General features: G+C 46.8%; 1 protein-coding gene across 2 annotated transcripts; it reads left to right on the forward strand.

The window, feature by feature from the left end:
• The first annotated feature begins 16,344 nt into the window (after positions 1–16,344).
• Positions 16,345–239,006, forward strand: CYTH2 (cytohesin 2). 2 transcript variants are annotated; one of them, XM_085616447.1, is made up of 12 exons: positions 16,345–16,586; positions 91,255–91,402; positions 151,643–151,709; positions 164,346–164,464; positions 169,953–170,033; positions 186,417–186,529; positions 190,792–190,940; positions 204,286–204,397; positions 209,922–209,998; positions 210,109–210,180; positions 231,286–231,440; positions 235,547–239,006. In XM_085616447.1, exons 1-12 carry the CDS (start codon positions 16,568–16,570, stop codon positions 235,653–235,655), a joined length of 1,221 nt encoding a protein of 406 aa, XP_085472573.1. In that variant the 5' UTR covers positions 16,345–16,567; the 3' UTR covers positions 235,656–239,006. The 2 variants fall into 2 exon arrangements, with proteins under 2 accessions (XP_085472573.1, XP_085472574.1); XM_085616448.1 differs by lacking the exons at positions 231,286–231,440; positions 235,547–239,006 and adding an exon at positions 210,883–211,549 and having other exon boundaries at positions 16,378–16,586; positions 204,286–204,398; positions 209,920–209,998.
• The last annotated feature ends 49,352 nt before the right edge of the window (positions 239,007–288,358 follow it).

The following is a 288,358-nucleotide window of genomic DNA, read 5'->3' on the forward strand; positions in this document are numbered from 1 at the left end:
GGGTACATATTATACCACATACTAGGGACTAATAAGGGTACCCCAGAATCCAATTTGGGGTGTACCTAAAGTACATGAAGAACCAATTTAGGGAGAAAGCAGATAGAATGGGGTCCTGAATAGCAGGATCCCAGTCAGACTAGTCAAAAACCAACAAAACACCAGGAAAAAAAGTGGGGTAACCATGCAGTCAGATTCCATTCTCCTACATTTGCCAAATATACTTTTATGTAGGCAGTGACAATGAGTTGTTAAATCTTAAACAGGCAAACAAAAACCTATTGGCCCTCTGGTAGATGCAGATCAAGAGGTTTAAGAACATGCAATGCTACCTAGTGAAAAAAATCATACGATCCTGCAGTTTCGAAGAGTTTTTGCAAAAAGTAGTAAAAGCCACAGAAACCCGAGACTCACAAGGATGGTTAGTGAAACCCAATGACAGTATAAAGGAGGAGTGTTTCTACCATGAGCAGTTACTATATATCCCCATGCAAGAGCTAAAGAAGATATTGCTTAATTCATGTCATTCAACTCCCTTGGCAGGACATCCTGTGGAAAAAAAACCTGCCTGTGATGGTTCTGGTGGGAAACTGTGTCCAACGATATCACAATATTTGTCCAGCCTTAACCAACTTGTGCCCATAACTAATCAAGCTCCTCTTATACTACAGGTCTCTTTTAAGCAATGCCCATTCCGCAATCCATGTGGCACACCTTCAGCATGGATTTTGTGACAGATCTCCCATCCACCAAAGGATACAACACTATCTGGGTGGTGGTGGTAGATCTGTTTAAAAATGTCCCATTTTGTCTGTTCGACAAAACGTTCTACTGCTATGGAGTTGGCTGATGTCTTACTTAAACATATAGGGCCTTATGTAGGTGGGCTGGCATTTACCACTTCATAAATACCGAATCATACCGATTCGGTATTTATGAAGTGGTAAATGCTATGTAGGTAATTAGTCGGTAAATATTACCGATTCGGAAAAATTCGGTAATTACCGAATCGGTATTTACCGATTCGGTAATGAGGCATACCTTCCCATTGATGGGAAGGTATGCCTCATTACCGAATCGGTAAATACCGATTCGGTAATGGGGGAGCACATGCAAGGGTGGCAGGGTGTCACATTGACACCCTGTTGCACCCCTGATTCGGCCATGTGCGCACATGTGGCACACATACATGCCCTGAGGGCATGTGTGTCTGCCACATTGCACACATCTAAGGGCAAAATAATGCATTTACACACATATTCGTCATTTACCACCAACTATTAGTTGGTGGTAAATAACGAATCTCCACACACACCACACAGTCCCCCTACATCTCATTTCTGTATTCGGAATTTACCGAATCGGTAAAATTACCGAATCGGTAATTTTACCGATTCGGTAAATTGCGAATACAGATATTCTCCCCCTACATCTCAAAAGCCAAAATACCGGTCGGTAACGGTATAATTACCGAAAATCGGCCGTTACCGACCGGTATTTGGCTTCCTACATGAGGCCCATAGTCCCCTTAAATGGACTTCCCTCAGTGATGATTTTGGATTGAGAACCTCAATTTGTTTCCACGTTTTGCAGAGAGTTGTGTTCAACACTCAGCATAAACCTAAGATTACTCTCCACCTATCAGTCCAAAATGATCAGGCACACTGAAAGGACTAATCAGTCCTTGGGACAATCTCTACTATGTTTGCTATCTACCTACACCAGTGATTGGGTCCATGCCCTCAGTATTGACCAGTTTGTATACAACAGTACGCACTCCGCTACTGGGGTCTCCCCTTTCTTGTGTAACTTTGAGTACCATCCTAGAGGAATTCCATTGATACTACAAAAAAGCATGAGCTGATTCCCACTGTACGGGCACACCATACCAGGCTGATTAATATTTGGAACAGGGTGAAAGTGAAAGAACACTTACTCAAATATAAAAACACTATAAAAATGCAAGCTGATCAACTAAACAAGAACCAGGCAGCGCAGTCAGTGATTTAGTCTGTCTGGCCACCAAGAACCTGCAATTAGAAGGACCACGAAAACTCCAACCCCACTATATAGGTCCTTACCCAATTTAACAAAACATCAGTTCGGTAACCATGAAACACATCTTGCCCGGCGATTACCAAATCTATCCGGTCTTTCATGTGTCCCTTCTTAAACCCTACTGATCAGGTACTCAGACCGAACCACATCTCCCTCCTATGATGCTTGCCAAACATATTGAATATGAGGGCCACAAAATATTAGACTCAATAAGAGATAAGGATAAGCCACACTCAGTCAGTCGGCCTTTGGAGGGGGGGGAGAAATAATAATGCTCAGTCTGCCTTTGTGCTTTGTTCTCTTTTATCATCAGGTGCCATGTACTCTGCTATGCACTAAATATATGTTTACCTAAGAGCAAATGCTTAGACTTTGATTTTTTTTGTTTGAACAAACACGTGGTGCTGATTAGTTAAAAGCCTGCCTTCCTGCTGACCCCAAGGTTTCCTTGTATGCTTGTTTGTTATTTGTTCAACTGCCCTAAGATATAGTGTTGATTAGTTAAAGGCCTGGGTTTTCTGCTGACCTCAAAGTTGCCTGATATGTATGCTTGTTGTTTATTTGTTCAACTGCCCTGCCATCTAATTAAAGGCCTCCATTGGCTGACCCAGTTTTGTGCCCGGTACAGCCATCTATTTGAAAGGAAACAGTATTTTTTAGGATGGATCCAGTGCCTAATGTGTTCGTTTACTCATCCTTCTATTTCCTGCCCCAGTCTCCTGACAGAAACATCCCTCTAATTGACAGGAATTACTTAGTAATCTTCTAGAAGGCTCCAGAATAACACATGCATGACATGCTATAAATACTGCTTTAAAACACAACCCCTCCTGCTTGGCTTCAATTCGTCTGAAGAGAGAGCTGGGTCTCCCGTCAGCGCAGTCTCTGCGTCCAATGCACCACTGCCTGCGACAAGAGTAGCACAGACACCTTTGCTTGGTAGCTGGGAGCCAGCCATTCCTCCCAGACCTCAGTCCCTTCATGATAGCTTCCAACAATCTTGAATCCTGGAACTTGGTCATTCAGTTAGAACCACCGTGGCCACATCATCTTGACTACCACAATCATTCTCTTACCATTGTTTAACGCTCCAGTAATTCTGGCAAATTACCTGGAGCTCAGGGTGTTGCACTAACTGGGTACTTCAAGTGTTGGGATCAACTTTTACTTCAACAGCACCCTAGAAAAGAACTGGAGCATAAATGGAGAATGAGCCAGGACAATACAGATAGTAGCACGTTGAAATCCTCCCTGAGGCGCTACCAACACATGATCCGGACCATCAAGCGTGCTGCGCTGGTGGATCACATTGATGCCAGCACCAAAAGAAGCAAATAAATCTTCTCCATTGTGAAAGATTTCTCTTCACCAGCGGCCGCCCCCAACTCAATCACACTCTCTCAGGACCTCTGCAAAAATCTCTCTCAATTCTTTAGCAACAAAATCACTGTCAATTACAGCAATTTTAACCCACGACCTAACCCAACTGACTTTGCCAAATGTCTCCCGATCTTATCCAAAGAACCAATGCTAACCACATGAGCCATCTTCACCACAGAGGAAACCACTGCCACCATGAAGTCCATCCACTCAGGGGTCCCATTGGACCCCTGCCCCACCACGCCTACTTCAGAGGACTGCAACCTCTGCGCCATGCTAACACCCATTCCGAGCTCCTCCACCTCTTTTAAGACCTTCCTGGACGCTTGGAAACATGCAACTGACCTCCCATTGGTGAAGAAATCCTCAGTGGAGCCTTTAACGCTGCCAACTACAGACTAATCTCCCTGCTACCATTCCCATTCAAGGTCGACCACAAACTCCTCCACACAACTCAGTCTGGTTTCAGACCCAACCGCAGCACAGAAACTGTTGTCATCACCACCACAGATTACATCCGCTTGACTCTGGATAGAGAAGACATGCTGGCCCTCATCCTCCTGGTTCTCTCTGCAGCGTTTGACAGTTTCCCACCCCATGCTCATCCCACACCTACACAACATTGGAATTCAAGTACACATGCTTCAATGGATCCGCTCCTTCTATTCTGGAAAGACCCAGTCAGTCAGCCTGGTACCATACACCTTGGACTCCTGTGACCTAATTTGCAGAGTTCCACAAGGATCCTCCCTGAGGCCGAATCTCTTCAAAGCCTATATGTTCTCTCTAGCCAGCATCATCCACTCTAATGACATCAATGTCCTCTCCTACGCTGACGACACTCGACTCATTCTCTCCTTCCCGAACAAAGCGCCCAGTACCCGGATCAAGTTCAATGCCATCATGACTAACATTGTTCACAGGATGAAGATCAACCCTCTGAAGCTGAACACTGTCAAGACTGAAATTGTGATCTTCAGGAACAGCATTACAATGTGGGACTCCACCTGATGGCCAAAAGAGCTTGCACCGACATCCAGTCCCACCACCCACGCCAATAGCCTCAGGATCAACGTCGACAACAAACTCGACATGACCATACAAGTCAACGCCATCACTGCTTCATGCTTTCATAACCGAAAGATGCTGTTTAAGATTTTCAAATGATTCCCAATCAGCACCCAAACTGTTACACAAGCCCTTGTCATAAGCAAGCTTGACACTGGAATACCCTCTATACTAGGATCAACAAAAAACTCATGAGAAGGCTGAAGACCATTCAGAACTCGGCTGCCAGAATATCTCTCAATCTCCCTTGATGGACTCACATCACCCCACACCTGAAGAAGTTCCACTGGCACCCCATGAATAAAAGAGCACAATTCTAACTTCTCATTCACATTTTCAAGGCACTACATAACACTGGCCCAGTGTACCTCAACAATCTCATCTGCTTTCACAAACCTTCCAGGCACCTCTGCTTGTCTGGACACATCCAACATCTGAACACATCCAACAGACATTGAAAACCAGATACGGCATTCAAGCCTTCGCCTACATTGCTTCTAAAGCTTGGAATGACCTGCCGCTACACATAATAGCCTCCTCCTCAATCTTTATTTATTTTTTCTCTTTTACTTTTATATAGCTCTGGCTAGACCCAAAGGTAATAGAGTTCTTTACATGTTTAGGGAATACGTTTACACGAGTTCTTGATGAGAGGTAAATGGGAATCACATGCGGTCATATAGAAAAATATAGGAGAACAGAGCATTAAAGTAGACATAGTGAGAGCACAGTAATATGAATCAATCAAGTAATTGGGTACTGGGGAAGAGGTAAGACTTTGAGTCAGCATTGCAAAATTCCGACTGGAATTGTCCAAGAGAGTTGAGTCTTTGGGAGGCGTAAGTCATCGCATGATCTAGCTGAAGAGATTGTTGAGTAACAGAGATTTGAGGTCTCGTTCTCAGTCATTACCAAATAACTCATTAATAAGTGAGTGACACAATCTTTCATGCAGAATAGTGATGGAAGATCGTTAAATGAGACTTATCTAAAGACAGCATCTCCGCCACCTTCCCTTGGTAGTAGATAGACCCTATACCAAGCTTGGGATAGTCTAAACTAGGTTTAAAATGGCTGCCCTAGGCTTGGCAGATAGCAGGCTCAGGCTCTTTAAAATGATCTGTTCACTCAGGCTCATATGTTTAAGCTGCCTGCCGTGGACGTGGAGAACTATATATATAATGTTTCTTTCTACAGCATACATCCTCAGATTGCTGGCTATTTCAGAAAGCTTCCTCCCACTATAATCTTAAAACCCTGCATTAAACATTTACCATAACTTACTTCTGATTTATTTCCATCCTCAGTTGTGTAGCTTCAGGGGGTTGTTCGTGGTATGACACGCCCCAAATAAATTCATTTTTGCCTTTGTAGTCGGGTCTGGGTCCCCTGAGCCGGTTCTGCTATATCTGTGATGTTTTTTCTCATCATGCTCCACGCACAAAAGACAAAACAGTAACCTTTATGTGAAACAGGAGAGGTAGAGAGAGAAGGAGACAGAGAGAGGGAGAGAGAGAGAGAAAGAGAGAGAGAGAGACAGACAGACAGACAGAGATGTACATCTGGTGGCTGAATTGCAAAATGTGAAACCAAAAATCCTGGAATCAATACCAGCTTACCTGCTTGTCCAAATTTTGTGATCCTAGGTAAACATTTTAATTCACAGATCCTCCTTTTTCTATAAATTTGCAGGTGGGAGCACTTTTAAATTCTTCAGTTCAGTGCGTGCGCTATACAAGCACCTCTTATGTTTGATTTAATGGACTTTAATGTTGCTCCATCTATCATAAGAATCTGGGCCACGTTTAGGGTTTACATGACTACTGACATGCCTTTTAGTTCACTAATTGTTGTGGGGTGGAGCTATTAGTGTTTCTAAGTTCACCAGGTGCGTTTGGGATGTGACCCTCCCCGCCCAAATAAATGCATTCTTGGCTTGGTAGTCTGGGGTCCTGAGTCAGATATGCGATGTCTGTCAGTTTTTCTTGATGTGCACCAAGAATAAAAGAAAAATCAGGTACCTTTGATATAATACAGCAGAGGGGGAGATAGACAGGGATATCCATCTGGTGACTAAATTTCAAAATGTGAAAGCAGATAAATGAAATCAGTACCAGCTTCCCTGCTCGTCCAAATTCTGTGATCCTAGACAGTTTATTTCACAGAGTCTCATTTTGTATAATCACATATAAGAACACTTTTAAATGCTCAAGTTCAAGATGTGTGCTGTACAAGCACCTCTTATGTTTTATTTAATAGAATATAATATATAATATTTTTCCATCTATAAAGGTAATCTAGACCATGTTGAGGGTTTATATCACCGCAGATTTGCGTCTTAGTTCACTGCCGGCATTACTGTTGGGGAAGAGCCATTAATGTTATGTTATGTTATGTTATAACAATTTATATAGTACAACAGCTGCCCCAACAAAGGGGCGTCCCGGCGCTCCTGACAAGGACTAAGCCCTCAAGACACCTTCCAACACAGATTAGACTTTGGGGAAGAGATGGGTCTTAAGGGCCTTCCTGAAAGGCAGATAATCCCTTAGACCACGAATAAATGCTGGGAGAGAATTCCACAACCTGGCTGCCTTATACCTAAAAGATCTACCGCCTGCCCTGGTTTTCTTAACCCGTGGCACCTTCAACAGGTTTTGGCTAGAGGATCGAAGTTGGCGCGTGGGCTCATAAGGCTGGATCAGGTCTGTTAATATCTGTGGAGAAGCCAGCTTCCATGCCTTGAAGACCACACAAAGTGCCTTGAACTCTATACGTCTTTCCATAGGCAACCAGTGTAGTCTTCGAATTGCATTCGAGGCAGAGCTAGATCTACGTAGACCTAGCAACATTCTAGCCGCAGCGGTCTGGACTCTCTGTAACCTGTGGACCTCAACCTTATTGGCCCCCAAATAGAGAGTCGAAGCATAGTCCAGCCGTGACAGGATTGTGGCTTGAATAATCAGCTGTCTAGTAGGGGCATCAAAGAATTTAAAAATAGACTTAAAGCTCCTAAGCAGCCCAAAACATGTGCCAGCCACCTTCTTAGTCTGGGTTTGGTAGTTAAGATTGCTATCTACCCAAACACCGAGGTTTTTCACCACCGTCTTTGGAGGGGGTGCATGTCCAAGGCTCTGGGGCCACCAATCATTACTCCAAAGACCCTGGTCTTTCCCCGTCAGCAGAATTTCCGTTTTGTCAGCGTTTAGCTGCAAACAGTTGATGGTAAGCCAGTCCGCCACTGCTGCCAAATTGGTGCAGAAGCGGGCGGCGTCTAGGCTATTACCCCTAACGGTATTGCTAGACAGGGCTACCACCAACTGTGTATCGTCAGCATAAGAGACAAGGGTCAAACCATGGCTCTTTGCGAGAAGAGCCAGTGGCAGCACGTAGATATTAAAAAGCAAAGGGGTCAAAGATGAGCCCTGAGGTACACCTTGTCTCACCTTGAAAGTCCCTGAAGAAAACGGGGGTACAGAAACCTCGAAAGTCCTATCCTCTAGGAAGGATGCCAGCCAGCGTAAGGCCAAGCCATTGATCCCAACCTCCTCTAATCGTCTCAGAAAAATGGCATGGGACACGGTGTCAAATGCGGCACTCAAGTCTAGCAGGATTAATGCCACAGTGTGCCCATTATCCAAAGATGCCCAAAGATGTTCTGTCACGGCCAACAGTGCTGAATCAGTGCTGTGACCGGGGCGAAAGCCATTTTGCGAGGGATCCAAGATGTTATTAGAGGACAGAAAGTTGGAGAGCGTGGCATTGACATATGTCTCCAGAATCTTCGATGCCCAAGGTAGGCGGGAGATAGGCCTATAGTTCTCAGGACGATCTGGATCTAAGTTGGGTTTCTTTATTAAAGGCAGGACTTTGGCTATCTTCCAAGCAGTGGGCACGATTCCTGTGGTCAATGAAGCATTTAAGATGTCACACAGAGGGCCCTGAATTGTAGGAAGAAGCTTAAGAAAATGACCTGGCCTAAGCGGATCAAGGGGAGAACCAGATTTTATTTGAAAACAGAGTGCCTCCAGCTGGGCAGGCACGATCAGCGGCAATTTATCCAATAAGCAGGCCGTTGTGTTAAATCCGGTTCAGTATATAAAATACCACAGGAATTTTAGTGATGATGAAGAAGTGAGGTTCTTTATTTGCCAAACACGCAGCCTCAGGAAGAACGTGGCACTCAGGTCCGGAGATATCCATCAACTGCCTATCTCCGAACCTGAACGCTCGAACCTGAAGCACAGAACACAAGAGTATTCCAAACATGGAATACAACACATCTTCCCCCTTAAACATCAAACACAAAATGATCCCAAATACAGTGAAAATGAATCAAAATAAAAACTCTAAAGAAATAACAGGAATGATACATAAAACCCCATAAATGGTGGATGCAAACAAACAATTGCCATATAACCTGAAATGATAACTAAACAACAAATTGGGCTTACAAAAAACATCAATGTAATACATAGTCTTTCAAATAATGAGGGAGACGAATAACTCTTGAGCTACCTCTAATTTCTTGAGCTCCATGTGGAAGCTCTAAACTCTCCTCCCTTCCAGTAAACAGAACATCTGAATCATTATTTTCACAAATGTGTTCACCAACATCCACATCATGAGTAACAACATTGTCATTTCTGGTTATACAGCTTTGCCCAACGGAACTCTTTGAAAAATGTAGATTAGAAGAAAAATGTTCATTGATATCATTCTCCCCATTAAGGTCATGCTGAACATTATTCTTTATTAAAACCACATTCCTTTTACTCCACCATTTCCCATTTTCAACCAAAACTGCATTCTTGGAAACTTTAACAATGCGGGTAGTAGGAAAAAACTTAGACTTGGCCTTTTTAGAACCAAAAGGTCTTCTAACTTTAACTAGATCTCCCGACTGAAAATGGAGTTCTGTGACCTTTTTATTTGCATCATAAACCCTTTTCATTTTAGATTGTGCCATTTCTACTGAATGACGGACACGGTTGATGTCTGGTAAATTACCAGAAGAATTTGTTTGTTCCAAAACCCAGAAAGGAGACAACTTAGACGAGCCAAAACGTCCCTTGAGAAGAACAAAAGGTGGAGTACCAGTGACAGAATGAGGAGTGTTGTGATAACTCCAAAGTCTATCTTGGATAGCCTCAATTATGTTATCCCCTTGCACAGACGCAAGTTGGATAGTTTCCTTAATCATTCTATTTACCCTTTCTACCATCCCATTACCTTGTGGGCTGTAAAGAGCAACAGTCAAATGTTTAATGCCTAAATTTTCAAATTTCCAAATTTACCGAATCAGTAGATTGTATTGACGCGGGAAATTGTTTATAAATCCTTTCCACTTTGGAAATGAAATATGCCGCTAAATCATCACATTGCTTGTTGGATGAAATAAAAGGCTCCGTAGGAGCTGTCGTTAATGAGGCAACTAAGGAAAATATACATTTAGCCTTATTCCCACTGCCTGCAAGTTGTGACGCATAGAAAGTGGCTCGGACCACCTGGATCCTTTTTTGGTAGTTCTTAATGGCCAAACGATATTTTTCTTTAGCCATCAAGTCGTAGTCCCTTCTCCAAGTGCGTTCAAGTTTTTTGCAGTCCTTTCGCAATACGGCAAGTTCTTCGGTATACCAGGGGCTGTAGCTAGATTTACGGGATGGTTGCCATTTTTCCGGGACTAGCTCGTCCAAGGGCTGTCTGATCCAGGTAGAAAAGGCAGTATATGCCATGTTAGGGTCCGCATTAGACATGTTTAAAAACTACCACTTTATAAAAAATATCTGTCTATGCAGTGATATAATCTGATGTACTAAGGTGAAATGCTTTTGCATGTTGAAGAAAAACACTTTTGAGTTTAGAAGGGACTGCATCATATTTTACATTATGTTTGTTGCACAAGATACATGTCAAATGTTTACTGGCTTTGCTTGTGCAAGGACTCTTAGAGTCAAGCCAGACCAGCTTGGCCCAACCCGGCTCTGCCTCGGCTCACCCTGTTAACTTCTTGACGCACAGCTGTATTTGTAACTTGGGCTTAATACATGGGGCTATCAGTCACTTGATATAATGATTGTAAAGGGCGAGGCCTGAAAACATGGAGCACTACCATTAAGGCTTCTCATAGCAGAAAAAAAAGTGGATTGCATGGCGAGCACGCGCACAATCACGTGCATCGTGCCGCGATGCAATCCACTTTTGGGGAAGCGCTTCAGCCCACTGGCGCATGCACTGGCGATGGGCGTGCGGTTACGCGCACAATGACGAGCAGAGGCGCCATATGGCTTTTCTCTCTCGTCATGGTGCGCGCACATCGCACACCAATCGCCAGCCAGCCTGCTTTCACTTTTGCACCTCATTCTTGTTTTCTTTCCAGAGAGTCCCCTTTGGTGAAATGTATTTTTCATAGATTTTTAAGAAAGCATTTGTTAAAAAGGGAGGTGGTAAATGGTTTTAGAAATTGGATAATTACCAGCAGCCAATGAATGCCTTGTGGCTTTTTTGTAGGCAAATAAAACAAACCTTGCCTGGACTCCTCTGCACACATGCTCTCTCTCTCACGTGCTTGTTTGTCAGATAATACGTTGGCCCCCTGCCAAGGTGCGCGCACTGAGCAGCGACACAACAGAAACAAAACTCACATGAGGCTGATCTGGCGGGTGGCACTTGGAAACGTTTTCGGAGCATTGAAAATCAGCCGTTCTGCTGTTGCCATGTGTTTTACAGACTCTGGATTGTGACAGTGAGGGCTCACAGATGAACACAGCAGATTCATGGTGTCAGAATTTACAGAAAGGAAAAGTGCCTAGAATACTCATGGTTCTGGGTTGGCAATGATTCTTTTTCGGAGGTTTCCTTGGAAGGCAAGTTAGTTTAGCAGCCAAGAAACAGAACTAAGAGCGGTTTCAATCCTAGCTTCTCCACTTTATTAACTTGTGTGATCTTGGTCAAAACAGAGATAAAATATCTGTCACGCAGTTGCAGTGCCTGGAAGAGTACTGAGAGGCTTTGAGGCGTTTCTGTTTTCATTGTGTGCTTCATTAGAAGGTATAGTGATTTATTCTGGCACAGTGCGAAGTCCCTGCGTCCTCACACAAGTCTATGGCCCAGTTTTACCACTGGGCCACTTCCACCAGATCATTACATCGGAATCGTGGTTTCTCATCTGTGTTAGATGCAAATCTTCTCTTTCGTTACTTTTCTCATGTTGAAAGATATGCATACCCGTTTGGGTCAATCGTCCTGTCACAGGCACTGTACACAGCAAACACACTTTACCTCCACACAAATGATGTACCATTGTGCCACACTGGCTTTACATATACGTCAACCCCAAATAATTTATTTTTTTCACTTTTTTCAGGTTTATATAGCGCAAACTTCGCCAAAGGACAAGACAGCGCTTTACCTGAACACTAGTGAAGAGATCTCGGAAAGAGCACAAGACCACGATGGTAAGAGCTTTTAATTCTGTTTCTAGTCTGAAGAATGCGACCGGCCGAGCAGCAGACACAGCAACACTGCCAGTCAGTTCAGCCAGAAACACCTTCTGCATTCTAATTCCATACTACATTCTACTCCCTTAAAGAACTATACCCATCACTTCTTCCCCCATGCAACATAAAACAATTTCCACCAAAATAAAATAAACCCCACATCCTCATAATAATGCAATGCAAAAGGACACTAAAATACATGGATACGTAATGAAAATCCACCCAGTTTGAGAAAGGCAAAACATTAAACACAGTTGCGTAGTTTGACGGGAGGTTTCCTCTCCCTTGGTGTTCTCATCTTTCTCACATCACGAGATTCAAAGTTTCCCGAATCATCATTACTCACAGCCTCAACGCCCGATCTCACCACAGCATGACAACCACCAAACCTCGGAAGACACAACTTCTCTTTATTCCACCACTTGCCACCCTCAAGCATGACTACACGATCCTCGACGTGAATGACCTTCTTTGGGTACGGAAACCTGGACTGACCTTTGATTAAAACACCAGGTAAATAAACCCTAACCACATCCCCCGGTTTAACTAACAATGAGTGTGTACCTCAACCCCCCGTAATACCAGAATACTTCTTCTGTACCACTTCACGCTTATCTTTCACTGATGACAATATCTCATTTGACACACAGCCACCCATCCATGGACACACCTATTTGGTGGCAAGCACACAACACTTTAGGAGAGTAAAAGGAAAAACCCCATGATAGCATTGGGAGTGGTGATGATGGCCCACAGCAAATCTTTAACTTCCTTTCACCAATCCAGTTCTTCAGCAAAGGATAGTTGCACATTGTCCTTAATGACCCATTTACATCTTTCCACTAAACCATTGCTGCAGGGATGATACAAGAAGGTCTTGGTATGCTTCGCACCCCAACGTGACAAATAAATCCTGAGCTTTAGTAAGGGGCACAAGACCTTAGGAATGCGGTTTATGACCAGTGCATGTCAGGCATTCAAGCGCGAAGCTGGCATCTGGCATCGGACTTGAAAGCAGCAGACTGCTTTCGCCAGCGCGCGCTCGGCCTCACTTCCTGCATCCCCTCTTACAACAATTAACTTTCGTTATAACTCACACCCCATATGCTCGTTCCCTCCCACCCTTCCTTCGATGTCTGCTTTTCTTCTTGTTTACAAACCACGCCACACACTGCTGCACGCCACACACTGCTGCACGCCACACACTGCTGAACGCCGCACACTGCTGCACGCCACACACTACCATACACCACACACTGCTGCGCACACAGCTGCATTACACACTGCTGCATTACACATTGCTGCACGCCGCACACTGCTGCACGCCTGACACTGCTACACGAAGCACTGCAGCACGAAACACTGCTTCACACCTCACACTGCTGCGCGCCACACACTGCTGCACGCCACACACTGCTGCATGCCTCACACTGCTGCACGCCTCACACTGCTGCACGCCTCACACTGCTGCACACCTCACACTGCTGCACGCCGCACACTGCTGCACTCCACACACTGCTTTTATGCGAGTTTATGCTACTGACATTGTAAATGACAATGCCTTTTATTTTTTTTAAAACCAAAACATAAATAAAAGGCATTGTAATTTTACAATGCCAATAGCTCAAACTCTTATAAATGCGAGACCTATTGCATTGCAAATGCTTGTTTATTCAGTCGCCCTCTCCTTATCTTCCATCCTCTTCATGCCTTCTATTTCTTAGTGATGGAGCGTGGGTCACCAGCTCTGGTCACACATACTCCTAATACTCACCTGGGCCCAAACCACATTCACACAGTAAGCTAGTAAAGCCCGCTGACATCAGTTTCGTGTAAAATATACCTGTAAGTTTTATTATTCACCTTTACCAAGTCTTACCAACTCGATAAATATAGTTTCCTTCTTCAATGAATCAGGTTGCTGAGTTAGTTTAAGGTAGAATGACATTTACCTCTTTACTCTGAATAACCACAGACTCCGGAAGTTTTGAAAAACCTTTATCTAAATTAATTTGTGAGTCAAAATTCAATTACAGTAACCACCATCATTTCAAGAGGCAAAATACTCTAAACAATTTAGAGCAAAAATCAAATGATTAATGAGGAGGGTACCTAAAAAGGAAGAATGGGGGGGAAAGGAGAGAATAGGCATAAAGGACAGATTTTCTAAATATATTTACCTATTGGTCAAGATGAACCCAACTCCGAAATGGGGGGCCAGAATAGAATATCCAAAACAGGTCACAGGTAGAGAAACAGGCAGATTCAGATCTGGAAGGATATCTTCTTCTAAAGTACAACCCCAGCGTTGCACACCTCACTGGCACTACTCTCCTCAGGTGTTCCTTTTCCGCAATCTCTTTTTATCGATCAGTATCTCAAACTCTTGGACAGAGTTTCTGGCAGCAGCAGCGTCTGAGACAGCGTCTCGGACAAGAACTGGAGCAGCATACGCGTTGGGTCAGTGACAAGTCAGAATGACAGATCTGACAAGTCGGATAAGGTCTCTAGCTATCTTACCTCAATTATACTGTTCTTGATTCGTGTACCACCCCCCATGTATCAATTCTTATGTTTTCCCTTATTCTGATTGGTTGGGATGAGGAGGTGAGTTCATCACACCACTTAGAATTTAACATTTTCTCCATGAAGCATTGTTTATGATCCCGCCCCTTAATTTTCTTTTCCGATAGCTTTATTCCCACACGCATTTCACATTACTCAGTAAGTTAAACAATTATATTCAACATTGTTGCTCTTGCAGGGGTCATCAGTTGAGCTTCTCAGCCTTTTTCATGCAAGATGACCTTGGCTGAGTGACACAGGAGCCATCTTTGTTTCTGGCTAGTCTCTATGTGCATGCGCGCAGTTTATACGAGGTAGGGATTCCAGTCACCCTCTAGGCCCAAACAAGAACTATTAAAAAAGTCAGAAAAAGACACATTAGAACACAGAAACAAATGATTTCGCTCTATACCACTTATCTCTACTCTATTCCCATTTACTTATTTAAATCCTTTGCATTAGTGTTTAATAGAGCGCACGAGGTTTAGTTTAGCAGTAGCAGATGCATTAGCATGTGAGTTCGAAGCGGCCATTTTTAGTGCCATTGCGCAGCTGCAAAAGTTTCCCACAAAAACCGACAGAGTCATACTACGTAGATGCAGTAGACGCATATGCAATAGAATTCCCGCGTTTTGTCGGCCATTTTAGGACATTCAAGTTACGAGTTTGTGATCTATTGCAGTTTTAGTATTTCACAAAACAGATTGATTACATTGTTACATATTATTTGAGAGGATTAAATCCAAGCAAGTTTCTTTTACAAATCCTTGCTCCATCATTAGTGTAGCCTCCTCTCAGACCAACGCCTGTCTACCTTAATCCCTCTTATTATAATTCTGCAAATGGCTCATGCCTCATTTCATAGATGGAAATCTCTTCTTCTTTAAAACCCCTATCCCTGCAACCACCTCACAATACCTAACTTCTGCCAGCCCATTTATTTATCTATCTTGACAAATATTTTCCTGAAACCACTGCTACCCACTAATGATTACACCTAACAAGAATGTTATTTTTTTTTTAAACTGGGAAATTAAAAAAAAATGAATCGTGAGAATGTATTTTCCCCATTGGTTTCTATTGAAGGAGAGGTAGTTTCAGGCAAGAGACAGCCAAAAGAAATCAATTTTTGGCTCAAACAATAGGGAGTCTCTCGCCTGAATTGGGTTTATTTGAATGTATGATTGGAAATTTAGCTCCCGTTTGCTCTGTGAAGGTACTAAATTGAAACTATGAACCGTCTTATGAACCATGCGCCATGGTGAATTTGAGTATTTATGTTTAAACCTAATAACAGTTAAAAAGAAAAAATTCTAAAATAATGTATTTAAAAAAAAGAAACAACAAGAACAGACTCTTTAAGTGCATAGCTAGGAAGTGGGCGCGAGACAGCGGAGCATAAAGCCAAAATAAATGCAACAATGGAACCAAATAAAGTAAAAGTAATTTTTGTGTGCGAGGCTTTTAAAACACCCAACGTCCCGGTTTCAATCACTCTCTTGCCTGTTTAGCCCTCCTCCCTCTGTCTTTCATTGGCCTTTTAAGTGACGCAGAGCGTTCCGATTAGTTAAGAGTACATTTCGCGTCAGGGATCGTTCTTCTTTACCTCATGCGCAACCCTGCTCTGATTGGAGGACCGACTAGCCAAAGAACGCCCTCATAAAGGAAGCGCAAGACAAAGGCCTCAGAAAGTCGCATACTGATTGGGGTTAGGGATGTCCTTCTCGCCTGACTGACGGTGCAAGGCAACGTTCAATTGGCAATTTGTGTAAAAGGGTGCGGCTAGGGATGGGCGACGGTTCGGCTGGGAAGGGCCGTGTGTGTGAGCTCGTAGGCGAGGTCGAGAGATGGTCTGGGTGAGGACGACAGAGCGGCCTGTGTGGCCGGTGGGGAATATGTGATTAGGTACGAAGTGCCTGAAACATAAACGGACATCGCGCGCCAGAGAACCGCGTCCAGTTTCGAACCATTAACCCACACCCTCGCCGCTTGCAGCAATGGAAGAGACAGTCTACGGTAAGAAGGCGTCCACAGGGCTGGGTGCGGTGGGGGAGGGGGGCTGTCTGCTGTCGCTCCATTATTCCAGGTCGCTGTAGGGGGAGGGATTCCCCATACATTATGTGGTCTGTTGTTGCTAAGTGACCTGGATTAGCAAAAACTGAGGTCTAGAAAGCATGCTTCGGGCCTGGGTGGGGCATGGGAAGCCTATGTGGATTTACTGTAGCCTGTGTGCGGTTACCGGAGTACAGTGCGACGGTGATAGCTTATACATGCTTATGCTGGGAACGGAGGTCCTTTCCATTTCAAAATATATCATTGACGTTGAATGCAAGCAGCTGTGTTCTGCAACAAACTGCGGAGACTGCAGAAACCCACCCGTCCATCTGCTCAATTCCTGGGTTAGGTGGTCTGGAGGGAGGGGTGTTAGAGGGATATAACCGACTGCTGAGAATGCAAACCAGTAAACCTTGGGTGAGTTTGGGAGCTGCAGTATAGAGGTGACGTTAGATTTAGTTATTCCATTTGAGATGGTTATCTCTCCTTAGAGAAGTGATGTACGCGACGTTAGCGCGATGGCTTGAGTGTGGGCACCTGAACTCGGACGTTACTTTATTACATGTTGGAATATAGTATGTGGGCACATGTACAACTCCACTTGTCTACGTACAAGCCTTTCGAATAGGTTCTTTGCCTGCTGCGACGTTAAGGGGAATATATCGGCAGCCGAAGATGTTGCGACCTAGTGATGAAACTGAGCGCTGTTATTGTGCTCTGGTTGGCATGTGGCAAATGTAGTCTAGCACAGTGCCCGCCAGTCCTGCGCTGTAGGTGGAAGAGCGATAACAAGTCTGTGTCTTTATAAAGATGCTGGAGCCTCTGTTTACTGTGTGGAGCACTGAGCCTGTGACAGACAGCCTTCGCTTCGTGGAAGCTGCTTGTGTAACGCCTGAACGTTGCGAAGACAGCCTTTGTTTTGCTTTAGATGCCTGTGCTGCGGTGCTTCGCTGTGGATAAAACATCGTGCTTTTAATACACTGAAAGTGCTTCTGCTGGAGAGTGCTGACAGTCTCACAGCCTAGGTTTTGATGTAACAGAAGACACTTGTCTGATGGGCAGCTTGGGTTTCACTATAGAACCAATGATTGTCTTTAGAGTAGCCTGGGATTCACTATTGAAGTCTGTGTATCTGGAAAACAACAGAGGCAAGATGGCCGCGGGCGAGCTGAGCTGAGCAGTCACTACTGATCCCCTCTCCTGGTAGCAAATTGGATGATGATGCACTGGCTAACCGGACCCTGATGGCGTTTCTCATTACTTGGTACAAAGATTCACATTCTTATTCCCTGGCCCAGGTTCTGACCGAAGCGTCAAACCTATCGGATTTGACTCGATTAAGGGAGAGCTTTGCGAGGCTCCGGAGTGCGTGCTGGAGGTACTGCTTAAAGGTAAAACTACGGAAGATTAACACTGACAATATGCCTCCTCGGATCGCCAAAGCGGATAAGGCAAGAGAAAAAACAAAAGACCAGATATCTGATCCGAAAGATGCAGCGGGGGTAACTGCACATATCAGAGAGCTAGGGGCTACTCGGAAGACATTGCCCTCACAGCGCTCAAAGAGAACTGATTTAAAAAAAATCCGAGCTATCGGATAAGATTATCCCGTCTGAATCTGGCGGCTTGCTAGATACAAAGTTGCTGAGGACAGGAAAATACGACGAGGGGATAGGAAGCTTCGGTGAATCAGGGAAAGTTAAGTCTAAAGACAGAGAGACTTCCCTCCGGCAACCTACCTTGTCTGAAATATTCGCCGGCCAGTCTGCTGCACCAGGGATACAACCGCTAAACGAATCCAGCAGTCTCAAACACAGCAGCGATCTTGGTGAGCTCGGGAGCGTCCTCGAGGACGCTGGAGCCGCGTCAGTTACGGACGCTCCAGTTGCCAAGCAACAGCAGCTCAGTAATTCTGACGGAGTGCAGGAGCAGTCAGCCACTCGCACAGAGTCTGCTTCTACGCCTGCCTCTGCCTCTGCCTCTACACTGGCAAGTGCTTCCCCCCCCGAACATCGAGGCTTCACAGGCAGGCATAGCTACTCTGGGGGTGACACGGAGTGCAGATCAGGAGATGATGGAGGCAATTACTATACTCGAAACAGAGGTGAGAAAATCTAAGTCTACTAATCCCTTTGAGGGCCCTTTGAAGACCATGAAAGTGCCGCTGCCCATCGGTGGAAACTCTTTGTGCCTCACACCAGAGGCACAGCTGCTAGATTGCAAGGGGCTGGCATCGTTGAAGGGAAAAGGCGATGCGGGGTCAGGGGATGGCGAGAAGTTTTTTTCCCTTAACGAAGACTCGGACTCGCATTCAGTTTTGCCAAGCGAAGACCTCACGGAGGAGGATGAGGAAGACGAGGAAGATGAAGATGTCGATCCTGAAGAGGTCTCAGTATCTGACTCCAGCTCCTCCGGGGGTGATACTGGCCAGAATGTGGGTAACGAGTCAACTACAAGGAAGAGGCAAGTCAAGTTAAAAGTAAATACTCAGCGCCCTGGCTCGCTTGGGGGAGCCGAGAGAGGATTACTGTGGGATTATCCAGGAGTTTCTCAGGCAGGACAGGTGGATGATGGCAATGAACCTCTGAATCATAATGCTCCTTTTGACACCCTGTTTAATATGCTAAAACAAATCCAAACAGAAGCCAGAGTCGTTAGCCGCAAGGCGAGGCAAGACGCAAAAAAGATCCAGTCTTCGCTAAGGAAGACTAATAAACTGTATAGCGAGCTGGTTGGTAGAGTCACGGAGGTGGAGGAGCGTACGAGTAAGCTTGAAGATGACTGTAGCAGTTGGCAGACTTTTAAATCAGTTCAGGAGAAGGCGACAGAGGATATGCATTGGAAAATGGAGGATTTTGAGAATCGCCAAAGGCGAAACAATGTCAGAATTCTGGGGGTGGCTGAAGGGGTCGAAGGTCAAGACATAATGCGATTTGTGGTGAATCTTCTTAGAGGGGCGTTTCCGGAGTCTCAGTGGCAGTGGGACAGAGAGGTCCAGAGGGCACACAGGTTTCCTCTTATGCCAAAAAAGGGGTATGCGGCAGATGGTGGAGGAAAGACGGGTCACCCAAGAGCTATTTTAGTTTATTTTGGCAATTTTCTCCTTAGACAGGAAATTATTGAAAAAGCAAGCCCTAATAATAAGAGATCCTTTGACGGCGTCACATTTTTTGCTAGGCCGGATTTTTGCCACGTGACGGTTGAACGGAGATGGAGGCTGAGGCAGTTGATTCCAAATTTCCAGGCGCTACATTCAGAAGCTTATTTATTGTTCCCGGCCAAGCTGAAAGTAATTACTCAAGGTAGAGTTAGGATGTTCTTTTCTGAGGTCAAAGCCCAGCAGTTCTTGGACGAATTGAAAAAATAGGGAACATAATATTTTTACTGGACTTGATGGTTCTTAATGTAAGTTTTGGTGTTTAGAATCACTATCCACAGGCCCAGGGGGTATTAGTTAGCTGGAACTAGCACTAGTTTAGAGCTGGAGAGGGGAGAGGGGTTCGACTACAGCCGCTCAGAAACGGCTACATATAGGTCCTCAGACCTATTTGCCTGTTTGGGGGAGGGCGGGTGGGCGGGTGGGTGGGGGGGAAGGGAAGGGAGGGGAGGGGAGCTGGGTGGGGGGGGGGAGTACTTTGGGGTGAAATTTTGTATTTTTGTTGGTTTGATAATGCACATTTTTTCACACAGATATCTTTCTATGCTTTTCGTATTTTTGTGGGCAACAGGGTACACACAAAGCGGGTGTAGGAGACAGTATCATGGAGTGATAGCTCAATGTACGTATTGGTTGCTGATAGTATGGCGGTTTAGGGGTAAGAATTTTAGCAACCTCCTGTAATGCCCTGTAGGATTGCTTCAATAAATGTTTGTGGCCTGAATAATCATGAGAAAAGAATGAAAGTGGCAGGGTTGCTGAGTTCTTTGCAGCTCGACTTGGTTTGTCTCCAGGAAACCCACATTGAAGTTACACAGCTTTATTTGTTAAAGCACCTGGGATATGAAGTACTAGCAGCTAGTAAGCAAGGGACTAGAACAAGGGGCGTAGCAATATTAGGAAGAAAAAGGGATGTGGTGGTGCATCGGAAGAAAGAGGACCTATGGGGCAGGTGGGTGATAGCAGAGCTGGGTTTCAAGGGGATACGGATGACTTTAGCCACAGTATATGGTTCTACAGAAGATGACCCTGATGTCTGGCAGTTTCTGGACATCGAACTCGCACAGTGGCCAGAACCAGCTATATGCTGTGGGGATTTTAATATCCATGCTCCAAATAGCTCTTTTCTAGAACCCGGGGGGCGATATTTAGGGAGAAAGAGGAAATCTTTTAAAGCCCTATCTAACATGGTTTTGCACAACTCCCTTACTGATCCATGGATAAAGCTGCATCCCTTTAAAGATGGAAGCACCTATTTTTCGGCCCCGCATAAAGTATTGGTCAGGCTGGATTACTTTCTAGTTTCGAATTCCCTAATCACTCAGGTAAAAATTGAGAAACAACCTAGAATAATCTCAGACCACAGCCCTTTAGTTTTAACATTAAATACTACACAGATAAGCGTTACAAAAGCTCAGTGGACCTTTGAGCGTATGCTGCTAAGGGATGACGCTTACCAGAAACGAATGGAATCATGGATTAAGCTCTACTGGGAGATTAATAGAGATACTGCCCCTCCTGGCGTGGTCTGGGATTGTTTTAAGGCCGGGGTCAGAGGAGAAACATTGAGCTATGTGCTGGCTAAACGGAAAATAGAAAGAAGATATCTGGAGGATATAAGGACTAGACTATCGACAGCGGAGGATAATCTTGCTAGAGCTATAATACAGGGGCTTCCTTTAGAGACCTATTTAGCTAGGATTACGATTCTTAAAGGGGACGCTACTGAAGGCATTAGTTCAAAAGCCGCAGAAAAGTACTTAGCGCATAAACAAGACTCATACGAGCTGAGTGAAAGAGTTGGTCACATCCTTGCTGTTAGAACTAGACAACGCATAGCTATGGCCGACATTAAGGAAATCCAAGATAGTCAGGGCAATTTAGTTACTGATCCCGACCTTGTTAGAGAGGAGTTTCGAAAATTTTATGCTAATCTATACACTGGGGAAGAGGGGAGTACTTCAGCAGAGATGGAAATGGATCGGTATCTTAGGGACATTACAGCTCCTCTCTTGTCACCACAAGACAGAGATGAGCTCGATGCTCCATTTCATCTAGAGGAACTCAAGGGTGCTTTGGACGGCCTGCCCTCGGGAAAAGCCGCCGGGCCAGACCAAATCCCGGTTGAATTTTATAAATTGTTCCAAGATATTATAGCGGTGGATATGCTCAATGTTATGATCCATACACAGCGGGGGGGGCTACCCCCAGAGTCCTGGGGTATGGCAGATATTATCGTTATCCCTAAAAAGGGGAAACCCCCAACACTCCCTGGATCATACAGGCCCATTACACTCATGAACTCCGATATAAAAATCTACTCTAAAATGTTGGCGACGAGGCTCGGAGGAAACATAGAACAGCTTGTAAGCTCCTCACAGCACGGTTTCATACCAGGCAAGGGAACCACTCTGCATGTCAGGACGGCCATAACAATGTTTGACGCCGCAGGGTCCCTGGGGGATCCTATCGCAGCATTATTCTTAGATGCCGAGAAGGCCTTCGATAGGGTCGCCTGGGGATTTTTGTGGGCGGTTCTGAAATGGTGTGGTATTGGAGACGGTTTCATAACTGCTATTCAAGCTTTGTACGTAGGTCCAACAGCCAAAATTAAAGTAAACAAGGGTCATTCAGATACAGTGGTTATCTCTAGGGGTACGAGACAGGGATGTCCTTCATCTCCCCTGCTCTTCGCACTATTTCTCGAGCCTTTTTTACGTAGGTTGGAGGGAAACAATAAAATCCCCCCAATAGTTTTAAATGGCCGGGTAATCAAAATCTTGGCATACGCAGACGACGTTGCCATACTCACTCCGAATCCAGATTTAGCTATTGGCGAGGTAGAAATGGAAGCTGGTATGTTTGGGCAATTTTCGGGCTATAGGCTGAACAGGTCTAAAACCCAGATAGTTAAGAATAGATATGTTCTTTGTACTGACACTAGAGTTGCCCTTTCCGCTACTTATCTGGGGATAGTAATAACCCCAAACTTGGATACTCTCGTTGAGTTAAATATAAGTCCTCTGGTTGAGAAAGTAAAAATAGATTTAGAGAGAATTAATAATCTACATCTCTCGTTAGTTGGATGCACTAATGTACTTAAAATGAGTATTTTACCAAAATTCTTATACCTATTCAGAGCAATCCCGCTAATTTTCGTAACCAAGTGGTTCAATGTCCTGGAAGGTATATTTAATAAATTTATATGGTCCCATGGGAAAACTCGTAGGGCCTACAGATTTATGACTTTACCGAGGGATAGAGGCGGATGGGGAGCTCCGGATTTCAGACTATATTATTTCGCAACTGCTCTTCAATATATGCAGGGGTTAATTGGAGGAGTGGGACATCTTCAGAAAGCTATTTCATCATCCACAGACATATATGCAATTTTATTAGGACAAGAGACAGAAAATTGTTTCTTATATTATACTGACCTTGCGTACTTTAGAGAGAAACAGTTTAGGACCCTTAATGCAGCGATATATGTCTGGAAGGTTTTTCAGAAGCGGATGGGACTTGGTCGGTTTAATAGATATGTCAGACTGTATAATAATAAGATGTTTCCCTCAGAAATCTTTTCAGATTCAGTTATGGCCTCATGGAATCAAAAAGGAATCGTACAAATTGGGGATGTAAGAGATTCGGAGCGAGTGGCACAGTTTGAAGTTCTTGTAAATAAGTATGATCTGTCTAGGAGAGATTTTTTTAAATACTTACAGGTCAGAAGTTTTCTTCGAGACAAACGCGGTGGTATAGCAGGATATAATACCAATGACTTTATGGAAATATTAGTTAACGGGGGTCTACATACAATCAGGTCCGCGTATGCTTTATTAAGTAAAACCAAAGTTGATGACTTGGATAAACATAGTCGCAAGTGGGCTGAGAAACTTGGGGGAGAAACGGAGGATTTTCAGGAGTCGCTTGAATTGGGCTGTACCATCCTGTGCTCTGCTCCTTTGCAATCTCAACATTACAAAACTCTATTTTCGCTTTACTATACACCTGCTAGAATCGCCAAATGGGGGGGCAGTGCCGGGATAAATTGCCCTCGCTGTAACGCACCTGAGGCTGATATAATTCATATGTTTGCTACCTGCCCCCAACTGCATACCCTTCTTCGTGATATAGAGAATTTCCTGGATAGGGCATTTGGGATACGGTTAGTTCTCTCTCCCGGGTGGATTCTCCTGGGAGTAGGCCATGATGGAATAAGTGAAGAAGTTAAGAGGTTTGTCTTTATGACAATGGCGGTATTTAGATTAATTATAGCTAGGGCCTGGCTAGACAAAACTCCTCCCTTAATGCAGGTATGGCTAGCAAAACTTATTGCGACATATAATCTGGAAAAACCTATATATGCAAAAAAGGGGAGAGCAGGGAAGGCTCTGGGTAAAAGAATTTGGGAACCGCTAGCAAGATGGAGAGAGGGGATAGGGTAAAATTGTAGTATGTAAGCCATCGCTTGGTTAAGATATGGTAAGCTGAACTATATTTGCTCTTGTATTTGATGTACTATTGTTTATCCGCATATATTATGTATAAAATGTGCACTGTTTATTGAGAAAATATTAAAAAGAATTTAAAAAAAAAAAAAAAAAGAAGTCTGTGTATCTAATGGACTGCCTGGGTATTGCTGTAGAATGCAGTTAACCTGTTATGTTACTAGAACACTGAGTGATGAACGCGGCCTGTTTTTTAGCTGCATAGAGTTGTGTCTGAGGCAGTCAGGTATTCATTGGAGAGAGGTGAGCGTCTGATAGCAATCGGGGTAGAACTGTAGAGGTAATATCACAAAATAAAATGATGGATGGAGTGTTGAAACTTTTCAAACACTCGCCCCCAGTCACAGATCTGGGTTGAATCCATTGTTGTTTTGCTCGCCCCATCACCCCAGTTTGGACCCAGCTATTAACAAATCAGTCTTGACCCTGTTCCCCATGCCACTGGAGTCAAGCTAGCATGGCTAATGAGGGGCGATGCCCTGAAACCGGTCCCAGGATGCTTTTTTTTCTAGTCCGGGAGGACCTGGCAATTTGAAATGGACTATTCCCATGGGGAGCAGGGGCAAGACTGATTTGCATGTTGCTGGGTTTAAACTGTAATGGCCTGAGGAACAATGTTTGACATTGTTCAGCATTCTGTCCATCAATTGTTCTTTTTGAAATTATAACTATAGAGGTGTCTGAATGTATGTGCAATGATTTGCTTAGTCCCTGACTGTGTGTTCAACCAATCAGTGAATGCTGAAAACCCTTTGATATTTAATTCTAACATGACTGTGCATGTGAAAGTTGACTTATCGTTTGGCCCCTATTATAGCTCTCCTCGCGATTTCTTGCTCCAGACATGTTCTTTGGCTATTGTAAAGCTTTGATGTTTATATGAATTATACAATTTTCTGTTATGGACTCTATGATCAATCTCTCTATTTGTATATGCATTTAATGCTTGGCAAAAAGTTCTACTACCCTGATTGTTCAGGTTCACACTGAGCAAAACTACAAATTAACTGTCAAGCAGCTAGGACTCCACTGTAGATGGCTGAATGTCCGATGGGCAGCTTAGGCATAACCATATAATGTTCCTGTTCATTCTGCTTTCTGGGTGGAACTGAAGAGACATTCAACATGGGAGGACAAGTTATAGGCAGAGGGAAGGTGAGGGTCAAAAGCGGAATGTGTTATGGGTGAAAGCTGCCGCCCTCTGCACATAACCACTATGGTGCAGAGTTGTAACATGTTGAGTGAGAAAGGGATAAAGTTCAGAGGAGGAAAACCACATTATGTCCCATGGGCATAGTCTGAGAAAGATGTCTAAAGTAGACAAAAAAGTGTACTATTCATGCTAGATTTTCAGGATGTCCTTAGGATGAATTTAGCGGTACAAAAGGGGGTGGTGATGGACGGAGCATCAGAACCAATCAAACACTCACACCCAGTCAACAGATCTGGGTTTGATCCATCACAGTTCTTTAGCCCACTCTGCCACCCCAGTTCAGACATGGCCATATGCAAATCAGTCTGCCTTGCCTTGCCTGGACCAGAAACAAGCTTCCTAGGACCAGTTTCTGGCATTTCAGCCGTCCCTTGCTCACTTTGCCACTGGATTCAAGCAAGCCTGGCTGAAATGCCAGAAACCAGTCCTAGGAAGCTTGTTTCCGGTCCAGAGAAGGCATGGCTTGGCAGTTCGGGCTGGACTGTTCCCATGAGGCACAGGGTCAGACTGATTTGCATATGGCAATGTCTGAACTGGGGTGGCAGAGTGGGCTAAAGAACGGTGATGGATCAAACCCAGATCTGTTGACTGGGTGTGAGTGTTTGATTGGTTCTGACGCTCGGTCCATCACCATCCCCTTTTGTACCGCTTAGGATGAATTTATCAACATTTAATTCAAATAGTTCATTTTCATTGCGCTTATCCTGAAAATATGGCATAGATTGGAATAATGCTGGACACCTGTGGTCAAGGTGAACATGGATGTTAGAGGTATGGAAGTCTTACCATCTGATATCTACGATGTACTGTTTGGGGTCAAGGATAGCACCTTCTGATGTTTTTGTCCACTGGACAATTAGGCCTACATTTCCCTGAAGCATAATCCATTTGCTCCCGGTTTACAATACCACCGTATATATCTGTGAAAAAGGATTGACCGCTCTCTCCTCAGTAAGGATTTGTATCCATTTGCATACGTTGCTGAAGCATGTACATCATTTTGATTCAGCAAAGCTTTTTATTAGGGTGAGAGCACAATGGAAATGCTTTGAGTTTAGTGTGCACTACTAACAGTAGTTTCAGTATGGAAACATGGTTGCAAAATGTAGGAATATGAGGGTTCTAACTTTGATCTCCGATTGTATGTGGATGATTGCCGAAGTCTAAAAGCAAGATTGATGATTGTTTGATTTAAAAATTTATGTGGAGCTTGAAAAAAAGGTTGTGTTAAACTATTGTGCAATGTTAACCATTTCTCTGAGGCGTCATTTAGTAAAAACACCTTTGATACATGTGAATATTTAAAATAACAATGAACAGAGTCAGTATAAAACGAAAATGGACAATATGAAAAAATCTTAGGTGCCAAATTCTTTTCGAGAACACAAAATATTCCTTATCGGTGTGTCCTTGAATTGCGGTAGTTGGACGACTTTCTATTTATGCATGACAAAATATGGTTGTTTATAGTTTGCTAACATCTGATGAGCGATTGCAAATTTACTTTCTCATCAGCCTGCCTTCCTTCCCCTGTAAAAGTTTTACTGTTGTATTTTTCAGGAGTACATTTTGCAGTATTGGGTGTTTGGGGAGTTCTGACAACTTTTGAGTCTTATTCGGCAACACATAATACAACCTCACATTTCATTAGAGACAAAAAGGTTAAAATCTCAAAGAAACATGGCCCTACGCCTGGCTAGGGAAAGCCCAGGAAATGCAACCCTATTTAACAATTATAAGCAAGCTCAAAAAGCTTTCAAGTCATCCACACACAGGGACAAACAAACAGCATCCAATCAGTTTTGGCTGAAGTTAGTTCATGCAAGTAAGAATTCCAACACAAAGTCATTTTGGTCACTAGTGAATCTGGGCCTACTAGGTGGAAGCGGGCATGGCAGCGCAAACATAAGTGAAGAAGAATGGACTCAGTTTTTAACAAACCACTTTAGCAAACATGCAAGCAGGAACGGCTATTCTAGCTCCTTTCCATCAACCGAATTAGAGCCACCACCTTCTAAAGCCAAATGTATAGGTGACACGGGGCATTACAACTTAGTTAAACACGCTCGGGAAGCAACAATAAATGATAGAATGGAGAAGTTTGAAGATCCTACGACAGATTTTGACGGCTCCAGAAACATTCAGAAACAATATTGCCGCACAATTAGTAAAGCTAGGTTAGAAGGAGCTCCTGGTCCTAACGACATTCCCCAGGCCCTGTCTAATCGGATGTAGATCTGTGGTCAGAACACTTGGCTCCCCTATTTTCATACTGCAGGCTTAACCACAACATCCCGAAGTCCTGGAAAGGAGCCATCATCCACCCTATCTATAAAGGTGGCAAGAGAAATGACCCTAAAAAACTACAGAACGAAATCTCTTCTCGACGTTGAATCTAAATATTATGTTAGTATTTTATTGGAAGAGCTGTCGTCCTGGGCTGAAATAACAAAGCGCCTTCCCTTTAACCAGACCAGCTTTGTGGCTAACTCCGGAACAACAGGCAACCTACTTGCATAATGCGTTTTGATGGAAAAAGCGGCAGTCCAACGTAACCAACTTCACTGCTGCTTTGTTGATTTCAAATCGGTCTTCGACCGGGTGCCACGGGCCGTCTATGGCAAAAATTAGTGAGCTGCGGTATACCTCTGGCCCTCCTACAGCCATAATCCAACTCCATTCAAACACCTCGATTAGAATGAAGCTGGGAGAAGGCTCCCACGTTTCAAGGAAGATACAGACCAAAAGCGGAGTCAAACAAGGTTGCGTGTTGGCTCCACTCCTTTCTAACCTTTTCATTTTGGACTGATCTCCCATACTCTACAACGTTAACTCCCACCCCCCTCAAATAGACAGGACTGATCTCCCATACTCTACAACGTTAACTCCCACCCCCCTCAAATAGACAGAACCCGTACCAGCAATCTGTTATATGCTGATGACCTCGTGTTACTAAGGCACACAAGGGTCGGACTACAGAGGTTACTCGATTAGCTGCTCCCCTGCACAACAAATAACTCCCTTGAACTGAATTTGTCAAAAACAATGACCGTTGGGAAGCGGAAGCAGCATAGAGGTGGGTGGTTTTTCAACAATAAAAACATCGAAACAGTACCCTATTACAAATACGTGGGAATTTTCCTGGATACCAGAGACTTCTTTTTGAAGCAGAGAGAGGCAGTAAGGGCTAAAGCACTGTCACTCAAGGTTGCCTCAGCGAAACTCTCGAAACAGCTACTCGGCCCAAGCCTAACTCCACTGCTAATGGTGATGAAGGCAAAGATTACTAACTCCCTATCATATGGGCATGAGATCATGTTGGGCGCAATCAGTATTACACTGAATAAATTAACTACTAACATTTTCAAACAAGCATGGCACCTTCCACGATCCTCATCGCCAGCCCAAATTAGACTTGAACTGGGCTTATTAGATCATCATGGCGTTGAGGCCGGTGTGTTCATCAAGCTGTGCAACAGATTGCGCAACTCCAGGGAAGGTAGCCTTGAGGCTAGTTTTTGGAACGAAATATCGACCAGCCAATCCAGCCAAAAACATCGGTGCCATCTGGACTATTCCCTGCAGTTACTCGGTGTCAAGGAATACTGGGGAACAAATCCATCTCAGCGGGCGTTCAAGTCGGTCCTCAATAGAAGTGTCCGGCTTTGGTCTTTTCATTCTGACATGGCAAAACTGTCTAGAAGGAAACACGCCTGGGCGGTTATTTCCTACTTCAAACCGGCGGTCGAATCATCTTATTTATCAAGTACGTTCGCACTTTTTTGGAAGTTAAAGTTTTTATAGCACTGATGATGGAAGAATGGCCTTTTTTAAAGCACTTACCTGAATGGCGGTGCCCTAGTGTTAGTACCGAATGTAGGGAGTGCGGCTACCATTCTGAAGCAATGGAGCATATAGCCTGTGCATGTCCCGCATTGCTTAACGACAGAAGGACCTTACTGCGGGATGAATGGGACAAACTCGGAGCTCGTACATGCCAACAGGCTATAATAGCTGCCATGAACTCGGGAAACATGAAGCTGAACATTCGGTTCACCAAATTTGTTGCCAGAGCGGACAAAATACTTGGGAAAAACAGGGCCGCTAATCTCTTTACCTCCTGGTTTCACCGCCATGCCGCCCTCTGATCAATTTATGAACTCTTGATCATCCAGTGTTTGTTTATTCGAACATCGTTTCTTGCTCTGTATGTAAACAAAACACGTTGTGCCTGCAGGAAGAGAAACTCAATAAAGAAAATTGTGCTTACAAGACTAAATAACGCGTACCGTGTAACAAACGAAGTAAAAGGGCCAGTAGCCATGGAAGATTACAAATAAAGACATGGCTGTACTAAGAAGGGACTAAAAAGCCTAACTAGTCGTAAGTCTGTAGTTACGAAGGACAACAGCACAAGCCAATGACAAATATGGGTAGGAGTGACCGGGGATTCTCTTCCATACTCTACATCCGATCTCCAGAGCAGTGCATGGGTGCTGGCTCAGGCTGGACCTAAAAACTCACAAGAAAATAATGGTGTCTTACATAGCAGCAAGTACCCTGCACCAGCGAGGTGAAATGACAAAAAAAAATGTTTAGGTATATAGGTGGAAAAAAGACAGACAAATGAAAAGTGAAGCACTCCTTTTGTATATGTAATCAGCCACACAGACAACTCAAGTAGAGCCCGGGTCACTGTTGCCTTTTGAGTACAGAGTCCTAGGTGCCTCTTTTTCCCACCTCACGTTTGTTGCTTGTGTGGATAAAGGAATGGGTAAAGAGTATCTAGTGACTGGTATTTTCTGCTGGCTATTAGCTTATTCCTGTGCATTGTTACTATAAAACATACAGGAGCAGGCCACTGAGGACAAAGGGGAAACGCAATATTGCTACAAGAGGCTACACTAAGGAGAGCACTGTATTGCACACACTTAAGTTGGCCAATTATTCTACCCTGGATAAAATTCCAAATACTGACAGATTACATTTCCATCTACCGAATGCCTCCAACGAAAACACTACTTTTCCAAGACGTTGCATGCATCCTATGGAATCAGTCCGGCCACAATTCTAAGAGAATTGTGCTAGCCATTTGTTTATGTTTCTGGTTTTTAAATAGACCAAGAGTTGGTTTTATAATAATGTTATAGGAGGGTGAGTTTAAAGTATGATTTTAGTCCTTCTTTTTTTTTTTTTTTTTATTTTTTTTTTTTTTTTTTTTAAAGCAATACATTTTTATTTTTTGATTAAATTAATCAATGATACAGAAATGAAACTCCTTTTAATTTTAGTCCTTCATATGGAGAAGTCCCGATAACTCTTCATTTTGTACTTGCAGTTGTATGGTTGCATTTCCTTATTGTCATTGCAGCCTGTGGCATCCCTAAGTAGCTAGCAATCGTCTTTGCCCTTCATACTTCTCACCCACTCATCTCAAATCTGTCCGTTAGGTGGTGAAAAAAAACTCCCTGCTGGCTGCAATAATCTCACTTTAATAGCAGATAATGAAACTATATTCCCAGCCACTGGGAACAGCTTGGGAATAAGCATTAACAACGGGCAGGTACCGGAGCCTACTAAGTGAGGCATGGGAGGGTAGAATAGAGGGCCTGGGGGTGGGGAGAGACCTGTTCTGAAGGCGCACCAATCAAATAGTTATCACTTGGAGTGTACTTTGTATCCTGGTACTTGGAAAGTTAAAAGTAAATTCTGAGTTGGACAATAAACTGATATAGGACAACCTAGGACTTCAAAATCTGAGCCAGAGAATGCGCAAAGATCGCTGACTTCTAATTATGTGAAACAGACTCTTCATTTTTAGGTTTCACCTGCACAGAGCTTGCAAAATCTCTTGTATTTAATATATCTCAACAGGGGGCTATTATCAGTTCCCAATGCCGAATTACTGTATTCGTTCACTTTTGTGTGGAAGTTTTTGTTAACTTCTCCTGGCAGCATGCATTTTCGATACGTCTACTAAAGCTGTTCACGCTGTTTAAGCCCCATTCACTGTTAAGATAAGATCTCTTCCCACGGAAAAGGCAGATAGCAACTAACAGTGTGCTGGAATGCTTGCTTTTTAGGTCTCGCCTATCTATTGCGTTTACGCAATCGCTATGCGAGACTCTACTAAGGGGCATTTCAAAGTGCTCCCAAAAGTGGTTTGCATGGCGAGCACGCGCGCAATCACGTGCATCGTGCCGCCATGCAATCCGTTTGGGGAAGCGCTTCAGCCCACTGGCGCCCTCTGCATCATACTTCAAAGGGTCCGCTCCCCTGCCTGGAATGCGCTCCCCCGCCAAGCGCGCGCGCTACGCTCGTCCGCGTCCGGACCACTGTAGAAGCCGGGCTTGTTTCTAAATGGTTGCTTCTGATTTGTTAACAGTCGTGTTAGTCCCTCCTTAGTAACGCCGTGCCTGCATTTGTAACCACCTTTTACTGTGTCCTTCACTGATTAGCTTACATTAGCCCTTTTGCTCACTTTATCTATAGTGCACTCGTGGGACGACAGATTTATAATAGCGTCCATTTTTAATTTTTTTATTTATTTGCAGTGCAGCTGCTCTTATATTTTTATTAGGAATCGCGGCCGCTTCATATTTACAAAATCTGCGGTTCACCAAACTTGCAGCTTTTCATCAACCATTATTTGTATTTTTTTTTTTTTTTTGCATTGCAGTTCGCTTTCACTATGGCGGCTGCACTCCGTTCATTGTTTCTTTTCTTTGCTAGCTCGGCTCGAACAACTCAGTTCGGCATTCTGTAAGCCCCACTCCAGCGAAAGGCGCAGTTTGCCAAACTCTAGTTTTTTAATATTTTATTTTTATTAAAAGCATAAAATATTAACAAACTAGAGTTTGGCGAGCCGCGCCTATCTTATCTTCTGCGCCGCTCCAAACTCTGTTCATTGGCCTCTCAACAAACATGTCAATTATCTCTGGAGTGCAGTGCAGCCTGTTGTCTGTGTCTCCTTTGCTCCTGCACCCCTCTCATTGACCCCCACCTTCCTCCTTCCCCTTTTCTGGGTATGTGGTGTTTTTTGGGGGGGTTTCGTTTACTAAATGATACTGATACTTTTTTGCGGTAAGGCAGTACGTGATCGGGCATTCACTTAGAAAGATCTGCTTGTTTTTTAAAGCACCCATGCCGGGGTTCACTTTTTAAATTTCAGACAAGCCCCTTTCTTTAGACGTGGCTTGTCTAAAGAAAGGGGCGTGGCCTTCATGTATGTTAGAGTGCTGCATGGGCGCTAGTAATTTGCAATGCAATACGTCTTGCATTTGCCTGAGTTTAAGCTATTATATTGCCAAGAGCTCAAACTCTCGTAAATGCGAGACTTATTGCATTGCAAATGCATGTTATTACATAGTTGTGTAAAGCGGATGCTTTAGCCTTAAACAGTTTGTGGCATTTCCTATTCATACCTCAGTACTTTTCTTTGTAGGCATTATCAGATTGTTTTTTTTTCCAACTTAATCTATTTGGTCATTATGATCCAATTCTAAATGGTGAGATAAACATTGCACATTAAAAATAAAAGTTAATTTAGAAGATCTATGCTATATTTTATTACTGAACAGGCAGCCACAGTTGCAGTTACCTTGTAGACAACCGGGTCATGATTTGAATGGTGCAGCAGGTGCAGTAGCACCAAACCCAAAAGCTGTCAGAACTCTTCTAAAGACATAATATTGGTATATTTGACTGCTTAACATGCAGTCACAATTGTAGTTACTTTGCAGTTAAAATGGACTTGATTTGAATGGTACAGCAGGTGCAGTGGCACCGAGGCCAAATGCTCTAGGGACCCCACCAAACCCAGATTATTGCTAAAATGTCAAACTAAACAAGCAGCCACATGTGCAGTTACCTTGCAGACAGCAGGATCATGATTTGAATGGGCAGCAGGTGAAGTGACACCAGGCCAAAAAGCTGTCAGAACTCCTCAAAACACCTAATATTGCTATATTTCCCTACTAAACAGGGAGTCACGAGTGCACTTATCTTGCAGGCAACAGGGTAATTATTTGAATGGTGCAGCAGGTACTGGCACTGGGCCCAAAAGTTGTCATAACTCCCCCAAAACACCCAATACTGCAAAATGTACCCCTGAAAAATACAACAGTAAGTCTTTTACGGTGGAGGGAGGAAGGCTGATGAGAAAGTAAATTTGCAATCGCTCATCCGATTTTGGCAAAATATAAACAAGCATATTTTTTCATGCATAAATAGAAAGTCGTTCAACTACATCAATTCAAGGACATACCGATGTGGAATTTTTTGTGTTCTCAAAGAATTTGCCACTTAAGATTTTTTTCATATTGTCCATTTTCGTTTTATACGGACTCTGTTCATTGTTATTTTAAATATTTACATGTATCAAAGGTATTTTTACTATACAATAGTGCAACACAACATTTTTTTCAAGTTCCACATTAAATTTTGAAAGCAAACTATCACCAGTCTTGCTTTTAGACTTCTGCAATTATCCACATACAAACGGAGATCAAAATTAGAAGCCTTAAATTTTGAAAGCAAACCATCAACAAAAAATTCAAATGATCTTTTGTTTGATTACTTAAAACCCTAACAATTTTAACAAGCATTGGCATAGCCAACAGGTCTCGCCTTTGGGACCTTGTGTTTAGTTATGCAGCACATACATACATACATAGTGTGGCCAATCGCAGAGTGACGCACACTGCCGTAGGCCAACACTGGGCAGTATAGAATTGGGTATAAAAGGCGCCAAGAGTGACTGGTACCCAGTGTATTACGAGAGCGTTTGCTGCGCGATGATAATGATGCAAGAGGAATTGTGCTGGGCAGGAGAAGGACCATATAAAAGTAAGTCTCCATTAATATCGATGGCTTGTTTAAATTAAAAACCTCACATACCTTGCCTTCCCTTAGGATCATCAAAGCCTCGGGCAGATGTTGCTATGCATCTGTAATTATTAAAAAAAAAAAAAAAAAATGAGCTTAATTGTATTTTTATATAGCGCTTACTGCCCCATACGAGGTGTCAAAGCGCTTTTCGATGAGTAGCACGCTACTACAGAACCCAAACCGGATTAGTGGTGAATTAGTATAGGGAAGTAGGAGTTAATTTGAGCGGTGGATATGCGAGTCTGTTAGTTGGATTGAAATAGATAATGGAGGGATAGAAGAGGGAAGAGTCTAGAAAGTGTAGATGAGCAGAAACAGAATAGTACTGGTAGAATCCAACGTGCCAGAGGGAAGATGGAAGACAGGAGTCCTGACCAGAAGTCGTTGAAGGTGTAAATGCGAGCCACACATGTAGATAATTACCCACAGTGATTCTGCCTAGTCCTTTCAACAGATAAAACATTGAAATCAAACCCAATAATTTGCCCAAACCCTAATCTTCACATATAGTAAAGAAATAATAGCCACAACAAGTACTTTTCCTAATCAGCTCACATCTAGCCAATCCCATAAAGTCATAAACCAAACTCTGGTTTACTCTGTCAATAGCAAAAGCAGAATGAACTTGTACAATATATCCAGAATGGCGCCCTAACCCTCTTTGGTTTTATGAGAGACTTTCTTTAAGCCAATTACGCCATACCTTTTTGCCACACTCTTTGACAAACCAAACAAAATTAGCTCTGTAGTATTAGCTGATATTTGCCCGTAGTCTTATGTTTTTGGATTCATCAAGCTCCACTCTGGTCCTGAGTGGAGTCTAAGAACTAAAAATCAATTCTAAAAAAAGCTGATGAAGACTGGGCAGTTAACAGTGAAATCGCCAAGTTTTAATGCCTCCACCCAAGTCGAGATGCTTGTAAAGTTCTGTCACATGCTGGGAATGTGCATTTTATAAGAGAGCTGTCCCACTAGAGATGGCTCAGCCTGCATTGTAAGATCAATGGCACAGAGGTAGTGCCAGCCGTGTGAGAATGTACACCAAGTATTTTGCTTTATAAGAAAATGGAGTAATTCAATGTGGTATGTTAGTAAAAAAAATTATCTTCAAAGTTCTATGCGTAAGGTTAAACCCTTAAACAGTTACTGTGGATGGTCAGAATCTCGTGCAGTTGCCTACTTTGACACACAGCTACATTAAGCATCTACCTGGAAGTTCGTAATGTACAGTTGTACGAAAACACTGTAGCTCGGGCACCGCACAGCTGATTCCCAGGGAGCATCAGCAATGAGTTGGGTCCTAGACGGAATTTCAACAAAAGCCGGACATTGGCAGAACTCATAATCGTAGGAAGTTCAAGGAAAACTAGAAGCGTGAGCAAGGAGAGGCGGAGCGAGGCGCGCGCTTGGGAGAGCAGTCTGCTCTTTTTCGAAGCACACACTCGTGCTTGTGGCGCGCCCCTGCAAGGTGTATACCGCCACAAGCTCGAGTATGTGCTTTGAAAAAGAGCTAAACGACGGCTAAAGGTCTCCTAAGCAGCGCATGCGCGCTGCGTAGGCGATACCTAAAAACAAGTAATTCATGTATACAAAAAAACAATTTTTTAAAAGACAACATATTGATACTAAAAGGGTGCAATATTCTTACCAAAAAATGGGTTATGATTAAAATGTCCAAAAATGGATTAATTGATGTTCAAAGCCTTAGATGTCAAAAGGGTCGGAGCGTCTTTTTTTTTAAAATCTGGAAAGGAACATCTAGACATATCTTCAAAAAGTAATTTAAGGAGCTGTGAGGAAAACATTGCAGGTTTATTTCTTCCTTTCTCGTGGTCGGAGCTGGCAAGCATTGCACTCCCTCACAAAGCGCTGTCGGTACAGCGCTTTGAGGCGTCTGGGGGTTCACCCCCACAGCACACCAAAGCAGGTCTGGGCCGAAGAGGGTGCCCAGGAGCTTCCAGCCGACTTCCTCTGGCCAGTGTACTGGTCCATTGGCGGGGATCACTGCTGGCGCTCCGAGTCCCTATGCAACAAGATGAGCCGGCGACTGAGCGAGGAGAAGCAGCTGGAGAGGGACCCACGGTTCTCCCACACAATCTGGAACAGCCTGGTGATCGCCTTCCACAGGCCGGGCTAGAGCAAAGTGTTGGGAATCGAGCGGGGCCGGCTGCAGGCCGGGCTGGAGGCCTGCTTGCCGCTGCACTATTACTGGCAGTGTGTGTGTGCAGTGCCCGGGAGCCTGCCAGGGACAAGGCGCCCCCAAAGCTAGACCAGGCGGGTGAGTAGAAGTGAAAAACCGTAATGTTAACTGGGACCCGTTCACGCCAATGGCTGGCTCATATTCTGTGGTGGCAGGTGCCAAGGGATAAGCAAGCAGGCAGTGTGGAGGGTTGGTGTGCAAAGGAGTAAAAGATGCATTCCCGGGTCAAAGGGGTATTGGATGGTGAGGGGGTGGTTGCTATGTATATTCTGGGAGGGGGCACGAGGTGCAGATAGGCAGGGGTGGGCCGGCACCTGGCCATGAGCGATCTGGGTGAGACGTACAGACATACAGTCTGGTATGTTTGAGTACCGTCTGTGAATTGTGTTGGGTGTGATGCGGTGCAGGCATAGGCTTGTATCCAGCAATGATCAGTATCTCATTGTGCAACCATGGGAATGGACATCAGTACAATCAGACGAGTTGCCATGTGGCTTCTACTCTCCAGAGTCTTTGAATTGTCGTTCGCCTTGCAGATAATGCCACAAAAGCAGCTCATTAAGCAAGTAGGAAATTCAGTTCACATGCGGTCTTTTACCCTCTGCTTAACCAAAAGTATTAATTATGTCTAATTTCGCTTATGGTTGCTGCAAACTTCCCTTCTGTTCATGCATATGGTGCCTGAAGCAACGTTCCAAAGGGCGAGCCCAGAGTGTAAGAAGCTGCACCCTAGGTAGAATTTCTGCACATTTCCGACCCACAGACTGGTGGTGCGAACATTGACTAACGAGGAATCCGGCAGTATGCAATCAGTGTACATTCAGGTGCAGTGCGAATTCTTGGCTTTGTGGAGTAACTGCTAGAACGGTGTTTAACACTAGACTTCAGGATCCAGTGATTGATCAGTCTCATTAATTCGAGTAGTTGTATTCTGTGAAACCTTTGTTTGAAAGCGCTATAAATATGAGTCAATTTAGTAAATGCGAAGAAATACTAGGATAACCTCTAGGTGTAGAAACACCAAATCTTCAAATAAGTCAGTGCTCAACATGGGGTATATGTGTATATTTGCCCCGAGATAAGCTTTTTTTTTGTTTGTGTTTTTTGTAAAATTTGTTCCCCCACAGTACTGTGTGGTTCAATCTATGGTATAAAAAAATAAGACTATTTTTCGAATGTAATATTGGAGGCTAGTGGACCAGGTTTGAGTCTGGCGTGAGACTCAAACATCCTGTTCAAATCTCTTAATCTCCCTGTGCCTAAAAAATGAATGTGACCGTCTGTAATGCAACTGATGCTCGTGTACAGCGCTCTGATACCTTCGGGTCAAGTTTGCGCTATATAAGACTGCAAAAAAAACAAACACAACTTTTGTAGGGGGTGCGACCATTAATCGAACATTTCCGAGGGGTACAGGGTATAGAAAAGCTTGGGAACCCCTGATATAAGTAGATCATATTCATTAGTCTTATGTGCAAACTTATGACCAATAAACAACTTGTTTCTTTATTTCCACTCCTAAATGACACCTCACTCAGCCAGTGACTTTACTCCTTAATGCTTGAAAGTCACCACCACAAGAAGCATCCTGAACACATTTCTCGTTGCTCCACCATCCCGTGTTAGAAGTATACCACCTCTGTCGCCCACGTTGTTCTTTCCCATGCCACTCCAGTTTTTCCTTGACATGGTGCACACTGAGCTCTTAATCTACAGTGCTGATCCCTCACCCACTGCAAAGTATTGGCCGGATCTCAGTTCCCCTTCTTTGCAAGATATTGGAATGTTTGGTCTTGAATTTCCTCACACTTTCTTCTAATCTTTTTAACACCATACAGAAGCGGTCTTCAAACTTTTTAATGCCCCTATTTATGGAAAAAATGATTGGACCGTAGAGTGACCTTTTGCACACTTCTATAAAATTGGCAGTGCTAAACATTTAGCAATCAAAAATAGTGTATACACTTGCTAATCCGTTTTAATAATGCAATTAAATACCCGAAATCCAATCTGCTCTGCCCCACCCCTCCCAACACCTACTCCCAGTCAGGGTATGACCACCAAACTTACAAATCGTCCATTACAAAGATGCTTTCTGACATTCGGTTTCTTCCGCTCCGCCTAGTTTGAAGACCTCTTCTGTACAATCAGTTGTACATACTTCACGTTCCTCCATTGGTCACCCAGTCTCCTCTTGGCTCCCTGGCAGCATTGTGCTGGCACACACACCTCTCTAGTTGTTGGGCAGTGACAGGACGAACAAGCAGTTGGGCACCAGGACTCTGTTTCTTGTCCCCCTCCCCGAACACACACATCAGTATATTTCTGTGGTTTTATTTAATCCTTCCTAAATATAGGCAGAATTTCTCTCCATGTGTTCCCATACCTGGTGTGTTCCGCAGTTTGGTGCTTCCTTTCTCTCCATGTTAAAGAACAGTAGATGTTTCAGCACCCAGGCTAATGTGCTGCATAGCTAAATACATATAAGGTCCCAAAGGCGAGACCAATTGCGTTCAAAATGCTTGTTTCTATGGCAGGCTGTATTGCCGATAGAGCAAGCTATACTGCTTTCAGAGTCGCTAATGAAAAAAAAAACGGGGCATTGAGATCACTTAAACTAAATAGTCCTGATTAAAGCACATATCTCAGTATAAGGTACCACTTGTTTTTAAGAATGACCTCTCGCCCTTGCAAACTCGCATACGCTGGTTTGGTATGTGACATTGTTCCAGACAGGTTGTGTGCTTCCCTTTTGGGATCTGGAGGGTGGAAATGGAGAGTCCAGCCTATGGTCTTCAGGCTTCTGATGAACTTCTGGTGATGCCAGGGAATCTAAACCCATCTGGCATGGCGTTGTTAGAGGTGGGCGAGCTAACAAATTATAGTATACATCACGTAAAATATGATACTCTCTTCAGAATTCAAAAAGGTGTATTTCTTTAACATGTGGAAGCTTTGACTTTCATGCATCACATTACAGCATAGCACCTAGAAGTTATTATTAAAAGTGAGTTTTTAAACCTGAACCATTAGTGAATTAGGAGGCTAGACAGTTGAATGTAAACCCTGTGTTTGGGCCAGATTATAGTCTATTAAATCAAACCCAATAGGTTTTTGTAGAACTACTATTTAGAACGTACATATTTGAAAGTGCTTTCATGTGCGATAATGAAGACTAAGGAGTTTTGGTGAAGTAAAATATTTGCCTAAGATGGCACATTTTAAGCGGGGAACCCGCAGTTCATCCTGCTTTTCTAGATGCACGTTGTACAAATCGGCCCCTAAATAGGTATATATCTGTCTTGTCGATCCTCTTTTTGTATGGTCTAAGCTCCCGAATGGAGTGTTTTACGCTTAAAGATATCGAAGGATACTTTGTTGCCTGCTATCTGCTAAGGCATTTTTAGGTCCCGTCTGAGCTAGCGCATGCGCTGCTCTGGCGAGACATTTAGTGAGTGGGCTTTAAAAAGCCGACCACAGCGTTTTGGGTGGCATAGAGCGTGCGGTTACGCGCACAATGACGAGCAGAGGCGCCATCTGGCTTTCCTCTCTCGTCATGGTGCGCGCACACCACTCGCCAGACGTACCTCCTTTTTTATTTATTTTAACTTGCAGCGCGAGGCGTTTTTTTATTTATTTTGAAACAAGTTGTGTGAACGCGCCAGTGCGCAACCACACTCCCGAATCGCAGCTTGTTTTCTATTCATTCTTGCGCATTATTTATTTGGTTTCCATACTTGAACTGTCTTGATATTTGCACCGCATTCCTTCGGCCGCTGGGCCCCTGTGCTATCCTTATTATATTATTTTTATTATGCCATCTTTGAGAATAAAACTTAAACTACAAACATTTAAATAACCGCTTACTTGATTAAGGAGTTGCAATGTTTTGTATCAATCTAAGGCTGACGGGCATCCACAGCACAAGGAAAAGTACAAATACTTAAAAGACGGTGTCCTTCCTCTGTTGGTGTGCGTCATCAGTAAGCCTTCCATTACAGGCATTTCAGGAACAGGCGGTTCATCTTCCTTGGAAGGGAGTGGTAAGCTTCTTCCCTTGAAGACGTTGCCTGTGGTCGATAGTGAGGATAACCGGTAAGTTAATGTGATGGCCTTGGTTTACCCCCTTCTGTTCATGTGCTTGCAGTATGAGTGGAATTGTGCATCTGGATGTTTCCTTTAATTTACCGCTTGTATATTGGCTGGAGTGAACTCTGCTCCGATTGCGGCACACGTATCCACGATGCCCGCCTCAGTGGCCAGCAGTCAGAGTGTGGCCCAGCAAATAAATATTCCCCCTGCAACGCCTGTCAGTCACAGCGTGGGTCAATCTGTAAATCTGCCCGCTGCATCGCAGTCCAGCCATAATATGGCAGTGCATCAGCACTTGAATCTGCCCTCAACAGTGCAAGCACCAGCAGCTATTCACGCAGGAATGCCCCTCGTTATGCAGCAGAGTGTCCCCACTCTGGCTACACCTTTCTTGCAGCCGCTTCAGCCCCAACGGGTGCCGATGGGCACACAGGGTCTTCCTCGGGCAGCACAAAACACCCCCATTCCCGCTAAACCACAGGTATCGCTATCGCTTCGAAAACACTCTGCAGCACTATCCTGTTGGGCCTTCTGTTTGTGCGCTTACAGTATGGGTGGAATTGTGCATCGTGGATCTTGCCCTTCTTTTTGCAGGATCCATTTGTAGTACCCTTGAGGAGAACTCTGGAACGCAAATGAATAAATGTGGGATGTTAACCTACCTTATTCCCATGACATCACACATTGAGGCTGGCAACGCTTAGGTTGCACTCAGGTTTGTGTTATCTGTGGCAATTTCAGATGGGACCTTCAGCTACAAGCAGAAGTGAGCCTTGTTCCAGAGGGATCTGGTTTGGTAGTGGGTGACTTTGGCGTTTATGGTGGTGTGCAGTTAAAAAGTCATGTGGTCATCGAGATGTTTTGTATGAGACATTCTAAAAGAAGATTTTCAACCACAGATGCATACACACACCTCAATATTTGCACACGCCCCCATACATAGACACAGCCACACTTTTTATCCCATACACACCACTGTTACAAATCGCCCTGAACACATGCAACTCTATAGGTTTGCATTTATGAAAATACATACAAAGCTCCTGCCATGACGGTGTTAACTCATACCTCTCTCCACTTTCCAGCGCGGTGCAGACACCCCTGTTTGTTCCTTGCAATTTTTATGTATTTTTATGACACTGAGCTCTTTGTGCGTTGGCCCAAGAAACGATTGGTCAGCTGGCAGCCACTACCGAGTAACGCTCACAGGAGGAGTGTGCGTTTCCTCCAGGTAGAATATAACTCGATACTACACAATATTGGATGGTGTTTAAGACCCCGCAAAATACATGCTTAAAAAAGAAAGACCATGTATTATTTGTGCATTCTTTTGTAAAACCAGCGAGAGCTCCTAAAGAGGAGTGCCGGTCAGCTAACTGACGTGGATTCGTGTTTTTTTACTAACAGTTATACTTTTACTTAATTATTTCCAGACTTCCTCAACTACAGTAGGAAAAAAATCAAGTGGAAGTTTTTTTTTTTATTTTATTCTACCAGCAAGTCAGCAGCTCTCCGCTCCGGTATCAGGAGGAAGGGGCTGTATATACCATTTTTACAAATATATCGCACATTCCTTGAAAGCTCTTTTCCAAGTGTCGCACAGATTACACTCTGCCAGTCTTCTATCAGCCATAGGAAAAAGGAAATGGCTCACGTTACAAGAATGATGACTTCCATGAAGAGGGGTGCCCTAAGATGTGCCATTACTCACAATTTTTGCTAGCACATAAACGATGGCTACCTTGGTCCAGAAGAGTACTTGAATCTAATTATTAATATTCTACTATTTCACTTTTATTGATTGCAATGGGAGCAGTTTAGGGCAAAAAATGTGATCTATGTTTTAAGGTTTTATATATAGTGTGATGATTTAATTAATCAAACAATAAAATATGTAATATTGCATTTTTTCTTTCACCACACAGGACGTGTAATCTCAGAAATGTGCATGATTCACCAGTTTGGTATTATTTCAAAATGCAACATTATCCTGGTTCCATCCAGTAATAAGTGGGGTACCGCGGCTGATTTATGTTAAAGCTGTGGGATTACCCTTTCTTGAAAGTCACCATTAGCACATTTAAACAATAGAAGTGAAGTTGAAGACGAGCTCTTGTAGTACTTTTCGCCCCCATTCACTCGTTCGTTACTTCCAAGCCCTGCAGTCCTTTCTTTTTATTAAAATGTGCACTTTTTGTTTTATAAAACATTTTATTGGCATTTTGTCATGTAACATTCAAGACCTTAATGGGTAATTCCACAGTGCATACAGTGAATAACATCTATATCAGTGACCACTAGTACATCTTTACAATAAACAATGTCACATCTCACACTTAGCGTTTTTTGATCTATTTTGTGATGCGTCCCTAACCCTGATTACCCCATTTTTTTTCAACTATTCACTATCTTCCGACATCTGCCCCTCTTGAGGGGGTTCGCAAATGTTGCCGCGAAATGCGTTCCACTTTCCCCACACCGAGCCCATTTTTTGGGACAACCTCTATGAACATAAACTAAAATGTGCACTTTTGTACGAAAACACAATTCTTTTTACTATACAAACCAAAGTGGCTTTCGCCATTTTGGATTGGTATTTAAAAAATTAAAGCAAATGGCTACTGCGCATTTCTTCGGATGGCACGCGCAAGCAATGCTGATGCATCCACGCACAAACATCATCACACATGCATGTATCACTGGTCCCTTTTTCCTTAATTTATTATGACAATGACGTACAGCAGCCTGAAAAAGTCATGCGCTCTAAAGCACCACCAAAAGGCATTGGGGAAGTCTATTGGTGAGAAAGGCAAGACCTATTTCCTTTACCAATGTATGGACTCTTGGAAAGCAGAGATGCACGGGATTCCTTAAGGACATTGTATGAAGAAATGGCTTTTTTAATTTGTAAAGCATACCACCATTCATCTTTACTTTTTAGGTCTTGGCTAGCGAAGGCTGCGCTTGCGCTGTCTCGGTTGTGAGATTTAATGTTTTTCAGTAGTGGGGCTTGGACCTGCCCCTCTTGTCCATTGGCTGGCTTCCTAAACGGAGGCCAGCCATTGGAGGAGAGGGGCGTCTATCCATTTAAGCCCCATCTTTTTCGGATTCGGGGCGTGTTTTTTAGTTTCTTTCTCTCCTCTGGAATGTAAACATTCCAGCCAATGGGAAGAGGAGAGAAAGAAACACGCCCCCGAATCCGAAAATGACGCTGCGTTTCTCCGAGGCATTTCTGCTTGACCTCGGAGAAAGATGGTTACAAAGTCGACTAGGTCCTGCGGGGTCCTGGGGTCGGTGACCGCAATTCCTTCTGCACGGAGAAGCTTGTGGAAATTATGTAAAATCGCGTTGGCAGAATGATAATTTATTTTGGGCATTTGCATCCTCACGGTAACTCTCTGCTATAAATTAAAATCAAGGTGAACAACCCAAGGTTAAGCCTTGTAAGATATGGAATTTTGGAGCTAATACTCACGCTGAGTGTCGGAATCTGATTAAATATTCCACTTGCCCCTTGTTTGTGTTTAATTTTCTTCGGCATTAGTGTCAATCAAAGCCAGTTTTCTGTATTTTAGTTGATGTAGCGTTGTGCGGTTCCCACCCCAATACGCCCAGTAGCGAATCCAGTGTGTCACAGGCCCCCGAGCAAGGAAATGGGCCCCCTGGCTTCTGTTTGAATGAATAATCAGGGTGCAGAGACCCCCTCAGGTCTCTGGGCGCCGGTGACACTGCACCTGCTGCACTAATGGAGGCTACGCCGATTACACCTCCTTTGTATAACTCTCAGAGAGGGCGGAGTCTGTGGCACAGAGATTTTGGGCCACTGCTCGAGTCCACTTTGGTTACCAAGTATTTTTTTGCACTTGAAAATGACCATCACTGCTGTTAGCGCCATGAAGCACCGCTGTGCGTCACAGGAGCGCTGTCTCGAACAGGTAGTAAATATGGGCCCAGGGAATAAAGCCGAGCAACCACTGGGCACAGTAATGTTGTCCCGGAGGACGTAAGGCTGAGTCAACACGGCAAGCAGAGTTCAACCCACCGAGCTACCTTGCAGGGACATGCGAGTGGATGGGCTTTGATAGGTGGGGGGGGAATGGCATGAAGGGGATGAAGAGAAAGTGCTGGTCTCACATTGGCACTGAGCGCGTGGAACAGTTGTGACGTGGACTCATGGTCAATATGTCCATTTTGGACCCCTGGAACCAAGTTCAAGTCTCTGCTACCGCTTATCTTGTGATCGTGGGGGAAAAAACGGTTAATCTCCACGTGGTTCAAGAACTTAATCTGACCATGTGTGACGTACTTTGGTGATGACATGAAGCGCTCAGATGCCCTCGGGCCAAGTTCCCTCTATATAAAATTGCCAATATGAAACTTTTAAACAGGAGAAATTACTGGTACAAATAAAGGAGAAACTGACCCCCCCACCCCATTGACCTGGCAAGGGCTAAGCAGGGCACTAAACCGAGGAGGCGACCGTGGAACAAGACAGAGCACTGAGTGTTGCACATTTGGCGACGACATCCGGTGAAATAAGCGCGGCTGCTCCCACCCCCAAATACACTCAGCTTGTGATGACAACAGAGGGGGAGATGACCCCCCTCCTCACCCCTACAGGCTTCCTATCAGGGAGCTTCTAAGAGCCATGTGGTAAGCCCCGCCCTTCATTTGCATTTAGATAGCGACAACCAATGAGGAAGCCGGCGAGGATTTATAGTGCCATTAGGTCCTTTCATTCACAAACCCCTACAGTGCGCGCTCCGGCGCTCAATAGGGGAGGGAAAGGAGAGTGTCCCGTCCCCTCCAGGCTGCCTGCCAGCTCAGAGGAGGGCTCGCAGAAACTTGAAGGCGATTTTGGGTGTTGTATGGGGTCTTCTGCAGCCATTGCGTCCCCCGGACTATGGAATAAGCACCAAGGCAGCAACATGAAGGTCAATGTGAGTACATGGTGTAGCATTTTGTTATTACCATTTACTTCTGTTGATGTTAACCCCTTCCCCGCTCATGACGGAACCGTTCCGTCATGACAATCCTGTTGGCGGCCGCTCCGCCTGCGCGGCGCTGTTTCCCCGCCTGTGCGGGGCGACAACGCAAATGGGCGGAGTCATGACGGAGCCGTTCCGTCATGAGCACAGCTCAACTGTGGCTCATGACGGAGCGGCTCCGTCATGAGCACAGGCCCACCGCGCTGCCCCCCCCAGCGCTGCAGCGGAATGTCCGCAGCAGCGAAGGGGTTAATATATATAGCGCCCATCGTGCTTTCCAATCTCACCCTAGATCTACACCTTTGATTTTATTAATATAGTGTGGAATTTAGTTACGTATGTTGTGCCAGCTGTTAAGTGCCAAGAAGCAGTTCATTGTTCACTGTTCTACAACAATGTGCAAGTCAGTGTATATGTTTCCCAGTTGAGTTGCACAAAGGGGAACGCTCTTGCAGCCATCCATTGACGATGTGTGTATTTTTATTTTTAAGTATTATTATTTTATGTTTTCAGTTTAATTAGACTGAATTTGTTTTCCATTTATGAAGATTCTTCCTACTCTGGCTGAAGCGCGCAGTTTCATTCTACCTGGGTTATTTCTGCTTCGACGCAACTTCGTGCATTAATTACGTAACCTTTAAAATGCAGGTGAAATGTTCATGGGGAATTTGATGCAACACATTGCACTTTGAAAGATTAAGTGCGTCTCGCAATGCAGTGGGTTCGCAAAGTGCTAATTTCTCAGACTAACGTTATCAGCTCGGACTGATTCAGAGGGATGTGAATTGAACAGGTCTGTGGCGTGTGTTGGCGGCGTCTAGGAGTAGGTATGCGTGTGAAGTAAGGGACAAGCTTTGATTTATATGCTATAAAAATGTGTATATCGCTTCCTTCGCTTGGCGAGGCGCTGCAGCACTTTGCAGAAGGGGCAGTACGTTACTCTGCGTTGTCAGAGCTCCTTCCTCATTTACACTCACAAATGGGGACTTTGTTTTGTGTTGCAAATGCTGATACTAAGTTGTGTTGTTTCCCTGCCTTGAAATACAGTATGTTACTACCTCCTGTCAGTTTCAGAATTAATGTCTTTCTTTTCTGGAGTGCTGTAAGAATTCTTAGAAAACATGTTTTTATTTGTATTTCTTTACATCAGCAAAGAGATGAAAAGATGGTACTGAAACTAACAAGACAGGAATCGGATGCAAAAAAAGTGCAGTTTAGAACTTCTGTGAAGTTTATAGTGCAGGGATAGCTTAGTGAGTTTAGTGGCACTGCCGAGCGTGTACGTGCTATTTTTTTATGTAATCTGCTTGAAAAAGATTCCAATATTACATTTGGGACGGTTAAGGCTCCCCATTAATCTCGTAGTGATGTTGGTGCAATATGGTACCTGCAAAGCCATTTGAATTATGCAACAGGAAAGGAGCCAATCATGTTGCAGGATTGACTAAATTATGGGGCACTACAAGGCACATTATGCATCATAATGCGGTGCATTTTGTGATGGTATTGCTTAATTAGTTTGTCATTTTTACATGTTAAAACTGCATGGACAAAGGTTTTACACCATTAGTACCAGTTTAACACGCGAGTACAGCCATAAGCAACAAAGCGACCTGTTCACATTTGAACAGGCGGTGAAGTGGGTGCCACTGCTGCTTTGGCTCCCAAGATCAGTGTGTGTGTGTGGTTCTGTGTGTGTGTGGTTCTGTGTGTGTGTGGTTCTGTGTGTGTGTGGTTCTGTGTGTGTGTGGTTCTGTGTGTGTGTGGTTCTGTGTGTGTGTGGTTCTGTGTGTGTGTGGTTCTGTGTGTGTGTGTGAGGCTCTGTGTGTGTGTGTGAGGCTCTCTGTGTGTGTGTGTGTGTGGGTGGGAGGCTCTGTGTGTGTGTGTGAGGCTCTCTGTGTGTGTGTGTGAGGCTCTGTGTGTGTGTGTGTGGGTGGGAGGCTCTGTGTGTGTGTGTGTGGGTGGGAGGCTCTGTGTGTGTGTGTGTGTGGGAGGCTGTGTGTGTGTGTGGGAGGGTGTGTGTGTGTGGGAGGCTGTGTGTGTGTGTGTGGGAGGCTGTGTGTGTGTGTGGGAGGCTGTGTGTGTGTGTGGGAGGCTGTGTGTGTGTGTGGGAGGCTGTGTGTGTGTGTGGGAGGCTGTGTGTGTGTGTGGGAGGCTGTGTGTGTGTGTGGGAGGCTGTGTGTGTGTGTGGGAGGCTGTGTGTGTGTGTGGGAGGCTGTGTGTGTGTGTGGGAGGCTGTGTGTGTGTGTGGGAGGCTGTGTGTGTGTGTGGGAGGCTGTGTGTGTGTGTGTGGAGGCTGTGTGTGTGTGTGGGAGGCTGTGTGTGTGTGTGGGAGGCTGTGTGTGTGTGTGGGAGGCTGTGTGTGTGTGTGGGAGGCTGTGTGTGTGTGTGGGAGGCTGTGTGTGTGTGGGAGGCTGTGTGTGTGTGGGAGGCTGTGTGTGTGTGTGGGAGGCTGTGTGTGTGTGTGTGTGTGGGAGGCTGTGTGTGTGTGTGTGTGGGAGGCTGTGTGTGTGTGTGTGTGGGAGGCTGTGTGTGTGTGTGGGAGGCTGTGTGTGTGTGTGTGTGTGGGAGGCTGTGTGTGTGTGTGGGAGGCTGTGTGTGTGTGGGAGGCTGTGTGTGTGTGGGAGGCTGTGTGTGTGTGGGAGGCTGTGTGTGTGTGGGAGGCTGTGTGTGTGTGGGAGGCTGTGTGTGTGTGGGAGGCTGTGTGTGTGTGGGAGGCTGTGTGTGTGTGTGGGAGGCTGTGTGTGTGTGGGAGGCTGTGTGTGTGTGTGGGAGGCTGTGTGTGTGTGGGAGGCTGTGTGTGTGTGTGGGAGGCTGTGTGTGTGTGTGGGAGGCTGTGTGTGTGTGTGGGAGGCTGTGTGTGTGTGTGGGAGGCTGTGTGTGTGTGTGGGAGGCTGTGTGTGTGTGTGGGAGGCTGTGTGTGTGTGTGGGAGGCTGTGTGTGTGTGTGGGAGGCTGTGTGTGTGTGTGGGAGGCTGTGTGTGTGTGTGTGTGGGAGGCTGTGTGTGTGTGTGGGAGGCTGTGTGTGTGTGTGGGAGGCTGTGTGTGTGTGTGGGAGGCTGTGTGTGTGTGTGGGAGGCTGTGTGTGTGTGTGTGGGAGGCTGTGTGTGTGTGTGTGGGAGGCTGTGTGTGTGTGTGTGGGAGGCTGTGTGTGTGTGTGTGGGAGGCTGTGTGTGTGTGTGTGGGAGGCTGTGTGTGTGTGTGTGGGAGGCTGTGTGTGTGTGTGTGGGAGGCTGTGTGTGTGTGTGTGTGGGAGGCTGTGTGTGTGTGTGTGGGAGGCTGTGTGTGTGTGTGTGGGAGGCTGTGTGTGTGTGTGGGAGGCTGTGTGTGTGTGTGGGAGGCTGTGTGTGTGTGTGGGAGGCTGTGTGTGGGAGGCTGTGTGTGTGTGTGGGAGGCTGTGTGTGTGTGTGGGAGGCTGTGTGTGTGTGTGTGGGAGGCTGTGTGTGTGTGTGTGGGAGGCTGTGTGTGTGTGTGTGGGAGGCTGTGTGTGTGTGGGAGGCTGTGTGTGTGTGTGGGAGGCTGTGTGTGTGTGGGAGGCTGTGTGTGTGTGTGGGAGGCTGTGTGTGTGTGTGGGAGGCTGTGTGTGTGTGTGGGAGGCTGTGTGTGTGTGGGAGGCTGTGTGTGTGTGGGAGGCTGTGTGTGTGTGTGTGGGAGGCTGTGTGTGTGTGTGTGGGAGGCTGTGTGTGTGGGAGGCTGTGTGTGTGTGTGTGGGAGGCTGTGTGTGTGGGAGGCTGTGTGTGTGTGTGTGGGAGGCTGTGTGTGTGGGAGGCTGTGTGTGTGTGTGTGGGAGGCTGTGTGTGTGGGAGGCTGTGTGTGTGGGAGGCTGTGTGTGTGTGTGGGAGGCTGTGTGTGTGTGTGTGGGAGGCTGTGTGTGTGTGTGTGGGAGGCTGTGTGTGTGTGTGGGAGGCTGTGTGTGTGTGTGGGAGGCTGTGTGTGTGTGTGTGGGAGGCTGTGTGTGTGTGTGTGGGAGGCTGTGTGTGTGTGTGTGGGAGGCTGTGTGTGTGTGGGAGGCTGTGTGTGTGTGTGGGAGGCTGTGTGTGTGGGAGGCTGTGTGTGTGTGTGTGGGAGGCTGTGTGTGTGTGTGTGGGAGGCTGTGTGTGTGTGTGTGGGAGGCTGTGTGTGTGTGTGTGGGAGGCTGTGTGTGTGTGTGTGGGAGGCTGTGTGTGTGTGTGGGAGGCTGTGTGTGTGTGTGGGAGGCTGTGTGTGTGGGAGGCTGTGTGTGTGTGTGTGGGAGGCTGTGTGTGTGGGAGGCTGTGTGTGTGTGTGTGGCTGTGTGTGTGGGAGGCTGTGTGTGTGTGTGTGGGAGGCTGTGTGTGTGTGTGTGGGAGGCTGTGTGTGTGGGAGGCTGTGTGTGTGGGAGGCTGTGTGTGTGGGAGGCTGTGTGTGTGTGTGTGTGTGGGAGGCTGTGTGTGTGTGTGTGTGTGTGTGGGAGGCTGTGTGTGTGTGTGGGAGGCTGTGTGTGTGTGTGGGAGGCTGTGTGTGTGTGTGGGGGAGGCTGTGTGTGTGTGTGGGGGAGGCTGTGTGTGTGGGAGGCTGTGTGTGTGGGAGGCTGTGTGTGTGGGAGGCTGTGTGTGTGTGTGTGGGAGGCTGTGTGTGTGTGTGTGGGGGGCTGTGTGTGTGTGAGGCTGTGTGTGTGGGAGGCTGTGTGTGTGTGGGAGGCTGTGTGTGTGTGGGAGGGAGGCTGTGTGTGTGTGTGTGTGTGTGGCTGTGTGTGTGGGAGGCTGTGTGTGGGAGGCTGTGTGTGTGTGAGGCTGTGTGTGTGAGGCTGTGTGTGTGTGAGGCTGTGTGTGTGAGGCTGTGTGTGTGTGAGGCTGTGTGTGTGAGGCTGTGTGTGTGTGAGGCTGTGTGTGTGTGAGGCTGTGTGTGTGGGAGGCTGTGTGTGTGGGAGGCTGTGTGTGTGGGAGGCTGTGTGTGTGGGAGGCTGTGTGTGTGGGAGGCTGTGTGTGTGGGAGGCTGTGTGTGTGTGTGTGGGAGGCTGTGTGTGGGAGGCTGTGTGTGTGTGGGAGGCTGTGTGTGGGAGGCTGTGTGTGTGTGTGTGGGAGGCTGTGTGTGTGTGTGTGGGTGGCTGTGTGTGTGTGTGTGGGTGGCTGTGTGTGTGTGTGTGGCTGTGTGTGTGGGTGTGGGAGGCTGTGTGTGTGGGAGGCTGTGTGTGTGTGTGTGTGTGTGTGGCTGTGTGTGTGTGTGTGGGAGGCTGTGTGTATGTGGGAGGCTGTGTGTGGGAGGCTGTGTGTGTGGGAGGCTGTGTGTGTGTGTGTGGGAGGCTGTGTGTGTGGGTGTGGGAGGCTGTGTGTGTGGGAGGCTGTGTGTGTGGGAGGCTGTGTGTGTGTGTGGCTGTGTGTGTGGGAGGCTGTGTGTGTGTGTGTGTGTGGGAGGCTGTGTGTGTGTGTGTGGGAGGCTGTGTGTGTGTGGGAGGCTGTGTGTGTGGGAGGCTGTGTGTGTGGGAGGCTGTGTGTGTGGGAGGCTGTGTGTGTGGGAGGCTGTGTGTGTGTGGGAGGCTGTGTGTGTGTGGGAGGCTGTGTGTGTGGGAGGCTGTGTGTGTGTGTGTGGGAGGCTGTGTGTGTGTGTGTGGGAGGCTGTGTGTGTGTGTGTGGGAGGCTGTGTGTGTGTGTGTGGGAGGCTGTGTGTGTGTGTGTGGGAGGCTGTGTGTGTGTGTGTGGGGGAGGCTGTGTGTGTGTGTGTGGGAGGCTGTGTGTGTGGGAGGCTGTGTGTGTGGGAGGCTGTGTGTGTGGGAGGCTGTGTGTGTGGGAGGCTGTGTGTGTGGGAGGCTGTGTGTGTGGGAGGCTGTGTGTGTGTGTGTGGGAGGCTGTGTGTGTGTGTGTGGGAGGCTGTGTGTGTGTGTGTGAGGCTGTGTGTGTGGGAGGCTGTGTGTGTGTGTGTGTGGGAGGCTGTGTGTGTGTGTGTGTGTGGGAGGCTGTGTGTGTGTGTGGGAGGGTGTGTGTGTGTGTGTGTGTGGGAGGGTGTGTGTGTGTGTGTGTGGGAGGGTGTGTGTGTGTGTGTGTGTGGGAGGGTGTGTGTGTGTGTGTGGGAGGGTGTGTGTGTGTGTGTGTGTGTGGGAGGGTGTGTGTGTGTGTGTGTGTGTGGGAGGGTGTGTGTGTGTGTGTGTGTGGGAGGGTGTGTGTGTGTGTGGGAGGGTGTGTGTGTGTGTGGGAGGGTGTGTGTGTGTGGGAGGGTGTGTGTGTGTGGGAGGGTGTGTGTGTGTGTGTGGGAGGGTGTGTGTGTGTGGGAGGCTGTGTGTGGCTGTGTGTGTGTGTGGCTGTGTGTGTGTGTGGCTGTGTGTGTGTGTGGCTGTGTGTGTGGCTGTGTGTGTGGGAGGCTGTGTGTGTGTGTGTGTGTGGCAGGCTGTGTGTGTGTGTGTGGGAGGCTGTGTGTGTGTGTGTGGGAGGCTGTGTGTGTGTGTGTGGGAGGCTGTGTGTGTGTGTGTGGGAGGCTGTGTGTGTGTGTGTGGGAGGCTGTGTGTGTGTGTGGGGGAGGCTGTGTGTGTGTGTGTGGCTGTGTGTGTGTGTGTGGCTGTGTGTGTGTGGGAGGCTGTGTGTGTGTGTGGGGGAGGCTGTGTGTGTGTGTGTGGCTGTGTGTGTGTGGCTGTGTGTGTGTGTGTGGCTGTGTGTGTGTGGGAGGCTGTGTGTGTGTGGGAGGGTGTGTGTGTGGGAGGGTGTGTGTGTGTGTGTGGCGTGTGTGTGTGGGAGGGTGTGTGTGTGTGTGTGTGGGAGGCTGTGTGTGTGTGGGAGGCTGTGTGTGTGTGTGTGGCTGTGTGTGTGGCTGTGGCTGTGTGTGTGGCTGTGGCTGTGTGTGGGAGGCTGTGTGTGTGGGGGGGAGGCTGTGTGTGTGGGGGGGAGGCTGTGTGTGTGTGTGGGGGGGAGGCTGTGTGTGTGTGGGGGGGAGGCTGTGTGTGTGGGGGGGAGGCTGTGTGTGTGTGTGTGTGTGTGGGAGGCTGTGTGTGTGTGTGTGGGAGGCTGTGTGTGTGTGTGTGGGAGGCTGTGTGTGTGTGTGTGGGAGGGTGTGTGTGTGTGGGGGAGGCTGTGTGTGTGTGTGTGGGGGAGGCTGTGTGTGTGTGGGGGAGGCTGTGTGTGTGGGAGGCTCTGTGTGTGGGGGAGGCTGTGTGTGTGGGGGGGTGGGAGGCTCTGTGTGTGTGTGGGTGGGAGGCTCTGTGTGTGGGTTTTTTGTAGGTGGCGCTATGCGTGGTGGCTGTGTGTGTGTGTTTGGGTAACTGTGTGTGTGGCTTTGTGTGGGTAACTGTGTGTGGATGCAAATGCAATAGGTCTCGCATTTGAGAGTGATTACCCTATTGACATTGTAAATAACAATGCCGTTTCTTTAAATGTTTTAAAAACAAAAACGTAAACAATGTCATGAGCAATGCCAATAGCTCTAACTTTAACAATGCCGAGACCATTGCATTGTAAATGCTTGTTTTTTAAGTTGAAGCTTTATTGAAACTTAATGAAAGAAAATACAGAAAAAACATCATATATAAGAAACTACAATATAAGAGAATACATAAGCTTCAGTAAATAAATAACCATTATTTATAATGAAAAGGGAATAAGGAGGGAGGAATAAAAAGGAGGGGGGGAAAGAAAAGGGGAGGGGGGGGGGGGGGGGGGGAGTACAAAATTATAATGAAAGTATGGAAAAAGGAGGAAATATCTAAAACTTAATCTGTCAATATAAAAAGACACTTGCGAATACAAAGTAACCATAAGAAATCAAACCATTGAAAGGAGTAACATTAGAAATATACTTGTATCTAGAAATAAAGACAACGAGAGCTTCAAGGAGGTTTTCTAACCTCATCAGAAGTATTGGCTGTTCTATCAAGGGCTGAAGCAATGCGAGTTAAGTAAGAGGACAGAGGGAGCCATAAAAGTTCTCTTTTAATAGCTAAAGATATGGGTTTGACATGACTAGTATCAAGTCTGTGATGAAAGCAAAGAGCATTCCACCACACTCTGAAAGTAACCTTGTCAGCTTGTTTCCAATTGGAAGTTATTAAATGGAGGGCTATTGCTAATAAATCAATTAGCGAGGGACTGGAAGCAGAGTGTTGCCAAGACTGTGATAAGGAACCTAAAAAGATGTTAGAGGGTGAGAAAGATAATTGAGTTTTAAAAAGTTTATTAATTTGGGACCAAACTAGTAACCAAAAATGGGTAATGGAGGGGCAATCAAAAAGCATATGTTTTAAGTCCGCTGAGGGATGTGAGCAGGACCAGCAGGTTGAGGAAGAGTCTACAGAAAAGGAGGCTAGTTTCGCTGGGGTGTATATTAGGCGTTTGTAAATAAAATAAAGTGTTTGGGAAGTATTAGCTGCTCTCGGGGTTTTATTAATCTTTATCCATAGTTAATCCCAAAAGGGAATAGACCAACATTCTGCCACATCCTTTTCCCAAGCGAATTCAGCTTTCTCCTTGTCTGTCAGAAGAAAGAAATAGTTTTGTATATAGAGACGAAGCTGAGGGACTAGTAGATAATAAAGGAAAAAGACTGGAACATCTGGAAGGAAGAGTGGAGGATAAACACATTGATCAAGAGAAAGCCATCGTGAGGATTGTTTCAGAGAAAAGCATAATGATATGATTTAAAGTCAGGAAATTAAAGGCCTCCAGAAGTCTTGTCGGCTTTCAGTCGACAGAGCTATTTTAAATCAATTTTCTTAAAATAAAATCCAGGAATATGTCCTGGAATCATAGATAGATAAAAGATAAAGAATCAAAGGAGAAAGCATCATCTTAATAGAGTCTAGCCGTCCCTACCATGAGAGGAAAAGAGGATGCCAACGGTCAATAAAATCAGATAAGGATTTAGTAATATAATCAAAGTTTTCCTTTTAAAGTTTCTGGAATGGTTAGAGAGAACCACAAACCTAAGTACTTTATTTTAGTAGTTTTCCAAGAAAAACCGGAATCATCTTTCCTTTTGACTTAGCAACTTTATTTGTGGAATTTACAAAGTACTTCTATTCTATTCTCAGAGATTTGTAAAGCGCATAGCTACTCGCATAGGGCTTCCCAGCGCTGGAAGGGGAAAAGGAAACTACTTATTCAACGAGCATTTCCATAGCCAATAGGGCTTGACTTTGGTACCTTATAAGTGTTTAGCCATGCAACAGTTAATGTTGTTGCAGTAAGGATATTGTACTGCATAACTAAATACTTATAAGATCCCAAAAGCAAGACCTATTGGCTATGCCAGTGCTTGTTACTTTCCTTGTAGCGAGTATTCGTGCCAGAGTTGCTTGGCTCCAGTCACCTTTCGAAGGCATCTTGTTTGGCTACCCGTCGAATGTGTTTTTATGGTTTTATGTTTTACTTTCTTACCTGTTTATTTAGTTAGCTTGGTTTTGCCAGTACTCCTTAGCAGGGAAGTTTTGCAGAAGGCAGCGGAGCTGCGGGCTCTATTTTGGTGTTTTGCCCTCCCCCGTTTTTCGACGTCACGCTTTAGCCAAGCCCCTTTTAGAGGTAGGCTACTTAAAGATGCAAGCTGCTCGTTCGTGCCAAAGGCGCACCCAAGGACAAGCACATCTGCGCCTGGACGGCGCCAGGGGCCAGAGACCCTGGTTGTGAGGCCTCCGCCCCTAAGCAGTGTTCATCCTTGGAACCTAGCAACTACGCCCCCTCATGCTTGCCATCAGGCTATTAACATGACTTGCGCAACATTGACGTGTGATGTCTGTGGGTTTGTGCCTTGGGGCTTTTCAGTCTCTAACATGAAGGTGATTAGGCCCGTCCGAGCTTTACCTATGGCTCTTTTCTATTGCCTCATCTGTTGGTCCTTTGTGAAACATAAGTTTGAAATGTTGCATTTTATTTCAGATTATACACCAATTGCAGTTTTTGTGACCTAAACCTGATTCACAAGGAACTTTGAGCCAGATAGTCTGTTAGCTATCCCACCATGGTATACACTCAATCCTATCTTTTCCAACGCAAGTGATTTAGTTGTTACTCTCCCAATGCCTCTTCTATGGTCTGACCATTTAGCTATTCCATGTCTGGTTCCTATGTGCACATTTCTTTCTATCTCTGTCTTTGGACAGAGGGTCAGGTCTAGGAAATGCTTTAAGGTAACCCCTACTAACCACCCTAAACCCGACAACTGTGTTACCATAGCTAACACCCAAGTAGAAGGTTGGATATCTGGGGCATTGGACCAAATTTCACCAGTAGTTGATGGGATAGCACGTAGAGCTACGGCGCATTGGCTCAATGAGGAACTAGCCGCGCTTAAAAGGAACTGCAAGTGCTGCGAGCACATCGGTGTAGATATTTTGATAATACCAGCAAGGATATTGTAGTATCCTGGTCTGGTATGGTTAAGATGTGCCAGTGGAATGCTGACAGTGTGATGCTGGATGGAATGTTGGGAGTAGGAATGGACAGTTGGAGAAGGGCTGAGCACCTGGAAGGTTGCTCATGGTGGGGCTAATTACCTGTTGAATACCTGTTCTATACTGGCTTATTTACAACTAACCTACATCGTGTAATCAACCTCAATAAATCTACATGAAACTACTTCTTGGATCCTGACTTGATTACCACAATTTTATGGCGACGATCCGAACTAAAGAACCTGCATCTGTAACCTTCAATTCCAAGTCTACAAGTCTGAAGTACCTTCTATCAAGCTAAAGCAACTCAAGGAACTACAGCTGCGTTTATTCAAATACCTGGCACATCATAGCCCCACCAGTGACCACTACAACGGTCGCCCTCAACTCTACAGTGCCAGTTCTAGTTTCTGCACAGCTTAAGCCTCTGACTGCTGTTCACACTGCATCTGGAAAAGGCTGTTTCTGCTGTTCCTACAGTGTATCAACGTGCAAGGAACAAAGTTTTACAGTGCATGTTCCTGTCTTAACTGCAGCTCAAGTCTCGATCTGCTGTGCCCTCTAGGGGGTAAGCCCAACGCTTTTGTCAAGTGCGGTTTCATTTTACAGCACAGAGTGTCTGCATATCAAAGCACCAGTTCTTGTCTGCTTGTTGTTCCCACAACATCACCAGTGCGGTTCCAGTCTGTTTGCTGTCCTGTTTTTCAATAGACAACTCTTCGCTAAGCATGCTGTATTTCTTCATCAAAGCGGTCTACATGTGCCAGAAGTGATTATTTCGCAACCATTGTAGTAAAGCCACGCTGCAACAGTGCCTCATTCACTAAGGTAACCAGTGGCTATTTAAATTTTCGCCTCCGGTTTTGTCTGTAAGGATCATCCATGACTGTGTTAACATGCAAGATTTTGTCTTTCTGAGGGATTGGATGAGTGACATTAACGCTTTTTCCTACCAGCGCTTCATAGTCCTGTTCCCATTTGTCCTGTTTTAATTTTCAATTACTTGGCTTTGTGTTTTCGCCGTTTTTTTACATGTGGCAAGTGTGGGGACATACACGGAGTGTGTTTATTTTTGTTTCTACCAATGGTTGTTTCCTGCGTGGGAAATATTTATTTTATCAGTTGTGTGGCGATTCAAAATTCAAATGCAGCTCGAGCGGCTTACCTTGTTTTTGTCGCGCGCAGTTGTTCATGATCTCTTCATGACGTCCTGAGAGTTCGCTTCTTCTCGACAGTCGTGTTGGCAGCAGGAGCGTGCCGTGAGCCACCCGGCACAGCGTCCCTGTGCGTGCCGCCATCTTTTGTTTGGCAGTAATCTAGTCTTCAAGGCTCAGCGCAATTGTAGCGAGAGTGCATGCAGGCACCACCGGAGTTTGTTGCTTCTTTGCCAACCGTTGCCAATAAAGTTTCAACAACATGATCCGACCTCCGGTCACGCTGTGACGCAGCAACATGGTGAAATATGGTCTTTCACTCTCTTCCTGGGAGCAATTCAACTATTGAAGGTACTTTTTGCTCCCTACGTACATTTGAGGTTTACTGTCAGCAGTGCTGCTTTGAGATCGGCAAGAGGTCCTAATCCCCAGGGAACAGTAGTGTCGATATAAAGGATAATGACATAGAAAGGAGATGTTGGTATATTGCTGCAAGGGTTTCCGCTGTGAATCAGTTTCATCATCTCAAAGTTGTTCTGTTGGGTCCAGTTTTGTCTGCCTGTTCCTACCACGGTGACTGGCACACCAATGACATTTTACAAGTGTTAAGGTTATAGTGCATTTTCTTAATTATTTGAGCACCTGTGAGCTTTAAATAATGGGGATCTGTTTTGCTTTACACTACGAGCTTTAAGCTCCATGGCCTATGTACCATCATTTTTTGGACAAGTTTTTTTGTTGGAAGGTCTAATTTAGTAGTTGACAATGTTCTCTAATGGTACAATGTATGTCACTGCTCAGTAATCTTTTAATTGTGTGACGAGTCAATCTCCAGAGCCAGTTATGTTGTGTTTTCGTTACATGTGAGCAGTGGTCGCACAGTGCACATTTTGTTTGGCAGCAGGTTTTTAATTTACCACACAGTGCACAATCGTGCACAATCTATGTACCTCTCCGCGAGGTGTGTTTTGGGGTCTTGTCCCACTTTTAGGTGCACATTAGTTGACCTCTAGTCGAGGTGCGTTGCACGGACGTGTGTCCCGTGTTTCTAGGCACAGTTTCTTGACCTCTCCGGAGGTGTGTTGTGGGCCTTTCCCCATTGTCCTGTGGATATCAATTTTTACCTCCAGTCGAGGTGCGTCTGTAGGAGGACATCACATTATGTGCGTAGGTGGACATCACCTTATGTTGGTTTTGCCTTCCCTTAGTGCACATTTTACCTTTCTTAAGGTGTTTGGTGTTGGCAATTGTTTTGTTTTCAATAGTGCACATTTACCTCCACTTGAGGTTGCCCATGCAGAAGCAAATGTTGTTGCCCTTGGTGGGTGTGTGGTTTAAGTCGCCACAGAGCATGGGTCATGTTACTCTGGGCGTTTCAATTGTCTTCGTTTAGTTTTTACGCTGTAGCCCAGTTGTATTCTATTTATTGTAATTTCTTTTTCTTGCTGTCGTCAGGGAAGAGTGAGCATTTTGTTTCCGCTTTTTCTCTGTCGTCTTGTTTTCTCCTGATGTGAGCTGTTTTCTTCTATTTCTACCTGGCCAGTGGTTATGCAGAGGACAGTCATAAATGGATGTTTTCTTCTTTAATTCTTTCGAAGGGAAGATGGGTGTTTTACGTCCTTTCATTTTATCTTATCTTTATCTCTCTTTGGTGTTTTTGTTTGGTTGTTATCCTTGGAAGGGAAGATGGGTTTGGTTTGGGTTATTCTCTCTCATCTTCTTTCAGTATATTCTTCCTCTATTTTCTCGTGCTTTCCGGTCTTCTCGTTTCTGTGTCTAGCTTCTGTTCTTTTTCTCTCTTGTCATTCTAGATTTTGGCGTTCCTTTTTGTTTTTGTTGGAACAAAGGAGGATATGTAGTATCCTGGTCTGGTATGGTTAAGATGTGCCAGTGGAATGCTGACAGTGTGATGCTGGATGGAATGTTGGGAGTAGGAATGGACAGTTGGAGAAGGGCTGAGCACCTGGAAGGTTGCTCCTGGTGGGGCTAATTACCAGTTGAATACCTGTTCTATACTGGCTTATTTACAACTAACCTACATCGTGTAATCAACCTCAATAAATCTACATGAAACTACTTCTTGGATCCTGGCTTGATTACCACAAATATCTATCACAAAGCCATATAAGACACGTACATCATGAATTTTATGCTAGCAAATATGAACTGGCGCAGAACTCCACACAAGAAATATTCTCTATTGTTTAATATCTTTTGTCGATGGACTGAGTTTCCATCTCTCCTCCCTCCTCCGAGGATAGACGTAATACTGTTGCTAGATTCTTCTTGGATAAAGTAGCGTCTATCTATTCCTCTTTCCCAGAGGCTGCTAGAAATGACCCATGTCTCATCCTGGGCGAGCAGCCTTCAATCTGGTCTCCCAACTGGTGACCTGCACCACTCGGTCCTCTTCCTTCAACAAAGCCTTGGGTTAAAAACCTAGGCATTTGGTTTGATGAACCTTACATTTGACAGCCAAATCACGGCTTTTGTAGGCAAATGCCTTGGTGTTTTAAAATCTCTTGAACATTTTGAGCCTTCTGTCTGAATCTGCCCAGAAAACAGTGATCTAAGCATTAAGTATCTTTTGGCTGGGTTACTGAAACATCTTGTATCTAGGAGTCTGTCTCAACTTATGAGATTCTAACGTGTTCAGAATTGTGCAGCCCTGCTTTTGCTAAATCTTCCGAAGCGGGCCTTCATGGGGTCCTCATTCTGCATATTGCAATAGCTCCCGCTTAAGAAACGTCTCTTTCAAAGCCCTTTGCTACTGTGATAGGATCTTTAGAAAAACAGGTCCCTATTCTCCTTTGATGTTCCTCTAGGGCCTTGTTAGATCAGATCCCCAGATTGCAGAATGTTTTCATTGGGGTCAGTTCCTTTAGTTTTCTTGCACCCAAGGTATGGAACTCTCTTCCACTTCATTTGAGGCAATAAGACTGAGTTTCTGTTCTGAAACAAATTTTAAAATGTGGCTCTTAATATAGGCTGTCTTTTATTTAGGCCTTCGCAGCTGTTCTCAGGAGCTAGACCTACTTGCACTGGGACACTTCTGTTGAAGTAGCCATGTGCTTTTCTAAGTTTCATTAGTATTATCATGGAATGGTTTTGTTTGGCACCTCTTCGTACAGTTCTCTGCAGTTTTTATAATGTGCTAACGTAACCTCAAGGTATTGAAGTGAGACTCAGGTGAGCAACAGCTGCATTACACAAGGTCACATAAAACAAAATTATAGGCACGAGGGCATGAAGTAATTTGCCTAGTCAGAAGCCACTTGAAAGCTCTGCTCATTATCGGCTTGAGGTTCCAACAGGACCTTGAGCAAAGACAGAGCTCTAAGGCTCGAGCTTTTAGTGCGTAGCAAAGCTCCGCACTCTACGCCCAGGCCTGGTTCTCTCCCGCTGGTGAAAGGTCTGATCTGTTGAGGTGCCCTGTCTTCGAAGTATTTAACGTGCCGCTCAAACTGTAGGCTAAATGGTACGCTCAAAGCTCTGTTTCCTCGCTCGTGTGATATGTGACTCATTCATGTTGATGACTCTTACTAGTTTGAAGGGAAGTTGTTGCACACCATCGGGATAGGTCTGCTTCTAGTTTCAAAAAATGTTGCCTCCAGCAAGCTCCCTCTGTTATTCTGGGATGATGCACAGAACATCTTCATTACTTGTATTGTTTCCTTTACTAATTTGTAAAGAGAACCTAGCCTCAGCCGTTACTTTGAAACCTCGATTGTAAATGCTCTGATGGATACTTTGGTGATGCAGGCTATTGAAACCTTTGAGTATTCGCTTGTGTGCAAGACCCAGTAAATGGCATTCCTTCGGTAAACAATCTAGTTTGTGCATGAAGAGTTCATCAAGGTTGGCGTAATTGTAGCTTGGAACACCTGTTGTATCCCACCTGCTTTTGCTTGTGCGTGGCATAAGTAAGACATTTCTTACAAGCATCCTCCCTTTGTACTGAGATTTTCACAAAAGCCTAATTGCCTTTGACTGCTCTGTTGACAGTTTGTTCAGAGAGGGAAGATGTTGCATGGAGCTGGGTGGAGTGGGTTTAATCTCCGCTGCCGAGATCATGGCAAGGAGCCCTCGCCGATGCGCCAGTGTGAGGAGAGAACACTGCTGTGGAAGAGACTCCAATGCCCCCAAGTCCACACCTTCATTCAGGCACCTAAAGGTGATTGATTCACATAACTTTGTGGGTACGAGTCGGTCTGGGATAAGTTAGAGGCATATGGTGCCCGAAATTTGAAGAGGGCAAACTGCTTTAAAATGTGAGATGCTTCTTAGGAGGGCAGGATGATGGAGCAAGAAGCAAAAGATCTTCCAAAATCGAACTCAGTCAAAACTATGGAAACGCCATATAAATGTTGAGAAGTTTTAGCAGGCTAAAATTAAAAACCATAATAAATAAAACATTGTAATCGCAGAAGATTGAAACAGTTGCACCGCTGGACTGGTTTTTTTCCTCGAGGCCCTACTACAGTGCCATAGGAGATGTAACAGCTGTCCTTTAGGATGTGCATGCATCACTTTGTTGAGTGTTGTGCATGTATAAGTACCTACCTTCCTGCAAACATCATAAAAGTAGTGGGTTGAGTACTTGCGCACAGAGATCTTGCGTAACCTACGTGCTGCAGCACCGACTCTGCTATTGTCCCTTCAGAGGTCTATAAAATGAGTGCCATTTATTGGCCATAATTAGAGCAATCACGTATGCGTCTGTGGATAATTCGGCTCTTGGTGGCAGAGCACCCTGTAGCCTACAAGCGTGCTGAATGAGTTGAGCTCTTGTTGCTAATATCTGTGTTGGTGACCTGTGCATTGTTTGTCAACAAACTCTTGGACGTGCACATGCTCATAAATATGCCCACATGCTCAAAAATATGCTTATGTTCCTAAACAAGCATTTGCAATGCAAATAGGTCTCACATTTGTGAGTTAGAGCTATTGACATTGTAAATGCCAATGTTTTTTACCTACACATTTTATTTTTGGAGTGAATGTATGTAGTGTGCAAAATCCCTTGGAAAGGTCCTGCACTTCGTAATCAATATATTGAAAAAGACGCAAAGTGTGGATTGTCTCAACCATTGCTTGGCACGTACCTCATGGGTGAAGTATCACCACACATGCACACCGTGGTGCTTTACTAATGCGAAACTCATTAATAAAAGTAGTGCTTACAGACTAACCAAAGCGATCGCAGCATGTGAATCCGAATCCCGGCTTCTCTTTCATTTTCTAGACTATTTGACTCGCTCTCCTGCGTCTTGGTTATCCCCCCAAACACTGGGAGGCAATGAAGTTTGCCATGGGGGCTTTGGGGGTCCATGAAAATATATTCATTGCCTGGTTGTTGAAGGTCGCCCGGTGCGATTAGTTGAAAGTGTGCAGATTTCATTAAGATATTAAGAGTACTTTACTCGCATCTATGAGAAAATCAACATTAACTGAACAAAATGCCAGAATGTGTCAGTTTTCACAGTGTTATAGACAGTACTGGTTGCTTAGTTTCATTGCATCAATTTTAGTTTTTTACTCTTTTACACAGCATCCAAAGGCGGTTACCCAACTCCAAAGCCCAGAGTTGTTAAATGACCCATAGAAGGGAGTGTTTGACAGTTGAGCAAATGTGTCCAAATGTTATTTTGGTAGTGCCATGGAATGATCAGTCAATGAGGTACTCTATGAGCAGGTATTTAGCTACAGGTTCAAAACGTACGGCATTGTGGCGTTTGTTTGTACACCACCACCTCTCTGAATGTGTTTATTAACACAGAGCTTCATCTACCAGACAGTGCTAACAGAGGGGCGACTAAAGCACAGAACAAAATGTATTCATTTATCCTGAGTGTGAAGGCATCCGGAAGGCATAGGTGCCTGCCCTGAGAGGCTAGGGATCCCAGCGCTTCTACAGACTCTGCTGTTATCCTCTGCACCAGCAGGGCACAGCTCAGTATCTGCCGCTTCTGCTAAGAATGGGTGAGGGGAATGAGGTTGGGGCATGCGGGAGTTGCCGGCAGATTTCCAGGTTATTGAAAGTGATGATTCTGACGTGACACAATGGAGACTGACTTTGTCTGTTTGTCTGCACCAGTCTATTTCTCTACCATCTACTTGGCTCACTGTCATGTATCCATTCATCTCTTTGTTAGAGGTGCGCAAGCCATTATATTCATTAAAGGGTAGAGCCAGCCGGAGACGAGCCAAGCATACATGAACCAGTGGGCGAGCCGTGAAAATGATCGGCATGTTAATCATAGAGTAAACATGATGTAAATGTGCGATAATGTCTGTTCAGAATTTAAACAAAGTGCATTTCTTTAGCTCGTCACCTCAGTACACAAGATTATAGCACTGAATTGAGAGGAAGTTATTAAAAGTGCTTGTTTTAAGCATGAGTTAAAACCCTGCCGCTCCTCCCGCCCGACGACAATGCCATTTGTGAACTAAGAGGCGTCAGTTGCCATGCATACCCTGAATGTTGCCTAGAGTCTTATTATATTTAGAGTACCTTTAGAATATAGTTCATTAAACACAAAGTTTTTGTACAGCACGAATCTTGAACTCTCACATTTCAAGGTGGCAATAATAAAGATGAAAACGAAAGTGCCGGCAGGCAAGAAAACACGAACGGGAGTGGGGGAGGGTGAGAAGTCAGACTGAGGGAGGGGGCGGTGGGGTGGGGAGACAGGAAAGAAAACAGTGTTAAGGGGCCAATAGCCGTGGAAGGATACAAATGGTGAATGAGGAGGGACTAACAAGCCTCAAACCAATCTGAAGGCAGCATTTAAGACAAAAGCCAATGGGCAGACAGTGGGCGGAGCTTCCACAATAAAGTGTATATACTGCATGCCTCGCAAAGCGATAGCGGCGCATTTGTGCTGCAATGCTAGGCGAGAACTAAAAACCAGACCCGTTAAAGCACTGCATTTAGGCCATCTTGTAACTTTTAATGAAAACAACGCTGTCCTACTGGCGCTGCTGCGTGACTTAGCCCATTTACAGTGATGGTACTGAACGTCCCTCGATGCCATAGTGTCAGCTGGCTCCTGTGCTGCTCTTCAAGGGTGACCAGTGCCCCACAGACGCTCTAGCTGGTATGTGTTTTAGCTAGGAGCTTGAGTGCAGTAGCTGTGGATGCCACACTGCGGAAGTGTATCTGACAGAAAAAACCCACAGACAGATTTCAGGCACAGGTCATTTGTATCACTCACACACACTCCTTTGCATCCTCCTCCCTTTGACAAAGTCGGAGCAAAACTCTGCCATTTTAGCCTATAAATACAAACACTACATCAGCACCTCAACAATGCATAGTCTATCTTACAGGAACGTCAAGTTGTTCGTCAGGCTAGTAGCGGGTGCTGTGCTCAGGCATCCAAAACTGCCCCATGGATGAAGCCTCCTAAGCTTTTCTTTACCATTGCCCTCCCCACAATCACCAGTGCCCGATTTGTGAAAAAAGGAACAATTTTGTAGCGTTGGATCCGCTTCGCGACCTCTCTCTGCGGATGCCAACATTGTAGAAATGCCATCACATTGCAAGATGATATGCTTACGAGAGGAGATGGTTGCTTGCCCCTGTGGGACAGCCTGACACGATTGTCCTACACCCCCTCTGCTATTAATATCTACATCAACAATTGCTTATTTGGTATTGCTGCATCTCCATGCAGTGGTGTTGTCAACCAACCAAAACGAGGCCTCCGCATCTGTGGCCAACACTTTTATGTCCTTGTTGATACAAAGACATCTGTCAGCCTCATGGGCACTATTTTAGTCTATGCTTCTTCTATTGACCATTGCCATCAACTATCTTCGCTATACCCACTTAGACTTGGCATAGACCCTCTTTTGCATCATGGAGCAAGGGCTGGATGTCCTTATTGGCTATGCTGCAACCAGAGATATGGGTCAAGTTTTATCATACTCTGATCCAGCTGTGGCGGTTGCTTCCTTTTCCACACTCTTAGAAAAGAAGCAAGCATGTAACTCTGCACATCGATGAAACATTAAGGCTTTAGTGGCTCCAGATACTTCAGGTTTCTCCTGTATAAAAAAGTGGAGTGGGAACTTCAAATATTTGTGAGGATTGCCATAATAGAGTAGGTGACAGTCTGTGTCTTCAGTGTCCTTGGTCCTCTCTACCAAAGACCCAAAAACAAAATTGAACTCGACGTGGACATGTGACAGTTCAATGGGGCCATCAATTATGAGGCGCATCTTATCAATCCACTATGAATTTCTAGCAACCCTTAACTGATCACAAGTGTTTGCGAGATGACCTAAACACTAGCTGGAACTATATCTCTGATTCATCACAATGTTCTTAAGTTATGCTCAGGTTGACTTCTACTGTTGTAGGAGTCGAGACCACAACAAAAGCAACTAGAAAGACTTAAAGTGATCCTATACATTAGCTATGACATTTTAAGCCTTATCCATTCTCGTGCTGGCCTCGAGCTGAATGAAGAAAAACGTGAGAACACGATGTGTTATCAAATTCTTTGAATTTTTATTCTTGGCAATTTTCCCGACCTGTCAATGGTAACTGATGTCAAAAAATAACCCTTGTTCTATACATGGTTGCAGAGAGATGGGTGAAGCGCCGTTTCTTGAGGCTAGTGAACTATTGCAGATATTTCATTACCTAGAATGCCTCAGTCGTGCAGAATCCATTTAGTCAAACTCAAGCGCCACATAAAATTATCTGGAGGAGCAGACTCAATATTTTGATATGGTGCAGAACTATTTATGGAACACCAAGTTTTCTCAAGATCACACACAAAAAAACAACAAAATAGTGAGTTGACAGTATCCTCAGTAAGATGGTAGGTAGCTTTGGGCTGAGGAGGCCGCCATTTCATATACAAATTGAACTCTAATCTCTGACTTGTCATATACCTAACTGTTGAAAAGAATCATCTGCCATTGTGTGAGCTTGGGATCATGTCTGGCTGTGCATAACAGTTCTTTAACCTCTTCTGTGCCCATGACGAGATAGTCTCGTCATGGAGCACGGTCGCGCTGTGCCCATGACGAGACTATCTCGTCATGAACCCCACCCACTAATGCAACGCCCGGCACAGGAGGGGGAAAGGGCGTGGCACTGAAGGGGTTAATACACGACGGTATTACATCACAGACCAGTTCAGTAACACATCTGCATTGCCAGCACATATAGAATGCTGGGTACTGCAACTACAACATTGAGTATCTACTGTACCAACCTGAAAGGTTACATGTCTCGCCTGCCCCGACCACCTACGAGCCATAACTAGGGTGAAGCCATCCTCAGAGTATCATTTCAGCTTCATGCTATATAATGCACTTAAGGGGGCATATTATACATTGTGCCATGGGGGCACAACGTGCAGGTGCGCCTGCTGTGTGTGTCCCTAGGGCACAGTGATATTACGGAAAGGACAGCAGGTGCTTGTGCGTCCCCTTCCATGATACTGATAACACTGGTGCACATGTAGCGGGGAGAGCTATCATGAGGGCGTTCCCTCATTTGCATGGGTGTGTGGCCCATGGAAGTGAGAGAATCACTTTAGCTCTAAGGCTGCTCTGTATTATAGGCCCGGGCGGAAAGGCAAACATGTCGCTAGGAGGCGCATTGAAAGTTTGCCACAACATTGTGGAGCACTTTCAGTGCTCCTCCTAAATGCAGTCATCTGAAGGACTCTAATCCCTCCTCAAATGAAGACTGGTTGCCGCCTGCACAGTGAAACACAGAGCAGCTTTGAAGCAGCAGCTCTTCATTGCACTTGAATGCGCTGTCCAAAGGGTAGCACAAGTTCACAGCTACCATGGGGGCAGCACATTTTTTGTAATACAACGCACTGTCCCTGTTTGCGCCCCGTGCACCTTTCAAAGGTGAGCTGTGGCGCAAAAAGGAAAAGTGAGCCATATTTATATCATTCGGCCCCAGTTAGTCATACAATAATATGTTTAGGGTTGTTATCTCCAACTAAACTAGCCAGAGCAACTTGCAGTCCGTAATCCTGTAAGGTAAGTAGAGAACAGCCCCTGGCAGATTGTACAGTCCAAGATAGAGGAGCGTTTTGGACCCTGTCTCCAGTCTGCCATGAACGTTCATTTACTCCGGAGGGCAATGTATTGAATGGGGTGAAATTCTGTGCATCCCAGTTGTTGTGGCACTACTTGATTGCACCACTACTTGGGGGGGCCCCAGTATGTACTGAAAAGTTAAACTGGTGGAAGAGAAACGGTCTGGCTTCTAGGAACGGGTGACCTAGTGGAACAAATGGTCAACTGTGTGTTATGTGAGGCGTCAATGAAATGACAGTTGTGTGGCAGCTATGTATAGATACATAGAGCTACCTCACATTATATAGGAACCATTATGGGTTGAAGTTGGAGCCCTCAGTAAATCTCAACCGAATTTCGAATTTAGATTGCAATATGAAAACATTACGTTACCTGATGTGACGGTTTTCTTTTTTTGTGTTTTTTGGGGGGCAGTTAGCTTGAACAGGCCTCCCACCCCAAAAATGTAATTGTTGTTATTGTCTTATTATGAAGTGCAAGTGAAACTCTGAACTGTGCAGTTTAGTTACCTGTCGAAAAATACTTAAGAATGTAGAAATTGTTTCCAAAACATTTTAGCTTTGTAAAAAAAAAAAAATTGTCAGTAGAAGGCAACGATTGCTGTAGCTGTTCTCTGTAAAGTGCAACTGACAGTGTATACTGATTGGAATACGAATGTTTAGCTTTAGTTTACCTTTCACATATAGAATGTTGATTAAACGATAGGACAAAGGTAAAGTGAGGACGGGTTGTGACTATCATTATGATAAAACCCAGTTGGGACCCGTGAAACTTTTAATATGTCACTGAGGCATGCGTAATTATTGGTTTCTGTACCACCAAAGCGTGTATTTATTTATATAGTTTTCCCCATTGCTCAGTAACGAAAAATGAGCCACCCTGGTGCAGAAAGTGTGCAAAAGTCAGTTACCAGTGATTAACTCGAAGAGCCAGTTGTAGCAGCTTTTACATTCTCACGGGAACCAACGTGACTACGTCCAAATTGCAAAAAGTCGATGGAATTATTGTTCGGTGTAAAACGGTCAAATAAAATATTGAGAGATGGGATATTTTATGTCCGTGTGCAGAAACCTTATTGTGACACTATCGCAGGATTGCTATTTGAGGAAGGATGTTAATCCGGCTTTATCAGCACAGCTGTAACAAAGTACACTAGTGCATTGAAGGCTTGGTTTACAGGCTGGGGCTGGGGTGGGGTGGGGTGGGGTGGGGTGGGATGGGGAGGACAGGTGCTTGGCGACGACAGGCCCATACGGTATAGCTGCGGCAGCGCTTGTGGTAGAATATCTGCCCGTATTGGCCTGTGTCTGGTGTTATCGGGGTGTGAGCAGAACTAAAAGAGGCAAAGACAGGTGGGGTGGCCACTGCCTGATGGATGGCGTTAGGCCGGACTATAAACCACGCTGTCTTCATCACGTATCCTTGCTGTCTATTGGACTACGGTAAAGTTATTTCTTTTTTGTTTGCACTCGTTCATGTAACCACTGCATGCACTACTTTTCTTACAAATGAGTATTTGATATGCAGGTTTATGTTCCAAACCGCCTAGCTTTACCCATTTCCCCCTCCATCCACTATTTAACTACTGTGCACTACCGTTCTGACCCTGATTTCATCCAGAAGCAATTTCACGCCTACACCTGACATGAATTTACCCACCAAATCTTACAACGGCAGCAGTGTTAAGTCCAAAATCCATGCGCTGGCCACAGCCCGCCTAAGCTTCAGCACCTTAATAACCAATGCTTCATTTCTGCGTTTTCAGCTGACACTGTGCATACATCCTCGAGGGTCCTCCTGTTACCTCTCCTGTTGGGTCATCACGTTGCCTCCCCTGTTGATTGCACATAACCTGCTGTCTCGTCCTCTAAACCCTTCAATTATTTGATGGTAAACAATTTGAGATGTGCTTAAGGCTTTTGTAAGAGCAGTCTTGTGAGCATATCAGACTCGAGGGCAGTAGGACAATTCATGTGACAAGTGCTGCCAGGTTCCCTGGAGTCACAGAAACCAGTTACTCCTGTAGGCTCACTCCATTGCGATGGGCCTCTTTTAGGAACTTTTTGACTTTGCTACACTCCTAGTCGAATAGTTGAGCTTACTCTTGAAGGATGGTGTAAAATAGAAAGTCAACTATGGTGGCCACAAGTAATTATCACTAGATGGATTGTGCACTGAGTTCCTCTACTTCATTAACAAAAAAAGGTATGGAACTTTTTTTTTCTTTTATTCTAAATAGTGGTGCAAAAGCAGTATGGATACAGTTGAACAAAACATACTCCTCGTCCCAGAGGTACTTACTTCTATTGGAAGTGATTTCCGGAAGCTGAAGGTTCATTGCAAAGGTCCTATGGGTGCAGCGTAAGTGTTGTGTGTGTGTGGTTCACAGAAACGTGAGCGGGTCTGCAATGTTACTAATTTGTTGTTAAATTGTGTTGGACAAGAAACCACCAGTCCGCTTGTGACCACGCGGGTATGAAGGAGTTAAGTCAAGAATGCAGTCAAACACTGGCCATGGTATGTTGTGTGTGACGGAAGCAAGCCACTTGGGAAGGATGATGAGATCATTATGATGGCACAAGTGAGCATGGGTTCCCAATCTGGTGCATGATTGGAGAAGAACTGCGCACTAAGTGTTTTTGCCAGACTGCTAAGTGGGAGACCAGCACTTTGAGTCCATGATCTCACATTTTGCTTTGTCCCAGTGATGCCGATAGACTGCATTATGGGAAAGAGAGCTCTTTGAGTAGGCCTGGCAAAAAGTAACAGTTGATAATCGTTGGTTTGCCAAGCTCTTCTCGCTTCTGTTCACCCTGACATCAGGCGTCAGTGGGTCTTTTTTGCTCATGCTTGGAATGTTTGGATGTGTCTGGAATCATTGCAGTAGTTGGTGGTGCTTTGCTTTTTTTGTTGTTGCCAGGCTGGACAGTGATAACAGTGCTCTTGTTTTGATCAGGCAACTGCTTGGTATTAGGCAGTGGAACCTCATGGCCGCAATCACAGCAGCTGGGCATGTAGGTCTGTCAATGATGAATGGCAGGTTTTCCCATGCACTGGAGTCTTCCACCTGTTCCTCCAGGAGCTTGGCCCCTTCTCTTTTAGACGTGGCAGTCAGATTTAATTATTTCAGCCAAGCTGGTGCATGCAAGTCCTTGAAGGTATAAGGTGAACTTGATTTTTTGGGCTCCCATGCCCAACATATATTGGGAAAGAATGACCATTGTAGACAAACTATCTGGCCGTTCGGAGTCAAAGATGCATGTACAGTTTCAGGCACCCAGTTGCTTTCAAGGGATCTTACTGTTGGTGTTTTTCAGCTAGACTGATCCTAGCACCCCAAAATGGGTAGTCAATCTGGTTGTCGTGGTCATCCTGAAATGTCCATTGTGTATCGATCTTACCCATAGAATCCTTCAGCCAATTAGTGGCTCTCCATCCCAGTTCTAGACAGTTGATGGTGATTGACAAGTAGACAATCTAATTGTGTTTTTTTTTTTTTTTTTTTTTTTTAGATCGCGTCTACCAGACAGCATGGCTATCTGGTTAAAAAATACAGATTGTCAGCTTACCAAGAGCTTACAGTGGGTTTAACGCCCACCATTTACTTACCATTGGTTGACTGTATTGGCACTCATTTACTTGTTTCTTACTCGATGGCCTGCCATATCCATCTTGTATTTGTCTTCTTCCACCCTACCCAGAGAATATCCTCTTTACTTGTGTCCTTCTATTGCTGCTTTGCAGGGAACTACTTTTTGCTTAAGAACTCTAGGACAGTGCATGTGTTTTCCAGCTGTCTCCCTTGTGTGGTTCTCTATTCCTCCACCTGAGTTCTGTGTTACTTTCTTGCATGTGTGCTTCGTGGTGTTTTTTCCCTCTTGTCCTTCACCCTCTCACCTGACCTGTGCTGCTTTCCCCTTTCTTCACCACTCCTCCTCCTCTATTACACTCTCAACACCCGTAGGTCTTTTACCTTCTTTGTTATTTAGGTTGAGCCTAGAGTCAGCACGCAAGCGCTGCTCTAGGGAAGATCTGGGTTAGTTCCGTACGTAAGGGAAGCCCCACTCATTTTTTTGATTGGCTTGTGTCATTGTCCTTCGTAAATGCTGCCTTCTGATTGATTACGAGGCTTGTTAGTCCCTACTTATTATAGCCATGTCTTCATTTGTACCCTCCCATGGTTACTGGCCCCTTTACTTCGAGTGTTACATGGTAACTGGACTATGAGCACTACTTTGTCGCCCCCTTCTCCCCCCTCACCGCACTCCCGTTGTCCGTGCTTCCCTCCCTCCCCGCCTCCCTCCCGTTGTCTGTGCTTCCCACCCTCCCCCCGTTGTCCGTGATGCAATGCAATTGGTCTCGCGTAAATGCGAGTCTTATTGCATTGCAAATGCTTGTTTTTTTTTTTTTTTTTTAAATGCTTTTACACTAAAACATCTTTGCTTTATTTACCACTCCAATTGGCGTCCGCCATCTTGGAGTGGTAAATTTAAAATATAAGAGCTGGCACATAGGTGCTCTGGCACGTGTGCATGATTGGCAAGAGGCGACCGCCATCACACCTTATTTATTTTTTTGACTATGCTGTACCGTGTCCTGACGCGGTACAGTACTGCCAAAAGCAATTGGCAAAGCCAGTAGTTTCCAAAGGTGAGAACAATTAGCTTTGCCAGTGATTGTGTATTTTTTCCCCCTCCCCCAGTAGCTTTTCCTTTGACCGTTTTTCTTTTTTTAAAGTGTTACACATTTTACACATCTATGATTGAAGTATGTGTAAAAAGGCCTTTACTGCAGAACTATCAGCCTCTCAACAAAAAATGTCATCTGGTAATGGGGGCAGTTGTCGCCTATATTAAAACTAGTTCCGTTTTGGGCCAACCCCCTAGAACACAGAGCATAGAACTTTTTACTGAGCCCACAAAATATTATGCGAATCGCCTTCCCGGAAACACTTCCCACCGACCACCATACTAGGTCTGTCATGATGATGAAATGTTGTGCTGGATGGTTTAATTAAACCCCCCCAAAAAACCTTGGACCGGCCGGCCGCTGTCTCCTCTTCCCTCTCCGCTATCTGGTGGCAGCAGGAAGCACCCAGCCCACAGGCTCCCCTCAGCCAATCACAACGCTGCAGTGTTGCATTGTGTTTGGTCTGAGCACCGTGAATCGGCGCTCAGAGTGGAACAGGGACCCTGTGCATGTTCCTGACTAGACTGTGTAATGCAGCCTTGTAGGAACATCCACAGTGCGCATTTACTGTCGGCCAAACAGTTAATGCGCACTTTAGGAGTGTGCAAACCACTCCTTCCCTGGCCCGCCCTACCACTGACTGCAATAGGGAACATAAAATGACCATAACAATAGATATTGCGTTTTATTATTCCTTTTTGAACAGTGGGGCACCGCCACTGTTTGTATCCCGGCCAGCAAGCTCAACTCAGCCTCCCACCAGGGAAAACGCAGCCACTTCACCCCGCGACATGCAGCGGAAAAGACTAGGAGTTTCGAAAGACCAAACCCTTTCACTAATGGAACACGTCTCTGGAGTTATAAAATCCTCTTACATTAGTTGGGTAGGAACAGCTTGTCGTTCCTAACTCATTCGACGAAAGTAACCCTGGTAAGCTCCCTCGTACTAGACCGATTTATGAAGGCAGATATGAAAGCGGAAACGAGAGAAACCTCGTGCGCATTGCTGCAGCCGTAGGTAAAGGGTCATGGACTGCTTGTACATGGCAGTGACGAAGGACGCGGATCATTCCGCTTTGTTAGCAGGCCTGGGCTCCTGGTGAAACCCCCGTTGTACCTTGCATGGCAGAAAGAGTGCATGCAGCCTGTATGGCTGCCACACGATGCAGAGCCTCGGGCGGGATGTGGGCCGTTCTCTATAGATTCATGAGGAGGCCGGGAAACGACGCAGCCCCCTCCACATTGCTGTGGCTGCAGACAAAGGGACTCTTGTTTATGTACGGTCAGTTGGAGCTCATCTGCTAATGAAGGCTGCAATGTGCCAACCATGGGACTGGAGTGCCCTCGGGCTCCGTGAAGGGCGCCAGCCAGTAGCGAGACACCCTTTCTTCCACTAGCGGTAATCGCGTGCACATGACGGTGGGTAGGAATGATGAGAACGTCCAGTCGTCACCTGGCGTTCTCGGTCGGTTTCCTGTGTCCTTGCGAGAACGAGTTCGCCAGCGGTTGCACCGTCACCTCTTTCTCTAATTAGGCCTTTTTCTTAGAGCGTGAAGTAAAACCAGGTGGTAATATCATGAAGCGCTCGCTGCTCAGTATTCTCTTCAGATTTACGTTTTATCCAGTTGTGTGGATAGTAACGTGTAGTAACCATGTTATTACAGGTTTGCTGTTTCGTTTACATTTGGTTTCCTACCTCCTTTTGTTGAAAACCATATTCCGTAGGATGTATTTTTGCCATATTTGTATAAATGCGCACTGGTGCAATCCTGGTCATTAACGTCCCGTACCGAATATTTTTACACTACCGTGGTATCTAACTATTCAGTAGGATTCTGTAAGTGTTGCTTTCCTGTTTCCGTCTCGGAAGAGAAGATCTTGGTTAAAGGTGTGGGATCAGCGATGGAAACAGCTGCTTCCGTGTATACATTTGTAACTATATAGCCATAGCTTTCTGAATGGTTGTGAGCGTCCATTGCTTTCCATTTAGGACATAGCAAGGGGCCTCACCTTCTGTCATGGTTTTATTTAGTGCCTAAACTGGCACAGGCTGCACCCGCTGGAGAGGTTGGCGTGTGTCCTGTGACAGCGTGCTGATAGCCGGACATATGTGACTGCATATTCGACACCTGGGCTGCAGCTTCTGATAAAGAATAGGTCAAGAAAGCTTGCAAAAAAAGCTTAAGATAAACTTATGATTGTGTGTTCCGGAGAAGGGCTGGGACGGTTTATTTGACTCCCAACAAGAGGTTGATTCACTTGATGTAAAGATGGCTATAAAGTGTCCATAGATAAGATTGAATAGAGTGGTCTGTAGAGTGTGCTCTTTGAGGAATCTGCTTTACTTTTGAACACAAAGGTTTAGATTTTTACTTGTGCCCATCACAAACCGGTCACATGCCACAATTAAAGTCGCTGAGGTGGGACTAATCTCATGAGAGCATTGACCATAACCTAGAAGTTATGTTAAATATCCACTTATAGGGAGCGTGCTCATCTTTTGGTCCACTGCGGTTGGGTGAATTGAGGGGGTGAAGCGGGAGAAACATGGTGGCTGGGATAGAAAACATAAGATGGAGGCGCTGCTTTGCCTGCTTGGCATTCTCAGAAGGGCACAGTGACTGTGCCTGGTCTCCTGCGGCCTCTGTTACTAAAGAGGAGTAAAGTGGCCTTTGTGGGCTCCTTCGCTCAGTTTGTCCATGTGGGTGGTAATGGACTGCTAATCGGCCCGTTTCATTCAATGTTCCTCTTTCACCACACTGACTTTTCTATTTGTTCTATCTGATGCCTTCTATTAGTTAACGGCTATTAAACAGCTTGAACTCTCTCCTCCCAGTGAATTCCGTTCAGACAAAGAGCCTCTTGTTGAGTTCCAACTATTGACGACAATGTTGCCCCGATACAGCTCTCCTTGTTGGGGACTGCTGAGTGCCTTAATCACACATGCTGCCCCTCTTATTGCGCGCCTGCTCTGACGACAATGGTGCCCTGACACAGCTCTGCCTGGTATGAACTTCCTGGTGTTCTTATTGAGCTCCACCCCTTCGTGACGGCAATTATCTGACACCGCTGTCCTGCTAGAGGCCTCCTGATGCCCTTATCCCACACACTTCTCCCCTTGTCGAGCTCCAGCTCTTGACCATAATGGTGCCCCAACATAGCTCTGCCTGGTAGGAACCTCCAGGTGTCCTCATCACACCGGCTGCTTCCTGCGTTGAGCTCTAGCTTTTGACTACCATGGTGCTACAATACACCTCTTTGGTAGGGACCACTAGGTGTCGTCCTCCCAGACTACAAATGTTGTTTAGTGCCAGCTTTTACCGATGGTGTCCTGACACGGTTTTCCCTTGCAGGAGACACTGCAGTGCTCTCATCACTCGGTCTGCTCCCCTTGTGGACCTTCAGCTGTTGACTACAGTGGTGTCCTGATAAATCTCTTCCTTGTAGGCAACATCTGGATGGCATCATCATGTATGCTGCTCCTTGTTTATCTCCAGCTTCTGGTGACCCAGGCTGATTTGTTTTGAGCATATACCCTGGCATCCCCTGATGTGGTACCCCAACAAATATTATAGAGCCTGCTTTTCTCTGAGCCCCAGCTTTTGATAGTGCTGTCCTGACACACTCCTCCCTGTAGGAGATCTCCTGTAGTCCTCATCACTTAGGTAGCTCCCATTGCACAGATCCATCTTTTGATGACAGTGGTGCCCAGACACTGTTTTCACTTGTAGAGGACCTCTGCATGCTCTTATCCCTAGTGCCTACTGGAATTGCGAGACTACACCAGGGCGTGGTGCGGGTGCCTTGGGCCCCGATGTAAGCATGGGAAATTGCCTTATTTTTCCTTTGTTTGGCAGCTATGGTCCTGTGCCTTGATTCGTGGTTTTTGTTCTAGCATAGGGGTGTTATTGTGATGCTAGACTAAGTAGTGCCATGTTTTAATACAGGTGTTAGAGTTGGTGGGTAGTTTCATGTAGTGACTGTGGTATCCACTTCATTGCATTGTGTATGGGTAGATGGCCACTAAGCAGACACCAATTACGTCGTGCATGTGGGTGCCAAAAGGAGGGAAGCCTGTGTTCTAGAAACCTGTTGTAGCCCAGAGCTCCAGCTGCCTGTTAGCTCTGGACGCCCAGTCATACGAATGGAAGAAATCCAAGCAAGGCTCGGCCAGGGTTTGCTCCCACGCTTGCTTTTTTACAGAAAAAGCCATCGAGTAATGTCCTGGGAGTTCAGCCCACTCTCGTTTCCTTCTGGGTGGAACATATCCAGGACTCCAGCCAGGGATTTTATCCTGAGATAGTTTCCGTACAAACACTGAATTGCTCCCACGCCTGCTTCCATGCGGATAAAGAAGTTCAGGGTAGTTAATCCCGTTTCTGCTCACATGGAGAGAGAACAAATGTAGAGCTTCAACAAACCCTTTGCTTCTGTAAGTAGAAAACCGATTCAGGACTGCCGCTTCTGTTACTTCTAGTGTCTCGAATTCCATCTTCCCATTTCTACTCCCTTTGGCAGGCTGCTGTACAGCTTCTGGTAGCTCAGTTGGCCTATTCTCCTCTGGGCTGCAGCTGCACATATGAAGCCTGTTCTGCCATTCTCCCCTATGTAAAGCAATTCCCGAGTCTGTTTTCCCAATGAGACTGTCATACAAATGTAGGCAATCGGGGGCCTGTTTTCTTTTCTGCATTCCGTACACATAAAGGGAATCAAGGGCATGGTGCCAAACAACCTGCGTTGGATTCTGGATCTGCCCTACACAGGTAATGAAGCTTGTGGCCTTCGCAGACATGCTGCTCTGCACGTACAGAGACTATAAGGCATTGTTAATGAAGCACTGTGTCTAAAGCGTGCAGGGATTCCAGAACCTGTTTTTAGGTTTCGCCTTCACAGCGCTTGAGAAATCTATTGTATATAATATAAACTTTAAAGGGACTTACGCTCTTTGCTGGCTTCTCATTCGTTCCTCTGTGTGCCACTTAACATTTCCTCCCATTTCCCTTGGCTGTAGCATATTTTCCTGCATTTACCAATGCTTGTTCCTCGTCTGCTTCTCTTATCCGTTTCACGCTGCCAAAATACTGTTTACATCCGCGTTGGTGGAACTATATTTTATAAAGTTTTGCCTTTTACTATTGCAGCATATTTATATAACAATTTATCACCCGGAAAGATTAAGTGATTTGCAAGGAATCCTAGGATATTGCACAAGGCTGCCGAGACTCGAACCAGGATCCCTAGATCTCTAGTCAGCAGCTCAGGCCGCTACACCCCATCCCCTCCACGCCCGTGTTATCTGTCAGGGAGCTCTTTCCTTCTCCTGGACGATGATTGATTGAAAACAGCTCTTTATTCATTCCATAGGCAAAACCAGTGCAGAGCTTGTTCCTTCATGCTGCCATGTAGATACAGCAATTCATAGCTTGTTTCTACTAATACAAAGGAAATAAAATAGTAATGTGCCTTTAGGTCTGACCTGCAGAGGGCTGCACTTTGCTTACCAGCCTCATAATTACAAAAAAACATAATACAGTAAATGCGTTTATACAAGGGCTTTCCGCCAGACCCGTCCATCTATTGGTCTGCTAGAGCGTCATTCATATGTTTCTTCCACCCACCACAGCATGGGCCAGTAGGTCTTCCCACTTCATCCTCTGTGTCTCTTCATTGTGTGTGACAGCATTTTACTTGTGCACATGTGCTCAGTCGCCTATCCACTTTTGAGGCAGGGCTGCCACGGCAATGCCAAGTTTTATTTCTGCTTTCATTTATTTTTGTAATGGGTTACTTTTTACTCTTACATTTTATTTCTTCATTTCATCCCTGCATAGTGCATGCCTTTTGGAAAAGACTGGCAGTCTAGATGCTAAGTCGACCCCCACCTTGGGGATACTTCCCTTTTGTGTGCCGGGTTCTTACCTGTCGATAGCTTTGAATATTTGACATTTGAGTAATTATGCCAGAAAACGTACCACTCCATGAAATAAAAATGAAATATAGAGTACCCTCTGCATGTAATTCCGTGTCATAAAATACACATTGTCATTCAAAGTAAGTGAAAAGAAATTCAGTTTAATATGGTGATTTATACATACAAGGTGCAAATTCACATTACATACCACCCAACATGTAGTAGTACTCTGGTAAACATATTGCTTACATCCCTTCAACTCAATCACTAGCAGCTTTGCACATCACATGTTAAAACATCTAATCGTGGTCTTAGGGATTTTGAAATTTCTGTTCAGGAGATAGGCAATTCAATTGATATTTTAAGATGCTTATGCAAAGTTAGGAGTCCACACATTTACAGAATTAAGGCAGACTCTTGATTCTGTCCATCCACTGTCTCTTTTGCTTGTAAACATCGGTGTGTGCAGGACAGATTGTGAGATCCAGTTTGGCTTGCTCAGTCTACCTGTATACATATAGTTAACAAAGGAGTTTAACTGAGATGTTTCGTGCATGGCACCATGAGATTCAGGAGAATGTTGATTCTTAAAGGTTTACTGTATAAAGAATTGTGCTTTTATTAAAGACAAGGAGACTAGCAATATTATCCGAGACGTCTGAAGTAACAGGTACATTTGTAAACACTGTTCTTAGGTTGGTGCAAAGTAGAATCTGTGCATGCTTCCCTAAAGAATTCTTGATTCCTGATGGTTCGTTCATGTAGCCTTAAAGTTGAAGGGACTACAGGAAATATCATCTACCGGATCTTTGGTGTAATAGTCTGTGTAGATGCCGGGATACATTTTCTCTAAGCTGATGGTTCAGTTCATGCATTTCATCAAGATGGAGGAATACTGGGGCCTCCAACTAGATGGTTTCTCTCCAGCTTAGTAATAGCTTCCACTTAGTCATCCATAGACATGAAGGGAATTTAAAACTTACAAATCTTAGGTTTGTTTAATATGGAGGAAGTCCTTGATCATCACGCAGGTGGCCGGCCAATGTATAGAACCTTGGGAGCCGTATCTGCGTTTTATTAGTCCTCAAATGGATATAGTATCCTGTCTGCGGGATCCCGGAAAGGGTGCCTTCAAATCTAGAATTCAACAATATTCTTATCGGCCTGGTTTTGTGACGTTATAGGGTCAAACCTGCTTGAGCTTCAGGCGGAACTTGAATCAAGTGCTAGTCTTCCCTATGGATGAGACACATGTGGGCTATTTTCGGCGCCTTCATGTGGATCACATACTATTATTCTCCCGTTATGCTGTTTACCTCCTCCCTTGTTCAATCCTCTGCCCGTGGTAAACACGCTTTCCTATGAACGCCCCAGCACAGGGTTACTAAGACGGAGGATCTTGTAATATTTGCCACTGAAAGGAACCACACTGCACCCTGTTACTGAAGTGCAATTCAATATAAACCTCGTGACCAAAGCGTTTGTCATGACAGAGGCTGTTAACTTTGGCCCAAATATTTGTTGTATGTGCCAGAACGTGCCCTGGGGGATAACTTTGGGATTTGTAGGACTGAATCATCAGACATCCGGCTTTCTGAATTCCTAATGAGACTGCAGTAGAATCTGATGATGACTTATCCTTTCTACCAAACAACCCCCTCATTTGTGTGAGATTTTCATCGCTTTGACAAACAAAGGGTGCTCATCATATTTTGTAACTCTAAGTTTTATTAAGAACACCTCCGGACGCATAGTTTACATTTGTTCATGAATGTGTGGACTGCTGAAATATACTTTCTGATGCCCATTTAAGCAGATGTTTTGCTAGTAAGTTGCCGGAGTATGTAGATTTGTAGTTTCGATGTATTCAATGTGTCTGTTTTCTGTAGCCTCGTTATATTGGTAGAAGCTACTGTGGTGTAGCACACACATAGACAGCGAGGGTCTCTCTGTATGTGCTACGAATACTTAGACATATGGAGTGAGGCGAGCATGTGCACATACCAGGGCTGGCTTTAGGGCAGTGCGACTTGTGCGGCCGCACTGGGTGCTGACCTTAGGGGGGGGGGGGCACTGTGTTTAGCAATATCTTATTTTTCTCTCGGATTATTTGTTGATGTATTGTCTGGTAGGTAGTCATGTTCCTTGCCTTAACATTGAAATTAATGTTTATATACTAGAATATTTGTTCGGTATAATAAATGTGGCACGTTTTTCATTGCAGCCTCCTCCAAACACCTGGGTTGTCCATGATGCATAATCGAGCGCCTTTATTGGCTCCACACAAAGCAAATAAAAATGGCTGCTTGGAGGCATGTGTCACACAAATCATTTTGGGGCTTAAAGCCTACTATTTCTACTGTTTTTCAGTCCCTGTCTATGTTCTTGTGATAGGATGTATATCTATTTTTTACTTTACTCCCTCCCTTAGATTTGAAACCCTTTTTTGGTTGAGCCTAGTGGCAGCGCTCAGGCGCTGCGCGCTCGCCTTCTCTCCACACATATTTTTGATTGGCTGGTGTCATTGTCCTTGGTAAATGCTGGCTTTCGATTGATAATGAGGCTTGTTAGTCCCTTCTTGTTACCTCCCTGTCACCATTTGTTACCTCCCATGAGGACTGGATCTTTTACTTTTGGCGTTACCATGTCTCCTTCATAAGTCGGTAAGCGCTATTTTTAGGTCGAGCTTAGAGCAGTGCGCATGCGCTGCTTCCGAGACTTTTAGTAAGGGGCTTCAGAAAGCTCAACACACGCTCATGCGTGTGTTTTTGTTTTTCGCACAGGCTATTGGGCTTTGCGTGTGTCTTTCTAAGAAAGACAGCACACAATTGGGCAAAGGCGGGTGCATGTCCTGCCTTTGCTCCGCCCGTGGCCTATTGCTTGCGGTTACCCGCACGGCCGACATCTGTTTAGAATTATCGTGCCCAGACACGGGCGCGATAATTGAAAACAGATTGCTCGCTGTGGCTCGCGCGCACCACTCACGTACTTGTTCTAGTTAATAGTGTCGCTGCTCTTGAGGAATAACATCGAAATGTAGCGCCACAGAAATTCAAGCGGAAATAAACGAAGCGCCAAGCATGGATTTTTAAAAGGCACGTGTGACATTTTCACGACTGTGCACAAGAAGCACGCACATTTCCGAGGCGATTCTTACTTGACTTGCTTTGTTTAATGCTCCGTCTTGCGTAGCTCTCTATCTCCGGGGTGCCTCCATGCCATCAGTTAGGTCCCGCTGAGAGGGCCTTCCTGCTGAAACCCAATGCCTCCAAGTGCTGGATGTCAGGGGGCTCAGCTGTCAGAGTTTCAGATAACAAACATTTAAAAACAAAACCCAAGCTCTCGTGCACTCCCTCCACTCGGTTGTTGATCAGTTTTTTCTCTCCTCAGCCTCCTGAAGACGAAAGTTCCCCCAAAGTTTGCGCACCGCTCCTAGAGAGCCCCGTTTGAAGTCACTCCTTTGTGGTGGGCTCACATGCTGCCGGATAAAGAAGCCCTCCTCCGTCTGGCTGCAGCCTGTCCCCGGGCGCTTGTTGGACAGCCTTGCACCTCTCCTCCCAAGAGCGCAATGGATCGAAGTGGAGGCGTCCTCCCCCCTCAAAACTAACACACTTGGGGGCTGGCTGCGGGACCACTGTATGACGTCACAGCAAGGAACAGACACAACCCCTCTCCCAAACACACTGGAGGCTGTTTTTAAATTCCGTTTCTCACACCATGTCTTTAAATATTTGGTATCTCAAACTATATAAACTATATACATCTAATTGCATTTTCAGCTGTTTCTTGATGCGTTTCACGTTTACCCTCTCAGCCCCCCACCTAAATAGTCTTCATTTTTAAACCTGGCGATGTAAATTGTATGGAAATACCATTTTACAAAGTATGCCTATTTCGTACGGATATACGCTAATCAAAAATGTACATGGCTAACAATGCAGAGTGACCACAGATTACCAGCCGAGACTGTTCCAGTGTAACATGTTTTCCCACTTATAGGAACCATGTTTTCCACAGATATATTTAAATGGAATTCCAATATGGCCAGTATCTTTAAGTCGAAGACCAGTAAAAAAAGATGTCAAATCAGCATTTTATCCTCTTGTAAGTATAATATTAAAGTGGTAAATGGAAGAATAAGACTGCAGAAGTCTATAAATTTGGTATGTGGAATGTGTGTGGCCTACACAATAATTTAGGCTCTCCAGATTGGCTGCGTATTGCCTCTAGTTCTGATGCTATATGCATACAGGAAACCTGGTGTGTAAACCGAACCCACGTGGAGGGTTTTTCCTTACATTTTCATGGTGCTGTACTTTCCCCGATAGGGCAGGCCAAAGGGAGGGTTAGGGGACTACAAATAGTAATATCTAAATATTTACCTGTTACTGCTTAAAGGCTTTTATCCGTAGGACCCCACTCCCAGTTCCTGGGGTTGGCTACAAAAGTGGGCCCTGACGTGGTGGTGGTCAATTTTTATAATCCTGTATTAGATACCGCCCGTAGTACGGTGGTGCATGCCCTTAATAGAGGCATAAGCCTTTTGGTCATTTTTTTTATTTATACGGGCAGACAATTTCAATATACAGTCCTGGCCCTTTCCTGTGATGCAGATATGTGGTTATTCTAGCCCCGATTGGGATGGTATTACCATATGGCTATTAACTCACTCTGTAAAAATTATAATCCCGTATTAGCTGCGAGGAAGATGATGATGCTGGAAGAGGCATGGCCAAATTGACCCAAGCTGCTGAAACGAAGGATAATAAGCTATTTTGGTAAACAGTTTAATGCCCTTTTTTTAAAAACGATTTAATTCCAGTCATTAATTTCTTTGGCTCCTGTTAAGCATGGGTAGCCCATTGTTCGGTTATTTTTAAACTAAATCCGGAGGATTATTGCTAAACTGTGTGTGAGGGAGACCCAAATTGGAGCTCTCTTCCTCAAAATATTACTCTGAGGAGGCTCTCCTCGCTTTACATCATAGTGCAGGCAGAAAGGCGGACGGTTCCGATGGGACATCAGTAGATGCTTTTTAGGTCTCGCCTGGCGAACGCAGCGCGAAGCGCTGCTGTCGCCAGCGAGATCTATTGTTGCTGACTCGCGCTGGAAGTGGGACAGGAGATGGGCACGCGCAGGCTTTGGCGGATTTGAGTTGGTGTACGCGCACGTACAGCCACGCGGTGTGCACATCTCCTGTCCTCTTCCGTCCTGAGCAGCCTCATGCAATTTCATTTTTTTTTTTCTAAATGCGCACACGCGCTCCAAGCACTTACCGGCTCCTGTTGGGACTCTGCGCTGCTCCTCTGCTGTTCCTGCCGGTCACTGCAGCAACACGCGGGGCTCCGTTTTGCTCACAGGAGCCCCGAGCCGCAGAACACGTGAAAGTTACAGGTACCGCGCATGCGCGGGCAGCCCCCTCCCTCGCAGGTCTCCTCCCGGCCCGGATATGGAGCTGCTTTCTCTTTTGCTTGTTTTAACAAGCGGTGTAAAACAATGAATTTGGGAATCTATCTTTCCGCTGTGGTCGCTCAAAGGAAGCCTATTTAGAACCTTGGTCGCGCAACAGAAACTCATTCTAGTAGGGACTCTCTGTTTGCATATGTACAGATCTGTGCTTGTTTCTTTATGTTATATTAGGTGCATTTGTTTAGCGGATGTGGGCGAGCCACTGAAAACTCGAGCCGGGCTCAGTTCGAGTTCCTGTGAACCGTGAGCTGAAAACGAGGCAAGCTTTTAGGTGGCTTCTGCATGCACGAGTTAAAAACTAAACATCAACATTTGAGTTTAAAAGTTTACACAAATAGACAACAATTTAGTGGATGATTTGTACAAAGTGAAACCAGAAAACCTGGTCATAATTCTGGCTTCCCTACTTAAACAAACAGTGTGATCTGAGGCAATGGTTTTATTTCACCAATTCCCTCTTTCTACATTATCATCTATGAAAACACCTTCAAAGAGGTGCTTTCAGAATACGAGCAGTATAAACACTGTGTGTTCGGTTTTATCATATTTTAGGTGATCCTGTGTAATTTGCATGGCAGACATTTCCAGGGCTTGGCTCGTGTACGGGCTCTAGAGCCAAGCTTGCTCGTTGGTTCTCCATGGTAATGACCGGCAAAGTTGGAGCTGAGAAATATATTATTTAGTGATGGAATATACGGCATTGTAGTTGGCTAGATTTAGCTACAACCCTAACTCACCTCCCCCCCCCCCCCTTCCCCCCCAAAAAAAGAATAGGATATGTTTTCTTGGCTGTATGAAAGATTTGAAACATTTTAGAGTTTAACGTAACGTCCTCAGCAACTCGTTTCCACTTACACACCAAATGTAAAGAATAAAATGCAGAGAGGTTGTGCTGTGCAAAATAATACAAGGCTTGTTTTATACATAAAAAGTGACAAATCGCAGCTATTTTTCTTGGACTGCTCTATAACATGTCTGGTGTTCTACAGATACCCTTTGTTGGTAATTTCACTTTCCACGTGAAACCTCTCTGACCTTTTAAAGTATTTCTCATTAGTCTCTTGCCACCCAGTTAGAAATAATAGTCTTATTAAAGTGGCAGAACCCGTTGATGAAGCAGAGTGCGTTTTATGAGATATTTAGTGCAGCAGCAAAAAGTGCTGCACAGGCTAGAAGAAGTTTTACAGGTTGTCTTCGCTGAGGTGGCGTAGACTCGACAGAGTATAATAAAAATGTCAAACTGCTCAATTTAGATAATTCCTCCTAAGGAGAAATGGACAGCACCGCCGTGTGATTATTAGGGGCAGCAACACGAGCACACGGGCTGGAGGGCTGCGGAGGGACCCAGCCCCATATTGTGCGGTGCCCGCCACGCACACATGTTGCGGGTTGGATCCGAGGGTTCTGTCCTTCATGCCTCGGTGTGTTCCCGGTCTGCGATGGATACGCTACAAAGTGGACTAGATCAAAGGTTACATCTATGAGCTGAAATGTCACTCTTGCACTGCGCAGACTGGCGGGGGTTGGGGGCAGCAGAAGAAAAAATAATTATTAATGTGCACTGAAAGTCTGAAGGGCACTTTACATGTCCAGCCTGTGTCTGAGAGCAAGCAGACTGTTCGGAAGCCTAGAGGTCACCAAGGGACACTTTACTGCGGAGCCACCAGGCGGCTCGAGGTCACTGTGTGTGAAGAATTTCTAGCGTCATGTTATGCGCAGCGTCGTGACACTACATAAGAAGGTAGGCAGATGTACGTATGGGAGGCGGGTTTATAGAATTCACATGTGGGATATGTCCAGTGAGACCACATCACTATACATTTGATACATTATACATGTATACATAGATAATATATATTATAGCTTACATAATTAATCGAGGTTGCAGAGGCTATGTGGCTTATAGTAATAAAAGCGTAGGCCAGAGGGATCAGGCATGAAAGGCTGGGTGGGTCCTCGGACCTAGTGAGCTTTGAGGGCAGACTTGACTTGGAAGAAGAAGATAGAAGATAGTCCAGGGGTCTGACCAGGGAAGGTGTCAGTCGAGGTGTCTGAACAGGGCAAGTGTGGCCAGGCATGGAGCAGAGCAGATCATTCAACTGCACACCAGGGCTTTTGCAACATAATCACAGAAATGACTAAAAAGAAGTAATCACTGTTGACTTATGTTTGTTTTACCTGAATTTATCAGAACAAGGATTGGCAAAGCCAATAGGTTCAGCCTATGTGAGATCTATTGGCTTTGGCTATGTTTTTTTTGGTATATTATAGACACGTTGCACAGCAACACGGGCTGCTGTACAACATTGCTTACAGTAAAGAAAACAAGCATTTGCAATGCAATAGGTCTCGCATTTATACGAGTTTGAGCTATTGGCATTGTAAATGACACTGCTTTTTATTTAATTTTTTTTTTTTTTAAACATAAATTAAAGGCACTGTCACTTACAATGCCATTAGCTCAAACTCGTATAAATGCGAGACCTTTTGCATTGCAAATGCTTGTTTTAAAGCAGCTTGGGCTCTATGGGGACCCATTCCGACAGTTGTTTGCATACGTTTGTAGAGAATACGATTCCTTCCTCCTGGGCTGTCTTAATAAATGTACCAATTTGTAACAAGCATTGGCATAGCCAATAGGTCTCGCCTTTTGGGACCTCATAAGTATTTAGTTATGCAGCACAATATCATTGGTGCAACAACATTAACTGTTGCATGGTTAAACACTTATAAGGTCCCAAAGGCGAGACCTATTGGCTATGCCAATGCTTATTTTTATTTGCTGCGCGGTCCGCTTTCACTTAAGCAGCCGCGCTTTATTTAATTAATTTGCCTTGGGGGGGCTGAAAGGGAGCGTTTCTACTCACTAATCTAACAAGCATTTCAATGCAATAGGTCTCGCATTTACACGAGTTTGAGCTATTGACATTGCAAATAACAATGAGTTTTATTTTAGTTTTAGTTTTTAAAACATAAATAAAAGGCATTGTCATTTACAATGCCAATAGCTTAAACTCACGTAAATGCGAGACCTATTGCATATGCTCGTTTGTCCTTGTTCCGGGTTTAACATGCTAACCAAGATTTTGAAGTTCTTTAGTTTTCCTTTACTAGCTGGTAAATTTTGTTGCACTACATGCTCTTCGATGGTTTTTCAGGATTGAAGTATACTCTGGACTACTGCTGGGGTTTCACCAGAGCTCACGCGATTTTGGGGCCTGCATGACCTTTTGGCTGGTGTCTCAACCTGATGTCCTACTGGGTCTAACATCCGGTTTCACCTGCTGCTGTTAGTGGTCCCCAACACCTGAGGCTCTCTTTAGGTGCCCCTCTCTCTAAGTGCCCTTTAGGGACATATTTTTAGTTTCATTATGTCAGGTTTTCTTCAAATTGTTTATTAAGGGCAGTCTGATGCTGCGCCCAATGTCACTTACTTACTACATTTTTCCCAAACCTTTTGAGGCATGACCTTCACTTTCCCTCTTCTTATCCGTTGCAATGGGGCTGATACGCTGTTGGCATTCTACCCGAACAATCTTTCAGAGCTTGGTTTCCATTGTCTGCCAAGTGACTGAGGCATGACTAGATTGGCCAGCTTTCCATAATCACTTTGCAGGACATTTTAGCAGCATGTACACATTTTGCTTGCGCCGAGACACTTTATGCACACGGGCACAACTGAAAACATTTATTGGGAAACTGGGACTATGAGTTGCGTTGCAAATTTTTCTGGTTTAATTACATAAGCCTTCCTTGAAATAGAGCCCTTTTCAGAAGATACAACTCAGCTGGATATTGAACGTATAGAGTCAAATTACTGCTCTGTACTCTATTTGAGTTTCAACCCCATTACCACCTCCTTGGAGTAGGCCTTAACTGCTCACTGTTTGCATCTTTTGAAGAGGCAAGTTGGCAAAAATATGGATAACTGTCGTCCAAATCTAATGACCTAGCCTTAAGACCTTAAACGCCAATGGTAAACCACTGTAGCCATGATTCATATTGCTTAGTAGCCACCCTACAGCCCCAGGACTTGAATAAAGGTCTCCCAATTTACTTGTGCCTTGTTCCCATCCAATGGAAAATTTGGGGAGGGCTTTGAATTAGGCACAGCACAGGTGCAGGTGAGTGCAATAAATAACATGTAAAAGGACCCTTTCAAGTGGGCAATGGTATTCTCCCTGTGCCTCTGTCCCTGAACTGAAACTGTGCGCCTTTAAAGGAAGCTCTATAGAAGAAATGAATGGCAAAGGCATAGTCACAGCAGATACCCACAGCATTGTTATCCTTCACATATTTAGTGTTGTCACATGCAGGTCTTCACATTGACTGTTTGCATCTCTGAAGGCCACCGTGTCCCAGAAGCTGCATTCTGCATGACCTCTTAAGTGTAGCAGCTCCTCCTTCCCAGCCAAAATGAGATTTAGACATCCTACCAGTTGGTGGTGCAGAAAATGGGGCATCTGGTGTTACACTGCGGAGTGTGTGTAGCAGGGCAGACTACTCAAATGCAGGACAAACCTGCAATAAGTTGGCCACCCTAGGCCTGACATCCAGTTCAAAGGCAGTATTAAAAAAAAAAAAAATTCTTAGGATGTGGGAACTGCTTTGGTGCGAGAGGTGTGCAGTTGGGGTTACTGGGCTCAAGTCTGCCAGTAGGGACCTCTTGCCTCTGTCCTGAGAGATCCTTACTGTTTGACCCAATAGTGAGCACCAGGTGCAACTGTTTTGCACATGACTTTTGAGGGAAATAGGCAGAGCTGCCAAAGTCTTACTCGTGTAGTGAAAAGTAACAAGGACCCCCTGTCGAATTGATACCGCAATTCCTACGGCAGGGCACTAACAGTGTATTGTACATTCCTAGGCAATTAAAACTTTGTGGTTGTTACAAATCTGTAGATGTGTCTGATCAGTACAACGTTTTTATGAACTCAGTGTAAAGATCAACTAGAGAAATGCAATAACAATTGGTTCTAATTAAAACAGTAATTTATTACAATTTAAAAATCAATGACACATCAAGTCCTATATATCTAATTGACATATACATACATATATATGTTTAATCATACACAGTTACATAAAAATAGGGAAAATTTGAATCGTGGCAGAAAGTCATTTTCTTACTCTTGAATCCTCATTTGGGTGGGGGCAAAGGTCAGGGTGCGGAGACCACTGGATGTGGCTCCGATTAGCAGAGCAAGCCCTTTCAGTGATGTGTTGCTTAGGTTTTCGCCAACTGGACGGGTCCCCTAGGCTTTGAGGCGCATCCCATTACAGAGGATGCACTCCATGTACATTCGTGATTGTTGTATTCACTGAGGCGAAAAATCTACAGATAATTGCCACAAGTTGAACCAAGCATTGCCATTGGGTTTATTGTGCTATGGCATGCTGCGTTTGCACATTAGAGCAAGACCGACAGAAGAAAGTCATCAAAGAGAACTATAATTATAAAGTAGCCCCTCATGCAGTTCAGTGCTAGCAAGCTAATCTTTTTACTTAAATATGAATACTCCATTGGACTGAGCAAAGATATGCTTGACCAAGTAAATCTGCGAGAGGTTGGTTGAAGAAAGCCAGTGGTCGAATTGTTACAGTAGGTCGGTTTGACAGCAGTGCTGTCAAAATTCCAACCTAATCAGGGCATAGATGCATGTTTGCAAGGCCATGCAGGTAGCTATTTCTGCCTCCACACCGGTCCAACATTAGACGTCTAGTAAGCTTTTGTGTTAACTTTGTCCCTGGCCATCAGTCCTTGCCCAGGTGCCTTCACCATGACAATGCCATGATCAGATGGATAGTCCAAAAGGGTTAAGCTGTGCTTGATTGAACATGTTTACCCATAAACATAAAATAGTCTTGGTAGCAGAAGGCTTATGGGTATGCAGGGAGTATGCTGGCCCAGTCATCTTTTGAGTCTTGCTTTTTTGCTGCATGGTTTTGTCCCTTCTGTAGCATGCCATCTTGCATTATGGAATATGTTGCTGAATTGTGGGTTAATTTATATGGATCACTTTGGAACTATAATTCTTGTCTACAGTTATTGGAGCTAAATGAATGGTCTATGATGTCACTATGCTATATATCATGTACTTTCATTTATTGGTGTCCTTCCTTGTTTACATTTGGTTTTGGTCCCATCACTATTTAATTAGTCCATGTATGCATGACTAGGTACTTGTATTGTGCATCCCTAGCTAATACATTATCATGAGTTAAAGGATGATTTAAAATGGTTTACTATGTGGGACTAGGGGTGGTTGTTTGCTTTCATTTGGAGTAGTTAGCTGAAGAAGTGGGTCTTCTGATAATCGAACTGGAGTATCATTGGGGAGTTGAGACATTATAGGGTAATAATGATTCATACAACATGTTGGTGCTGCAAAGGATGGATGTTGCTATTACACAATTTGGGGTACTTAATTTACTGACCTTAAAAAAAAAAAAAAAAATTGAAGGCCTAGTCTGCTTTGCTGCAGTTGAAACATATTACCCCTCTATTGCCACATTTGCCAGCAGTAAATGCTCAATTATTGAAACTATCCAGGTTGCTTTTCTTGCTCCAGATACATCGAGAACAAATCTGTGTTATCTGTTTTTTTTAAAATGTATGTTGGTTTATTTTTGGATCCTATGGTGGGTCTGTTCTCTTCGCTTGTTGTGCATTTTTTTTTTCTTTTGTACACCTTACCTTCAGTGGTGCTGTTTCTGGTCTTACTGACCTTGGTTAGTGATGGAGCTTGTGGACTTCTTCAAGATTGGGATAAATTATCAAACTTCTTCAGGCCTTTAGGAAGATGTTTGTCTGAAATGTTGGGTACCTTTCAGGGAGGTCACTGGGGTTTCTGGGAAACCATGGAACAGAAAATTTCCTCTGTCTGTAGGTTTGGACTTTTGTCTTCAGTCTGTTTGAGGGGAGGAAGGCTTCACTTTTCTTAAGCGAGAGAGCCTGTGCCGTGCAGTTTTGACTTTTTTTGTGCTGCGTTCTGTAAATGAGAGTTCAGTGTGGGCAATTTCTTGAAAGTTTGGTGTTGACTATCCACTGGGGAATAAATCTATGCAGGATTGGGTTTGAGGTGGTCTACTGGTGAAAACAATGAATTTATTTGAGACTGAATAATAGGTATGTTCTGGACATCCTGTTTAGGTTGACATTAAGACTGATTTTAGTTGCTGAATGCTATGAGCAATGGAGTTTTTTTAGGTACAGCTACAGAATCCTGGGATATTGATGAATTTGTTGGTGCACAAGATGATAAGGGTCCCATGTAGTGCTTGAAGATAAAGGGACATAGGATGGAGCCCTGGTGTACTCGACAGGTTTTTGGGAGGATCTGGGAATCTTGAGTTTCCTTTATGGATGAATTGATGGTAGTTGGTTCTGTAGGATGTGAACCACTGTAGGACTTCTTCCCTAGCGTATGGGTCTCTGCTTGGTGGTTGACTGTGTCAAAGACTGCAGGTAGGATGAGTAAGACTGAGGCAGGCAAGAATCTTTCTGATGATCTGGAGCACATCATCATCTTTTTGGATGAATGTATCCTCAATGCTGCGGCTTTGTCTGAAGTCAGACTATTAGTCCAAGAGAAGGTTGTTCTTTCTCATCTGGCTTCGGAGTTCAATTGAGCCTGCTTTCTCTATATTCCAGTGAATAGGTGGGTTATGGGGCTTTAGTTGGCTTTTAGAATTGTCTTGATTCAGGACTTTTTATTAAGATAATGGGAGTGTCTAACCGTTTGAGGACGTCTGGACAGAGAGAGGTATTGAAGATTTTAAGGAGGGCCTATATTTTAAACATCCATTTGTTGCTGTCTTGTTGTAATATTCTTTACTGACCAAACCATTACAAAAACAAACTTGATGCTCTGTGACAAAGGGGTCCTATGCCCATGTTAACACCAGTGTGCTCGTGCTTACTTGGCCTCTATATAATATCTTATCTCTGTGTCCCTTCAGTACCTGCTGATCTGACTCCTGAGGAGCGGATGGAGCTGGAGAATATCCGCAGGCGAAAGTTGGAGCTGCTGGCTGAGATACAGAGATTGCGGGACGAACTGAGTGACGCAATGAACGAGGTGGAAGGACTTGAGGCCAATGAGGGCAGGTAAGATCGTACATAATTTTAATAGACACAAGATGGTAACATTAATGAGAAGAGCAAATAGACCGGGGGTAGGGAAAATGAATAAAATGGGTATGTGTAGGAGAGTGACTTTATGATTTATATACAGCAATTTAGTGGGGCTCTTTAAGACCTTGTCCTAGAACTGCAACTTTAGTTTGGTCATTTTCCCGCAAATGCTAAATATTGTGTCAACCTGACTCACTTATTAAAGGTGTACGATAGCCTGATGTCTGTAGCACAAATCACTGCGGTTGAATCCATGATGAGCTCTTGACCCGTAGTTTCTTTTTTCTTTCTCAGAAGAATCGCATAGAGCCACGTAGTGACAGCATGCTCACTACAGTGCATGTCAGAAGCAGGTCTGCAGTTGCAAGAAGGACATGAATATCCCACCAGTGGCTGCACAAGAGGAAACTCTTTCCGCCTCATGTTGAGCACCTTGGTTCCTCCATCAACTCCTTGCATTCCCCCAGCCAACTCCACTCATTCTATTGCATTATACCGATCAGCCGTTATGTTTCTTCTTTACAAATGTGGCTGACTGTGCTTCCAGCACTCTGAAACCCAATACCCTCTCAGTACTTCTCTGCCTTGCGATCATCCTTTACACCTCTCGCCCTCCTCACCTTCTTGATTCCATGCAGCTCCCCCCACTCACGCCCTCTTTCCTGTCTGCTTGAATTCACCCACTTTGTCCCACTCTCTTCCAAACAAATCTTTCTTTAACACACTATCCTGCCTATCTCCATGAATTTGTCCCTCTACTCACCTACCTTGCCCCACTCACTTATATGGCCCATTCCCCCCCCCCCCCAAAAAAAATATGCTTGCCCCAACCCAGGCCCTCGGTGTTGCTTGCCCCAACCCAGGTGTTGCTTGCCCCAACCCAGGCCCTCGGTGTTGCTTGCCCCAACCCAGGCCCTCGGTGTTGCTTGCCCCAACCCAGGCCCTCGGTGTTGCTTGCCCCAACCCAGGCCCCCCTTGGGTTGCTTGCCCCAACCCAGGCCCTCGGTGTTGCTTGCCCCAACCCAGGCCCTCGGTGTTGCTTGCCCCAACCCAGGCCCCCCTTGGGTTGCTTGCCCCAACCCAGGCCCCCCTTGGGTTGCTTGCCCCAACCCAGGCCCCCCTTGGGTTGCTTGCCCCAACCCAGGCCCCCCTTGGGTTGCTTGCCCCAACCCAGGCCCCCCTTGGGTTGCTTGCCCCAACCCAGGCCCCCCTTGGGTTGCTTGCCCCAACCCAGGCCCCCCTTGGGTTGCTTGCCCCAACCCAGGCCCCCCTTGGGTTGCTTGCCCCAACCCAGCGCCCCCCTTGGGTTGCTTGCCCCAACCCAGCGCCCCCCTTGGGTTGCTTGCCCCAACCCAGCGCCCCCCTTGGGTTGCTTGCCCCAACCCAGCGCCCCCCTTGGGTTGCTTGCCCCAACCCAGCGCCCCCCTTGGGTTGCTTGCCCCAACCCAGCGCCCCCCTTGGGTTGCTTGCCCCAACCCTGCGCCCCCCTTGGGTTGCTTGCCCCAACCCTGCGCCCCCTTGGGTTGCTTGCCCCAACCCTGCGCCCCCTTGGGTTGCTTGCCCCAACCCTTTTGTAGCAGAAGACTAACTTTTGAAGATGTGGTTCTGTAAGAAGTACTTGCGTTTGGTTTCTTGAATTCCTCTTGCAGTATTCAGAAGCCCATTCCTTTTGAATATATAGTGAGAATTATGGAGACTAATGCCCTACTTGAAATTTCTGGGCTTCTGATTGAGCGTGAGAGACGTGCAATCGCCATGCTAAAGCATCACACAGATGATAATGTGTACTTCCCAAATGAGGAAACCATTCAGTTTAAGTGGCATGTGAGCATGCAAGGGCTATGTAGTGCCATGAGGACAATGGAATCCTTGTACACGACTGGCAGGTTAGAGTTGTGTTTTGAAAGAGTACATGCACACAGTTTTATGTACAGTGTTCATAGAGTGGCAGGCGTGTTTAGTACTGTTTTCCAGCGTAAGCACATTCACAGTGTGCATGGGGTAATAGTGTATTTAATGTTACAACTCCGAAAATGTTCTCAAGGACTCACTGTGATGGAATGACTTATGTGAGCTTTGAAATCACTTTCGGTACATACTTTTCTGCCATTCACTGTATTTGCAGTCCAAGCAGCAACGCTCCACAGGAATGGTGCTACCTTGTATTCCGGTACAAACGCAGTGAATGGTACTTGTCGGACACATCGGCAGGGTTGTCAAGGGCTCAGCCAAACACATTTGGGTAGGTTTGGCACCGGCAAATCTGGAAACTACCACTAAAAAGCATTGGCCAATCCAATATGCCACGCCTATGCAAGAGCTATCTGCTTTGTCTGTCTTTTAGCCACGTTTTACAGAAATGCAGCTAAATGTTTGTGGGTTAAAGTGCAGTGTCCAGCGCTTGCCTCATTATAACACTTTTTTCAAACTTTTAACTGTGCTGCACAGCGGCCATACTGCTGTATAGCTGAGCTAAAAGACATTGACAAACGAATAGCTCTCACGCGGTCAAGACGTATTGGCTTTACCAACGCTTGTTGTACTTTACAGTGCACTCTGGAGAAGCGGGCTTTACATTTAGAGTGCCTATGGATAAAGAAACTTTCTGAAACCCCAACAGTGATCTTTGGCGCTATTACTTTGTGCACTGGGGTCGAGCCTGCAGCATGGACGCTGGATAGATCACAGTGAAATGCAATTCACCAACAAGGTCTCGCACAAAACAAGGCTTAAGTTGCAGAATAATGGGGCAGTTGGTGGCCTTCAGGGTATGCACATTGCACTGCTACACTTTTCAGCAGCGCATGTATGAACTAGGCATTCTACGGGTGTGTACCCAGAGGACTGTTGGATTGACAACACCGTGAAAGATTTTTAGAGTGCGTACTTCATGGCTACGAAGAAAAGCTTGGACTGGCATGGCATGTAACATAGTACCGCAGAGCTAGTCTTTGCCCCACTGCCTCTCCAGCCCGGTGTGCCTTTATACCCTCCTCACCCAAAGACCTCCAAACGTCTCCAAGATCGTCCCTACACGAACCTCTATCCTAAACCCTACGGGACATGAGCAGTTGCAGTGCCTAAAAGCAATATGATGCAGCTTCACTTCAGCTTTCATTTGAGAATGAATTTTGAACCCGGGCAGGAGAGAAATTGAAAGAGTTTTGTAAGCCCGTTGTTTTCAACCTCGCAGTATCCCCAGGCACAGAATAATGCATAAATATCTGTATTTCAAAGGTGTAATTGAGCCGTGATTTGTCCTATAGGATTTTACTTCAGTTTGCTGTTCCTGGAAAATCAGGTTATGTCCAGTACATTTCGTTAGGTCCATGGCTTTTACAATGCCGACTCTTATTAGTCTGGCATCAGATTAAGAGTTGTATTTTCAGGTAAATAGTTGAATGCTTTTATTAGGAGTGGGTTTGTAAAAGGATAATCAAACCAGCATTGGCAAAGGTAGTGGGTCATGTCAGTGGGACCTGTTAGCTTGGCCAATGCCTTTTGGCGACGCTGTACAGCATCAGCAAGGTGCTGGGCAACATGGCCAAAAAAAAGGAGGGGGAAAAAAGCCATTACATGGCCACGACGGCCATGTCATTTTGTAGGCATTCACATGCATGATGATGTGCATATGCATCATTACGTATGTGGGCCTCATTCTATCTTTTTCATTATTTGTATTTCCCCATCAGTCTGTCTAACTGAGATGCGTCAATGTTTGCCTTGGGGCTTTTATCACTGCACTTTTCGTAATGCAGTAAATTAAAGATTAGGATCCTCTTACTGTTTTACTGTTTCCAGTTCATAGCGGTGGGATTCGAGCACCGTTTTTCAACTAAATAAATAAATATGTAAATCCGATTCTGACCAGCGTAAAATAAAAGGGTGGTTTGAGAGCTTGAGGAAACTCATATACTGCGTTGAATGCTAGAAGACAAATGGAAAATATTATTCTCTGCTGTGAGCTGTTGAAGTTGAAATAATAGTAAAAGAAGCTATGGTCCAGAGGTGAGATTACTATTAAAATGGGGTGGAAGGCCTTCAAATCGAGAGCATCAAATAGAGGTACAATATAGACATCCAATTACAAGGACGAGGCTGACGCAAAGTCCAATATATGTATTATTGTATGGTATAGGACTTATACAACAGACAACGAAAGCTATCTATAGGCGAGACCTAAAGACACTTAATTGTCCAAATTATTAGGAGAAAATTCGATTTTTTTCCCCCCATCTCTCCACGTGCATTTCCTGCCCAGTGTCATTTTCATAGTTTTTTTTAAAGTCCACATGCAATACAGACATCTCACACAGTTCATACCTGGACCTATAGACGCGCTATTCTTACAGAAGCGCGTTTTGAACAGAAGTGTACCTCTATCTGTAACGCTTGTCCTGTCACAAGTAGAATATCCTCTTTTGCCATTTTTCCAATCTTTATAGTACAATACCTATTTAGCATAATTTGTTACTTTCTGAGATTTGACTTGGGTGCAGCAATGTGCAATCATATTCTTTGTTAGTAAAACTACTATACATTTCTTCTAAAGAGATGCCCTCCTCGCTCTCATACTTGTGCCAAATTCAATGAAAATGTTGCACAGTAGAAATTGACTCAGTAATTTAGTACTCACCATTCACATCTGCTATGATCTACAGGACACTTGTTTGAATGCCAGCACAGCCAAACAGCGTTCCATCTTTTCTACGCTGGTAAATTGAGCTCTATTATATTATGTAAAATTGTGTAATAGTAACCACTGTCCCTTACAGCCATGTGTAACGAGTTCATTACATATATGTATGGAAGTCATTATCTAATAATTTTTTCATTCTTTTTTATATGGCAGTCCCAATGTTGTGGTACAGAAAAACACCCGTAAGTTTCATTGGCATCTTCACTTCTTAAGTAGGTCAAGTGTTTGAAACTAAGGGTGCTGCTAGCGAAATAAGGGCTTGAAGGCACTCAACATTGACTTTTGGGGCCTAATAAAAAACATGGGAGCCAAATATTTTAGTTTGGAATTTAGGCTTCCAAGGCCATGTGTGTCTGGAGTCCCGACATAACCGGTGTTTATGATATGCATTTTAATGTTATTGATTGAATTTAGCACCTGAAAAAAGCGATGTGAAGCAGTCATGATTGTAAGCAGCTAGCTCTGCTTTTTTTAGATGTGGGTATTGATAGCAGAGCTGTTAAACAGACCTATTGTTCACAATATACATTGAGTGGGCTTTTGGTCTGCCTGTTTCAACCAATGGCTTTCTTTGACCAGCTTCTTTCAGCCTTTCACTTGAAGTCAATCACTTCTTGGCTCAGCCCAGTGGAATAGTTATATCTCACCTAATGTAATTGATTGTTTGAATGTATCCTTCCATCTCCACAGGGATTGTATTGAACTTCATCAGAGACTACTTTACAACTATACTACTTGCTGTTTGCTCCTGTTTGCTGCCTCCTTTTTAGGTCTTGCCTAGGCAGCGCTGGCGCTGTCTTTTCGAGCCATGCTGTATTCAGGATATGGGCATAAAGCTCCGCCCACTTCCACCCATCTTTTTAATTGTCTCTGGTACCTGTCCTTTGTAAATGGTCGCTTTTCATTGGTCAATACGCTTAGTAGTCTCGCCTTAGTACTGCCATGTCTCTTATTGTATCCTCCCATGAGGACACCCCCTGTTACATGTGGTGTTACTCCCTAGGTTTTAATTACAGCCTCAAGACACTAAGGACACACACTTGGTCCTAAGCTAGGCTGGCAGTGGTTACTTCACTCACTAGAGCATCTCACATTTATGTGAGACCGTCTATAAATTTCCCTTCATCGGCACCACACAGAGTACAACCTAATCCGAAATTAATGTAATAACTCTTGCCACATTTCAAAGCTACTAATTGTATATATGGACATAGCTATTTGAATGTACTCGTAGTACTGTCTTGCATGCAATGCATTATGGGTAGGGTGGATTTACAATATCTTCTGCAGGGTGCAGTACCATATGTGACCATTAGAGGTCCTCTTTTGGCTGTGTATGGTACTGTACCCTGCAACATGGCAAGGTTAACAACATTGCCATTTATAATGCCAATAGCTCCAACTTTGTAGACCTACAATGCTGGTACCTTGGTCACTAGGGACCTCTAGGAGTAGCTTGTAGTACTGTATGTAGAATGCATGCTGGTGCCTTGCTCACTAGAGACCTCTACGAGCAGCTTGCGGTACTGCACTGAGACATACAATGCAAGTTCCTGGCTCAGTATGCAAGCATTTGCAATGCACTAGGTCTTGCATTACTGAAAGTGTGAGCTATTGGTGTTGCATTATTATTTGCAACGCCAATACCACAAACTATCAGTAATGCGAGACCTATTGCATTGCAAATGCTTGTTTGATCTTTAACGCTGCATATGTTAGAACATTAAAACCCTAACCTGTTGACTTTACCAAAGATTGTCATTTTTGGAGACGAGATATATCCAATAAAAACGGTTCGAGATATTTGGTAATTGATGTGGTTTGTTGAAACCTGTATTTGTCATCGTCCACCCTTGGATTTTGCCTTGCAGTGATCGTATTTTCTGAGACTTCTTTTCCTAGGCCTTCCTTAAGTGAGAGCAGCATGCTCTCCAGACGAGGAGCCTGGTGACAGTTAGATGAACTTCCCATCCAATGACTGCCAAATCCATGTGTACTTCAAGACACATAGACTGAGAAGGACCATTGTTCATTGGTGATTGGAGCATTGCATTCTTTGTTAGATACAGGAATCTGGTGGTAACGGCTCCCTTGCACGTGCACAACCCCTTTCTGAGACCAAATCTTCGAGGGTTTACCTTTTGGGTGTCTTGAAGGGATTTTGTAATTTTAACCTTTTCTGGACCTCCCTGCCTCGCAGTTTATTACTGCTGCTTGCGGCTAAATTGAGCGTCCTGCGGAAATCCCTGCGTATGTAAACAGTACGTTTGAGGGAGGAAGTTGTCTCCTCTTTCACTGCTGTATTGACACAAGAGGGCCACTGGGGCCAAAGGGCAAAAGGTGAAAGAACTGCGCCTGGGAGCGCAGGGCCATATGGGTAGCAAACGTAGGGCACCCGACTTCCAAATGTTACAATTCAACCCACGTGGAACTTTAAATCCGGATAGTAAGAATTCAAATATTGTATTGTCATTTTATGTTGCACGAGTCACAAACTGGGTTTTTCTTTTTTTGCGCTTACTACAGCATTTAGGAAACTATTGACTGTTATAGGTATAACATTGTATTCGAAGTGTTACTTTACAGTTTTTCTTTACATTGTTTTCAAGAAAATGCATACTAATTCCATTTTGGGCAAACAACCCGCATTTGTAAAGCGCAATTATCGGGGCGCTGTGTCTACTCGAATAGCCAGGTCTTGAGTCTCTTTCTGTCTTGCCAGCGAGGGTGTACTAGAAAGTTTTACCTCAATAAGAGCAGCAAGTAGAAAAGCACGTTGGTAAAATAATGAATTGGTGGTGTTGTCGATAAAAATATGTGAAGTTAATGGGTGCTGTTATTCACTATTCACCCGATGACCTCCTCAGTGGCCGTAAGCGGCAATTTCTGATCACACATTAATGGCTGTTGTCCTATTTGCTGTTTTTAAAACCTCCTTTCAAAGTAGCACAACGCCGGTTTCTTCTGAAGAATTATGCAGGAAAGCAGCTAACTTATAATTAATTTTCCATTAATGTAATATGTGCCCAGTTGTGTTTTGTCAGTTCTCCGGCTCCGATTGTAATGGTGTCTGTTGGTTGTTTCAGGCTGTTCAATTAACTGTTTACATTAAAAGTATAATTCTTAGGGCTGGCTTGAGCCAAGACTTTTTTAAGTGTATTATAATTAGAGTGCCCGTCTTTATGGTGTTTATTTTTTAACATTTTTGTCTGCATTTATCCATGTTCATTATTGAACATCTTATCAGTATTTATCTATTTATTTTTTGTTTTGTGAATAAAGTTGTAAAATTGTATATTTACACATTTAACTGACACACCTCACTTTGATGTCTTTTGTATTTTAGCAAATTAAGCAGCCAACTATAACATTACAGTACACCCGCAAGTAAATATTAGCGTTGTACTACAAATGTATGCTGAAATAGGCCATTATTTAAGAAAATTGTATCCTATTTTTTTTAAAATTTCCATGCAGTGTATCTGCTCAGCTGTTAGCCGGAAATTCATTAAAGAAAACAAGTCATTTAAAAGAAGCCCATTTTTACACATTTTCTGCTTTTAAAAATAAATAGAGGTATAAAACACATTATTTTCCATCTGTATTTATCTGTAGAAATCAGTAAAACCAGAAAACTGGTAGCCCTAACTAAAATGATATGACCTACTTGTAGTAAGTTCCAGTCCTCTCTTCATCCATTGGTCTGCTGTCATTTGTATATTTCTTTCACCCTCTATAACATAGAGTATGTGTTGGCCCACTTAAGGCATTGGCGAACTTCATTATCAGTGGCATGATTCTTTTTTTCCTTTTTTTTCCGCAAGGAACACATCCACGCACAAAGTAGTTCCTTCAGTGCCAGTAACTACCACAGCAATATGTGTTTTTTAAGCCAAAATACACACATTTGTTTTTAGCCAATGTTTTTTTTGTTGTTGTATTTATTAGCAAGAGCCTGGCAGATCCCTCTCTCCCTCAACAGTGATTTACTAAATTTAAGACCAAACAAAAGAAGCACTGGCAAAGCGAAAAGGCTGATGACCAGTACCAGTCTATGCGCTTTGCCAGTGCTTGTTAAACATTTGCTGTTAACTGTTTTGCACGTGTTGTGTCTCTGTGCACCTTAGTGCTTTCCCTGCATTTAGCAGGTTCACTCATTCTTATCTGGGTTATAACAGGCGATAACAGCAAGCTGTAAAATTCAGGCTATGTTGCAAAGTCATCCTGTGCCCTGGGCACCCCCGAACTTTTTAGGTCTCAACTGGCGTTGCAGCGCAAAGCGCTCGGTGAGAGATTTGGTGGATGAGGGGTTTGCAGAAAGGGACTCGAAGCTCCGCCCCTCATTTCCATTGGCTTGCGTCATCGTTTATGCTAAACGGTGGCCTGCCATTGGAAATTAGGGTTTTTTGTTGATGCCCTTTTGCCTCCGATCCGGACTGGGTCGCCTGCTTTGTTGCTGTCGCAAAGCACTTTATCTTTATGGGGCCATGTGCTTTACTAGGTTTCCTCTATGACTGCAAGGAATCATCCATAAAGTCTATTAGGACTATCCCAATGATCAATCATGTCTGGGATGAGGGTTTAAAGATCATGAAGAACCCAGCCTCGGTACCCAGAATCCAGAAAAAATATCGGGCTCCCCAGCTTGCCTGATTGGGCATCCAAAGCCTGAATCGGTGGTAATGCAGGCGGCGCAGAAGCATTTCAAGAACCCGGCCTCTGCTTTTTCAGCTCCTCCCGACAAGGAAGGAAGAAAGATGGATGGCGCAGGGAAGCGCTTTGCAGTTATGGCGGCAGCAGCTTCGATTTAAAGCTTCAAATACGCTAGCTCTTCTCAGTCACTATAACAGGCAGATGTGGTCTAACATCGCACCGCTTTTATCTCATCTGCCAGAAGACCAAAAAGAAGAGGCTACCATCATTTTACAGGATGGAGCTAGGGCAGCCTCCGAATCCATAGATATAGCCATGGACATCTCCTCGGTGGCTTTCAGGCAAATGGCCAGAGCAGTAGTGATCCTTAGACAAGGTTGGCTAAAGGCTATGTCATTTAGGCCTGAAGTCCAGGCAAAGATTGTTGATCTGCCTTTTGATGGGGAGAATCTCTTCGACCAAAAACGTCTGTGATGCCCCTCAAGGTATTAAATCGGACACAGACACAGCGAGAGCGTTAGGTTCCCTACAACAAAATAGGTTCCAGTCCTTTCATAGAAGAGGATCAAGAGGCCAGTATAATCAGAGATCCTCTTTCCAATCTAACAGGTACCAACCTTATCACCAACAGGGGTACCGTCAGTTCTCCAGCAGCCAGCAGTTTCGTTCCTCGAACACTTCTACCAGCCCAAAAAGAACCCTGCTGCGAGGGGAAAATCACAGGACTTCAATTGGAGACTGTGACAGTGCCAAGGCGCCGACCACCTCGTCATACCTCAAGGAGAACCATTACCTCTCGCTTCTATCATCAATGGCTGTCCTAAAGAACGGACAGATGGATACTGGACGTTATCCATCACGGTCATACCCTAGAGTTCATACAAAATCCTCCGGATCGACCGCCTGTTCGCAGAAAGCAACAACATCTCTCAGCTCTCAAGGCAGACATTCTGTCCCTCATTGTGAAAGGGGCAATAGACGAGGTTCCGCCTCAACAGCAAGGGAAAGGATTCTACTCGCATTTTTTCTTGATTTGAAAAAAAGCAGTCTTCCAAATGGAGGCAGGTAATGGACCTGAGAGGCTTGAACAAATTCATCAAAAAAAATGTTGTTCCGTATGCTGTCTTTACCGGAAATCCTCCTGATGCTGCGCAGGAGAGATTACATGGCATCCCTAGATCTCTTAGATGCCCATTTTCATATTCCGATTCACATCAAACACAGGCAGTATCTACGATTCGCGGTGGCAGGGCACCACTACCAATTCAAAGTGTTAACCCTTGGCGCGGATCTGAGGCCGAAGGGTTTCACGAAATGCATGGCGCCGGTCGCAGCGCACTTGAGACAACAAAGCCACCAGATATATCCGTATCTGGACGACTGGCTAATAAAGGGCGCATCATATCAAGACGCACTGCAATCTCTACAACGCTGCATGGATCTCTTCCAATTTCTAGGCCTACGGATCACTGTGGAAAAATCTTCTCTCATTCCATTGCAGTCCCTTCAATTCCTAGGGGCCAGGCTCCAGACGAAGGAAGCAAAAGCGTATCCTTCAGAAGAACGCACCCAAAAAATCACAATTACAAACAGAAAGGTCCTCTTCAGTGAGAATCTTCAAATCCTTGTTTGGGATGATGTCTTCCTGCATCCCATTAGTTCCCAAATGCCGACTACACATGCGACCCCTTCAAGAACTACTCTGCATGCAATGGGTGCAATCCCAAGGGTCCTTAGAGGATCGAATCACCATCACTCCTCAAATACAGACCACACTGTCATGGTGTGGGATCAGGGAGAACTTATCAAAAGGTCTGCTCTTCGAACCTCAATGTCCCAGTTATGTTATGACAACAGACGCCTCACTGCAAGGATGGGGAGCACACCTCCAAGACCTCGAAATACAATCCGATTGGACCATTCAGGAAGCTCAGCTACACATCAACTTGTTAGAGCTTAAGGCGGTGTTCTTGGGCCTCCATGCTTCCCTTCCCAGAATCCACAGTTCGCCTGTACTGGTCAGGACAGACTGTACGACGACTGTTTTATCTGCTGAAGCAAGGGGGTACAAAATCAAAGCCCCTTTCGGCACAAGCTCAACAGATTTGGACCAGGCTTCTGCTGCACAACATCTTTCTGCAGGTTCAGCACGTTCCGGGAGTTCATCACACAAGGGAAGACATCCTAAGCAGATCAGCCAGTGTTTCCCACGAATGGGAGTTAGCTCAGGATCAACTCTTGTGAATATTTCTCTTATGGGGCACTCCATCTCTGGACCTGCTTGCAAATCACCACAACAAGAAATGCAAACATTTTGCAAGCAGATTCCCTCAAGCGGGATCTTGGGGATCTTGCTCTACACCTCCACTGGACAGGAATGTTTGCTTACGCATTTCCCCCATTTCCTCTGATCCCGAGGGTATTACGGAAAATGAGGTCGGAACCGTGCCACTTGATTCTAATAGCCCCGGCATGGATGAGACAGTTCTGGTTTTTGGAGCTCCTCCAGCTGTCAGTGGCTCCCAGAGTACAGTTTCCTTTGATTCAAGATCTAATCTCAATGAACTAAGGGCAAGTTCTTCATCCTCAATTGACATCACTGAATTTGTCAGCCTCGTCACAAGTCAAGCCGGCGAACCCTCACCGGATCCGGACTGGCTGGCAGTTTTGAGGACCCTCTGGCAAAAAAGGTCCAGAAAGGTTTCTAAGTGTGAAGTTAGAAACTGAGACCGGGAGCTGTAGCCGCTCAGGGTTCCATCGAGCCCGGCCTGAAACTTTGACTTTGGTCTGGTCTATCGCGAGCAGGTATCGCAATATGGTGCTATAATCTAAGTGCTATATTTTATTAAATCTTTGAAAATGCATATCTCCGGTTCCCTACATTGGATTTCTGTCACTTTGTTGTAATTTTTAAGATAGGACATATTTCCTATTTTTATAAATTGGTGGTGGATTTTTATTGTGTAGTCTTAATTATTTACTGAAATTGTGTTTTTTTTGTTTTTTGTTTTTTCTTTTTCTAAATGCTTTACATACCTGTCTTTGAAGTTAAGCCTGTCTGCTCGCAGCCACGTTACCAAGGGTTGAGCATAGGAATAATTTTCAAGACCTATGCTGAGTCCTACCATGTGTTAGTGGCCTTATTGCCAGTGGCAGACCTACATTTGCCCCTACCAATAACCCACTTTCCAACAGGCTTGAGCTGGCAAATTGTTACTTCTGCAAATAAATTCCATTGGCTGTAGGATTCAATGGTATCATTTCATACTAATCCTGCCAATTTAGAGTTAAAAGACGGTATGATAATGTTTAGGTTTTAAAAGGGTATTGTTAATAAAACTGATAGGACATTGAGGGTTGTGGATAGTGTAGAGGAGGTGGTCAGTGGAGCCATCGGGTACGTAAACTATTTTCAAGTGGTATGAAAAATCCCAGTATTCGCGTTAAGAATTTTCAATTCTATTAAGGACACGGAGGCAAGAATTATGCTTCTTTAGTTTTACTGCAAAATGTCAGCAGCCAATAAAATCACAGTAACCACTAAAGTGCATTTCCCACAAACCAATCAGGGCCCATCGGACCCTAAATCAGTCAGCCCACGAGGAAACCTCCTCGTTCTTTGCTAAATCAAGCAAGTTCATACAGTAATTCAAATCTATAAACCACAACCAACTAGATGTAAGGAAATGATTCCGCAGAAAGTCTGATTCTGATCCAGCAATTGAAGCAGGTCGAAGGACTAAAATCCTATGAGGGCGATGAGGCCAACTCTGGAAACTGGAAGTCCAGACATTCAACCTCAGAGAATTCTAGCTCTACTTTTGTTCTGACCCTGCGGAATCCAAAGAATAAAAGGAGGAAACCTCCACCACATATCACAAATTATCCTTGTATGGCGGGAACAACAACAAACCTGGAAATTCAACAATAATGTAGAATTACCCTGGGTTGGACAATCCTTACCTCCGTGTCCTTGATAGAATTGAACATTCTTCACATGAATGCTAGAAAATGTTTTTTATTCTGTCTGGATCGGAGACTCACAATATGTTTGTTTGAAGCTGAACCACCATTACAGAGGCAACATTCACAGTAGGTTTCTGTGAGGTCCTCAAGGCGAGAACCCATCATAAAATACTTTAATGCCTTAGCTCCTCTAACAGAGTGGGTTGGCAGTTTGGTCTGGACTGTTCCCATGGGGAGCAGGGTCAAGACTGATTTGATTGATTGAAGTACTTATAGAGCGCAACTATCACCCTACGGGCATCTTGGCGCTTGCATTGGGAACCCGTCCTGGTTTTTCCCTGTAAGATAACCCGTACTGGGCATCCCCAAGGTGAAAGCCAGGCATCCCGCCGCGGGGGGCCGTTGTGGAGATTAAGCAGGCTTGTTGCCCAGAGCTGCATAGTGTGAACTCGTGCTTAGAGTGGGCACCGAAACGAGAATTATCGAGTCCGTGGACAATTGGGTTCTGGACCCTGCCGCGTCGGGAATCGAACCCAGGTCCCGGGCCTGATCTCTGCTTCAGGGTATGCCTCCTCTAACCAGTGAGCTGCATATGGCTAGGTCCAAACTGGGGCTATATTGCAAGCAAAGTAACAATGGTTTAAACCCAGATCGGTGACTGGGGGTGAGCGTTTGAAAAGTTTCAACACTGGCCATCATTTTATTTTGTGGTGGTGCTATGTGTGCCCCAAATGGCTACAGGTATGCCCAGACGTGGGCCCCTTTCGCTGCGCCGCTGCTTTTATGTTAGCCTGGCTGATGAGGAGTGATACCCCGAAACTGGTTCGTGGATGCTTGTTTGCAGTTCGGGCTGGACTCTTCCCATGAGGAACGTGGTCAAGAATGATTTGCATATGGCTGGGTCCAAAGTGGGGTGTATTAGCAAGAAAAATATCAATAAATTAAACCCAGATCTGTGACAGGGGGTGTGTGTTTGGAAAGTTTCAACACTCCATTTTATTGTGTGATGCCCCACACAGAGTGGGCACCTAACTTGCTTACATTCACACTGGCTTCAGCCAGCAACAATTTTACCCATAGTGCTAACCTGTCCAAGGCCACAGGCCCAAAGGGCTTCTGCAATGCAATTAACAACTGCCCAGACGGATCACATCGGAGTAGGTGGGTCACCAATTCATAAGCATTAAGACATTGAAACACACAACTGCGGATTGTCTGAAAAACTGGGCTAAGAAATAAATTTGGAAAATGTCTTGTTACATTACCACATTTGCGGTTCCTGACCATCTGTTTCAAACCTGTAATGGATTTCTGAACGAAATTGGGTTCATCCTCGTATATGGCTTTGACTAGTGAGTTTCTTAGATTACTATTTTGTTTAAAGTCATATACAGGTTTAGGGAGTTTAGTTGTATGATCTCCAGCATTTAAGATGCGCCACTGTGATTCTATAATCTGTGTGATTTTGTTGTTAAAATTAGAGGGTCGTGTAACACAAACTAGTTTTTGTTCATTTTGTTTTTGGTTTGTCCTGGAATAGGTACTCTAATTTTTCCCCTTTGTTGCTTTCCTACTAGGAAAATTCTAGACACCTGATCTGCACCCATTCTAACGCCCTGATGAAGGTGTAGTTATCCACCTAAATGTATATGCTTCACACCGATATTTGCGTTGACGCAATTTCTCTTCTTGGTGGTCAGCTCATGTTTGTTGAAATGTTCATCATTATTTACAGATGGACCAGACTAATTAACGCATTGCTTTATTTAAATAAATTAACTGTTTGTCCATTAATTCAATAGGATATCGACCTTTTGTCATGCATGCTAACTTAGGTGGAATGGGTAAATAATGCTTTTATTGTGTATGTATGTTGCCCTGGTATGAGTGGGTATTAGTGATATTTACTGTTAGCTTGTAGTTATTGTGTATATTTGTTTTTCTGTATGTCTTTTGTTACGTTGGGGAGTTCACCAATTGTTCTATTGATATAAACCGAGACATTTATTTGATAATATATAGAAAAATAAAAATACAAACTGTATTGGTCTAATTCAAGTTTATGTATATTTGAGAGCTATGCCTACTTTACATTTTTTAGAAAAGCATTTTATCTCGGTTTGATTTTGATTATTATTCCCCTGGTACAATTCTCCTTATTATTTTTGTTCAGGGGCCCTCATTTGCTTCTAGTTCAATTCTGCAAGAAATGCAGTGCCACATGTACATCCCACAGATGAGAATAACTAGGGGTAGGAGAGTTGGAAATGCATGACCATGCAACCCAGAGGATATTCATCGACTGGCTTATCACAGAGGGGCTGTTGGCCGACTGATATGGCTGAACAAAAGTAATTTACAGACCTGTAGGCCATTCCCTCTGATGAAAGAGCAGGAAAAAAAATCACTTTGGGATAAGTCTGCCTCTAACACATTGGCACTAAACTGACCTGCAATGTTTGAGTGCTGAAAGACCAAGACTGGGAAATATAGAATTTAGCCTGCTGTGAAAGGTCTGGCAGACCATAACGTCCCTTGAAAGACACCATGCCATTAGGCGATGAAAGCCCTGCAGTGCCAGAGAGTGAGGTCTTCCCGAAGGGATATTCCCGGAGGTCTGGCAAGGGGGAGGGAAGTTGAACTGGAAAGATGCACGAGTGGTCCATCAAAGTCTGAATCAATGAGTGGGTACTCCGGGAAGGGGTCACATGAACCAAGTTTGCCTTCTGAAGCAGCACATGAGTCGCCACACAAGGAGTCATCAGGAATTAGGGAAATGTATACAGCAAACCGTGACTCCCAGTTTTGAAGAAATGTAACCCCAGCCCGATCTGCTTGCATCTGATTCGATAACGACATCTGTCAGGGAACCGAATATTGCCCTGCCATTCGATGCTTCCATATGGCATAACCACCATTCCATCTCTTCTCTGGTCTCCTGGGACAGGGAAATCATGTCCGAGTGGGACAAATATTTTCTGAGATGTTTTGAGGTGCTGGTGAGCCCGATAACGTAGGGGCCCTGGAATTATGGCCTGAATAGAGACGGCAAGAAGGCCTACCACTCAAGCGATCTGCTGCAATGAGATCAGAGTCCTGGACAACAAAGATCTTAACTCACACTTGATGTCCTCTAAGGGGAAAACAATAACTGCACTGTCATCTAATCTGTCTGGAAACCCAGGAACTCTGCCGAATGAGAGGGAATCAACATAGACTTTTTCCCATTCAGGAGACACCTCAGGCATTGAAGTAGATATATAGTCCGATTCATATGTGATCGGAGAAGGTTTCTCTCCTGGGCCAGTATAAGATAAGATCGTCTAGATAAACTGACATACGTGCATTTAAGAACTCCACAACAGGCTTCCTCAACTTGGTGAAGTATTAAGGGGTGGACTACATCCCGAAGGGTAGAGCTGAATACTTCTACCAGCGGGTCTACCACTGAAATTGAAAGAATCGCCTGTGTGTAGGAAAGGTCGGAACCGTGAGATAAGCGTCTTTTAGGTGAAGTCAAATCATCCAGTCGCCCTCCCAAAGGAGGTCTCGGAGAAGGTGAATACCCACCTTTTTGAAGTGATAAAACACCGAACTCTTCAAATCTGATTTTCAGGCCCACCACCCTCCCCCAATTTGGGATCCAGGAAAATGGTATTACATAAACCATTTGAGTGTTGAGAAGAGGGTACTATGGCCTTTTTTCTCAACAGATCGAGGGTTTCGTTGTCGATGGCCATCTGATCTGGAAGGGAAAAAGACAGCTGACGAGGAGAAACTTGTTGAGATGGAGTCCCATACAATTCTATCCTATAACCCTGCACTTTCTGGAAAAGCCAGGGGTCCTGGGTGATCCATGCTTAATGGTGGAGACAGAGGTTTCTTTGGGGGATCAGATACGTTTCTAACGGCGACATCAGACTCGCCTGTAATAGACACCTGCGATCCGCTGTATGCTCCAGCGGGCGCCACTCAGCCATGCCTGCAGAATCAGGAGCGGGTGGGATAGGGGGTACCATTGCTGGAGTCTTGCAAGGCAGGGTTCTGGTGATCACCGAATCCACGTTGGAGGTCTTGTAGAAAAGCACGCTAGAGCTAACGACCACTGTAGTGCCCGACCCTGCCAAAAAGGTCTGTTTAAAACCCTCTTTAGGGAAGTCTGGTCCTTGTCCAGGGCACTGAAAGTGGTAAAGAATTTGCCAGGTCCTTAAACTATCTGCTGAAGAAGAGTATTGGCAATTGGATCAGCTACCACTGAGGCAAACTCCAAAAGCTTCAGGTCTATGAGCATAAGACTGGATGTATTACGTGCTATGGGTATCGCATAGTTAGCATTGCCAACTTGGAAAATGGCACTTTGGGTCCACCCTGCAATGACCTCGGGGTCAATCAAACACCAGATTCTTTGGCATCATCTGCCAGCGCCAGAATCTTCACCAGAAGGCAAGAGACATCTAGTAAGCAATCTTGGCATGACCGCCAGGCTGTGTCGATGCCCTTCTTTGTTACTTTAGAGAACTTCTTAGGGGCAGTAGTCATGTTTGTGTCGCCATCTGCTGTGTCGGCCACTTTATCCTCCAGAGTTGGGTGGGACATTAAGATCGGAGCTTAGACTAAATCTCCTTTGAAACTCTTTGCTGAGGTGGGCGTGCATGTCTGAGGCTACTTCAGGGCTTGGGAGTTCAGTCATTAGATCTGGGGTGAACAATATCGTCTGGGTTACAGTCCAGGAGATCAACCTGAGAGGTGTCCTGGTGCGGTTTGGGCAGTGGATCAGCCCATCTCCTTTTGGAGGGGCCGTGAGTGTTACATGAGAATGTGGGAAGGGGTGGAATCCTCATCCCTCTGTACTGTAGGACAAGGGGCATTGTACCCTGAGCACTTGCTGTAGATGTGGTCAATGAGGAAGGATTGTGTAAGGCAAGCAAAAGTGTCTGATGGGACGATTTGCCTTCTTGGGCATTAGGGAGAGTCGTAGTTGGACCCGGAATAGGCTTGAGAAGGTTAGCAGGAATAGGAGGGAGCTCTGGAATAAGCCGAAAGGGTGCAGGGCTAAGGCCAAGGCCTTGTTCACGGAGTTCTGCACAGAGTAAATCGGGGCATCAGCTAGTTCCTTTCCCAGCATGTATTCCTCGACTGTGTAGGGCTCTAATGGGGTTTGGGATGAGCCAGATTGCTCCACAGCTGAGGAACTAGATTCCAAACACATTCATATTCTAGCTCACGTTCTCACTTATTATTTTTTTTTTCCTCTTTCCTCCCCCCATCAAGTAAGGGGGGGGGGGGGTATAGAAACCCTAAAAATGTGGATTTGCCAGAGGTCAGCACCTTGTCTCCAGAACGGTTCCAAATGTGTTTACTTAGCTTTTTTCTAGAGCCAAAAAAAAAAAAAAGAGCTTTCGGAGCAATTAACAGGCTGGGGAGGGTCTGTCACAGCTGGCCCAGGACTAGCAAATCACTGGATGTTGGCACCAAAGCCCCACAAGAGGCAAACGCAGCCCATGTTTTGCATAAGGAAATCAAAGGAGAATGCTTGAAAGGCTCTGCGCGGCCCTCCTGACTGATGTGATGGTGTACGTGGACTGGGGCTAGGCTGGCGGTGTACGTGGACTGGGGCTTGGCTGGCAGTGTACGTGGACTGGGGCTTGACTAGCTGTGTGCATGGATGGTGCTTGGCTGCAGGTCCGGACTGGCCGTAATGGGCACCGGAGGTTTACCTGGTGGGCCGGGGGCCGGTTTTCTGCCCGTGGGGGGCTGTTTTGTCACTGGGAGCCAGTTTTGCAGCAGTGCTGCAATATCCGGCCCCAGTAACAAAAGCGGGAGCGGTGTTTTTCACTAGAATGCCCCTCTCCCAGGCCTGGTCAAACAGTAGTCTGCCTGGGCTAGTTGCTGGTCCCAGTCCAGCCCTGCTTGCCTGGCAGTGTGCGGGGATGGCGCTTGGCTGGCAGAGTGCGTGGTTGGTGCTTGGATGGCAGCGTGCGTGGATATTGCTTCGCTGACTGTATGCATTGGTAGCATTTTGCTGGTGGTGTATGTGGATGGTGCATGGCTGGCGGTGTGTTGTGGATTTGGGGGTCTTTTGGGGGACCACCCAAAGGTGCAGGGTTCACCCTTCGTCCATGGGTCCGGGATACAAACTGAGACCAACACTGGAGCCCGAGAGAAAGGATATTTATTACAATCTCCTGAGATGGATAGAGCGCATCGGCAACGGACACCCGCAACTTGTCTGAGGAGGCAATCTCCTGAGTGCTTTGCTTCTGCACCTTATATACCCTTCATCCCCACCCTGTGCGTGCTAGGTGAACCATAACAAACACCAATAATTTACAGACAAGCAATGGTCAGTTATGATACATTCAGCAGGTGGTGGCTGTTTTGCCCCTGCAGGGAATAGGTGAAAAAGGCATGATTATATGTCAAACAAAGGTTAATCTGATCAGTCCACAGATGGTAGCGGTGAGGCCCCTGCAGGGTGTAGGCGAAAAGCATGTTTATACGACAAGTAAAGTTCGATCAGATAAGTCCGCAGATGGTAGTTGTTGGACCCCTGCAGGGCACAGGCGAGAGGAATGATTACACAGCAAGCAGAGGTCAATCTGATAGGCCTGCAGATGGTAGCTGTTGGACGCCTGCAGGGCATAGTGTGCAGGGTGAGGACGATAAACATCTGGGAAACTCCCTGTCCGACTGGTTGAGCATGGGCTGGTCAGTTTGTGGCAGGTCAAAGCACGAACAGGGTGTGAGTGTCCGTGCAGGAATGTGGGAGGTCAAAAGTGCAGCTCCAGAGTGATCGTGAAAGAGAGAGGTCAGTCATGAAGGGTATAGCACAAAATGGTGGAGTGAATGGCAAGATAACAGACCTACTTTTCCACAGTCCCTCCTTTTGCCATAAGCGAAACAATTTTTTTTTTAGTCCATTATAATGTTCAATAATAGCTGTCTCACGTTCAGTCCTTATTTTATCGTTCTTGACCTGTGCATTTACGGGGACTGACTTGATAGCATTTGCGCAGAGGCCACAGAGTGGAGGACCACATTGAAGGCAAAGACAACAAAAGAGAACCAGGGCAAGAGGTATCGGGATGATCATTAGAACCTTCCATCCCCATGTCAGCAGAAGTTGCCATATCCAAGAACCAAGGGACCATGGGTCTGTATCTTGATGGAGGTCAGAGGCTATTCGATGGAGTGCGGAAATAGCCTCGTAGACAGATGATGAATGATCCGGAACATACACCCAACAGCTGGTGCCGATGATGCGACATGCTCCTCCGCGGTCAGCTAGGATGACATCAAGGACCATGCGATTTTGTAGAGTGACTAGGCGTACCGCTTGGAGCTCCGCAGTGTTGTTGGCCAAAATACCAGCTGTGATGTTGATTGTGGCTTCCATGACTCTGGTGAGGTGGCGAATGGCTCCGCTGTTTGCCATTGGTCCCCAGAAGGGATGGATGCCCTTCATGACATCCAGGATTTGTTGAGAGATTGTGAAGAGGAGAAGCAATGTAGACAGGGGGAAGGAGGAAAGCAATGTAACATGTGCCTCCCCAGTTCTCGTGAAGCCAAGTGCAGGCCTTTGTTCCACACACGAAGTAGGCGTTTGGGGAGGCAACAAGGGGCGGTGGAGATGTCATATTCAGAGTTGTTGTCACTACACAAGAGCTGTCCCCAACGTACTCAATACCTAAGCCCCTGATACACATTAGTCCAGGAATGCGAACAACAGCTAGCGGTGGGGTCCGCTTGGCGGGTGTCCTTGCTTTGAAGCTGGAGAAGCGTATTCTACTGGTAGTCGAATAACAGCATTTCCTCCTTCTCATCCTCAGACATGTGTGTAGAATTGTTCTTTGGACAAACCGCATTGCCCGTTTTGTTCTGCCAGAACTCATCTTGCAATTGTTGGAGAGTGACGTCGGCAAGGCCGCTGGACCGATGGGCGCCCTTGATGAGTGACATCCAGGCAGCGCAAGAGGCGTGTATAGAGTAAGAGTAAGGGAGGAAGGGAATGTTATTCTCCATGGAGTGAGACAGGAGACCACAGACCCAACAGTTTGTTTTATTCAATACCTCATTATGTTGATTCAACATTTGGATGAAGGTGTTGTTCCAAAACTCTTGTCGCCTATTTTGGAGATAAGGGGACAAGGAGACATGGGAATGTTCAGAAGGCGTGGCATCAGTGGGCAATATGGTATCCTTGGCTGGTGCCCCTTCCTCCTCTAGGATCCAGAAGAGGATGCTAAAGATAATAGTGAGGAGGAGAACTGTCGTCAAAGCTATTGACCTGTTATTATGCAGTTTGTGACATAGTGCTATCTTCTTGTTGGAAAGTTCCATGGTTTCTTTGTTTGTCATAATCGGTCTTCTTTTGGGCTGTACAGCTGTTGGAGAGAAAAGGTGAGCCCTACGCGTCGCCGGTATCTGGTGGTTACTTCTCCTGGCTAGGCTTCTCAGTACCCCGCTACCTGGAGTACCAATCCACCCTTCCAGATAATACAATCGCCCTGCGACTTTCGGCTCACCTCCCCTGTCCGGTCGCTGGCGCTCCAGAGGCCGTGCGTGGGCGTAGGTTGTATCTTTCTTTAGTTGGCACGGTGTTATCTTTGAATAATATCAGTTCTGGTTCTGGGAGACCACACACGGGGGTCGCACGTTAGAACTTCCTTGTAGGTGGACAAGGTAGGATCAGTTTGAGTGATGCTGGGGATCTTGCGGCAGTGCACAGCATGGATCCAGGATTTCTTGCCTTCCACTCACAGGGCCGTTCTAGTGGTCAGAAGGACTAGCAGGGGCCCTTTCCACCGGGTTTACAGCATCTTCTTTCGAGCAAAGTTTTTTACCATGACGAAGTGGCCGGGTCGGATGGCATGTCCCGGCCCGGCCCGGTGGATCGATCAGGCAATGCTTCCTGGACCTGCTGATAAATGGAAGACAAAGTTCATGTAAGTACGGACAAATAATCACTCAGCAATTCACAAGGTGAATCAGACAATGTGGAAGCAGGGAGTGCGCCCCAGATGTTCATTGGGCGTCCAAAGACCACCTCATACGGAGTCAATGAGGTGCGGGAATGCGGTACAGATCTTATTGATAGAAGGGCCAGTGGTAGCGCATCTGGCCATTTTAGCCCCGTAGTTTCTACTATTTTGGCTAGTTTGGATTTGATCGTGGCATTGTATCTTTCCACTAGCCCTGCTGATTGGGGGTGGAAGACTGCATGACATTTTTGTCGAACACCTAATCCTGAAAGTATATGCTTGACTATTTCTCCAATGAAACGACTCCCACTGTCACTCCATAGGACTCGGCAAAGGCCATAGCGGGGAAAGAATTCCTTCAGCAATATCTTGGCGGTGGTTAGGGCAGTGTTGTCTCTAACCGGGTAAATGTAAATTTGATACTTGTATAGCGCACTACTCACCCGCAAGGGTCTCAAGGCGCTTGTACGAATACCGCTGTGGAACCCATCCTGGCTTTCCCTGTGAGGCGTCCACTCCTGGGCACCCCCAAGGTGGAGGCCAGGCATCCTTAGCGTTGTGGGGGCCGTTGTGGAGATTAAGCAAGCTATTGCCCAGAGTTGCAGAGTGGGACTCCATGATTGGAATAGGCACCAAGGCGAGAATTATCAGGTCCGTGGAATTTTTGAGCCCAAGACCCGCCGAGGCAGGGAATTGAACCCTGGTCCCGGGCTAGACCTCTGCATCAGGGTCTGCCGCTCTAATCATTGAGCCACACTTCTCCAGGGTAAGCCTCCACCCATTTGCTGAACGAGTAAACAACCACCAAAACATATTTAAGGTTGTTGCATCGTTCCATTTGGATATAATCCATTTGCAGCACTTCAAAAGGTGATATGGGGATGGCATATCCTGCCCGAGGTACCAGAGTCCCTTTACCTACATTGTAGCGGAGACAAACCAAACACTGTTGGACCAGCCTGGAGGCGGTAGACCGGAGTTGGTGGTTATCCCACACTTCCTGTAATATTTTAGTCATTGTGGCAGCATTGGTGTGTGCTGGCAAATGAGTCATGTTCAACAATGGGAGGAGATAAGCATTTGGCAATTTCCAAAGTTTTGCATCTTTGGATCGCCAGCAATTTTCTTCATCAAGCATGCCCTCCTTCTCCCAATTTTGAAGTTCTTCAGAGGTGGCAGTGGACTGGATGTCCCGGATCTGTTGTCTAACATCATTCCACTTCTCTGCTTGGGATTTTACTATGTACATAGGGGTATGTATTCTTTCCTGTGCTGTAGCCCGGGCTGTCTCATCAGCAAATGCATTTCCTAATCCTATTTTGTCTGTGACCTTCTTGTGTGCGTTGCATTTAACAATAGCTAATGTTCTGGGTAGTGTCAATGCTTGGAGCAATGCAGTGACTAAGTCACCATGCTGAATGGGCGTACCATGTGACTTTAGGAACCCTCTCTCCTTCCAAAGGATACCAAAACTGTGGGCCACTCCAAAGGCGTACTGGCTGTCTGTATAGATGGTGACAGCGATATCCTGGCTAAGGATACAAGCGCGGGTGAGAGCTATAAGTTCTGCGGCCTGGGCCGATTTCTGAAGTATGCGTGCAGTCTCAACAATGGTATTGGTAGTGGTGACGGCAAAGGCAGCAGATGTGGTACCGTTTGATAGTTTAATACAAGATCCGTCCACCCACAATTGCTCATCCTGTTCCGTGAGAGTGGTGTCTTTTAAGTCTACCCGTCCCTTCGTCTGTTCGAAAGAGGCAGTCATGTGCAATGTCTGGTATGTCAGAATCTGATGTGGGCAGGAGTGTGGCAGGATTCAAGGTCGCACATCTCTTTAGCGTGATATGGGGTGCTAACAGCGTAAGTTTGTAATCCTGTTAGTCGTGCACTAGTGAGGTGTTGTGTCTTTGTCTGATTCAGTAATATGTCGACTGCGTGTGGAACTAATACAGTCAATCTAGATCCCAACACAATCCCCTCACTTTGTCGGATAGAGACGGCCGCTGCTGCAACCGCTCTAAGGCAGGCGGGCAGACCTCGGGCCACAGGGTCTAGGGTGGCCGAAAAGTAAGCGCATGGGTGTTGTTTGGTGCCGTGAATTTGGGTCAGGACTGAGAGAGCACATCCTGAGCGCTCATGGGTGTAGAGGCAGAAGGGTTTAGAGTAATCAGGTGTGCCCAACACCGGTGCAGAGCAAAGAGCGTGGTGTAAGTCTTGAAAGGCTTGGTCGTGTTCATGTGCCCAAGGAAGAGGTGTGGGTGTGTCTTTTGTAAGCAAAGCAAGGAGTGGCTTAACTATGAGGGAAAAATTTGGTATCCATTGGCGACAAAAGGAAGTGAGACCAATTAGTGCACGAACATCTCTTTGTGTGGTGGGAGAGGAAAGGTGTAGTATTGTTTTGATGCGGTCAGGTGTTACAGTACGTCCCTCCTTAGACAGCAGATGGCCAAGGTAGGTCACCTGCTGTCTACAATACTGTAGCTTATTCTTGGATACCTTATGGTCCTGTGATGCCAAAAAGCGCAGGGTAGTAAGAGGCAGTGCGAGCCAGGGCCGGAGTGTCTGCAGCCAACAGAATGTCATCGACATATTGGATGAGAACAGCGTCGGGTGGTAACTGTATTTGGTTGAGCTGTTGTTTAAGGGCCTGGCTGTAGATGCTAGGGCTTTCGGTATACCCTTGAGGAGCCTGACAGAATCTGTACGATCTGTTTTTTTTATGGTGAAACCAAAAAGATAGGGTGACTCGGGATGTATTGGTATGGAGAAAAAGGTATTTTTGAGATCTATTACTGTGAAGGTAGTAGCAGTTGAGGGGATCATTGTCAATATAGTTATGTCAGAGACCACAGGATATTGTGGGACCACTATTCCAATGACAAAACGGTATATTTTCTCAGAAGTGGATGTACGTTTCAAAACTGGAAGGATGGGGCTATTGCAAATGTTAGACTGAACTTCCCCAACTACCCCAGCTGCAATCATATCCTGAACTATAGTCATGAGAGCCTTTTCGCCGTCTGCAGAAATTTTATACTGAGGGAGGCGAGTAAGAGGTGCATTCTGTTTTACTGTTATGTGGACAGGATCCATCACAATCTCCCCCACGTCGGTGTCCATGATGGCCCACAGGGTGTCCGGTAACTGGGACAAATCCTGGTGTTCGGAATCAGTGAGACAATAAAGGCGGGATTCATAACCAAGGGGGCAATCATTATCAAACAGTATGACTCTGACATTCTGAGGAGAACAGCGAATGGTGGCTCTGAAATGCTTTAAGAGCTTAATGCCCATCAAATTGTCTGGGCATTTTGGGGAGAGCAGAAAAGAGGCCATCGCTGCATTCCCCTGTATGTCTAGGGGCACCTCAGTAGAAAGGGGGTTGGTAGAGGGTGTGCCGTCAAATCCTACAGATGTGACCGATAAGCCAGACAGGGGCGCCCTAGGAATCCGCTTATGTGAGAGGGCACTTATAGAGGCCCCCTGTGTCGACCAAGAATTTGCCCTGAGTTCCAACCACTGAAGCTGTGACATAGGGCCCTGATTGATCAACTGGAAGTTCCACTGGTTCCTTTCCCTGTCCCTGGCTGTCTCATGCAAATTCATTGTCTGGGAAGTGGTCACCAGAAAAATCGTGTGCAAAAGCCTGTCTATTGTTATCGAAGACATTGGGGCGTTGTCCGTTGGAGGGTGGGACTCTTCCTCTACCTCTACTCCGCCCCCTTCCCCGACCCATTGTATTTTGCTGTAAAAGAGGACAATCTGCGCGCCAGTGGCCTGTTTCCTTACAATATGCGCATTGGTCCTGGGACAGTTGATGTGGGGGCGGGTGTGTTCCAGCATTTGCGGGCATATAATTATACTGTGGACCTCTACCGTTTCCTCCCCCGCTGATGCTTATTTGGAAAAGCATTACTTTTTCTTTTAAGTTCTTTTCTTTTCTTATCTTTTTCCTCCTATCTTATTCTGCAGATGTTCATAATATTGGGCCATAGTCAAGACCTGTGTGGGTGTTGCAGCAGGCCACGTGCTTTTGCTACTCTGTAACTTTGTGGAGATGGGTGGCGACCATCCTCTAACAAAAGTCTGAACTAGTAAGTGTCGACCTGTCTCAGTCATGAGTCCTGTCCACTATAGTCAATAAACACCTGGCTGAGGCGGGAGAAGTAGTCCGATGTAGTTTCCTCAGATGTTTGTTTACAAGCAGTGATGGCTGTCCAATCTACTTTCCTAGCTGGAATTGTGACCTTCAATTTTTTCACTATGTTACCTGGCAGCTCTAAAATAGCTTCTGCAGGCCTTTCACCTGGTTTTCTGTCCCTATCCATGGTCTTGTCGTCAAATCCTCCCACTTATGTTTGAACAAGGTCTCATCGTCAACTTTCCTTATGGGTCTCCAAATATCTGGGGGCTGAATTAACCCAAAGAACTGATCTATGTCAATCAGTGTCATCGTATAAGTGGTAATAACCGTGTCCAGCCCTTCGTAGAATCCCGTAGGATTCTTCCGTGGCTCAGGCAAGTCCTTTTTGAAAGCTAAGATGTCAGCTCGAAGCCACGGAGTGTACACCAAATTATATAACGTCCTACTTTTGGCATCTGGACTATCCAGCCCCTCAGCAGTACCTGCCCCTCAGCAGTACCTGCCCCTCGAGCGGGGACAAAGACTGGAGCTGCTTCCCTTATTGGTGCCATACGACCTCCAGTCGCACCCTCCATTACTTGTGGCTTTTCCTCTTCCTCCTGGTCTCTCCTTTGACCCTCCATCATTTGTAGCATGAGTGCTAACAAATTGTTGCTTTCCTCAGCACTTCCTCCCCCCTCTGTCAACTTACGATACAATCCTCTAACATGGTCTACTGGTGTCACTTCGTGGCGTTTCTCATAAAGACAGAATACTTCATAAGCAAATTGTTGTAGGAAGTAGCCCTTTTGAGGTGGTGCATAGTCCTCATAGATAGCACGGACTTGGCTAGAGGTGAAAAGGTCCTCCAGGCAGGTGCGTACTAGACCATCCAAGGCCTATTTCTGTGCGTATGTAATGCTGGGTGTGTGGGATCGAGCAGAAGATGTGGTCTCGGGGTCAGATTGAGCGGGAGGGGCAGTGGGATCGGGAGGCAGGGGTTGTGCATTTTCGGAGGGTACATTTCCATCGGCCGGCCGTGGGATAGGATGGGGAGGGACATGGTACGGTGGTGGCAATGGATGGAGGAGAAGCTCCTCTTTATGGGGGTCTGCTTGCACTAGTGGTGTATGACGCACAGGATACTGACCAGACACATTCAACCTGTGTTCTGTCTGTGCACGCAAGATTGGATGCAACTTTTTCCTGCTGTAATTCTATTTAATGTCTGTTTATCGCTCTTTCGAGCCTCTTTCTGTAGCCTCGCTTGAGCCCTTCTCTCTTTCAGATCCCTCCTTTTTCCATTGACCCAGGGCGTCCAACATAGCTTGTCGCGACCTTCGTATAAAGAGCTGTATTTCTACAGCCTCAATTTTGTGAGGTTCAAAAGAACCATATATGGGCCACTGAGTCTCTTTATCCTTGGACGTGTATTTATGCCATAATGAATTGTACATTATGGGAGAAATACCGTATTTTATGTACATATCCTTACTTGAGGTACCTTCCGGGGGAGCCGGCTGACTATCTATCAACACCCTCGATCGAGATATACAACAACCAAACCATCGTGCAAATTTACTAAACGCGGGCATGTTTTTCTATGTTAAAAAACGTCTCTACAAATTTCTAGTTCGGACAAAAAGTCCACATTACCAGCCCAGTATCACTCTTTGCAAAGAGTGACTTCTTATCGAAGAAAACCAGCTAACCAAACAAATACCAAAAAGGTGTCGCAAACCAGCGACCCTACCAGAATCCTTTGTCTTGTTCTCCAGGCGGTCTCTTTACTGCAAAGATCGTCCAAGTCTATCGGGGGCCCGAGTCAGGACCGGAGCCACTTGTGGTGGTCTTTTTGGATGTAGTGAAGGTCGGGTGGTGGCTACGAGGACGAGGGTCTTTTTCGCGTAGGCATGCCCCACCACCGTCCGTTAAACTTCCTCCTCTGGACCCCTCAACCGGGCAGCCGCGTCTCTGATTGGGTCCCACATTGGGCGCCAATTGTGGATTTGGGGGTCTTTTGGGGGACTATCCAAAGGTGCAGGGTCCACCCTTCGTCCACAGGTCCGGGATACAAACTGAGACCAACACTGGACCCCGAGAGAAAGGATATTTATTACAATCTCATGAGATGGAGAGGGAGCATCGGCAACAGACACCCGCAGCTTGTCTGAGGAGGCAATCTCCTGAGTGCTTTGCTTCTGCACCTTATATACCCTTCATCCCCACCCTGTGCATGCTAGGTGAACCATAACAAACACCAATAATTTACAGACAAGCAATGGTCAGTTATGATACAATCAGCAGGTGGTGGCTGTTTTGCCCCTGCAGGGCATAGGTGAAAAAGGCATGATTAGATGTCAAACAAAGGTTAATCTGATAAGTCCACAGATGGTAGCGGTGAGGTCCCTGCAGGGTGTAGGCGAAAAGCATGTTTATATGACAAGTAAAGTTCGATCAGATAAGTCCGCAGATGGTAGTTGTTGGACCCCTGCAGGGCACAGGCGAGAGGAATGATTACACAGCAAGCAGAGGTCAATCTGATAGGCCTGCAGATGGTAGCTATTGGACGCCTGCAGGGCATAGGGTGAGGACGATAAACATCTGGGAAACTCCCTGTCCGACTGGTTGAGCATGGGCTGGTCAGTTTGTGGCAGGTCAAAGCACGAACAGGGTGTGAGCGTCCGTGCAGGAATGTGGGAGGTCAAAAGTGGAGCTCCAGAGTGATCGTGAAAGAGAGAGAAGGTCAGTCATGAAGGGTCTCTCGAGTAAAATGGTACCTCTTTTGGCGTGGATACCTTATGTGGACAAAAGTTACAGGCGCCTAAGCGCAAACTACCACAAATAGCCAAAAAAAGGCTTAGCACAGGGGGGAAAGGCCTAGCAGCGAAAGGGTTAAACAGAGCATACGCACCAAAACATGTGAAAATACAAGAATGTAACAGAAATCTTAGAACCACAAAAGTACACTTAGCTTTGGCTGCAGCAGCAAAGAGAGAAGTTTTCCTCGTGGGTTGCCTGTATTATAGGGGTTGATGGGCCCTGATTGGTTGAGGGGTTGATGGGAAATGTAGTTTGGTGTATATTTTATTGGCTGCCGAAATTTTGCAGTCAAGTTAGCGAAACATAATCTAAGCCTCTAGTTCTGACATAGAATTTCAGATTGGCTGCTGTAGAGCACTAATGCTGTTGTGGCAGCGGGAATCTGCAATTGAGAATGGATGTTTCCCTTCATCTGGTACCATTTTGTGATTTAGGTTCCGCTAAGCACACCTGCCTAGTCGCACTACTGTTCTCTGTACACCACATAATCCGCCTCATATATAGTTGTTGAAAATGCAGTGTTAGATGGGTAAACAGGAGGTAAAGAATGCATTTTATTTCTCATATTCAAACCACTGGAGGATAAAGAGTGGTTACATTTGCGCATTTTTTGAGTGGAAAAATGCGGCAAAAGAGCTTTTTTTTAAATTTTACTTTATTGCATTTTTTTCCTCTTGCCTCGCGTTTATACTTGGCTGAGGGCAACTTCAGATGGTTGGAGGAAGCTTGAGTCGAGGTGGTGGTATTTTAAATAGCAGGTCACAGATCGGCTGTCTTTCCACAGTTTTTCACTTCAAATCCAGCCGCAATAGGTACGAGGGGGTTCCTTTAGCTATTCCCGTCCCCAAAAATACATAAAATGGTCGGCCTACCAGGTCAGGGAGAGTGACTGAGCTGATCACAGTACCGCACTCCAACTGTGCCTCTCACCTCAGAAAATGATGGTACAACAGGAAGCAAGAAGGAGACACTGCCTTACCTCCTTTTGAGTACCAATGAAAAAAGAAAAAAATGACTAAAAAGACCCCTGCTGGAGCACGCACAGTTGCATGTTTCCAGGAAAGTGAGCTGGTCGCGGACATTAGCGCATGTTTGTCTATGCGGCCGATAAACACGCCAGAAACCAGCAAATTTTACTTAAATGCAGTTTTCTATAACCTTGGCGTACAACTATTATCGGCTAATGCGGGATTGTTAACTCCGCGCAAGCCCACAATGTATGGGAAAAGACCGCAGTAAAGTATAAAAATGAGGCTGAATAGGTTATAAATAAAAAAAAGCCTTGGTATTTTCATGCCCCCTTTTCCGAACCCATCTTGTGCTTCTGTGAAGTGTACGCCACAAGATTTGTTAAATAGACAACCGTTCTTTCATGCTTTGGTTTTTTTAGACAATTCTTCGGAATCTTAAGTAGGTGAAAAACAAATGTTCTGTTTGGCTCAGAAGCCTTTTTAAACTACCCTTTTTTTTCACGGCCCTTTGGAAGCTGTGGGTGAACTTTATCGTGACACATCAGCTTGAGGCGGGGAAGTAGGAAGTTCCCAATATTCCGCAGCGGGAGGAGAGGTAAAGCTGATCTTTTATAAGCCCGTTGACGAAGTCTAGTTTCTCTCTCCAGCGGTCCTACACGTTTAATCTTCTTTGTCACTCAAGTTCAATCTCAGCCTATTTCATTCTCAGTTTTTTGTTTCCTCGATAAAGTTGCGCACTGGGGTGACTAACTGCAGTAGAGGCAAATTGTGGGCAGAGACTGTAAACCTTCAGAACTAAGGGACCAATTTCAGGACTAAAGTGTCACTTTTACGGACACTTATGTGCAAGTCACAAAATAATATAACCGCAAGTAAATAGACTGCTGATTCATATTCTTTGACTTGTATAATGCACAGCAGAATTGAAGTGCTAGATGTGGAGACAGATTGAGTCACTCTGGCTAATTTATCGCAGGCCTGTTCGATTTTTTTGAGAGGCGATCTTCAAGGGGCCCCATAGCCTGTTCGACTGCCTTTAAGATGGACGAGTCTACCATTTCGTAGAAGTCGTCCCATGGCAGAGTAGCGAGTGGGTCCTCCCCCTACTGTTCCTCATGATAGATTTCATCCTCATATGACTCCATAGTCAGCAAAAGGAGACAAAATACAGCTCCGCAATGAAATTATATATATATATATATATATATAAAGTGAGGGCAAACTCAATGTGGGGGGCTGGGTGACAGCCTACACTTTAGGCAAGCAGAGCTTGCAATCGGGACACAGCCCTGGCCCAGCAACCCTGGTGCAAAGTACATTTTAAGGGCGACCTGCCAAACATGGGCCCAGCAGGGAGAACCTGCACTACAGACTCAAGCGAGCGTTCTACAAAATAAGGCTGAATACAGACCCCAAACTGCAAAAGATTCCAAAGAAATCTTGCCAGGGGCGTTCAAATATAATGATGCCTAAAGGCAGTGACAGACCGATTAGCGGTGTAGTGGCAGGCACAGGCTCAATTATGACTATGCCTTCCCGAGATTAACCCAGCGTGGAATGCGCGGAATCTCGAACGCCCGTCGTACGAGGAGCACACGCACGCCCTCTAGCGGCCGCAATGCGCACCGCGAGCCGCACCAACAGCGCAGCCGTTGGGGAGGAACGCTCCCACGGCTGCTCGCGAGTCCGCCGAGTAGCGGCGGACTCGCCACACAACGAACTAGAATTTAGGAAGCCTGGTGACAAAAGGAAAGTCACCAACGGGGCAAAACGCGAGGCGTGCGTCGATAATTACCGTCTCGCGTTTGAGGCACCATATTAAAATTACTGACAAACTGAGACAAATGCTCAGAGATGCTGGGCAGCGCCTAAGGGGACTAACCGGACCCCTCCCTCACGGCCGGCCCCCAGCAACGGAAAATTAATACATACAGTGCCAAATCACCATACGGTATATAACATAACATACATGAAAGCAGGAGAATTTAACTCCTTAAAGCAAATGATGAAACATAGGCATATTATGACTAAACTCAACTGAATAACACTATTCAATCAAGAGAAAAAAATAGGACTTATCTGGCTGCAAGCAGCGAAGAAAGAGGGGGAAAGAACAGTGACAGAGGAATTTATCCACGACGGAGCCTGTGATTGGTGCAGAGGAGAAGATGCTCTACCTGTGGAGTCTCTATTGTTGTTTTCATCCCTATTCCCTAGGTTTCATGGGAATAGTAGTTTGGTTTTGTTACCTTAAAATGGCTGCTGTTCAATAAAGTGGAGAAAATATAGCATAATCCTCGCCTCCGGTCCTGACGTAGAATTGAGCATCGTATGCAACTGGTCTTATTTACAGTTTAAAAACAGGCATATTTTTGCACAACTTGACATCTGACCTAAAGGACAGTTACTGCACGAATCTGCTACTTACCCTGAATGACAGTACGGGAAGCAGTGCTCTATTGATAAACATAGATTTCCTGCTCACATGTATTAATTGTCCAGATACCAGGAGGGAGTGAAATTTAGAGTACGTTGTTACAGCATATGAGAGGGAGAGAGGGAATGAAAGGGAGAGGGGGAATGAGAGGGAGGGAGGGAGGGAGGGAATGAGTGGGAGGGAGGGGGAGGGGGAGAGGGAGAGGGATGGAATGAATTGCACTGTGAAACCTAGAAACGCGACTGAGTGATGGTAAAGGAGTAGAGACCACAATCTGAAAAACCCCACACATACAATCCACAATCATATCATACCAGAGGCATGCCAAGCAATGCAACACCATATGCTGTGAACCCAAAGGGCATTGGTCACCACCACATCACATGCACTACCAGTTGCAGAACAGTGCCCCATCAACCATAGCACATCTAACTTTAACCTGAGGCTGACTGCATCATCGTTCTCAGAACAATGCACCATCGCCCACGGAGTGATGTGCCCCTGCAAAGGGCATAGTGCACCTTCACACACAGCACAGTTCACTGCTAACATTAAACAGTGGACATTAGGTGCAATTTACTGACAGTCCATTAAATTAGCCAACATGTAGTCCTCCTATCTCAGGAGACATTCAAGGGAGCTAGACTGGCAGCCACAATATAATTCTGGCAGCTAGTGCAATAAGTAATATTTTTTTAGGATAGTGCAGTCTGTGGTAGTCTTCGACTTACACTCATGTTTTCTGACCTTAAAATGCTGACAGGGTCTTAACTAAAGTCTACCTTCTTATCCGATGCAGCTGGTAGGGCTTCTAAGCCGCTTACAGTGAAGGGAAGTGATCTGTATGGCTTGTGTAGCACTAGACTTCCACACCTATAATCATTTGGTAACATAGTAGTGTCTGAAGGCTTCCACAAATTTTAAACTACCTCTAGTGTTTCACATAGATTTTCATGGTGTATATATATGAGTAGCAGCAGCTTCTTTATAATAAAATCCAAGCCAAAAATCCATTTCCTCTGGCAAATGCAGCAGGCTGCAGATCATGTAATACTGATGCTCACCAGAGAGGTTAACACTACATTGTTAAGAATGTGGAAAGTACACTTCAAGATATTGTTCATATGCATCAATTTTTCCAGCAATCCATGTGCCTACAAGATCCATCCATACATCCAACCACATCTGTCTATTCTCCCATACATCCATTTCTAACCACCCACACCGATCCAACCACCCATCATGCCATCTTCATTCATCCTCACTCAACTCGTCTAAATTGTATACCTCTTTTCTGCATCTACACCCTCTTCATTCATCTTCACACCATCAAGCCATCCATCATCCCAAATAATGCAGCCATACATTGACCCACCCACTCCTTAACATGGCTTTCGTCCACACGATCCTGTTTAAGGAAATGCTTTGTTCAAAGATCATTTGAGGTTTGGAGGGCATCAAGCAGTGTGAAATATTTTAGAGCTGGGCAATAAATAATGGGGCCTTTATATTTAGAATTAGTTAAATTACAACGTAAAATACAGATGAGTTCTGCTTTAATAAAATGTATCGTGTAATACAAGTGAAAGTCAGATATCAGAAGCCTAACTTATATCCACATAAAAATTGGACACCCTTAGTTAAAATGAATAAGTAGTTTGGCAGTGTTAATGCACTGAAATAAAACATGCCAAAGAGAAAACTATTTGGTTCTCTGGGAATATAAAGCCCATTGAGATGTGGTGCCAACCCTTTTGACATTTTGGGAAAAGTGGAATCTCACCCAGGACATTTTAAAGTAACTTCTGTCATTGGTAAGTAGTACATTTTCTGAGGGAGAGGTCTCGCATCTCAAAGGAGCTTGCTCTGTTTTCAGGTGTTAATACGGTGTCTTTGTGCATCTCTTCAGAGGGAGAGTTGTTTGTGCATATCTCTGAAAACCACCTGCCATCCCTGGCTCAAGTTCCTTATGTTGAGTTTTGGTGTGAGGAACAGGTAGGCTCACCCCCTCCTTTCCATCCTCTCCCTTCAATTACACACGCAGGAGCAGAGGCCGTAGTTACTGCTCTTTGAAGAGCAATGTTTAAAATCAGTGGTGGCCCTTAACATTCAAGAAAGAAGTCAAAGCACTCCTGGACAGATTTCTTCCTTGAGCTTTTAGTTTTCTTGACTATGATAATTCAGTTCTAATTGGTTTATCTCCTCCTCTCTCTAAACAGTGTATAGCTTACCCTTCCTTCTGGTCACTACTTTATCCTGTGTTTATTTTTTTCGAATTTGATATTGTTATTATAGCTTCTCTATCTGTCACCTGTAAAGCACTGATATCCGCAAGAGTGATGTTTGTGCTATATAAAACTATTAAAATAAACAAAATAGGGCAGATCAGGCTAGGATACATGCTGAGGGGGACAAGGGAGGCCATTTTTAGGTCTCGCCTGGCTATCTCGTAAGCGATCGCTCAGCGAGACTTATGTAGGGGCTTCAGAAAATGCTCCCAAAGGCTTCCCAGGCAGATCGGGTGGCGGTTACGCGCACAACCACGCGCATTCCATTTGCCACCAGCTACTGCCTGCCCGTGCGCCGCCTCACGCATTCAGAGATTTAGTAAGGGGCACAAGACCTTAGGAATGCGGTTTATGGCCAATGCATGTGAGGCATTCAAGCGCCAAGCTGGCATCTGGCATCGGACTTGAAAGCAGCAGACTGCTTTCGCCAGCGCGTGCTCGGCCTCACTTCCTGCATCCCCTCTTACAACAATTAACTTTCGTTATAACTCACACCCCATATGCTCGTTCCCTCCCACCCTTCCTTTGATGTCCGCTTTTCTTGCTGTTTACAAACCACGCTGCACGCCGCACACTGCTGCACGCCTCACTGCTGCACTCCACACACTGCTTTTATGCGAGTTTATGCTACTGACATTGTAAATGACAATGCCTTTTATTTGTTTTAAAACCAAAACCTAAATAAAAGGCATTGTAATTTTACAATGCCAATAGCTCAAACTCTTATAAATGCGAGACCTATTGCATTGCAAATGCTTGTTGGGCTTTGCTACTGAGGAGTGCAACGACCACCACCTCTGTGACTGTGATCTGTATCTCTCCCTCAAAGCTAGCCACTAGTCGGGATGGAATAAATGAGGTGTTTAGTGCATATTATCGTGCGCTCTACAGTCCGCACCTGCCGGCCCAGATCTGTAACTTCTTGGGCTTGAATTGGCAGGATGGGTCAGAGACTGACCTTTTCCTCCTGTGGGCAGGTGACTTGATCACTGACAGTTTGGGACTTCGGACAGGCTTGGTCGTCCAGGGAGACATGCGTGATCCTAGCTGCAGTGTGGTAGCAATCCCGGCGTGGGGGCCTTTTTTGTGCTACCTCGCAAAGGGATGGTGTCAATTCCCTAGACCCGCCGTACCCTCAGGCCATAATGCATAAGTCCCACTTCGCCTGGTGGTAATGGGGGAGGCGGGGTGAGGCATGAGCAGGCCCATTGAATGAGGTATGCACGTGTGGGGGCCCTCTGCGGCGACGGCCTCTCCTGCAGCATGTTTGCTCCTGTCTAGTCTATGGAACTTTTTTTTTTTTTTTTTTTTTTTAGTAAAGCGGGGGAATTTTTTTTTGCACCCCGAACCGATATCCAGAGCCGGTGTATTGTAATAGAACTCGAATTGTATTTATATAGTGCTTACTGCCTCATGCGAGGCGTTGATTTGCTTTTCGGAAAGTAACATGGTACTCTGGAACCCAAAGTATTAGTAGTCAATTAGCAGAGGGAAATAGAAGTTGTTAATTTAAGCGGTCTGTTATTTTGATTAAATAGGATAATGAGGGGATGCAGGAGAGAAGAGTCTAGGAAGTGTGATTTTGGAGTTCATAGTAGTTAAATGAGGTTTGTGGTGGGTCAAGAAGGGATAGAGGAGGGAAGAGTTGAGAAAGGATCTTAGGAAGATCATAGTAGTAGAAAGAGGTTTGGGATGAGTCAGAGTGGAGGTAGACGATTAAGGATGAGATAGTTGTGTTTTGGAGAGAGTTGAAGTTTTAAAAACAAATTCCCTCCCTTTCTTCTTTTTTGACAGTGTGCCGCACTCCCAGGTGTCAGCAGGAGAGCCACAGGCCCTGGTAGGCAACCGCTGCCTGCCGAATGGGGAAGAGCCAAGTTGAGTCCTGGCACGCTCGGGCCCTACTCGACTGGGGCTGCGGCCATGGCACATAGTTATGCTCCATTAACTCTCTGCACCGTGACCGCCGGTGGGTCCTGGCAATTCGTGCCGCTCCCTCTGCCTACCAGGAGTCCATGGATGGCAGGCAGTGCATAGTCGCCTGGGGCTGCAGCTGCCCTCGAGTCGTTTTGTGGGTCGCAGACCCTGCAAGCCTCCCTTGTAACACTTTTCCGCCAGTCTTTCGTCACCTTGTGGTGTGTGCTGGAGGCTAGCTCCTGGTTCTTCCATGGATGGGTCTGAATCTCGGATCTCCCGGCGGAACAGTGCTAATGCTTTTGTTAAGGCCGCGACGAATGCTGCTTGCGGTTTCTCTTTGGGGCTTATCATGGCCACTTTTTGTTGAATTTTGGTTCCCGTGATCTGTAGACTTAAGAACCAGAAAACACTGACTTATTTTCTGCTGTGTATTTTTGAAGTTTTCGCATACGGGATGGGCACTTCTTACGGACAGAAATTTCTTACTAATTAGACACTTAGAAGCGCTTAGTTTTTCAGAGAATTAGGCCCTCAAATCATTTTTTCTACATTTATCCTTGGAAAAAGATGCCTGAAAGACAAAACATGTGTCGGCTGCCTTCTGTATTTTGTCCACTCATGTTATGTTGGAATACGGTGCTTCATAATCAACAATAAACTGACTCGTAGTATGAACATACTGATTTGTAATGTGTTGGTGCTCCTGGTTGAATTGATATTATAGTACTAAAGGACGTCCCCCATCTTGCCGTGGCTCTCTCCCCACTTCCCCCTTAAGGACTCTTATACAGTACTGCGTCATCACTCTAAATTTGTTTTGATGTTAACCTAGTTTCCTGCATGATCTCCTAAACTTTAAAAGCAGTAATTCGCTTTAAAAATTGTCATCGACATTAAGGATTTAAAACCTCTCGTGCCGCGATTATGAACCAGATACACTTATTTTCTTATACCCACGCACAACCTTTGTATGATTACAGTTCCTGTCGAACACACACAGTCGCTTCTCTGTATAGCTTTGTCCATGCTGCTATTGCTATATTGGAAACATGTGTATATGTTTGGCAGCTGGGGTGCCCGAAGTGTTTATTAGATGGGTAAGGGATTTGTTGTCTGCATTCCAGTTACTCCCCGTGGGACCATGCTTTAGGGAAAACCGACTTTAAGAATTCGCCCCTCCACCCAGAATGGCTTGTGGTAATGTGAACGTCATCCAAATGATTCCGCGGGTCTCTCAGTGGACTTGAAGTCCTTTCTCTGTTTGAATTTTGCCCTTTTTGTGGTTTCCTGTACATGGAACAGAAAGGTTTCCCAATAAATCCGCTTTTAATACCTCATCGTTTTTTGCCCTGACTTGCCTAGTGGGAATTCCCCGGCTGCAGGGTTTGCTGATGCCTACATGTAATGTTATTTCCAAGGTTATGTTTAATGTAAGCTGTTCGGTCTTGTGATGTAGGAAGATTCCATTTCTCTTAGACCGCATGTGCTGGCAGGTACTGCTCCGGTGAGCAGCGGTTGGTCTCAGATCTTGTCCTCAGCACGAGTAGCTCTCAGGCTGTTAAAGTTTTTTCATTCTTTTTTTTCGTGTCACCGTTTTTATCCGCACATTTCGCATCACCAAAAGTATTTTAATGTTGGTTTTTTTATAGCGCACTTATATCATTTCACATCCCAAAGCACGTTGTGGATTTTGGAGAAAGTAGCTAGTCGGTATGTCTTGATTACATAGTTTGGCCTAAATTGAAAAATTAGGTGAGGTGTGTAAGGTTTGAACAAAATGGTAGGCTGCATGAGCATTGCAGAGAATGAGAATAGATGCAACTGGCAATGCGACTAGTGGCATTATTATCTTATCAGTTGTGTTTTTAGGAAGGCATGTAGTTCAGAAAGATTGAAAATCAGTAATGGGTTCCATGTTATCCTTGCTGCCTGTCGTCCCTTATGCGAATTCATTTCACTGTACTTGAAGGATGTCATTACATTTCTAGCTGTCACACATCTTTTTATCGACTCGGTATTGTTGTATTTATATAGTATTTGAAACCTGTAATCGCCAGGCATGTTTACTTTGTTTAGGATGGTTAGTGGAACTGTTTAGTGGCTGCTTTAATGGAATTGTGACAATTAGTTCCTCTGGTTCATTTGTTGTCAAGAACTGCTGTTTCAGTTGATGCTTTGCTGGCTGGAAACCTCTCCTGTTAGTGGTCTGAGCATAATAAATTACATTATTGACTTCTCTAAGCGATTTCTGCATCCCTGTTTATGCCAGAGGCTGGAAGATGATTATAAAAAGCTAAGGCTGCTTTATCATGTTGCATTATTACGTTTTGGTTTGATTAAGTTTTAGATCTGCCCCTCATCTCCAGGATTGGATAAGGTTGAAGTGAGAATTCAGGTAGTAATGGCTATTCACTGAAGTTACCATGGCAAAGAGTTGATTATGCAGTAATACACATACAACAGTCATTTCTATTCCATATAGAAGTTGAATTACAGACAGGCAAAAATCGTTTTGAGAGACCCCCATACGCTACTAAAGGGCGTGTATGTGAAGTGTATCAGGAGGTTTTCATTTGGACCAACTCCTGTCTTCCCCAGAGAAATTACCTAAATTGTTTCAGAATGAGGGAGTCATTTGACACCCGTCTCTAATGACGCAAATCAATTAAAATTAAGGTGTTGGTCAGGGTATTTCAATAATCTGAAGCTGATGATACTAATATATGCATTGAAACACAGTGACATTTTGATCGTCTCATTCTTTGTTGACCACTAAATATCTAGTCAATAGAAGGTTTTGGCAGGTGCCCCAAAATATTTAATTGGTTCTGTACTTGGGAATTCACATTGACCCTTAGCTCTTCTGCTATCCCATTTTAAAATCACAATGGAAATCTTTTCTCGCTATGGCTTATTTATAGGATATTTGACCTTTACCACTAGCAGAAAATGAAGCCATTTTAATTTCAATCTCTGATTATTCCAAAAGCACATACATAAACCTTCCGAAGTATCGTCTCATAGGACTTAAGCATCTTCAGAATTTAGAAGCCTTTGCTGTCTGTGATGTAGTTGCTACGGATTATGCTCCAGTATCCATCTGTTCCTCTATGGGTTTCCAGTCCGTCAGTACATTAATGTTAGATTTCATACATGGCTTATAGAAATCTCAGTAGACTAGGACTCTGGTTCCTTTAAATTAAACCATATATTCCTCAACGAACTTCAATCGTCTTGCAACTCGGTGTTTAAGATTTCAGAAGCAGGTGTCTTGGTGAGCTACTGTTCAGGTTTTGCCTTTATGGCCTAACCTCCCTCCTTCTTGAACTATAAAAGACAGAGCATCACTTTTTACAGAGTGCTTGCTAGTTGGTTGCCCTCAATTGTGTTTACAGTATTTGGAGAAAGTTACACTTCTCCCCAAATATATCATCTATGGAGACTTCTAGCCACAGATTCCTTACCTTAAAATAATGTCCAGGCATCAGACTGGATTAAAAAAAAATGAATGAGCAGTAACCCTGTGCACCAGTCAGCGCAGATCCAGAGAAGAGCTACCCCAAGTCACTTTCTAAGGATCTTTTTATTGCATATAAAGCAAATAAAATATAAAATTTGCGGTGACAATAAACAGTATATATTGTAGTGGTAAGGCACAGACCTATAGTAACTAGTTCCGGTCCGTTCTTGTGGACCCATTTAAACCCAGCCCTCCCCGCCCATCCCCAAACAATTCACCGGGCAGCAGCATAGTCCAGACACCCTTGATATAAAACGTCTTGATTGGTACCCATGATAGCAGCACGAATCTCTGACATTTCTTTCACACGTCTGTTGAAGATTTTTTAAACTTTGCTACTGGTTTGAAGGCTGTCCACCAGAAAGGCAGGTTGTAAGACCGATGTCGGTGCCAGAACTGCGTTTGACCTGTCTTTGGAGTCTTGAGCGAGACCACGACGCCAAGACGTGCAAGTACTTCCGTGCCATGCACCTTAAGGTGGTGAGGCAGCAGTCCCTCAAGCTCCTCACTTCCTGACATCAATCGACTCCGTAATGATCCAGGTCTCTGTCTTGAAGGAGGTCTAGAAATCGATAGCGACGTTTGACCAAACGATCGTCGTCCTACTCCAAGTCGTCAGTAAATTGGGTAAGTCCCGCAAGAAGTAGTCGTCAAAGAGATCTTCAACTGCACGGATTTGCCCTCGGCGCCATTCGGGCCTTAAAGGTCCATTGACTGATAAGGAGCGGCACTGCTTGATCAACCTAGACCTTCCCTGGCACACGCCCCAGTGCAAACTCCACCGATGCCTAGCGGTAGAACCACCCAATCCTCAATTCCGGCTCCGATGCGGAGCCAGATGGGCATCGTCCGACTCCGGTGCTGACCCAGGGCAGACTCCCCATATCGGAGCCAGTGCCTTAGTCATGCAACCGGTCTGGATTGGGAGAGGGTCTGCGGACCCTTATGGATACCAGTTAGAAGACTGAGTATAACTGGCATATGGATCTGGCAGATGCCTGTGGGCTGGACACCTCCCCAGACACTGGCCCCTACTGAGGCTGCAGAGGAGGGTGCATCATTCGCTGTGGAGTTGCTCCCCACCAAACTGTTATTCCCATTTGCTGAAGCCTCTACCGACACCCTACTCTGGGGGGGGCTTGACCTAACCTTGCACAGGGGTTCTTGTGCATACTGCAATTGCCCATCACCATTGCTCACCCCAGGGGACCCCAGTTTCCTCCTTCAGCATCCCAACAAGGCCAGACTGGCTTTACCAGGCTCCGGGGGATTCCTCAGGAGGCCACCCTAAACCCCCTCAGTAGTCGCTGCCTCCAAATCCTCTTAGTATGCCTTCCAACCATCTTGTTTTGCTATAAACAAAAAGCATAAAAAAGGAATTAAATAAAACACTCGGGCTTTGGAACAGAATACTGAAGTCGCGTTTGATTAGTGTATAAAAATGAGCCTATCTGGACACTTAGATAGTTGTACAGTTTGAGAGTTGTCCAGTCCAGATAGTGTAAGGACCCGAGCCTTTGTTGTTCATCAAGTTTCCAACCATCAAGGGCATCCAGATCCAGTGGGGGCTGGGGGTGGGTTTTGGGGGGGAGAGGGGGGGGGGCTTGGAGTATAGGCCATCACCTTCACCACTGGAGACCAATAACATCTGACCGTTGGGTTTGGCATCTCGTCCAAAGGGGCACCTCCTCCCCTTTGTAACCACCCCACCCATGCTACCTATTATGTCAGTCTGACGGAGGACCGCCTCTCCTTTCTGTCAGGAGGTGTTGGTTCTCCTGGCCAAGGAAGCTGTGGAGAAGGTGCCGGCATCAGAAGTAGGTTGTGATAGCTGTTCCCACTACTTTCTGGTACTCCAGAAGGACTAAGGCTTTGGTCGTATTCTATATCTGCGCCATCTCAATCTCTTCCTGAAAAATGAGAAATTCAAAATGCTCATGCAAATCCTGTCTGCCCTGGACCCAGGAGACAGGATGCTATTGCAGACTTGTAGGTCGCTTGTTTTCACTTCCCTGTCCTACCTTCCCTAAGGTGTTACCTCTGGTTCACAGTCTGCCAAGAGTACTTTCAGTTTGACGTGCTCTTCTTTTGGCCTTACCAGCACCCATCCGGTGTTCCCGAAAGTAAAGGCCGTGGTTGCAGCTCATTAGCGGAGGTCAGGAATGCCAGTCTTTCCTTACCTCAACGATCAGCTGTTGAATGAAGGCTCATCCCGGGCAGTTGTTTCCCACCTTCTGACTACAGCAAACCTTCTGCACTTGCTGGAGTTCACTATCCATGTGCCCAAGTCACATCTGACTTCTTCTCAGTCTCTCCCTTTCATCAGAGCTGTTCTGAACACAGTGCAGTTTTGGGCCTATTCTCTTGGGCAGCAAGGCCAGGATATTCGGGCAATGATACCAATGTTTTGGCCTCAATCCTGGATTTTAATGAGACTGACCCTGAGGCTGTTGGTCCTCATGGTCTGCATCCTTCTTGTTTAAATTTTTTTATTAACAATTTTCCTATTTTGAGCATACAACCAGAACAATGCATATATGCCATGGATAGTTACTTGCAAATTTTACATTATCCAGAACCAGTCCGTAAAAGAAAAGAGACAGATGAGTTCTCAACCGAGACTAAGACGCCTCAGGACAGCGCCTGTAGAGATGGCGTACCGGTGTTTAAAAAAAATCTGACCACTGGACATCTTGTAAAGGTTCTTACATGGTGCATCGTAAACCTAACTCTGGACATTGGGTACAACAAAATGAGGACAAATTAATCCAAGGAGGGGGGGGGGGGGGGGGGGTGTGTAAGGGAGTCGCGTGAGATCTACTGCCGTTCCTAGTGTAATCGAGTGAGCAAGCCCTATCAGGGCATGGCCTGCATCCTTCTTGTGACGCATGCCCATTGACATATGAGGGCTCTGCAGTGGGTCCTGAAGTACCAGTGGGCACAAGCATGAGGGCAATCTCTCTGACATGATCCAGAACTCGGGAGGGACTGCAAAAGACATACAGTGGTGGCTAATGAACCACGATTGGGTCAACATCAACCTTTAGGAGCACCGAGCCATCCGGGTGACAGTGAATGCCGTTCTTCCTTCAGTCAGGGTTCAGGTGTTCATGGACTGCACCACAGCCATGTGGTATTGCAACATCAGGGTGGGGTTGGGTCGTGACTGCTCTCGCTCCGAGACACTTCATCTCGAGTGGAGCTCACGCCTCCTGTATGCCTTTCCGCCAATACCACTCCTGCCCAGAGTTCTCAAGAGGATCAGGAATGACCGGGCCCAAGTCATTCTTGTGGCTCCAGATTGGGCACAAAGAGTCTGGTATCCCGAGCTGTTGAGCATGAGCACCAGTCTTACCATCAGCCTTCCTCTTTGGCAGGATGCTCTATTTCAGGAGCATGGCAGGGTTCTGCTGTGACATTTGACAGCTTTCGACTTTCTGCCCAAAGTCTGCAATGTTATGTTGACAAATAGTCATCCCTCTATCAAAACGGTATACGCCTCCCTTTGGAGTAAGTTTATGGCATGGTGTACAGACACTTTGACCATTTCTTTGTACCCCTTTCCCAGGTTCTATTGTTCATTCTTTCATTAGCGCAGCAGGGCTCTCCTTTGGGCACTTAGGCTATCTTTATACTATCCTGCATTTATGTGGTTGCCAGATCAGCCATCTCTATTCAAATCCCCTATTGCGGATAGGTTTTTAAATGGTCTCTAACACATGTTCCCACCTGCATCCTTCATTAAATCATAGTAGGACCTTAATTTGGTACTTACATTTATGATTTGTGCTCCCTTTGAGACTCTACATAACTGCCTATTCAGGCTTTTCACAATAAAAACGGCCTTCCTAGTGTTGTTAACGTCTGCCCAGAGGATCACTGAGCCACAGGCAATGCCTGCACATCTTCCTCCCCTTACCATCTACCCAAACAAACTGGTCTTTCCCACTACAGCCTGGGTACTCACAAACATTACCCCTGGGGCCACAAAGTACTGTCTGTGGCTTTCAAAGGGCCGCACCAATGCCAACAGGGCGAGGGTCGGGTGTTGAAAGGTGAGCTTAGGGGGACGTTAAGCATATGCAAGCTAGAGATAAGATGTCTAGGAAACATTATTTGCTCCTTTATCTTTAGGTTCGTTAACCTGCAAATAAAGTATGCCAGTTTCACCACTTTCTGAATGTTCCTGATCTGTCAAGTGAGGAGCAGCCCAGTGCTGCTGTTCACCAGGGGGGCTGCAATTAAAGGTCATATGTGGGCCCCGTATGTGGCCCTCTGGCCGTACTTTTGAGTATCCCTGCTCTAGAGCATTCTTTTCTACCGAAGGTGATGACTCACTTTCACATAGACCAGTCAATCACGCTGGCTTTTAGGCTTCGCCTCACCCCTCTACAGCAGAAGAGAGACTCCTTCGGCTGGACCCAAATAGAATGTTATCTATCTTGACCGTGCAAAAGAGTTCCGGGTGGGTGATTTAACTTTTTGTGGGGTACATCGGAGCCAAGAAAGCGAAGGCAGTGCAGAAACAGACTCACGATGGATAGTGCTCTGCATCAAAATCTGCAACGCATTGGCCAAAAAAGCAACCTCTTGAAGGTTTGCAAAGCATTCCTGTCCTAGATATCTGCCCAGATATCTGCCCAGCAGCAATGTGGGCTTCCCTGCACACATTTACAAATCACCACTGCTTGGACGGTTTGGAAAGACGTTTTCTTTGCCCGTTCAAACCTACCAGGCTTTCTATTCCAAACCTTATCGCAGCCCCACCTCCGGGGAGGTATGGCTTGGGTATCTATCAGCTAGAAATCTCTTATCAGATGATGAAGTTGCAAACCTTCCTTAATGCCTTATCTGGTACAGACTCTATGTAACCTCAGATTTCTTACCGCTCTACCCGTCCTCCCTGCTGTGCGAACAAATTTCCCTTTTAAGTTGGGGGTAAGGAATCTGCGGCTAGATTCTCTTCTAGATAAGGTGTTACTGAAGGTAAGTCATTGTCATTCTAACCCTAGGGTGAAGGCTACACTTTTAAAAGATATTATAGGACTGGAATTGGAATGAAAGGATACCCTCCGAGGCAGTATCAGCGGCTGCTGCCTGATTGCATCTGTAGAGGCAAAGTGCTTAAGGCATCTGTACCAATGTTTTAAAAAAAAAAAAAAAATTATGAAATTTTCAAAAAACAAACTATGACAATACAATATATACCCCACTACAAAAAGCACTTTAAACACATATTAAAAAAAAAAGACAAACTCAATTACATCAATGTTCTCAAATCTCCTACCATTGAACAACTTGTATTTGACTAAAAATAAAAACCATATAATAAAAATCAAAAAGAAACAACCAACATCTGCTCACTCAGCTTAATCGTGAGTTACAAAGTCATATCGGAATAATGTCACCCCACCTAGGCCGTATGTTAGCCCCCCTCCTGTTCCTTTGGCATCAGCACCCAAACCCTTTACACAGTATCAGTCAACCTGTTCAATAGAAAGGCACGCAGTGGTTCACAAATATCTCTTGGTCTCGACATTGTTGGTAATTCTTCCGCATATACTTTCCTATTCTCTTTGCAGTAAACCAAGTCTTTTAACCACTGTTCTACTTTTGGATTGTACCTTCCACCCCAGACACCTACCAACCGTACAAATCTCCCAGTCGCACCCCTGAGGTGTGGCACACAACAAAGCAAACAAGCGGGGTACACCGAACCTCCACTGCCTTCATTATCACCAAGTTCTTCACCACCCCTTCCCAGAACTCATACACCTTTTGGCATCCCCAGGCTAAATGTAAAAAATCCGCACCCCCCTGACCACAGCGCACACAACAGTCGGATTCACGCAGCCCAAAACTATGCAAACGCGTAGGCGTGTAATATACCTGATGTATATATTTAAAATGTATAATGCGCAAATTACCATTTATACTGAGTACCCCATGTCAAATCGCATGTATGCCTCCAATACTTTTCTGTAATTAGCTTGATAAGACGAGCATTCCATCTCTCCCAACTTCTATATGGTTTAGTCATACATTCTTCTTTAATCGGCCTGTACAGTCTGGAAATCAGAGTAGTAGTGAGAGCAAATTGTAGTGGTAAGTGTGGGAGGCTCCAGAGGGTAAGTAGTATAATGTAGTTTGTCCGCGTGTCGTCTATGCATCACAAATCTGAATAATAACGTCTGATTGCTAATGTATTGGAGATCGTCCGATGTAATAAACGATCCGTCCGGATACATGTCCTGCATTCGTTGAAGACCTGCCTCGTGGAGTAAGCGCATTGACGGTGCTTCTTGGGTCACTGACATCTCAGCATGGTGCTCTATGTACATGGCTGGTGCATATCGCCCAATTGCCTGTCAGGTTGCTATGGTCGCATCTACAGCATTTATTTCAGTTTTCGGGGTGCCTCTCGCCCGGTGGGTAATTATACTTTGTAACGGAACCGGAGAAGCATCTCCTTCTTCCACTGCAACATGCGGAGTGTATGCATGTGGCCTTAGCCAATAATACACATATTTGGCCTGTGCACTCAAGTAGTAAACGTAAAAGTCTGGTGCTTCGAACCCCCCCCCCCCCCCCCCCCCCCCCCCCCCCCCGCCCCCTCCCCCGATGTAACCCACTAGTGAGAGTCTACCATTTCACACGGGCGTGTTTGCCCCCCCCCCCCCCCACACTAGACGTAGCAGCACGCGTCGAGCATTATGGAAAAACTCCTTCGTGAGCACCACCAGGATGTTATCAAACAGATATAGAAACCGCAGCAACACCACCATTTTAATCAAAGCAATACGATCTGCCAGCGACCACGGCAGTGAAATCCACACCTCCACCTGCTGTTCCAGTTTAGTATACGCTCTCCCATAGTTTTCACGTATAGCCATGTTTGGATCTCTATGAACCCACACCCCTAGGTATTTAACCGGGTCTGCAGACCACACCAGTGGGAACTCTGCGTCAGGTTGCAAGGTGGACTCTGTCAGTGGAATAATAATAGATTTGTCCCAGTTAATAGAGAGACCCGATAGGCGACTGAATCTGATATACTCCCAGAGTAATTGCGCCAGGTAGCAGGAAGACTCGCGAACGAAAAGTACCATGTCATCCGTGTATAGCGAGATAGCTACTGGCCGGTAGTTAAAATTAAGCGCCGTCTCTCTATGCTGTTGCTGAATAACACACACCAATGGCTCCAAAAAGAGCAGTGGAGACAACGGACACCCCTGACGTGTGCCCCTCCCTATGTTGAAAGGTCCAGAAGTCAAACCTCCAACTCGCACCCTAGCCAATGGTTCCTCATAAAGTGCCGCTATCCATTAAATGAATAAGGGTGGGAATCCCATCTGCCGCAGAACAAAAAACATATACTTCCATTCCACTGAATCAAATGCTTTCGCAGCGTCCAGCAGTACAGCCGCAGCTGACATACTCGGCTCAAGTATGTGGAACATGGAAAATATAGTCCGGAAATTATGCGACGTGGATCTCTTGGGTATAAAGCCCGATTGATCGGAAAACACCAGACGCGACATCAGGGGCTGCAGCCTAGTCGCCATAATGTTGGCCAATATCTTCACATCTATATTGATCAATGAAAAAGGGCGGTAAGAGTCGCACCTATCCGGGGGTTTGTCTTTTTTGAGCAGAGTAATTATCAGCGCTTGTCGCATTGTCGGCGGTAACGTCCTGGCCTCGTGCGCCTCAGCATACATCTCAAGTAAATAAGGTGCAAGTAAATCCGCATATCTCTTATAAAATTCCGCCGTGAGGCCATCTGGCCCAGGTGCCTTACCATTAAGCAACGCCGAGATTGCTACCTTAACATCCTGCTTATCTATAGGCATGCAGAGATATTCCCTGTGTGCGTCCGAAAGCCAGGCGCACGCCACAACTTCCAGATAGTCCTCCATCTCGGCCTCCATCGCACCACCCTTTGAGGTATATAATTCCGCATAGAAACCTCTGAATTGTTCTGTGATGGCCAGCGGATGGTAATGCTCCCCCCCCCCCGTCATTGTCTGTTACCATATCTATACGCGTCTGCTCCAGGCGGTCCTTGATCTTGTTCGCCAGTATGCGCCCCGGCCTGCCTCCCTCCCCATACCGTCGCGCCGTGTGCCTGCGTGATAGGTACTTTAATTCAGTTTCAGCCAATGTCTTATCTGTGAGTAGCTCATTTATGTGGGCCTGTGTGTCTGCCGCATGTGACGTGGCATAATCGCGTTCTAGCTCCCGCAAGGTGTTCTCTGTGTTTTGTAATTGTGTCCGTATGTCTCGCAGTATACCTGCCGTGGTACTAATGCACACTCCCCTAATCGTGACCTTGAAAGCCTCCCACAACGTTGAGGCCTCGTCAACTGTGCCCTTATTTAATGCAAAGTAGTGTTCAATGGCCTCCCTCAGTTTTATCATATATCGGGTCTAGTAGTGCCTCGGAGCGCAATCTCCATGTGAATGGGCGATGTAAAGCTGATGGGATCTCCAGGTCTAACTGTACGGGGTTGTGATCTGACAATGTGCGTGGTAGATGTGCTACCTCGCGGACCCAATTCACGGCCTCCTCTCCCACCAACCAGTAGTCCAATCTTGACCAGCTACCGTGTGAGGGCGTCACATGTGTACCTTCTCTCACTAGGGGATTCCTTGCACGCCACACATCACTCAGGCCAGACTCTTCAATGGCGCAGGCGATGTTCCGGGCTACCTTGGGGGTTCGGTGGGTCAGTGGGTTAGACTTATCCAAGTCTGGGTTTAAATATGTATTCAGGTCGCCGCCCCATAGTAAAGTGGCCTACAGCCAGCCTCTCAGAGCACCATACATCTGAGAAAAACATACCTGGTCATCCACAATGGGGCTGTACATGTTGATTATAGTAACCAACGAGCCCCCTAGCTTCCCCTGTACCATCGCACATCTGCCCTCCTCATCCACATACGTACGGGCTGGTTGAAACTCAACACCTCTTTTAACCAAAATCATTGTGCCCCTTGCATAGGATGAAAATGAAGCCACCAATTTAAAGCCCGCCCACCTCCCTGCAATACCCTGTTCAGTGTATTTAGTCAAGTGCGTCTCTTGTAGTAGGGCTATGTGTACTGAATACCGATTCAGATAGGCCAGTACTTGTCTTACTTTTGTAGGTGAATTGAGGCCCCTCACATTCCAGGTCAACATACGAAATGTGTCACCCATTGCCGCCTCTAGTAACATCTGCCCAGCAATACCTGGAGGGACGCAGGCAACATCACACCCAGGTGTATCATCACATTTTGCATACCGTGTTCCAATCGACTTAAGTGCAACATGTATGACAATTAAAAAAAAAAAAAAAAATACAACACCAATAGACACATCCCTCACTTACCCTCCCAATTAGGTCGAGATCGAAAACCGCCCCCCCACCCACACATCCACATATCCTTCCCCCCCCATATGAACCGTACAACTCAACATATGGGGAATACCCACTAGGGAAAGAGGATCGCCAACGATTACTCACACCGACTTGTGGGTGCCAGAGTGATACTATGGAATTCGCCTGTGCACAGTAACCACGATAATCAAAAAAACAGTTTGTGACCTGTGGTTTAGTATCTGTCCAGTACAAGATACTGAGCATCCCGTGAAACAGTTACCACATGTATAGGAAAATATCTCCCGCCCCCTACTAACTTGACTCATAGGAATAGACCAATATTGAGTCGTGACTATCGCTACAAGGATTCAAAAGAAAGAAGGATAGAAGAGAAAGAGAAAAAATAGAAAATAATCAAGAACAAAGCGCCTGCCCATGTATAACCAGTAAAAGACATTGTTATCAGATTGTCTGCTTCCTCCAATCCCGATGTCGTTGCTGTGTTCTCCACCTCACCCTGCCGAGGTCTAGATTTACAAATGTGCTTTGCAAATTTCAGGGCCGACTTTGAGTCAGTGAAGAAGTGCGCTTGACCTTCATGCGTTATTTTCAGTTTAGCCAGGTATAACATAGCATAGGGTATTGAGGCGGCTTGCAATAGTTTTTTCGCTGGTGTAAACTCTCTCCTAGCTGCCTGCACCACTGGGGTATAGTCCGGGAAAAAGGACAGCGTATCTCCCTTATACGTGACTGGTGCCCTAGCCCTGGCCTTTCGCAGTATAGCGTCCCTATCAGCATAGTTCAGGAGGCATGCCATGATCGGGCGCGGTGGTGCACCCGGCTGAGGTCTTGGACCCAGAGAGCGGTGCACGCTCTCCACTTCCACCACTGTAGACAACACTGAACCAAACAGGTCTCTTAACATCCCGTCTATGAAGGTCTCCTTCTTGGAAATAGCGGTGGACTCCGGCAGACCAACAATGCGAAGGTTATTGCGCCTAGAGCGTGCTTCCAAGTCCTCGTTCTTTGCCCGTATTATTTCCAAAATCTTCTCCATCTGCAAGATCTGAGTCCTGTTCTCGGCTTGGCAATCTTGCGTATCAGACAGTCTATTTCCCAAAACATCGAGCCTGTGCTCATGTTTATCCACCTTCTTCTTGACTGTCGAGACCAGTCGCCAGCGCATCTATTTTGCTATCAATCTATTTCATGCTGACACGCAGTTCCAATAGGATAGTTCTAGTGTCCTCCTCCACGTCGTCTGATCACCCATTGTTTCAGTGGCACGCGTGCTGCGCTTGTTCTCAAAGTGCAGCTTGGGCTGCTTAGGTTCAGACTTTCCCATATTGGAGACTATGTCAGTAGTGTACTGCACGCAGTCCAGCCCTGCCGCTCAGCACGCGCCCAATCTCGACGGACCCTCCAGTGCAAGGCCCGCTTGGCGCGCAGCTATTCGGCTGACCAAGAAGCGTCACAACCAGGGGGAGATGTCCCACATCAGGGCACTTAAAGAACTATACGCTGTCCATACTGCGCCCCGCGTGCCAACCAGGAATCAAAGCGTCGCAATCTGCCAGATCGAACACCAGGACAGAACCAGGCGCTCAGACACATAGATGCCGTCGAGGAGGCGTTTGCCGTCGAGGAGGCGTTCATTGACACCGAGGCAGCGCAGGAGGATTCCTGATGCCGGGAGTTCCTCGGGGTCACGAGGCTCGGTGTACTCAGTGGTGTATACCCCTCCTAAGCCGAGGTCGCCACCCCTTCCTCCTTTGCCAAGGGAGCCCTCACCGCCGCCTCAGCCACCACCACCACCGATTCCGCCGCACACACCGTTTGGCCACCCTGTGGCCCCGCCACGGTCGTTGTCGTTGCCTCGGTATCCGACGCTGCCGAAGAGGACGCCGAAGCGGCCGCAGCCGAGCAGATCGCGCTCCCGCTCCGGATGGAGAGGAAGGTCATGGAGCCATGGACGGGCCTCGTCGACATCTGGGCGACACCCAATCGTCTGTCAGGGACTACTCGCCGACGCTGTCGGACTCGCCAAGGACGGGAGTATCGCCTGTCGACGATATAGTCTCCTTCCAGGAGGTGCTGCCAAACTAGGGATCACGGTGACGGTGCCAACACCTACGACGTCCGTGATCTTCGAGACGCTGCACCAGAAGCACCTGTCTCGCCCCCTGCTGCCACTGGTGCCGGGATTGGTGGAGCCCGCTACGGAGTTGTTCCTCACTCCGACGGTAACAAAGCCAGCCCCCTCTAGGCTCCTGAAGAAGTATCGGGCTCCGGAATCGGACCCGACCTTTCTGAGGATGGACCCGAAACCGGACTCTGTCATTGTGACGGCGGCAAGGAAGCAGCATGCGACCACTCCTTCCTCGACAGTGCCGCCTGATCAGGATAGCCGTTGGCTAGACTCGGCGGGCAGAAAGGTCTGTGGGACGGCTTCTACCACCATGAAGTGCCGGGGCTCTGTTGGGGCGCTACGACCGTGCCCTGCGGGAGTCTCTCCAGCAGTACGCGAAGCTGCTGCCTCGTGACTAGGACTTTCTGGAGACTTTGCGTGAGGGGATGCTGGTGTCTGTTAGCGGCACATGGCTATTGTCATGGCATCAACCAACTGCGTCACGCTTGGCTTCGCCTTACCTCACTCAAACCGGAGGCACAGCAGAGTGGCCAACCTGCCTTTCTCGGGGGAGACCCTGTTTGGCAAGCATGCGGACGACGAAATGGCCCGCATGAAGACTGTGGCAGAGACCCTGACGGCTGTCGGGTTAGAGAAGCCTGAGAGGAAGAAGCGCCCGTTCCAGAGACGGTTCGGGCGGCAGGAAGAGGGCGTGGGCAGGCCTCGGGACAGCAGCAACAACAGCAGCAGCAGTTCCGCAAAACCTTCCAGAAGCGCCAGAAGGGTAGAGGAGGCCAGCAGTCCGCTACAGCGACCATGGGCCCGGCTGGGTCTCGGCCCTGAGCGGTTACTTCCCCTGCAACCGTTACCCACTCCAGTGGGGGGGGAACCGTTCAATTTTTTCTGGCAGAGTGGAGAAAAATTACTCGGGACAAGTGGGTGCTGAATATTGTTTGCAATGGATACAGTCTTCGGTTCATCAGCCTGCCTCCAGCGATTCCGCCGGTAAGCTCACAGTATCAACTGCGAGAGCTCCAGGCGGAGGCAGACATCCTGTTGAGGAAGAAGGCGGTGGAAGACGTACCTCTGTCTCAAAGGGGAAGAGGTCTGTACTCTCGGTTCTTCCTGGTTCGCAAGAAGGACAAGAACTAGTTCAGGCCCATTCTGGATTTGCGGCAAGCAAACAAGTGGATTCGCAGAGAAATTCTGCATGCTATCGTTGCATCAGATTTACCCTCAGCTGCAACGGGGAGACTGGCTCTGTGCCATAGACCTACAGGATGCGTACTTCCATGTGCCCATTGCACGGAAACACAGGAAGTTCCTGCGGTTCCAAGTCGGCGCCAATCATTATCAATACACAGTACTGCCATTCGGGCTAAAGTCTGCGCCCAGGACCTTCTCGAAGTGCATGGCGGTGGTAGCCGCACACCTGCGGAGGAACAAGGTGTTTGTCTACCCGTACCTGGACGATTGGTTGATCAAGGCCGCCTCCTTCTCGGAAGCACAAGCGCACTTCAAGAAGACGTGTGTTCTCTTGGACAAGCTGGGGTTGCACGTCAATATGTCCAAGTCTGTCCCGACTCCGGTCCAGTGCATACAGTACTTGGGGGCCGGGGGGGGGGGGTCTCCATCAATACGCTGTCAGCAAGCGTGTCTCCTTTGGAGGAGAGACGGTTATCACTCCTTCGGAAGGCTCAGGCTCTTATGACCGCCCCATCGATGAGTGAGGAAGGTGTCTTCGCTGCTGGGATCGATGGCCTCATGTATCTTCCTCACTCATGCACGGCTGCACATGAGACCGCTGCAGGAGTGCTTGGAGGATCAGTGGGATCAGAGGACAGGTTCTTGGGACGACAAGGTACGGCTGTCTCTGCATGCTCTTCAGTCGCTGAAGTGGTGGTGTTCGGCGGAAAACCTCCTCAGGGGAGTTCCCTTCCACAAGGACATTCCCACGTAGAGGATCGTGACGGATGTGTCTCGCCAAGGCTGGGAAGCGCATTCTGGAGACTGACAGATACAAGGAAAGTGGTCCCCGTTGGAGTCGACGTACCACATCAATTTCTTGGAACTCAGAGCCGTTTACTTGGCATTGAAGGCCTTCCATCCGTCCTTCCAGACCAACTCGCTGCTGGTGCAGACGGAAAATACAACCACGATGTATTTTCAACAAGCAGGGGGGGTCGAGATCGCTCACTGGCTTCTGGCCCGAGGACTGACTATTACGGCCACGCATCTGCCAGGTGTGCAGAATGTTCAGGCGGACGCACTGAGCAGACTGATTCAGGAAAACCACAAATGGGTCATAAACGACGAAGTACTAGGGGACGTCTTCGCAAGGTGGGGGACTCCAGACGTAGATCTGTTCGCCACCGCCGAAAACAGCAAATGCCGAGACTTCGCATCCAGGTACTACCAGCGGGGGATGCTGGGGAATGCACTATGGATCGACTGGTCGAGCAGCTTTCTGTACGCTTTTCCACCCATTCCCCTGATTCCGGCAGTGCTCATCAAGCTGTCCCAGTCCTGAGCGCGAATGATCCGGATTGCCCCGGAATGGCCCAGGCAGTGGTGGTTCACGGACCTGCTTCACCGGTCTCTCCTTCCTCACATACGGCTGCCGTGCAGGCCGGACCTTCTCACGAAGTTCGGGGGGCGGTTGGTGCACCCCAACCTCTCGTCTTTGAGTTTGGCGGCATGGCTCCTGAGATAGTGCAATATGGCCACTTGAATCTACCAGCAGATTGTATGGCTATACTGAAGGAGGCTAAGCGACCTTCCACTAGGACGTCCTATGCTTACAAGTGGAAGAGATTCTGCATCTGGTGCAAGTCCAAGAACTTTGACCCGACGACATGTAAGGAAGATGTCATCCTTCCGTACCTTTTGCATTTGGCGCAGTCTGGCCTAAATTTCCATTCCCTTAAGGTTCATCTCGGTGCTCTGACTGCTTACAGGAAATGCCCTTCACAGACTTCCTTTTTTCAGATCCCTGTGATCAAGGATTTTTTGGAAGGCTTGAAGAAAGTGTTCCCTCCTGTCAGACTTCCCGTGCTTTCCTGGGAATTGAATGTGGTGCTGTCCAGATTGATGAGGGAGCCTTTTGAACCTATTCACAAGGCTTCATTGCAGCACCTGTCGTGGAAGGCAGTGTTCCTAGTGGCCATTACATCGGCCAGCAGGGTGAGTGAACTTCAGGCGTTGTGTTGCCAAGAACCTTATACGGTATTTCATGCTGCTGAGGTTATGCGTACTCACCCTAAATTTCTTCCTAAGGTTATATCTGATTTTCATGTCAACCAGACCATAACTTTACCTACGTTTTTTCAGAATCCCTCTTCTCCAGCGGAAAGGTCTCTACATTCCCTGGACGTTAGGAGGGTGTTGAAGTTTTATCTTGATAAGACGAAAGATATTCGTAGGTCAGACCAATTGTTTATCAGTTATGGATCAATCGGGACCGGTCTTGCTACCTCCAAACAGTCCATCTCTCGGTGGATTGTGTCCTGTATACAATTGTTACCAAAAGGCTAATAAGACCTTAGGGGGTAAACCTAAGGCTCATTCCACCAGGGGCAAAGCTGCCACGACTGCTTTGCTACGTAATGTTCCGATTGCAGAAATCTGCAAGGCGGCCACTTGGAAGTCGGTCCATACCTTTGCTGAGCATTACTGTTTGGACATGGACGCCAGGGCAGATGCTCAGGTTGGGCAGGCTTCGCTGCGAAATTTGTTCGCACAATAGTGGTATTATTTTGTAGTCTTCTCCACCGCCGTTTTCGGTGTGGGGATGGGCTTGCCATTCTATTCACTAGATTATGACTATACACAGAGATCCCCGACTACAGAAGGAGTAGTTTATTTTCTGTAACTCCAGTTCTGTAGAAGGGGTATCTCTGTTATAGTCATAAGCGCCCGCCCTCCTCCCCGGTGGAGAGAGAAATGTTAATGTAAGGAATGCTACAGGTCTGGTGTGCTACGCCTTCCAAAAGAACTGAAAGTAAAAGGGACCTGCTGTGCATTCTGGGATACTGGAAAAGTTCTGGAAAGTTTTCTTAAAGGCACAGTATCCTGTTCTGAGCCACATAATGGCAGCCTATGGGGCTTGTCTGTCCATTCCTCCCTCTCTATCATTCCAGAGGCTTTTGCTGGTAGAGGCAGGTTTTTCTCTGTGGAAAAAGCTGGGCAGGCAGTGCTGTTTGTGGATGTTGGTGGAATTTTCTAGTTGAAGTACTGGACAGTGTAGCCTGTGGCTATAGGCTGCATTATCTGTCTTTGAAATTCTCTCTTAAGTGTAGATGCAGGTCTGCATGGCTTGACAATTTAAGAGATTATTTTTATTGCTCCGGGGTCCCCGCACATGGGCGGGACTATTCACTAATTATGACTATAACAGAGATACCCCTACTACAGAACTGGAGTTACAGAAAAGAAACTACTCCTTTCACTTCCGAGTGTCTTATGAAACATAGACGGTGAACCTTAACTGGTATGCACTTAACAAGCGTGTTTGCAATTGAAATGCATGTGACTGCTGCCTAACTTCGTTGAGGACTTCTATGTAAGTAAAGAAGCGGTAGCGATAAAGTTATGGGATTAAGGAGTGTTATTTTGAGGCAGAGAAGTATTTGTACAATTTTCAGTGTAGTGGGTAAAGAGTAAAGCAATGGTCAGTATTGGAGGAGGTCTTCTTTTGAAAGAAGTTTGGTTATTAGGAGGGTAGGACACAGTCCTCTTACTAGGTAGCATTGAACGTCGCAAGGGTACAGTGAGGTACTTTTAAGGTAGGCATGAGGAAAGTGGCCTTCATTTTTACACTTCTTCCAGGGCATTTGGTGGATCGTCTTCCATCAACAAAAGCCGTTTTAAAGTATTGTTTTACTAGGAGCAAGACCTTTCACATTAGAGTCATTAAGGAAAACCTGAAGTAGACAACAGCATTAATCAGGCATATAAACATTAAGAAAATAAATCATTTTTGTTAGCAGTTGGCGTTTGCAGAGTTGGCCCTGTTACGTTCGAAGCTTTGGCTCTATGACGTAATGTGCTGATGTCAAGAGAAACTCCTGCCTTAAGACCAGCTAGGGCGAAGGGCCTGTGCTAGCAGCCCTGACTAACTGCATCTGTAACAGTTTTAAAGGTAGTTTACTTGCTTGCATGTTATACTATGCAGGCTCAACTATGTGCTCCATAACCGCATCAGCTGATGCCATCCATCGGTATCGTGATTGCACAAGCGGGAAGCTTGAGATCAGCAGTTACTGCATGTGCATAATCACACACTAGATGACCTGCTGCAGTCGTAAAACCAGTAATATTTAGTTTCAGTAAAAGAAAAATATTTGAAAGAGGTAGAAATCAATGCACTATTGATGCCAAACTTAATATTTGTCCGCTCTTTCCTTCGTCAAACATTGGCCATTAAACCGAGTTTCCAAGTTGTAGTGCTTCTCCGTGCCAGTCGTGCAAAGAGCTGCTAGACATCAAAATGTAATGATGAAGTTGTGCAAATTAAGAGACGAATAGTCTTTATTGGGATGAAAAGGCTTTATTGTGTCAGAAGGCACAGCACTGCCATCTCCAGCCCCTCCCTCCATTCACCAGAGCCTCCCACAGGCCCAATACAGAATCATTCACCACACGCATACTCTTTCACTTCACTCTAACCCTCACCCTCTGTTTCACCGAACTGTGTTGCACAAACTGTAGTTACCAGATAGGACTGGAAACAAAGCTGTATTTTAGTGGAAAGGAAATATTTCATTTAAAGCTCACCCTCTCCCCAGAACAACACTACTTTGTTGGCTAGCTAAATCCGATAACTAGACCGGAATCAAGCTTTGGTAGCAGCTTGGTTGAACTAACTTTGTGTGGGTATAGATGACTGACTTTCTGGTTTACTTGCTCTTGGACATTGATGTCTCATTTTGTGTTAGTAATGGAGATGTAAAGGAGATTATAAAACCGATCCATTACATTTCACCATCTGAGAGTAAAGCACATGTCAATCCTGCTGGCAGAACTTCTCACAAACCCAGCATTGGCAAAGCCAATATTCTTGCCTGTGCAGCAAGAGCTGTGGCTTTGCCAGTGTTTTTGTCATGTTGTACACTAACTTAGTTGCTCTTCATCGTAGGTAAAAGTGAGTACCGTAAAGTGGAATGGCGAAGAGTGGAGTAGTGTCGTAGAGTGGAGTGCCATAGAGTGTTATGTATTGGAATGGGGTAGAGTGTTCTAAAGTATAGTAGCGCAGAGTGAAGCAGCATACAATGCAGCGTCATAGAATACAGTGGTGTAAATTAGTGTTGCAAAGTAGAATGCAGCGGTGCTGAGTAAAATATACTGCCATAGAGTGCAGTAGCCTCGAGAGGTGCAAAGTAGATTAGAGTGCAGTGGCAAAGAGTGGACTGGTGTAGTGTTTTATAGAGTTAAATAGTGTAAAGTAAATTGTTCGAAGTAGAATGAAGTGGCATGGAGTGGTGCAGGGTAGAGTGCAATGGCATTACGATAGAGTGGTGGTGCAGAGTAGATTACAGTGGATTGGCATAAAGTACAGGGGGGCTTAGATTTAAGTGGTACAGAGCAGAGTGCATTGGCGTACAGCTATAAGGCATAGAGTGCAGTGTTGTAGAATGCAGTGTTGCAGAGTAGCGTGGAGTTGTGTAGAGTGAAGTTGACTGGAGTGGTGTAGGGTGCAGTGGCAAATAGTGCAGTGGTGTGGATAGGTGTAAAGTTAAGTAGTGCAGAGGGGAGGGGAGGGGAGTGGTTTAGAGTGGAGTATGCATGGCGTGATAGCACACTGCCGTTACAGACAACCTATTCTCAATTGAAATGACCATTACATGTGCACAGACAACGTTTTACTATACAGTGCACAAACAATGTCTGCAAATGGCATCACCTAATAGATTGATTTGATCATATTAAAGTATTTCTTGCCAACACACTTCAGAATTAACAACAAAAAATGCTTCATTTGTGCTTTTTTCTGATGTATTCTGAAATACTTGCTAATTTTATTTAAATGTTGTGTGCTAGCAAAAAAAAAAAAAGTTCCTACCCCTGGTATCCAGCATGATTGTCAAATAAATCCTCTCACTTTGAAGTGCGAGAAAGAAAAGTAACTCACCAAGCTCCCTTGGACGACAGAACCCGGCATTTGACCTCTGTCTTTGAATGCAACGCAAATGTGACACTATAGTGCAAGATACAGGCCTTTTTACAGAAAGGAGCACAAATGGAAGAGGTAGTGTGAAAAAGCTTTGGCCGTGGGAGGGAGAAACTTACACTGGACAGCCTAAATCAAATAAAGCCAGCAAAAAGAAAGCTAGAAAATGTGTGTTCCAAACCACAAGGCCAATCAATGAATGATAAACAACGGGCGGCAGGCATTCCTAAGTCACCTTTCTGAATATCCCCAAGATGTCTTGCGCAAATCAGACCGCTCTGCTGTCTGGTAATCTTCGACCTAAAAAGGAACCCATGCATGTAGTGTAGGACTCCTTGAAGAAAGTGCCAGAAGATTAAAGACCTTCTGCACTATCCCACCCCACGGTGTCCTCAAATTATGCTTTTTGCTGATAGCATGCTCTTTGATAAGAGCCTGGCGAGGAGGATGGGTACTCTACACAAGGTGATTTGGTTTGTGCTGGAATTCACTTGGATGGATACATTGCAGTTAATTGGAAAGAAGGCTATTTCAATTGTGCACTTTGAATGGCTGGGGTTGCATCCCACCTAGAAATCTGTAGCCTCCATGACCACTTTGATTTGTGTTGGTGACACACCTGAACCTCCCGATTAGCGAGTCATTTTTGCTCGGATATTTGTGTGTTAAATACTCCCTGATTAAAATTAATTTATCGGGGGGTAATGCTGCTTTCTTAAACTTTTTATTTTCTTCTAGAACATGGACGTGTGCGAGTGTTGGCAGTTTAGCTTAGGTCTGTCATTTACCATAGAAGTTTTCCTCGCTGAAATTTACTGTTAATGGCTGTAATTTCAATGGTCTCATGTATGTCACTACATTTTTCATTATTTTGCAATTCTTAATAAAGTTAATAAGTAAAAATGTATTTGTAAAAGCTGCTCTTGGGTGAAAAAGTTGATTTTCAACGTTACCTCTCACAGTGATTCTTACTATCACCACTTGTACAGAGTGGCTTAGTACCACTCCTCTTGAATTTAAAACTGATGGGAACCGAGAGTAAATATGTGAGGATTTGTCAGATGCACAGAAGTTTACACGGTCAGAGTTTTGGAAAATGTTGACAATGTCCAGCTGCTATCGGCAGTTTAAAATAATTTTGATATTTTTTTCTGATTTATTTTTCCCTTTTTCTCAGTAAAACACTGCAGCGAAATCGGAAAGTGGGAATGGGACGCAAGAAATTCAATATGGACCCTAAAAAGGTATGTCACCAGGTTCAAAACTAGTGTCTCTAGGCCTCCATAGTACTTCATTGCCCGGATAAGCCTTCGTTGTGTTTTACTCTCCCGGCCTTCAGTACTTTCTGTCCCCTAGCTGGCATTTTCATTACTTCTTGTAACCATGGCCCTATTTTTTTTGTTGTTGTTGTTGTAATCCTCTCCATTGTTGTGTCTGAACTCTGTGCCCTCTTTGTGTGTTTTTTTTTTTGTCCCTTTGGTTCTCTGTGGTTTGTGCCCTAACCCTCGGCTTTGTCTCCCTAACGTTTCTCTGTGTCTCGTATCCCAGTTAGCCCTATTTTTGCTTTGCGAGCCTCCTATTTATACCCTCCTTACCCTTTCTTTACACTTAATGTCCCACCTGCATTCACTGTCTCCTGCTGGGCATCTTGGTGCTCCTCGAAGTCCACCCCTGCCCCATGCTCCACCCCCAGGCCCTGGTGGTACTTGATCTTCCTTGAACTGTCATATCCACCCACCCCTTGCCTGTAGACTCTTAGTGAGCCTTCCAGCCCTCCTGTTTCTTGGTGCCGCGCTCTCTTGGTTCTTTGTGCACCCCTAGGGCTCTCTTGGTTCTTTGTGCTCACGACTATCTTGGCGCTTTGTGTCCCTTCCCCAGCTCTCTTGTTTCTTTGTGATCCCTGCTTACCAATGCCAGTGCTTTGTGGTTTCTCTGAGCCCGTGCACTGGATCACAAGCCTTTTAGGGCTCTATGGCAGCCCTCTCTGTATTTAAGTCCTTTGCCCTGCTGTGTCATTTCAGTGTTTATGGTCTAGCCAGCGCTATATAAAACTCTTCAAATAAATAAACACCTCTCGGGTACATTTGTCACCCTTCCTGTACCCTGGAGACCTGTGCCACCCCTCGTTACTTGATATCCGCAGTCACGGCCCTCTGTGGTCGGTGCCATAACCTCGGACCCTCTGGTTTTGTGTTCGTGTGCCTACATACCTACCCCTTGTGCACTGTCTTGCCTCCCCACTGGTGCATCCTTTATCTTTTCAAATGAGCAAGAGGCCTGATTCTAGTTTTCTGTAGTTCATCTTTGGTGCAGTCTGCTGCTGTGTTTTATCACGTGCCTCCTGATCCCGTGCGGTTTATTAGCTTTCTCTGTGCTTGAATGGTTTGAGGCCTGCTTATTGTAAACATTAGACATGTAATGGAGCGAAGTAAAGTCGCTTGGTGTTTTCCCGTGGTTTGTAGTGAATATGAAAAGGAGTCGATTTAGAGGAGTTTGTTCTGCATAGGAGGATCCGAGATTTCAGGGTATAGTTAGCGAGATTTCAAGACCCGTACAGTAGTACCCTACACATTGCCCGTGAGGCTTCTTTGTGTTTCTCTTATTCTGAGTGACAGGATTGTTTGCAGTCGGTTGTACTGATTTCGCAAACTCCCCATTATTCCCTGTGCACATTCTGCAAAGCAGTGCTTCGTTAAATTGTATTGGAAAAACATTCGGAATGAAGGAAAGTGTGCAGAATTTAGGTGTAGTAACTCCAATACCGCTCCCGATACCCTCTTCAAAACCAGAAAACTAGGAATGGGAGGTAAAATAAAGCCGCTACGTGCAATAATGAATGAACTCCTGGGTTATGTCAATGCCTTGTAAATCTGAGAACCAAACAAGACAGTTACTCTTGTCGAGTTACCAGAAATGTGCTGTGACCTACATTTCCACGTGAATGAACACCACGTCTTAAGCAATTACGGATTATTGCAATCATCCAACCAGTCATCACGGGTGAAAACCTAGAATTAGGATATTGCCGGAGTACATCGCAGGTCCTGTTACATATCACGTCCCTCTTTCTGGCCTGCCAGATTTTCAGTGCACACCCTCAGTTAACCCCCCTCCCCGCCCCCCCCCACCTCCCTCCTCCCCCTGTCACCCAAAGAAGGTGAAAAAATCAATCTCTGTAGTTGTGCCCGCTCGTGGGTGCACGCTTGGCATGGTGGACCTCTTTTTCAGGTACTGTGTGCGCATTTCAAAGGTTGTGCCGAGCTGCTGTGCTGTGTGTTAAAGCGTGCCTTATTGTGCCAGTCTGGGGATCACCCTGCGCTTGGGCCTTGGCTGACCTAGTGGGGTTGGTACAGATGGTTTGTCTTTCGTCTTAACGCTTGTAGCTTGTCTGATCTTTTTGAACTCTTGTTAGGTTTTTGTCATTTTCTTTACTCAGTTTCATACCTATTTTTAGTGCGGCACTGGTCAACCGAGAAAATAGGATAGCTTGGGCATAAACACTAGCTTGCCTAACAGACGCTGATTAGCATCCATTTCTGGCTCAGTCTAATTAGAAGAAAGCTGTTTTAGATTCTAATTGTGTGCTGTAAGAGGAAAGGCGGTTTCACTGATTTGCCTCTCTAAATTCTATTTTGTGTTGTAACTCACAGCAAAAGGCAAACCAACGTTCTCACACGTGTAAGGAATGAGGAGGTGACCATCGAAATAGATGGTGTCAATATCACTGCTCATGGTGAGAAAGAGTTGGCAGAAAAAGATACTTTTTATGCAGCAAGTATCTCTAGGACAGACACACAGGCATCTGAACCCTTTCTTCAGGTTGAAACCTACCAGACCGTGCTCTACCACATCATGCATACTCCACTCTGCGACACTCTATGCCACTGTACTCCAGTCCACTCTCTGAAACTCCATGCCACTTTACTCTACAACATGCTACTCCATTCTACTCCATGGTACGCTACTCTCCACCCGCACCCTTAACGTTTAGCCATGCTGAACTGCAGCTAGACTGCTGTACAACATGGCTAAAACACATTCGCAAAGCGAGACCTATTGGCGTTGCCAGTGCCTGTTTGTTTCTAGAATGTGACTTGTGCATTTGAGATGGTCAGATAACATCTTTGACTTGAGTTGATAGACCCTAGCTTTCTTAATGCTGTATCAAGTGTTGCATAAATTGCATTTCATTACTATTAAGTAGACCACTGTGTTGTATGTTGATTAGTGAAAAGCCACATACCACGCAAGTCCACTTTTAGAACACATCAGCCAGGACACCATTTGGAAAAGGGTGATGGCAGTTTTAGTGCAGAGGGTCGTGCGTGTGCACTCATACTGGTAGTACAGACAAAGAAGAACCGAGTAACCCTTGGTTGCTTCGGGGTGGGCATACCTTTGCGCACAGAATTTCTCATCAGAGGACTGAAGGTTTTTTCCCTAAACTATCGATTTTTTTCTTGCTTTTTTAGCTCTTCAAAGAGACTTCCAGGTGGTTGTTGTCAATAGTGATGTACAATGTGTCCATGTGGCTGCCTTTTGTAGCAGATAAGTCGTCTTTGATTTTTATCCACAGTAAATACTTTAAAAAAACACATGCCAGAATAGAAGCGCAAAACAACGTTCTGCTTCCCCTGAAAATTCTTCTCAAAACAAACAAGTTCCTTATCTTTTGTAATGCTCTTTCTGATGGATACTTATAACGGTGGATTCCTCACCTTGTGACTACTCCCTGGCATTAGATTAGATCCAGAGATGTTTGTCAACCATCCCCTTGCATTCCGGTAGGTGGCTTTGTGTGGCTCCGCTTTGGGTGTGTCCATTCTCTGAGTCACATAAGGGCCACAATGCAATTGTCACCTCTTAACGTTTGAGTCAATTCCTTTCTTTTTGCGCCTTCCGTCACTCATCCAGAGCTTTATCACTCGATTTTTGTCATTCTGACAAGACTTTTCAGTGTGCAATGAACAGGTCTTTGACTAAAATGACAGGTTTCAAACCCTGCATGAATTGCCACAAACCGATGTCTGCGACATGAGTCTGTCTCTAGCAGGGCAGCAAATTTGCTCAGATGAATCTGAAGGTCATCCATGCCCATGAGGACAAACTCTGCCTCCGAGCACCATTGGAAAGCTTAAAAGGCCTGGGGCCTGCTTGAAGTTGCGTTCTCGATCCCAAGAGAGGTCCTCAACCCATTCCAAGTGTTGAGGTAAGTTGAAAAAGGAGAAATATGAAAAGACAAAACATGACACCCCTTCTTCCCGCTATTTATCAGAAGTTACATGGATGCCTCTGTCTTCGTCCCCCACTTCTGAACTGATCCTCGCCAGAGTTACTGATGACCTCAGCAAAGCCGCAACTAATTCAAGCTTTCATAGAGACTAGGTTGCTGGTCTTTGGTACCCTTTTGGATCCCTCTGGCACACTCCGGCCCCCATGGATGTGAGGAGGCCTCCAGTCTAGTTACCACCAGGGGATCTGTCCCCAATGCCAGCTGTGCCTCTCAACCCTGTTCTAGGGCCTGCACCAACTCTGGGGCCAATGCCTGCTCCGATTCCCAATATGGCAACACTTGGGCCAAGCATGTTGACACCATCAGAGGCCCCATATTCTTTTTGGATTCGGAAGCAAATCCACCACAACCTTGTTTAACGTCACACCCACCACTCGTGCAACCCTAGTCTGATACACTTGCATTACACTATAGATTCCCAGTCCTGGAGCCACAACAGGATGACTGCAATGACCCATTTTAACTGTATGATGACGTGAACCTATTTCTGGTCCTTCAAGAGGCCATTGAACTGGATTCCTCATCTGACACTGGCCTTCCCTCTCCACCTGGCGGGCCGCAGAAGTGCTTGATATTCAGCTTCCCTCGGTGGAGGTAAAAATCAATGTATTCCTGGAGGCTCTGCAGCCATGGCAAATCTCCTCAGAACCACTACTCCCTTTCAATGAGGCATTGACAGACACGCTTTGGGCACCTAGGCAAAGCCAGGATTGTGTCCTCCTGCCAATCGCCAAATAGCCTGGAAACATTTTCAAAACATTGCACCACAACAGGTGATTTAAAGATTCTCATTGTTGGAAGATGTCCTGTGCCACTTTGAGGTGTAAGTTCCATTCATGATCCGCCCAGCACTGTTGGCTGAGTTTGTCTGCCCTGGTGTTGAAAGAATCTGCAAGGTGGTGCCCGATTAGGTAGATGCCCTGGCACTCCAGTAACCTCCAGAGACAAAGTGTCTCCTGGTACAGGGGTCAGGACAACACCCCACCCTGCTTGTTGCAGTACCAAATGGCAGTAGTGTTGTCTGTGAGAACCTGAACCAGCTGCCCTTAGAAAGGCTGGTCGGAAGGCTTTTAGCACCAGTCGGATGGCCTACAACTCCACCAGATTGATGTGGCCATTAGTCTCACCAAAGTCCTCCTAAGCATGTTAACCAGGCTCTCTCTTCTTTTGTTGAATCGTCGGGCGCCCTTCATTCCACTCAGACTGGATTCAGACCCAAGCAAGGAACCAAAACTGCTCTGGTGGCGGTAGTCGAGGCTACCAGGAGTATTGTGGATGCTGGAGGCTGCGCTGCGGTGGTCCTACTGGACCTCAGCGTGGCTTTCGATACCGTAAATCACTCTCTCCTGTTGCATCGGCTTCGACTCGCAGGGATTTCAGGATTGGCTCTCAAATGGCTACACTCCTTCCTATCGGACAGGTACTTCTCTGTTTTTGAGGATGAGGTGTCACCAAACCAGTTGCAATTGAGTCACGGCGTTCCCCAGGGATCATCACTCAGCCCTACACTTTTTAACATCTATATGAGACCGTTGGCTGATGTGGTGCTTCCTTGGGGAATTCAGCTTGTCACCTACGCCGATGACACGCAGCTGGTTGTTTCCTTGGTAAGGGACAATGACTCACATCATGGGCTTAAACTAACCCCGTGTCTCACCAATGTTCTTGAATGATGACTGCCTCTTGCCTAAAACTAAATGGAGCCAAAACAGACATCATGATGCTGGGCTTTAAAGCCCCGATCAATTTGGACCCCTGGTGGCCCAGTTGTCTGGGACCTCCTCCGAAGCCTAAGACCAAAATAAAAAGCCTAGGGGTATGGATGGATTCCACTTTAAATTTCCAACATCAGGCCAATAAGGTGGCGGCAACCTGTTATGGCCTAATGAGATCGCTAAAAAAAGTCCTTGACCTTCTTCCATTTGAATAAAGACGTGTATTGGTCCAGTCGCTGATTCTTTCACGACTGGATTACGCTAATGCCATATATCTGGGGACATCAGCAGCTACTTTAAAAACTTTGCAAACTGTTCAGAACTGCGCAGCCCGCCTGCTCATGAAAGTTCCTAAACGATGTTCAGCAAAGACCTCAATTCGAACTCTTCATTGGCTGCCAATTCAGGATAGGATTGTATTTAAGACTATGTGTTTGGCACACAAGTCCATTCACAATTTGGGCCCTTCCATTCTGAACCCTTTGTTTCAACGCCATCAATCAGCTAGATCTCTCAGATCCAATCATCGAAATCTGCTCGTAGTTCCCAGGGTGAGGCTCGCCCGGATGGGCGGCCGGCTCCTCTCTGTACAAGCGGCTAAACTCTGGAATAAACTCCCTGATAATATCAGGCTTGAATCAAACCTCACCATCTTCAGGAAGCAACTAAAGACGTCCTTGTTCAAGAAGGTCTACTAATATCCTCCAGGTCTCACAGCGCTGGGATGCCCCAGGGTAGCCATGCGCTTTATAAGAACGTATTCATTCATTCATTCATTCATTCATTCAACTCCACCTCTCCCAGAGGTAATCCTCATTCCACAAGTGACACATCAGTCACCTCTGTTCGCTCTGGGTGGGGCAGGAAGAGAGGTCTTCTGCATTCTTTCGCTTTCTCCTCGGAAACTTGAATAGAATAGAATCAGATATGCTCCCCTGGTGCTGGGCCCACTGAGACTTCAGCTTCCACTGCAGAGCCTACATATGTCTCCTGGCATAGTTGACGAGCAGGATGCCAAGCATCTCCGAAGTCTCAGACCCACCCTCACCAAGACCCAGCTCAGAGACTAAATCATCAGGATCATTGCCCAAATCTCCTGGACTCGTTGTGATACAGGGAAGGCCCGAAACTGCACTGGATCCAGGATGGCTCCAATGAAGGGAGCCTTGGTGAATGAGTTGGGTCTGACTTTGGAACTTGATAGTCCATTCCAGCAGTTTTAGGAGGTCATTTGGAGGTAGTCTACTACCGACTCTGGCGAGCTTGCCTTCATCAGCCAGCGATCAAGGTAGAAGAAACTGGAACACCCAGCCTCCAAAGGTGTTTTGTAACCACCGTCATGCACACATACAAAGCATTTCACAACATTAGCCCTACATAACTCAAAATCCTTCTAAACTTTCATAAACCTCCCAAAATTCCTCTGCTCAGCCAGGCTCCTACTTTCACCCAGCATAGGAAGGAACCAGATCCAGTGGTTGTGTCTTCTCCTTTGCAAGAAAATAAAGAACTGGCTCTACACCAAACCCCGACCCTGGCTCTGCCCATACTGCCTCTGCAGCAGGATACTCTCCAAGGTGAGTTCTGCGCTATACAAGTACACATAACATAATTTTTGTAAACATCCCAATGGCACCAGTGAGGTCAAAGGGGATTACAGCAAATTGAAAATGCCCTTGGTCCTCTTTATACCGCAAATAGTGTCTGTGGGACTACAGGACGGGTACTTGAAAGTAGGCATCCTGCAGATCCAATATCACTGTTCAGACGCTTGGATCCAGGGCAGACAGAAGCTGGGTCGGTGTGAAAATCTTGAATTTGTCCTTCCGCAAGCAGGTGCTTGGAGGGTGGAGGTCTAAAGTAGGGTGACTGCTAATCTATATTTCTGTCCATATTTTGGGGGGCAAAAGAGCCTCCATTTCTTGGTGCAAGAAACACAGGTCTCTCTGATAGATGCTCCAATGTCGGTGGGAGTTGGCAGGGTGTATATCTGTTGAACGTTTTTCATTAAGGGTGATGAATGACTCAAAGAAGGGTTGTAGGTGCCACAAAAAGCAAATCGCAGGAATCTAGTGTGCAACATGGCCAAAATCTCCTAGAGAAGAAAATGCAGGGATGGAGGAGGAGGAGCCCTATGCCCCTGAGGTGGGATAGATGATAGTGCTGTGCAGGCAGTAATGTACCAAAAGCATCCTAGGAAAGAGTGGATTTTAGATCTTTACTAAATTTGACCAGTGTAGTTGGATTTATATATCGCATCATGCCCTTTAAGCAGCACTAAAACATGTGTTAAAATTGATTCTTGTGCACTCTAAAGATGAGGCTTCAGTTTGAAAGTTCTTTCTGTGGTTAATTTGTTTGTGCTTTCGTTGATATAATCAATCAGCTTTTTTTTTATATAAGCTTCTTTGTGAGTAAGTACAGGGGGGCAGATTTTGCAGATAGTAGATGCCTCTTTTCCAGCTGGCTTTGTGCATACCAGACTCAACTTTGAACTGAACCCTTTACTGTACTGCAAGCCAATGGAGTACCTTTAAAGTTGGGGAGGCATGCTTATATTTGAGATATAAGCACATTCTTGCCACCGGATTCTGGATGTTTTGCAATTTTTGGATTTGTGACTTGTGTAAGACCTTGAAGACTATGGTTAGGGCCACTGGAATTACATGGGGATGAGGACCACATTAAGTGACAGGATTGACTAAATTATGCTGCAAAACATGCTAATTTTATGGTGTAATATGGCACATTTTAAGTTTTTTGCTTATTTCTATGAATACTTTTTTGTTTGTTTGAGAGGGCATGCTGCACATCTTTGGCAGGCTTCCTGCTTTCTCTGGCGTGCCTTCTGGATCCAAGGATCGCAGGGGCATCCTATCAGTTTATCGCCGGCTGATCCATCGTTCGTGCTATCTGTACCCTTTAATATGCTTCAGGTTCTCCACTAGTGCCTAGTTCAGGTTAAGATATTGTGGTATCTTACTCCGAGCTGAATACGTCTTGACCTTGTTGAAGGGCGCACCCAGATCCTGATGTAGTTCCACTAATGCTCAGTCCCTCGGACTCAGCCACTGTTCCATTACCTCGCAGTTGCGCACAAACACTGCACAGACTTTTTGGCCTGGACTCTGACCATATGAAGAGGATAATTGGTACATTGATTTACAAGATTCTGCTCTGTGGATACCTCCCCAGATACTCTGTTGGTCCCCCCACCCCCTCTCAACCCCAGGACACCAATGGAAGAAATATGTCCTTTGCAAGTGTCATGAGAAGGGCTGTTGAAACCCTTGATCTCCACCTCCCCACGATTGAGGCAAAAACACGTGTTTTTACTGAAGTCCTTCAGCCTGACCTGGTACTGACTGAACCTCTCCTACCCTTCAATGAGGCTCCCATTGATACGCTCTTGAGTACATGGGTGAAGCAGTGTTCTGTCCTTTCAGCAAAACACCAGGTCGCGTGCCACTGTAGACCAGTGCCAGGCGATCCTGAGTTTTTAACCTAACTTCCAACTTCTGAGAGTTTGATGGTGCAGGCATCCACCAACAGAGTGAACCCTAACTACTCCTCCCCTATGGAAATGTTTGGCAAGAGAATGTGTTCATTGGCCAGCCTTTCTTTGAAGTCAGGCAACATCAGCTACCTTATAGGATATTATGCCCATGCACTTTGGACGTGGTTGATGAGATCTCACTGGCAGTCCCAGAAGATATATGGGCTTTCTTAGCCACACCCCAGCCATTCTGAATAGTCTGGGTCAAGTTCGTCATCTGATCGAGCTTATACATCACTGATTGTCTAGGAAGGGCAATTGGGACAAGTGTGGTGCTACGGTGCCACGCATAGATGAGACCCACAGGTTTCTCTGGGGACTTAAAGAGAGCTGAGCCACAGTGTCAAGAATTCCTGTCATACAAGGGAAACACGCCCTTATGTAAACAGGAGAGCTGTTACATAACTCAAGGGAAACACGCCCTTATGTAAACAGGAGAGCTGTTACATAACTCAAGGGAAACACGCCCTTATGTAAACAGGAGAGCTGTTACATAACTCAAGGAAAACACGCCCTATAAAGGGAGGAACCGGGAGGTACAACGCTGTCGGATATTGTGTTCACACCGACGTACCTGCTTCGTGAAGAGCAGTGTTCCGGAGTGGTGCTCCAGTAAGGCAAGAACGGAGGTAGGTCGAGTCGTTACTCCCTGGGCCGTGTCTTGCCCCATCGTCACCTGTGAAGGACCCGGAAGCTCTACCGGTCAACCATTGAGCTTCGCTTTTTGACTCGGCTGAGTCCAAGCGCAGTGGCGCTTTTGCTGGTTGGAGTCGTAACTCCCAGCCCGACCAGAGACACAGGGACTGCCAGCTGTAACGCACACCAGGAGGTGTTTGCCGCGTTACAGACTCGGAAGTCCACAGGATCGATCGAGCGGCTGCTCTCGGTTCAGTCTTCTTGCTTGTGATTGGGGTATCGGTGACGCATCACCAGGAGGTGACTCCGCGTCCCGGTGCAGTCTGAGGAAGAGGTTGAGCGGCTGCTCCCTTCAGGTAGAGATCCCGGCTGGGTGTTTCCCTGACTCCTCGATTCTCCCCAACACTCTTCGTGCCCCTCACAGCCTACCGATTGGCATTGTCGGCCATTTCATTTCTGCCCTCTGTTGGCATACGCCGGGACCGGCGTATATGCAGAGGACGGTTAGGACCATCCGTGCTGTGGGCTGGTAACGTACTTAGCCTGGAGGATTCCAGTGACTATAACTTGTTTATTCTTTGTATTATATTTGCCTTCATTAAAACAACTAACCCTTCACTAGTGGTTGCGTCCTCATTGTCGTGTCTGTTAAACGATCCTGAGACGTTCAGGGCGTTACAAAATATCCGACCTTAATAACACTAACTGTCTCCCGGTCGATAACAGACATGGCAACACTTGATGATGTGCTGGCTGCTTTAGCGGCCATGCAAGTTGAAGTGGCTGCCTCTAGGCAAGAAACAGCCGATGTAAAAGCCAGACTGGATGCTATCCAATTGGACCCGCTCACGCCCAGCACCTCCCTCACGAATCAGACCCCTGCGGTAGTAGTGGAAATGCCGGTAGCCATCCCCTTGGCGACACCAGAGAGGTACAGTGGGGATCCTAACACAGTGCAGGTATTCCTCACACAAGTGGCGCTACATTTATCGTGCAAACCAAAGGCGTTCCCCACGAGTCAGGCTCGTGTGGCTTTCCTTATATCCTATTTGGCTGGAAACGCGGCACAATGGGCCGTACCTCTGGTGAGCAGGGACGACCCCCTCTTATGTGATTGGGGTGCTTTTCGCGAGGAATTCCTGAAGGTATTCGACAGAAGGGCTGACTCGTACACGGCGGACCGTGAAATGCTTGAGTTGAGACAGGGATCCAACGACCTGGTGCAGTATCTCAACGCGTTTCCCTATACTCCCTGGTGGTGCATACAGCCTGAAATATGACGTCAGCCCAGGCAACAGAGATGCCCCACCGCCCAGATAAAGAAAGCAAGTGAATCACCAGCTCAGTAGTGTTAATATCATCAAAGTATGATGGATTTCATTGGCTGAGACAGAGGCACCAATGCAACATCCCCAGGTGAATGACCTGTTGAGGGAAATAAAAAAAGACCCAGATATTGGGGGGTGGAAAATGACGATGCTCCTGCAAACCAGCAACTCATGGGCACATTTTGTTGGCCATACCTAAAGGGGGGCAGCAAAGGCAAGCCGAGGTTCAGAGTCAAATATACCAAAGGTAACGAAAAACCTTTTCACGACACGCACACACACACACGTTATGTTCGACTAATTTGAAAAATGAATACAAGTCTTGAAACTTGTGGCGCTGGTTTAATGCTGGCTAGGCTTACAGAAGCCCTGATCGGGATGCGAGACCCGTAATTGAAAATGAGGAACTGGTTGTGTGACTGTGCAGTAACTCAAGTTTCACTTACACTGGCGATTGCTTTCTCCTAAGACATCTAGGGCTCCTTGCGCATGTATATAAGTGAATGTGAAGAAGTTACTGAACAGTAATATGCTTAACCTGTAATACGTTTGTGAGCTGCTTCTGCTCAATCCTGCACATTTTGTTAAACCATGAACGGGGAGGGGGAGGGGGGAGGGGGAGTGCAATCTTCTGACATGTTGTGGCTTCATGTGCCACTCTCCATAAGGTAGCCCATAGCAGTGATACGGATACATTTAAATGGGCTTTGCCTGATGTGCAACTGACATCTAAGCTAGCATTATAAGTTACACCCATATTCGATGCATGGTATCACTAGCTCCTTCTTGTAATTGCGTTTATTATAACATTTGCTACACGAAATTAGAAAAGCATATGGTGGAGGCAGACCCGTTAGATGATAGGCAATCCTGGCCAATGGAAGGAAAATTGAGAATAAAATAGGTGTCAGAAATCTGCAGTGTGAGTTTGTGGTCTGTCTGTCTGTTTGCTGCTTTGCAAGCATAGAATGAAGGCGCATATTAGACTGTGAGTTACACTTGTTGCCAGTCACTGAAACTAGTCCAGGGTATGAATATGCTTGATACCTGAAGTCTTTTGCTTCAGACAGCGCAGCTTGTAAGTAGCTTGTTCTGTCCCTGCTAGTGCTTGTATCATATTTGTGGAAAACACTAACCAGCACTAACTGTGGTCTGACTCATTTCAAGAGCATGAGGCACACCCACCGCTGGTTGCCTTCAGATACTGTCTGAATGCTTTAGATTTTAGACACACGCGATTTCTTTTACCAGCAGATCTGGACTGAGTAATTTCTTCCCAGACGCTCTTGTATGGCCCGGATGTGGAACACGTGCTCGATTTCCTCATGTTCTGACTCAACTTCTCTCTATAGGGAATCCTGTTTCTGCAGGAAAATGATCTTCTGAAGAACACGCCAGAGGAAATCGCCAGGTTCCTGTACAAGGGGGAAGGCTTGAACAAGACTGCCATTGGGGACTACTTGGGCGAGCGGTAAGAGGCACGCATGGCACTAGAGAATGTGTTGGGCTTGATTGGGGGGGGGGGGGGGTTTGTGGGTGTGGATGGAGCAGCTGAATCCTGCTGCTAGCATAACATTATATAATGAATCCCACATGCACCAGTGAAATCCCAGCACCACTTTCTTCTCTCTTTAAGCTTGGAGTTGCCTTATCGGGTCCATGTCCAGCTTTGCTTTATTTTCTGTGGCTCAACAGAGGTCTGCTTGCCCTACTGCCCTGTCCCTACCTAGTGGTCTCTTGCTCTTCCCTAAAAAGTCCAGTGAGTATCTAAGAACGGTGTTGTGCTGTAGCTTCTTCTCCAGCTTGGTCCTCTTGCGCCCTCTTGCTTTCTCCCGGTAGTGAGTCCTGTTAGTGTGCTGTGCTAGAACCCTGGGCTCTCTTAGCTGTCTCTGTCCACTCTGCATGGCCCCCACACCTCTGCATCTCTTACAGAGCTGCCCCTCCCTGGCTGTCTCTTGGTCCTCCATGCAGTCCTTTATGTACACTATAACCATGCCCACCTCTTGCCCTGCCTCAGCCTTGTGCTCTGCCCCAGCAGCCTCGAACCCCTTCTGCTTTCTAGTCGGTCGTTTGTAGCCTGTTCTATTTTTTACTACACCCATTTCCCCATCTCGTTGCCTCTTGGTATCTTCCCATTGACCTCCAAATGTAATCTCTACTCGTTAAGTACAAGGTACTAATTTAAGCAGCTAAGACTAAATACTTCTCTGAAAAGATAAGCTTAGCTTCAAATAAAACCAGGTAGCTATTCAAGACGGTCAAATCTGTCAAATTGGAGTAACATTGGTGCCTTTAACCCTGATGAATCCTACTACAAGAAGCTGGCCGATTTTATTTTTTTCCAGTCCAATATCAATTCTATCTTTCAAGATTTTAATCTTTCCCTGAACACCCTGGACATAGGTGTTTCAACCCATTCTGACGAACTGGATCTACAGCAATTCCACAGGCGCCCAGATATCCCGCAATTTGAAAGGTTCACCCTTTTCACGAAGGAAAAAGTAATTAGCATCATTAAGTCCGGCCCCCCTGTCTCTCCCCTTCCCAAGGTCCTTCATCTGATCGCTGGCTCAATGGCTGGTCCACTCGTGGAACTACTGAATGAGATACTAACTATAGGGCAGTTCCTGGCCTTATGGAAAAAGGCCTCCATTCTCCTGTTTGTGAAAAAACCCTCTATGGACCCCAAACAGGTGGAAAGCTATAGGCTGATATCTCCCCTCTCTTTCCCTCCCAAGACATTAGAGAAGGCAATGAACAAGGAAATGTAATCCTTTTTTAGATGCTAACCAGCTGCTCGACTCTTCACAGTACGATTTCAGAGCAAACCACTGTACTGAATTGGCTCTGGTAGGAGCCTCTGAGGAATTGAAAATGGTAATCGACAAGGGCAGCAAAGCTGCACTGATTTTATTAGACCAATCTGACGCGTTTGACACGGTTGACCACTCACTCCTCGTAAATCAGCTCTTCGCTGGATTTTAGGAACTCTGCACTGGCTCAGCTGAGCTTGTCCCTAAGTGATAGCCACCAGCTTGTGGAGATGGGAGACTCCAGTTCCTCTTCCTTCTCCCTCCCTTGTGGTGTGCCCCAGGGATCTTCCCTCAGCCCTACGCTTTTTTAATATTAATGTTACTCCCCTTATCAATCTCATTTGTAGTTGTGCCCATGCAGTATTCTCCAGTATTTGGGGTGTCTTTCATAGATTCACATGCCTGTATCATTCCCCGTCGTCGGAGTGGGAGTCCCACGGTACATAGAAAAGCAATAATTATGCATATAACAACCAAAAACCCCTGTGAATCTATGAAAGACACCAATACTGGAGAACCACAGATTACAGTTAAGTAACTATTGTTCTTCTCCTACACCGATGTCACACAGATTGTTGTTTCTATCTGATCGAATGTTAAAAAGGCGGCAAACAATTTCTGAAGCTGTATGTCTCCAATTGTAAGCTGGATGCAAACAAGCTGTCTGAAGCTGAACTCTGAGAAAACAGAGGTTCTGCTTTTTGGAAATGAGACCACCTTCTAGAATGCTTCATGGTGACCCTTGAATTTAGGCCCTTTACCAGTGCCGGTTCAAAAAACGAGAAACCTGGGTGTAATTTTTTTACACCAAATTATGTTTTTCAGAATAAATAAATCAGATCACCTCCTCTGCCTTCTTTGTGCTTAAGATCCTCAAAAAATGTTTCCCGTTTATTCCCCTGGATCTGCAAACGACAGTGATGATGGCACTCATCTGCTCGAAGATGGATTACCATAATGCTCTGTATTTGGGCACCCATAAACATCTGGTGAAAACTTCAATCTCTACAGAATGTAGCTGCAAGAATGTTCTTAAAAATGCCCATGTTTGCATCTATATCCCAATCGCTGCATGGTTTGCACTGGCTCCCAGTGAGAAACAAGATAATTTTCAAGGCACTATGCCTGGTCCATAAAGTCCTCCATCAGACCGGTCCAATTTACTTTCAGGAACAGCTGTCCTGGTACACACCTAGAAGGCATCCTAGATCAAGCTCAGCCCGAATGGCAACTAACCCTAGAATACACCAAGCTAGATGGGGAGGAAGGCTGTTCTCCATCTGTGCGGAAAAACTCTGGAACTCATTGCCTCCAACCCTACTTTCCCAACCCATCCTTCTGCAGTTTAGGAAGCAGTTGAAGAACTTGCTCTTTACTGAATCCTTCAGCTAATCTCAGTGCCTCTTTTCCAGCCTGACTGTCTTTTCTGTCTTCCTATCTCAACACTAAGACACCCTCTGGTAGTTGCGCGCTTTATGAAATAATCTTTCTTACTTGCCTCTCGTTAATTCCCTTTGTCTGTTCTTTCATTGTTTCTACTGTAGTTTTGCACTTCTTACACTGCCCGCCCCTTTGTCTCTGTGTGGGAAGCTGGTTTGTCTAGAGGCGTTCCCTGGACCACCCACTGCTGAGCTCGATGATTTGTCTAACTTGGCTATAATCTCTACGCTTCTGTATGGAATTCCACCCCTCCGCTTATGAACTTTTCAAAAAGTGGTGGAGTTTGTATCACGATGCAGTAAGTCTACTCTTGCTCTTAGACAAAGGTTTCCCCTCCTATTATTACACATTGAGTATCTCTGCCTGTACAGTTCTCCTGCTACTTTTGGGCTAGGTTGCTCTAAAGAAATACCACATACATAAATACATGTTTTAGTTACCCATACTTTTGAGCTGAAAGGAATTTCCAAGAGACAGAAGAAAATGTTTAACTTGACCGCATTTCTCTGTAGGGGGGCATCACAGCTTGCGTGTCCTCCAGGAGTCAGTGTGTTTTTTCCGGCCTAATAAGCGAGAAGGACTTTGTTTCTCTAGTTTTCTGTTTACTTTCTGTTAAGAACTGGTAATGACCATATCCGCTGCATTCCATCCGCGTTTTTCTTTCCATAGAAGGTGTCCCTCCTTGGTATGTGGTGGTGTGTGCATGCTTTGAAAGTGAAAATAACAAGTCACAGTTGCAGACAGACTCTGGAGGGATGACCAACGCTTGCCTGTAATTGATTCCTTTGAAAACCTGGAAGAACACATCTGCTGTAAAGCTGGTAAAAGAGTATTTGATTAATTTGTGACACATACATTTACAGCAGAAAAACCCCACCAGATCCCTCTAGTGACCCTTTTACCGGTCTGTGCAGTGTCATAGACTACTCAATCTTCAGCACAGTCAAGGATTTGACAAACTGATATCTGTCATAACTAGAATTTGATGTCTTATTCCTTTTGCACTGCTGTTCAGTACAGATAATTAGTTAAACACGCGAACTACAGAAGGCTCTGGATAGGTATGCAGACTTTATGGGGAGCCTTGATTTACATATAAACATAAAGACATATTTAATGGCAGCCGGTACAGGGAAAAAACGGGTCAAAGATATATTTCTTAATAAACAAAAACTTGAAGTCACGGCCCATTATCCCTACTTAGGCATCATGATGGATGATAAGTTGAATTGGAAAGCCGCAGTTGAGGCATGAAAACATTCTTTCATGAGAGCCACTGCTGCACTTATAAGCTTCTCCGAAAGGCTGGGTAAAAGGTCCCCGGTAGAACTTCTAAAAATCTATAGTGCTAAATGCCAGGCAATAGCCCTGTATGGGGCGGGAGTATGGGGGCACGCTGACATAAGTGCCCTGCAGGTGGCAGAAAACACGTTCCTAAGGTTCCTTTTAGTGGCACCCAAATGCTCTTCCATATTAGCATGCCACATGGAACTGGGGATCCCGTATTTAGGGGACCTGGTAAAAATTCATCCACTCCTTCTTTGGCGACGAATATGGATCTCTGAAAAGAACCTATTAACCAAACAAATCATGACGGACTGTATGCTACTAGATCACTCAGGGAAAATTAGTTGGCTCCTCTATGTACGAAACTTTCTAACTGATTTAGGGTTAGAGTCTTACTATACATTACCTGAGACAATCTCTGAGATTTCAAGGAAGGATCTGAAAGCTAGGGCATTGAGCCATTTAGAAATTTTAAGGCTCACGAAAGAAGCAATTAAAGCTTCTGCCCAACATGCAATTGCGGTTCTGACCACCCTGCTAATTCAGCCCTACCTGACACTTGACCTCAAAGTTTTTGAGAGACTTTTATTGACGAGATTCAGGTTAAATCTTTTTCACCGATTAGTCGCTTTTCCTGTAAGAAACAGTTGGGACCCAATTCTCTTGCCATGCCCCTGCGATGAATTATCAGAACAGACGACTATGCACACTGTCCTGTTCTGTAAATTTTATCATGGTCATCGTAAACTTTGGTTAGTACCTCTGTTGAAATTTTGGGGTCTCAGGCGTTGTCGCCCGGCTATGTTACGACTTCAGTTTTTAGATTCTGAATGTACCTGCTATCATGTCGTCAATTTTTTTGCACTTGCCTGTTGATGCTTTCCTGATTGCAGATACTGATGCCTTGTTCACTGCACTGCTGTATATTATTCCTGATATTGTTCTTTATGCCGCAAAACACAATAAAAAGAAGTTTATCAAAAAAAAAAAAATGTATTTTTAAACATAGAACAAATTTCTGAAAAGTCTTATCTGTGAATTGGATGACTTCCTTTTTATCAAATGTACAGACAGTGACGACAATCTTAGTATGGAATTGCCCTTTTTCCTTTTAATTACAGTAATTCTGTAACATTGTGAGAATGTTTTTAACTGATACGTTGCTTTTATGGTTTTTTCTATCTTGTAAAACCGAATAAAGAAGTATGATGATGATAGTTAAAACAAATCAATTTAGTGTATAGGATGACTGACTCCATGTCATCAAGAACTTCGGATTCCAGTTCTGGGCTTTCATTTTACAAAACATTGTCGCCTAAATGTGTGTGAATTCGCTCTTGCTCTGGGTGTTGTTTTTTCGCTTTTTGTAGCCTAGCTGTATACTTCTGTCCCCTCACTCCTCTTCGTGCTTTGTTGCAGGGAAGACTTCAACATCTCGGTGCTGCATGCCTTTGTGGACCTCCATGAGTTCACGGACTTGAATCTGGTGCAGGCCTTGCGGTGAGTACTGGCATGGGTGGTGGAGGATGAATGTCAGTAGTGGTGCCAGGAAACCTCAGGGTGCCTTCGTTCTCACGGACTCAAAGGAGGAAGTTGTAGCGGAAGAGGGCAAGCACTTTGCGGTACCGCTGAGAGCCTCGTTCAGGAAACCTATAAGGAGATATATGTGGGGTTTTGCAGAAGTGACTATCTGCATCGCCACTTCCTGCTGACAACCACCATGTCTTGTCAGCGTTTGTTGGATTTACTGTTTTGCTGAATTAAGCCCATGAGTAAACATAAGCCTTTGCACACTGAACCATTGGTCCAAACTTTAGTCTGTGGAAAAGTCCCTGAAGTGTTCATTGATCTGATTGAGTTAAAAGAATGTCATTAATTCAAAGTTTTTTCATTGATCTCTGTAGACCAGACATTCTCGTTCTTCACTGCCAAAGCTTTGGTTTATAATATATCCTCCAAGTGCGGGAGGGAGTGTTGCCAAAGTCATCCATGGCTTACTGTAGGGCTCGTTAAACTACACTTTTCCACTGGCTTGTTTCTCCTCTTTTTTTTCACCCAGTGTGATTTATTTTTCCCCCCTGATAATGCTGCCCCCCATCCTCTTTTAGTAACTCAATCAAGCAGCCACCATTTGCCTTTTCCTTAATCTCATCTACCTCCTGTTCCCCTTGACCCTCTTCACCCTTGCCACCTAACCTTGTTAAACGTCTCTGCTCCTTTGCAAAACCCACCACGATTGCCTGACAGCCACCAGCACTACCATTGTCCCCCTTTTTGAATCTCATACTCCTAATAAGTTTTCCACCCTCTTCCTGTTACCTTACTCCTCTAACCCCTCATTCTGCCATTCAAGGCTCTCTCACTCCCTCTGCACTCCCCACCGTCCCTTAATCTAACACCCACTTCCCCATTTTTTTTTTCTTTGTTTCATTGGCATGTATTGGCTCTAAGCCTCCTGTACCTGCCCACTATCCCCGGTATTCAACACACACTGACCTGCTTTGTACCGCTTGTTGCAATTCTTGTACCCTCGTTTTTTTCTGGAGGGACTGCTAGCCTTTTTAGGTCTTGCCTAAGCCAGCGCATGCGCTGCTCTGGCGAGACATTTAGCAAGTGGGCTTTCAAAAGTCCGACCGGTTGGCATAGAGCGTGCAGTTACGTGCACAATGACGAGCAGAGGCGCCATCTGGCTTTCCTCTCCCGTCATGGTGCGTGCACATCGCACACCACTCGTCAGCCTGCTTTCACTTTTCCCGTCGCGTGTGCACCACTCGCGTCCTTTGTAACCAGGATTGCTTGGCTGCAGTACTGCAGCCACCAAGAATATGATGCCCTTTCTATGCTCGTGTTGTATTTATCAATGGTATCTTATTTCAGGGAGGGCATGTGGAGCCGCGAGGTTTTCTATTATTAGTGTTTTATTCGGTGGCCGGCCAGGGCTCATTTCAGACCCATTCCTCTCACTGGAAGCGCCCTCTGTTAGTTCTGTTTTTCCACTTGCAGATCCTGGTGTCACTTTGCAATAGATCCCTTGCTGCCCTTGGTACCTGCACCATTAACGAGTTTCACTCAGTGGAAAAGATAACAGCAGGGTCTGGCGTGGTGAAATGCACATACCACGTCACGCTTGTTTCTAAATCCAGCTTCATTTTTCTCATCCTACCCTTCCATTGACCTCGCATACTAATTGACGGTGGCCGCCTTCCTTCTGAGTCTATAAACATATCATTTGTTAATTTGTTTATCTTATCCAGTATTAGGGGTGTCTTTCATAGATTCACATGCCTGAATCATTCCCCGTCGTCGAGGCGGGAGCCTCCGGTACATAGAAAAGTAATGTCCTATAGACCTACATAGAGAAAAATAGGCCTAAGGGCCTCCCCTTAGTAGCCTACCCTTGTCCTTATGTAAAAAGGACCAAACTGTTAGAGCCAGCTAATCAGCTATCACCTCCCTCTAGAACCTTCCTGACAGGAGCCTCAGTCCCTCAGATTTTCTACCGCACGTTGTGCTAGGGAGTCTCCAGCCTGAGTTCTCCTCAGGATCTCTTCAAAACCAACTTGTTCACTTTTAACAGTGAGTTCTTTCTTCAAAAGCTTGAACAGGATTACTTCAAGCCACTTATCACTGCAGTAAGTGATTTATTTCTTCAAAATTCTGGCATGTCTGAATCCCAGAAGAAAGCCCTTTTCAGGGCCTGCTCTTCATGTGGGAAGAAAAGGCTACATGTGGATGACAAGCATGACCTCTGCCTATATTGCCTTTATCCTGACCACATACCTAAAGACTGTAAGATATGTAGGTCTTTCCCTCACAAGACCTTGAGGGACAGAGAGGGTCGCCTGCTCATCTGGCTGGACAGGCTTAAGGAGAGGGACACTGGGAATCCTCAGAGGGAAGCTTTTCAAGGACTTCTGAAGTCTCCCTGAAGAGGCCAAGAGTGGCGTCCCCTGGCCCCTCAGACTCTCCTCCTATAAAGGCACAAAAGAAGTCTTCAGAGGCGAGATCGACAAAATCTTCAGTGTCTGAAAAGGATTCTCAGACTTTTAAGAAGCCTACCCAGTCGTCCAGCAAACTTGCGACATCCTCCTCAGCGCAAAAAAGAGTTGTGGCGCCAGTTTCTGTCTCCACAGTGACGACGACTGTGTCAACGACGACAGCGTCGGTCTTGTCGACGACGACCACTCCTTCATCGTCGTCAGCAGGTAAACCTATTCCATCTATAATTCTGCTGAAGCCGTCGTCGACGTCCAAAAGTTCGTCGACGACTAAGATTGCCCCGTCGGCGGCGACATCATCGATGAAGAGCCCCCCGTCGACGGGAGTGTTGACGCCGAAGACGTCGACGCCGAAGTCGTCGACGAGGAATGAATCGTCGACGAGCGCATCGTCGACGAGCGCATCGTCGACGAAGAAAATATCGTTTACGGAGGTACCGTCGACTAAGGTCATGCCGTCGACGAGGGTATCGTCGACGGAGGAATCGTCGTTGACACTGGTCATTACTGAGCCATGGAAGAAATCCAAGCTCATAGAAACGTCGTCTATTACCCTACCACCGTCGACAACACCAAGGACGACGGCAGGGGATCCTGCAAAAGATTCTGTGTCTGGCAAACTGACCAAGAAGCAGATTACACCAGAAACAACGTCACCAAGTAAGGTGCAAACTCATTTGCCTACGGAGATTCTCCAGAGTGAGGAATCTGAAGAAGAACTCCTGGATCAGGCTACTTCCCCTTCAGACCTTCACGTGAAATGTCAGAGCACGGACGAAGAACAGGAGGAAATGAGCTACCAGGAACACTCTTTCTGAGCTCAGGTTCGCACGGAGGTCACCCCGATGGTATGCCTTCCCGCTTCCATTGTAAATGACCTTAAATACCTTATCCAGGACTACAAACAACGTTTCCCGGAATCGCCGGCAATTGAGACAGGGGGCCCGACGCCTACTGCAAATACACCGGCGGCAGTCCCAAAACAGACACGGACAACTACTCGGGTCCGCCATGAGAAAGTGCCACCTCAGGTGATAGATTCATCAGATGAGGAGGCTGAAGAAATGGAAGACGGGGAAGTCCAAGAAGACCACACGGATCACGATGAGGAGGAAGAGTATGTGGCATCTTCCCCAGCTTCACACCAACCGCGCCAAGCAGATTCACCGCCAGTGGACATTGGCGGTTTCCATAGAATAGTGGAAAGAGCAGCGAAGCGATTTCATATGGTGATGGAATCGACTGAGACCGAGTGCTTCTTACATGACTTCAAGGAGCAAACAAGGAAGACAACGAAGTCGATCCCAATAATAGACTTTCTCTGGGACCAGGGAAAGAAACTGATGCTGACGCCCGCCTCTGTACCTGCGGTTGTTCCACGCCTGGATAAAAAATACAAGGCTCCATCCACGGCGCCAGCTTGCCTTAATGGGCACCCGAAACCGGATTCGGTCGTAACCCAGGCGGCCCAAAAGAATTCTCGCAACCCTTCCTCTCCTCTGTCAGCCCCACCGGACAGGGAAGGCAGGAAGTTTGACACAATCGGTAAAAGGTTTACTACGACATCGGCCATGACCATCAAGGTGGCCAACTCCATAGCCCTGTTAGGGCGTTGTAACCGCCAGCTTTGGGAAGATATAGCCCCATATATAGCGGAACTGCCAGACACAGTTCAGGAGGAGGTCAAGGCACTGTTTACGGAGGGTCAAACCTCGGCAGCTGAGATCATTGATTGTGCCATAGATGTGGCCATGACGGGCTTTCGACAACTAGCTGGGGCAGCAGTCCTGCGCCGTCAGGGATGGCTTAAGGCAACATCATTCAGGCAAGAGGTGCAGACGAAGGTGCTGGACATGCCCTTCGACGGCCAACACCATTTCGGGGACAAGATTGACGAGGCGCTCCAAGCGATCAAGAAAGACACTGATACTGCTAGAGCACTTGGTACTTTGCAGGCAAGGAATCAGTCCTTTCGAGGCAACAAATCCATAGGCCAGTCCTCCTACAGGGGATCCTATCAAAATAGGTCCTCGTATTCTTACCAGAATAAATCCCAGTACCAACAGAAGCAGCAACAAGGTCGTCAGACTTCTTATGGGAGATCAACCTTCAGGGGCAAAAACCAGAAGAGGGGCACTGGCGGACGCCAGTGACCAATTACTCTAGCCAGTCCAGCAACTATATCCCCTCATTAAAGATTGGAGGAAAATTGACCCATTTCCTAGAAAATTGGCATCTCATCACCACAGATCGCTGGGTACTCCAATTAATAAGATTCGGCCATTCCCTGGAATTCACCACCATCCCACCTGCAACCCCTCCCCGCAGGCTTCCGCACAAACATCTACGACTGCTGCTCCAAGAAATATCTGCGATGTTGAAGAAAGGAGCGATCGAGCGAGTTCCATCGTCTCAGAGAGGGAAAGGATTCTATTCCTGCTTCTTTCTTATACGCAAGAAGGAGAAAGTGGAGGCCCATACTATACCTCAGGGCACTCAACTCTTTCCTGAAGAGTCAGTCGTTCAGGATGGTGACGATCCAAGAAATACTAGGCATTCTAGAAAAAGGAGATTTTATGACCTCTTTGGATCTCCAGGATGCCTACTACCACATCCCGATACTCCAGGGGGCACAGAAAATTCCTGAGATTCGAGGTGGCAGGACAGCACTACCAATTCAAGGTCCTACCGTTTGGCCTCAAGTCCGCACCGCGGATTTTCACCAAGTGCCTTTCACCTGTGGCAGCTTTCCTGCGTCAAATGGGTCACCAAGTCTTCCCCTACCTCGACGACTGGCTGGTAAAGGCACCTTCAGCTGCAGGCGCGACCGAATCCTCCAACGCCTGCACCAATCTTTTTCAACAACTAGGATTGACTCTCAATCACGAGAAATCCTGCATGTCCCCAACAAGAAACATCTCCTTCCTCGGGGCGACCTTGAACACGGAATGCGCAAGGGCATTTCCTTCCAAGGAAAGGATAAACAAAATAATATCTCTGGCCACGGCTGTGGCATCAAAGAAGTCCCTAAGAGTTCGAACCTACAAATCACTCCTAGGAATGATGTCTTCTTGTATACTCCTCATCCCTCACTGCAGACTCAGGATGCGTCCATTGCAAGAAGCCCTCACGAACCAATGGACACAGAGTACAGGTTCTTTCGAAGACATTGTGAAGATAACACCGCAAATATCCAAGAGCCTGGAATGGTGGAGAAATCACAAGAATTTGTCTATAGACTGCCATTCCTACTTCCAGCAGCACCTCTGGTGATCACCACCGATGCATCCCTGGAAGGCTGGGGAGCCGTCCTACAGGACCTCCAAGTAAGCGGCAAATGGACAAATCAGGAGAAGCAACTCCATATCAATCTTCTGGAACTGAGGGCTGTGTATCTGGCGCTAGAAGCCTTTTTACCACGCATCCAGAACTCCCAGGTGCCCGTCAGAACGGACAACACCACGACGATGCACTATCTCAACAAACGGGGAGGAACGCGTTCGCTCACTCTATCACGCGAATCGCAAAAGGTCTGGAACTGGCTTGTACTCCAGGGGATCACGCTCAGGGTGGACCATGTCCCGGGCAAGGACAACACTATTGCGGACGCCCTAAGCAGACAGAAATCCCTCTCCCACGAATGGGAGCTCGACAAGAGTACGCTGGATCACATATTCTCAGAATGGGGAGTCCCAGGAATCGACCTGTTTGCCACCAAGGAGAACGCCAAATGCCCAAACTACGCAAGCTGGCGTCCCCAACCAAGGTCACTCGGAAATGCTTTTTCCATAGGTTGGTTCAGCGTATTTGCGTACGCTTTTCCACAGTTTCCGATGATTTCCAGGGTTCTCAGGAAGATGGAGGCGGAGCCCTGTACCCTGATCCTAATTGCCCCGTTCTGGCCGAGGCAGCACTGGTTCTCGGATCTTCATCGCCTCTCCAACAGGACACCGATTCGTCTGAAGCAGCACCCGAACCTGCTGACAATGTCCAACGGGCAGGTGCAATACCCGAACCTGCAATCGCTCAGGTTATCGGCCTGGCTCCTGAGCACAGAGTTCTGTCATCTAAACATCCCGCAGGAATGCAGGGACGTGCTGGCAAAAGCAAGAGCGGACAGTACCAACAAGACGTACTCTCTAAAATGGAAACAATTCTGCACATGGTGCTTAGAGAAAGGCCTGAGCCCACTCCATATCACGCCCGTACAGATATTGCCATATCTACTACACTTGACACAGTCAGGATTGGCGCACGCATCCATAAAGGTGCATCTGGCGGCCATTTCACGATTCACCAGGACTTACAAAGGTCCGTCTCTCTGGTCCAGTAGGCTTATCAAGCAGTTCCTAAGGGGACTATATAGATCCTTCCCAAGACCTACATGGCACCTCAATTTAGTCCTTAACCAACTCATGAAGCACCCTTTTGAGCCCATTCATCGAGCATCCATCAAGTACATCTCATGGAAAACGGCTCTGCTGCTCGCTCTAACATCTGCCAGGAGAGTCAGCGAGCTACAGGCTCTATCCATTCAGGAACCCTTCATGCAGTTCAAACAGGACAGGGTGGTGCTGAGGACAAATCCCAAGTTCATACCGAAAGTGCCTTCAGACTTTCACCTTAATGAACCGATGGTTCTACGTTCCTTCTTTGCAAACCCCACCACCGCAGCAGAAAGGACGCTGCACTCCTTGGACCTCAAAAGGTGTCTAAAATTTTACATAGACAAAACAAAGAGCTTCAGGAAGTCATCACAGCTCTTTGTGGCCTACAGTAGGCCAAGGATGGGTATGCCTCTAACGTAACAGAGCATCTCAAGGTGGATCTCCTCAGCGATAGCATTCTGCCATGACGGGGCCGGACGGCCTTTGAGAGCTAAGGTTGAAGCGCATTCCACCAGAGCGATGTCCACATCAGCAGCACTGTTCGCTGGAGTGCCGATTTTGGACATATGTAGAGCGGCGACGTGGAAGTCACCGCACACCTTCTCCAGACACTACTGCCTGGATGCTGAACTTCTGAAGGATGCAGCAGTGGGTCAGGCGGTGCTTCGCCATCTATTCCAGTGAGGTGAGCCTTCCAACATCCCGCCATCCTGGTATGCACATCTCTTGCTGCTATGATATATTGATGTATGCCAGTGTTTCAAAGTCGCATGGTAATATGTGTATTGTCTAAAATGACTATATGGCATGATTACATCGGAAATGTGCATAATGTACTGCTAACTACTCTGATTCAGGCATGTGAATCTATGAAAGACACCCCTAATACTGGATAAGAAACGCGTTACCTGTAACAGCAGTTATCCAGTATTGGTGTCTTTCATAGATTCACATGCAACCCTCCCGCCTCCCCTGGAAGGACTCACGTCTCTCTCTCTAACTGTGTTGCGCCTACCTAGCTTGGTGCGTACGAAAATCTGAGGGACTGAGGCTCCTGTCAGGAAGGTTCTAGAGGGAGGTGATAGCTGATTGGCTGGCTCTAACAGTTTGGTCCTTTTTACATAAGGACAAGGGTAGGCTACTAAGGGGAGGTCCTTAGGCCTATTTTTCTCTATGTATGTCTATAGGACATTACTTTTCTATGTACCGGAGGCTCCCGTCTCGACGACGGGGAATGATTCAGGCATGTTAATCTATGAAAGACCCCAATACTGGATAACTGCTGTTACAGGTAAGTAACGCGTTTCTTCTTTGTTCTTGTGTTGGCTCGTGCTTTGTTCAGTTAGCTTGTTTACTGACAATCGTTTACTGTCATTTGCAACTGACTGCCTCATGTTGCCATTTACTGTTGTGGGTCGCGCTAGCTTGTTGGTTTGTGGCAGCGAATAAAGAACAAGAATTTATATTCCTTATTAAGATACAGTTTACCATGATTGATTGGACACAGTGAAAGAGTGAGTTTTACTTTTGTGGCATCAGAACTTAACAAGCATTGGCAAAGGCAGTGTGTCTCGTCCTATTGACTTTGCCCATATTTTTTGCCGATACTGTGAAGCATTGAGGAAAAAGGAAAGAAACAAGCATTGGCATAGCCAATAGGTCTAGCCTTTGGGACCTTTTAAGTGTTTAGCCATGCAACAGTTGATGCTGTTGTACCAATGATATTGTGCTGCATAACTAAATACTTATAAGCTCCCAAAAGGCGAGACCTATTGGCTATGCCAGTGCTTGTTTTAATATTGATGGAGTGATAATGGTCACTGTGTAAATGTTCCCCTTTCCTTCATGCCAGCTACCTCTTCCCACATAGGCCCTAGCCTCACTGCCCCGCCTCCTTCCCTCATGCATTTGCCCCTGTACTCAGGGGCTTCTTCTTTGTAGCCTTGCTACTTTTTACATTGATTCTAACCTCCCCTTATTGGCCTTCTCCATCCTTTAGTGCATTTCTGTGGGAATTTCTTGTCCACATGGATTTGCTGGCTGAGTCGGCCTCCCCTTTTAAGCTGCAATTTCATTACTTCTGTCCTCTTCCTAGTACCAGTGCCTTGACAGAACCAGAATCCCCATCTCCACCCAATTTATTTTACTGCCCCATTTTAGGTTTCTGCCTTAACAGCATAGTTGCCTACCATACCTGTTACTTATTCTCCAAAAAATGCATTTTGTTGGACTTTGCCTCCGCCCATATGAGTTTGTATATCCCTTCATGCTGTTGGCTGGTTGGTAATATTACACCCTCTAGGAAATGCTTCCTGTGGAATGCACGAGGGAGTATTTTACAACTGAAAGGTGCTCTTAATCCTCACATTGTCTTTCACATTCTATTTCTTCTCTCCTATAGATGTTCTAAACAGAAAGCAATAATTTTTGCTACATTTTCCCCAGGATTGGCAAAGGCAAAAGGGCTGGTTTCTGATGAATACTTCTGATTGCGAGATTCTGCACATTTTACGTATCCCCAAGAGGCCTGACTGGATTCAGAGTTTTTCATAGCAATTCTGCACACTTCCAGATGGTGCTATAGGACTGCATCGTGGCCCTGCACCACCTCCAGAAGTGTCAGAGCAGAGCCACATGTTGGCGCTGCCTCTACATTGGGATGTCAATTCCTTTCTTTATGGAGTCTTTGACATGGATCCAGAACACTACTTCCTAATTGTCTAGATTTTTTTATTTTTATTTTATGCACAGATGTCAGAATTTCCTTTTGTAGGCCATGTGTTTCCCCCTGAAAGCCACATGCTTCAAACTGTGCCTTGACTGTAGAAAGCAAATGTCCGTAACAAATCCACATGATGTCTGCCTGTGGTGTCATTGAGCATAAGAAGGGAGGTAGGTCGCACTTCTAGAGTCCGACATGCTGGTGCTCCAAGTTGCAGGCCAGCTCGAGCTCCCAGATTGTCTTTGCTCTCTGTCGTCTAGCAAGTCAGAGTCCAAGGACTGTTTTCTTTCACCACAAGTTCAATAAGTCATAGTGGGAACAAGTTGCACAGTTACCACTCTAAGGGTCTGGCTCCTGCTTATTCCAAGGATGGTCCCAGTGCGCTCAGTTCCCCTGGCCGGCCCCACAGCAAATACGGCCTTCAGAGAGGCAGTGCTGAAACTGTTCAGGATGATTACAACTACCTTTGCAGTCTCTTCAGACTGGGGCCACAGGGCCCCCTAATTGGACGTCCACAGGCGAGTTCAGACTAGACTGACCTTGGGGTGAATTCACCCACCTGTTTGCTTGGATTGTCCCACGCCTCCACTCAGCTGCCAGAAACCTCATCTTATCCAAGTGCCTTGGCCTGATGTCATAAGCACCAGATCCAGACCTGGCTCAATCTCTGATCCAGAATGAATTTCGCACATGCCCGGTCTCTGTCTTGCTATGAACTCACCAAAGCGCAAACCCCATCTATGAAGCGTCCACAGCCTCAACTTCAGCCAGTATCAATAAAGGCTGGAGGCTTTGTTCTGATTGTAGTTCTTGCTCAGCATAAGAATCCGAAGTGTTCCACATGACGACAATGAGGAGGTGGATTTCTTACTCCACTCATCAGACTAATGCTAGTCTTTATTTAGATCTGCAGATTGCTAATGGACGTCCATCTACCTGTGTTGATGACTAAGGCAAACCTTTTAACTGAGATATTTCAGCCTGGGCCTGCGACTTCAGAGATCTTGCTACTTTTTAAAGAGGTCCTAACACAAACTTTAATAGCATTCTCCTCTAATCGGTGTTCCGTTCCACCTGTAAGCTGGCAATCCAGACTTTGATTCAGCACTCTGCTCCAGAAAGCTTGAGAGCATCCAATAGCAAATTGAACCCGTATAGGCATTGGATCCCATACATTTCAATTTTCTGCTGGATGGTTCACACTTACCCTCTTGAAGATGGCCAGTGGGATCGTGACAGTCGCTCTTAGAGAATTTTGAAACTTTTCTTACAAGATGCAGTCAGATACAACATTTTGAAAGCTGGCAAGGGCACACAGATTGTGTGGGTTGTACCATGGCAAAAGTATTGTGATCTGATGCCATGCATGGGACCACAGCATTCTCTGGGTACATGCCGGCATCGCTGATGGACGTGCCATTTGATTGTTCCAGACTTTTTGGTGAAAAGGCTGATTCCTTGTTGGAATTCTTCTGAGACTCATGCTATAGGACACTCCTCCGATTTTGTTTTCTCCAGCTTGGCAGCTCAACCAGCAGTACTCGAAGTTCAGAAGATGCTCGCACAGTTTCGCTTACTGCCAATGATGGCCCTTGCAACAGCCATCTCGGCCATTTCTTGGCTCAAAGGAGTGTGATGGTGGCAGAGGTCATGCCCAAGCACAACAATATTCCTCTTCTTCCTCACCTGTCAGTTACACTGTAGTCACATTGATTTCTCCTCAATGGTCATACTCATTCAGTAGGAGTCAGGTTTGTTTTGTTACTGTACTGCTTCTTGGTCCCCAAAAAGGGTGGAGGCTCAAGACCGTTTTAAACCTTTTTCTTCCTAATGCCCTCTTATGGAAGGACAATTATAAGATACTGACCTTGGCATAGGTCCTATTCACCCTGGATCCGGGGGATTGGATATTGCTCTTGGACTTGCAAGGCACATAATTTCATGTGTATATTCTGCAAACCTGCAGGTGCTACCTTTTAGTTCATGGTGGGTTCACAACATTTCCAATTTGTCGTTCTACGCTTCGGCCTCACCTCTGCCCCTTGGGTCGTTATGTAAGTTATGGCAGTGGTCGTGGCCCATCTTCCTATGTCAGACTACATGTATTCCTATGTCAGACTCGATGAGTAATTGCAAAGGTGTCTGCCTCCGTCAGTTGAGGACCACTTCTAAGAGATGATCACTCTTAGATTCCCGGGGTTCTCCATCAATGAGCCAAAGCCCGGCTTCATGCCTGTACAGAGGAGTTACTTCCTTGGGGCCACCCTGGGCACTGTAGCATTCAAGTCTTTCTCTCCCCTGCAGCGAATCCCTAACAGTCAAGTTGATGATTCTGGCTCAACTTTTTAGAGATGTGGCAAGCAGAAGCTACATCCGAGTCTCTTGGAGCATTGAGCCTCTCAGTTGGCTCTGAAGACCTTCCTCTCATCTGTCAAGGGAAAGCCGTTCAGATCTTGATGGATAAGATAATGGCCATGTGGTACTGTAAAATACAGTGTGTTGGGGACCCTAGGTCAGGACGCAAAGCGCCTTTGGAAATGGCTGGACCTCGATGGTATCTCTTTAGTAGACAACCAGTTGGTGGGCTCAATGAATGCTAGTTTGGACAAGTTCAGCAGACGTTGGGGTGTCTTCATCTGGTGGTGGCTCAAGGCTTTGCCCAATTGCCTTGGTTTGATCTATTTGCCAGCACCAAAAATGCAGTGCCACGATTGCTGTGCACTGAAGTTTCCACTAGGTGACTCCCTGCGAGGCACATTCCATCTGCTGTGGGGAGCAGGTCTCCTGTACACCTTCCGCTGCTATACATCTTGCCCAGAATTCTAAAGATGATCATGAAAAACCGAGATGATATCATCTTAACTCCCCCAGATTTGGGAAGGAATCTTTGGTACCCTGATTTGTTGAGCTTGACTGAGCATTTGCCCTCCAATCTGTTGACCTCTTTGGAAGGACTACCTATCTTAGCAGCAGGGCAGAGTCCTACGCCTGAATCCCCAAAACCTACACCTTGATGCACAGAGATTTGAGTGTGACAACTGACCAATTTTGATCCACCCTGTTGAAGTAGTAGATATTACATTTGTGGCTAGCCTCTTGTCTACCAAATCTGTTGTTGGGTAAAGTTTGTGGCCTGTTGTAGAGAACGTAAAGTTGACACTTTGTAGGCCAAGTAATCTGATGTTATGTTTGTGCTATCATTTTGCAAGCAAGGCTTTGCAGCTGGCACCCTAAAAGATTTTGTTAGCCCTCTCAGCCTTTCTTCGTTTGCCTAACCAACCTTTGTCATTCTAGTCCTCAATTCTGATGTGTGTTCTAAAAAGACTCCTATATATATTCCCGCTGACACCATTTTCTTATGTTACTCATGTGCACGCCTCTCAAGCCAGTGCACTGCTTTTCTGCGGCTGATATCTAAATGGTGTTCTTCGCAGTTACTTCTTCTGCCGCATCATTGAGCTACAGGCACTGTCAGTACAGCCCCCTTATACCACTTTTTTCTTTGACCGATTAGTGCTGCAGACCAACGCTTTTTTTCTGATGAAAAAAGTATCAGACTTCTACATGGGTCAGAATATTACCCTCTGTCTTTTTCTGTCCTCCACATCCTTCTAACGAGAGGAGAGGCTTCACTGACTTGGCTCAAAATGAGCCTCTGCTTTTACGTCGTTCGCACAAGAGTACTGGGTCGTCCACCAGGTTTATTGGGCTTTGTCAGTGCTAAGAAGAAGGCAGTACAGAAGTTAAACCTGTTGATGTGAATTGTCCACTGGATGAAAACTTACTTTGTCCTGGCCAAGAAGGAACTCCCTGAGGGTCTGGATGCTCATGCCACCAGAGGCAAGGCAGCCACTAAGACATTTGTGAGGGTATTCCAATCCTGGGAAACTGCTAGACTGCTACTGGGGGTCTGCACACTTTCAATGTGCACTACTGCTTGGACAGTCAAGACTTGTTATCCACTCTGTCCTGCAGGACTTCTTGGTGCTAGTCCACTTTTCCAACCTTCCTCCTATGCAAAGTAGTGTTTTGCTGTCTCTCCAAAAGATGAGAAACCTTTGGTTGGAAGTACATCATAAGAGCAAGTTACTTAACTTTGGTAAGTGTTTCTGGTGAAAACGTTATCCAGCCACTGATCTCACCACCCCGTACCTCCAGTTCTTCTCGTTCCTGTGGTTTTAAAAAGTCCCAAGTTAGATTTGGCACACTGTCATCTCCAGTCTGTTGCAGTTGAACCGTTTCTTTGAATGTTGCAGCTCTGCTCCGTCACTTCCGGAGACTCTGCAAGACAGCAGAGGTGTCCAGTGGCCTCCGCACTAAGCGCACTGGAGCAATTTATATGAACCGTTCCGGATCCAGTCTCGTCTGTTGGGATATCCAAAAGGGGAGGAATCTCCAGTTCCATAGTGTATCCATCAGGAAGATCATTAGTGAAGGGAAGTAACTTGTGTTTGACCACAACTGTGGGTGTAATCTGTTGTTTACTGGTTTAAACTTTGCAACCTATGTGGGAATGTGAAGAGTACCCTATTGTAAGGACTTTGAGGGAGAGAAAATTCAAGGCAAGGCTAATCAGTTTGATTAAACCTTAAACTTGTTGTGTTTTTTAAATATTTAAATGGATAGTTAACAAATGAAAGTTTATATCCTTTTTTTCATCCCCAGGAAGTTTGAGTCAAGGGAGGCACCGTGTGGTGAACAGCGAAAAGCAATGACGATTTTTAGTTTGACTCTGAAAGAAGTACATATAGCTCATCCACTGGGGGGTTTGGAGGCTGTGTGCCTCAGAACTTTGAAACCTTGCCAGCAAACACAGAATCCGCCTTCTGCTTGCTAAAATCGACTTAGAAAAAGCAAAATCCCATCTATTGTGATGTCTTCATTTTGTTTGCCAGAGTAAATGCTACTATGGAAACATTTTACTGCAAAACAGTTCTGTTGGGTATTTCGACAGCGGTTGTGTCCGATTTGACCGATTGAAACAGAAATGGGAAAGAGATCGTACTGCGTTTTTTATTTTTTGTGTGTGCTTTTTGCCCTTGTAACCAGCTGCTGAGAGCGGGTGCTTAGAGTGACTGCAACACATAAGCTCTGGTTCTGCACATCTCTAAGGTGCAGCGAGTGCTTACACAGGCAAGATTTAAAACATCAACTTTTAGTAGCTCCATCACCCTGTCCTTTGCTTCAAAATGCAAAGCCCGGAGCCCATTTGAGAAGACACCAGGGCTTTGTGCCTTCGAGCTTGTTTAATATTATCTCCACTTCCTTTCATACTGAGCAGGTCCTAGGATTGTTCAAGTGTGAGGTTCGCACAGATCTACTTTCCCTTCATTTCGCTGAGCGCTTAGACTACTCATTGATTCAGTTTAGAGCTGAGCGGGGCAGGAAAGGTACCCTTTCCTCGTCTTCAAGCAGTGTCACTCCTCTCTTCTGCCCAGTCAGGGAGGCGGGGCAGGAAAGGTGCCCGTTCCTAGTCTTTAAGCAGCGTCACTCCTCTCTTCTGCCCAGTCAGTGTGGCGGGGCAGGAAAGGTGCCCGTTCCTCGTCTTTAAGCAGCGTCACTCCTCTCTTCTGCCCAGTCAGTGAGGCGGGGCAGGAAAGGTGCCCGTTCCTCGTCTTCAAGCAGTGTCACTCCTCTCTTCTGCCCAGTTAGGGAGGCGGGGCAGGAAAGGTGCCCGTTCCTCGTCTTCAAGCAGTGTCACTCCTCTCTTCTGAACAGACGGTAAGGCGGGGCAGGAAAGGTGCCCGTTCCTCGTCTTCAAGCAGTGTCACTCCTCTCTTCTGCCCAGTCAGGGAGGCGGGGCAGGAAAGGTGCCCGTTCCTCGTCTTTAAGCAGCGTCACTCCTCTCTTCTGCCCAGGCAGTGAGGCGGGCAGGAAAGGTGCCCGTTCCTCGTCTTTAAGCAGTGTCACTCCTCTCTTCTGAACAGACGGTAAGGCGGGGCAGGAAAGGTGCCCGTTCCTCGTCTTCAAGCAGTGTCACTCCTCTCTTCTGCCCAGTCAGGGAGGCGGGGCAGGAAAGGTGCCCGTTCCTTGTCTTTAAGCAGCGTCACTCCTCTCTTCTGCCCAGGCAGTGAGGCGGGCAGGAAAGGTGCCCGTTCCTCGTCTTTAAGCAGAGTCACTCCTTTCTTCTGCCCAGGCAGTAAGGCTTTCGTTATGCGCAGCCTCCTAATTCCTGGAGGCGGGATAAGGATGTAAACGTGTTTATTCTTAGTACCAGTGGGCAGTTTTACACTGTATCGGAAGTACACGTGTTTTTTACTTTCACAAGAAGATTCACTTGCCGTAGTTACTCGAAATCTCCGTTTGAAAGTGCGGGGGAAGGAAGAATTACACAGGGATTTGGATCTGCAATTTCTTCCCCTAGGCCTTCGCCCCCGCCGGTAATAACTCATTTCTTAATGTAATCCCCAGGTCCAAATCCTAATGGGTTTGATGTCCCCTCCTCTCGAGTTACTGGTCGGCCTGTTACTGGTAACTCCGAGATTGTGGAAATACAAACTCATTTTCTGGGCTGCCTGTTATGTGGGTCTTTGGCAGAGTCTGACAGGCGAGGTAGGAGGGCGGGTAGTACCGTTGCCAGTAACAGGTCGTTCCCAAAGACAGTTTCATTTACCCCGTTGGTTATCTTATTGCATTCAGCTTTTCTCCACTGCTTGCTCAGATTAGGCGAAAGGGGTTTGTGTCCGTGTTTTAGGTTGGAGTGCTGTCTGTACCATGACATGTTCCTATATGTTTTTGGTCACCCTTATGCTTCTTTCATTTTAATACCCTCCAGGCAGTTCCTGTGGAGTTTCCGGTTGCCAGGAGAAGCCCAGAAAATTGACCGCATGATGGAGGCGTTTGCACAACGATACTGTCTGTGTAACCCAGGGGTTTTCCAATCCACAGGTAGGGAACAGCTGCATATTTTGTTTTTATTCTAAATATGCCATCTTAGGTGGAGATGAGTAACAAAACCAAATGTACTGTGCATTTGTTTATATGTGGTTGTATTAAAAGTTCAAATCTAGCTAGAGGCAACTGAGTGCTGTACATAGATTGTGGCCAAGGGGTCGACACACAATAGTGACCTGGAATGGGACGAAGATGAGGGGGATCTTAAGGTGGACTACGTAGGCAGCGTACTCTGCGAGCCATATTGATCAGTGATGGCCTAGATGGTCTTTAAGGAACCAATTCTCCTGCTTGTTGCTTATTTACAGAAGTTAAGTTGTCTGATGGTGTCAAATGCGTTGCTCACAAATAAGACCCCTTGGAATATAGCCATCTTATTTCTTACCATCCAAAGTATCCCACTTAGTTTTCGGTTTGCATTTGCACTGAAAAAAATAGTGTTATGGCAAAATCAATTCTTCCCGTTCCGTACCACTTTGTTTCTTGACACCCCTGTGCCTTTTTCACCCCCTTTTGAGCCCAACAAGCCTGCAAGGATAAGTCTGCATCGTCCCGACCCTCCCGTAAGGTTGGGACATAAATACTTAACTCCTCAGCCAACGCTGGAAGACTGGCGAAATGTGGTTAGTTAACTGGCTGAGGTTGCTAGATTCTGGAAGCTGCTTCAGTTCTCGTAAGATCACCTAATGAAGCTTGGTTCAAAACTCCCTTTGTCCAGAACCAGTATGTCTGCTGGATTTTATTGTGCACGTTGTAGGTGCTCCCACCCCTAAATATCCTCGATGTGACCAGCTTTTCATTGCCTACAGGGTGCTTCCCTTGGAGTACAAAACCAAAGGGACTCCTAGAGTGTAGTAGCACACTAGCTAGCCACTGTCCCCACCTTAAAGGCCATTTGGGCACCTTAAGTCCAATGATTTAACTGTGCCCATCCAACCAGGTACTAGTTACCAGACAGTATCGCCACATCAGCAACCTATGGACCCCCAGTAAGTTTCTTATATAAACATGTTAGTCTGTTACCAAGACTGCATCCTTGGCATCCGTTGCCAAGACTGGGCCCTGGTAGTTAGGGTGATCGGTTTATGGGCCACAAAGTAGTCTGCAAATCCTTAAAACGTTAACCGCAATCTTTATTCAGTGACGCAAAGGTCCTAGACATAGGAGTAAAAAACGTGTTGCTTTGTATCCTCCTCTGTGTACGCTTTAGTCCATTTGATTTGAAAACTTTTAGGCTTAACCGGTTTCCCTTCAAGTTTTTTTCAGCAGTTTTCATTGAACATAGGCTCATAGTTAATTATATTCCTAGTGCACATGTTCTATAAATATTTGTGGGCTTGATTCTTGAGCCCAGAAGGTGCTTGAAATTCTGTTTAACAATGTTCTTCCTGAGGAGGAGCCAAGATGGCGACCGGAGCAGACGCTTGAGCGCCCGGCTCCGTCGGCCCTTGGCCTCGGACTATCATCCTGATTCCTATCCTCGCCGATTTTCGAGGTGCAACGTGTGCGACGATGCGCTGACCGCGCCGCCGCTTTCCCGGAGTCTTAGCCCGCCCGGACGCCGGAGTTCTTGGTGCTTTTGTTCTCCGCACTGGACCCCTGCTCTATTGTGGCCTTGGCCGGCCCCCTGGAAGCTCCGCAGTTACCGGACCCGCTAGCGTACACCTGAGCCCCGAGGTCCCGGTCCCACCTCACACCACGGACTGTCGCCGGATGAGCCGGGGGAGGGACGCCCGGACCCCTCCTGCACCCAGCACCGGATGGGCTGGAGCTATAGGGTAAGCCCCGGTGCGGCGGGTCTCCTGCCCCGTTCTGTGGACCGCGCTGTGGGAGGCTGCAGACCCCCTTCTTCTATTGCCTAGTCGGCTGCAAAGAGAACCCGAGGGAAGGGCAGCGACTGTTGGCTTTTCCCTGCTGCGGCGCAGACCTGAGGGGAATTGCCTCCTTGCTAAGACCCCCCCCCCCCCCTGGCCACTGTACCGTTCTGCGGTAAAACATGGCGTTGATTGCCTGCTCGCGGCTGGGGGATGCTACTCCGGTCTCGCCCGCTGCCCGCTTCGCCCTCCCTCTACCAGACACCAGCTCCGCAGTGCCGTCCCGGATTGCTACCGATGTGGGGGCGCAGCCTCCGCTGACATGCGGCTCCGTTCTGGCTGCCCTACGGGACTTTCGTCTACAAATGTGTCTTGGCTTGCAGGCGCTGAGTGAGCGGTTTGACTCCATACTGTCGGCTGCGGGTCGTGAGCACCCCGTTTGTCATCAACAAGGCGTGGGTCTGCCAGTGCTTTTGTCCTCTTGCGGGGACGCAATGGCTGTTTATGATCGTGCTACACTGGTTCCTGCATCTGGCTTTACCGGCACCCAGGATCAATCGCTCTCCAGCTCAATTGCGGATACTTTGTCTCCCCGTTCATTGTTGCCTGCTTCGTTGTTGCCTGCCTCACCGTGCCCGCAAGAGTATCCAGCAGAGCGACACCCGACGTCCTCGAGGAACCGTTCATGGTGGCCTACTGCTTCTTTTCTGTGGAACTCCTGTACTTTACATGCCAGGTCTGGACTTTATGTGGTGCACAAGGGGACCTCTATAGATGGTCGGCGGCCATTTTGTGACTCTACTTCACCATCTTCTCCCAAGCGGCCATATTGTCTTTGTCTGCACGGGGTGCGGGGCCTTCATGTAGGGGCTGGTGTAATCTTAAGCCCGCGATCGGGCCAGGGCTGAACTGATTTATATCGCCATGGTCTCACGGATGGACTGGACTGGATTGGAACTGTTTGCATATGTTGTGCGCACTCGTCGCGGTTTTGTTCGCCTTCATTTAAATTGTTGTGACACGTTATCTTCACACGACCGCTTTTGGCGTAGTGGGTTCTCAGTGTGTGGAGGCCATAGCTGGCCGATGGTTTCGGGCGCTCTGGGGTAACGTAGGCTCCTCCCCACTTACCTCTTTGTTCTCTTATTTTTCTTTACTCTATTCCTACTTTCTCTCTTGTCTATATTTCGGGTTCATTGGGCGACAGGCACTATGCTGGGGGGGGGGTAGGCCGTAGCCTCCGCATTGGTGTAGGGTGGGGGGGTAATTCACTGTTTCTACTTAGTTCTATGGGCCTTTTTCTTTTATGTTTCTGTGCTATACTTGTTTCGATTCGGGGTCCGGGTGTGGGGTGGATTGAGTGGGGGCGGCTCTGGAGGGGTGCATATTTACTCATGTGACTATCCTGTTATATAACTGCATCGCCTCACTGCCTGAGATTTTCCTTCCATGACCGTTTTAATGATGCTGCTGCTCTCCCGTGTGGTGAAGCTATTTTGCGGACTCGAATCTCCTTGGTTCTTATTCTTTACTGATTTTTCCCTGATAAACTTATTTTGAAAACCTTAAAATTAACCTTCACTTCTCCTCCCCCTGGTGTCAAGGATCTCTCCAGTGTATACCTCATGACTCGTTGCTAATCTTGACCGTGGATGCTCAGGGGATGTAATGTTTGTATCTGTGCTTAACCGTACCGTGGCCGGCCTGACGGTTGTAGGCCCGTATTTGTTCTTTTCATATGCACAAATAAAGGTTTTTTAAAAAAAAAAAAAAAACAATGTTCTTCCTAATGTCTTGCGTCATGCAGTTTACTTACTGTATGAAGTCCCCTGCCACTGCTTCAGTGCCTCACATATGTCTCTGTTTTCTGAGGTGCCCTGTTCCCTACCGTCTGCTTTTGGGTAGATCATTATGTACTTGCAGATGTATTGTCTTCTAACCACATCTTCAAGGTGGAACATTGTCTCTTTATACAGCTCAACTCTATGCTCCTTTTGTCTGCCTCTCGTACGGACTGCTGGTCCTAAAATGCCTTTTATGCACTTGTGCTTTCCACATTGTTTCTTTTTGAAGCATTTGACTGTTTTTATCATGGTCCAACCTTATTCGATTGTGAAAGAACGTGCAGCGGCTGCCAGAGGGCATCCGTAAGCGAGAGAGCAGTATCTTGATTGGGCGCTGACTGAATCATTAGTTTAAAGAATACTGGAAGGATTCTACATTGTGTGTATATAAGAAGTATTTGTCGCCATTTCTAGAAGATAGACCTGTTGGAGATAATTTTGTTAAATAAAATGTAAACATTCTTTTATTGCCATTTCAGTGAGAAAACACTTCACATTTCCCTTGGTTACAGAATGACGGGGAGAAAAGTGGGTGGGAGAGGGTGCAGAAGTTCGTAAAACACTTTACCTCTGACAGTCTCATGGTTTTGCTTTTTAGACACCTGCTATGTTTTATCCTTTGCCGTCATCATGTTGAACACTAGTCTGCACAATCCCAATGTCCGTGACAAGCCAAGTGTGGAGAGGTTCATCTCTATGAACCGTGGCATCAATGATGGTGGCGACCTTCCAGAAGAGCTTCTAAGGGTGAGCCTGAACGTTTCCTGGGAGGAGGTGCATTTGGAATACTTTGTTAACGGTGTCCATTAAGGCTCGTGAAAATTGCAGGGAACCAGCTAGATAGAATGCATACAGAAAGTGGTGGTATCAAGAGCTCCATTTACTCTTCAGCAGCGCATCGGTGGTTGATAGCAGATGACCTCCTATGTTTTGTGTAGCGCTGTCTCCTTGCTCCACTGCATGAGGCAAAATTTCCTTATGTTCTGCTCCTGGTCCAAACCCCGCAAGGGAAATTGGCTGAGTAGGGTCTTAACTTGATTCCTCTCCAGAAGGAAACATTAGTTTTGCACCCTAGATGAGGGATGGGACCAGCACCCATCCCCTTAAAGTCTGGCTGGGCCAAGGACTGTGACCCTCTCCTCAGAAAGGACAAGAGTGTGGAGGAGGGAGATATTTAAAATTTCGTCATACTCCTGGGCTCTTTGTTCCACGAGGACTGGGGTGGGCCACTGGCTGTGGTACTACTGTTATGCATAGCCCAGACTTCAAATCCCAACTTTCATTTCAGTACAGCCAATGCATTAATGAAACTGAATCTGTGAAACACATAAGTCTGATCCCTCCAGTGAGATTCATTCTTATAATTCAAAGAACATGGTTAAGCTTCCAATATCCTGCAGACCTCGCATCCACCTCCACAAAAGACTCCTCCACCGCATTCCGAGCATTACAGGCACCAATGACACCCACAGTGCATCAAACTGTCTCTTCCCATACCTTTGCTGTCCTCAGAGCATCAATGTTTCGCTATAACATGAGCAGCTCCAGCTACTAAAGAGCTAAGTTAGGATCAGAAATTTCACTGAACCAGTCGCCCAGAGCGATTTGTTATTGTGTATATTATGAAATGGATTAATCAGAATTATAATCTACCTGTTGTTAGAACATGTAAGTATGCTACAGTTTTAGTGGGCAACAAATCCTGTTATGTCATGTCCTCTTCGCCTGTAACAAAAGGATAGTGGTCAAGGTGTGGTCGCTAGGGAGTTGATTCTGCGACATGCAAGATGCATTTTAAATTTGTGATAGTGGAAGAACACACAAAATTACAGATAGTGGAAGAATAGCCAAGATAGACTAATATAATAAGCTGTTTGTCCTACCGGCATTGTATAACTGTCCTGGAAACTGAAAACAAATTGGTGTCAGTAGTAATGGGACATGTAAAACAGTTTGGAATTCAAGAACAAACATTAGGAATTGCACACACTGACATAGCTGACTTCTGAATTGCAACCAACTGTCTTGCATCCCCAGCACCTAGTGGTTCATTCTATGCTTATAAGTCGTTCATTTTCATTGACGGCTGGCCTTCCTACAGACGTGCTCAGATTTGGTAAAGTAATTTAGACTTTATGATATATACTCTGAGGGCTGAGTAGATTATCTTACAAATAGTTTCTTCACAATTACCCCTTCATACTAAGTCACACAAAATCTCTTAACTTTACACGTATGCTTCGTTTCCAAGATTAGTAACAAGCAGAGTTACTCAAATTCGCCATCTATTAGTATAGTTTTAGCAGTTAGACACAGCAAGACCACAAACTTCCCAAATTCAGTCACATATGTAACCTTGAGAATGTGCCCTACCTGACACCAAAAGTGCCCTATGGAAGGAATGCTCAAGACATCAACTTTTTTTTAAAGAGCCTGTAAATGCTAGAATTGTCAACCATCTGGTTGATAAAAAAAATATAAATCCTCTCCAAATCATCCACCCTGTGTCAGGGGACAGTTACCACTGGATTCATTAGTGGCCCATACCACACGCAAATGCACAGGAGACTCTCCCACCAGATAAGGAGAGCGAACAGATAGATTTTGTAGGCAAATGAGTAGCATTGAAGGTGGCTAGGGATGGGAGAATCACCAATTCTTTTGGTTAGCTCTTTAGATATGACAGAGCAGACTGGGATGAGGTACATGATCTCCTTAAACTTCTCTCAGAACAATATAGACAAGGGTGTGAGGAACGTGTATCAGAGGGAAGGACAATTTCCAACACCACTAATCGTTGGGCCCTCATTGCCACTGACGATGTAGCAAGGGGTAATACAAGCATATTTATTTGACAACAAGCCTGGACATGTGTTGCTGGCCTCAAACCAGAAGTTTAACAACATTTGATTCAATGGCGAACATCTTTTTGATCTCCAAGTTGACCAAATGTTGGAGAAGCAAAACAAAAAATATAAAAACACAGCAAAATCCATTTGTGCCCTTCAAACAGCAACACCAAGGGACTCCTTTCTAAGACATCTGTTTCGAGCAGGGGCTAAAACCACTGGACACCCTCTTATCTTGCCAGAGGCAGCAACAATGCTACAATCAACAGACAGGCACCAAATGTATTTTCTATAGGGACATATAGAAACATTAGTGGCAGAGGTAAAGGAGGTACTGGGAAAGCAGTCTCTACTAACAAACCGTGACTCCACTCGCCTTCCCATGATCATTTAACACCTTTTGGACAGGCTTCAGTATTTCATAGCCCATTGGGAGTAAATCTCAACAGACAATAGTGTACTAGGGAAAAGTCAACATGGGTATTGCTTAGAACTCATTTCAGTACCCTCAGATATACACCCACGCAAACGCACACTAAGTAGTGAACACCAACACTTGCTATGAGAAAAGGTTTAGGTGCTCTTTCAAAAAGGTGTAATTCAGCCAGTATCCCAAAAGCAGCAGGGCAAGGGAGTTTACACACTAAGTCCTCATACCCAAAAAGGATGGCTCACTCAGACCCATCCTAGACCTCAGGCAATTCAACAGATTCATCCTGTCAGAACATTTTTACTTGTTAACACCACAGGATGTGATAGCTCTACTCTAACAAGGCGACCAAATGCCCTCGCTAGATCTGAAGGCAGGACAGCCATGGTAGGGCAAAGGGTGGTGGGGCGGATGGAAGGAAGACCGGAGGGGGAGCGCGTGGGCGGGTGTTGGAATATATAAAAATAAAAGAACTTGCCTGAAGTCTCCAGTCTCTTGGTGCTTCCTCTTCTCTTCCTGGTCCCGGCAGCCCCTGGGACAGACTCCGCCTAATCCCTGCGCTGCTCTCCTACTGCTCAGGCCAATCCCTGCTCTGCTACTAGAAGAGCAGCGCAGGGAGTGGCCTGAGTGGGCTGAAAAGATACTCCGCTCAGGCAAGGGAGTCTGGGGGGTGTTTCTCTAACCCGGCTGTTCAATGCAGCCGGGCTGGAGAAACCTAGTGCGCATGTGTGTTTGGTCGGCCTGAGATGGCTGGCCAAACCACATATGCGCACTTAGGGTGTAAACATAGCACCACTCCTCCTGTGCCCCACCCCTCCCTGCACCAGCTGGCTTTGAGCCGGCAAATGTAAAATAAAACTATGCTAGAACAGTTTTATTTTTCATTTGCTGGCTCTGAGCCAGGCAGTGGGGCGACACTCCTCCGCGATTGGAACTCTGCCCTATTAGAAATGTTTGTCAGCGCACAAAAACTCCCCAACATGATCCAAAAATCAGACACCCAGATTCCAAACGGCTGAATCTCTTGATGTGGCACCTGAAGTCTTAAACTTTGGCTATTTAAGCTCAAGGAGTCTAATAGATATCAGCTTGCTAGGCTGCCAGGTAGAAGAGGTTTGTCTACTATTGTATCGCAAAATACATAGATCCTCTTACCCCTGTTCAGGATAGCATTAATTAATTTACAAGAGGCATAATAAACGAATACTTGTTAGAAATTGGGCTTCGGGTTGGCAAATGTATGCACCCTGTCCAAGCAGAAGCCACAATCCTAGTCAGGGTAAGCTAGTTGCACACAAAACAATAACCTGTGCTCACTCTCCGGTAGCTTGGCACAGAGCAGTCAGTCTACCTTAAAGAGGCAATGTGTAAAGATTTTGAAAGAATAAATGCAGTGAAGCACTTGGGAGCAAGTACTTAAAGGTTCCTTTAGGTCGTGCTGGACCGGGAAAGTGTAACCCGACCTCGCAGAAGCGCAGGCCGACTACAGGATACAAGCCCCGGTGAATAAAGTACCTTTCTTGGTCGCAAGCATTGAGATGTGTTGACCTTCTCCACGCAGTGAACGTGATGCATCAGTTCTGAAGACGGGTGCTAGAGTCGAGAGGCGTCGAGCGATGCGCTAGATTCTGCCATGCAGTCGAGGGGATGCGTCAATTTCACCAAGCTATGGTGATACGATGTCTAATGCGTTGATTTCTGGAGGCAAAGTACTGGTTCCAATGTGACAGTTTCACTACCGCAACTGGGTCAATGCGCCGATTCTTTTACACGCATACAGAGATGCGTCGAAATCCATGTTTCAAGTATCTGGGCCGCTTCCATTGAGCCAGGCACAGAAGCAGATGTAGAGACTTTGTTATCTCTGAGTCTCATGCAACAGGAGGCAAGCCAACCAGCCCTTGGAGATCACTTGGAGGGAAGGCAGAGTAGAAGATCAGCAGGTAGCAAGGCAACACAAGAGAAAAGTAGGCCTTCCAAGTCTACAGTCATGAGATGAGTTATTTAGGCAGCACAGCAGTCTTCTGACAGAGCTTCAGTTTATGATCCAGAAGTGTCTGATTGTAGTGGGTCAGGCTCAGTACTTATAGTTCCTTTGATGTGGGGGTGACTTCAAAGCAGCTCTCTGTAGTGCACAGGTCCCCCTTTCAGCCCAGTCCTGTCTGCTGGGCTATCGATGTGGGGTAAATCAGCCCTTTGTGTGGGGACAGGACACTACCTATTCAAGTGAAGTGTTAGCCACTCCCTTCCATCCTGCCCAGGCAAGGCCATCAGAATGCAGATGTATGTAGATGGGTACTAAGAGACACCTATCCTTCCTGTGTTGTGGCTGTCTGGAGGAAATGCACAAAGTGTAGCTGTCACCCTCCCCAGACGTATATTGGAGACAGACTGTCAAGCACACAGAGCAGTAAGTGCAGAGAAATGTCCACTTTCTAAAAGTGGCATTTCTAAAATAGTAATGTTAAATCCATCTTCACCAGTAAGTAGGATTTATCAATGCCATTCCAAACCTATGAAACAAGAAAAAGCTGTTCCTCTCTAATCGAGAATTACAGCTTAAAGGTGTATTAAGGAATTCCCAATGCTAACCTGTAAGAGTAGTAGGCCTTTGCAAAACATGAGTACATGTTCTATCATTTACTTACATAGCACTTTATTAGGGGTGACATATGTAATAAAAGTGGAGTTTAAGGCTTGGCAAGTAGTTTTAAATGCCAAGTTGAAGTGGCAGTAAACTACACACACAAGCACTGCAGTGGCATTCCTGACGGGTTTGAAAGACTATTTCTGTGGGTGGTACAATCAGTGCTGCAGCCCACTAGAAGCATTTAACTTGCAGGCCCTGGGTGTATTGTATACCACCTTACAAGGACTTGCAAGTAAATTAAATAGGTCTGTCAGGTATACACCAATTACACATGTTATCGGACGAAGCACATGCACTTTAGCTCTGATTAGCAGTAGTAAAGCGCTCAGTCCTAAGGTCCACAAAATGATTCAGCAAAACGTGGAGCTAAAAAGCAAAAAGATTGGGGGATGACCACCCTAAGACTGACAGGTTGAACAATACTACTGTACAACTACATTTAGCAGCAATAGCAGCACTCATGCAGAACAGGCAACATTCCTCCCTTTTCCGCATTCTAGTGGTTAGAGGGTCATTTGAGCCATTACCTTCCTGTGACAGTTTCTTTCCTGGAAGGTAGCTTTTCTGGTGCTTATTTCTTTATGCTGCATTAGTGATATACAAGTGCCTTTTATACTGGTTCATAAAGACTGGGTATTCCACAGGACAAATCCCAAAATCCTCCCCAAGGTAGTTGTTGGAGGGAGGACCACCGGGGAGTCGGAGGGACTACTCCGGCACCTTCCTACCGCCAAGTTATAGCCGAGCGCCGCTGAGAAGCCTCCGAGGAGAGGTCCTTCTCCTATAATCGTACTAGTCCCAGTAACACCACCACACAGGACTCCGTATCAGTTGCTTATCTTGGTTCTTTATATAAAAGGAGTACGTTTCAATATTTACAATGGGATCGAGTGATCCGGTAAGAGTCTCAATGTTCTTGGAGGGATAGGGTAGCGGGACAGTCTTGGTACCGGTCAGGTACGGGGAGGCTCTGCGCCAGACCTTGGGTGCTGGCCTCAGAGCGGCTCGGACGTGGAGAGCCGCGACGGCGTCTGCAGGGCTCAGGTGGTAGTTCCGCTTGGATCGAGCCGCGACACAGTCAGCAGGGCTCCGGTAGCAGGTCCGCTTCGGTCGAGCCGCGACGAGGTCAGCTGGGCTCTGATGGTCTGTTGCAACAAGGTCGGGCCGCGACTGCGTCAGCAGGGCCCCAAGGGTTCGTGAAGGTCTTGTAAGCACGATGGAGCCGCGACGTCGTCAGCAGGGCTCAGCAGGTAGTTTCAGGCAGAGTCTTTCTCCGTAGGGTCAGCCGCGATCCGATCAGCAGGGCTCTTGACTCCAGGATACAACTGTCCTCTTGTTGTCGAGTCGCCCCGGATATAGGTCGTGAGCCCTTTGATGTCCGGACCCTTGCGCCCAGGAGGGCGGAGAGGCCGGGTAGGGCGCGGCCAGACGCCCAGCAGGAGAGGCGCCAGGCCCCAGAGAGCTGTGAGGCGGTCGCACCTAGGTGTGGAAGGACGGTCGGGGGTCCCATCGATACTGCCCTCCGCCGGGAGTGGAAAGGGCTCACGTGGTATCCCCCGGGCCAGGGGTGGCTGCCTCGATGTCGGGCCTCGCTGGGACCGAGGTCGGGTAGCGCAGGGTCACGGAGGTGGTCACGTGGAGTGGCGTGTAATCCAAGATGGAGGGGCCCGAGGTGCATGGGACCTCGTGCAGCTGAGCGAGGAGGAACAGGACCACGCCACGAGGCCGGCTCCAACACTCGTTTCCCCCCCCCCCCCCCAGCTGAAGGCAGGGAGAGTCACCCATCTTCTTGGGGGTTCTACTCGCCGAGGCGGAAGAATCTGGACAGGCCGTCAGCATTGGCGTGGTCGTTGCCGGGCCGGTGCTCCACGGTGAAGTCCATCCCTTGCAACGAGATGGACCATCGCAACAGTTTGGGGTTCTCGCCCCGCATTTGCATAAGCCACCGCAAGGGCCGGTGGTCAGTCTGGACCCTGAAGTGGGTGCCGAAAAGGTAGGGCCGGAGCTTCTTGAGAGCCCATACCACAGCGAAGGCCTCCCGCTCGATGGTGCTCCACCTCTGTTCTCGAGGCAGCAGTCGGCGGCTGATAAAGGCCACAGGTCGGTCGAGGCCCTCGGCGTCCATCTGGGAGAGGACCGCCCCGACCCCGTACTCGGATGCGTCGGTCTGCACCACAAATTCCTTGCTGTAGTCGGGGGCCTGTAGCACCGGGGCAGCACACATGGCCGCCTTGAGGGCTTCAAAAGCGGTCTGGCAGCGGGGCGTCCAGTGCACCACCTTGGGCTGTTTCTTGGACGTGAGCTCCGTAAGGGGCCCCACAATGCTGCCATAATCCTTAATGAATCGCCGGTAGTAGCCTGTGAGGCCTAAGAAGGCCCGGACAGCGGTCTGTGTTGCGGGGGGGCTCCCACGCCCGGATGGCATCGACCTTCAACTGGAGGGGCGCTACCTGACCACTCCCCACCTGGTGGCCCAGATAAGTCACAGATCCTTGACCGATCTGGCATTTGCTGGCCTTAATTGTGAGCCCGGCCTTTTGGAGAGCGGCCAGGACTTTGCCGAGGTGTCCCAAGTGCGCCCCCCAATGGTCGCTGAAGACCGCAATGTCGTCTAGGTAGGCCGCGCTGAAGGTCTCTAGCCCGGCCAGGACTTTGTTTACCAGTCTCTGAAAGGTTGCTGGGGCGTTCTTCATACCGAAGGGCATTACCCGAAAGTGGTAGTGCCCATCGGGGGTGGAAAAGGCGGATCGTTCCTGGGCGCCGGGAGTGAGCTTGATCTGCCAGTACCCAGCGGTGAGATCAAAGGTGCTTAGGTAGCGGGCGGCCCCTAAGCGATCGATCAGCTCGTCTGCCCGGGGCAGGGGGTGGGCGTCTGTCTTGGTGACTGCGTTCAGGCCCCGGTAGTCTACACAAAATCGGAGTTCCGGAGAAGTACCGGGGGCGGCGGCCTTCGGCACCAAGACCACCGGGCTGGCCCACGGGCTGTCGGAGGGCTCAATGACTCCGAGGGCGAGCATCTTGGTGACCTCGGTCTGTATGCAGGCCCGGACCCGGTCGGGTACCCTGTAGGCGCGATGTCGCACAGGGGGGCTGTCCCCGGTGTCCACGTCGAGTACGCACCAGGGGGTCACCCCGGGCGTGAGAGAGAAGAGGGCAGCGAAGGGTTGCAGCAGCCTCCGGCAGTCATGGCGCTGTTCTGGGGTCAGCGTGTCGGAGAGGTGGACTCCCTCTAAGGAACCGTCTTGGCTCGAGGACCCCAGGAGGTCGGGCAGGGGCTCGGAGTCGCTTTCGCCCCCATCATCAGTAGCCAGCAGCAGGCTTAGTTCAGTTCGGGCAAAGTGGGGCTTGAGCCGGTTGGCGTGTAGGACCCGGAGGGGGTTCCTCGGGGACTCCATGTCGACTAAGTAGGTGACGGGGCTCTTCCTCTCAACCACCTTGAAGGGCCCGGTCCATTTGTCCTGCAGGGCGCAGGGGTCCACGGGTGACATGACCCAGACTTGCTGGCCTGGCTCAAACTCGATGGTCGAGGCGTTTGCGTCATACCAGCGCTTCATGTCTTCTTGGCTGGCTTCGAGGTTGGCTTCTGCCAGGGCCTGGAACTTCCGAGTCTGGTTCCGCAGGGTCAGGAGGTACCGGTAGACGTCGGGGGGGGCATCTTGGACGTTCGTCTCCCAGCCCTCCTTGACCAGGCTGAGGGGCCCTCGGACGGGGTGCCCATACAACAGCTCGAAGGGGCTGAAGCCCAGGGATTTCTGCGGTACCTCTCGATAGGCGAACAGGAGACAGGGCAGCAGGACATCCCAACTCCTCCGCAGGGGCTCTTCCAGACCTTGGATCATCCCTTTTAGGGTCCTGTTGAACCGCTCGACCAGTCCGTTCCCCTGGGGGTGGTAAGGGGTAGTGAATCTGTAGGTGACCCCACATTGTTGCCAGAGGGATTTCATGTACTTTGAAATAAAGTTCGTACCCCTGTCGCTCACCACTTCTCGGGGGAACCCCACCCTGGAGAAGATGCCCATCAGGGCCCGGCCCACCACTGGAGCTGTCACGGTGCGGAGTGGGATGGCCTCCGGGTGGCGTGGTCGACCAGTACCAGGATGAAGCGGTGTCCCAGGGCGGTTCGGGGGTCGAGGGGCCCCACGATGTTGATCCCCACTCGCTCGAACGGGGTGTGGACGGCTGGAAAGGGTTGGAGGGGGGCTTTCACTCGACCCCCAGTCTTCCCGCTAGCCTGGCAGGTCTGGCAGGACCGGCAGTGGTGGTCCACGTCTCTCCGCATCCGGGGCCAATAGAAATGGGTCACTAGACGGCTGTAAGTCTTGTCCCTCCCGAGGTGTCCGGCGAGGGGCACGTCATGCGCCAGGTTCAGGAGGAACTCCCGGAACCGGAGGGGAACCACCAACACTCGGCCGGCTCCCAGCTCGGCGACTTTCTACTCGCTGTATAGTAAGTCATTGTCCCAATAGACCCAGTGGGTTCCCGTGGGGTCCCCCGAGGCCTGGGCGGCCGCTTGCTGTCGGGCCCCCTCGAGGGACGGGCAGGCCTTCTGTTCCTGCTGGAATTGTTCGCGGGTGGGGCCCCCATCGTGGCGCCACTGAGCCAGCTCGGGGATCTCGCTGAGGGAGGCGGCCTCGTCGGGAGACAGTTCGGATGGCCCGGCCTCATCGTCGGGTTCCTCCGTGCCGGAGGAGGGTGATAGTTCTGGGCCCGTAGGCTGGTCGGTGGCCGCGGCAGCGGCGGGTTGGGCGGTCATGGACCGGGTGGTGGCGCAGGCCCACTCAGGCAGCCCTAGCATCCCCAGATGCTCTCGGCGCTCCACCTGGGCCCAGGGGGAGCTCTCTAGGTCATTCCCCAGGAGGCAGTCCACGGGTGCGTCGTCGCGGACAGTCACTTTTAGGGTGCCGGACACTCCTCCCCACTCGAAGGGGATCCTGGCCATCCGGCACATACTTTCGGTGTTGTCCGCAGTCCGGACCGGGCATAGGACATGGGGCAGGATTTGTTCGGGGGTCACCAGGTGGCAGCGGACAGCAGTCACGCTAGCCCCAGTGTCTCGGAGGGCTTCGGCCCGTTGTCCGTTGATGGTGACCCACTGCTGGTACTTCTGGGTGTTGCTGGGGATGGCCGCTCGGGGCACCATTTCTCGGGAGCCCAGGCAGACGAGCGACATGACAGCCGGTTCCCACTCGGGGGACCTGTCCTCGCGGTTTTCCTCCCCTTCTCCTCCTTCCCCCAGGGCAGCGGCGGCTATTTGTCGGGGAGGGGGCCCAGCGGTCCCGTTTCGTCGGTTCACCGGGCATGCCGGGTCGCTCGCATAGTGGCCGGTCTGCTGGCATCCGAAGCAGGTTACGGTTGGTCGGGGTCCCGGTCGGCGATGGGGGTCCCCCTTCGGCCCATGGTCGGGGACGTGGGGTTGGCGGCTTGGCCTCGTGGCGGGCTTCTGGGCGGTCCAGTCGGGAAGTCTCGGCTGCGGTGGGACCCCCCTCCTCCGCCCCGCTGGAGAGGGGGTCCCATGGTACTCCGTTGGTAGTCCCCCACGGGGTTCCGGGGGACCCGGGTGTTGACCCATCGGTCTGCTTCCGCGGCGAGCTTCCGGGGCTCGGTCAACTTACTGTCCAGGAGGTGTTGCCTTAGTTCTACAAAGCAGTTGTTGGCGAGGTGCTCCCAGACAATGAGGTCGAACAGCTCATTGTACGAGGTGACCTTGCTTCCTTTTATCCACCCTTCAAAAGCCCGGCTGAAGAAGTCCACGTACTCGACCCAGGTGGTACCGGGGAGCTTCTTGCAGTCCCGGAAGCGCTGCCGGTACATCTCGGCGGATAGTCCGTAGCGGGTGAGTAGGGCTTCCTTCATGTGATCGTAGGTCATTTCTGCGTCGGGGAGTTGCAGCAGGGTATCACGGCCCTCGCTGAGGAACCTCCCCCCACAGGCCGGCACCCCATTCCTTCCGGGGTACCCGATGGGAGATCATGGCTACCTCGTAGGCTCGGAACCACTGGATGTCGTCGTTCTTGTAGTACTCTTTGACGACATCCTTGGGGATATGAACTTTTGGCTCGGTCAGGGGCAGGGCGTCCCGGGCCCCGGGGGTGCTGGTCTCCCCCGTTTTGGATTTCAGTTCGAGTTCTTTGAGGCTCCTCTCGTGCTCGAGGGTCAGCCGTCTCTCTTCGAGCTCCCGATGCCGTTTCTTCTCCTCGATTTCCTCTTGCAGCCGTAGTTGTTCCAGGGCTATTTTCTTCTCCGCTAGCTGGAGCTCGCCATCCAGCCGGAGTCGTGCGAGGTCCATTTCGTGTGCCCGGACCCTCTCCCGTTCTCGTATTTCTTCGTGGGATAGGTGGGCTTCGGGGATGCCTTGCCCCCCATCTGTCGGGGTTATGGTCGGTAGGTTTTCGTCCCGGGCCAAGGTCCCTTCGGTGCGGGGTGGAGTGGCCTCGGCTTCGGCCCAGGCTTTCAGGGCTTTCTGCATTTCTTCCTTGGTGCCCAATCCTGTGGTTGGGATCCCTTTGTCTTTGCAGAATTGTTTTAGTTCTTTGTGGGTGTATTCCTCCAGCTTTTCCAGCTGGAAGGTTGCGGCCACGGTTGCTTCTTGACCGTCCATGGTTAGGTAGTGGGTGCGTTACTTGCTTGTACGATTGCGTCTGGCTCGGATCCCGTCGCTGGCCACCAAATGTTGGAGGGAGGACCACCGGGGAGTCGGAGGGACTACTCCGGCACCTTCCTACCGCCAAGTTATAGCCGAGCGCCGCTGAGAAGCCTCCGAGGAGAGGTCCTTCTCCTATAATCGTACTAGTCCCAGTAACACCACCACACAGGACTCCATATCAGTTGCTTATCTTGGTTCTTTATATAAAAGGAGTACGTTTCAATATTTACAATGGGATCAAGTGATCCGGTAAGAGTCTCCATGTTCTTGGAGGGATAGGGTAGCGGGACAGTCTTGGTACCGGTCAGGTACGGGGAGGCTCTGCGCCAGACCTTGGGTGCTGGCCTCGGAGCGGCTCGGACGTGGAGAGCCGTGACGGCGTCTGCAGGGCTCAGGTGGTAGTTCCGCTTGGATCGAGCCGCGACAGTCAGCAGGGCTCCGGTAGCAGGTCCGCTTCGGTCGAGCCGCGACGAGGTCAGCTGGGCTCTGATGGTCTGTTGCAACAAGGTCGGGCCGCGACTGCGTCAGCAGGGCCCCAAGGGTTCGTGAAGGTCTTGTAAGCACGATGGAGCCGCGACGTCGTCAGCAGGGCTCAGCAGGTAGTTTCAGGCAGAGTCTTTCTCCGTAGGGTCAGCCGCGATCCGATCAGCAGGGCTCTTGACTCCAGGATACAACTGTCCTCTTGTTGTCGAGTCGCCCCAGATATAGGTCGTGAGCCCTTTGATGTCCGGACCCTTGCGCCCAGGAGGGCGGAGAGGCCGGGTAGGGCGCGGCCAGACGCCCAGCAGGAGAGGCGCCAGGCCCCAGAGAGCTGTGAGGCGGTCGAACCTAGGTGAGGAAGGACGGTTGGGGGTCCCATCGATACTGCCCTCCGCCGGGAGTGGAAAGGGCTCACGTGGTATCCCCCGGGCCAGGGGTGGGCGCCTCGATGTCGGGCCTCGCTGGGACCGAGGTCGGGTAGCGCAGGGTCACGGAGGTGGTCACGTGGAGTGACGTGTAATCCAAGATGGAGGGGCCCCGAGGTGCATGGGACCTCGTGCAGCTGAGCGAGGAGGAACAGGACCACGCCACGAGGCCGGCTCCAACAGTAGTTTTCCCCGTACTACCTTAATCCAACTATATGACTCCCGAGTTTTTTTTTTCCCTAAATCCAGACTCTGCAGCACAGAGAGCCCTACAACAGCATGACGTGAGACACTAATACTCCTATGGGTGGAGCATAAGCCTGCTCTATTTATTTTAAAGACTTGGTAATAACATCTTGCAGATAACACCACTATCAAACCAGATCTAAATTGAAAAAGCAGAGCAGTCGGTCTGTTCTCTTTGCTGGTGGTGTTAGAATATTGGAACAATAACTGATAGGGTAGTGATTAATAGAATGAATCACGGATTAAGCATGATAAACAGCACAATAAGAGGTGATTAGTTGTTTACTGACACAATTCTGTTTGACACATCGGAGTGTTACATTAATCTGTTCTTCTGCAATGACTCAGGTTTTTCCTCCTCTTTTCTAGAACTTGTATGATAGCATCAGGAATGAACCATTCAAGATCCCAGAAGATGATGGAAATGATTTAACCCACACGTTCTTCAACCCTGACCGAGAGGGCTGGCTCCTCAAGCTGGGTGAGGACCTCGGGCAGAATGTGGTAACCTTTGGAGGGAGGGTTAAGGATTTCTTTTGGCATCTGGGCACATGTGATACCCATCTTGATCGCATAGTTGCAGCCTGTAACTGTGGGCCTTCTGGCCCTGGCATTAATGAGATATTTAGACTATGTCCCTTCTCAGCTTTTCCCTCGGGCCTCCAGTGTTTTTTTTTTTTTGTTTGTTTTTTAGGTTCATTGAAAATAACAGTACTAAGGGAAATATCTTACATCACATGTTTGGACTGATGGGCAAAGATGGTGTTCACAGTGCCTCTATGGAATGGTGGTGACAATAGGAGCATGCAGGCCATTCAAAGTTGATATTTACCTGTTTGTAATGCCGGGGCGAGTCCACTTGTCCTAGCTCTTAATTTAAGCAGTGATGGTGACCTTTTCAAGTCTACTCCTGCAGAATGTCAGCAAAATTGGTGGGAGGGCAGTTAATGTGTGGATTGCAAGTGAGATTTGTGATCTAGACCTGTTTGAAATGGTGTGGGGCTTACAGGCGATCAATGCTAGATCTGAATGTAAAGGCCTTTGGACAGGTAAAAAGACAATTGGTTGGCAAAGCTGGGATGTGGTGGTGGGATCAGTTGGGAAGTGACCAGCTCATGCTCTGAAAATGAAACGGCTGAGTATTAAGCTCTGTATTGGTTGGTTTGGACTACTTTGACATTGTGGGCGAGTGCATATGTAACCTGCTCCTATACGTACTGGTGGAGAGAGTGCCATTGCCTGCTCCTAAATGGACTGGGATACATGGGTGTAAGACCACCGGGAGACTCGAGTTGTGTGAACCTGTGAGTCTAACACGGAGCACAGTTCCGCCGTCCAAGTCTCCGGGAGGATTCATTGGGGTCCCTTGCACTTTTCAAGCCTGGTCCTGCACACCTTAAACTGACATTTCCCAGTGCCTTAGGCAAGAGGGGCCATGCAGCACCTCAGAAGTATAGTATTCTGGTTCTTAAAGCGGCCTTTGAAAGGCGTGACGAGCGAGCCAGAGTAATAACTCTGCTTATATTTTGACGCTTTCATCAAGTGGTGTCCAGTAACGATGGAGCGTAACCCTGAACCTCCTACTGGCCCATTCTGACGGAGCCCCTCCTCGTAGCTGTAACTGGGGGTGTTATTATGCAAGAACCGCTGCACAGCGAGGAATGCGTGCTTGCCTTCGGGCTTCAAAGCCCGGCGCTGCTCCCAGCGGCCCGGCCGGAGGGGAGGATGTGTTCCTTTTCCTGTATGCAATTCTTTTGTGGCTCTTTGAACTAATCCAGATGTTTTCTTGCATGCTAGCTTCCGAGATCTGCTCGGCCTCTGTATCTGCACTGCTTGCATTTTGTGTTTCTGGAACTGTAAGAATGTTAATGGCAAAGGTAGGCTGGTGTTTAAGAGAGTTGGCGATTTGGACAGATACTGAGGCCCAGGAAATGATTCGGAGGTGGGTCGGAGTTTGCCATCCACCTGCCCCGTCTCTGGTGGCTTTAAAGAGGGGCTGGACTGTCCCGTAATCCCCCACTTGTCCTAAACGCTAGCCTTCGACTGGTTAATGCACTGTGCAGAGGACGGTCCAGTCTGCGCCATATCTTTTGAATGTACCTTGTTTTTTTCCGCCTTATGTTGATGTAACTTGTTTTTTTCCCCTTCTCTCTTTCTCTCTCCTCACTCTTTGCTTCTCACCCCTCCCCTACCGCCTGCCCCCTCCCCTCCTTTTCTCTGCTCCCCCACCTGTGTACGCTTTTGCTGCTGATGATAATACCTCTCCCACCTGCTCACAATAACTCCCCAGGAGGTAGGTAGAGCTTCGCGCTTCACTTGCCCTCAGCTGTCTGCGCCTAGAAATGGGCGTCAGTGGACTAACATGCTTCCTTTTCCAGTGGGCGATAGTCTTCCCTTTCAATGTCCTCCTTGGCGCTGGGGGTTGGGGGCATGTAGAGGGAGGCATCCATCACTTTTAGACCCTTGACTTAAAACAAAATGTATTTCTTTCATTGACATCTGAATAGTGCACTGAAGTTTGGAAGCTTTTCGTGGGCTTCCATCACATGATCTAAGCTGGATCAAAGATGGGATGGTAATGAGCCTGTCGTGGTGCTGATTGGAAGAGCTGCAGGAATGGCAGGGCGGGATGTCGGGGTGCTGATTGAAGTAATCGCGACATTATTCACCTTCTATCGTTGAGGTGCTTCAGCAGGGCAGTGGGTCCAGCAGGTGGAGAGCTGTGGCCCCATCAGGAGGAGAGGGCTGTGGATCCGGGTGGGGGGGTCCGTGAGTTCACCGGGTGAGGCTTGGAAGGGCCGTGGGTCCGTGGGAGGGGCTTTGGATCCACAGGGGGGAGGGGGAGGGGCAGGGGTGCGCGCTGTGGGTCCATCAGGAGAGGATCGTGGACCGGGCACAGTAGCAACAGGGAGTACATGCAGGTTCAAGAGTGAGCTTTCTTGGTAGATGTCCGAGTTGATCAGAGGCTACAAAGACCGCCTTGTCCGGGGCCCTGCGAGTCAGGAAGGGTGCTTTGAAGGAAGCTGTATGTGGTGTATGGAAGAAGTGGTAGCTTGGAAGCACTTTACCACTATTCATGTGTGCTGTTTGCTGTCTCTTACCAGAGTAGGGGGGGCATCAGATCAGTCACCCGCATCAGTGAAGGGTCCTGCGCCCCTGAGCGGATGCTTCTCTTCCCGGCCTCGTCAAAGGCAGCGAGTTGGAGATTGTGGGCCAGGGAGGAGGCGCGTCACAGAGCTCTGTAGCCACCTGACGGTGGCAATGGTTGTGGCTACAAACTACGGTCGAGATTTGTGGGTGGCGCAGTGTATGGGGGAAGGGTATTCTGGGTGCGCATCTTTGGGACACACACGCCCTATTACATAAAACACGCTTCAGAGAGGAATTCTAAAAGTAATAATGTTATGCAAGCAGGGAGAGAGTGTCCCTGCGGCTCACTTCACTGCACCCTCGCGTGCTGCACAGATTAGACCAGTACCTCGCTGATGTCAATTTAGGTGATATACTTCCTTCCGCTACAGCGTTAATCTGCCATTCATTATTGTCCGCGAGGGAAGGTGGTGAAATTTTTTTGGGAGGAGCATGGCACGGAAGATCCCAGAAAGCTGGCAAAGTGGCAATTCCTTATTCACCTCAGAGACCACTTTCCATTGCCGTCTCACTTGTGGCGTGGAGCGCTGGCGACTCAAAGTGCATTTTGCCTGCCATCTAGTGGTCACGCTCGGTGTAGCATCTGGTTTATAAGAATGAGAGGTTGGAGTTCCGTCTGGGCATAACGATTTATTATATTGACGGGAATCCCTTAATGCCACACATTTGTTGTCCATCGTCTGGTTCGGAGCCCGACTGCAATTGGGAAAGAAAGGGACCTGATCAGTGAGCGATGTTTAATTCAGGTTATGAACAAACCAGTTTTAGGCAAAGCGGTTAAATTTATAACCAGCAACTCGCCCATGGCGTTTAATTTACACTTGCATTTAGGGTCAGTTCCTTTTCTACCGTGCTCAGACATTTTCAGCCAGAACTAGTCGCACTTCTTTGCTTATTATTAGCCAGGAGATCACAGTAATGTCACACATCTTGCCTCGACCACATTTACTAGTGAGAGTTGGATCAGATCGTTTTTGTGCCACATCCACAAGCAAGGGAGTCGATGTGTTTTCCGCAACATACAAGCAGAGCTTGAACAGACTACGTGCCCTTATTTTTCGCCAAAGATCAATGCATTGTGGAAAAGTTATTGTGGACTTTTTTATTATTCCTATATTTATTCAACTAGAAGAGCAGTCTATGCAGCATGAGAACTTTATTAAGCCAACAAGGGCCAGACCATCATGTTTACATTTGATGAGGATGTCATAGGACCCCATGAACTGGCTAGCACATAACTACAACACCACAGTTGGACCCTTGCCCATAATCCAGGGAGGTACATTTGAATGCACGATACACTCAAATATGTAGTTTGGATACTTGGATCCCCCACAGAGATGCACTTTAATTTTCTAAGAGACAAGGAGGATGCTACAATAACTGTTAGTGCTGTAAAGTGGAAGCGTTTTGTATTATGGTGTAAGCAGAGACACCATTTACAGCGTCTATGTAGGATACGCTGTCTGTCATGTGACAGTCCTATTTATTATAATTCTGTGTACCTTTTTAAAGCAAATTACTGTATATGCAGTGCACATCATTTATGATTTGTATTATACGCCTGTCACTATTGCACGAAGGTCTATTTAATCAAACCTTTAAACTTCTGTAAAAAATAAAGTCTCAGCAGGGTGTTTTAAATGAGGGTAGCCCCATTTTAAGTGCATTAGTTATACACACTTTTTATTTTTAAGGCTCAGCCTCTTCTCAAGCACCTCTCTTCGTCTGTCACTCTCTCTCAATTTCTATTTCTCTCACTCATTACATAATTAGACCGTGAGTAGGAAGACCGAATGATTTATCTATGAACACTACCCATGTGTAGTCTTAGAAGTATTGCCTCTTGGATTCAGTGAATACAGTTTTCTTCCTCATTGGAACACAACACATTTACTTCAGACCAGAAGTTCACACCACCTGGGAAGAAACACGTACATTTGACTTTTGTTTAGTTTCCTTATTAGGCGTGGACACAGTGGCTACTCTGTCTTCCTTGCACGCATTCATTGAACACTACTCTTATCGATAGTCCTGGAGCACGGGACAGCAGTGGGTCTGTCTGCTTTACAGAATCTGCTACCACTGTAATCCCTACAAGCCTCCTAACTCCCCCAATGGAAAGGAGGGTGGCAAACGAAATTGTTGGTTCTTAATGTTACACGCAGCACTTCATTTATGACGTGATCTGAAAAAAAGATAATCTGAAAATTGTCAAGTGTGCGGCATAGTGGTTAGCAGGTCGATGGCATCCTGTTATTTTGATTATGCTTATAGTCTTCACTCCTAACCTTTCGGTTGCAGTAAACAAGATGTTCTGATCACTATATGGCGGCATAATGCATAGCATTTAAATCTACATGAGCTTCAAGCTTTGCAACAATTGTTAGAAAACATTTTCTGTACTTTAGTGGCCTTTACATAATAATCATGAGAGTCTGTCGGAAAACCCAGGCATTGGTTGCCCTTTTGCACCGATTTTCTAGCATAGAGCTTTTATAGGACGTGTACTGGTTAGCACTAGGGACATTACAAGTTGCATCGTGGCAGTGAAGCAACAAAATAGCTCTGCCGGTGACGAAAGAGGTTTGCTTGTGTACTGGGAGGTGGTCATTGGGCAGGGGTCTTTATGTTCATGCTCGAAGAACACTGGCTGTGCTGTGCAAGTGAAGCTTGCACAACCCCTATCCTGTTCATGACAAGCTCTAACCTTTTCTAGTAACTCACTTGATTTCATTAGCGCCACATTTTAAAATCTTAAAATTTACTTGTTGGCCGACATCTGTTGGGCTAGCAGAAGGTTCATCTGTCAGTCTGTCTTACTGAACTCTACCCCACCTCGGGCTCTCTTGCAGGTGGACGGGTGAAAACCTGGAAGCGACGCTGGTTCATCCTGACTGATAACTGTTTGTACTACTTTGAATACACCACGGTGAGTCCCAGTTTAAAAGTATTGCGATGAGCTATACTGGACATCGTAAACAAGTTTCACTGTGAGCTCCCTGTTCTGGTCACTTAAGTGTGTATTTAATCTCTCCACAGGACAAAGAGCCCAGAGGCATAATTCCTCTTGAAAACCTCAGTATTCGGGAGGTGGAAGATCCCAGAAAACCGGTATATTCATTGCGTTCAATTTTTTTTATTTTTTATATCATCTTGCTTCAGGCCACTCTCTTATTCTTGAACAGAGATTCCTGGTTAAGAACTTGCTTGAGCTGCCATTTAAACTACAGGGGTTACATTATTGATGATAACTTCTATTTTCAGTATGGCTGTGTTTGTTGCAGATTATATAGTTGGATAGTGCTGTTAATTGTAGAGGTTACTAGAACTCTACTCACTGGCTGTTGATGTATTGATCTCTGAAGGATAACCGGTTGCGTATGACGTGCTGCTTAAGACACCTATGGCTTTCAAGTTACAAACTCATCTCCGCAGAGCGAGCTTTAGCCTCTTGAGCTAGCTTGATGGCCTTCTGCTTGTCAGCGATTTTCTGCTTACCCTGTAGTACTGCAGTGCTTAATATGCTGCAAGTTCTGAGGTTTTGAAAACAGTCATTTTGTAGAGGTCCTACCCCGTCCCTTTTCTTTATGCATAGTAGACACTGCAGCCAAGTGCATTTTATCAGTAACTAAGTGAACCTTTATGCCTTTCATACTAACCTGGCTACACTTCCGGTCCATTTTGTCCGTTGTGATGGCATTGTGCTTTTCTGATGTTGGTTTTACAATTCCAGAAACAAAATTAAGGTTTTAGGCATGCATATATGTTCATTCACACATCCGCTTCTCTCTTTTACCCTTATTCTGCCTTTAGCTTCTGGATTACAGTCCTGGATTTCAGGAATGGAGCGCATTGAAGACTCTGATGTATGTCCCAGGCTACAATGTAGTCTGCGTAAATTTCATGTATAGCATTGCCTTTCACCAAAGTAGTTGGTATCAGACTCCTCTCTCACCAGTTGGCGCTGGCACCATGAATCCTGCTTCCGTACCGAGTCAGCCCTTCCCACCCCCAGCAGTTCTGCCTAACAATACCCTGGAATTGTTTGCAACAGAAAACGTTTGATTGTATTTGGTATGAGGATTGTCCAAGCTTAACCACGAGAGCCCCCGGCCCCTAAGCAGATTTTAACTATCATTACTGTACCAAAAACATTAGATGAATCCAAGCTGTTGTTGTGTTTTGATGCTGTTCGTCTTTACAGGTTCACCACCTGCCTCAGGAAAAGAGAATTATTACTTTTTGTAGGGACTTGTCGCATGTTCCTTTTACTCTCTGTGTAGATATTTCAAGGGCTTGGTCATTGAAATCATCTGTGTTTCTCATGCTTGTGCAATGCATTAAATAGTAACCTCAAAATTTGGTGAAAGTTTAAATAGTAGGATGTGATGACTAATGGAAGGCACCTTCTACCTAGGAATCTGCACCAGGGCTTCACTAATCCTTTTTAGACCTTAGCCTGTCTCCTAAGAGGTGTGAGGATATTTCACCCCTGCTATCATGAGTCAGACATGCTTGCCATTTGAACACCTCCCACTCCCTCGGATTGCACTTGAGGGGAACATATGCACATTGTGCCAACAGAAGTCTCAAATCTGTCCTCCCAGAGCTTAATGTATCTTTTGGAAGTGGAGTTAGGGTATAGAGTGTAGGAAGGTAACCTAAAGGTGCCTTTTTTCTGAGGTAGAATCACTGTGTAAACGCCCTCTGCTCATTCAAATGAGACTTTAACCAATTCTTTTTGACACTTTAGAAATATTCTGCCAAGGTACACCCCACCTTAAACCCTTCACTGGGAGCAGTAGCTAAAAACCGTGTGTCCCTTGCCTCTCTACTCCCTGTATATAGTCCGGTTTCCAACAGAAGTTTTTTTTATACTGAGATTTTTAGGAGAAAAAAAGGTTCATCCCTCCAAAATGTACCATATGCTAACTTGTACACCAGTAGTAACCCTTGGTCCGAAGTTGTCGGTAAAATCCCTTACATTTTGTTCTGGCCCCTGTGTTGCCAAACCGGAAATTCCAGAGATAATGTACATGCATACATGTGGGAATCCTGAGTCCAGCAGACTTCATCTGTAAGGAAGCTTGCCATTTGTGCTTACAGCACATAATGGTGAAGTTTTGCATAATAATGGATAATAATGTTCTGCATTGCTACTCGCAGTCCAACATGCGCCTGTGTGAGGAAGAGGAATGTGCCTTGCAACCTCATATACCCCTTACCCCCCCCCCCCCCAGCCTCCCCATTCTCTTCTTGAAAACGAGATCGGGCAGTGTTCTTCTAAAGAAAATGTACCAGAATTCAAGGCAAGGCTTTCATCAACAGAATACCTCCGCTCTACTGACACTTGGCAGAATAGTCTCTAACTTATAGAATGATGCCCTCATGGCAGATGATGACAGCATGGCTTCAGTCTGTTAGATCTGTTTCTTTAAGTTTTAGAAGCTTTATTGAGAGAATTTCATCATACAACATAGGGCAGAATATAACAATTTATAATAATGGACATATGCAAGGAAATACAAGGGAATGGAGAAGGGGGAAGGAAGGAAAAGGGGATATATAAGATAAGCTTTACAGTTCAAGATAAAACTGGCAAAAATACTAATTAGAATAAATACAGTTCACCTATTTTCCATGAACATTCACAATGTGAAGGGTAATAAAACAGAAGAAAGAAGGCAAAGAAAGAAAAAACTGATGGATGTTGAACATTTTCTGACCGGTTATGAGGGAGATGTTATTTCAATAAACAGTCAGGGGTAACCAAAATAGATCTCTATTTATCTGAGGGTTACAACAGGAGGCAAAAGCAATGTCCAATCTATGATAATGGCATACAGTATTCCACCAGGATATGACTGTGAGCTTATTTGAGCATTTCCAATTAAGTGTGATTTGTTGAAAATCTAAAGCTAACCTAAGGTCAAACAGCCCACTTTCATGAGGTGATGGATCAAGTGATTCTGATAAACTACCCATGAACATGAGGGCATTCGATAGGGGAATGGTTAGATTAAAAAATGGTAAAATCCAAGGCCAAATTTGAGACCAAAAGGAAGCTACAGGAGGACATGAAAACAGAAGGTGATAAAGGTCAGCTAAGGGATGGTCACAGGACCAGCAAGATTTGTTTAGTGTGTAAGGCAATGGAAATGGGAGTAAAATAAAGTCTGTGATAGAGAAAGAACATAGATTGATTAGTAGAGGCAGATGTAGATATTTTCAACGATCAAGACCAAATCTTGCTCCAAAAGTCAGTGCTCCAGTCACAACCAATATCAGTCTCCCAGGCAAGTTCCATTTTAGTCGTAGAACGTTCTGGGGCAGTTGAATTGAGATATTTGTAGATGAGGGAGGCCCTTGGGGACACTGATAGAATTTTAAGAAGTGGATCTTGGATAGATGGGCAATTCTCAGAAGGAAGGGAGTAAAAAGCTTCCAAAATGGCTTCCATAAGCAATGAGAACTTGTGTAGGAATGAACGAGGACATTTGACGTTGGTTTGGAATTGGGGAAAAGGAGAAGCGCCATTAAAGATATCCTGAATCCAAACGATACCTCTAGATCTCCAGGAACCCCAAAATATAGGTCTATTATTAATGGTAAGAGTACGGTTATGCCAAATAGGAGAGCGTAAAAACGTATTCCGCGAAATATTCTTTGGTTGACACTAAGGCCTCAGTAATGAGAAAGTGTGTTTGAATAATGGAAGAGAAGTGAGATTAGTTTTTGCCGTAAAAGCCAGAACCTCCTGGAAAGAAAAAGGGGAACAAAGACGGCGCTCGATACTTACCCATCAAGTCATGAAAAAGGAAGTATTGGCTTGAAGCCAGTAAGAAGCTTGTCTAAGGCAAAGTGCTTTATGATAAAATCTAAAGTTTATAAAATGTACCCCACCTATGAGTTTTGATTGTCTAAGGTGAGATAGAGATTCTGGGTTTTTTATTGTTCCATAGAAATTTGTAGAGAAGAGTCAAGTTTTTTGAAATAGAAGGAATATCAACCGGAATCATTGAAAGAATATATAGCATAATAGGAGTGATCATCATCTTAAGTGTCTAGACGTCCCCACCAAGAGGAAAAAGAGGGTTCCAGGAGGAAAGCAGTGCTGAGATCCTTTCGAGAACTTCCTTCATATTTATTTTAATCGACTCCGAGATAGAGTTGGTAAACCATAACCCTAGATATGTAATTTTGGAACTATTCCAATGAAATCTGGGTCAAAGAGATATTTAGAACAAAATTTAGTTATAGGAAGAATGTCCGTTTTATCCCAGTTAATTTTATAACCGGATACTGCCGAAACATCTCAAAATTCTTGTAATAATGGGTAAATAGAAATGTCTGGATTAGAAATAAAGAGTAAAATATCTGCGTAAGCAGAGAGCTTCAGGTGTTGATTTCTATTTAAGAAACCAGAGATAGAAGTATTGTTGTGAAAGCGAGCTAAAAAAGGTTCAAGGGAAAGAATAAAAAGAGGAGATAGTGGGCAGCCCTGTCTAACACCCCGATGAAGTAAAAAACGATTTGAAACTAGACCGTGGACTATAGTGAAGGCAGTCTGTGCCGTATAAAGTAAAGAAACTAGGGAAATGAATTTAGAGCCAAAACCATGCCAACGAAGAGATTTGAATAAAAAAGACCATTCCACTCTTATCAAAAGCTTTTTCTGTGTCGGTATATATCGCAGCTAGAGAATCGGATAAAGTAGATGCTTTTTTTAGAACATTAAAGAGTAATCGAGATTTATCAGAAGTTAATCTGCCCTTGACAAATCCACATTTTTCTGGACCAATTAAATGGGATGATAATTATTCGAGACTGAGTGCCAAGAGCTGAGCAAATATTTTATAATCCACATTTATCAGGGAGATAGGGCGATAGTTTTTACAAAGTTTTTGGGAGCCTTACCATCTTTATGAATGAGACAGAGGCTTCTAAAAAAGTGCCACACTCCTTGCCAGTAGAGCAAAAGTATTGAAAGAGATTAAATATTTTGGGCAGCAAACAATGTGAAAAATGTAAATAAAATTCTACTGAAACTATCCGGGCCAGGGGGACTTATTATTCTTTAATGAGTTAAGAGAATTAGCAATTTCTTGAAGTGAAACGCCTGAGTCCAGGGAATTGAAGTCAAGATTAGTGGAGATAAGAGAGGGAAAAGAACTTAAGTAAGAGTCAATAAGCAAATTTGATGCAGGTGCTTCTGAAGTGTATACGTTCTTATAAAAAGTTGTACATTCATCTAGGATTTCCTGGTCTTTAAAAAGATGTTTCCCACCAGCTGAATGAATAGAATCGATCAGTTGTCTCTCCTTCCTAGATTTGAGATAATTAGCTGAAAAAGATCCAACTTTATTACGACCGCCATAATATCGGGCACTACTGCGAAGAAGAATAGATGAAGCATTATCAGTAGAAATCTTATTAAACTCTAATTTAGCACGAACAACCGCCTGCAAGATAGAGTTAGATGAGGAAGTGTAAAATTGATTAACGCGCTTAATATTGGTCAATAGAGCCTTATGCTGAGTGAGATTGCGTTTCTTTTTCTTAGCAACAAAATCAATAATAAAACTATGGACAGTGGCTTTAAAGGTGTCCTATAGTAAAACAGGATATATAGAAGGACCTTCATTCAAAGAAAAGAATTCTTCCACAAAGGAAGTGAAAGAAGATGAGAATACCGCATCCTGTAAAAGAAAATTATTAAATAGCCATCTAGAAGATTTGGGTCGGGAACGGAGCAGATCAAAATCAACAATCACCGGAGCATGGTCTGAAATGAAAACTGGTTTGATTGAAGATTAAACGAGATTTTGAGCTAAGGGTTTGGATAGGAAGATCTAATCGGTATAGGGAACCATGTGGAGGAGAGAAAAAGGAAAATTCTGATTGGTCTGGGTGACGAAGTCTCCAAGCATCTACAAGATGAGTCTGTGTAATGGTGTTGTGAAACTATTTGAGACTTATGTGGAATGAAGCGTACATGTGATTTGCGATCAATAAAAGGGTCCATAACCTGGTTAGTCACCTCCAAGGGTAACAAAATTCATCCTTATATTGCATACATTTATTAGTAATAGCAGGCCAGAAAGTGCAATCTGGTTGGGTCGGACCATAAATATTAAAAACAGTTAAAGAGAAATTATTAATAAGTAATTTGACTAAGATCCATATGCCTTCAGCATCAATTTCTTGTGAAATAACAGAACATTTCAATTTTTGATGAACTAAAATAACACAATTTTTCTTTGTACTTGAAGGAGAAACGAAAACAGAACCAACCCAGTTACGCTTAAGCGCCTCAGATTCTTATAAATGAGGTTCTTGTAAAAAAAAACGAAATCAGGATTGTAAGAGGCTAAATGTGAAAGAATTCTGTCTCTTTATAGGATTAATGAAACCTTTTACATTCCATTTAACAACTCTAAATGGAAAAGAAGAACCATACATATAAAACCATGGAATTAACAATGAAAGAGTATAAGGAAAGTAATAGGCAAAGCCAGAATATAGAATAAGGATATCCTAGGAGGAAAGAGGGGAAGGAAAAAAGAAGTATGAGTAAGAAGGGACTGTACATGTCAATTGACGACTGTAATACGTACCTTTTACGGGGAAACAAAGGAAAAGATGAGAAGCGTGAACGGACAACAGGGATTGCACACCTAACAAAGGGCAGCGAACCACACCGGGACAAAAACGGATAGTGGGACAGGTACATGAGGTAGGTACAAAATTAGGACCCAAAAAACCTGAAAAAGAAACAAAAATCATGTAAATGGGAATAAAAAGGCAGTGCAACCTGTTACAATAAAAGCAAATGCAGTTTAAGACATTACAGAAGAATCATTAAAGTCAAGTTTTGGGGGGGGAGAACCAGCAATCTCCATCGAAGGAGAATGAGGGTGAATTAATTTTCTGAGATCTGCAGGGTCCTCGAAATGTAGAAGTTTTGTTCAAAAAGGTAACTTTAAAGAGGCACAGATGAAATAAGCCATAGCGGGCCCCTAAGGAGCGAAGAGCTGGGCGAAGATCCAAAAATTCCCTTTGGTGCTTGGCGATAGCTGAAGAAACGACTTGAGAAGTAAATAATTATGTGCCCTGCCAATTTAGCTGCTTCTTGGACTTAGCCGCATTTAGAACCTGTAGAAGATCTGTGAATTATTGAAACAAGATTACACCACGAGGTGTAGATGGAGTGGATGAGGAGGACAAGCATGGACCAAGTCTGTGCGCTCTTCGAATATTTAATTTGGTTGAAGTAGGAAGACCCAAGAGCTGTGGGATAAATGCAGTGAAAAATGTTGTCCCCCTCAAGGCCTTCAAGAAGACCATACAGGCTAGGTTTTTGCAACGATTCCTATTTTTAAAATCTTTAGCCGATTTCCTTAGTTGCAGGACCTCCCTTTCCAATGAAGAAATTCTGGAGGATGAGTCCTGTACATTGGTAATTTGTTGTTCCACCACCAAAAGGCAGGAATCCATGGATGACCATTTGTCGTTTAAAATCTGCAGGTGAGAGTTTGTTTCTTCAACAAATGGTCTTAAAGCGCAAATTTCCTCCAGGACCATTTCCAGAGAGAGCGAGGAAACAGATTTTGGAGGAGAAGGAGGATCATGTTTGATTCTCTTGACGGTAGTCGAGGGCGGTTGTGATTTGGACGCCAAAATCGACACAGCTGTAGGGTGCAGTTTGTGGAAGTGCCTCAGAAGGCTGAGAGGAACTATAGGAGAGCACAGAGTAAGCAGGGGACAGCAATGATTCACTGGATTTAAAATTTTTGGAGGAGTGCAATAGCTTTTTACCTCTACCCATGAGAAGAGTAATCAAGAAAGTAGGCTAGTCCAATAACGCAACAATGTTCCAACAAAGACACTCCACATAAGAACAAATTTGTAGCGAGTATGTGGGTCTTCCAACAAAGAAATAAGCATTAGCCAAGACTGTTTTGATGTAATAAGCAAAAAGGAGTAGAAATTAATAGTTCCAGGGGCATTATGACAAAAATGTGATGAGAATATTGAAAAAAATAAAATTAAAAATGGCGGCCGCTAAAAATCAGTCACCTGAAGAAAAAGTGCCTTATTCCTAAAGCATGGCAGGTAATGAAGGTAGCCTTGTGAGGAGGATGGAATCAGATTCAAGAAGATGTCTCCATTATGTGGAAAACGGTGAAATTAACGCCGCAATGTAGTTTGCGGTGCGGAGCTCTGATGTCAGGCGGCCATCTTGGGTCGCGGTACGAGCAACTCTCCAATCTCTGTTGTTTCTGATCAGACTAATAATCAAGATCTACAGCGTGAATCTTTTCTGTATTCACTTGCTCCACATTATTTCTTCATCTAGTAGTTGGGTTTGGAATTTTCCTCTTCTCGTCTCTCCCCATACCCATACTTGAGTGTCTTTGAGCACCATTTGGTGACATGCCTGTCCCCTAGAGACATAAGACGTGCACCCTGGAAGCTTCTGTGCATGGTCACCATCTTCAGATTCTTTTTTCCTGCATAGTCTGTCTGCCCGGAAACCACAGAGTCGAGCATGTGTCGAACTCCACCCAAAGACACTCTGAACCAGGGAAAAGCAGAGATGGGTGCTCTACGCAAAGAAACAAATGCATAACAAGCAGCAAATCTTCCTCCAGGACCTCAGTCTGTGCCATGATGATGAAGAAAACACAGAGCAAAACGAGGAGGCACCAGGGGAAGGGTCTGACGTCAGAGTGTTGACAAACCCAAAATGAAGTTGTATCGTAAAAGGCATAGAGAGAAGCAGAATACAATAAGTGCACACAGGTATTACACAGGTATCACTTCAGAAACACAGCAGGCATGAGCCAAAGCCTTTACACGAGAGGAACCAGAAGACACCCTTGACGCACCCTCAACGAGCATGGGGAAGTCAAAACAAAGAGATCCCCATGAGTCTTGGTGCAACAACACTGCTGGATGACGCCTATGAGACCAAATAGAGACTGAGGCCACGAGCAGAAGGAGCTGAAGCAAGACGCACCTACACCGAAAAGAAAAAATGCACGTATCCTTGACACCGAACAAAGATCGCTCGAGGTTGAAATGAATAAGGAATGCTGCGAAGCCAGAATGGCAGTGATTCTCCAAAAGAAGAGGGACTTCGATGAATCCTTAAAAGGATTTTGAATCTCTTCAAGACCTATGGAAGACGGGCTGTGAAGAGGAGGATGTCAAGTTGCAACCACCAACTTCAACCAATCCCAGGAGGAAGAGTTGGACCTCTTCTACAAGGTGAGGGGGGGGCAGATGTATGAACTAGGTTGCCCAGGACTCCAAAAGCACTGAGTCTGATTGGCAGTATCTTGAACACTGAATCACCAGAGGAGGGCTGTGACTCCTATCCTCTGAGGTCTTCACCCCAAGATCACGATGTAGAATGTCCTGGTATAGAGAGCTACAGATTAATATGGGGTGCAACTATAGGAGGAACAGTCGCTAGCATGTTTTCTTCTTGAATCCCATTTACAATTGCAGAAGAAAAGTCCCTACCTCCCAGTGCTTCCAAGTATTCTGGATCTGGGTAGAGGCTTTTAGGGAGCCAGTCTGGCCTCTATTTTTCACCAAATTATCCTTTGTTCAAGCAAAAATATCACACCTCCTAAGACTGGTTTTAAATAGTGTAGGAACTGTTGCTAACAGATGTCTGTGATCTACCCTAGTTAAGTCTGCTTATGGTGCCTCTGGTAGGAGCCCAACTCCAGGACCTGGCAAAACTTCACCCAGTTAACGCAAAGGCCATACGGGACCACAAGGCTAACTTTTACATTGCCAGACACAAGACTCCACGACACGATTGGTTGAGTTCGAAAGGAAGCTCCCGTTGCCATGGCAGATAGTCACATTTGGAGTCTTCTGGTAAGTCCGGGAAAAAGCATAAGAAGTCAAAGCAGGAATCTGCCCCTTTGGGTGGGCAACCAGCTGTTTATGGGGCTCTCTGGTGCAAAGCTGTGCAGAAATAGACCATCTCACGATGGATAGACCTCTGTCTTAAGATCTGCTACACGTTGGCTAAGAAGCAACCTCCAGAAGGTTTGAGGGCTCATTCAACCAAGTCTATAACTGCTACCATTGTGTTGGCATGTGGAGTGCCTTTCCTCGATATGTCAGGCACCTGTGTGGGCATCAGTGACCGTCTTGTCCGCCGTGTGAGCATTTAAGTATCCATCAGAATAACAAATTATTTACTTTGGTAATGCTCTTTCTCAGGGATTCGCATTCTAGTTCTTTCAATTAGTGGACAGGCTTATGGAAAAGAAACTGATGTCCACGCGTATGTGTGGTGCGAATATGCAGCACCGCTCAATTCTTCGGACCAGAATACAGTCGACATGGAGTCTCACTATGCCACCTGCTGGCATGCATGAGCTCTGCTTTTGAGTTTACTGTCTCCAGTCTTGCATCTGGGGATATTCATGTGGTGAGGAATCTGTGGTTAGAGTATCTCCCCGAAAGAGCTTTACCAAGGTAAGTAACTTGGTCAGTAGGTTTTTCAAGAATTAAGCACACCTGAATTAGACTGGTTTGCAGCCCTAGAAAATGCAAATTGACAAAAATTTGCACCCAGGTACCTACACCACTTGTCCTGGGAGAATACTATATCGATAGATTGGTGAGGGAAATTTGCATATTCTTTTCCCTCAATGCTACTGATACCACTTGTCATAAGTGCAAGCAGTTACTCACGATGCTAATATTACTAGCACCAAAATGGGCAAGGCAAACATGGTTGTTGGACCCGACGTAGATTTCTCAGGGATAAGTAGTAAGGCTACCAGAGGCGGCTCCTCCATCTGACCAGAGGAGCGTTGCCTCACTGCTTTCTCGCAGTACGAGAAGCAGGACCATAAAACGGTATAATAAATACCATTTAATGTTTGTTTCTCGCACTGCGAGAAAGCAGAAGGGTTTGGTTGGGGGCGGGCGGGTGGGTGTTCCTTCTCTAGAGCAGGGGAGGAGTGGCTTGCCCACTCTAAGGGTGCGGACTGGTTGGTCGGCCCCAGGGCCGACCAAACAAATCATACGCACTGTGCATTTTCTTCATGTTGGCTGAATGCAGCCTACATGGAGGAAATTACCTCCCCATAGACGCCTGTGTGGTCGGCGTCCCCGCCAATCACAACGCTGCCATTGCAGCGTTGTGATTGGCTGAAGGGAGGGAGGCTTCCTGTTCCGTGGGACCCAGCTAGGAGCTGAGAAGGCACAGGACCTTGGATGGTAAGCTTATTTTTTTTTAATTAACCGAATGAAACCATATTGCTGCCAGGATTCTTTCAATAGCCAAAGACCCATGTAAAAAGGGCTCGCCATGCGCAGTATGTTCTTGGGTCAATCATGTACTGTTTGGAAAAAACTAAACAAATCAAGGAAGGAAGGTAGTGAATTCATTGTTTCCTTTGAGTCAGCAAGCAGGTGCTCACCAGTGACCAAGGGGACCATCGCACTATGGATAGTACAGACAAGCCAAACATGCAACACAAAAGAGGCTACATAAATGTCATCTTGTGGGGTGTAAGGGACATCTGGGACACTGTAATCATCCCAGGGGGCAGGGGAGCCAGTAGGAGTAGGGTCCCCAAGGGGTTGATCGTCCGCACCTCCCCCTGCATCATCTGAGGTGTTGTCATCATCATCTATTGGGGTAGGTGATGGTGTGGGAGAGTGGTGTGGTGGGGGAGGAGGAGGAGGAGGAGGAGGAAGAAAAGGAATCCGCAATGGAGAGGTTGCAAAGTCTCTCTTCTTTGATGGTGGTGCGGACGCAGGCATGTCTAGTGGTCTTTTCGTGATGCTGAGCATTAAATGACCAGTCTTAGGATTCTTCATTAGTCTTTTGGGTAGGATCTGATTGAAACAGTTCATCTGTGGAAGACAGATCCTTCGGAGCCAAGGGTTTCGGTGCCGTAAGTTTTTTGGGTGTCGACTCGTTAGCAGTTCTAGGCTTGGACCCGTGTAGTTTTGAAGTGTCTTTATGAGTTTGAACCGGTTGCTGTTTTTTCGGGTCTGAGGTCTTCGGTTTGGAAATATCTGGCCCTTTCGGCGGGCGTTTTTTAGTCTGCTCCGAGGGTGTTGTCGGTGCCGAGGAACTGGTGCTAGCCTTCGACGCCGAGTGCTTCGATGTGGGAGCAGCGGTCGGCGTGGATGAGGTCTGATGTATTTTTCTTCGGTGCCGGATGTTCGGTACCGAGAGTAGGGTGACTCGAGCCAGAGTCGCTTAAAGGCTTACTAGGCTTCTTTACCGGGCCCGAAGGCGGGGCATGGGAAGCAGTGTCTCGGCGTGTACCTGGGCCCGAAGGTGGAGGTGGTAGCGAAGCATTTTTTTACGGTGTCGAGGGGGTGGATAGGTCGGGGTCGACGTCTGTACTCGCGGCCCTTTGAGCTGGAGTGATGTCTTCGTCGGAATCGTCTGCTTCGGAGGCACTGATGATGGCTTCCTCGACTCGACCCTGCTCCGGAACATCGAAGCCCTCTTGAAAGATGTCGTCGGATCGAAGATGACGAGCGCGCCATTGTACTTCAAGCTCGTCGGTCCCGGATGGTCTTTTTGGAGCAGAAGGAGGCACAAGCTGGACAGTCTCTGGCCTTGTGCTCCGGTGAGAGGCAGAGGTTGCACACCTCATGTAGGTCGGTGTGGGGAAACTTCGACCCACATCGAGGACACTTTTTAAATGGCGTCCTTTCCATGAGCCGGAGATGAGGCTCGGGTAGGCCCGAAGGCCTTGTCGACGACTGAAATCAAAGACTTCGAAGTTGAAGGGTCGCATGTGGCTGGAAACGCAATCAAAAACAATACCGTCGAGATGGGAAGGATTGCGCGTCCAAAGAGAAAACGGTTAACGGTTCCGAACTGGAACGCGAGAACACATCCGAGCCCGATGGCGGGAAAAAAAAATCTGAGGATGGAGCCGATGCCCATGCACACTATGATCCAAAGGAGGAGTCTCATACCTCGTGACTTCCAAAGACTTTCTAAGACAAAAACAAGTGCAAACATCCGGTCCCAACACCATATAGAGATCTATGCACAGTGTGTAGATCTGCAGCTCTACATGCCAAGAACAGATGCATACTGGTAATTAGCATATTCCGTCTTCTCCACAAGGAAAAAGGGGGCAACCGTCACCTTTTTTAGCAAACGTTTAAATGAACGACATGGTAGACAGTTGGCTGTCCACAAAGCACTGATAGAGTGCGGACATTGAAGTCAGTCCGCAGAGAGGCGGAGGTAGGACAAAGTATTAAAGCACCTGTTTGTGATCATGAGCCTATTCTCCATAGTATTAAAAAAGAATGAGAAAATCAATGCACAGCATGTGAATCCAGAAAAGACAAACGCTGCAGAACAAAATGGTTACTTGTCTGTAAGAGTAGGTTTGGAGCTTGAAGAATTTTCTGTATTCACATGCGACCCTCCCACCTCCACGGAATGAGGTGCCGACCACACAAACTACGGTCAGTCTACTTTTCACACAGCAGGCACCATATGGTATGGCCAAAAAGTCACCAAACTGGGGAGAAAAAAGAATCTGAATATGGCGACCAATCACAAGGACTTCCTAGGCTCATGTCTGACATCACAAGCAGACAGAATGCCAACAAATGGTGGTTGATGACATTCAAGAGGGGGAAAAAAGGGGGGGGGGCAGGGGAGAGAGGACAATTCCGGTCCCAGCCACTAGATAGTGGAATAATGCACAGTTTGTGAATGCAGAAAATTGTTCACACTGCAAAACTGCTTCTACAGGCAAGTAACCACTTTGTTCTCCTTCATGAAGCTACAATGAATTTTTGTCCTCACTGGTCGAACTTCACCTGTTGTGTTCACCAGTCTCCCCCAGTCATTCTTTTTCTAATTTTGGCTTCAATCTTTTCAATAGTCGGTTTGCAGAGTTTCAATCAAAGGGGCAAAGGTGCCAAACAGAATGGCAAAATATTTCAAGTTAGATTCAATACACCTGCCTATTGCCTTCCCTTTGCATCAGCCCTTGAGTTGAAAACACCAGGGGCGTGTCCTCTGGTTCGAGGCATGTGGGCTGCTGAATTCATATCTGTGCATAGATCGCCGCCTAGTGTTGGGTCCGGATGATTGCACGTTGTTGTCCTGGAAGAGTCTTCGAAGTATCCTGGGATAGGTGACTCCTCCCCTGGACTACAGTGCGCTTGGGCATCCTCTCCATCCTCAGATTGTTTTTTTCCGCCATTGGGTTCGGATGTGCTTATCTTGACTCAAGTTAGGAAAAACTTTTTCTAGGCCAAAAGGCCTTTAGTTCGCGTCGGTACTGTTCCCGATCGGTATCGATAGTATCTTGTTAGTTTACTAACTTCCAGAACCAACTTTTTCGCTTCCTACCCGACCATCGACCAGTCATCGACGATGGAATCGAGGACACCATTCAAGCGGTGTCCGGTATGTAATGCGAAATATCCCCACATCGACGTCCATCCGGTGTGCAACAAATGCCTTTCACCGGATCACGACGAATCTACATGTATGGCCTGTGCCCGATTCCGATCCAAGAAGACTCTCCGGAATCGACGAGCAGCGAGACTCGAAGCGCAGCAAGCGGCACCGGCCCCGGCCGACCTCTTCAGCGCTGAGACCGAAGATGTCGAAGACGTGGAGAACCTACCCTCCAGCCCCGTTTCCGAACACGACTCTGGTTCGGAAGACGTTGAAGAAAGCCTCTTTCGCAGAGACGAAGACGACACCGAGGTAGGAGACTACAATGAGGCCTTAGGGGCCGAAGAAAGTAGCTCCGATGACGAGCAAGGCCTACCCGTACAGACGGAGGACATCCCAGTGCGCCAGTCTATGGCTCCGGTCGAGGGATCGCCTTCGGGCCTTACCCAAGACCTATCCCGCAGTTCTTCGGCCCCGCCCTCTGGCCCGGCCTCGGACATTCAGCGGCAGCCATTAATACCCAAACCGGCTGGTTTCCCTTCTTCGAAACCGAAAGCTGTATTGGTTCAACCGAAAGTAACGCTGGTCGGATCGAGGCCCACCACACCTTCGACGCCAGCAAAACCCATCGGCACCGAGCGCACCAAACGAGACTTCGGTGCCGAGCTTGCAACAGCCGACGTCTGCGTCGACAAACGGAAGAAGACCTTCGGTGCCACCAAACCTACTCGGCTCCCGGCACCGACGCAATCGACTCCGACCCCAAAGGTCAAACTGCCTGCTGCGTCTCACACCGCTTCGACAGCACCACCAAAGGCACACTCATCGAAGACGTCGACGGCCATTACCGCCCCTCGACTCGATGACTCACCGGCGCCGAAAAAGTCCACGCCCGCTTCTACGGAACCGGTCGGCGCAAAGAAATCGATGGCGCTCCAGGTGCGGCCCGTTGCTGCGCACGGCACCAAACACAAAACAGTCTTTCAGGACACATCGGGCTCCGAGCCAATAAAAGCTCCAACAGCCTCTTCGGCACCGGCCAACATTACTTTTGGCCTGCCGCCATCCACGGCCCCGAAAATGTTCCAAATCAGGACACGGGTCACCCACACCACGATCACGCCTGCCGAATGTTCTCCTGCGGAGATGTCTCCGTCACATATCATCGACGCAGACACCGGCAGGATTCTGCTCCACAAAAGGAGAATAACTTCAGAGCCAGCTTTGGACTCCTTCCGGATCCCACTTAAAAGAAAGCTGCCAGTGGTTTCGGAACCGGTTCTTTACGAACCTCTCCATTCCCCCTACCAGGATCCACTGTCCTTCTCTCCCACACACTCCGACACAGATGTTTTGGAGGATTACATGGGTGACCACGTCCCCTACCCCGGAGAAATGGACCCTCAAGGCCAACAGGACCCTGATCAAGCTTGGGATGACCCTGTCGACTCCGGTGCACCTATAGATGCACAGGACCCGCAACTCTATGGAGCAAAAACATCTCCCACAGATGACACTGCCGCGTTCAACGCCTTAATTGAACGTGCTGCGGCCAATCATGGGGTGCAACTTCACTCTGACACCGTAGAGGACGACTTTCTCATGGACACTTTCGCATCCTCAGAAAGGAACATTAAAACTCTACCTATGTTGAAGGGTGTCCTCAAACCAGCAAAGGACATCTTCAAGGAACCCACCAGGGCAAGAGTAATAAACCCCAGGATCGACAAAAAATACAGATCGGCGCCTGGGGACCCCACCTACATTAGAGGCCAGTTACCTTTGGATTCAATTGTAGTTGCGAATGCTCGCAAGAGGGCACACTCGCAAACAGGTGATGCTCCTCCCCCGGACAAAGAGTCCAAGGTGCTAGAGACCTCCGGCAAACGGGTTGCCGCACAGGCGGCTAACATATGGCGTATTGCCAATACTCAGGCGCTCCTCGCTCGCTACGATCGAGCACACTACGACACATTAGAACAACTACTCCAACATCTCCCTGACCAATACAAAGAAGGTGCAGAGATCCTCATCAGGGAGGGACAGCTCCTCACAAATGCATCCATTAAGTGTGCACTGGATGCCGCGGATACAGCTGCCAGAGCCATAAACACTAGCGTCATGTTGCGACGACATGCCTGGTTGCGAATCTCCGGATTCAAACCTGAGGTACAAAATAACATCCTCAACCAACCTGTCAACCCCGACTACTTATTCGGGCCGGAGGTTGACACCACCCTAGAGAAAATAAAAAAAGACACGGGCACTGCAAAGTCCATGGGGGCTCTACAAACGCAGTCCTTTCGGAGCGGCTCCTTTCGTCGCCCCGGAAATAGAGGAGCAGGTAGAGGACAGGGGTCACAGCAAACATACAACAAAGGCAACACACAGAGCACCTACGACAAACACCCGGGGTGGATATCGTGGCTCCAGCACAAAGGGCAGAGGACGCGGCTACGGCAACACCAGGTCCTCCCCCAAGAACAAGCAGTGACGCCCTCTCCCTTCCTCCCGACCACATAACACCTGTCGGGGGAAGGCTACAAAGGTTCCTGTCCACGTGGAACTCCATCACCACGGACAGGTGGGTCAAAGATATTGTCAAATACGGTTACTCCCTAGAATTAACCTCAACTCCGCCCACAATACCTCCAAAAAACCGTCCTATGTCCTCAGAGCACTTAACGCTCTTACAGCAGGAGGTGCAAAGTATGCTACTAAAAGGTGCAATAGAGGTCGTACCCGTCCACGAGCAAGGTACCGGGGTGTACTCCCTGTACTTCTTAATACCAAAAAAGGACAGGTCGCTCAGACCTATATTAGACCTGAGACCCCCTAAACCGGTACATTCTCTCCGAGCATTTTCACATGCTCACTTTACAGCAAGTCCTCCCGCTGCTCAAGCAGGGAGACTTCCTGGCCACACTGGACCTCAAAGATGCGTATTTCCACATACCCATTCACCCCTCACACAAAAAATACCTCGGGTTCACTGTTCAGGGGCAGCACTACCAGTTCAAAGTCCTTCCCTTCGGCGTGACAACAGCACCCAGAGTTTTCACAAAGTGCCTAGCTACTGTAGCGGCACATCTGCGGAGGCAGCACATACACGTCTACCCTTACCTGGACGACTGGCTCATTCAAGCAAAGTCAGCCCAACAATGTGCCAGCCACATATCCCGCACCATTCACCTCCTTCACAGTTTGGGGTTCTCACTAAATTACCCAAAGTCCCATCTCCAGCCCGCACACGTATAACAGTACCTAGGTGCGACCATAGACACTCTGGCGGCCACAGCTCAGCCAAATTTGGTGAGAATCAACAGCATACAGATGCTGATTTCCAAGTTCAAACCACAACACTCCCTGCCCGCGCGAGTGTTCATGCAGTTGATAGGCATGATGGCCTCCTGCATTTTCATAGTCCCGCACGCGAGACTACATATGCGCCCGCTCCAGGAGTGCTTAGCACGTCAGTGGAATCAGGCTCAAGGACAGTTGAAAGACCTAGTGTTGGTGAGCGGTCGGGCATACAACTCTCTGCATTGGTGGAATCCACAAAACCTTTGCAAGGGCCGACCGTTCCAAGAGCCTGTTCCACAAATAATACTGACAGCGGACGCGTCTCTCCAGGGATGGGGAGCTCATGTACTCAGTTACACAGTGCAGGGACTATGGACAATACAACAAAAGAAGATGCACATCAACCTTCTAGAACTGATGGCAATCTTCCTAGCAATGAAAGCATTCAAAGTACACTTGTGCAACAAAGTCGTGTTGATCCGGACGGACAACATGACCGCCATGTACTACATACAAAAGCAGGGAGGAACACACTCTCCACAGTTGTCTCATCTGGCTCAGAGCATGTGGAAGTGGGCCATTCAGAGGAACATGTTCCTTATGGCGGAACACCTCCCCGGCAAGGACAACCAGATGGCGGATCTGCTCAGCAGACACAGCCACCAGATGCACGAGTGGGAGTTACACCCATCAGTACTCCAACCGTACTTCCAGCAGTGGGGTCATCCAGAGATAGACCTATTCGCGACAAGCGAAAACGCAAAATGCCAAAGCTTTGCCGCCAGGTTCCCACATCCGCAGTCGCAGGGCAATGCGATATGGATGAACTGGTCCGGCAGATTTGCGTATGCTTTTCCCCCAGCACCACTAATACCGCTGGTGGCACGCAAACTCAGACAACACTCTCTGACACTCATCCTGGTTGCTCCAACGTGGGCACGCCAGCCGTGGTACACCACCTTTCTCGAACTCTCCGTGGTGCCGCATCAACGGCTGCGGGTCAAACCCGAGCATTTGGCGCAGAACCATGGAGAGGTTCAGCACCCAGATCCGCAACAGCTGAACCTGGCAATCTGGCTCCTGAAGTCCTAGAGTTTGGCTACCTCAACCTGCCACCTGACTGTATGGACATCATAAAGGAGGCCAGGAGACCCACTACCAGAGCTTGCTATGCAGCCAAATGGAAGAGGTTCGTCATTTATTGCAATAATAATGACATCAACCTGCTAGACGCATCCATCCAAAACATTATTTGTTACCTATTACACCTCTACCGATGCAATCTGGCGTACACCTCTATACGTGTCCATTTGACCGCAATATCCGCCTATCTACAGACCAGGCAGCACCTCTCTCTATTCAGAGTGCCTGCCATCAAAGCATTCTTGGAAGGACTCAAACGAGTCATTCCTCCTAGCCACCCACCAGCCCCAATGTGGAACCTCAACTTGGTCCTCACACGCCTGATGGGTCCACCCTTTGAACCTCTACACTCATGCGAGATTCAATTCCTTACCTGGAAAGTAGCTTTCCTAGTAGCGATAACTTCTTTACGAAGAGTTAGTGAACTCCAGGCACTAACCGTCCAAGAGCCATTTATACAAGTTCACGCCAACAGGGTCGTACTACGTACCAACCCCAAGTTCATGCCCAAGGTGGTATCGCAGTTCCACATGAATCAGACTATTGAACTGCCGGTTTTCTTTCAAAACCCACAGACTGTCGCTGAAAGGGCACTCCATACCCTAGATGTAAAGAGGGCCCTCCTGTATTATATCGACAGGACCAAACCCTTTAGGAAAACACAACAACTTTTCGTTGCCTTTGCCCCACACCACAAAGGTAACGCTATCTCCAAGGCAGGTATAACCAGATGGATCGTTAAATGTATTCAAATTTGCTATCAAAAGGCTAAACGCACTTTAACGATTCCCCCACGAGCCCACTCAACACGTAAGTTAGGGGCCTCCATGGCTTTCCTAGGAAACATTCCTTTGCATGATATATGTAGAGCAGCCACCTGGTCCACTACACATACATTTACCAAACACTATTGTGTAGATGTACAATCGAAACAGCAGGCAGCTGTAGGACAGGCTGTTCTCAAAACTCTTTTTCAGACCGCTGCAGCTGGCACTGGTAGCCGCCGCTAATAGAGGGCACTGCTATGTATTCTATGCACAGATATGAATTCAGCAGCCCACATGCCTCGAACTGAATATGCTACTTACCAGTATGCATCTGTTCTTGTTATGTAGGGCTGCTGACATACATATCGCCCTCCCTCCTCCCCGGCGCCTGTAGCAGCTGCAGCTCTCAGAATTACTGTAAAGCATGGTCATCACTTTCTGTATCTACTCCATCACTGCCACAATGGCGAAAAACAATCTGAGGATGGAGAGGATGCCCATGCGCACTGTAGTCCAGGGGAGGAGTCACCTATCCCAGGATACTTCGAAGACTCTTCCAGGACAACAACGTGCAATCATCCGGACCCAACTCTAGGCGGCGATCTATGCACAGATATGAATGTCAGCAGCCTCTCATGCCAAGAACAGATGCATACTGGTAAGTAGCATATTCATTATGGCAGAGGAGCATTTCTTCACTGCTGGAACCAGCATGAAAACATGTAAAATAAAATGATAAAGCAATTATTAAAACTGCTTTATTATCATTTTACTTTACATGTAGGAGGGAGCTGGAGCCAAGTCTTAAGGGCGGGGCCCATCAGCAGCAGGAGGAGTGGGGGGCACAGGGCACCAAGTGCGCATTTCAGTTTGGCTGGCCATCTTAGGATGGCCAAACCTACATGCGCACTTGGATATCTCCAGGCTGTTGCTTGCAAATATCAGCAGGGCTCAGGAGCACAGGCTCACAGTCCCTGCTGGAGTGTGAAACCAACTCATTCTTCCTGCCCCCCAGCGCTTCTGTCATGCTGAGTAATACCAGCATGAGAGTAGCGTGTGGATTGGTGCAAGGGGAGTCTGGGAGCCTGTGTGTGTAGTTCCTGTGCATTGGGAGCTGAAGAGTGGTGGGTGGCAGAAGGTACATTTTATTTTTTGGCCCCTGGCTGCCTCACCACTTTTCCATGATGGTGGCCCCCACTGGAGAACTCCATGCGCTTGGGCCAGGTGGCTGAGATTCCACCAAATCAAACACACAATGAAGTTGATTGAACGGACCACCTGCTGCCCCTCCCTAACCTGTGCTTAATCTAGACGCATACAGTATTTCGTATAGAACTCTAATCCATCTGTTTTGACAGCCTTCCTCTGGTAAACCATTTTATTCATTAGCATGTCCAACTCACATGACTTACTGAGGGGACTGTTCAAAACATCTGTGCACACAAACTTGAACCACAAGTTCCTTCTGCAGCGAGGGGGCGTGCTGCTTGTGTTATCTTTTCACTGAATGAATGGCCTCTGTGCAGTCAGGTTGCCTGATCTTCCTTATTTTGTTTGTCCCCACAGAACTGCTTTGAGTTGTACATTCCAAACAACAAGGGTGCACTGATCAAGGCATGCAAGACAGAGGCAGACGGACGTGTGGTGGAGGGAAACCACAATGTCTATCGGATTTCAGCTCCGACGCCGGAGGAGAAGGAGGAGTGGATAAAATCCATCAAGTAAGTCTGCAAGAAATGAAATTGAAAGGTACTTGGAAGAAAGATGTGTGAACTGTTAGTCCACAGTGATGAATGCCATAGACACATCTAGGGTAGCAGTAATGCTGCTTGTTCTTGCTTTTGAAATGGTTGGAGACCTTTTAAGGAAAGAGTGCCAATTTGTATTTTATTTTGTTCGTGTGACTGGTAACTGCCTCTGAGCACTTTTCTGTGGGGGTGGAGTGGTGGGGGAGCAAAAAGAAAAAAAAAAACACTAAACTTGAGACACAAAATCCTTCTCTAACGCTGGGCCAGGAAACTGCACTAACCAATCATGGTGCTGCTCTCACCGCATGAAAGCAGCGCCAGGATTGGATAGAGCAGGCTGTCTCAGCGCTCCTAAGAGTACTGGAGGCCTGCGCTTTCTCTAACTCAGCTGTGCGAGGCAGCTTGATTAGTGAACTTTACAATGCAAGTCTGGCCGGCCAAAGCGACAAACGCATTTTAAAGTTACCCCAACAGTCAGTCTCCCAAGAGCCACACTACAGCACTGGCCTGCCCCGTCCTGTCACTCAGTTCAGGACGGGTCGGTTGCTGAAAATAAAATGGTAATAAATAAAATTATTACAGTTTTATTTTTCAGCTGTGGTTTGTGGGGTGACACTTCTATGCTCAAAAGGAGGAGCCGCCCCTGGCTGTGTGCCTGCATCTGGTACAAACAACGACAACATTTTGTTTTTAATGTGCTGCGGCATGCAAACTGCATTTGTGCAGTCCTGTATTAGCATGCTTTGGAAGATTAAAGCTAGACTTAATGCAGATGCTAAATACTTGTGAAAGCTGCCACTTTGCAAACTGAGGGATGGCTTGCTTCTATTGTTCAAACAAACTTGACCACTCTGCCCCACACTCCCTACCCATCCACCAAAGATGCACTTTCTCCTTATTGGAGGACTTGTTTAACTTTAAACCAAGCTGGCCTTTTGATGGGCTCGGGATTTCTGGATGTGTACCCAGGTATGTGAAACACTGCCCTTCCTCGATCTCCTTGCCAGAAAGTAACTTGTACATTGTTGGACTAGGAGGCATCTGCACATCATTGCTGAGGTGACATTTGCAAGAAACTGGAAGAGGAGGGCTGACACCTGCCTATTAGGTAGGCCCACACAAGGTCGATCTGACTGACAATAGTTACCCCAACAGTCAGTCTCCCAAGAGCCACAAAATCCAGAATCCGTGCCAAAGACAAAGCACCTTAGGTTGAGGGGCTTCCTTTGCACTTTCCTTGATGACATCCTTGGTGAGTCTGCACTCTCTTGATCTTCCAGTACATTTGAGGGGCCAATATCTACCCTTTAAGGGTTGAGGCTTTTCTTCTTCATCCTTGTCTTGTGTTGTATTTCGTTGGTTGTTGACGGTTTTACCGATGTTTTATTTAATTGCATTGGACCTTAGCCCTAAAGCACAGCTGTCAGGTGGGACTGGTTGAGCCTTTCGGATCTCTGTCCTCCATCTTTCTAGATCCCGCGACACTAGCACGAAACGGGGTACCCACAGAGCATACTGTCTAGTAACCAATTTCTGCCCCAATAGTTTAAGAAAAGGCCTCTCGCCTGTCATGGTAGTCTTTCTGTGCAGGTTTGCTTAATTTGTGCCGGTGGTAGCAGGTGCACTGGTGCTCATTCGGTTCTCACAGGAAAGGGCAGTGGCAGCTTCTGGTGAGTCCGGCACTCAGCGTGGTTGGGAACTGGTGGCCATTTACATGCAGAAAATTAAGATGACTTTAGTGAGTACAGTGAGAGCATTGGTTAAATGGTAGAAGAAATATGTTATGTTCGTTAATTAACTTTGAGGTACATTTCCTGTGAGAACCACCACATTTTAGCTTCAGCTAGAAAAAGCTCTGAAGCAGGAAGTTATGGTTGCTTGAATCGTAACTTCTATTAAAGATAATGGGGTAACCCTGTGTCCCTCAGAACCTGGGTATTGGTAATACAGGTTACAATAGGCACTGTAGGATAAACCATTTGCTTAGTATTCAATAAATTATACAACATAAAATAAATTAATTATAGAAAGAGTCTAGTAAGTATTTCTGAGACACCTAGCAAAACACCTCAAATACTTATTCATTTGTTCACATGTAATGAATTCAACAACATATAACCTAAATAATGTGGCTTTGATGAGTCAAGTGACATGAAGTGAAAAGGTGGCGTTGTGAATGAAATATACAAGACATACGGATTACAAACATATGTACATCATGTGAACTATGGTAAGACTTCCCTTAGGGTAAGTATTGCTTGAGTAAAAACTGGGACCTCAAGAAAGGTTGAAGAATGGTATTTACTGCTTCACCGAGCTGAAGATTCCAACCGAATTGTGGAACCTTCTAGAAGAACAATTCTTTAATTCAAATAAATTTGTGACCTCAAACAAAAATTTGTGTAGCGATTGGACTGACCATCTCAGGCTTCCATACATTACAATTAATCTGTGTAACTGTAGCAGTTTTTATGGAAGCAATACTTACCCTACGGGAAGCCTTACAGTAGTTAAATCTGGCTGTCCACACTTCTGTTTTCAGTCCTGAGGAAGAGCCGCTGTGATGCTTGTTGACTTGGGCATAATCTTGGGTCGAAACGTGGACGCTGCTAGTTCAGCTCATGTCCATTGGTCTCCTCACCCCACTATCAGAAAAAGGGATTTTTTTAAGGGTGTGGTTAGAACATGTGAGATATTGTTAAGGGACAGACCCGCAGTAACTAATATAATGTACATGTGCTTGTAATCTGTATGTCTTGTATATTTCATTCACAACTCCACCTTATCACTTCTTGGCCATTGACTCACGAAAGTCACATTATTTATGTTATATGTTGTTGAATTCATGTGTGGCAGCCATATACTAAAGTAGTAAATATTACAAATGAATAAGTATCTTTGGTGTGTTTTGTTTGGAAATACTTTTAACCCCTTCGCCGCGGCAGGAATTGCGGCGCTGGGGGGGGGGTTGGGGGCAGCGCGGTGGCGCTGTGCTCGTGACGGAACCGCTCCAGCGCGAGCCACGGTTGAGCTGTGCTCATGACGGAGTGGTTCCGTCACGACTCTGCCCACTGCGCTAATCGCCCGCACAGGCGGGGAATTAGCGCCGCGTGGGCGGAGCGGCCGCCAACGGCCATAGCATGACGGAACCACTCCGTCATGAGCACAGCGCAACCGTGGCTCATGACGGAGTGGTTCCGTCATGAGCGGGGAAGGGGTTAAGACTATTTCTATAATTAGTTTCTTTTATGTTGTATCATTTATTGAATACTAGGTGAATCGTAACTTCAGCAGACTGCCATCTCAAATATGTTTCAATCCTGTAAGCTGTTTAAGAAACCTACCAATTGTTGTGTGGAGTAGTATCGTTAGGGGCACAAACATGAGATAGTACGTACAGTGCAGAAGAGTAGTGGCATTTCTCACAATAACTACAGTTAACAGAATATGCAGACAAAAGAGATCGACGCTGGAGGCAGGTTACTGCTCTCCATCCAGGTGCCGCCTCCAATGCATATTTTGGGTGTGTGCACTTCTAGCATTTCCAATATGGGTTGTTGAAGTGGCAGTGGTAAAAAATACAGATTATATACTTCAGATCCTGCTTCCTGTATATTAGATATAAATAGCAGGGAGCTGTGACATCCACCCCTATAATATAGTAGTAGCAGTTTTTTTTTTTTTAGCCAACCACAATCCAGTTCTAATTCTGTAATTGTTAGTCAAGTTCGTCAGCCAGTCCTCACACATGCCCAGGGAGACCATTTTGTGAGTAGTTTAATTTAACCATGACCGTTCATCACACCAGGACCGCTTCATTGTAAAAAGTGTTAAAAGAAAGAAGCCTGTGACTCTGTTACAAATTGAAGATTAACCGCCTGTTTGATCTAGGATGGTGAGGTCCAGTGATTAAGTGGAATCAGACTGCACATCAGGGTTCCTTACTCGGTCAGCAGTCTCTGCTGAACTACTTTGAGATGATGTCCATTAATGAGGTGGTGGAATATTACATACTTCACGATGTAGAAGCAATTGTAATTTGTTTTCTTTATTTTTGTGTCCTCCCCTCCTCCGTTTAGGGCAGCAGTTAGCATCGACCCCTTTTATGAGATGCTGGCGGCTCGCAAAAAGCGGATATCTGTCAAGAAGAAGCAGCAGATGCAACAGCAGCAGCAGGAACAGGCCTGAGGGTGCAAGCTTGAGTGACCCACACTACTGACACTTCCGCCCATCAACCAGAGGCATCCTGTGCTACCTTTCTTCTGTCCCTCCCAGAGCTAAAGACCATGATGGAGGAGAGACTCAAGACCGAGAGACTGTGGATGGGGGATGACCATTCCCCACCAGCCAATTGCAGCTACTACCCCTAAGCAGGGGTTTTCATGCCGCAGGAGGATGGAGCTTCATGCGCCACCCACTAAAACATTGTTGACCACTAGGCTGTAGAGACACACTTTTTCAGTGTGGAAATAGGAGTGGTGCTGGGTGTGTTGATGGAATTAACTGGTGTGGGAAGAACTGAACCGCCAACTGGACCACTACTTTTCCTAGACTTTTTCCCAAACTGACAGTTATTTACTTTGATGTCAAAAATGCAAGAGAAGGAAAAAACTGTGATATATTCATTTCTGTGTACCTCGAGGTGTGAATCTGACATTGTCCTAGTGAACCCGGCAGTTCAGTGCAGTTCACTCTGTTTACACCTTCTGCATGAAAACAAAACCTATTTACAAGCCACAGTTCTTCTAAAAGTATCTGTTTCCACCATGAGCCTGGTGGCTGGCAAGCATTATTCTTAGTTCCTCCTGGAGTTGAGGACCAGTGGCCAATTCACGCCAAAGATTACATCCTTTAAAGTTGGGTCTGCTCTGTTCTTTCTTTCTTGATGGCTTGCAGCTGGACTAGAGGCATCTACTCAATGCAAAGCTGTTGAGATCGACAGCTGTTGAGTGCGAGAAACTTCAGAAGCACCAATTCGAGATCTTGTCACCTCTGTTCGATTGGTCATATCTGCACGCACTCTAGGCATGATATAGTAGTTACCAAGCATCCTTGAGGCAGTATCCATTTTTCAATATCATTCTCACCCGATAGCCAATAAAAGAGAACCGAAAGCATCACTCTCGAATAAATGAACTGGTGAACATTGCAGATAAATTGGGTACATTTGCAAGCCTAGTCCCATTTTTTTCTTTCTTTCTGAAATGGATTGCAGATTTAAGGTTAAAAATTCGGCTATTCCACTTTAATAGTTTAGTGGTTGAAACACTTTACCTCTTCAAACCTTTTTCCTCCTAACCGAGATTCCAACACTATCCTGAGACTAAATGACTGTGCTGGACATTTGGGTGAGCGGGATTCCTTTTAGCTCCCCTGTTAAAAGGCAAGAATGCCCAATTGAAATGAAAGTTGTAATCTGAGCGTCTTCTATAACCTTTATTTCAGAAGGATAGAGACATTCCAAGAAGAGTTTGCTCTATCCAGAGACAGATTTGTTGTTTGTAAGCTGTGGCTGCACATTTATAGTGCAATTAACTCATATTTATGTTCTATATTTATGTTACCCTAAAACAACCTAAAATGGAACTCTTTACTAAAAGCTAAGCCAATTTCATGCCTTTTAGCAACTAGAGTTGAACGTTTAAGTGCTGTATTACTCATTGTGTCACACAGTTGATTCTGTTCCATGTTGCTTTTATCAAACCTAAGCACAAACCATTCCTGTAATTGTACACTGTTCAGTTTCACAAATTACCTGAACCGGTTTACATGGGCTTTGACCTGACCTGGGGCCAGGGTATATGAAAAGAAAATTGGAGAGTGGGGAACTCTTGTCAAGGTGGGCTGCATGTCAGACCTATTTTGACATTACCCAGCACATGAGACATTAACTGCGTGTCTGCCTGATGTCCTGAAACTCAACCGGCTTGCAGCTGCCGAAGATCACAGTTGAGAAGCCTGTGTATTGCATTTTAGGTCTCGGGCAGTGGATTGTAGAATTGTATGGCTTTTTAGCTTTTGGTTCTGTTGTCCAGCCTTCAAGACTAGGGCTGGGGAGCATTTGCCTTCATAAGCACTGATACAGGAGATGGGAAGGAAAGGTGACATGGTCATGGTCAGTACATTTCATTGAGTGGGAGGACGTGTGTCAAAATGGTCAGCGTAATCTTGTCTGCAGAGGCCTCTCAGCTCAGGGGCCACTGGATAGTGGAATCCAGGTCCACTAGATGGGTACGTTTCATTTGTAATAGATAGTTGGTATGCTTTTGAAAAAAGTGTAGTCTTGAGGAAAAAAGCCAGGTGTTTTACTTAACACTAACCAAGCCCTTTGAGCCAGTACTGCACCAGGATCGAATTCAACTATATCAGAATCGTAACAGAGACATGAATAATTTGAACTGCAAGATTATCCAGGACACACACATCACAATAAACATAACCGGGTTGTGAACAAGTTGGTGATCCTTGCAAATCCTTGTGCAGGCGCATTCACCTAAACCAGGGTGTATGCAAGACCCATAATGGGTAATCCCAAGAGATTGAATAAAAACACTGATGGGTATGCGTGGTGGGTTCATCGGTAGATGACAAGGTTGAAAATTAAGTTATTGGGTGTAACAATTTTTGATCCTTGATAATTAAATGAAAATGGGGTCACTTCATGATCTAAACTATGGGTCTGAATTTGGCAGTTGTAGCACTGACTGCATGGTAGGAGAGAGTCTTGTTACAGGCTCTGCACACATCTCCTATCTGCTCACTTTTCTTAGATTTGTTGCAATAATTTCTTCAAATTTTAATCTGCTTCGCAGAAAATGGAAGCAAATGCTCTGAAATATTACTTGTTTGCCTTTTTTCTGCATGAGCAAACCTGAGGAAAAAAGGTGAAGGAATCTTCAAAAAACAAGTGGTCCATTCGGACAAAGCTGCTTGTTTTATATTCGCTTTCAGAATGTTAAATTTGGTGCATGGCTGGTAAAAAACGACCCATCAGTAGATCCGTGGTAATATTTCATACAAAATGGCAAGCAAAAACTTCCAGACCGAAGCACTTTTCCAAAGTGTTTCTTTTTTTGATTGAAAAATAATTTTGTGTGTTGGAGGTATGATGAAATATGTGCACAATTAACTTTTTTCCACCAGCTGTTCGTGACTGAAAAGTGAAAGATTGATAGGCTTGGCATCTTGCTTGCAAAACATAACCCACTAGTTTCTTATTCCTTATTAACTCCTCCAATGTCACGCTCTTAGAAAAGAAGATCCTGCTTCGCTTTCGTAGCAGGCTGGGTCGGTCTGTGCCAAATGGTGCGGATAGAGCACTCCTTTCTCCCTTTAGGAACACATCAACCTACTAAGTAAAAGAAATGCAACTGTGAACATACATATAAATATTTTTTTTCCACCTTGCCTATTCCCGCTTCCGAAGTGAAGCCAATAGTATTGTTCGATTCCTTTTTTTGTAATTCTTTCTTTTCTATTATTTAAAATTATTGTATGACAGTTTTGACTTAATAAAAAAAAAAGCTATATAAAACCCCATCTTCCAGGGTTGTGGAGCTGGATTTCTTATGCTAGTGCCCGTGTTTGTGAATGGCTTATGAAGAACTTTCTGTGAGGGAAAAGGATTGTGATAGGTAGTTTATTAGTCAGTGTGAAATTCGCCTTACTTAGTACTGTACTGAACCTCCTTTCGTTGCCAGCGGATAAGATTAGCATAGCTCAGATGTGTAGCAGAGGTCAAGGGACATAGACCAGATGTTTGAATGTCGTACTCAAACTAATTTATTTGTATCTCAGTAAGTATCATCTCTAAATTGATTCTAAGCAATGTTATAATAAAACACTTTCAATTCGCCAGTGGGGACTCGATGCAACTGACAGCTATTGGTCTTTGCATATACATCATACAGGGCTCGACAAATCCACTCGACCGCTCGCATTTGCGAGGTAAATTTTATGAGGTCGAGCTATTTTTAGGTCCTACTCGCCCTTTCTGGCGAGTAGGAAAACATACTAACTTTTGTCCTCCGTCTTTGAAAACGGAGCAAATGTGACAAGATAACACGATTTAAAGGCCTTTTTGTTGCTCACAAAGCAAATGAGCAATAAAAATGCCTTTAAATCTTGTTATCTTGTCACTTTTGCTCCACTTTCAGAGACGGAGGTCAAGTAGGTCACTGTTAGGGCGAGGAGATTTTTCAAGGTACTAGTCCTGCAGGACTAGTACCATTTTTCAGATTTTTCGAGCCCTGATCATAATCCCATCGCGACAGGTGTAGATGAGTCTTTTAATGTCTATAGCCATTGCAGATAATGAGCAAATGATCATTGTTGTCGTCTTCATATATTTTCATGTATTATTTCAAATTGCATTCTCTTTCTTTCTGCTTAGTTCCCTAACCCTTTAACTTTTGTTGGGATTTTGTCAATGTCTTAAATGGTGACCAGTTAAAATCTACTCACCTTTTCGATTTGGTGGTATTAAGTAGGTCACATGTCTCTTGGTTAAGGCACACGATTACCATCCATTTGACTATGGTAGGTATAGTAGCTCTGGTTTATTGAAATTTCGGGCACCAAATTTCGTACTATTTTTTTCAAATCTGGTAATATTTAACCAGAAATGTAACTGATACTTTGGATACAGCAGATGTTTTAATCAGTTGAATAATGTCTCGAGCTTACACAAATTTAGCTTCTCGAGTGTGGTAATGTTCCCAATGCGGGGTTCAGTGGGTGTACACTAAAGTACCAATCTGGATCTTTGCTAGAGTGTCTGTTCAATTTTTTTATAGGATTTGCAACAAAGCCCTGCCAAAAATGCACAGGATACTTATCAGGATGTGGTCAATCTTCGATCAATATCCCCTGAACTCTTGATTGTGAACTCCTGTAGGTGCCAAATTGAGCCGCAGTCCTTTGCTCCACATTCTCTTCACACCTCATTAACGTTCACTCTGTGTTCGAGGCATGTGGGCTGCTGAATTCATATCTGTGCATAGATCGCCGCCTAGTGTATAGTCCGGATGATTGCACATTGTTGTCCTGGATGAGTCTTCGAAGTATCACGAGATGGGTGGCTCCTCCCCTGGACTACAGTGCGCATGGGCATCCTCTCCATCCCCAGATTGTTTTTTTCCGCCATTGGGTTCGGATGTGCTATCTTAGCCCAACTTAGGAATATTCAGTTTTTAGGCCAAAAGGCCTTTAGTTTCGTCAGTACTGTTCCCGTTCGGTGTCGACTACTTACTTTAGTGCTTCGCACCTTCCTAACCAACTTTCGGATCCGTTTGGTCCGAACATCGAAGCTCCATAGTCGATGGAATCGAGGACTCCATTCAAAAGGTGTCCACTATGCCACGCGAAGTACCCCCATATCGACGTCCACCCGGTCTGCAATAAATGTCTCTCGCCGGATCACGACGAATCGAAATGCATGGCCTGTGCCCGATTCAGATCCAAAAAGACTCTGCGGAATCGAAGAGCAGCGAGACTGGAGGCGCAACAAGCAGCACCGGCCCCAACCAACATATTCAGCACCGAGGACGCCGAGAGCGTGGAAGAAGTAGTCTCAAGCCCCGCTTCCGATCATGATTCCCGATCGGAACACGACGATGAAGTGATCTTTCAACGTGAAGAAGCCGTCGATGAGGTAGGAGATTACGACGAGGCCTACGGGGCCTAAGAAGACAGCTCTCCAAGGGAGCTAGGCCAATCCGTCGAAACGGAGGCCGAAACAGTACGTCGTCAGAAGGCTCCGGTCGAGGGATCGCCTTCGGGCCTTACCCAAGATCAAACACCAGGTTCTTCGGCCCCGCCTTCCGGCCCGGCCTTGAACACTTTGCAAGAGCCAATATTACCGAAAACGACCGGGTTCGTAAACCCAAAACCATCCATCGCACCAGTCCCTTCAAAACCGAAAGTGAAACTGGTGGTGGTCGGATCGAATACGTCGAAGCCATCCACTACTCCGACGCCAAAAAAGGTAATCAGCCCCGACCGTGTACAAAGAGACTTCGGTGCTGAGCTCACCGCAGCAGATGCGGCTGCCAGCCAGAAAAAGTAAGCCCTCGGGCACCACAAGGCACCGAGACCTGCGGCACCGACATCGAAGGCCATAACCTCCGCAGTTAAAATGGCCGCGCCGGCTACGTCAACATCTAGCGCAACGGCGCTGATTAAGTCTTCGGCTGCGTCGAGCGTCGATGCCTCCCTTCGGACCGATGAACCCCTTCCTGCAAAAAAGTCGGGGCCGGCATCGATGCCTACCACTACGGTGCCCATCAAACCACCAGCGGCGTTCACTGTGCAGCAGGTCTCCGAATCTCTCCAACGTATCCGTGACAGGGCAGCCCTCCACTCGGTGCCCAACACAACCAAAACCTCTAAAACGCACTCGGAGCCCACCAACATTACGTTTGGGTTGCCACCGCCCTCGGCACCGAAACTATTCGAGATTCGGACACATGTCCTCCACACACAGTCCACCATCTCTGGGCTCACAGAGCAAGACTCTTCGGGGCCACAATTTATCGACGCCGACACTGGCAGGCTAATGCTCCACAAACGCAAAATAACGCCAGTTAGGGAAGAGGAGCCCTACAAAATTCCTCTTAAACGCAAACTGCCAGCGGGGCCGGAACCAGTGCTCCAGGAACACTTCCAACCCTCCCATCCAAATCCGCAGTCCTTTTCTCCTACGCCTTCCGACTTGGACGCAATACAGGACTATGGCGGGGATGATACCATCTACCCTGGAGACGTAGATCCTGATGAGCACCTACAAGAGCAGGATGAGGCATGGGATGACCCCACAGACCAAGGGGACACACCACATACCCAGGAGGCGCAACTCTATAACGTAAAACCGTCTCCCACCGAGGACACTGCTGCCTTTAATGCCCTCATCGAACGGGCTGCTCATCATCATGGGGTGGAACTCCATTCTGATGACATTGAAGAAGACTTCTTGCTTGACACTTTTGCACCTTCAGAGAAAACTGTCACAACTCTGCCCATGTTAAAAGGGGTTCTCAAACCTGCCAAAGACATTTTCAAAGACACCTCAAGAGCACGGGTGTTAAATCCAAGGATTGAAAAAAAGTACAGGCCTGCACCCGGTGACCCTAAATATATTAGGGGTCAGCTGCCATTGGACTCCATTGTAGTTGCCAATGCTCGCAAGAGAGCCCACTCACAGACAACTGGTGATGCTCCTTCCCCAGACAAGGAGTCAAAAGTCCTAGAAACATCGGGGAAACGAATTGCAGCGCAAGCAGCGAACATCCTGCGCATTGCCAATACACAGGCACTCCTGGCACGCTATGACAGGTCACATTACGACACGCTAGAGTCACTGCTCCAACATCTACCAGATGAGTATAAAGAGTCAGCCGAACTACTCATCAGGGAAGGACAACTCCTCACTAATGCATCCATAAAATGCGCACTCGACGCAGCTGACACAGCGGCTAGAGCAATAAACACAAGCGTCATGCTACGACGCCATGCCTGGTTACGCATCTCAGGCTTCAAGCTCGAGATCCAAAACAATATCCTGAACTTACCAGTTAACACAGAATACTTATTCGGCCCAGATGTCGACACTACCCTAGAAAAAATAAAAAAAGACTGACACTGCGAAGTCAATGGGGGCTCTGCAGATGCAGCATTTTCGCAGTGGCTCCTTTCGTCGCCCCGGAAATAGGGGAGCAACAAAGGGTCAGGGGTCCCAGCAGCAGTATGCTAAAAGTGGCACACACGGCACCTATGACCAAAACAACAGGGGTGGATATCGTGGAGCCAGCACCAAAGGCAGAGGACGTGGTTATGGCAACACCAGGTCCTCTCCAAAAAACAAACAGTGACGCCCTCTCCTTACCCCCTGACCACATAACACCTGTCGGGGGGCGACTCCAGCTGTTCCTGTCCGCGTGGAAAAACATCACCACAGACAGGTGGGTCAGGGACATCATCCAGCACGGGTACTGTCTAGAACTGTCAACCATCCTTAGGGATCGAAGCTGGAAATATTGAAGGATGTATTTGTAATCAGTGACTGCAATTCATCCATGGACAGATCTGTGTGATTATCCCAGGAAGGATAAGCACCCAGATCAAGGATCTTTTTAGAAGTAGCCAATCCAAAGCAGGTGGTTTGAAAAATAGTAGAATTTAAAAATAACATATGGTTTGGGATAAGGCACGCACGATACACAGCCTTGCACCTGCCAGGTTTTAGAACCCCAAACAGATTTAAGATCAATGGTATTTTTCCACAGCTCATAGCCCCCTATAGCCAATTCATCCATAAAGGACTTTGAATACAGTAATTTTGTATGTGTCAGTCTAACTTTGGAAACTGACCCAGCAGACATTTTAAAATAAAAGGCTTCAGGTTCAGATACACTGAAATCAGTAAAATATGTAAATTTCTTCACTAACGTTTTGGAACTCCCCTCAATGGGAGCTGGACAATGTTCCCATTGTGTATAATTAACTATATTTCTAAATGTATTTTCTTTATGCAGGAAATGATGGCCATAGTGTTGGTAGCAAAACAACTATCCATAGTCGCTGAGTCTAAATACAATTCTGTAGTAGGGGATCTCTGTGTATAGTCATAATCTAGTGAATAGTCCCGCCCATGTGCGTGGACCCCGGAGCAATAAAAAAATAATCTCTAAAGGTGACAAATCATGCAGACCTACATCCACCTTTAAGAGAGAATTTAATTTAAAGACAGATAATGCAGCCTATACCCACAGGCTACACTGTCCAGTACTTCAACTAGAATTCCAACCAACATCCACAAACAGCACTGCCTGTCCAGCTTTTCTCCACATAGGATAAAACCCTGCCTCTACCAGCAAAAGCCTCTGGAATGATAGAGAGGAAGGAATGGACAGACAAGCCCCATAGGCTGCCATTATGTGGCTTAGAACAGGATACTGTGCCTTTAAGAAAACTTTCCAGATTTCCAGAACTTTCCCCAGTATCCCAGAATGCCCAGCAGGTCCCTTTTACTTTCAGTTCTTTTTTCCGGCTCCTGCTAGCAGGACCCTGGAGCATTGAGCTCTCCCTTTTCAAGGGTTATTGGTTAATTTTCAAGTGTTAGAAAGTCCTTTTTCCTTCTGGTGTTTTCAGAATGACTGGCTTGTTCGACAAGTGTCCTGATTGTGGAAGAAAAAAAGCTAAGTCAGACACGCACAGGGTGTGCATAGTCTGCCTTCCCCAGTCCCACGTGCCTGAGGAGTGTGAGATCTGCAGATCTTTTTCAGCCAGGACCCTGAGAGAGAGGAAGAAGATCAGGCTCCAGGTTCTGGAGGACAGAAAGCTGAAGGCACGAGGTGGGTCTGGAGGGGCTGATTCTGCCCATGCTGAGGCCTCTGGGGGGCTCCCCAGGGGCAGGAAGACCAGCAAGCTTCCCATCTCCCCGTCGAGGGCGTCAACGACAGCGTCGAGGAGGATGACTACGGTCTGTTCGCCATCTCCCCAGGGCTCTGGGGAGAAGCGGCGTCGACGGTCGAGGGAGCTGAACAGGCCGCCGTCGACGGCATCTTCTGCGACGACGCCGTCAACGTCGAGCCATCGACGGCGAGATCAGGCCCGGCGTCGGGGAGCGCCGCTCGCCGTCGGCGAAGAGGCGACGATCGACGTCGAGAAGACGATCGACGTCGAGAAGACGATCGACGTCGAGAAGACGATCGACGTCACGGAGGTCGACGTCGAGGCGGCGGCTGACATCGGGAAGTCGCTCGACGTCAAGACGGCGCAGGGGGAGCCCTGCCGCCAGGAGTAAGAGGGGAACGGAGTCACCGGTATCGGGGTACTCCGTGGTGTATACACCTCCTCGGAACCCTACGCCATCACCACCGCCGCCGCCGCCACCATGGCCACCGACTCCTCCACCACCGCCAACACCGCCTCCACTGCCACCACCACTGCCACCACGGCCGGTGTCGCCACCTCCACCTCCCCCTCCGCGTTCTGTACCGCCTCGCACGCCGTTGGGGCCGCCTGCAGTTCCACCGAGGTCGGTCTCCCTGCCCAGGTACCCGACTCCGCCGCAGGGGACGCCGAGGCCGCGTCACCCACGGTCGCCGGGCCCGTCTAGACCGTCGGACAGGCCGAAGCTGAGGAGGTCGCGCTCCCGCTCCGGCAGGAGGAGAAGGTTGCGGAGCCATAGGAGGTCATCGTCGTCGACATCGGGACGGCGCCATAGGAGGCACAGGTCCAGGTCACGCACGCGGTCCTCGGCCAGGGACTTCTCGCCGACGCTGTCGGACTCACCGGGGACTAGGGTGTCTCCGGTGGATGATCTGGTCTCCTTCCAGGAGGTGCTGCTGTGGGGGGCAGCCAAGTTGGGCATCTCGGTGACAAAAAACACCTGTCTCGCCCTCTGCTGCCTCTAGTGCCGGGACTGGTGGAACCCGCGTTGGAGTTGTTCCTCACCCCCGCGGTGACGAAACCCGCTCCCTCACGGCTCACGAAAAAGTATCGGGCCCCGGGCTCGGACCCGGCTTTTTTACGGATGGACCCGAAACCGGACTCTGTCATCGTAACGGCGGCAAGGAAGCAGCATGCGACTGCCCCTTCATCGACGGTCCCGCCCGACAAGGAAAGCCGCTGGCTGGACTCGGCGGGCAGGAAGGTGTGTGGGACCGCGTCTACCACCATGAAGGCGGCAAGTGCGGGGGCACTGTTGGGGCGTTACGACCGGGCCCTGTGGGAGTCCCTCCAACAGTATGCGGACCTGCTGCCCCGGGACCGGAAGGAGGACTTCCTGGAAACGGTGCGAGAGGGCATGCTGGTGTCGAACCAGGTCATCAGTGCGGCAGCGGATGTCTCCTTGTTGGCGGCGCACTCCTACTGTCATGGTGTCCATCAGAGGCGTCACTCTTGGCTGCGCCTGACGTCGCTCAAGCCGGAGGCTCAGCACAGAGTAGCCAACCTGCCCTTCTCGGGGGAAACCCTGTTTGGAAAACATGCGGATGATGAGATGGCCCGCATGAAGGCGGAGGCGGAGACCCTGACGGCTGTCGGGTTGGAGAAGGCCGAAAAGAAGAAGCGCCCGTTCCAGAGGTGGTTCGGGTCTACGGGCAGAGGGCGCGGGCAGGGTTCGGGACAGCAGCAGCACCAACAGCAGCATTCCGGAAGCCCTTCCAGAAACGCCAGAGGGGTAGAGGCGGCCAGCAGGCTGCTACCACTACCAAGGGCCCGGCCGGGTCTCGGCCCTGAGCGACTACTTCCCCCTCAACCGTTACCCAATCCAGTGGGGGGAAGCATTCAACTTTTTCCGGCAGGGTGGAGAAAAATTACTCAGGACAAGTGGGTGCTGAATATTGTTTGCAATGGATACAGTCTTCGGTTTATCAGCCCGCCTCCAGCGATTCCGCCGGTAAGCTCTCAGTTTCAGCTGCGAGAGCTCCAGGCGGAGGCAGACATCTTGTTGAGAAAGAAGGCGGTAGAAGAGGTACCTCTGTCTCAAAGGGGAAGAGGTCTGTACTCTCGGTTCTTCCTCGTTCGCAAGAAGGACAAGAACGAGTTCAGGCCCATTCTGGATTTGCGACAGGCAAACAAATGGATTCGCAGAGAAAAGTTTCGCATGCTATCGTTGCATCAGATTTACCCTCAGCTGCAACGGGGAGACTGGCTCTGTGCCATAGATCTACAGGATGCGTATTTCCATGTGCCCATCGCACGGAAGCACAGGAAGTTCCTGCGATTCCAAGTCGGCGCCAATCACGATCAATACACAGTACTGCCATTCGGGCTAAAGTCTGCGCACAGGAACTTCTCGAAGTGCATGGCATGGTGGCGGCACACCTGCGGAGGAACAAGGTGTTTGTCTACCCGTATCTGGACGATTGGCTGATCAAGGCATCATCCTTTTCGGAAGCGCAAGAACACTTCCGGTGGACGTGCGCTCTCTTGCACAAGCTGGGGTTACACGTCAACATGTCCAAATCGGTCCCGACTCCGGTCCAGTGCATACAGTACCTGGGAGCCTCCATCGATACACGGTCAGCAAGCGTGTCTCCTTCGGAGGAGAGACGGTTATCACTCCTTCGGAAGGCTCAGGACCTCAGGACTGCTCCATCGACGACAGTGAGGAAGGTGTCTTCGCTGCTGGGACCGATGGCCTCCTGTATCTTCCTCACGCCTCACGCACGGCTGCACATGAGACCACTGCAGGAGTGCTTGGAGGATCAGTGGGATCAGAAGACAGGTTCTTGGGACGACAAGATACGACTGTCTCTACATGCTCTCCAGTCTCTGAAGTGGTGGTGTTCGGCGGAAAACCTCCTCAGGGGGGTTCCCTTCCACAAGGACATTCCCACGAAGAGTGTCGTGACGGATGCGTCTCTCCAAGGCTGGGGAGCGCATTCCGGGGACTTGCAGATTCAAGGAAAGTGGTCCCCTCTGGAATCGACGTACCACATCAATTTCCTGGAACTCAGATCTGTCTTCCTGGCACTGAAGTCCTTCCTTCCGTCCTTCCAGACCAACTCGCTGCTGATACAGACGGACAATACAACCACGATGTTTTACCTCAACAAGCAGGGGGGGTCGAGATCGCGCACTCTGTCGCAGGAGGCGCAGGCGATCTGGCACTGGCTTCTGGCCCGAGGACTGATGATTACGGCCACGCATCTGCCAGGGGTACAGAATGCTCAGGCGGACGCACTGAGCAGGCTGATTCAGGAAAACCACGAATGGGTCATAAACGACGAAGTACTAGGAGAAGTCTTCGCAAGGTGGGGGACTCCAGACGTAGATCTGTTCGCCACCGCCGAAAACAGCAAATGCCCAGACTTCGCATCCAGCTACTACCAGCGGGGGACACTGGGGAATGCGTTATGGATCGATTGGTCGAACAGCTTTCTGTACGCTTTTCCACCCATTCCCCTGATTCCTGCAGTGCTCATCAAGCTGTCCCAGTCCAGGGCGCGGATGATCCTGATCGCCCCGGAATGGCCCAGACAGTGATGGTTCACGGACCTACTTCACCGGTCTCTCCTTCCTCACATACGGTTGCCGTGCAGGCCGGACCTTCTCACGAAGTTCGGGGGGTGGATGGTGCACCCCAACCTCTCGTCTTTGAGTTTGGCGGCATGGCTCCTGAAATAGTGCAATATGGCCATCTGAATCTCCCAGAAGATTGTATGGACATACTGAAGGAGTCTAAACGACCTTCCACTAGGACGTCCTATGCCTATAAGTGGAAGAGGTTCTGTATCTGGTGTAAGTCCAAGAACTTTGATCCTACGACATGTAAGGAAGATGTCATCCTTCCGTACCTTTCACATTTGGCGCAGTCTGGCCTTAATTTCCATTCCATTAAGGTTCATCTGGCTGCTTTGACTGCTTACAGGAAATGCCCTTCACAGACTTCATTCTTTCAGATCCCTGTGGTCAAGGATTTTTTGGAAGGCTTGAAGAAAGTGTTTCCTCCCGTCAGACTTCCTTCTCCTTCCTGGGATTTGAATGTGGTGCTGTCCAGACTGATGAAGGAGCCTTTTGAACCCATTCACAAGGCTTCATTGCAGCACCTATCCTGGAAGGCGGTGTTCCTAGTGGCCATTACATCGGCCCGCAGGGTGAGTGAACTTCAGGCATTATGTTGTCAAGAACCTTATACTGTATTTCATGCTGCTAAGGTTGTGATGCGTACTCACCCTAGATTTCTTCCTAAGGTTATATCTGATTTTCATGTCAACCAGACCATAACTTTGCCTACGTTCTTTCAGAATCCCTCTTCGCCAGCGGGAAGGTCACTCCATTCCCTGGATGTTCGGAGGGTGTTGAAATTTTATCTGGATAAGACCAAGGATATTCGTAGGTCAGACCAATTGTTTGTTAATTATGGATCAGTCAGGACCGGTCTCGCGACCTCTAAGCAGTCCATTTCTCGGTGGATTGTGTCCTGCATACAATTGTGTTATCAAAAGGCTAATAAGACCTTAGGGGGTAAACCTAAGGCTCATTCCACCAGGGGCAAAGCGGCCACGACGGCTTTGCTGCGTAATGTTCCTATTGCGGAAATCTGCAAGGCTGCCACTTGGAAGTCGGTCCATACCTTTGCTGCGCATTACTGTCTGGACACGAATGCCAGGGCAGATGCTCAGGTTGGGCAGGCTTCGCTGCGAAATTTGTTCGCACAGTAGTGGTATTGTCTTGTGTGTTCTCCACCGCTGTTGTTGTGTGGGGATGGGCTTGCCATTCTATTCACTAGATTATGACTATACACAGAGATCCCCTACTACAGAAGGAGTAGTTTCTTTTCTGTAACTCCAGTTCTGTAGTAGGGGTATCTCTGTTATAGTCATAAGCGCCCGCCCTCCTCCCTGGTGGAGAGATAATTATTCATGTGAAGAATGCTACAGGTCTGGCGTGCTACGCCTTCAAAAAGAACTGAAAGTAAAAGGGACCTGCTGGGCATTCTGGGAAACTGGGGAAAGTTCTGGAAATCTGGAAAGTTTTTTTAAAGGCACAGTATCCTGTTCTAAGCCACATAATGGCAGCCTATGGGGCTTGTCTGTCCATTCCTTCCTCTCTATCATTCCAGAGGCTTTTGCTGGTAGAGGCAGGGTTTTTTCCTAAGTGGAGAAAAGCTGGACAGGCAGTGCTGTTTGTGGATGTTGGTGGAATTCTAGTTGAAGTACTGGACAGTGTAGCCTGTGGGTATAGGCTGCATTATCTGTCTTTTAAATTAAATTCTCTCTTAAAGGTGGATGCAGGTCTGCATGATTTGTCACCTTTAGAGATTATTTTTTATTGCTCCGGGGTCCACGCACATGGGCGGGACTATTCACTAGATTATGACTATACCAGAGATACCCCTACTACAGAACTGGAGTTACAGAAAATAAACTACTCCATCTTCAGCATCAAAAGCAGCATAATATTTCAAATCGGAAAAAAGAGCCTCTACAGCTTGGACATCCCAATCATCAGAGCGTATGTTTTGTTTCACAACATCCCCCATAGAAACACGAAGTACATTGGGGTCATTAATCACCTCTGTAGGGCCATGAATTTGAAATTTTACAGCATCTCATACAATCCCATCTAACATAGGCCAGGCAGTGATATTAACAAAAGTCTGGTCCCTCTTCATGATGTGTGATGAGGAGTGAGGTGCCAAAGTTCCATCAATTAATCTAATTGCTGATCTCTCCGTTAAATAATGACCATTCACTAGACGAAAAAAGACCACCACAAATCCAATGGACATGAACAAAAAAATAAATATGAGCACCAGCCAAATGTAAGTCCAAGGGGGAATTAAAAAATGTCTTTTAAACCAAACGGCAAAAATTTACATTTTCGATGGGGCACTCGTTGTAGAGTTAGTGTCAAATGAAAAACGTGACTGGTCAACTACACTTGCTTGCACACCAGGTAACGAGACATCTGTGGGATAGGTATACTCCGTATCTTCATGGGGACCACCAGCCGGTGGAGTCAATAAAGGATTAGTAACTGTATGCATCTCGATGACAATGTCAGGCCTGTTTGTATATGCTGGAGCCAAAGCAGAATTCCTCAGCATTGCTGGACAAGAGACCGCTGGAGTCCTACTAAGAAGAATCCGCTACTCATTGTAGTTTGACATTGTCAATGGAGATGTACCTGTTATCCTTGCGACCAGGAAGTGGAGGTAAAATTACTGCTCTTGTACTCTGCACGCCAAGCACTGGAACAGGTGCACGATAAGAGGGTCCGAACTCCTTATTGTTCTCCACCTTCTCATGGACCAGGTCACCAACTCGTGGTAGCTAGCCAACTACTGGAATCTGAAGTGCAGCATCAGTTGTGGAGGGCAAGTGTTCCTTTGCTAGACTGTCTCGAGTCTCTGGTAGATTCTGTAACACAGCAGAATGATCATCTACGTCAAAGGGTGCGGCTGACGCCGCCATGTCTAGACCATCAAGGTTTGGGACAAACATTTTTATGCCAAAGAGCATTTTGTATGGGGTCCGCCCACGCAGAGACCTCTAGGGATATTATTAAGTGCATGTTGAACGCTATACAAATGGGCCAACCAGTTCCTAAAACCCTAGCTGTCAAGGATTGCTTTAAGTCACAGTTCATTCGCTCCACAACAGAATTGCCCTCAGGCCTATATGGAGACGAAATTTTGATTTAGACCCCCAAAGATCTCATGGCATCCTTGTACGCCTTAGAGGTGAATGCCGGACTCTGGTCCGAATGGAGGGTACCACATGCAAAAATTCCCACAAAGACATGCAAATCCCTGATGACAGTTCGAGCATCAGCACTTCTTTGTGGCCAGACCCATAAAAAAACGTGTGCACGAATCCACTGCAACTAAGATGTACTTATACGTAGTATTAAAGGAGAAAGGACCGCAGTGATCTAAATAAACACACCCAAGTGGTTTATTAGATATGTACAACTGTGTATGAGGTGAACGTGCAGCAGTCTAAGGTTTAATCTGCTGGCAAATGTCACAAGTAAGGACATAATCACAAGTCTGTTTATACAATCCGCGCCACCAGTAACGTTGTTGTAAGATAGTGACAGTCGCAGAGACGCCTGTATGAGCTGAAGCCATACCTTTGTGAGCGGCTGTTATCAAGGCAAGTCTGCGGTCTGCGTTGGGAATCAGCCTGTCACCAACGTCGTTAATTCTCACATAGGGAACTTTATCAGGACTTAAATGGTAAGAGTATTTAGAAGGGAAACCTCGAGGGTAATTCTCACCCTTTTCTGTTGCAGCAATGGCTGCCAAGATGTCATCATCAATTTTACTTTTGGATCTTGTAACTGCTGCTACCAGATATGTTGCCGCTGCTGTTTTCGCTGCTTCGTCAGCTAAACTGTTGCCAACAGCGTGTACCCCTACGCGCGGGTGACCAAGAGTATGAATTACATTCACGAGCGGCAGACGTTTAAGGTCTGCGACTCGTACCCAAAGCATTTTATGTTTGATTGTGCTACCTTTGGAATCACGATACTCCTTTTGAGACCAAAAGAATAAATTGTCGTTGACAGACTGTACACAATAGTATGAGTCACTCACAATAAGAGTAGTCCCTCGAGGATCAGCAAACTCCAGTGCAAGCACCAGAGCACGTTGTTCTGCCAACTGGGCGGTACAATCACCCAATGTCTGCGTATGCACGACATCAGGCTTGAATTCTCCATTCACAAAAATACCAGCCACTATTGCGCAGGCCGCTGAATAAGCATGCTTAGATTCCATCGCCGGTTGCGCCGAACAGTCAGTGTAAATGATACAATGGTCATCCTCAAGCGGGCGCAAGGACAGAGGAGCTGGATGAACAAATTCATACTGCAAATACTCCTGAGTCTGCAATCCGGCATCAAAGATGAATGTGACATCCGGAGACGTCAAAGAAGTGGCCCATTGTATCCAACGTGGATGAAAAGCTTTAGAATTGGGTACGCTGGCCTTCGTCATTGCCTCAAGGGCAGGCTACGGTGTGACAATCAACCTGCGTTTCCCTTGCGATAGCGCTCTCTGTCAGAATCGCCATCTGTATGCAGTTAACACCTTTTCTACTGTGGAAAAACACATTTCAGCCGAAGTGTACAAGTGTGACTTGTTAGCAATGGGGACGGTGTCCCCTTCATTAAACGCCAAGTCCGTGAAACCCACTGCGCCAGGCACAATTCTTGTTATGAGATTTGTATGGTTATCACTTGTCAATAAGTATTTAGAAGCAAGAAGATCAGCCTGTGAAGAGTGCATGGTAGCTAAATGTTCTGGCAGCCAGCTTGATTTGGTAAAAGTAGGTTGTACCAAGGCATATAGCGGCTTGATACGCTGGGCATAATCTGGAATGTAAGTATGCCCGAAGGTAAAAAAAACCGAGCAAAGACTGTCGTTTTTTCAGAGTTGCTGGAGCGCGCAAACATGCGCATTTCTCCATCCTTCGTTGTTGAGTTCATAGCCCAAAAATAACACTGTGTACTCTGCAATGTGTGATTTGGCAAAGTTAAATTTGTAACCGAAGTCCGCAAACATAACAATGATACGGTCAACACAACACAGATGCGGCCATAATTTGTCGTCTGTGAGATAAATATCAACATATGAGTATGCATCAGGGTCTATGCTCTCTAACAGAGAGACTACACATGCTGCAAAGACTCCTGGACTGTTTTTGTAGCCCATGGCTAATCTTTTGAACTGTTTTTGTTTGCCGCCTGAAGTAAAGTCTGTCCATTGACTACTAATAGAGGACAGGTTATAGCTATAAAAGCCATTGGAGATGTCAAGTGTGGTCTTAAACCTTTTTCTCACGAGACTATCAACGAGGGCAGAACTGTGGGTATTTTGTACCGCACACATCCGACAATGAGAGTTCAAATGCCGATAATCCAAAACTAGGCGGTACGACCCATCAGGTTTGGTTACAGTGAAAAGATGATTATTCATGGGTGACACACGTTTCTATTACACCTTGATATTCCAATTGTTCAAGGATTTCCGCGACGTGAGATCTAGCTTCTCGGCACATGGGATATTGGGGTTGTGGCTGTGGCATAGACCGTAACGGAATCTCATGGCTTGGTGATAATTTATCCCACCCAACCGGAGTACGGTATTACGCCGGAGCAAGCACCTGTGCCCACTCTTCTGCAAAGTTCTGAGCTTGCTCCTTCGGCACAGTGTGCGCGAAAGATGGGAGGATTACCTCCTCCCCTCTGGGAGCGGCCAAAATGAAAGCTGGGGGCCAGTCCGCCTCTGCTAACAAAATGTCATATGTAGAGGTCAGATTCTCCCAAAAAATCCCTTTTATGGTACGTTGTATGTCACCCTTAATTAAAAGGACTATGTCCTATAGTCTGTCGGGGAGCCACACTAGTGTCAGCAGTTTCTACAGTAATAAATGTGTCAGTTGCTGTAGCCTTCAGATATGGGCGCAGTGCTTGCCGCACTATTGTAACCTCTGCTGCGCTGTCTAGCAGTGTTAATCCCCATGTCAGGTTCCGAAGCTGAGTTCTCCCTCTCTGTAGCATACCTCGCTGTTGGTGCAGCAACTTTCTTATTCTGAAACGGAGGTCGTTGACGTGCAAATTTGTCCTGCGTGCCTTTACCATCAGCCGGGCGGGGTTGCTCACGTCCTTGAGGGGCACCCCGACCTCTGCCACGTTCTCCTCCACCGGACTGTGAGACCGATGTTTCCTGTGAAGAACGAGGAGAACGTTGATCAGGAACCTGAAATCTATCAAGAGACCTAATTCTTGTGCGATCGCACATTTCATATGTGCGTTCAGTAGTCACTGGTATTGGTGACGCGGGAAGAGACCCCTGTTTCTGTTGTTGTTTCCCCTGTTTCTTAGTTTTCCAATCTTGTTTAGGAAAAGCTTGACGGTAGTCTTTAGTAGACTTAACCGTCTGAGTTTGCGGTTGCGCTGTTGTTTTAGCAAAAGGCTTAACACCCAAACTATTGCGGCCAATGGTCTCATAAGCCTCCTCAATAATTCTCGGCAACTGCCGGGGTTTATCGACGTCGGCGACGAGGCGCAGCTCATTCGACACTGGAAAGTTAACTGCATCTCCCTTGACATTAGCAAGGATGAGATCAGCAACTACGTCGAACACGCCAATAAGCCTCATTCCCAACTCGACCGCCGCCTCCGGACCGTGCTCATCCTGAACACGCTTAATCACGGAGGGCAGGACAGTCCTAGATGGTGTGCTGAAGCACTTTGTGAGAACTGGGGTAAAGTATTTGCAGCAGTCTACGCGATCTGTTACCTCTGGGACTAAGTCTTTCTGCAAACTAATTGTAAGGATCCTGTGTTTTTCCACAGGTGTAGAATTAGGTAATACAGCTTCCAGTTGGTTAAATTTCTCAGCAAGCCAATAAGGCATATCGTCCTTATTCTGGGGGCGCTTGCCCATTACCAAATTAACCATGACGGGACTAATAGTGATCCCGGCCGATCCAACTGGTTGCGCTGCAACCCCAAGTGGGCCCACCTGGACATTGCAAGAGACATATTGCACCAAAGCACTATGTACCGCAATCAAGGCAGTATGTAGTTGACGTAAGTCATCCACCGGGGCTTGCAAATATCGTGGATGAGGTGTGAACCCTGCCAAGACTGGCCAAGTGGCCCCAGGAATGGACAAGGGACCTAACCGAACCGGAATTACAGTGTGGGGGAGGGCGCCATTGAACCAAATATGATGCTGCCAAGCAGAAATAGGAATTTCTTGCGTCCTATATGGCGTATAATACTCTGGAACTGCCGTAGGAGTGAACGTGTGGAACGTCTTATCTGCATTCACACCCGGAAAAGTAACCCGAGTTAAAAAAGCTCCTAGGGGAATGATGCATCGGCACTCACTACAAAGATAATTGACATTCCATTGTCTGGCATCCCGAACTGCGTCAAATGACGCCGGAAAGATGCGCGACTATGCGCTGCAATAGCAACTTCAGCCATAAGGACGCAGAGAAGAAAAACAATCTGTATTGAACCGTAGTACAAAAAAGGGTCAGTAAATCAAAAATGAAACCTTTTTAATTGTCAAGCTTGAATGAACCTATAAATCAACTATATAGGTAGGTTTAAACCGTCACTCCCGTCGACCGGAAACAAGAGTGAGGGTGTTGTGGACAAATATAAGCACTACTAAGGCGTCTCAATCATAAGACCAAAATGTTAGGGCGCCATGTTGCGGAGATTCTGCTCATGCACAGAACTATGCGCAGGAAACCAGGACCTCAGTGAATTGTGGTGTACCCAAAAACTCACCTCAGTACCTAGAACCTCTATCCGACTAGCATCAGTGTCTCATTCGTTTTCCGTACTATATCGAAGCTACCAATGATTAGACAACCCAGAACAAGTGACTTTGAATACTCTCAGGAATGGTGGGAATCGAGAACACCTTTTCGTTGTTATTCTCATATCTGATAGAGACTACTAGCCGCAGATTCCTACATGTAGAATTATCCCTAGGCGTGAGACTGGATCCGGAAACTTTTTGCCACAGCAAACCTGCGCGTCGGGGGCGGGGTGATATAACGTGACTCCGCCCAGGTGTCATCCACGCACGTGACTTCAGCGAGGTCACATAAGACCCGCCCCGCCGCGCACACGTTAGGATCCGTTCCTTGCTGCGGGCCTGTTTTAGGCTCCCTTTCTTCCATTCTTTTTTGGTGAAACAGTGTGCGAATGCCTTCGGGGTTTAAAACTTGCACGTTTTGTGGTTGTCTTATGTCGGCGATGGACCCTCCCCTCATTTGCATGTGGTGTTTGGGGGAGGATCACCGCACCTCAGATTGTGCGGCATGCCAGAAGTACAAGTCGTGGCGGGAGCACCAAATGAAACTTCTCTCGGCGCGTCTCTCCAGGTCAACGTCCTCCCCTCGGTCTGCTTCGGCGGACAGCTTCAGATCCGGCCGTGGTAGTCGTCCTCGCCGGTGGTAAGTGTCGCAGTTTGTCCCCGGGGGCTGGTTTCCGGCCTACCGGGGGCGTGGACTCTCCGTGGGTGATGCGGCCCCGCGTGTCGTCGTATCCACCGTTTCCTGGTGTTGGGGCATTGAGAGTCCAGATGGAGACTTACGTGGCGGCTTTGCATGCCTCGCTGGGCCCTCCACGGCGCCACCGGTGGCTCCGACTACGTCAGATCCAGGCTTAGAGGATGTGGTGCTGTTTGGGTGCGGCTCCTCTGGGGCACCTCCTTCAGCCCACGGTGACTCTGCCTCGCTGCAAAACCCCGCTGGGGTCCCTGTGGTGTCGCGGGAGGTCGCCGGAGCTCGGTTGCATCCCCGAGCCCCTCACGGCCCCTTGGCAGGGTGGTCCTGTCTAAGGCCGAGGTGGCGCCGCTACGGCGCTGGCAGCAGCTGGAATGTGCGGAGCCACAGGGGTCAGTGGCCCCTCCTCGTCCCGCTCCGGGTTGAGGGCAGACCCCTCGTCCCTCTCCGGGCCCCTCTCGTACCTCCTCATAGGCGGCTGCCTCGTTGGAGGGCGAGTCAGAGGATGTATAGTCCCTGGCGCTGCCACAGGGGTTGCCGGGTGACCATCGCCTCCTTCTGGGTCGCGGCCGGCTCAAGGCTTCCGGCCCATCCCGTTCCCCCACACAGGTGGTTGCCTCAGCGGGGGTCGGGCTGGCACCATCCTTGCGCCGCTCCGGGGCTGGTGCGGCTCCAGCTCTACTCCGGTCCCCACTCCGGTCTCCGGTGCAGGTTGACTTGGAGGTCCCTTGCCCGGCGACGCCGGATGGTGCCGGTCTCCTGCCTCAAGTGGTGGACTCTACGGCTCCGTGCACGGGTCGTACCGCAGATTCGTCTTCGGATGCTCCTTCTCCGGAGGTAGGCTGCATATTGGTATCGTCCTCCCCAGAGACTTGTCGCCGTGTGGTGTCCTTTTCACTGGCGTCGAAGAGTGGCTCCCCGCCCTTCCTGAAGCAGGGGTGTTCTTCGGAAGAGCGGCAGGTCCTTCATTCTTCGGCTCCTCCTGACTTCCAGGTCTGGTCCTTGCCCACCCCGCCTGGCCTCGGGGACAGCCGCCTTAGTTTGCAGCCGTCGCCCACAGAGGAGCTGCTTTCTCCACCGCGGGGTCCTATGGATGCGGGTGCGGCCTTCGCTCACGCGGTGTCCACAGCTGTGAGCATCCTACGCATGGGTGACCCAGTGGCTCACTTTCCGGCGGACCATCTGTTGGAGGTCCTCCACCAGGGCTCTGGTGGGAGGGAAATCTTGCTCCCCTTTGAAGGTTCGCTCCTTTCTGCCTTGACGGGGGCTTGGAGGCGTCCTGCCTCTGGGGACCCGGTGCCTCCGCATCTTCTGCATCGGCACCTTCAGACGCCGCGTGACCCGACGTGCCTGTCAGTTCACCCCTCAGCCGCCAGTACGCTTCTGCGGACTGCATTTCCCCTCCCTGCCGCCCCTGTTGGCCCTGCCGTCCAGAGAGGCCTGCTGGGTGGACACTTGGGGATGCAACATTTTCGCCTCGACCAGCGGGCCCTTAACACCTTGTATGTGCTGGCTAGGGCCCCCTCCTGTTTGTGGGACTCGGCTGAGTCCCTGGGGTCTGCAGCATCCCAGGAGCCTGCTCAGGTGGATTTGCGGCACCATGCATTGGATGGCCGGGAGCTTGCGGCGTTTATTCTCCGCTCCGCTCTGGACGTCTCTGAGGCGCTGGCTCAGTCGCTCTCCGTCGTCATGCTTGGCTTCGGGGCGTTGTCTTCCCCGAAAACATTGATCTCCCCTTTGATGGCAGTCTGTTGTTTTATGCGCCGGCCGACTCCGTCATCCAGAGGCTCTTGGCAGGGCTCCGTCTTCCTCCTCCTCCTCCTCCTCCTCCGTGACTTCTGAGTTAGGTATGTTTTTCTGGCCGTTTACGTCCCTCCTTGGGACTTAGGCATTGTTGGCTGCTGGACGGCCCATTTGTTGTTGTGTGTGAGTTCTGCAGGAGTTGTTGCGCAGACTTGCCCCTGAGATTGGGCCTTCTGCTTTGCTTGGGCTGCTGTCAAGCCTGTAGCGGGGATGTTTTTTTTCCCCCCATGGTTCTTTTGTTTCTTCCTATGCTGCGGAAGTTCTTCCAAAGAGGGTTCTCATATATTGGGACTTCACATGCCCTATGTGGGGTTATGGTAGCTGTCATAAGGCTTGCGCTCTGCTGGAGGATTCTGGTCGCCTTCGGGTACCTGTTCTCCATGGTGTTTACGTAGGTTGCTTTTGCTTCCTGAGGTCGTGTGCGCACCCACTCGTCGTGGTGGCCCGGGCCTCTCCTCTTCTCTTCTCCCTGCTCCCTGCTCCCGGTCTGTAGTCTGGGATGTCCCTGTGTTCTCCCTTGCCAGGTATTGCCTACTTGGTCTTCCTGGGGCCTCGGGCTGTTGTTCTTGCTTCTGGCCTTGACGGCCGGCATTGTTCTGGCTGGCAGGCTGCTCTCCATCTGGGATGGGCTCGCCTTGGTTTCCATGGGCCCTCTAGGCTTCTTCTTCTTTTTCGTCCGTCTTCCTGTCTTGGCATTCGGTGGAAGCTATGTTGCCTTGTGGGGGAGTGGGGTGCTTCGGCCTCTCCGTCCTTGCCCTTGGTTCCTCTGCTGTGAGTGTACAAGCCTTCCTTCCCTCCTACGTCCCCTTGCGGTCGGTGGGGTTCTGCTTGTGGGGATTCCCTTGGCCTGGCAGGGGCACGGTTCTACCTGGTCCCCTGTGGGGACCTCTGTTCTGATTTGGCTGGTGGGGTCCTTTCGCAGACCCTCCTTCCCAGGGGTTATTGCTGGGGTATCTATACTACGTGAAGGAATCTGCAGCTAGTAGTCTCTCAGATGTACGAGTTACTTACCTTCGGTAACAATGTATCTGGTAGAGACGATTCTAGCCGCAGATTCCTTCAAGGCCTGCCCTTCCTCCCCTATTCTGCGAGGACCCTTAGGTTGGTCTTTGGTACTCGCCTCCTGGTGTGGGGAGTGCCTTCCTTGTTCTTGATGGGTGGCTCCGTCTGGGGGTGGTTTGTTCCTCCCTTGGTTCTTTGGCGGATGGGGTTTCGGTGTGCTGGTGCCCTGCTGCTCTGGCTACTCCAGGTTTGGGGGGGGATTGCTTATATCCTTGTCCTCCCTCCCCTCCCTTCCATCCATTGCTATCCTCTGGTTTGAAGGTCCTCTGGCCATGTCTTTCCCTTGTGGGTGGTTGCCCTCTAGGTTGGAGTGGCTTGGTGGTTGTCCCTGTCTGTCTTGGGACTGGTCCCATTCCTTTCTCAGGATGAGGGGGGTGGGCTTCCTACGTGTGCCATGACTTTTATGCCTGTTCTTCCCTTCGGGGCACAGGGATGGGAAGTTGTCTATGTGCGGGCAGGGTGGCTGCGCAGGTTTCTGCTCGTTCTTCTTTCCCTGTCCTTGGGGTCTGCAGTGTTGTCACTACCCTGGAGGTGGTGTTAGTCACCGTTTCATTCCACTTTTTCTGCTCTTTGCACACTTTCCATGCTCCCACAGTTTTTAACTGGTGGTTCTACGTTGTGGTGCGGAAAAGTTCTCCGGAGAAAACTGATGTGGGCGTGCCGGGGCAGGTCTTATGTGACCTCGCTGATGTCACGTGCACGGACGACGCCTGGGCGGAGTCGCATGATGTTGTCCCGCCCCCCCGGCGCGCAGGGATGCTGTGGCCAAAAGTTTCCGGATCCAATCTCACGCCTGGGGATAATTCTACATGAAGGAATCTGCGGCTAGAATTGTCTCTACCAGATACATCGTTACCGAAGGTAAGTAACTCGTACATCAGTCCACAACATGAGTAACAGAGACACGGAAAAGTTTAAAATGTCTATTTTTAACTACGTGCTCTAAGATGCGGTATTTTGGCTAACATAAGCTAACAAATGATCAGAAATAAAGCCATCAGCATTGTTACAATACCATAGAAAACAAAGGGAGAGATTATATTATGTCATGTCTCTACACATTTTCCAGAGGTCATTTTGGTTCTGACTGGTTTCAGACTCTGCCTCGATCCCAATGTTTGATCCATAAAACTAATTTCGTAGCGCACGCTGCATCGCAAAATGCGATGCAGCGCGCGCTACGAAATTCATTTTATTTATTTAATTGTTTACTTACCTGTAATTATCCATATTCCGTTTTTTAGAACCCCCCACCCTGCCCCTCCCCCGCCCCGCATTACCGCCCCACGGAACTCCCTCCACGGGCCGCGGCTGCTTGTAATAAGGGGTACTGGATATCTGTCATGCTTTTGTGAGAGAGTACTCGTCTGGCAAACTCTCAATCTGGCCCTAAGGCAAATTTGCTTCCTGGAATAATATAGACTGGCCCTTTCGCATCGGAGCCTTTGCTGCCTTTCAGTGAGACTGACAGAGGCAGTCTTGAGGGCCTGGGCTAAAGCCTGCTCAGCACTGCCGGTGAGCTGGCCAGTTGCTTGATGCCACAGGCCAGCTTCAGGGGACCTGGCCTTCTTGAAACAACACCCAATATCAGAGAGTCTAGTGGGCCTGGTTTTCGTAACTAAAGTGAATCTCAATGCCTTTCCTAGCGCTCCTCCTGACTGTGTAATTGGAGTAATGCCCTTGGCAAGAGGATTCTTTCTTCTGCCCGTTTGCCCCCTTGGGTGCTGTTTGTATTTTGGGATCTCAATCTCACTCACACTTTTGTTACAGATAATGCATGATGGTCAGGATGGGGCTAAGTATATCCTTAAAGCTGTCTAAGCAATACAGTCAGCGGTGCCATAGGCAACAGTGTTGTTAACCAATGCCTTGCCTGGTAGCGTGGCACCAGATTTTCATGGGGCTTTCAAGCTTCCTTGATGGGCATGCTGTTTGACTGCTCTAGGCTCTTTGGATAGAAAATGGACTCAGCCCTAGTGTGCTTTAATGATATCAAGGCCACTTCCCACAATAAAGCCAACAATACCAGGAATTTGGGGGCTGCATTTTGGGGTCAGCCTACCAACAGAGGCAGCTCATCCATCCCAAAAAAAAATATTACTCCAAAGGGAGATGTGGTGGAGGCTGTGGACATAAGCAGCTACAGCAGTTCTCCTCTGCATCACCTATTATAGCTGCCTCCAAGCAGCTCTATTCCCTCCCTCCAACTGTCATCTAGGGTCAGTAGGGGCCAGAATTAAAATTTGTTTTGTTTGGCTCACCTTGCAAATATCTCAAACTAATCGGTCCTGCAGGTTGTTCAATTTTGTAATGCCCTCCCGTTTTTGTCCACCCCTCCAAACATCAAACCATTTTGTGGACCGGTCTGTCATAAACCCAAGTTATTGGATCGTATCCTTGGACTTGTAGAATTTGTATTTCCATATGCTTGTCATGCAGTTTCCGGTTTGTTGTGTAGCTGAAACACTTGCAGCTCAGTGTCCTGCTCTTTGTCCTCACTTATGGCTCCCTGGGTGTTCAGGAAGTTGATGTCTGTGTTTTGCAGCATGGATGCTTTTCTAGATTTACAACTGTGAATTATTTTGCCATCTTGTTGTTGGATCGGAACCCTTCCCTACTGTTCAGAGGATTCAGACAATAACAGACATGGCTTGCTGCTACCACAAGCGTCAGTCTCGGACAGTGAGAACTGAGGAAAAGATGATGGCCTCGTGCATTCCGCTGATCCCATGTGCAAGGCCACACATGAGACCACTGCAAAAGTGGATCCAAAACTAAAGGTCACAGGCGATGGGTAGTTTGAAAGATCTAGTCGCAACGCTAGGAATACAAGAGGAGATGACACCGTAAAACGTAGACAGTGTAACCGTAAGCAGGACATTCATACAACCAACCCCCAACAATGACCATCACCACGGGCACGTCTTGTATGTGCTGGGGAGTACACATGGGTGAGCTAAGAGTCAGAGGAATATGGACAGCAGCAGAAGCGATACAGCACATCTGTGTCCTGGCTCTAAAGACCTTTCTTACATAAGTGACTGGGAAGACAATGCAAATTCAGATGGACAACACAACCACAATGTTGTAGCTGAACAAACAAGTGCTGTCAGAACTAGCGCAATCAATCTGGACATCGTCATTCAGAAAGGAGTAGACCCAATAACAATATACCTGTCTGGTGCACAAAATGGAGAGGCAGGCGTCTGTAATAACACAAATGAGAACTTAACAGCAAAGTGCTCCAAGAGGTCGTCCTCAGTGGGGCATGCCAGATATCAACCTATTTGCAACCCTAGAAAAACACCAAAATGCAGAGACTTTGCATCCAGGCCCCCGCGCTGCCTCTCCCAGGGAAATGCCCTGTCGACTGCCTGAACAGGGAAATTTGCATACACTTTTCCATAAATTTCCCTCATACCTTTAGTGATAAGCAAGTGCAAGCAGCCCCAGATGACAATGATTCTAATTGCAAACACAAGGAGATGATGGACAGAGCGCTGAAACGTTTCAGACACTCACCCCCCCCCACACCCCCCCCGTCACAGATCTGGGTTGAATCCATCATCATTCTTTAGCTCACTTTGCCACCTCAGTTCAGACCCAGCTATATCCAAATCAGTCTTGACCCTGTGCCTCATAGGAACAGTCCAGCACGAACTGCCAAGCCAAGTCTTCCCTGGGACCACTTTCGGGGTAACACCCCTCATCAGCCAGGCTAGCTTGAATCCAGTGGCAAAGTGAGCAAGGGACATACCCAGCTAACTTAGAGCGAACAAAGCAAACACAAGGAGATGATGGACGGTGCGCTGAAACTTTTCAGACACACCCCAATCACAGATCTGGGTTAATTCCATCGTTCATTAGCTCACTTCGCCACCCCAGTTCGCAATGATTCTAATTGCTCCACAGTGGGCAAGGAAAACCTAGTTTTCAGACCTGGCAGAGATGGCGTGTGGAAATGTAAAAGAGTTGGTAAGAAAGCGCAGCCTTTTCTCCATGCAAGGAGGCAAGGTCTTCCACCCAGAAGTAGACCGCCCGAGTGTAGCTCTTGGCTTCTGAGAACAAAGTTTTGATACTTTCATCTCCCAAAACGTCCAATGGTTTTAAAGGTAGCAAGAAGGCAGAGCTCAAGTGTTGACATGTCTTCTAGTGCAAGGACACGGGATGGCTCCTCAGCAGCACTGAGAACGTCACAGTGATCAAGTACCTCACCCACCTGCTAAATAACAAACTGACGTACACTTTGTTAAAGGTGCACTTGGCGACAGTAGAAAGCTCAACACCTGTTTTTCTTTTGCTAAGGCTAGATCAGCGGTATTGGGCCATTTACATGAGACAAAATTCACAGCATTCTAATATTTCTTTTATTATTAAACCATAATTTTTTTTTTTCATTTGATCACTTCAAAAAAGTTAAAAACATTCTTTATATTCAAAGTATTCATTCCATGTTTCCATTTTAATTTGCAAGAATGTTATACATTTGATATTTTTACAAGAAAACAATCACTATAAATCAATTCATTTACATGAAATTTCGTTTTTGTCAACCCCAGTGTATTGAACCACCAACATATGCTAGCCTCTAACACACACATGCATACTCATTCATACTCCACAACATAGCAGACCCTCCCGAGATCACATACACTAAATGGTCATACAAGAGACAGATGTTAAGTCTTCGTAGCATAGAATGGTCAACGCACGTTTCAGTGGTACAAGAAAATATGTGACAGCCTTCTTCAGGACCGCAATTGTAGGCGAGTGGTTGGAGTATATGATTTCAATATGTTATTTGTATAAATTAATGGATGAATCATGCCAGAATAATGAGGTTGTGTCAGTGTTTACAAGAACCTCATAGTAAATAATGGCACATCAATCGACGCCTGTAGTCTTATAGATATAGAGTTAAGGTTTTGCAGTGTGAATCTTTCTGGAATCACTATGCTGTGCATTATTTTGCCATCTTGTGGTTGGGTCTGCAGAATTGTAGTTTTTTTTTTTCCCGTGACCCAGGTGGGTGTCGATGTACCACCCACCTTTGGTCGCCATCTTCAGATTCTTTTTCCGCTGTTGGGTCTGGATCGTTACCGAAGAGTTCCAGAGTTTTGGAGACGGAATCGACGAAAATTGGGAAAAATCGACGAAATCAGTTTTTCATCACACCCAACTACAGGTCAGGTAACCGGGACTACGAAGGAGAAGAATTTCTCACGAGATCTCAACGTTCACCGGAGAATGTGCACACAGGGGGGCTCCCTGAGTGCACGAATGGACAAAACACCTTTCAAATTTTGCACCAGTTGCCACCACAAATACGCCCAGCAGGAACAGCATCCAGTCTGCAACCTCTGCCTGCTGCTCGACCACTACAGCGAGGACTGCAACGCATGCTCAGCGTTCACACCCAAGACCCTCAGAGTAAGAGAGAGGCAGAGAAGGGCGAACCACACCATGCAGAGGCCCCCTCCATCGCTCCGAGACTGGGCCCTCTCCAGTGGAGAGGAAGACAACATCGCCGAAGGACCGGAGGACTGCACTGTCGTCGAAGTCCAAAAGATAACGTCGAAGGAGGTAAGAGTCGTCGAACCCTAGACACTCGACCGACACTCGTAAGAGTTAAACAAAGTCCTCGAAGGGAGCATTGCCGTCGAAGCACTCGGCAAAAGCAACAGCACCCAGGGATAAACAGCCCAGCTGATCCTTCGAAAAGGACTCCCAGACAGCGAAGACCCATGGAAAATCTAGGTCGTCGAAGGAAGCCCCTGAATAGGACTCCTCGACGCAGAGTAAAGAAGGGTCAACAACGACTTCAACGTCGACGACCTCAAAGCGAAGCGCTCAAACTCTCAACACCAAACAAGCTGTCGAGATGGAGAGGAAGAAGAGAAGGCTCGAGGCCAAAATGGCGAGCATCCTGCAGCAGAAAAAGGACTTCAATGAAAAGATGAGCCAGTACACGATTCCGCCGAAGCACACGGCCAAGGTCGGAAGGGGCAACGAAGGCACTGAAACGCCGAAAACACCTGAACCGGTCGAAGAACAGGAGGAAGAGGCCCTGTATTACTTCGAGGGAGAAGGCGAGGAGGAAGGAGCAAACCTACCAGGACTCTACGTCCTCATAGGCGCAAGACTTAGTGGCATGACCTCGACGCCGAAATACCGGAAGAAGGAGTAGACACGTATCCTTCGCGGCCTTCACCACCAGACGATATAGGGATCTATAATATGGTGTTCAAGAATGCTGCAGAGACATATGAAGTGAAATTGGAGGAGGAGAAGCCCAAGGCTTGTTTGCTCCTGGAGACTCTTTTGCCTACACGAACAAGGAGTCCATTCCTGCCCATGCTCCCTAGTGTGCTGGACCAGGGCAGAGAGGCTTTCAGGGAGCCAGCTGTATGTAAATCAGTGACCCAGAGAACAGAAAAGAAGTACAAGCACTCCTCAAAGGACCCTGCATACAGTCAGGGATCAGTTCCAGCTGATTCAATAATTACTGCAACAGCTAGGAAAAGGGCCAATGTGCCCACAAATGCCGGACCATCTCCTGACAAGGAGAGTAGAAGAATGGACCTCATGGGGAGAAAAGTAGAAAGGAGTGCGGTGATTCAATGGCGCCTCGCCAACTCAAACGCCCTAATCAACAGACACGCGTACCATCACTGGGAGGAATTGGGGCAACTCCTGAACCATCTACCCGATCAGTACATGCAAAGGGCAGTCCACCTGCTAGAGGAAGGGAAAAACATGGTGAACACATGTTTAAAATAGGCCTTGGATGCGGCGTAGACGTCCAGCAGGCAGATGATGATTGGGGTGATGGAGAGAAGGCACGCATGGCTTAGGATTTCAGGCTTCAAGCCTGAGGTACAGAACAACATCCTGAACACACCCTTCAATGGAGAGCAACTCTTTGGGACGCCAGTTGACGTAAAATTAACTCAACTCAAAATAGACAACGAAACTGCAAGGTCCATGGGAGCGCGGCAGTTTAGAGAGATGAGAAGGGGCACACCCTCAAGAAGGCCAAATGGTAGGGGAGGCAACCAACCGAGTACCTCGCACCAAACCTTCCAACAAGGTTATCAAGGTAACAGCCAGGGCCAGCAGCAGCAGGGGAGCAGCAGCAGAACTGGCAGTACCAGCCACGAGGCCAGTCCTTTCAAGATCGCTCAAACGGACGAGGACAGGCATGGAGAGAAGGGCAACTACCCACCTCCAAATGACTTCGCAGTAAGGCAAACGCCCACCCAGACAACCCCTCTAGGGGGCATCAAAACAGAATCCAAATACAAATACAAAGTTCACAAAACAAAAAGTTTCCCCAACATGTAACACCAGTAGGAGGCAGAATAAGGAACGTCCTCCAGGAATGGAAGAAGGTCACAATGGACAAATGGCTACTAAACATCCTACAATGCGGCTACTGTATAGAGCTAGAAAAACAACCGCCAAACAACAAGGTGCACTCTGCAAAGGAACTTTCTCTCTTACTGCTAGAGGCACAGGAACTGCTCAACAAAGAAGCAATAGAGATAGTGCCGTACAAGGAAAGAAACAAGGGGGTTTCTTTCAACTACTTCTTCACACCAAAAGTGGACAAAACACTAAGGCCTATTCTGGATCTAAGGTTCTTAAACAAGTTCATAAGGACACAAAGATTCAAAATCCCATCTCTGCAAGATGTAATACCCCAGGTACAATAAAGGGATTACATGGCAACTATAGACTTAAAGGACGTGTACTTACACATCCCCATCAACAAAAAACACAAACGTCTACTAAGATTTGCGATTAGTAAGACTCACTACCAGTTCTGTGCTCTCATTCAGACTCAAATCGGCTCCAAAGGCGTTTACAAAGTGCCTAGCAGCGCACCTAAGGAGGCAAGGAATACATGTATACCCCTACCTCGAAGACTGGCCCGTAAAAGCAAGCTCCTACAGCCAGTGCAAACAACACATCCAGCAGGTGATACAAAACACTAATCCAACTGGGTTTTTCAATCCATTGGGGAAAGTCTTCAATAGATCTGGAACAGATGAAGATATTCTTAGGGACCGAGATCAACACCATACAGGGCAAGGTGTTCCCCAGCACAAAGGGAACTTTGGCAATACTGAAGGAGACACTTCTTTACCGCAAGGGGCGAGCTCTGACAGCGAGGACAGTGAGCAAGCTAATGGGAATGATGGCATCATGCATACATCTGGTCCCGAATACTCGCCTACACATGAGACCGTTCCAGGAATGGATACAGCAGCAATGGTCACAGGCAACAGGGAGTTGGGAAGATCTTGTGGTTGTCAAACACGCCGTGCATCAGGAAATAGTGTGGTGGAACAAGGAAAACATATCACAGGGGAAACCATTCACACAGCCAACTCCAACAGCGACCATCACAACCGACACCTCACAGCTAGGGCGGGGCGCGCACATGAACAAACTCAAGGTGAGGGAGTTATGGTCGCAGCAGGATGCCGTCAAACACATCAACTACCTGGAGCTAAAAACAGTGTTCCTAGCCTTAAAAGCCTTTCAAAAGGAGCTATACGGAAACAGGTTGTTGATCCAAACGGACAACACAACCACCATGTTCTACATTAACAAACAAGGAGGAACACAATCTGTGGCACTATCAGAGCTAGCACAGGAAATATGGACATGGGCCATTCCACTAAGACTAGACCTGCTGGCAATACATCTCCCAGGGAAGGACAATGTGGAAGCAGACAGACTCAGCAACCAAACGTCAGCATCCCACGAATAGGAGCTCAACCAACAGGAAATAGAGAAACTATTCCGGAAATGGGGCACACTGCGAATAGACCTATTTGCAACACACCAAAATGCCAACACTTCACATCCAGACAGCCAGACCATCGGTCCCAAGGTAATACGCTATGGATAAGTTGGTCAAAGACATTTGCATACACTTTTCCCCTGATACCACTGAAACACAGGCTACTCAACAAATTCAAGATGAGCAACATGACGCTAATAGCACCTCAGTGGGCCAGACAGTCCTGCTTCTCACAAATAGTAGAAATGACGCAAGCCCCAGCACACAGATTCCCAAAGAGAAGGGATCTGTTAGCAATGCAGAACGGAAGGGTGCTACACCCAAAGCCAGAGAGCCTCAGCCAAGCATCATGGCCCCTGAAGACCTAGAATGTGCTCACCTCAAACTACTAGCAAGCACAATGGCGGTGCTCAAGGAGGCAAGGAGACCTACCACAAGAAAGTGCTACGTAGCAAAGTGGAAAAGATTCTCCGAATGGTGCATTAGGGAGAAACTAAGACGAATTACAAAGGAATCAACAGTACTAAAATACCTAACGCATCTACTACAAAGTAAACTAAGCTACACATCCCTAAGGGTGCACTTAACAGCAAATTCCTCTTTTGTCAAAAGCGCGACACCATAGGCCCTTGGTCTGATCAAAAAAAGGTCTCCAATCTTTGCCTCTGGATAATGTCAAAACATCCTGTGATTCCCGCCTTTCTGCTGTAAAACGTTTTGACTCTTGACACCTTAGCTATTCGACATTAAAGAAATGTCATGCGCACAGGAGGAATAGGTTGGACCATCTCACATCCAGGTACAGCATGAATCAGGAGAAATGGAGGTATGCTTCATTGAAGGCTCTGTAGGTTTGAGAAGGAGAACAAATGAATCGAGCTGGAAGTTCAGCTTGTACCGACCTCTGGAATGAAAACGAAGTGTACGCCACATGCACAAGGCGTGCCTTAAGGTCCGTCAGAGACACACAAATGCTTACTGTTTGAGACAGACTACCGCTCCAGATTGGCATCAAGTCTGGAGCTGAGCCGCAAAAGCAACAAGCCTTCGGGTTAACCGCCTCCATCCGGTACAGCCCAAACTGTAGTGGTGTGCTCGGCTCTGGCACTGGGGAGTCTTGAAGGCTAGCTCTGCATAGAAACAACACCAGAGCAGGCAATAAGCTGCTGAAAGAGCCTCTTTAGAACATATGTTGAAGACTACTCCACCACCAACACAGACTCTGACTCCGAAATCGCACTCAACGCCAAGATCGTAGGTCTCTAAGTGTTATGTCTCTGAAAAGCTGGCAGATGTGCTGGATGAGAGGCAAAAGAAAATGTTAATGCACCCTGACAGTGGCAAGATTCCTGCCTAACCACATGCACAATGACTGCTGAATGCGGTAAAAGTGATGCTTAGACTTCTAAAGTTAAAGGAGGAAATTCAGGTTCTAAATTTTGACACTTTAAGGGTTTCAAGACTCGTCCACCAGTCGCACATTTTTCCCACCACTATCGCCCACAATGCCCCAACATCACCTTCCTCCTCACTCATTTCCATATATTTCAATATATTGACTCAGTCAGGTAGTCTTTATAAACCCCAAAACACCTATTCAGAGCTCTATAGACTGTGTGGGGAAGGGGCCAGGGAGAGGGTTGTAAACGATGGGAGGACTAGATAGTAGTAGTTGTTGTAGATCCTTAGGATGATGCAGTATTGGAACCATACCCTATCAACCTATCTCCACCTGATGATACTTCTGCATACCAGGCAGAAAAATTCAGAGTGCCGTGTGACCTCATCAGGTTAAGCTACATACTGTGTAGGAAAAGGACAACCTTTTATTTGAAAGCTTGTCAAAAACTAACAGACCTGTACACTACCTCCCAAGGTTCAAGGGCATGTTGAAGTCGGTCACAGAAAATTTTAAGGCCCCGGATAAGGCTAGGGTGGTCATGCCAAGAGTGTAAGGATACAAGGGCTGCAGATACACAGCGTACATTGGAAAGCAGATTTTTCAGGACTTGATGTTGGTCCATACGACCTGTAAAACAGCTTTCACTCAAGCTGCGGGAGAGGCCCCCCAAGCGCCATAGGGATTCCAGGAGAATTGGTGCGGCTGGCAAGCGACTAGAGTTTGGGGCAGCCTCACATTAATGTACTTCCAACTCAGTAGGTCTCTCCAGGTATGATAGTTTTCACTGGGAGGAGAGGAAAGAGCTGCTAAAGCACCTACGAGAGGCTATCTGCCAGAGAGTACAGTAATTGGTGACATAGGGTGAGATTATTAGCAATGCTAACTATGAGGTGTGCCCCAGTACAGCAGACACAGCAAGCATGCTCCTTCGCAGGGACACATGGCTTAGGGTGTCTTCAGTGAACTTTTTGATACTGAGCCATCTGGTCAGCCCTATATTTCAAGATGCTTAAGAAGGATACAAACATGACGAAGGGCCCAATTACGATGGCGTACGGAAAAACCTCTGACCGCCATGGTTTCGGGAAAAATCCCCTGCATGACCTGCGGCATTTCCGTCAGTCAAATTACGATACAATGTACGCTAAATCAGACCGCGGCGGACGGATGTCACAAAAGACCGTCCACCATGGTCGGAAAGGCTACAAATCAGACCGCGGCGGACTGGGAAAGCGGTTCAACGGCTTGAAAAGGCTGCTCCTGTCGCAGCATGACCACACGGCTAATTACGATGAGAATGCAGAGCTGGTGGACCGAGCACTGCGTCCGACCGCTGCGCACGCACATAGGCCAAATGAATGGCAGACGGAACCAACTTCACAACAATGTCCAAAGTGTGCCTGTACTCCCTGCCGCCCTCAATCACAACACACACGCCACAATAATACACCCTAACTTGACCCTGTTAAGGAATGCCATGCGCAGAATGGAAGAGACATCTGGAGGCCATCACTCATGTGGACACACCCACATACCACAGTATAAAACCAACTCCTTCCTGGACCAGCATCCTTTGCACACCACAAGCCGAGACAGAGAGACAGGACACCATTGACTCACCCTGCACAACATCACACCCACCTATCTCCACACAACATCACTTTCAACCACACACTTCACATATCTCCACCACTGCCTTGCACCCTGCACCCTTCATTCATTTACACCATGCCCCCCAAGAACATAACCAAATTCACAGACTCAGAGTTGAAAGTGATGATAGTCGGGATAATCAGGGTAGAACCACATTTGTTTGGGCACCTGGTCCAACACACCCCACTTGCGTGCAAGGATCAGATGTGGGCAAGGATCCACAGCAAAGTCAATGCCGTGGGGACCACCCGACGCACTGTGCGTGATATCAGGAAGCTGTTGGTCGGCCTCAAGGGCCGAGTTAAGCATCGGGCCCAGAGGAACCACACGGTGGCCCAGAGAACTGGTGGCGGCCCTCCCATTCCAACTCTAACCTTCACCGAATGGGAGGAGAAGGTGCTTGCCATAATGCATCCCGAGAGTATCACAGGAATGGAGGGGAGAGGGCGGCTGGTAAGTACTAACAAATGTTTCCTATCACACTGCAATGTACTGTTGTGCACAACAGTGAGCCTCAATCACCAGCCCACATCAAACTCATGTGGAATGCATGCTTTTAATATGAATGGATCACAATGCTAGCATTTCCTTACTCGGCTTCACCTCACAAGTAGGTAGTCAGCTCATGCACCCTGGCCTCCCTCCCAAACAGCATGGACACCGCCATGTGTCAGCTAACTCCGTTGACAGTGCCTCCTAACAGGTAGGTAGCCATCTCACTGGGGAGGGGGATGTTGAGCCCTGACAGCAAGACCACAACTCCCCCAAGACCCTCTGTCTTCCCTCACAGACCGCATGGAGCCAAATGACCCCCACATCCCGCACTTGGTAGCCAACACTGGAAACCCCCATAAGTTGTAGGCAGTGGACATACAGCTAATACCATCAAGAGGCCACATGATTCAGTCGAGAAGACCGTCAACTAACAACTGACCCGCTACCTCAAGGAGAACAGCATCCTGGACCCGTCCCAGTCCGGGTTCCGCAGCAACTACAGCACCGAAACTGCCCTCATCCCCGCCACCGATGACATCAGGACCCTGCTAGACAACAGAGAAACCACGGCCCTCATCCTCCTGGACCTGTGAGCCGCCTTCGACACGGTCTGCCACTGCACACTACGAACACGCCTCCACGATGCCGGGATCCAAGAGAAGGCTCTGGACTGGACCACCTCCTTCCTCTCCGGCAGAACACAGAGCTTCCACCTCCCCCTCTTCTGCTCTGAAGCCACCGAGATCATCTGCGGCGTACCCCAGGGCTCTTCCCTCAGCCCAACGCTGTTCAACATCTACATGGCACCGCTCGCCCATGTCGCCCGACTGCACGACCTCAACATCATCTCCTACGCCGATGACACCCAGCGGATCCTCTCCCTCACCAAGGACCCCCACACCGCCAAAACCCCAACCTCCACAAAGGAATGAAGGCCGTCGCCGAATGGATGAGGAAGAGCCTTCTGAAGCTGAACTCGGATAAGACGGGGGTCCTCATCCTCTGATTCAACCCTTCGGCCTGGGACGACTCCTGGCGGCCGACCGCACTGGGAACAGCTCCAACACCCACCGACCACGCACGCAACCTAGGGGTCATCCTCGACTCCACCTTCTCCATGACCAAGCAGGTCAACGCCGTCTCTTCCTCCTGCTTCAACACCCTCCGCATGCTCTGCAAGATCTACAAGTGAATTCCCACCGAAACGAAAAGAATGGTCACCCAGGCCCTCGTCAGCAGCAGATTGGACTACGGAAATGCCCTCTACGCAGGAGCGTCGGCCAAACTTCTTAAACGGCTTCAACGCATCCAGAACGCCTCTGCACGCCAGACCCTCGACATCCCTCGCCGCAGCCACATCACACCCCACCTGAGAGACCTGCACTGGCTCCCCGTCAACAAGAGGATAACCTTCAAGCTCCTCCCCCACGCACACAAGGCACTCCACAATACCGGACCAGCATACCTCAACAGACGACTCAGCTTCTACGCCCCCCCCACCAGCTCCGCTCCGCCGACCTCGCCCTCGCCCTCGCCACAGTCCCCCACATCCAAAGAGCGACCTCCGGGGGAAGATCGTTCTCCCACCTCGCCGCCAAGACCTGGAACACCCTCCCCATCCACCTACGGCAGACCCAAGAGATGCTGACCTTCAGAAGACTCTTCAAGACCTGGCTTTTCGAGCAGCCTTGAGACCCTCACGGGTAAGTAGCGTGCTTTACAAATGCAATGATTCATTGATTGATTGAGTGTCCGTGATGAAGTCACATGTAACTGCATAGCAAAATACAAGAACGTGATCACAAAAAGCCAATGTGCAAGTCCCATTGCCTCAAAGTAGGAAGACTCGGGTCAACACAACACATGCATGGAAACTGTCAAACCTCACAAACTATAGGAGGTAAGTACAAAAAGCATAACACAAATCATGAAGTTGTGACATAGCAGTAGTCAGATAATCATAGAAAAGACATGTCAAAGCATGAACAGAATCAGATGAGCAACAAGTTGGTACCAGAGGACATGTCCTTGGAAATACAATATCTGTACATATGATTTTGTTTTTCAGCCATGACACATCGCTAATGAGCAATGTATGTACCTCCACATCATGTTCACTGCTGACAAACTGTTATGAATGCATAGTAATGCCAAGGTAAAAAGTAAAGTCATCTCAAATGAAATGTGCTAAACATGAACATCAAAGTTGTGCTGTGTACTGAACATGCTGACAATATAACCTCTCTTCAACAGGTATTTTGCTAGCAACAGCAGGTGACCGTGCCATGGGCGAGCCCAGCCAGTCACCCCCATCCCTCCCAGGAAGATGAACCCTTGGATGCAGACTCCCTGGTATTTTCAGATGAGGACTGACCTGGCCCCTCTGACGTGCCCAGGACAGCTCAGTCTCTGGCCCTCACTGTCCCCACCACCACAACAGCTTCACCACCAATGCAGGCCCCGGCAGCAATGACCTGTGTGGCAGCTGCCTCCCCCATCACCACCACTGCCTCCAATACTGTCCTTTTGCCAGCAGTTGCGAATACCACCAGGCAAACCGGGGATGCTGGGGACGGTGTGCGGCGGCAGCGCCTGGCACCGCCACAGGGCCGTGGCAGTAGAGCAGGTAGGAGGCCAACTTGGGGACAGCCATAGGAGGAGGATGAGACTGAGGCCCTAGACACCGTGCAAACTGTCCTTGGGGCATACCAGTAGAACCAGGGACAGATGGGCCAGGTCCTTGAAGAACTGCGGGAACTTTGCCGGCTGCAGAGGTCCATGGGCATTAGTTTGGGACAAATTGCAGAGCACATGGGCCAGCTTGTGGGTGTCCTGAGCAACATGCATGCGGCTCAAACCGCTGCCAACTTCCCCCGTGGCCAGCCGGATGATAGTCACACCACCTCAGCAGCGGCCACAGGGAGGGGTGAGTCACACCACGGCGAATACTCAGACACCTCTGAGCATGCAGCAGGTTTCTCCTGGCGTCCAAAAAACACCCCGGAAGGATCACGTGGCCAGCACCGTGCCGTACCAGTTCTCGGAGCAACCGCTGATGTCACCACTGTAACACCGAGTATTGACTTTGTTGTAAATGCAAAGGATGGGAGTGTTCGGTTGGACTTTGAAACTCTACGTTTGTGCGTTCTACCCTAACTCTCCGTGTACCATCACTTTCTACTTCACCACACACCTGTCACTCATTGCAAAATAAACAAAACTCACAGCCATATGCCTTTGTGTCAAGAGCATTTTCATCACAGTAAGTAGCATGTTAACTCGCATTGTAATGTATCCGAATATGTAAAAGCGAAAATCCATTGAGAGAGTGGAGGAACCTGGAAAGACACAAGGAAATAACAGTGCGTTGACATATTAAGGAATAACCGCAAAGCACACCAATAGGCAACACTGTACAATATGCATTACAGATAACACCATCAACATGGACAGCAGGGGGACGGGACCATACGACTGCACCTCCCAACACAGTTTAGCCCTTAGCATCCTGGTAAATGCAGTTCAGTTGAAAAGCTTACTTCTCCAAGGTTTGTGCAGGTCAGTGCTGTGAATCTCTAGACACGTGTGTCTCGTTATTTTCCTACATCAGTAGGGTTAAGATACATTGTGATCGGTGTCTGCTGAGGAAGCTGCCACAATCTACTTGGGTCTCTGTACCTCTACCTGCCCAACTCAGATGAAACACCTCAGTCACATGACAAGTAAGCATCATGACTGAACTGCATTTACCAGAATGCTCTATGGCTGAACTGTGCTGGAAGGTGAAGCAGTGTGCTCCCAACCCCCTAATACCATCATCATGGACTTGACGGAAGTTATCACAGATCACACAGCACATAACAATGAAATCCTTAGCAGTGTGCCCACAAGTGCCAGCATCACAATACATCCTGTCATGTGGACGCTGGTGACATTGTCGCAGTCACACACTCAAGTCCTTTGGCCCCGGGATTTTCATGTGACATGTATGATCTATGCATGTTTACCCACATGAACACCAGTCCCTGACAACATACCCACGCTAAATCTGTTTTACAACCTAAGTTATCTTCTCCTGAATGAGCACAACTGCTGCGGTCACAGGGCAGGCATCGCGTATATAGGAACTGTTGCACGCTGTGTTCCTTGCTGTAGCAATGTTCTACTTACTTCCCCATATGTGATTGTGGATAGTCATTTGTGGCCTCACGTTCCCATAGAGAAAGCATACTTCAATAACTGTGGAGGCACAATGGGCTTCTGTTTCAACAAGTAGTCGCTCACACGCCATCCCTGAGACCTTCGAATTCGAGGTGCCTTGACTGTGCCGCGCGATTCAGTTACTGCTGAACACAGCACTTTTTTTCCGGGGGACTGACACAAAAATCATTGAAAGCCTCTGATACTGAAGGCCGTTGCACACTTTTTTCAAACTTGTGGGCTCTGGCCTTGTCCCTTAGCTTCATGCTATGTTTGGAGTACTACCGGGTGTCATTCCTCCAGTTTTCAGACTGCATTTAGCGGTTTGATATCACTACTTGTGGCTGTACAGCTGAGCGCTGGTTCTAAGAGTGCTCTCACGCCATGTCTGCTCGTCCTGTGGTCCAGGCAAACCCCGGCCAGTTGCAACTGTACCGTGACCGCATGCAGCTTCTCTTTGGATGTGTCCCATTAGCTGAACTACGCATCAGTTCTAGGCTAACCTTCCGCTATGCCTATTTCACCTGCGTGCAACTTGTGTTCTACTGTCGCTGATGCCCCTTTCACTGGGCCATGGATGTCTGCCTTTCCAACACATCCCTTGTTGTCTTGGATCATGAGCTGTGGGTGAGTCCTTTGTTGGTCCACGACTGCTTTGGTGATGCACGTTTGTGGGATGCCTTTCAATGTGTCAGTCAGGCTGCCAGCTGTGCCTGTGCATTTGTGCAATGTCTCCTGTGCCATGCCTTCATCGAACCTCGTCCAGGTTGCAATGGGATGCTCCTTTCATCCCTGTGGTGCGAGGAGCACACCTGTTCCTTCATACTGCTGCATTGGATGGCGGTCCTTTTTGCTGAAGATGATTTGGATCGATTTTTTGGAACGGATTGCCTTCAAAGCTGCCTGTGCATTCTTGGATTCATAACTACTTAACAGCAACAGGAACTGTTGGCGACTAATTCAATATCCTTTTACCTTTTTCACGCCAACTGACAGGAATTGTCATTCAGCTCTCTGACGTTTGCCCTGTCCGCATTAGCTTTGACACTGCTGCCCTCTGCGGTCTGTTTCGCTTGATACCACAGAAGGGGAGGCTGTCATCTGACCTTCATGGACATTGTCAACTGGCATGAGCCGGGCTTTTATCATTCAACTGTAGCGCACAAAATTTACATGGTGTAGTCGTTTTGCAAGTACATTAGTATTTGTCTATCACATGGGAAGTGTCTGCAGAGCTTGTTCTCTGCACGGTCCAGGTGCACTGCCTGAACATTCTGCCCGTGCTCGGAGGACATTGTCCGTTGTCATTCTGTTCAGGTCAGGCCCTAGCACCCTGACTCAACAAAGTGTCACAGCTGCTAGAGTATACGGGTGCCTTTTAGATGTCATGGGGAGGCGGGCTAGTTGCTCCACACTTGGAGAGTGATCCATTCAGTGATGAGAGCGACACAGCACATGGGATGTACATTTCCCCATGTATTGGCTGAGGAATGGGGTCTGCTGACAAAGCCCATAGACCTGGGAAATCTCATACAACTCCTCCCTGCAAGGGGTGGGGGAATATGCTTGTGGGTCTTCGTCCAGAGGGATTATTGATATGACATCTTGCTTCATGTGATATGGATGTGTCACTATGATACCTGTTTTTCTACTCCTGCATTCTCAACTTGTTGTAGCACATATGTTGTATGTTTTGAAACTGTAGTAAAAAATGCACATTTCAAAGTCTTCAGTAGGAGAGCTAGTGAGGCACTATAGCAATTGGGTCCTGTGCTTCTGGGTGCTCAGTCCCTGCCTGCCCAAGTTCTCTAATCCTGCGCATAGTCCTGTATGTGTACAAAATGCCAGCAACAATTCTCAAAGTTTGAGGGCCAACAGCAAGGCACAGAGACACAGTCATAGTCGCTCATTGTTAACTTACACTCAACTGAAGTAGTTGACGATGAGCTGTTGACGCTGGTCAAGGCCTTCTTCCTCACCACTGTCATCGTCACTGGGCATGTGTGGGTTGGGAGCGCGGGGCTGCTGCTGCTCATCGTCGTCCAGAATCCGGGGTTTCTCCTGTGCAAGGCCAGGCTGTGTAGCATGCAGCAGGCGACTACCATCTGGCATACCTTCTGTGGTGAGTACATAAGTACACCACCAGTCTTGTCCAGGCACCTAAATCTTGACTTCAGCAGTCCAGAAGTGCACTCCACCACAGGACGTGTCCTCCCATGTGCATCATTGTATTGGACTTCTCCCGGCATTGTTGGATTCCGCAGTGGGGACAGCAACCACGGACGATTTGGATAACCAGTCACCTAGTTGTGAGACAAACAGGCAAACAGTGTGATCTGAAAATGTGAGGAGAGCAGCATATCACACATGCATCACAGTCATTAACACAGCCCACTCACCAACAAGCCAGATTCTGGTATGGTGCTGTTCCGCAAGATGTGGAAGTCATGTGCCAACCCAGAATACTTTGCACACGTGTGAGATGATCTGATCCGCCTGGCATACCACTTGCATGTTGATGGAGTGGTAGTGTTTGCGGTTCCTATAGATGTGTTCACTTGCCTGTGGTTAGATGGCACAGCACTAGTGTTTCCCACCACCAGTGCTGAGTTGCATGTAGCTGCTGTCACTGCATGACCGCAAGCTTTAGTCCCACAATACACAACAACATTACAGGAGGAGGGCAGTGAGTGCCATCTGGACAACGCAACATGGATATACAGCATGGTGGACAGACACGTGGAGATTATGGGGTCAGTCCTGCATGAGTGTGTGAGGAATTTGCATAACAGACATTTCAATGTTCACCTAAATGAGGCACAAATGCACATGGATTGTGTATACATGCCCACATGGCTGACAATGACCGATGATGTTGGTCAGAGCTATGTTTGTTTGTTCCACATGTGCACTCCTATGACTTGTGTAAGAACATTTACAGGCAATGGTAGCTAGGCACACTGCACGCCACAACTCTACGTGTGTTGGGAGTGCTAGGGATTACATGTATGTCTGATTTTCAGACAATGGACACCTCTGATTGTCTGCCTACGTCACTGGCCCTTCACAAGACGACCCCTGTCCAAGAGACGCCAGTTAGTTGGCAAGGGATATAGAAGCAATGTTCACAGGTTGGATGTTTCATTACACAACATTGGTACAGTGCGAGAGACCTTTATCCTTTTTGACTCCTTCCCTCATTTCAGTCCATGCTGGCCAGGAGGCATGACAATGTATCAATGTATGTAATTTCACTCTCCTTTTCTTGGACATACCATGTGTGTGAAGACTTGACTCAAAGGTCACACTCTCTCATAACTTCACAGTGTAGTGACCAGTTGGTCACTGTTCTAGTTGTTCTGATGTACCAGCCACTGCCAGAGGGCTGGCTTACCCCCCACCCCACAGCCACCCAGCGCAGGTGTCACTGGACATGTGACCCTGCCAACAAACGGGGCCGGATGCAGGTGCCCTGGGCCAGTTCTCCTATACATGTATGGTGTCTGTGTGGTTACTTTATATGCATGGGGGCCTCGTGCCCAACAAGATTACACATGGGGTGCACCAATCACTTTAGGCAAATAAGTTGTGATGTGGGATGTAATTCGCATGGCGCCAATGCAAATGCAGTATGTGTTCGCATGCGCGGTAGCTGGCATCCGCAGCAATGACACGCATTGGCCCCAATTGAATGATGCAGGGTTGCGGTCGCAGTTTCCAGGATGCCACGGTGTGGCAACCACTATGCGAATGAGCCATCAGCCAATGGGAGCCTTCAGCGTATATTTTTTGATATTGCGGTGTGAGTGCTCTGCAACTGCGGGGCTCTGCATTGGCCCCAATTGGCTTCAGGGGCACCGAGTGTCACTCATGGGGATTGGGTGGGCCTCGCACTCTGCATTTGGCAGGTTGGGTCATTCATCGTGGTGCTGCCACGCTTGCTGGGAGTTGTGGTTGTAGAGGGGTTGCATGCGTGGAGATGTTTGGTACGTACATCTGCTGTTGAGCGCTGCGGCGTCTTGTCTGCCAGAGGTGCAGCAGGTAGAACAGCGGGAAGACCTGTAGCGCAAGATCCATGGCGACTCCGGTGGTTTAGATGGGTTCTGTATCGGCTCTTCCTCTCCTTTGTTGTGTTTCCACCATCCGCAACGTGGTTGGTGGTGGGAAGGGCTGTTTGCAATATCGTGATCTGGTTGGCGGACGGAAAGTGTTTCTGCACACCGGTGTTGCTCTGTTGGCTCCATCCACCACCGTTGCGTACGCAAAAAACGTGCGGAGCCTGAAAGACCGCAGCGGATGGAAAATGACCTCTGTTGGACCATTGTAATTCGATGGTCGCAATGACTGCACCTGGAGTGGGAAGATGAACGTTTTCCGCCACCGCCACCAGTGTAGATGGGCTTCTGGCCGTCATCGTAATGAGCCCCTAAGTCTGTAGATGCCCTACAGCCCCTAAGCAGCTTACGGGAAGCAGGTATTCAGAGGAGAATGTAAGCCTAATCTAATAAAAAATGTCCTTACCAGGCACACCATCAGAACAAACAGGGCCCACAGCTGCCCAAATCCCCTCACAGATGCTTACAAAGGGAATGGGTGTCGCAGAGGAAGTACCTCCAAGGGCTCTTGTGTTGCAAAGCAGATACTCCTTTTCCTTTCCTTCTCATCACACAGCACCTGGAGGGGGCACTTTCTACCTCAGTGGGAAGACATAACTTCCGATCAGTGCATACTTTACATTATACAGGAAGGTAATTGTCTCGAATTTCACACCTCATCATACCGCTCAACTGACACACACTCAGCTCAGACCATCTTCAACTTTTACAAGAAGAGGTTCAAGCACTCTTCCAAATGGAGGCAATATAGCTGGTACTAACACATTAACATTGCCATGGGGGTTTACGCTCTGTGCTTCTAGATTCCAAGGTAAGATGACACACAGACCAATCCTTGACCGTGGACCTTTAAACAAGTTCACACATTCAGGACACTCTCATGGTCACCCTGCAGGACTTTATCCCTCTGCTGCTCAAAGGTGACTTCATGACAGTTCTGGATTTGTAAGATTCCTAGCCTCATATCCCAGTATCCTCCGCGCTCCACCAATACCTGCAGTTTGTGGTAAGTGGAAAGCACTCAACGTGTATGTCAATTAAATCTATACCCAAGTACCTACGTACATCCAAAAAAGTATTTAATTTTCAATAACTAACATTATACACATACGTGTTTTTACTCTTTTTTTTTCCAAAACAAATCTTTATATCATTTTACTGATTTCCCAATCGTTGATATGATGTTTTCTGAATTTATACAGAGGCGCCTGATGAAGGAACGAAATGTCCCGAAAAGCATTGGGCAATGCAAGAACAAAGTGGATGCCGTAGAACAAGAATAATTGTATTTTCACTTGTAATGATGTCTGAGAATTAGGTTTGTGAAGAATGTGTTGAATGATGTAGAACACACACCAAAGATTGGGAAATCAGTAAAATGATATAAGGAAAAACGCTTATGTGTATAATGTTAGGTATTGAAAGTTAAACACTTTATGCTGTGCGTGTAGGTACTCGGGTATAGATTTACTTGACATACACATTGAGATTAGACTACGGAAGACAGGCAGCTTTCCGGTCCTATGCAGCACGCTTACACTGTCAAATAGGTCAAAAATTGAATATACCAAGTATAGTAAGGAGTGTGCAAGTTCCATTCATTTTTTACTACATACAAGTGGAAAACACTGCCAGTTCAAAAGGCTACCCTTCGGAGTCACTACAGCTCCTTGGGTATCACAAAGTGGACGGCTATGGTAGTGGCCCACCTGCACAGAAATGCCGTTCATGTCTTTCCCTATCAAGACGATTGTCTGATCAAGAGCAACCGCAAGAGACAATACCTAGAACACACTCAGGAAGCAGTTTCAGCACCAAAGTTTAGGTTTCACCATCAGTATGAAGAAATTGCATTTACAGCCCCATCAGATTTAGCCTTTTCTAGGGTCAATACTCAATACTCTTAGCAGGCAAGGCAACAAGCAGTCAGAGGGTGATGGTATTCCTACTGCTGCTTCCTTTTTCCCCCAAGACACACCTAATATTATTTTAACTTTCATGAAATTGTTAGAAGTGATGGCCTCATGCATAGCAATTGTGCTGTATGCTGCATTGCACAAGCGTCCAGTCTAGGAATATCTAGTGGTGCAATGGGCACAAGTGCATATCCACTTTAATATCATTATTGGGGGTACTCAACTTGATTGAAGCAGCCATCTTTAAAAGTCCTCATGCACAGAAAAGAGGGCTTTGAAGCTGGGATTATGGCCCTTTTCTTCGGATTCCCAGTAATATATTCTTTCGACCTTGTTGCATTTGCCTGACGTCTCGGATACTTCCTATAACTCTGGTTAGGGAACTCACCAGTTTCATAGCCTCCTTGCATCTCTAATCTCCGCTTAAAAGGGGGGGAGGTATCGCTTGCATCCACCACTCTGACCTCTCAGTTACCCACCCCCGTGCAGACCTTTTTTTTAATAAACTCTTTTTATTGGGTACATGACTCACAACAGTATTATTTGCTTTTGAGCAGCCTGACCAGATTGCTAGGAAAGTCACTGTATAAGCAGATAGCTACTCCTATTTCTGCTCAACTCTTCTCGCACAATTTTCCTCTGTCTAGGGAACTCACTGCGATAGCTGATGGACTCAAGAATCATTATGTTTAACTTTTCTCCCCCATCCTCTTCTCTCTCTCACCAACATGGCAGGATCTTGCCTGAGAGCTGAAGGATGTAACTCCTACACTATTGTATACCCCCCAACCTATCCAAGACCGTCTCAAAAACCTTCAAGCATAATCTTCTGAGCAGACACCCTGAGACCATGATCTTTGACCCATACTATAACATGGAAGAGGGCCCCATAGTAAATTACCTAATATTTTACATCAGGAGAACAGCACTATGGCGAGCAGCCTTAACAAACCTACTTAACTTTATTGAAACCAGAAACATTCCATATGGCACCAAAAGTTTGATCGCTCCTTCACTACACCTAAGAGCGGACCTTAACGTTACAATCTATAAAACTGGCACTGTTCTGATCCAAGCACCAAATAAGGATCTCATGAAATTCGATGTCCACTTCCCCACCCTTAGAGAGCAGGTGCGGGGCTTTAATCCTTCTACGCACCCACAGCGCCCTCTGTTTCAAGCTAGCTTGCATCGTTGCAATGTACACTACAGTGCAAAGCCCACGGTGCTGGGTAAAGACCTTACGCTTCCCACTACCAGAACAGAAGCCACATTCTTAAGCCCCTTACCAGCCTCTCCCAGAGAATGGAATGGCTTTAATCTCCCCAAAGTGATGTCCCTACAGCACAGTAGTCAGGACAGCATCTCCCATAAATCCAATAGAGTACCAACCACCTCACCCTCCCATTCCCCTTATAAGGCTACACCTGCTATCCCATCACCCGCCCTTCATCCCAATCCCTCATACATAACGGCAAGCACACAGTTCCCCCAGAGCTCAGCGCCTAACCCCCCTTCCCCCCCCCCCACCCTCCCCAAGCCCTTTGGCCACCCGGCTGAGTGAGACAGAGCTTTCAAACTCCTCTCCTCACAAAAATGCAGCCATTAGGAGATGGAACTCAAACTCCTCTGCAAGAATTTCCGAATCCACTAGCAGACCAAGCTCTGATCCATGGGTTCTTTCACCTCTAGTTCAGTCTACACTAATGGACCCGAAAGCTTTGAACCTCCGAACAGCCATTATAGCTCAGAGCATCCATAATAATATCCTCGAATTGAAAAGCATCCTGCACCTCACCGAACACTCTCTCTCTATAATCCAGCACACTAAAAAATCTGTACTCAATCGCCAAACTAAGCCCTTCCCCTTCCTTCAACCGATTGGCCAAATAGACATTATCGCCCACACAGATAACTTAGCTACCTATCGGAGCTCTTCTATTATCCTATGAAGCAAATCCGGTCACTCCCAGTCCCCCTGACAAGAAAGACGATAACAAAATTCATACGGTCACAATCAACACAAATAGAATGTCTACACTCAGAAACAGAAGGGTAAACAGCAACAACTTAAAGCGTATACCCTTACCCCCCCCCAACTCTCAGCACACCCCCGGGGCACCTAGTCTCGCCGCTCTCCAGTCTCCTACTCAATTGCCGATCAGCAGTGAAACATACATTGGACATAGTCGATCTCATACTGAGTCATTATATTAACGTGGCAATCCTAACTGAATATTAGCTTAATGAAACATCCTCGCCCTGCATGGACCTATTGATTCCTCTTAACTACAGCATCATAAGGTTGGATAGACAAATACAAAAGGGGGGAGGTATCGCTTGCATCCACCACTCTGACCTCTCAGTTACCCACCCCCGTGCAGACCTTTTTTTTAATAAACTCTTTTTATTGGGTACATGACTCACAACAGTATTATTTGCAGTAATAAAATTTACATATGATATATCTATGCTCTACTTCATGCAGACCTTCTGACTCTTTCAAATATCTCGCTCTCTTCATAAGCAATGACTCTAACTAACTGTGCAAATTGCATTCCTTCTACCACCCCCCTGGGTAAGAATGACCTATTCATCAACCACCTTCTGGAAATCATTACAGCAAATGCCTCCCCCCACTCCAATGATATATTCCTTGGTGACTTCAATCTTCACTGAAATGACCTCAATGACATTCAGGTCAACATCCTAAAAGACTACTTAGCCGACTAATCACTCTCCCAAGCCTGCACTCTACCAACTCACTCGAAAGGCTTCACGTTGGACTGGATGATCTCAAAGTAAATGACGGTTAGGCCAACCTCAATTGCTCCTTGAGACTGGTCAGACCACCACGCTATTGCCTTCCTAGTATATAAGGAAAGATCAGTGCAATCAGTGAGACCGAAAATGTGGCTCAGGACACAAAAAACCTAGACTATGAGAAGCTAGCAGTTTGATGCGAGAAGGATGTCCCTCCTCCCCCTAAGCTAGCTAATGTTTGCGATCTTACAGAACACTACAACACAACAATGTCGGATATAATCGACTCTCTTCCTCCAGCTAAACTAAAAAGAATTCAGGTTAAAGACAAAAACCCCTGGTTCAATGGGGCCCTAAACAAGGAAAGGAAAATTCTTCGGCTAACAGAAACTAAATGGAGACCACACCCCTCCTCCCCCCAGCTTAAACTTCTCAGAAAGATCAGAAATGCATACAACAAGAACATTTGCAAATCTAAAAAAAGAATTCTTTAGTCTGGAACTGGAAAACACTAAGAATAGACCTCACAAGCTCTTTGAAATTGTAAAACAGCAATCGAAGAAACTGGCAAAAACAGCTCAATAAGTAACTAAATCCCTAAAAAACTGTGATGAGTTCTCCTCCTTCTTTGCAACCAAAATCAATTCCCTGAAAAACAAACTGAATTCCGCCGCTAGCGCCCATTCTCTTCCTCCAGTGACACAAACCAACGTTTCCACTCACCTCCGCCAGGCAGCACCGAAAAACTAAGCTCACTGGTCTACCTTTGACCTATACGATGACCATATCATCTTGAAAATCTTAGTATCCATTAAACCGAACAACCACTTTAAGGACCCGCTCCCCAATAACTGCTTGTCCTCAACCAACCAATTTATCATACCCATTTGGACCACAATAATCAATGCTTCTCTAACTCAAGGGTCTATCCCTGACTCTAAAAGCTGGGCATGTCATCCCCATCTTAAAAAATCCCACTCTGAATCCTGCTGAACCGGACAATTTCAGACCTATATTCAATATTCCACTTCTAGCTAACGTTCTCGAAAAATGCGTCCAACAACAACTTAGTCAACACATCGCCAAATTCAACCTGCTAGATGTATGCCAATCAGGCTTCAGACCAGATCACAGCACTGAAACTACTATTCTCCACATAGTAGATGATGCCCTTCTAGCCCTAGACCAGGACAAAACGTGTCTCTTAATTCTTCTGGACCTATCATCGGCATTCAACACAGTCAACCATGAGAAGTTACTGGAATATCATGAAAATAGGATGGGATTAGGGGGAACCGTCCATGAATGGTTTAAATCCTTCCTTCGTAACCGCTCCCAAAGATTCTTAGTTAATCGAAAGCTATCTAATCCTTCACCAATAACGAACGGAGTTCCCCAAGGTTCAACTCTCTCCCCCACACTTTTTAACCTCTATCTGCGTATCCCCAACATCTCTTTCCACATGTATGCAGATGACACACAGATCTACATCAAAATCTCATCTCTAGAAGAGAGCAATACAATGAAACAGGCTCTAAAGCTAACTGTGCAATGGCTTGCTAGCAACCAGCTCAAGCTGAATGTGCAAAAAACAGAATTTTTGCTAATCTCCCCCCCTAAAAGTTCAACTGACATAATGGAATGGACTAACTCGATCAGCGTGCTGAACTGCACCCCGACCATAGTGGACTCAGCCAAATAACTAGGAATCACACCGGACAAGAACTTGAGTATGAGAGCCCACATCAACACAGTAGCCAAAAATGCAAGTTTTCACCTGAGCTACCTGAGAAAATTATAACCATTCCTAGATACATCAGATGTTAAAATGGCAGTTCATGCACTAGTTCTTTCTGGGATCGAGTACGGATGCTCTACCCTCTCCGGACTACCCAAGATCTCAACAGCTCCCCTAAAAGCTTATCTCAACGCAGCCGTAAGACTCCTAACAGGTTCTAAAAAATTCGACCACATCTCTCCGCACCTCAAAGCGCTGAACTGGCTCCCGTACGAAGCCATAATACAGCTCAAATTGGCCTGTGTCACACATAAAGCGTTACACTCTAACTCTCCAGGGTATCTTGCCCAGAAAATAGTGGTCTCCGGAGGAGATAGGCAGTCCTGGTCTGCCAGGGCTTTTGTTTTGAAACCTCCCCTCTTCCGGAAGAAGAAAACATACAACATAGCTTTCTCTGGGGCTGCACCCAGAATCTGGAACTCGCTGCCACCCAATGTCAGAAGAATACCTTGCTTGTCTAGATTCTAAAAGGAAGCAAAGACTTTCCTAATGGGCAAATTCTTTCCTTAACACTCTCAGCACATATACAGCTCAGCTGCCTAGCGATATGCTTTCTTTTTGACCTCTTCCAGTGTATGCCAATCTGGACTTCCTTGATGTAGCCTATGCAATGCTTTGTATCATGGTTGTTGCTATTTCCTTTTACTTCATTTGTACCTCACTGTCACTTTATGGGGCAGAGTCTGTTGTTGTATAATCTAATCTGTCTCTGTTCCCGCTAATGTTTGTTTTTCTCCCCTAAGTTGTACCCATGTTGCCTATTCCCTCTCTTGCAATATCCTGTTTATCACGGCAAAACATTCACATGATTTTGTCTGTTCTGAACTTTTGTAAACATCTTGCTTAGTTCTGTGAAGCGCTCTGATACCCTAACGGGTCACGTTCGCGCTCTATAAAACACAAACTAAATAAATAAATAAGTGCATTGGGAGGATCTAGTGTTGGTAACTGCCAAGGCTTTGCATTCTATGATTTAGTGAAACAGCAACCATCTGCTGTTCGGCAGATCCTTCACAGATGCCTTGTGCAACAAACCATCGCCACAAACGTGACTCTAGTGGAGTGGGGAGCTCACTACCAAGAATGACCGCCCAGATGGACTCCACAGCAACAAAAAGAGTCACATAAACTACTTGGACTTACAATGTATCAGATTAGCTCTAAATGACTTCTTTCCACTAATCAAATTTATTTATTTATTTAGAAAGTTTTATATAGCGGGAACATGACCACCGAGGGCATCAGAGCACTTTACAGATTATGCAGCACAAAGGGTACAAGCAAACAAAACAGAATCCGACATTCTCGTGAGGGTACAAGCAAACACAACAGAATCAACAAAGCGACAAATTCACAGTTTAAAATTGACCGACATCTCA

Source organism: Triturus cristatus, chromosome 7, assembly GCF_964204655.1.
Source record: "Triturus cristatus chromosome 7, aTriCri1.1, whole genome shotgun sequence".
In the NCBI taxonomy this organism is placed as follows: domain Eukaryota; kingdom Metazoa; phylum Chordata; class Amphibia; order Caudata; family Salamandridae; genus Triturus; species Triturus cristatus.

Excerpts from the sequence above, each read along its gene's own strand:
- CYTH2 (XM_085616447.1), top strand. Across the intron at positions 91,403-151,642 it reads CTTGAGGCCAATGAGGGCAG|TAAAACACTGCAGCGAAATC; the intron begins GTAAGATCGTAC and ends CCTTTTTCTCAG. Across the intron at positions 170,034-186,416 it reads AATCTGGTGCAGGCCTTGCG|GCAGTTCCTGTGGAGTTTCC; the intron begins GTGAGTACTGGC and ends AATACCCTCCAG.